Source organism: Acomys minous (assembly GCF_964271855.1).
Source record: "Acomys minous genome assembly, chromosome: 9".
Taxonomy (NCBI): Eukaryota; Metazoa; Chordata; class Mammalia; order Rodentia; family Muridae; genus Acomys; species Acomys minous.
Window position 1 is genome coordinate 91597421 of NC_140490.1, and position 251584 is coordinate 91849004.

A 251584-nucleotide genomic window follows, 5' to 3' on the forward strand; every position below is an offset into this window, starting at 1 on the left:
AGGTGTCTGTCTGCTTCTGGCTATTTCACCACACGGCTATTTCTTAAACAATACTCAGGAAAGTTTAATCATAAATTTCCCCGGGGCTAAAGCCATTGTGTTTACAAGATTGTCATAGCACCATAGCTTGAAACTAAATGTCCTTAATACAGAAAAAAACTTGACTTACTTCCTGTCCCAAACCAACAGGTGTGCTATCCAAGCCTAGGCTAACTGCCAAGGAGTCCTCTATGGTAAAATACCTGTAAAGCATGATGTTCCAAGCCCACCTTCTATTACTTTCAAAGCAGATTCTAAAGAAACAGGTTTTACTTTTCTACAGCTAACAATACCTAACCAGGTCCTGTTATTTCAAAGTCCTAACTCTTTCCATGCAGTTTCTGCTTGGCTGATCACAGTCAGAGCCCAAACTTTCATTTTTTCATGCCTTTGGCCCAGATGCCTTCTTTCAACAATCTCTTTGGGAAAAAGTTTTCCCAGTGTGAATTTCATTAGGGCTGAGAAATAAAGAAAAAACCAGTTTTTTAGGAGAAGAAGAAGATTTCAAAGTAGTTTTTAGACAAAATTATACCTGGACCATACATAATATTTAAGGGCAGTGGTGATCAGCCTGAGATCTTTGGAACTTTGTCAAGAAAAGCCTCAACAGCTGTTCTTGATTTCTAAAAATCATGCTAGACAGCTGGGGGTCTTCGGAACTTTGTCAAGCACAGCCTCTACGACTTGTCCTCATGTCTGTGACATCTCCCCCTTTTACGTTTTAATTCAGTGGTGGTCTTCAGGTCCACTGTCAAGGCATCTATGGCTTTTTGGAGCTGGCAGATGATGACTGGAAGACAAATGAGCAAGAGTAGTGTCAGGCATGGTGGTACATGCCTTTAATCCCAGCATTTAGGAGGCAGAGGCAGGCGGATCACTGCTGTGAGTTCAAGGCCAGCCTGGTCTACAAAGTAAGTCCAGGGCAGCCAAGGCTACACAGAGAAGCCCTGTCTTGAAAAACCTAAAATAAATAGATAAATAAATAAATAAATAAATAAATAAATAAATAAATAAACTGCTTCCTCAAGAGCACTGACTCTATCCTGATAGAGTCTTGATAAAATAATGCCAGGGAGACATTCTTCGATAACTGATCTACATAATGAGCTGTAAGGACTTCCTTAATAAGTGACGTGGTGGCAACAGCAAAGCTGGAGACGGTGGCGATAAGTGCTGAAATTCCTAAAATAAGAGAAGCCACAAATCTTCTTGCTCACTTTAAAGATGAGCTCTATGCAGTACCTCAGTTCCAGGATTGTTAAACCAAGGCCCAGTGATGTTCTCAGGCAACATAACATAACATAGAGCGGTGTCCTGACCAGTTTTGGTGATGCAGTTGGTCAAAACACACTCCTTACAGGAAATACAGCAGACACCTTCATTCGTTTTTTTTTTTGTTTTTTGTTTTTTTTTTTCAATGCAAAATTCCATTTGTTCTCTTATGCAAGATAGAAAATGGGGAATAAACACCATCAGTGACTGGTTCCCTTGTCATCAGCTCTGTACCAGACAAGAGACACTTTTCTAGTAGCTGCAAAAAGATGAAATAAATTTTCTTGCAAGGGCAACTCTCTTTTTGTTATCATGGGGCAGAATATTGCAGCCACCCATCCTGGGCAATACCAAGCCCCCACATTTTCAACTGGAAATAGCCACTGAGATGCATAATAGCACTTTTTCCCTCCCTCAGGTTTTTTTTTTTTTTTGGTCATGATGTGGACTTGAAACTGTCCAATCCCAGAGCTGTAAGTTAGATTTTTTTTTCAGGTGCATTTTCTTTTCTTTTCTTCTTTTTTTTAATGTTTTTTTAATTGAAAAATAGAATCATTCATATTACATTTCAATTACTATCCCATCCCATGCATCCTCCCGTTCCTCCCTCCCTCCCGCAAGTTAGAATTATTAAAAGGAGTATATACCACAGCATTGAGGGAAAAAAAAAAGCCACATGAAAACTATCTTGCGTCTCCTTCCTCAGATATCTATACTAGTGGCTTAGGACAAATTTAAGGAAGCGCACATCTCTTGGCACATCATGATTAATATTCAGAGGCTCAGATAAAGGAGAAGGAGAATCCGTTACTAAAGTACGTTCCTTCGGCGAAAAGCAATCTTGAGTGACTTCTCCACATGTAAAACAAATGATGTGGGAGCAAAGCCCTCAGAAGTAAAATTTACTTTCTGGCCGCTGAGTTAAATAGCTGTTACTCTGTGCACCCGGCAGGTCAACACTGTCAGTAGTGACTTTAATTAGGTCAGTATCCCATGCAGCCGCATGCAGTATGAGGAGATCAGGTATATAAGCCTGATAAGGTACAGAGTTTCCAAATTCCTGGGCATCGGCCATAGGAAAGCAAGAAAGACATTCCTCTACTGCCAAAAGAGCAAGCATGCCTACGTCCAGGGGGTGCAGGGAGGTGAGCAGTAGAAACCAGGGCCTGGCCTCCGCTAGTCAAGGCCTTGAGGGGACCCCAGGTAGGGATCAGATTATCATGTGTGGCTGCTGCGACTGGGGTCTATTGATGCTCCTCTGACTTTAGCTGAGCAAATGACGCAGCCAGTGCCTGACCTGCAAACCGTGCCAGTGAGGAGGATGAAGCCATGTTAGCTGTGGAGTGAGGTGCTGTCTTTCTACTCCGGGTTTGTAATCTTTCTTTCTTTTTTTTTGTTTTTTGTTTTTGTGGGTTTTGTTGTTATTGTTGTTTTGAGACAAGGTTTCTCTGTGTAGCCTTGGCTGTCCTGGACTCACTTTGTAGACTAGGCTGGCCTGGAACTGACAGAGATCCACCTGCCTCTGCCTTCCAGAGTGCTGGGATTAAAGGCATGTGCTACCACCCTGGCTTTCATTTCTTTTTCAATGGAAGCTTTGAGTTAGTGCAATGCTCAGACATAAAAACAAAACAAAACAAAACAAAAAAAACCCTGTAATGTGTTGGCATATTAAAATTCATGTCTAGCAGGCTGCCCGCAATCCCAGCACTCAGGGAGGCAGCGGCAGGTGGATCTCTGTGAGTTCAAGACCAGCCTGGTCTACAAATGGAGTCCAGGACAGCCAAGGCTACTCAGAGAAACCATGTCTCAAAAAAGAAAATAAAAGGGAAAAGTCCATGTCTATGTGTTATTGCAACTCAGAAAACGTAAATCGTTTGTTGATTTACTTCTATAACTCCAGCACTTAAGACGCTAAGGCAGGAAGATGACCGTAAGTTTGAAGGCAGTCTGGGTTAGACTGAGACCCTGTATCAGGAGCCAAACAACAAAGAACCAACACAAACATCAAAAAACGGGTGATGAGGAATTTACATAAATTCAGGTTTCCATATACACCTGAATGAGGAACCGCAGGCAAAAATGGCCGGGTCAGGTGGGATGATGGTGACCCGTACGGTTTGGAGAGGGATTTTCTAACGCAGTTCGGTGAAGGAATTGCGAGAAAGCCCGGCTTCTAAGGTTAAATGTTCGTCATGAAAGTGCCGCGGCTTCCCTTGCCCCCACCGTGGCGGCTGTGAGAACACGCATGCGCATGGGGAGCATCTCTTCCCCCCCCCATGGGGCGGAGCTAACGTCAGTGCGCGTGCCCATAGCGTCCGACCAATCAGCGGAGAGTTTGGTCGGGGCCACGCCGTATTTTCTCCCGCGCAAAGGCGAGGGTTCCTCAAATGCTTCGCGGCTCCGGAGACGACGAGGACTCCTCTCTGGAGGAGCTGAAGTAAGGCGATGGCCGAGTGAGAGCCGGTGCTTCACCGGGGAGGCGGACGCCATAGCCCAGCTAGGCGGGACCGTGAGAAGGCGACGCTCGCTGAGGGCGCAGCGGTTCACCAAGCGTGGTCGGTGTGGGGCAGGCAGGGCCTGAGGTCGGACGACAGCTCCGGAACGGCGCGGGTCCGAGCTCAGGGAGTCGGGGCCTGAGGAGCCGGGGGTCGGGGCCTGAGGGAGCCGGGGCCTGAGGAGCCGGGGGTCGGGGCCTGAGGAGCCGGGGGTCGGGGCCTGAGGGGGTCGGGGGTCGGGGCCTGAGGGGGTCGGGGGTCGGGGCCTGAGGGGGTCGGGGGTCGGGGCCTGAGGGGGTCGGGGGTCGGGGCCTGAGGGAGCCGGGGGTCGGGGCCTGAGGGGGTCGGGGGTCGGGGCCTGAGGGAGCCGGGGGTCGGGGCCTGAGGAGCCGGGGGTCGGGGCCTGAGGGGGTCGGGGGTCGGGGCCTGAGGGGGTCGGGGGTCGGGGCCTGAGGGAGTCGGGGGTCGGGGCCTGAGGGAGCCGGGGGTCGGGGGTCGGGGCCTGAGGGGGTCGGGGGTCGGGGCCTGAGGGAGCCGGGGGTCGGGGCCTGAGGGAGCCGGGGGTCGGGGCCTGAGGGAGCCGGGGGTCGGGGCCTGAGGGAGCCGGGGGTCGGGGGTCGGGGCCTGAGGGAGCCGGGGGTCGGGGGTCGGGGCCTGAGGGAGCCGGGGGTCGGGGCCTGAGGAGCCGGGGGTCGGGGCCTGAGGGAGCCGGGGGGTCCGGGCCGAGGGAGTCCGGGGTCGGGGCCTGAGGAGCCGGGAGTCGGGGCCTGAGGGAGCCGGGGGTCGGGGCCGAGGGAGTCCGGGGTCGGGGCCGAGGGAGCCGGGGGTCGGGGCCGAGGGAGTCGAGGGGCCGGGCTAATGGCCTTGGGGTCAGAGCTGAGGAATTAGGGGTCTTGACCTTAGGGAACAGGAAGCTGGGCCTAGGAAGGTAGAGTCAGGTTTGAAGTAGGGAAGTAGTGGTCTGGACCTAGGGAGTTAGGGTCAGGCTGAGAGAGCTAAAGGTCAGGGGTCAAGGGAATTTGGAGGTGGAACCTTGGGAATTGGCTCCCCTGTTGGAGCCTATGGGAGCCAATAGGGGGCGGGGCCTGGGAGATAAGGAGGTGGGGCCTGAGAAATAAGGATGTGGCAGCTGAGACTAATAAGGGCCCTGACTAGGGAAGAGGAGTCAAGGACTAAGGAAATGAGGAGGGGCCTGGGGAGTTAGAGGTCATTGTTAAAGGCATTGGGGTCAGGGGCTGAGGGGCTGTGGAGGCTAGACTTTGGGAATTGGGATCATAGGGGTTGGGACTTCAGGGAATTTAGGACTGGGCCTAGGGGATTAGGGGGTGTGGTCTAGGGGATGGAGGCGTGGCCTTGGGAAATGGGGGTGGGGCGAAGGGAATTGAGTTGAGGTTTAGGAAATTAGGAGGGGTGGCCTAAGGATTTAAGGACAATGGACTAAGTAAACTAGGAGGCAGATTTATATTTTATATTGCTACAACCAACTTTTGGAGTGCTTGTGATTTATCCTGCTGGTAACCATGATTTTAGTTTTCTGAGATACAAACTTAACACTTATCAAGTATCTGGCAGATAGTGCTAAAATTGAGCCCTAGTGGCTAAGTGGAAGTATTTGGAGTCCATGTTCAAACTATCACTGTGGTATATTTGTTCTTAATTTGGCAAATGGTAAACTGTTAATTTTTGGAACTATTAAATAAAAAATTAATGCCGGGCCTGGTGGTACACTTAATCCCAGGACTTGGGAGGCAGAGATAAGCAGATCTCTGTGAGTTCGAGGCCAGCCCGGTCTAAAGAGCAAGTCCAGGACAGCCAAGAGAACATTGAGAAACCCTGGCTCAGAAAAACAAAAAGCAACAAAAATCAGGCCAGTAAGATGGCCCAGTGAGTAAAGGTACTTGTTCTCAAGCCTGACTGAGTCTGATTCCAAGACCCAATTGGTGTAAGAGAACTAGCTTTTTCAAGTTGGCCTCTGCCTTCCATATATGTGTTATTCCCCCCAAATAAACAAAAAAGTTAAATGATATCTATGAATTCAAACAGTTTGAAAGATTTGGTGGTTTTGCTGGTTTCTGTTTGCTTTTTAAACAAGGAAACGTCTAAAGATGGTGGCTGGTGGAAGAAAGCATTCTGGGAAATCTGGGAAGCCACCATTAGTGGATCAGCCTCAGAAAGCCTTTGACTTTGAGAAAGAAGATAAAGATCAGTCTTGTTCAGAGGATGATGCTGTTGATGGTAAATATGCCTAATATTGGGTATTAACTGTGTCCTAGGGTTTGTTTATTTTGAACCTGCTACACGTAAAACTGAATTAAGGCACATACTTTATGCCTCATCAGATCTTCAATCTCTGTTATCAGAATTGTAGCACTTCAAATAGTATTCCTTATATTAGCAGTCCAACAGTACATGACCAAACTTAAATTTGCTTCTAGAAAATGAATGGATCATCAATTGTGATATAATTGTTTACCTGCTTTTAAAATGTTACAAAATCCTTCAATACTTTAAATATATTTAAAATTTACCAAAATAACACTTAATTTAAAATTTTATTTTGTCAATACAGAAAAGACTCCAGTAATTGATAAACACGGAAAGAAAAGATCTGCAGAAATAATTGAAGATGTGGGGTAAGATGTTAAAAAAAGACTTGAGGGTGTACAAGTGCATGCCCGTGTGTGTGTGTGTGTGTGTGTGTGTGTGTGTGTGTGTGTGTGTGTGTGTGTGTGTGCGCGCAAGCCAAATATCAAGTTATATGTCAAATACATTATGTCGGTACTGAGGTTGAACGTCAGGTATTCATGCTTGCAGAGCAAGCATTTAACTATTCTGAGCTATTTCTCAAGTCCCAAAAGTGTTTTCTTTGTTCAATAAAGTACTTTAAGAAAAATTTACTTCAGTTTAGCTAGCAACTAGGGAATTTTTTCCAAAACAAGTATATTGTGAATCTCTAAATTAAAAGATTTGTTACTCAGGTAGATCTCTGTGAGTTCAAGGCCACACAGAGAAACCCTGTCTTGAAAAACAAAAACAAACAATGTCTTATTTTTGATGATGCTAGGGATCAAACCTAGGGCCTTGAGCGTGTGGCAAATGTTTTATCACTGAATTACACTCCTGGTCCTAATTTTTCAACTGTAATCTTTTTCACAGAGGTGAAGTACAGAATATGCTGGAAAAATTTGGAGGTATGTTTTTGGGAGACATATTTAAAGAAAATTGTTTAAAACTATATAGCAGTTGTACAATAGGAAATGAGTTCACTGTGAATATTGTTTAGTGCCATATTTTTGTTTATAGGGTTTTGCATAAATGTTTTAAGATTTAGTATCATTTTCTTTCTTAACCTTCTTTGATATGAAAAGTAAACATGGTACTTCAAGAATTCTAGAAAAATAGAGGGGATAAGTTTTTCTAATTTATATTAATAGAATAAGTGATTATATTTTTTTTCTGGAATTTTTTTAAAAGGTTTTTCGAGACAGGGTTTCTCTGTGTAGCCCTGGCTGTCCTGGACTCACTTTGTAGACCAGGCTGGCCTTGAACTCAGAGATTGCCTGCCTCTGCCTCCCGAGTGTTGGGATTACAGGTGTGCACCACTGCGACTGTTTTACTTTATATATCTTTTTATTCCAAAATATTTGAGATTAAAAATTCAGAATTCAGCCATTTTTAGATTTCATATTTGCGTAGACTTAACTGGCTGAGCTTCCCTAGTCTGAAAATTAAAAATGCTAAGCATTCTAAACTACAAAGCATTTTCTATTTCTTAAGATTTTATTTACTTATTTTATGTATGAGTATGTATGTATGTACAGCTGCAGGCCAGAAGAGGGTATTAGATCACATAGATGGCTGTGAGCCACCATGTGGTTGCTGGGAATTGAACTCAGGACCTCTGGAAGGGCAGACAGGCTCTTAACCTCTGAGCCATCTCTCCAGTCCCCAATAAAAAAAGACACACACATTAGTGCTATTCAAATTTTATTTTATTATTTTGTGTGTGATGTGTATGTGTGAGTGTGGTATAAATGTACGACGGCACTTCTATGCAGGTCACAGTATTTTGGGGGGAGTTGTCTCTTGTTTTCTACTGGGAGAGACAGTGTCTTTCAGGGCTTGGTTTCCCTCTTAAACCATGGATTCTCAGCATCAAACTTAGGTTGTCAGGCTTTGGCAAGTGGCTTTTTTCCCCCTTTGTTTGAGAGAGAAATCCTCTATATTTCCTGGCTAGCCTGGAACTCAGAGACCACCTGCAGAGCTCTGCCTTCCAAGTGCTGGGATGAAAGGCATGGCCCAGTAGTCTAATGCAAATGTTTTTGTTTGTTTTCCTACTGAACCTTTTCTCTGGTCCCTAAATTTAAATTTAAATTTCCTTGATATTGTTGAATGAACCCATACTTACAGTTACTTGATTATGCAGAACAAAATTGTTTTCTTCAATATTAAAATTTGATGTTTATTTTCAATATAGCTGACATCAACAAAGCTCTTCTTGCCAAGAGAAAGAGAATTGAAATGTATACCAAAGCTTCTTTCAAAGCCAGTAACCAGAAAATTGAGCAAATTTGGAAAACACAACAAGAGGAAATGTAAGGTTTTGTCATTTCTTAATATGTCCTAGTGCAAATTACCTATGGAAAATAGCATCATCTGCTTCTTAGAATCTCTAGTGAAAATGCTTGGGTTTTTAAATTTTCTAATCACATAGTCCTGTAGCCTCATAATCTTCATAGAATTGAGATATTTCTTAGAAGTCAGTGGAGATTACTTTTTTCCTCCTTTTAAATAACTGGGAGGTTACTTCATTGATATCCATTGTGGAAATATATTATTTGAATAAAAAATGTGTCATAGAAATTATTGTTTGGTAACTGTAAAATATAGAAAAAGTTCTATCTTGTAAATAAATTTACACATTTTAGTAACTTGACTATTCCTTTGTACTAAATCTTTGTTATGCCAAAATAGGGGAGGGGTAACCTAAGTGAAATAATTTAACCTATAAGAAGTATATTCAGTAGGAAAAATGAAAAATTCTTTGGAGATTAAAAGCTAAAACTTGCTCAATTTAAAACATCTGTTAGGAAAAATATACTGAAATCAACATACATTTAAAACTTTTTCCTATCAAAATAATTAACCTATTATTTCCTTTTATAACATAAAATATGTGAGTTGAATTTGTTTTGAATGTTCTTTTCACACTGGTATGAAGTTTGACAGGATTCATTGTTTTTTACAGACAGAAGCTTAACAGTGAATATTCTCAGCAATTTTTGAGTGTATTACAGCAGTGGGAACTGGATATGCAGAAATTTGAGGAACAAGGAGAAAAACTAACTGTTAGTATCACAATTCACTTTATAATTAATCTATTATAACTAAGCCTCAAGTAGAAATAAAGAACCTAGTCATATATTATGTTCATAGAACTAAGACAAGTTTTATTACCCACACTGCTAGTTACATATTTTAATATTGACAAATCATCAACCACATAAGTATAGGTACATAAAATATTCCTAAAAGCACTGGTTTCCTTTTATCCCCCCTCCCCCTTGATTGTTTGAGACAGGGTTTCTCTGTGTAGCCTTGGCAGTTCTGGAGTAGCTTTGTAGACCAGGCTGGCCTCAAACTCACAGTAATCTGCCTGCCTCTGCCTCTCAAGTGCTGGGATTAAAGGCGTGCGCCACCACTGCCCGGCTTAGCATTGGCCTTAATAGTTGATATCCTTGCAACTTTAACAGAAACTTGTCAATAGATAAAAGAATTTGGTATAAATTAGCTTTAGACACACACAGTTGAATAGAGGTGGGGAACAGTTGCTTAATTATAGTGCCATCTTGGCTCTGCTGCTAGGTCTCTGAATTTTTGTTTGTTTTTTTGAAACAGGGTTTCTCTGTCATAGTTCTGGCTGTCGTGAAACTTGCTCTATAGACCAGGCTGGCCTTGAACTGATAGAGATCCACCTGCCTCTGCCTCCCAAGTGCTGGGATTAAAGGCGTGTGCCCCCACCGCCCGGCACAGCCGTTATTTTTTTTTTTAAGATAAGTGAAACAGCAGGCTTATGTGCTGACAGGAATCTAGAGAAACAAATTTATTTCTGGTATTTCAGATTGAACCTAGGCCTTCAAAACTGTTCTACCAATACACTATGTTCCCAGCCCTCTCTTTTACCTTTAATTTTGAAATAAGATCTCATCAAGATGGCCAGACTACTCTTGTACCCTATAGCCTAGGTAGGACTTCAGTGTGTGGCTGCCTGTCTCCACCTTGAAAAAAGGTAGGGTTATAGGACTCCAGCACCAGCTCTGGCTACAGAGAGAAATTTAATAGTAACAGAGGGGGGGAAATTAAAATTCTTGAGAATGGAAAAGACAGGAAGTTGGACTAAGTATAATCATCCTTAGAAACAAGAGGAAGTAAGAGTATATAAGTACAAATACAAATAGGTGTAGATGGGTGGAATATAACACATGGTGATGGAAAACTGTTCTCTTTGGATTCTGTTTTATTTAGGAGGGTCATTAGACATTGAAAAGTAATGCCACCATGGAGAGTAACTATAGAGTTGAATTTTACAAGATAGGGATTTAGCCAAGTAAATGTGACAGAGTCAGAAGGCAACAAAGTGTATATGCTAAGGAGTATTATGTAACTTAATCTGGGAATTACAGTAAAAGGAAGAATGCAGATTTTAGTCCTGAACTAATAAAAATGAGCTATATACTATAGTACTAAAAGCGAGAATAGTAGGCAGGCAGTGGTTGAATATACAATATACTAGAGAAACCATATGTATAATGATTAGTGCCTGGATTATAGAGACCTATTTGGAACCAAATTCTGCTTGAACAGTAGTTAGCTGTGAAACAATAGGTTTTACGTTATGGTTCAGTTTCTTCATCTTTGGATATGACTGATGAATGTCTATGCCAAATAGTTGTGGAGGAGTGTGTGTGTGTGTGTGTGTGTGTGTGTGTGTGTGTGTGTGTGTGTGTGTGTGTACACGTACTTAAGGGTCTCAAAATAGTTAATACAATTAAATATATTGTCATTACAGTACTACAGAAAGAACTGGAGAGGTGGCTCAAAGGTTAAAAGCAGACTGCTATTCCAGAGGTCCTGAGTTCAATTCCCAGCAACCACATGGTGGCTCACAACCATCTATAATGTGATCTAATGCTCTCTTTTCGCCTGTAGGTGTACTTGCAGGCAGAGCACTGTACACATAGTAAATAAATAAATCTTAAGGATATAAGTGCATGGATTAAGGAGGCTAGAAGACAAAGTCATTTGTAAAGAATAGATTAGGAACTAAAAGACCAACATTCATATATCAGCTGTATAATACATTCTTATTACTAAGAAGATATTCTTGGGGCTAGGGATATATATCAGTTGGTAGACTTTAGCACGTACAGAACTTTGTGTTTGATCCCTGGCACTACATAAACCAGGTGTGGTTTTCACTTTCCACTATCTGATGGCCTTACTAAATAAAACAAAAGATGCATTTGATATATAAACAGAGGGACGCAGCAGTTCAAAGCCATTTTTGACTACATAATAAGTTAAGACCAGCTTAGACCCTGTCTCAAAACCCTAAAACACTGAGATTTCCTATTCAATCTTATAGTGGTATATGCCTGTAATCCCAGCTACTTAAAATGCTAAGGTAGGAGAGTCATAGATTCCAAGTCAGGCTGTGCAACACAATAAAACCTTGTTTCAAATATTGGGGGCTAGAGCGATGGTTCAGAGGTGGGGAGTTCTTACTGTTCTTGCAGATGACCCAGGTTTGGTTCTCTGCACTAAAATGGCAGGAGATTTAACACCCTTATATTCAGGCACACAAATGTTTTTTAAAACTTACACATTGAATGACAGGATTATTATAACAGGATATTATAGTTAGTGGAAAAAGTACTTAAGCTTAATCATAATAGTCGTTAAAATACTAAAAACCTTAAGCTATGCCTTTATCATGGAATTATTTTTTGCAAAATTTAAAACTAAGATATGAGATAGAGCTCAGAGCTAGGTGTCTGCCTAGCATGCATGAAGCCCGCATAACAAAAATACTTTTACCAAGTCACTATTATTTTTGTTTATAGAATCTTTTTCGACAACAACAAAAGCTTTTTCAGCAGTCTAGAATTGTTCAGAGCCAGAGACTGAAAGCAATCAAACAGTTACATGAGAAGTTCATAAAGGTGAGTTATACATGGTAACATGTTTTTGTTTTGTTGTGTTTTTGCTTGAGACAGGGATCACTATATAGCCTTGCTGGCCTGGAGCTTACTATGTAGAATAGGCAGCTTTCAAACTCAAAGAGGTTCTTTTGCCTCTTCTTCCCCAGCACTGGTGTTAAAGGTGTGTGCCACCACACCCAGCTAACTTATGTTCTTGTTTAATATCGCATATGTGTGTATACCATGTGCATGCCTGGTACCCAGGGAAGTCAGAAGAGGGTAGTGGATTCTTTGGAACTAAAGTTACAGATAGTTGTGAGGTGCCACGTAGGGACTGGGAATCAAACCTAAGTCCTCTGTAAGAACAAGCATTCTTAATCACTGAACCATCATCTCCTGCCCTATTCTTTGAGTCTGCCCTATTATCTTTCTAAAACATCTCCTTCCTCAAAATGTGCCTGTACTCTCCCCTTCTAAATTTTTAGGTGTTTAGGATTCACACCTCTTTGACATGATTCTGTTTAAGCTTCACAAACTATACATGTCTGTTAATCCAAACTCTCTACATAATTGCTTTCTCTAAATCTACAGACTTACGTATTTCCATGCTTTGGTTATACTATTGCTCTAGAATATTTTAAGTTGCCTTTTAATTAATGAAATTGTGCACATTTTGTCAACTAAGCAGGAATCATTCACAAGCTCTACTCTTTAGCTACAGGAGTTGCATTTGCATTGTTATAAAGTTATGTTGTTCTTGTTTACATAATTTTTCTAATTGGAAAAAAAATCATGTATCACTATTTCAGTTTCTTCACAGAACATAATACCTTTCATATAATAGGCAGCAGGGGAACTATTTGTTGAATTGAATATTAAATGTTTAAAAAACTTTTTAGCTAGGTATTATGGGAGCCTAAGATAGGATTAAGGAGTTTGAACTGAGCCTTGCCTATATGATGAGACCTTGTTTTGAAAAACAACACTAGAGCAGAATTTATGGGACCCATATGACAAGAGAGAACTCAGTACCCACAAGCTGTCCTCTACATACTAAATGAATGAAAATGTAATGAATAATTTAAAAAGATGTCTAATAATTCTTTTTTTTACAACTTTGTGAGTTCAGGTCACACTGGCTGTTAGTCATAATAAGTTCACTATACCCAGATGTTCTAACTTACTAGAAATTTTGAAAACTGTATTTACTGATAGACAACCTACTGTTTCTTATTCTTTTGAGATAGGATCCTATGTTGCCCACATTAGCCTTAAATTCTCAAATCTCCCATCTTTTTTTTTTTCTTTTTCCTTTTTTTGCTTTTTCAAGACAGGGTTTTTCTATGTTATCTTGGCTGTCCTGGACTTGCTTTGTAGACTAGGCAGGAGCGATCCACCTGCCTCCCAAGTGCTGGGATTAAAGGCGTGTGCCACCACGCCCGGTTCAGTTCTCCCATTTTGTTTAGCTCCCTTTTAAATTTTATTTTATTACCTTGACCTTAATATTTCATTAAACTACTGTTTTGGGTAAAGATGCTATTGTTGTACTCTAAATAATTGTGTTTGATTAATGTGATTATATTTTACTTGTTTATAGTGGGAAGTTTGGTCTATATAAGTACATATAAATTATGTTAGGATAAATAATCAGCAGTATTTGCATAAAAGATTTTTACTTTTGAAAAGTTTACAGTTTAGAACTATGAAAGTATAAACTAACGAAAGTGGCCTTTTTGTGTTTTAGAATTTGGAGGATGTGGAGAAGAATAATGATAATCTATTTACTGGCACACAGAGTGAACTTAAAAAAGAAATGGCTATGTTGCAAAAAAAGGTTATGATGGAAACTGTAAGTTCTATTTAATTGCAAAAATATGGATTATTGGAGGTACTGAAATGTTTTATTTGCTGAAATTTTATAACATTTAACTAAAAATTAAACGTTTCATATCTCCTTTCATGAAACAGCAGCAGCAAGAGATGGCAAATGTTCGAAAGTCTCTTCAATCCATGTTATTCTGATGAGTCTTTGAAGAAAGAACTTGAACCTATGTAATATGATACAATTAAAACATTAGCTAAGAGGCATGCCTTTAGAAGTTATATACTATAACATCTGTAATAATTAGCTAAGTGGAAGATTTCTGCTCTGTAAACTTAAATAAACCTAAACAGCTGTATAAAATAGCAGCTTTTCTAGTGTATCAAGCTTTCAGCTCCTTACTATTGTGTCAATAAAGACTTAAATTTAAGTCTTGGTTTCAGTGCATCTCTTAAGAACCCCAAGGATCAAAGTTCTAAATATAGATGGTTCTGTTGTTTTGTTTGTTTCTAAGACAGTCTAACCCTCTTGCCCAGATTAGTTTCATGGAGTAAGTGATTCTTAATCCTCAGCCTCCCATGTAGCAGGAACAAGTGCATTTCACCACTTTGGCTAACTAACACTGTTCTCCTTTAATGAAGAAAACCACAGAATCTGTTTTATGTGTATATATTTATATGTTTACTAAAATAATAGATTGCCAATTCTAAGAAAAGAATCTTCTATACAGTTTATTAAAAGAACTTAAGTTAGTGTCTTAGAATAAATTATAAAAGCTAAAATAAATAAACCTGAACATTTCTAAATATTAGTTTTAATACATGGATTTATGAATATTTCATTTCTGTAAGGTCATCAAGATACCATTTAATTGGGCTAGTTTATTTAATTGACACATGGCTCTAGTAATGATTAAGAACATTATCACAAACACAGCTAAAGTTATGTATGGCTTAAGTACTTCATATATAAATTACCTAGCTGTCTTTTCCATTGTAATGTTCAGTAAATATACTAAAGCTTGATTTCACATTCATTTCTAAACCTGAACTATTTTTAAGAAAATAGGCATTATACAGATAAACTTACGAACATTTCCTACATGTTGTTTCAACATTTCTTTAAAGACAAACTTACTAGTTTTGCTGAAATTGCATTCAATGAGTCATTCAGAACAACAAAACATACCCATTAAGAGGAAAGCAACAATCTTTATAACCTATCTTTTAAAGATTTTAAACAAGTCTATGTAATACTATCTTTTTATTGTCTAGGAAGAAAGTGCCCTTCTACCATTAGCTTTGACATTAAAAGGACACCTCAATTTTTAAAATCGCCTTTTGGGGTTGCTGGTAGATCAAGCCAAGTGCCTCACCCATGCTAAGCATCAACTCTTCCACCTAGTATCCAACTTTTAAGGTCTTTGAGAAATACCAGGGGTTAGAGAGGCAAAATAAACACTAGAGTGTTTTCTCTGTATTTACATATTTTTTTTACCTTTGAAAAACATACTTTTAAAAATCCTTTTCTTGCTTGGAATACTTAAAAGTACATGTTTATTTGTCTGATTATTTCATACTATGGAACTAAGGTCATATGGGTCACAAAGTCTGAAGAGTGTTCAGGTAATTCTAGTATTTATAAAGAGAATCTAAGTATTTTAAACTGAGAACAGAAAAGATGACCAGAACACAATGTACTTAAGTGTTGAGTAACTGACCCTTGTTCCCCGCTCCCCTTTTTATTTTTTCGAGACAGGGTGTCTCTGTGTAGTCTTGGCTGTCCTAGACTCACTTTGTAGACCAGGTTGGCCTTGAACTCACAGCGATCTGCCTGTCTCTGCCTCCCAAGTGCTGGGATTAAAGGCACACGCCACCATGCCCAGCCCTGAAGCAAATTTTTTACTTGGACTATTAAGGCACAAATTATCCTCAAAGATTCATGTTATGCTGAATTGGTACAACAGATTCCTTTTAGTAAGTACAAATTACAACAAATTTCCATAACCATTGTTTTTTAAATTCTAGGTAGTATTGAAAGTATGTCTTTCTATAATTAGCATACCTCTTGAACAATGGTTAGTATATAAAAATATCTCATTATATCACTTGACTCAGTGATAGTATTACCATTAAATACTTATGAGCTCACTTTTCAAGTTCGTATCAATCAAATGTCACTGCCAAGATGGCTAGAAGTTCTTTTAAGTTCTGAATATTTGTGTGATCCTTTGGCAATCAAACCCCCCCAAGTCTGATAGGTACTTTGTGGACACAGTACTATTTAGAATTATTGGGGTCCAATTTCCTTTTTGTTTCTAATTGATACATTATATTACACTGATAACATCTGTAATAAAATATGTTAATGACTGATGTAGGCATAATGGAAGCTATCAGAATGTTTCACATTTAAGCATAACCTTATAGATAGTATACTAGCCTCCTGCATAGAGAGTTTCCTTCACACATAGGTTCCCCTAACTGCTTCTCCTCTTTTCCTTGGGCTACTAGTCAGTCAATATGCTTGTGAACCTGTTCAGGTGCTTGTTGATATGAAGTCTTGAAGATATTTAGATGAAGGTGTCTTGAAATTTGCAGACACAAAGAACTAAAGTATATCATCATATCAAATGAAGAAATGACCTTTGGAAGCAAAAAGGAAAATACAAAATGGGTTATGTATGGTTCATCTTTTGTAAAAATACAATTAATTTTCTATTAGCCCCAAGTCCCATCTCAAATGTCCTTAAAATTCCTAGCTGAAAACACTGTATTTTAGAGTACTTTTTAATACCTTTCATACTTACATTATTATATCCTTACTGTTCTTTTTCTTGTTTTGTTTTTTAAAACAGGGCCTATCTATGTAGTCCTGGTTGGCCTTTTGACTATGTAGCCCAGGCTGGCTTTAACGCATGTCACTTCTCTTGCCTTGGCTTCCAAAGTGCTGGGATTACTAGCCATAATGTCCAGATATTCTGGATATTTACAAAAATTGAAGCATAGAGGCAAAAAAGACTAAAGTACAAAAGTGGAAGGACCTAAGCAGTCTATCAACTTTCTGCCATTGAATGAACTCACAAATTTCTTATTAGAAGGGACTGTTCACATATTTTTATTCCTTTGACATTTAAGAACTTAAAAAGTCTTTAAAAAAAAAAAGACTGTAGTTTAGGGAAGCATACATAAAATTGTTGTATTCAAAAGTTAAAGGGAAAGGTCTCTAGACACTGCTCAGAGATTATAGCCAAATACTTTAAGAAAATAAAGCCCAGAAAAAGCTTTTAGGGATAGAATTCTCACTCATAGGAAAAGCTCCTTTTTATTGGAAAATTCTGTCATGCTCTTTCTATCACCGAAAGCTTACCTCTAAAGAGACCACGGACCACAGATGTTCTGTTTGACCCATGTTCTGTGTGTCTGAATTATCTCCAACAGTGTTTGATAGAAAAAATTGGACACAGTTCACCAGACTGTTCTATCATTGGTATAAATCAGGCCCATAACTATACAAAATAAGTGCTTAACTGGCTGGTGGTGCATGTTTTTAATCCCAGCACTCAGAAGGCAAAGGTAGGTGAATCTCTTAGTTGGAGGCCAGCCTGGTCTATAGAATGAGTTCCACGACAGGCAGAGCTACAGAGAAACCTTGTCTTGAAAAACAAAAAATTGGTGCTTGATTTCCCCCAGCCCCATTTGGGGGAGGTGCTGGGATTATACATAGGGTCTTTTGCAGGTTAGGCAAATAATCACAAGTTCACACACGCACACAAAGCTTATATCACCTAGATATCCCTATTTTTTCCTCTAGAAGTTTCAGAGTTTCAAAGTCTAACATTGTGAGGTGCTCAGCCATAAATGGGACATCTATACTATAACCCTTCTGAGGGCTCAGGGAACATTATGGAAGAGGGAGCAGAAAGACGGGAAGAGCCAGAGGCTGGGGAAAACTGGGGCAAAAAAAAAAGACACCAGTGTTGTATAAATACGGCTCCCCAATTGTCCCCCTGATATACCAAAAAAGCAGCTTATAGCCAATCACTGAGCAGGGGAGAGAACAGGGCTGGACTTCCTGCCAGCCAAGGGAGAAGAAGTTAGAAGAAGCAGGGGACTCAGATACGGGAGAGATCCAAGAGACATCAGGAAGAGACAATCAGGAAAGCTACAAAATGCAAATATCTCTGGGATGTATGCTGGGAAGAAACCAGATTAGCTTAGAGGGTTAAGAATAGAGTAATAACTTCTCAGTTATAATGTTGTAAAGCTTATTAAAGAAATATAAAAGTCAATTATTTGTATGTTAGCTGAGTTGAGAGAAACTGAAAAACAGTTTTGTAAAAGTAACTTTAACATACAGTCCCTTCTTAACCACGGTATAATCAATGAGAATTTAACCTTTGCTTAATGACCAAGTCATTAATAAAACACTGTCACCAAGGGCCATATATTCAAGGTTGCTACCTCAAACATAAGCTAGTCTTTGATTCTTACCCTGAGAGACAGTGGCACTATCTTTTCTGTTTCTCCAACATTCAGTGGCAGTTTGGGGTGCAGCAGGTGCTAATTGATACAAGCTAGGGATAATTTTAATAAGCTTGTAAAGTTGGAAAGTCTTGGGCAAAATAGACTGTTTTTGACATCTGTTCTGATTTAGGGGAGAGAAAAGTTATTTTTAGGTCTAGGCTATTTGAAGTCTGACTTCTCAGATATGAAAGTCACTTCTACACATAATATATGTTTCATGGGTTTAAACTTAAATATGCAGAACATTATGTGGACTATACTTATGATCCCATTGAAGTAGTTCTTAAACTGAGCTGACGTGCTAAAAACAAAAACAAGCTGGAAGGTACTTACCATTGCTATCCATAAAACAATATATTCATCTATGAAATTATTAAAGTATTGGTCTAAAAACAAAAGACCTGGCCCAACAAAGACAGTATCTTGAAGATATAGTTCACTTTTCGTCATATGAGCTATCTATAAAAAAGCAAATAAAGCAATTTCACTGTTAAGTCCATTTCATATTTGATAAAGGAATACTTAATGTACATCTCAAGCTCACAAGCAGATAGCTTATTAAAAGTCCTAATATAGGGGCTGGAGAGATGGCTCAGAGGTTAAGAGCACTGGCTGCTCTTCCAGAGGTCCTGAGTTCAAGTCCCAGCAACCACATGGTGGCTAATAACTAAGATGAGATCTGATGCCCTTTTCTGGCATGCAGGTGCACATGCAGGTAGAGCACAATGTATATAATAATAGCAACAACAACAACAACAATAATAATGTCCTAATACACAAGCTCCTTGGTAGCAGAAAGTTATAGTTGACTATTATTGAGAATATACTGTTAACTCACAGTTTTACCTGGAGCCCAAACAGCTATTTGTTTTTTGGTTTTGGGGTTTTTTTGTTGTTTTGTTTGTTTGTTTTGGTTTTTCGAGACACCACACCAGGCCAAACAGCTATTTGTTGTGCTGCTGACCATAAAGGAAAACCAACACTCGGGAGGCAAAGGCAGGCGGATAGCTGTAAGTTTGAGGCCAGCCTGGTCTACAAAGTGAGTCCAGGACAGCCAAGGCTAACACAGAGAAACCTTGTCTCAAAAAACCAAAAAAAGAAAAAAAAAAACTGTTTTCAGCATTGTGGTTGAAGACTATAATATTTATATACCATGAATTATAAAGAATTTCTTACCACCAGTTTTTGTGCAACTTTAGCAAAGACACATCCAAACATTAAGGTATATAGGCAAGGATGTTTTTCAAACACATTTGTTGCAGACTTTTTGTAAATCATTATTGCCAATATAACAATTAATCCTATGTGGAGTCCAGGTGACAAGACACTGGTGCCCTAAAAGATAAAAGGAAAACGGTTAATCACCACATTTTAACACTGCATATATTACAGTGCAAACATTTTCAATTTTTGTTTTATTATGAGGAACTCTAAATTAATTCTCTTTTTCAAAGTAGAGGAAGCAATGAACCCTAGGGACAAACCATGATTCCACAAGGCCATGCTCATGATAGAGGGAGCTTGAAAGAGGATCAGGATAGTGATGGGGCAGACCCAAGGATTTAACAACTAAAGAAACTTGTCAAATTAAGTAATTCTTACTAGCGGGGTATAAATGAAATAGAAATCTAGAAAACTTTCTAGATTTCTTAATTAAGAATGATTAAATAGTTTCAAGCCTTAGCACCTGGAAGTAGCTCCAGGATGTATGTACTCTTTTGGGGTACAGTCAAACCCAGTCTTGGTTGGATACAAGGGCTGCCATTGTTGCATGCCAAACAGCTCCTTGAAATTTGCTGAATTACAGTATTAAAGATCCACCAGGCTCATTAAGACAATTTAGGTATTTTGTATTCTCTTAACTGCCCCTTTTACACAAAGCTACTAATACACAGAATGTTAGCTCTCCACAAGTAATACATTTTCTCAAGTGTTCTTTGGGTAATAGGCTGGGCATCTGTGACTATTTCTGAGTATGCAATACCAAGCTCAGCAATGAGACACTGTATAGCTACAAGAAGCAGGGCCCTTCAGCCAACAAGATACTCCTGTGGAGGAGAAGGAAAGGGCTCCAATCAAAAAGGACCATTTCTAAAAAAATTATCCAGTGAGTCGTGACCTTTTGCTTTCTTTGTCCTGGGAGAGGAGAGGCTATTCTTAGGCTACAGATAGCAAGATTTATAGACAGTCTTAGGAAGTTTAACAGCATCCTGTTCTCCAAGAAAGTAGGCAGGAGAAAGTGCAATCATTTTTAACTTTTTTATTTTTTATTTTGAGTGAGGGTCTCATGTAGCCCAGAGTGGCCTTAAATCCATTATGTCGCTGAGGATGACATGATTCTCCTGACGCCACCGATCAAGTGATGGTATTATAAGCATGTGCCGCCAGACCTGGCTTTGAACATCTATTTCATGCAAAGAACTTGAGTATAACACAGTGTATGACTAAATTCAAACTTTCTCAGAACCCTTTGGTTGTACAAACAATAACAGGGCACAATAGATACTGCTTCAATTTTGTGTGTGTGTGTGTGTGTGTGTGTGTGTGTGTGTGTGTGTGTGTGTGTATGCTTTAATTAACAAGAAATAAAATTGACAATCAGATTTCTCTATGTCAATTTTTACTAAGTAAAAGGCCATTAATACTTAAGACTGTCAATGAAGTTTTGTAAAAGTGTTAAAATAAGACATATCCTGCTAACTACAAAATACAAGGGTCACTGATTAGAAAGGGTTCAATTTAACCTGGCTTCTTTCTACATATACAATTATATATTCCAGGTCATTAAATTTCCTTCAGTGAGAATCAACACTTATCATAAACAACATGTTGAAATTCTTTTGGCATTGAGGCTAACTGAATGACCACCAATATGCTCATTAAAACAACCTAAAATCTTCTACATTCATGCACGTTTTAAGCTAGAATTGATTATAAATTATAACTAGGATTACACAAAGATACCCTGCCTCAAAAAAATTAAACCTTGTTCTATATAATAACATTATGTAATAGTAATTTATATGTTTTATATATTATGCTTTCATATTTAACACATTTTCTTTTGAGACAGGGTTTCTCTGTGTACCCTTGGCTGTCCTGGACTCACTTTGTAGACCAGGCTGGCCTCGAACTCACAGCGATCCACCTGCCTCTGCCTCCCAAGTGCTGGGATTAAAGGCGTGCGCCACCACGCCCGGCTGAAGACAGTACTTTTTTAAATGTAGAGAGCACATTTATTTACACATGTCAAAAATTCCATCTTCTTGGGCCGGGCATGGTGGTACATGCCTTTAATCCTAGCACTTGGGAGGCAGAGGCAGGTGGATCACTGTGAGTTCGAGGCCAGCCTGGTCTACAAAGTGAGTCTAGGATAGCCAAGGCTACACAGAAAAACCCTGTCTCAAAAAACGAAAATAAATAAATTCCGTCTTCTTTTTACTTAAAGGTACTGAATTTTTTAAAAGATTTTTTTATTTGTTATGTACACAGTACTCTACCTGCATGTACTCCTGTATGCCAGAGGCAGGCACCAGATCTCATTATAGATGGTTGTGAGCCACCATGTGGTTGCTGGAAATTGAACTCAGGACCTTTGGAAGTATAGCCAGTGCTCTTAACCTCTAAGCCATCTCTCCAGCCCCCAAGGTACTGACTTTTTAAAGCATATGAGGAAATCTACAAATGATGTTAGCATAAGCAAAGCATGAAGAACACAAAGAAATGAGGTTAAAGCTTTAATTCTAACTCACCAGGTAGTTCCTTTAAGTACAGACCACTAAAAGTTCCATAGAAATGTGTAAGTAAGAAACTGTACAGTCTATGAACCTCTGCCCTTTGGGATCCTTCCTGTCACTCAATCAAGAACCAATGCTCTGTTCTCCATGCTGGTTTCACCCAGGCACAAAATGAAAGCAAGCAAACGGCACCGATGATGCCTATGGTTGCATGTACAGTAATTAAAGACTAAAAGAAAGGAGAACACTTTAAACTGTTTTAAAAGTGCTTTTGTGTTATGTATCTAAAACAAATTCTTCAGGATAACTGGCTGCTTTTTCTATTCTTGAGTTTTGGTGTATTTGATTATCTTTTTATAGTGAAAACTGATTACATATTCCTGCTGAAAGATGATGGAAACAATCTCTTACTGCAATAGTCGATCCATTCTTGCCAACGCCACCATGGAGGATCACATGGAAATAATTGGAACAGGAAAATATCACTCCACCTATTAATCCAAGGATCGGAAAGGTCTTCAGTTTTATTTCTAGAACAGGGATCTTTAGGGGCAGAAGAGACAAACCATTAATAAAACAGAACTTCTCTTCCTATTAACTAGAAAGACATATAACATGATCGTGTACAACACGTGATCCTCTCCCGTAGAACCAATCATCAGCTTCTACAAGACAAGCAGGAGCTTTTCTGAGACTGTTTTACTAATTGGGAAATGAATCCACCCAATCAGTTCAGCCCATTTGTAATATTATAATTAAATCATTAATTTCACAAGCCTTTATCTGACTTAAACATGACAAAGGATAGTTCACTGGAATCCAGTAGCTTCTAAAAGGCAGCATCACAAGAAAGGCAGACACTGTGACCTGCACTTTATGTGTAATGAATACCACGCATGTGCATGCAAAAAACTAGTTAATATCCAGGATTAAACCTCTGGCAATAATATTTACCTGATGGTCAACCGCTGTTTAAGACAACTTCCAAAGGCAGCAAAGGAGTTAAAAACAGTAAGAATGAATTGCTAGATGCTATAGGCTATTATACTTTGAAAATAGACTCTGAGAGACGATACCCACATTTATGAAAACTATAGGCTAATAACTAAATGTAGAAAACCGTAAGTATCATAGTATGAGAATCAGATGTGTCTCTCCGTATGTTACTGTCGAAACCCTAAATGAAACAAGTTTAAGATTCAGCTGCAAATAGAAGACAGACCCCCCTCCCCCGACTTGATGACTAGAACTGCCAGCTGCTTCCTGGTCCACATCCAGCATCCAGTGGACTCAGGCCAGTGGTAGAACACCTTTGATTTTACTGTTATACGGGAAGGAGCAGCACTGTCATAACGACTTGAGAGTGTGCTGAAATCCTGTTCTGAGCTTACAGGTAGGAACAGTACCTGAGACTCTAACATAGCTATAGTGCTACAGGGAAACTTTTGTTTTTAAGATTTGACTTTTTGAAAATTGTGTGTGTGTGTGTGTGTGTGTGTGTGTGTGTGTGTGTGTGTGTGTGATGTGTATGCATGGAGGCAGAGGGCATTTAGGGACAAATTTCAAATATATTTTACTAATTCTATTCAAAATAACTTTTCTATGGTAAATCTTGCCCTGAAAAAGGTAATTGCAGTGTATTTTTTCCCTTTACTATTAGGAAAATAGGGACATTTTCTTCTGGGCAATAGAACATTCGCTACAGAAATAAAAGTCATATAAATATAGCATACAGAATATTGATATTATTAAATGAAAGAAAAAGCTTATAAAAGAGAATGAATGTTAAATATAACTCTGAGGATTTCTGAAGACAGGCAACAATCTAATATCTTCCTATGTACATTAAAAGCACATAAATGTAAATTTAAATATTTAGATTTACCGTATAGTCCCACATTGTTGCTCCTCCAAATGTAGATAATATAAAGACAATCACCAAAGCTAACTGAATCTCAGTTACATCCACTCTGCAGAGGAAGAACAAAGAGCAGGCCAGTGTTTATAAATGAAGTCCTTGAACATGAAGGTGAGTTATCACATATGCTATGGCACAGATGCAAATAAACCAGCTAGGCACGGCTGGCTTCTGACCTTTATGCCTCTATGCCCATCACTGAGTTCTGTGTCAGCTGACCCTGCTAGGTAAAAAAGAACAGCATTTGGTCTTACACAGTAAATATCAAGGTAACAGGACAGCCTTAGATGTTGGGCCTCACCATGTATGTTGCTTGAAACCAGTCTCTGTCATCTGCTGCTGCAAACACCAGGTCAGCTAGCCTGCACATTTCTGGGGATTCTCCTGTCTTCACTTTCCATCTTGCTATGGAAGCCCTGTGATTACAGACATCTGCTGCTGCACCTGGCTTTATTTAGGACCTAGGAATTTGAACTCAGGCCCTCACGATTGTGCAACAAGCACTTTACCCACTGAGCCACTCCCTCAGCCCTAAGGCAAGTAATTCTTCTTACAATGATTATTATTATTTCTCCTTTCCTTTTCCTCCTTTTCCTTTTCTTCCTCCTCCTCCTCCTATTTTTCTTGATCATTTTAATATACTTATTTAGTGGGTAGGTGTATGTATGTGTGCCATGAAGATCAGAAAATAACTGAGGAAGTTGGTTCAGTGGGTGCTTTGCTGGCGGTCAGTGAAGTCGTGAAAGCCTGTGAAGTCCAGAAAGCCTGGCTAGCAGTCAAGCCCTGGGAGTTCAGCGGCAAATTTCTAGTGAGGAGGAGAGCCTTCCATCCCACAGAATAAATGACAAGTCTCAGGTGGCCATGGTGGAAAGCCAATAGTATCATGCAGCATGCAGCCAGCACCTCGCACATTTATTTCGTATGAAACCAGGGATTTATAAACCTTGGGCAGTGGGAGGGACTTTAAGAGTGAACGTGTTTGATTCGCTGGGATTAGAGGTGCTAGGATTCTTGACTTACATGCAGTAGCACAGTCCTATCACAAGGAGAACACAGTACTTAATTATCCTATGGGCATGGGAGAATCTCCAGGTACAATTGAAGGTCACTGCAGAAAACTAAGATCTCCAGGGTGGGATATCTCCAGGAATCCCCAGGTGCTTGCCAAATAGGTCCAGCCTATAATGTGACACTCCTTATAAAATCTGGCCTTCCCAGATCAGGCGGGGAGAGAGAAGTCCACCATTATAGTCTGAGTACAGAGGCTATCTGGAAATGTCAGATGACTTCAACCTTCTCCAACAGAGTCCCACATTGTATTACATATTTATGTGAAATGGTAGTCTCAGCATTGATAATTATAAAACCAAACAAATGACTGGCTCTGAAAATGTTGAAGATCCTCTATGTCCTGCAATGTCAAATAGTCAAGCTTTATTCTTTAGGTAAAAATAAATAAAACCATCTACTCATTAGAATGCAACTTTTCTTTTGTCTTTATTGTTTTACTTTATGTATGGGCGTTTTGCCTGTATGTATGCCTGTGTACCACGTGCATGCCTGGTGCCATGGAGGGGACAGGTGCTCAACACCCTGGAGCTGGAGTTCCAGGTAGTTATAAGGCACCATGTGGGAATCAAACCCAGGTTAGAGCCATCATTCAAATCCCATTCATTTTTTTGTCTTCAATAAATCATAAACTTTTATGTACTTGTTTTAAAATAAAATTCCTTATGATTTCTTATCAGTAAATCCATTTTGTAAGTCTACATACCCATATAGTCATTTCTCGGGAATAAAGGAAGGTGTCATAGGTAGGAAATAGCTTGAGCAGTCCTGCTCTAGAGCATACCATTATTCATCTCCTAAAACACTGCCTCCAGAATTTCACTTGCAGTTTTACAGCCTCTGAATACTTTCATCTCTACTTAAGACTATCATCTTCCATGCTAATCCATGTCTCCAGGCCACATCCCTCCCCTGAGCTCCCATCTCTCTTAGATGCCTGTCTTTAGACAGGAAAGTAATAATAATCTCTTAGCAAAGATAGTAAATGTAAGGATTAGTTTTAAAAGAAGCTATGGAAGAAAACATCTCAACCATGTTATTTGGGGTACAGTTAAAAGAATAAAGCAGACTTAGTCTTAAGTGAATAATGGTATCCGTGGCAAGCAAACCCCAACTACCAGAGAGATGGTGGCAAACGCGCACATACTAACGCTGTGTGCGGCACTTTCCAGAAGAGAATACAGGAAGGATTGACGTTTGCTACAGACCTCTCTCATGTTATATGAGCTGGGAGTTATTTGGTGGTGTTTTCATTTGAGGTTTTTTCTTTGGGTGGGGGAGAGGAGAAATTAAAACAATATCTCAATGCCTGTATTGGAACAGCTGAATATCCTAGAAAAAGGGCCTTAATACCCTTACCTACAATACTTAGGACTCTATCAATGCACAGCATTTCAGTAGCGGTGGCAGAGTCACATGTGACCAGTCCATCCACAACTGTCATGGATTTTAACTAATGACTAGAAGTAAAGAGCACATATGGGAACTGTGCTTTACCACAGGCTTTTGATCAAATTTAGGCTAAACTTCACCCTATGTCCGTGTCTGTTGCAGGTCAGTCTGGTGCTATATATTTTGATGCTAATTACCAGCTCCCAAGATCTAGCTGCTGACCTGACAAGCACATTCTCAATACCCCAAGTATTGCTGTGTAGCTTTGCCTCCCTGATTGGCTGAATAAAAGACCTACACCTAGGCAGGGCAGAAGGAAGCGGGAAGAGCGAAGGTTCGAGGGCTCTGGGGAAAGAAGGATCTTGAGAGGCAGAGCAGAGAGGTACCAGAGGAGGAAGAGAGGATCGCCATGGGATAGGGAAGAGCCGCATGGGTCCAGAAGGGCACTCTGAAGTTCCATATAGAAAGAAATGGCCCAGATGAGCAATATAAGCAAGCATTTTGGGATTATGGATGGGAGATAGCCTAGACAGAAACTGTTAGAACAGACAGCATGGGATAGAGGATGAGAGACAATGGAAGGCAGTTTAGGGGGTTAATACCTGGCCTGCCCCAGGTCAAATATTCTAAAATATATCAGCTGTCTGTGTCTTTATTGATCGGGAAAGTGGGTTAAGTAATAGCGCTGTAATAATTATAGCCAAATAATAAACATTTATTAGGCCATACCTCTAAATTAACCATAACACATGTCATTTAAGGACACACTAAGTACAGGTGTGTGCATGTTCAAGATCCAGCCACCCTGCTTTTGGAGACTGCATAGCCACTGGTCTGAAGCTCACTGAACAGACTAGCTGGATGCACATGGTAACCCTAGGCACCTTCTCACATCCATCCCCTCAGCCCTGACAATGCAAGCTTTACACTAAGTGGGCCTTGGAGGATGAACTCAGGTCTTGCTGTGCACATGGGGAGCACTTGACCAACTGAGATCAATCTCCAACCATATTATAATTCTTGAGGCCAGAAAAAAAGGAATATTAAAATAGATAAAACTGTTCAGTTTATGGGAAGGGTTCCAGAGTAATCTGCAAGCCCCACAGATAGCGCAGCATCTGTGTGTGTGCTTTTCCCTGGCGTCTAAGAGGAGGCACCAAAGCATGTGTACCAAGTAGTCTATAGCTCCAGCATCTATAGGGTGTTCACATGTTAGCTCACCTCTCTCACAGCTGAGTCCCTGGATCATCTGCTGTTGGTGACTATTGTCAAAGGGTCCCTCTTTCAGGGTACATGATACTTTGACCAAAAAAAAAGAAAAAAAAAAAGAAAAAAAATCATCTCTACCTGGGCATGGTGGCACATACCTTTCATCTCAGCACTTAACAGAGGCAAATGAATCTCTGTGAGCGTAAAGCCAAGCTGATCTACATAGTGAATTCCAGACAAGTGAGGGCTACATATATAACCCTATCTAAGGTTTTTTTTTGTTATGATTAAAATTATTTTTATTTTTATTTTTATTTTATTATTGGGGGGGGGGAGTTCGACACAGGGTTTCTCTATGTAGCATTGGCTGTCCTGGAACTCACTCTGTAGAACAGGCTGACCTGAAATCACAGAGCCTTTGCCTCTCAAGTGCTGGGATTAAAGGTGTGCACCACCATCACCCAGCTAAAAATCTTTAAACTCAACAACAAAAACATCACATTATTTTATGAGCCAAATAGTGTTTAGATACTATGTATCCATTTTCTTTATTGTTTGGGTACTTTATTTTATTATATCCTGACTATTCTTACTTTAACTAGTAAGTCTGAGAAGGTTAGAAGGAAAAAAATATTGTCGAATAGTACATAATGGTTAGAAGAAAAAAATTGTCAAATTAATGTAACTATAACTTGCAGGGTGCCAGAACAGATTTAGGTGTAGCCCTGATGGCTATTCCAGGAAATTAGAAGAATTTTAATTACTGCACAAAGCTTATCTTCCTTAATGTGGGCAGGTACCATTACAGAGTATAAACATGACTTTTGTTGCATTGTGAAATGTAGAGCTTAAGAAACATGCTTACCTTCCAAATCTTAACACTCCTGAGACATAAGTCTGCCAATGTGCACAATAAAACAAGAACATCCCAATAAAAGAGCAGAAAAACAACCAGTCAGGATTCGTTCCTAGGCGAACAGCAATTGAAGCTCCAATGGCCATAAATACTGAAAAACCAAAATTAAGAATAGTTAAGAGGGGGCTGGAGAGATGGATCAGTGGTTAAGAGCACTGCCTGCTCTTCCGAAGGACCCGGGTTCAATTCCCAGCACCCACATGGCAGCTCACAACTGTCTGTAACTCCAAGATCTGACACCTCACACCAACACACATAAATTAAAATTAAATAAAATATTAAAAAAAAAAAAAAGAACAGTTAAGAGGAGCTTCAGATGGCTCAGCAGTTAAGAGCACTGACTGTTCTCCCAGAGGACCCAGGTTCAATTCCCAGCACCCATATGGTATCTTACAACTGTCTATAACTCCAGTTCTAGGAGACCCAACACCCTCACACAGACATATATATGCAGGCAAAGCACCTATATATATATATATAAAATAAAAAGTTTTTAAAGGGGGGGGGGCTGAAGAAATGGCTCAGAGCTTAAGAGCACTGGCTGCTCTTCCAAAGGCTTTGAGTTCAATTCCCAGCAACCACATAGGGACTCACAACCATCTATAATGAGATCTGGTGCCCTCTTCTGGTGGGCAGGCACACATGCATAACTAACTAAAATGCACACATAACTAAATCTTTTTTAAAAGTTTTTTAAAACAACAGTTAACAACTACTGAGTTAATTTGTTTAGAAAAATGGCTTTAGGCCGGGCAGTGGTGGCGCACACCTTTAGTCCCAGCACTTGGGAGGCAGAGGCAGGTGGATCTCCGTGAGTTCAAGGCCAGCCTGGACTACAGCGTGAGTTCCAGCACAGAGAAACTGTCTCGGAAAAAAAAAAAGAAAGAAAGAAAGAAAGAGAGGGAGAGAGAGAGAAAGGAAGGAAGGAAGGAAGAAAGAAAAAAAGAAAGAAAGGAAGAAAGAAAGAAAAGAAAGAAGGAAGGAAGAAAAGAAAAGAAAAGAAAAGAAAAGAAAAGAAAAGAAAAGAAATACAGCCTTAAGGGACATAAGCCTGGTATTAAAAACTGTTCCCAACTTACAACTCAAATAGCCTGGATTATTGAGGTTTTTATGTTATTGTTGAAAGCAAACCACAGAAAGAAAAGGCGAAACTCCGCTAATTACCTGTGGAAAGAGAGTCGCAGCCATGGTCAAACAGTTCCCCTAGAGGAGAGCAAGAGTTTGTCCTCCTGGCTTGTTTCCCATCAATGGCGTCCAGGGACTGGTAGACGAAGAGTCCCACGGCGCATAAAAGGTATGTCCAGTAAGGGGCCTGCAAGGAGACACAAACGACAAGAGTAGGTGACCAGCTATATGACCACATGACATTAAATGCCAAGCAGCTAGGGGTTTTGATCTGGATTCTGAGTCCATGGCTTTTCTAATATCCCTGTACTCATAAACAGCACTTGTATGACTTTCTCACCAAGTCTTTGCTGAAAGTAAGACTGTCAAGGCAAACTGCAGTCCTGTCTGTGTCCGTCACGACTGCCAACAGAGACTGGCTTTACTCTCCCGCCCACGGCAAGCAACCTGAGATCTGAGAGAAGGAAACAGGCAAACTCCTCAGCTGCTCCAGGGACTGCCTGACTGGAGCCCAGCGACCTGTGCCGAGAAGGGCAGCATTGAGAAAAGTCAAGGAAGGCAGTACTTGTAGTGCAAAGGAGGGCAGGGGAGGCAGCTCTGCTGAGAGGAGCACGGCGCTGAAAGGCTACCTTTCAGTCTTCAGCTAGGAACTGACCTGTGCCTGAACAAGGCAAGACTGTTACCCAAGGCCAGGGAAAGAAGCCCCAGGAAGTGAAGGTCAAACAATCCTTGGCCCTCTCAGGCTGCCAGGGAGAAGTCACGTTCCCATCAGACACAGAATAGTTCTTGGAAGTGTACTGCCCTGGAGCCATCCAAATTAGCCCTGGAGCTGAAGTCTCTAACAAAACCTAAGACAGATTTTAAAGCTAGTTCTCAACCTGTGGGTCTCGACCCCTTTCACAGTGGTCACCTAGCTCCATGAGAAAACACAGATATTTTTACATTACAATTCATAACAGTAGGAGAATTGCAGTTAGGAAGTAGCAATAAAAATAACTATTGTTATTTTTATTTTATTTTATACAGTCCCACAACACGAGGGACTGTATTAAAGGGGCCGCCTTAGGAAGGTTGAGAACCACTGATTTAGAGGCTCCAATTAACTCTCCACAAGTTAACTGCAAGTGATATAGAGTGCATCTGAAGGGAAAACAATCTAGCACTCCAAAATACAAATCCACAAAGTTTGACACTCAGTCACAAATAACCAGTCACACAAAGAAGCAGCAGAATTGGACAGAGAAGCAATCAGTTCAATGAATGTCAGACGTAAAAGAACAGCTGACCAGGACACTAAGATGGTTACTGTAAACACATTCCATGGTTTTAAGAAGGTTGAGAAAAATTACAAAAGATGAAGGAAGAAAAGACTAACGAGAAACTTCTAGACATGAAAAGTGTAGCATCTGCTCTGTAACACGCACCAGGTGTGTTTATTTTACTTTAGACACTATGCAAGAAAAGATAAGTGAACTGGCAAACTAGATGAAAACTATCCAAAGTGGTGTACAGGAAAGAGACGAAAAATACCTGGCCTCAAGCACAGAAATGCCCCTGGGGTAACAGGCAAGCAGGTATGTGTACGTGTTTCAGAAAGAAGAGAGACAGGAAACAATGACTGAAATATTTCCAGATGTTATGATAGCTATAAACCTACGCACGCGGGAAGCTCACCAAAGCCCAAGCCGAGTAAGTATAGTTTAAAAGCAACCAAGGTGTTAAGTTGAGGGTGAGTATTTGTAATCCCAGCTAAAACAAGAGAGCCATGAGTTCAAAGTTCACAGAAAGCTCTAGGCTAGTGGAGGCTATACAGCTATACAGGCCACACACACGCATGCACGCACGCACACGCAAGCACACACACACTCCACCAAGGCAAATAATAATAATCATAATAAAAACACTGTGACAAAATCATTTTAAAAGCCAAAGAAAAAGACACATTTCTTAAATACAGTGGTACATACACACATCACAGAGGAAAGGGGCATCAATTTGAAGCTAGACAACAGAAAATACAGAGTTTAAATATTAGGCAAGAGATTTCTTCCTTTCTTTCTTCTTTTTATTGTTTTGGAGACAGATTTTTCTCTGTGTGGCCTTGGCTGTCCTGGACTTTGTAGACCAGGCTGGCCTCAAACTCACAGAGACCCACCTGCCTCTGCTGGGATTAAAGACATGCACCACCTCATCAGCTTGGCTGACAAGCGATTTCTCCATGACCACTCCTCTGCCATTCATAAATGTATTCTCTTTCCCTAAGCCCCGTGATTATGGTGAGCTCTTGATTCTCAGGTAAACGGAATGCGGGGTTTATGTTGGCTCGTGGTTTTGGTCCATGGCTACTTGGTTCCATGTTTCTTGGCTTGAGTGTCGGGGGTGAGAGGTTAGGGGTGTGGGGGGTGGCAGGCAGAATACCACCAGCAAGGAGCTTATGGTAGACCAAAGCTACCTCTTATCCAACAGGAGGCAGCTAAGGAGGAAGCATCTGGGGACAGGACATAACCTTATACCCACCAGCCTCCTCCTTCCAACGAGGCTCGCTTTGCCAGGCAGTGGATTAATGCACTATAAAGTGAGACCTCAAGATCCAATCTCTTTTCTAAGGCCCACCAGCTGGCAACCGGGCCTTCTTGAGCCTTCAGGGGAAATTTGTAAATTCAAGCCATATGTAGCCAGAACAGAACTGTACACTTAGAAGAAAAAGGGCAAGGCTGTTAAAGAACTGGGGTCTTTTTTTTTTTTTAAGATTTATTTTATATATGTGAGTGCTCTGTTTGCATGTACACCAACGTGCCAGAAGAAGGCACCAGATTACATTACAAATGGTTGTGAGCCACCATGTGGTTGCTGGGATTTGAACTCAGGACCTCAGAAGAGCAAATAGTGCTCTTAACCTCTGAGCCATCTCTCCAGTCCCAAGAACTGGCTTCTTAAGTCAGATGTGTGTTTGATTTCTAGGCTCTGCCATGTAATAACTATGTGATCTTGGGCAAGTCATGTAACATCTGACTTTTTGTTTGCTTCTTGAGACAAGATCTCACTGTGTATCCCGGGCTGGCCCATAACTCACTAGTGATAGCCCTACCTCTACCTCCCAAGAGCTAGGACTGAGGGCGGGTACTCCTAAAATAATCTTGCTTTACCACTTTAAGCCTGGATCACTTTGCCTATAACAGGTGAAAAACAGGAGTTTTATCTGATAAAAAAAAAAAACAAAACCTGCTATGTCACTCTTTATAATAGCCTGGCCCATAGTAAGAGCCTCAATAAGGTAGCTAGTATCACTGTGTGCCTATTTTTTGTGGCAAATATACACTTTAAATATCAACGTTATGATGATTCTACAGATATCCGTCAACCCAAAAGCCTATTCCTCAATTTTTTCTGAGTAAACGAAACTTGGCTGCTTTGGATAAACTTTATTTTTAAAAAAATCCATCATTTGCTACTATTAAATGCTCAACACTGTGGCTCACACTGCTGATTGTTCTGTTTTTACATTTTTAGGTGTTCTTCAAAACTGGGTGTCTCCACATCCCTCACTGGCCTGGGATGTGCTATGCTGAGAGTTATTTAAAAGGATTCTAAGTCACTTCAACTCAAAGGAAAAGCAGTGTTGGTCATATGCGTTCTTAAAGGAGCAGAAAGAGACAGAGCAAACCGAGCCGCCACACCATGTTCTGATCAGTGTGCTGTCAAGCTGGGAGGCAATGAAAACACAACTGAGAAGTCATCCCAGATGCATAAAAATGAGAAGGAAAAACCCTTCTGGAATTTAAAAAGATCTTGGGAGGTTTTACAAAGAACAAGTCACCGTGTTCTCCACTAAAAAGAAAAAAGTCACACTTCTTCAAGTCATGCCTCAAGTAGAATCAGAAGTTAGGATTCAAACCTCTCTCTCTCTCTCTCTCTCTCTCTCTCTCTAGGTTTTTTGAGACAGGGTTTCTCTGTGTAGCCGTGGCTGTCCTGGACTCGCTTTGTAGACCAGGCTGGCCTCGAACTCACAGAGATTTGCCTGCCTCTGCCTCCCGGGTGCTTGGATTAAAGGCGTGTGCCACCACACCGGGCCCCAAAAGATATTTTAATATTCAATGTACCTAGGTGAAAACTGGAAAAAGAAAACGTTTTCTTACAGAGAAATAGGTAGTACATCTGCTGTTTGTTATCTGCGTTTCATGGAGGAAGATACCTCAAATACCCAGATACTAGCAAGCTAAGAAGCCTGAAGAACGTGGACTCAGTCCACTTAGTCAGAAAACAAATGAACAAAATCTTAAATTAGACCTTTCTTGGTCGCAAGCTGTACTTCGCAATGAGTATTAACTAGGAGCCTCATGTGCTATTTATTTAGGTTCTGGAAAAGCATTGGGGAGAAGACCAGATTGTTCAACTTTAAGCACTGGGACTTCTGTGTCATCCTGTTCATGGGACAAAGGAGAATAAGTAAAGTGAGAAAGAACAAGGGTGTCTGTCACACACAGGCTTGCTCTCACTTCCTGAAGGAATGAGCTCCTTGCTGGAGCTTCAGCCAGGAAGAAAATTATCTCCTAACTGTTCGGATGATTTGACCAAATAAAGGCATGCCACCTCTCATCAATACACAGGGGAGGTTAAAGAGAGAAGGGGGGTGGGGGGAAAAGAAGAAGAGAGGATGGGAGACCAAGAGGGAGGAAAAGAGGAAGAGAGGGAGGGAGGGGGAGGAAGGGAGGGAAGGAGAGAGAGAGGTATCAGGTAGATGATCAGCCAGCTGATGGGGGATGCTGATGGTCCGCAAGGCCTTGCGCAGCAGAGCCTCTGTCTGGGTTGAGGCATGAGTTGCTCTTTAAAACCCTACTGCTGAAGGAACAAGAAGAGGAACTGAGGTAAACATGGGATTTCCCAAGAATGAGGGCCCCTGGTTGTGGAGTGACTGCACAATTGCTGGCACGGGTTGTGCACGGTACCAACCAGGCTGAGATGATCGCAGTTGATCCTCAAACAGGAGGCCCCGGAAGCTGCCACATGGTAAGTACAGAGAAAAAGACACCAGGAACCCAAGAAGCCAGCCTTCTTTCCTAAACAAACACCCTTATCATAAACCTAGATCTACATTATAAAACATGCCACGCATCTGACTCCAAGTCATGTGGAGGGACGTTAAGCACCCAGAGATAGGAGGGACAGTGTGTGTCAACTGCTGGCTGTTAGAATTAACTGAGACCTGGAGACAGATAATCATCAGTCCCAGGCACCTTTGAGTGTGTGAAGAATAAGAAGGAGACAGGACTTAGATGCTGAGCAACACACACTATCTGCTTACTGGACCAACACTACTTAGGAGTCACTTATGGGTGAAGAGAGTTAGAAAAATTACTCAGCTTCTCAGAGATCTGGTCTCCAAACATGAAAGAAAGATAGAGAGAGAAAAGGAAGGAAGGAAGGAAGAAAGAAAGAGAGGGAGGGAGGGAGGGAGGGAGGGAGGAAGAAAAAAAGGGAGGGAGGGAGGAAAGAATAATCCCAGGGCTAGGGAGGCAGAGATAGGATACCCTGGTGCTTGCTGGCCAGCCCGCTTAGGCTAATTGGTGAGGCCCAAAACCCAGAAAAAAAGAAGGAAAGAAAGAAAGAAAAGAAGGAATCGCTGTGCTTGTGCTTATGAAAGGAGTTCAGTCGGTGTCCAGTATTGTTATTCTATTACTGACTCTTCCAGAAAACTGTGGTGTCTCGTGGCTGATGGTTTCAGCTGAACAGTTAGGACTTAGTTCATGTACTTTGTAAAAATCGTTAATGCAGCACATCTAAGATTTTATACATGTAAGGCTTAGAATGAGTCTATGCTTTTCAGCCTGATGGTTTAGAGCTGATGTAGTGAAAAAACGGTGTCACTCTCAATCCAGGATCTCCTTTTCCAATGCATGTACACTTTCACAAGGTGGAAGAAGGGTGTCCAAGTTTCCCTTTAATGGCAGAAGCCTCTGGAACAATTGCAGCTCTCGGCATCCATCGTGTCTGCCTTTAAACTCCCATTCCTTTCACGGCCAAGCCACACATTTCCTAGTATCTTTGTGCTCGCTCACTCCCGAGCTATTAGTGGGTCACAAACCATGTCACAGCCTGGATGTCATGTGGGGTTGAAATTATCAACACCAAACAACTCCGTCTGCTACTTTTCAATTTAGCTTCACTCCAAGTTTTAGGTCACTGGCGGAAGGTAGTCAGAAGCTTTGCCAGTGAGTGACAGGATCGGTCCTGACAGGACCTTTGTTTCCCCCACCTAAATGGCCCCTTACACTGTGTACATCACTCGGGGCTTCTCTAGTGCACAATTCCAAACCCTTCCCTATTCCGCCCATAAAACAGTCCCAAAGGCCTGGGAGCCACAAGGTCAAGTTCATCACAGAAATGGCCCCATCCCTTGGTACTGATTTTCCATAGTATTAATTTTTATTTTTATTCATTTATTTATTTTGCAGCAGAATGTCTGGCAAAGACAGATTTGGGGAAGGAGGGATCAGTGTGGTTCGTGGTTTAGGTTGTAATGTAATCCACCATGGTGGAAAGGCACAGTAGCCACACTGTGCCCCACAGTCAGGAAGCAGAGACACAGACATGTCCGCCTTCCCTTTTCTATGCGGTCACCCAGGAAGCAATGCTACCCACATGCAAGAAGAGCCTTCACCCTCCAGTCAACCCTCTGGAAAATTCTCAGACACGCTCCAGAGTATCTCCAAAGACGATCCCAAGCCCTGCTGACAAGTTGGATTCACTGCACGCTAGTATAGACAGCACCAAGAGTCCTCTGAAATGGATATTTAGGAAATACTAGAACTATGCGTTCTCTATTTTCTGAACTTTCATCCTTGAGAGCTATCTCTCTGCTTTAAACAGCCATGGCATGGGCCAACTGACACAAGTGCTAAGGGATTCACAACATCACTGTACGTCAGCTGATGGGGGGATGTTAACAGGCCCCACACCTGAGTTGACTTCTGGATGAAAATGGAAACCATATTTCTAAGTGTTCAGAAAAAAGGAGACTAGAAGAGACAAGTTGTGTATCTGAACAACATAATGTTGACACGCTGCTCAAGGTGGCTTTACACCTTGTTGGGTGCTGTCAGGCTTTTTAAGAGAACCAGTAGGGTTCTCCAGTAGACTGTTTCTCTTCCTCAGGAAAACAGCAATTAGAAACAACTGGATGTCTCATTCTTGTAACTTCTCTAACTTAAATACTCTGTGCCGGTGATGCGTTCAGACAGTCTGTGGGCTGGAGAGACAGCTCAGTTGGTAAAGTGACTGCTCAGTATCACGAGGTCCGATAGTCTGTGCCAAAAAAAATAAGCAGGTGTGATAGCACATGTGTGTAATCCCAGTGCTGGGGAGGCAGAGAGAGGAAAGCCCTGGGGCTTGCTGGCCAGCCAGCTTAGGCTAATTGGTGAGCCCCTAAACCCAGTGAGAGACCATGTCTCAAAAAACAAGATGGGGGGCTCCTGAGGAATGACATTAGAGGCTGGATTTCTGGTGGACAGACACACAGACACACACACGGGGGGGGGGGGGGGGGGGAGGGAGGGAGGGAGGGAGAGAGAGAGAGAGAGAGAGAGTGTGTGTGTGTGTGTGTGTGTGTGTGCGCGTGCGTGCGCCCGTGCATGTGTTAGTTTATTGGGAGCCTGTGACAAGCAGGGCACTTCCTTCTTCCCAGAAGGCAGATAGGTTTCCTGCAGGGTGAATGGTCACTGAGGAGAATACCCTCCATGGAGCCAAACAGGATTGCCCCAGGGGCTCTCTGGCTCCATCCTGGACTTCTGGCCTAGGCTTAGTTTATGCACTAGCACTAAGGAGAGCAGACTCGTTTCTCTGAAATATGGCAGCTCTGAGCAGGGCCAAAGGGACTCAAGACATCGCTCAGGAAGGCACTCAGCCAGGCACTCGAGAACCAAAGGGTTTTCTCATGTCCTGAGCAGTCCTTCAAAAGGTGGCCTTTCTTTTTCTGTTTCCAACAGTCCTGGAAACTCCCCTCCACCCAATCCCTGTTCAGGAGTTACTGGAGTTCTTATTGAAATGCTAAGGGAAAGACAGGAGACAGGGAAGGCAACTCCCATCCCAAATCTATTGTTAGTTTATCAAATGTGTGTACCAGATGCCCCCCCAGTCAGTGTTCTGTTCTCTAACTTAATAAATGCAAGGGGTAGGAGACGATGAAAGGAGTGCAGAATCTGTAATTCTCCCGATACATCACAATGTCGTGGGTTTCTTTGGGTTTTTGTTTGTTTTTGAGACAAGGTTTCTCTGTGTAGACTTGACTATCCTGGACTCATTTTGTAGACCAGGTTGGCCTCGAACTCACAGGGATCTGCCTGCCTCTGCCTCCCAAGTGCACAATGTCTGTTTTGTCAGTACTCGCAGTATATTCCTTAGAAAGCAACCAGAGCGTAGTCACAGAGCCACGGGAACAAGTCACAAGTCTCCTGCAAAGGCCTCCTCCAGGCACATCAGCAAAGGGGGTGAGGCAAGGAGGCACCCAGGGCATGGTGTGTGAGGAGGCACCCAGGGCATGGTGTGTGAAGACATCTGAAAGCGCCTCCTTAAACCCCAAGGCCACAGTTCGCTCCACCCTAGGGCTTCACTGCTCCTCAAACTTTCTTCACCGTCTGGCAGCTAGGAGTTGATATTTCCTTTTAACAAAAGAGGCCACTTTCCATTGCAAGACTCCCGGCTGTCGCTTGGCAAGGTACTGAGCTGGTTTTAAAAAGAGAGGGTTAAAAGAAGATACAGATCTCAAAAAATTAAAACTACTTAAAAAAAATCTGAGTAGGAATCTGTAGTGCTGTTGAAACAGATACTAACGTGAATATAAATGCACAGATTAAAAAGGAGGGGAGAAAAATAAATAAATAAAAAGGCAGGAAGAAAATATCAAAACAAATAAGTAAAAGAGAATTATGCCACAATTTATATTAGGAAACAAAAAAAGCAAGAAAGTATTTTTGTAGTTGAGAATGCTACTGCAGCTGAGACTTCCCACCTCCTCTGTCCTTTTGTACCTTTGGATAACAAAAGCCCCACCTATGTGTTAACTGCTAACTTTGGTTTGTTTCGTGAGACAGGGCTTCTCTGTGTAGCTCTGGCTGTCCCGGACTTGCTTTGTAGACCAGGCTGGCCTCGAACTTACAGAGATCCACCTGCCTCTGCCTCCCGAGTGCTAGGGTTACAGGTGTGCATCACTGCGCCCAGCTGCTAACTCTTTCTTTAGATTTCCTGAACCCAGATGGCTTTTATACCACTCTTCCTTAGTAACTGCTCACGAAAGAAGGTGCAAGCCCGCTGCAGTGCTCTGGAGAACACACACACCCTGGCTAGCCAAGACTCTGCCTGAAGCCTGGCCCCACCACCTCCTCCTCTCCTAGGGAGATTCCCCAGCAAGGAAAATAGGCTTTGCCCAAAGCTGATTCCTTCTTCCCAATGCTTGTTCTCCTGAATACTGGTACCTCAGTGGCCAGAAGCAAGGATATTTGATTCTGGTAACCCACGAAGGCTAAAGCTAGAAGTAGCTTTGAATCACCAAGTTATCAGACATTTAGCAACTGCGTTAAATGGGCTATAAGAATCTATGAGTCTAAGAATCTGTGGTTCTACTTTAGGAAGAGGCAGCCAAGGACTGGAGCCCAGGAGTTGGTTATATACCCAAGAGCAGTAAATGCTTCATCAAGGTGGGGGGGGGGGAGTTCTACCCATTTCCCCTAACATTTGATCCAAGAACAGCTAAAACCCAGTGAGGGTTGAAGAACTGCATCTCTGGAGATTTCTCGGTGCTGTTTCACTCCTGCACTCAATTAGCAAACACTATCCAAGACGCCGCGTCACGAAGTGAGAGCTGGTACCCCGTTCTGTCCATTAAGAATGCATTAACAACAAAAGGAAATGGAGGTTTTTCTACTGGGGAGCTACCGGGAGGCCTGCAATAGCTTTTTGGTTTGGAATCCTGGTCCTCACTTAAAGCTCTATAATCCTAGGAGATAACAATTTCTCCCCCACTCTATGGCATCTATGGAGTATATGGAATGGGGATATTAACTGTTAACACAGCAAAAAGCAGCTCAGATTGGTGCCTGGTGTACAGAGAACAGCCTGCGCCTACTAGTTATCACTCTTATTATGGTGGGAGTTCAGGTGCTTTTAAGCAGTTGACTTAGAAGGAAGAAAAAGGTTCACGGGGTCGTAGTGTTAGGGGAAGCAGTGCCAGAAGCAGGCATTGGAAGCTAAGTGGGCAATTGGGGAGAAGGAGAAGGAGGAGGAGGAGGAGGAGGAGGAGGAGGAGGAGGAGGAGGAGGAGGAGGAAATAATCCCTGCTGTGGCAAGTTGTTCACGTTGAGTTCAGGGAAGAGCCCTAAGCAGAAAGTGTGGTCTCTGCAGTACTTAGACGCACCATTAGAGAAACTTAATGTAAGCCACAGATGGCCTTTCCGGTCAGTTTTCCATCCCTCCCAATCACGGTCTAGAAATAAGGGCACAGCTCCTGGGTTCCAGGTGAGCCTGATCAACTAAGCGAGCCCCATCTCAAAATTTAAAATAAAACCATGCTGGGGCTAATCTAAACCCAGCGGCAGAGCACCTGGGTTCAGTCTCCAGTGTGGCACGCATGCAATGTGTGAAAAAGCACCCGCGAATCTTCAGGTCTGAGAAACAAAAACTTCCAAGCTAGGCCAAAGGCCCTTAACCTCTTTGGACTTCAGTTTCCTCTTATGAAAAAACGTACCAAAGTTACTTCAGGCTGTCAAGGAGTTCTGAGGCAGCAGGAAGGCCACCCTAGCAAGGGAAATCTCACCAGCCTCCTCAGGTCGCAACAGCCGGGCGTGGTGGCACCCGTCTTTTAATCCCAGCACTCGGGGAGGCAGGAGAATCTCTGTGAGTTCGAGGCCAACCTGGTCTACAAATAAGAGTCCAGGCCAGCCAAGGCTAACACAGAGAGAGCCTGTCTCGAAAAACAAAAACCAAAAAAACTGCAACGAATTTGTGAAAGCCCCTCACATACCTACTCTCATCATATAAAACGCCAGTGTTTTTATACACGCCATACGAGCACCAAAAAGAATGTACGATTCCCAGTTGGGTCAAGCTGGCTCTAAATTGTATTGAGCCACGCCATTTATTAAGGCAAATTAGCCAGAAACTATCGTTAAAATACATTACTATTTGAATCTTATTTTAAAACAACAACAACAACAACAATGTGGCTCCTACAATGTTGTTTCTCCTCTTACTTCGGCCAATTAGAGGCAAATGCAGGATCCGATGGCATGCACTTCGCTGCCTCTCACGGTTTATCTATCAAAACCCTTTAGACCTCTTCTTACCTGGGCCATTCTGGCTTCCACATTTTTAAGTGCCTCACACCCCACCATAGCCACCACAGCCTCTTTTAAAAATGAGTCTGAGTCTATAGGTTAATTATAAATTTATCTCATCTATAGGCCCCCTTCAGCCCTACCAGAGGCCCTTGGACTTGTCTGTCCATTCTTCTGAGTGCTCAGCAAATGGATGGTAAGTAGCATCAAAATTTACAGCTAGCTGGGCGGTGGTGCCGCATGCCTTTAATCCCAGCACTTGGGAGGCAGAGGCAGGCGGATCTCTGTGAGTTTGAGGCCAGCCTGGTCTACAAAGTGAGTGCAGGACAGTCAGGGCTACACAAGTTAAATGACCAATGCCAGAAACATCTAAAGACTGATAAGCCAAACAGAAGACCAATTCAAAGCTAAATTTTACTGTGCATGCTTCATGGCACTGTTTACCTATGGTACGGTTTTCATGTGTTGAGAGAGAGAGAGAGTTTTAATTTGCTGAGGCAAGTTCAGTGTCCTACAACCTACAACCAACTCACTGCCACCTTGTAAAAAGGGCCTGGCAGGCATTATTTCTATTTTCAACACAGGGAAACAGATCTGGTAGGTCTGCCGTGGCTGAGGCTGATGAAGAGCCAAGACCTTCACTTTGCAGGCCTGCCATCATCCCTTTCCATCCGGATACACAGTATATGCTTCTGGGGGTTCAGGAAACAGCAAAACCCCAAACCCCAAACCCCAAACAGCTCGGTGTTTTCAAAGTACATGAAAACAAATAACAATAGGACGTCTGCTAAGGAATATGTGATAAATATAGCCATCTGCAGGCATGACATTTTTAAACTAAGCTCTAAAAAGTGTTTGCACCGATTCAGAGCATGAAGCGTTTTTTTATTGTATTCCTGTTTCCCACACTCTGCTCTCACTTTTGTGCACGATCTGTTATTCACATGTAATTACGGTGGGAGTGTAAAGAAAATGAAGTCACAGAATCTGCCTTAGCAATACGTATCCTACTTAGCACATCAAGGCACTCCCACCCTGCTCTTCCGCACCCTCTATAATCGTCCCATGAAACCCACGTTACTTAACAGTCTTACTTTAGATATAGGCTAGATAGAATTACAACTAATAAAATGCGTTGTCTTCTACAATCACTTAAGTCTAGATAATTGTAAGGCCCGTCGACTATATCCTGTTTGTTTTTCATGAAAAAGCCAATGAAGCAGAGAGGAAGTTACGGTCCAGAAGTAACTTATCTTTTGATCATTGCTGCTAGTTATTTCAGGGTCACTCACTAGGCACCACCTTTGAGAAACAGGGCGCCAAAGGGCATCTTGGGCTTCCCCGACCCATCCACAAGTCGTGTCAGGGTGGAGATGCTGGTGTTTAATCCTCAGTGTGCGAAGTATGAGCTGGTGGTACCTACTGGGAGGCAACCTTCCTTCCAGTTGGGCCCATGGCCCCAGGGATGAAGTGGGCATACAGAGGGGTGAAGCAGTGACCTTGACAGCCCCCTCCAGGGAAGCTCAGAATGGTCACAGAATTGGGGTAATGGCAAGACAGACTCTAGGTGCCTCCCGGGAAGGCCACCCTCCAAGATGTTCTCCTTACAGGGTCTTCCCGCAGCCCCCCTCCCCTCCGACGCTTAAAGTGGGGCGGCGGACTCGGAAGGAGGCCCAAGGGCTCCGGGGATGGGGGAGGGGGGGACAGTACGGGTGAGCGGCCAGCCCTACCTCCTCCGTGACCGTAGGGCAGTAGAAGATGAGCACTAGTGTGGTGACCAGGTTGATGACGAGGCCGATGAGGGTGATGGTGTTGGGGGCCATCCAGAGCGGGATCCATTGGAGCAGCCAGGTCCAGTAAAGCTGCAGCGGCGGCTCGAACAGCGACACTCCCATCGAGCAGTACCGGTGCTCTTCCAGCCGCCGCAGCTGCGCCGCGCTAAGCGGCTCACCCAGCGCCTTCACCCAGCGCGGCGCCGGCCTGGCCCCGGCGCCCGCCGCCATGGCCGCCTGCGGGGCCCGCCGCGACCCAGCGCAGCCCGCGGCCCGCGCGGGGTGTGTGGGGCGGAGACAGCCGAGCGAGGGCACGGCGCCCGGGCCCGCTCCGCCGGTGGGACCCACGTAGCGGCGGGCCGTGGGGGCGTGGCCTCAGAGAGCTCGTGGGCTGGGCGTGGCCTCAGCGAGCCCCTGGGAGGGGCGGGGCCTCAGCAAGCTTGGCTCGGGGCGCCCGCCCTGGAGAAGTCGAGCAGCCCCGAGAGCTTTCTAGCTCTGGTCGAGGGTCCGGTCGGCTCGGTTGCTGTGGCTTTCCTATTGGGGCTTGAGGCCTTGCCTTCCTCTCCTCTAGCCTCTGCTCACGTTTCCGTGACGACGACGTCTCTCTTAGCCTGGATCCTGGCTGATCTGTGTTGTCTACTGAGTGGTTGGTACAAGAGACTAGTGTGCCTCTGCTCAGACTTTTTATTAATCAAGAAGATGCCGCCTACTGATGCTGTGACGCTGAGTGGTCACCCAATGTGTATTGATCAGAAAACAGTCAAGCATCGGGAAGGGCTATGCGAAGGCTCCTCCACATACTAACTTAGTTAATTAACCCTCACTGCGGGATCAGACAGATTTTTGTAACAAACAAAAAACCCAGATCTTAGAAATAATGTCAGAGGGGAACTAATTAGAAACCAAAATGCCTGGGGTTTTTTGTTTGTTTGTTTGTTTTGTTGCTTTTTTTGTTTTGTTTTTTTTTAGACACGCTCTTCCTCAGAGTAAACTCTAAGCCAGTTTCAATGAACAGAAAGCTGATTGCCACATAATGGCAGGTCACCAGCTCCTTACTTCACAATGCACCCGTCTGGACTGGGGACATCCTGTCATAAACTTGTTCTGTTGCCTTACCAGACATAGGCTGGACACTTGCTGCTCTACACGTGCTGGGTCTGGTCTGGCCAACCCTTTCTAAAGCATAAAACAAGCTGGAAACTACTTTCTGGATTCTTGGATTGAGCAGACATGTTCTGCCTCACAGGATTTCTGAGAAAGGGTCAGTAAACTTTGACTTGAAGGCCAACCCCAAAAGAAGTATGCTTTTTACGTTTCTAAATTATTGGCAAAATCAAAAGAAGAATGGCGTTTATGTTGTTGGAATGTATGAAAATTTAAATTTCAGTTCTGTGAATATAGCCGTGCTTACTCCAACAGAGGTGAGGAGTTCTAACACAGGCTAGCTTACAAAGGTTTGAATATTTACTACCTGGCCTTTTACCATTAAAAAAAAAAAAGCAGCTGAAGGTGGTAGCCCACACCTTTGATCCCGGCACTGGGGAAGCAGAGGCAGGTGGGGGGAAATTGCAACACTTTCATTATATAGTTCTAGTATTTTATTATTTTGCTCCAGGACTTTGAACCTAGCACTTTGCTCTCCACTGCTGAGCTTTATCTTCGGTCCTTTGTTTGATTTTGATTTTGAGACAGGAGCTTGCTATGCAGCCTAGACAAGCCTTGAACCTGTGATTACCCCCCATCCTCAGCCTCCTGGGTAGCTTGGATTACAAGCAAGTATCATGGCACCTGGCCTCTTCTAATTAAACGTAGCTGTGAAGGGGCTCACAGCATGCTCAGAAGGTACTGACAATTGCTCTTAGGCTGCATCTAGGTAAACTACAATGGCTTTAATGAGACAGAAGTTCATTTTGCCCAAAGCCAATGTCTGGGGAGGGGACTGAGGGCTGCTGCAAAAAGCTCAGTGTGTAAGAGACACTGATTTCTTCCATTTCATTGTCTGCTACCTTTAGGGTACTGTCCTTGACTTAATCAAAAACAGGTGGTCACAAATTCCACAGGAATTCCACAGGTCACAGGAAGAAGGGAAAGAGAAGGTGGTGGGGGCTTAACTCCCTCCCTGGCTTAGAGGGTGATGATCCAAAGTTTCATTACTCATTTCTAACTCCTTTCCTGTGCAAGGAGAGCTAAATGTAGTTGCTAGCTGGCCAACAATCTGTATTGCTTTTAAAATGATCTGTATTATCAGTATCATCAGGAGGCCCGGCTAGCAGTCAATCAAGACACAGACACTCGTTATATTTTAAAATAGCCTTAGTTAACCTGGGGCAGGGCAGACATCAATCGTCTAAACTACTTCCCATAGTGGGACAGGCATGGGATCCCTGCCTCAAACCCATGCCATTCGCTTCCAATAACTTCTATCAAGCTACCTCCCATCCATAATCCCAAATACTTGCTAATGTTCTTCATTTGGGCTGGATCTCCATCCACGCCTGCCACGTGCTTCTCTTCCATCTAACCCATGGTGGCCTTCCTCTCTTCCCTTCAGGTCTCTCTCCTTCCTCCTTCTGGTGGTTTTTCTTTCTTCTCCCCAGGATTCCTCTCTCTCTCTCCCCCAAGCCCCACCTATCTCCTTTGCCCTGCCCAGGTGGGATGGCTTTTTGTTAATCAAAAAGTGGGTCACAGAGACAGCAAGCAGTAATTAGCATCAAAATACATCAGACCATCCCACACACACACAAATTTGCCTGACTAATTTCTACTGCTATTAAAAAGAGAGAGAGAGAGAGAGAGAGAGAGAGAGAGATGATGTTGGAGGGCCATCTGCCCATGTTAACCACAGGTTTGTGTTCTGATATCTTTATACACTTATAAAAAATGTATATTTTATTTGAGAATTTCATACAATATATTTTGATCATATTAACCCCTTATCCCTTCCCTAAGTCCTCCCAACCATGGTAGGTACAATCATACATGAAAATAACTACTTCAAACCCAAGTTTTCACTAGTTTGAAGGGAAAAAGCATGGTCTCAAGCAACATGTCACCTGGACCTCAATTTGATTATCGTACATTGTTTACCTGTATCAAAAATTCACATCCTATCCAGTAAATATGCACAAATAATATGATAATGAGTTTTTAAAAGGGATCGCTTGGCTATACCTGTTCACAACTCTGACTGGATAATTAACAATTGCAAGATCCTATTGCATGAACATTTGTTTTTTTTAAGATTTTATTTTTCCTTTCTGCATCGCAGGAGTCGGCTGCATATCGGTATGTGTACCTTACACATGCCTGACTCCCCAGGGGCCAGAAGATGGTGTCAGATATCCTGGTATTGGAGTGACATAAAGCTATAAGCAGCCATGTGAGGATGGGAACTAAACCCAGGTCTTCTCCAAGTGCAGCAAGTACTCCTGACCACCGAGACAGCTCGCTCTCCGTGGCAGGGTATTTGATCTCAGTGTGATCCCTGAGATTGGGAACTGTGAATCCCTGTGTCTTGTGGTTGAGGTCTAATACACACCTTTAATCCAAGAACTTTCTGTTTATTGTGAACAGGAGACTATAGTGTGGTTCATCCAGCCTTACATACACCTTTAATCCAAGAGCTATTTGTACCCAGGATTTAATAGAGTTAACCCTAAGTCAAGAGGTGGAGCAAAAAACCAGCTGACAGGGATTAAAGAGTAGGATGGACTTTGGGTTGAGAGGTGTTTAAGACAGAGTGTAGACATGGAAAGGTCTTTGGTGCTTTCAGCTCTTGGGCTTTACTCTTGGGATTTTAGCTTTAGCTCTTTGGCTCTTAGCTCTCCAGCTCTTGAGCTCCTCAGCTCCTTGGCCTTTGGCTTTTTGGGCCTTGTGCTAGCAAGCCTTTGGTCTTGGGTTTTTTTGGCCTTTTCCTCCTGGGCTGTCAGCTGATCAGTGAGCCTTTTGGGCCTTTTCCATCTGGACATAAGCTGAATAGGAAGGTCAGCTGGGTGCTTTCTCTGCCTCTCTGAGCCAGCAGGGTTTTTGTTGTTGTTGTTGTTTTTACCACAACATCTGACTCCTGAATGTTTATTGGTAAAATAGAATGATCTGGAATTTTAGTTAAAACTACAACTCTCCAACCCCATAAACACTTGCTTTTGGTACATTTACTCTGATCTGCCCTGATCTATACTTTGAGATCTTAAAGTTCACATTTTTTGTAGGCAGGCAGATATGCAGTATTCAGTGATAAATCAACTAAAAACCTTTGCTCTACTCTCTAGAAATGCTTAGTGTCCTATTATAAGATCGGGGGGTGGGGGGGGGTGGGGGGGTGAGGGGGTGGGAAGAAGATTTCACAACAAAATCCCTGAGATGTGGTAACTGTGCTTTTTATCTGAAATCGCAAAAGTGATTGAAGGCTAAAGAAGTTGATTTTCCCAGGGCAGAGTTCTTAGCTCTCAATCTTGTTTATATGCTTTAATCATTTTTTTTTTAACATTTATGATGGTTTTGTGAGTCCACAGTGTTTTCCATGGAATGATCTGAGGAACCCTTCCTTCCTTAAACAATTTATTTTTCAGCAGCTTGGATTGCCTAAAGCCCTGCCTGCAGCTTTGGGATTTTCAGAAGAAGCCCACATTTGAATATGTAGTTGGGTCCTTATCTGGACTCTCTTAGAGAGGGGTGTTACAGTTTGAATCTACAATGTGTCCTAAAGACTTAGTTTGGGGCAATTGGGTCCCAAGGCACTGTTGTGGGGAGATTGTGTGATCTTTGGGCAGTGTGGCCTACCTAATAGGAGTGGGTCCCTCGAGTTGGGCTTTGAAAGCTGTATGTGTACTTCCTGTTCCAGCCGGAATACACTGTTTGCTGGTCTTCCAAGACCCACAACGTGCTCCTCCCACCGCTGAGGCCAAGCCTTTCCTACCATGAAACCACCAGCCAAAACAACCACCCCCACCCCCAGCCCCTTAAACCGCTTCTGTCATGAGACGTTTTGTCACAGTCCTGTGAAAAGTAACAAAAGACAGGATACATTTATCAGAATCTTTCCTTTAAGACGGGGTACTGGTTGCTGGACAGATGGATCAGACCCAGAATTTAATTCCCAGCACCCACCCTGGATAGCTCACAGCTTCTCATAGTTCCAGCCAGGGGATCTGAAACACTCTCTTCTGGCTTCTGTGGACACCTGCAGCACAATGTGGCACACGCAAGTGCACACACACACACACACACACACACACACACACACACACGGAGAAATCTTAAACGAAGAGAAAGGGACCAACAGAAGGGGCAAAAAGTTGATGTTGATGTTGATGATCGGGTAATGGGAGGATGCACGTGTGATCAAAGTATATGACACTCACGTATGAAAATACCCTAATGAGATTTATTACTTTGTACAAGGAATATATACTAATTAAACATTTTAAACATCCATACAAGGAATTAGACAAAGGGCTGAAGCCTGCCCTCCTCCCCCCATGAATGGGCATGGAGGGGTCATCGGGGAGTCTCACTTCAAGGCAGATTTGTAAATCTGTAAGTCTAGGGAAGAAGCTAAGAATGCTCATTTCTGAGAAGCCTCCAGTTGGCCAGGTGGTAGGGGTCACCAAATCACCCTTTGTTATGAAAGGGGTCTAAACACATTGCCTCAGAAGGCTGGTGTGGAGACACCACTCTGAGTGAGAGAGAAAAGACTCCTAGGGTAATTAAAAGATAAAAGAGAACAACTAGATTCTGTTTTGTTTTTTCCCAATGCTGATGTTTTTTGAGTTTGTTTTGTTTGGTTGATTGTTGTTGTTGTGTTGTGTTTTTTTTGGTTTTGTTTTTGTTTTGAAGACAGGGTTTCTCTAGGTAGCCCTGGCTGTCCTGGAACTCTGTAGACAACCACCTCTGCCTCCCAAGTGCAGGGATCAAAGGCGTACGTCACCACCGCCCAGCAACCAATGCTGATGTTTTTAAGACCCTAAAGGTCTAAGTAGAAGAAAGGCGGATAAGCCTTTAATTTTCATATTCTATTCTATTGTTTTTATTTTACATATATTTAAAAAGACATATTTTGTACCAATTATGTAATCTACTTGGAGAACAACAGCTATTTTTGAGACCTGAGTTATGGTGGCAGTTGAAACTTATCCAAGATAACACGGAAACCCTCTCAGGCTAGGAAACCTTCGGCGCCCTGGCAATGAGTCTGAGGAAACCAGCCGCTGCGTGGATATCTGTGAAGAAGCACACATGTTGTTGTTGGTAATTTGTCCTAAGTCAGAGGAGGTGAGGACAGGGTGAGGGTTCATATCCCTCAGCTTTCTCCCAAGGTTCTCCTTTCTTCTGCAAAGAGGAACGCCCTGCTGGGGGATGGAGGTGGGGGCGGGGGAAAGGGGGGAGGAAGTGGGGGAAGGGTTAAGAAGCCATAGCTGGGCTAATGCTTGTGAGGCAGGCAAACAAAAGCCCCTTTCTTTTCTGTCTTTGCTTCCTCTTTAGTTCCTTACCTGCTAACTTTATTTCTCTCTCTATTTCCTTGGTGGCTCTTGACTGCCCTTCCCTCTGTACAAATAACAGTGTTAATCTGACCTCTCCTCCTCCTGCTCCTGGGTAGTGTTCCTGCTTCTTGGCTGGCATCGAGCCCCTCATGTCCCATGATCCTCTTGGTCTATCTCTCAGTGTTTAACTCCTTAAAGGAGTGAGTATTAAAGGCTCACACTGGCCACAGTTAGTGTTTGTCCTTCGGAAGGCCTGAAAACATGAACCGAGTCAGAAAAGCTCATCTCATCGCCACCGATGCAGCTTATGCTGCAGAACGTTTGTGGCACTCTGGCTATAAGCTGCTAGCAAGAGGATAAAAATAGCCTTCACTAAAGGGTTTTCCTCACAGTAACCCAACCCCCCCCACTGTCACCCCAACTGTCTTCTATCAATGGCACCTTCCAGTGAGGGCATAGGAAAGGAAGTCACAGTGGCCCCCGTGGACACCCAGTGGGCTGGAAGAGGTACTCCATCTTGTAGCCTGCAAGGAACATTTCCTCGGCTCCTTTATCCGTGGAATCTCCCTCCCTGATGGCCACATGATGGTTTCTTTTGAAACATGGCTCCCTTCCAATGACCCTTCGTCATAATTCTCCAGAAGGTTGCTTTACAATTTAGGAATAGTGCCTTCTTTCCTTGACTGACGCAGTGCTGGGGATGAACTCTGCTTTTTTTTTTTTTTTAATTAAACACAAATTTTTAAGCCAGCATGTATAATTTAGTTTTAATGTCTTTTTAAGATGTTTTTCCTGTGCTCCAGGATTGCAAGGAAGGTGAAGGAGAGAAAAACAGGAGCGAAGTCAATTGTCTTGGGGAGTTTATCAGAAGACAGGGGTCATGTCAATATTGCTTAGGAGAAAAACCTACATATGTTGGATAAGCCGTATCAGCGGGGCGTGGTCTCCTGAATGACACATTTGAGTCACCCAGTGCCCTAAGCACCTTCGAGCCCTCATTCCATGGGTATCGCGGTTTTTTGCCTTGCAACCTAATTCAGACGATGCTCAGGCGCTTGCATCTGTAGTAACTCATTGGAATCCACAAACACAAGAGGATGCAAAAGGTGTGGTTTATTTAAGACAACTACTATAAACAGCGACGCTCTGAGAGGTCCTAGGTGCTCTAGTCTCACGGCCAAATTCTTGCCACGTCTCTCTCCCCAGCTTCCTAGCACACAGGTGACCCTAGGTCAAGCTTTTGGCCTTGGAGTGAGCATACAGTCTATGAGGTGCTTCGGTGGGGATCCGGATCTAGATAAAAGACCCAAGACACAGAACTGGATACAGTCTGCCTTGTCTGGTCTCCGTGGGAAAGGATGCGCCTAGTTCTGCAGTGACTTAATGTGCCAGGTCGGGTTGGTACCCACGGGGCCCTTCCTCTTTCTCTGAGGAGGAGGAGGAGGCGGGGGGGGGGGGGGGATGTGGAAAGGGGCCTAGGAGGACAGGAGGGGGCTTCAAGTAAGATGTAAAGTGAATAAATAACATTTTTAAAAAGAAAAAAAAAAAAAAAACAAAGGAGAAATGTTGCAAACAGGGCTGTCTACATGGATCCATGATTTCCCTGACTTGTGGAGGAAGCTATAACTTGAGAATCCCAGAGTGAAACTAGAAAAATGCTGAGGTCCTTTCTGCCAAATTCTACCGAGCAGTAGAACTGATCAGATCTTTCACAAAGTACACAAAGAACACATAAAATTAGCATGAGAAATGCTGCAGCAGTTAACTGTGCACGGTAGCGGGACTGGGCATCAGAGAGCCACACAGATGCTTGGACAACGGGTCTAGTGATTTTAACAGACCTTCATGTTTGAATGGATGGACTGAGTAAAGCAGATAGCCTCTCTTTGCCGTTAAACATTATCCAGTCAGGTGAGGGCTCTAGGAACTCTTGGCTCTCAAGCTTTCCAACCCAGGGTGCAACAGACACCACCAACTTTCTGATTCTTAGCCTTATCAGCTGTACTATTTATTGATTTTTTTCCCCCAGGTATTTGCCTGGGAAAATAATGGATGCAAAGTCTCCATCTTTCAGACTCACCCACTTCTTAGACTTCAGTTCTTTATCTAACCTAATCTAAGCACCTACCTCATAGAGAGCCTAATAAGTGGGACTGAAATAGCCTTGTCCCACACATCTTAGATTCACCTGTTTTTTTAATAAACCATGGAATCGCCAGCGTAGATTAAAGATCAGAGGCCATTCCTTCATTCTTTCCCCTATACACCAGGAAAGGGCACAGCTGGCCAGAGAACCTGTGGCCTTACTGCCACACAGGACAGAGGATTTTTCAATTCCCTTGGTTGCTAGAAACCTCAGAGTCACATTTGACATAAAAAAAAATAATAATAATAAATTAACATACCCTGTCCTGTACATTGATTCTAACAAATTATATAAATCATATGATCCAACTTTGAATCCATATATGCACTCTATACCTTCCCTGTTTATAGGTACATAAGTCCCCAAGTTCCAAACTGACTCTATCACGGCCCAAGTGCTGGGATTATAGGCCTGCGCCACCACGTCCGGCCCAAAGTCAACTTTTAAGTGAATAGTTAGGAACATATTAGTGCATTTCAAGGGAGGGGGAAAGGGATATTTGTCCGGGACAACAAAGGGCTGCTTTTGGATAAAAAGAGACAGACATGACCTATAAGAAAATGGCAGCTAATAAAGGTAAAATGGGAAATCCCCGTTAGGCCGAGGTGTTTACTTTTGGTTGGGCATGTTAATTAGGTGAGCCAAGGGGGGCTTTTGATCATTGGTCTTCAATACCTTGATAGCTGCACCTTGGTAGTCAGACTTGGGAGGAGGAAGTGGACAAATAAGGTTAAAGGGCCTTGATGGAATGTAATCTAACGGTTCTTTTGTTTGTTTGTTTTTTGAGACAGGGTTTCTCTGTGTAGCCTTGGCTGTCCTGGACTCACTTTGTAGACCAGACTGGCCTCGAACTCAGAGAGATCCACCTGTCTCTGCCTCCCGAGTGCTGGGATTAAAGGCATGCGCCACAATGCCAGGCCCAATCTCACCGTTCTTAGCAAGGCAGAGGGGTGGGGGAGAAGGGCAGAGCCTGCCAGAGCCGTGTTAGCCATGCTCCCTTCAGATATAATTAAGGAGGTTAAGCTGTGAGTGGGGAAAGAAATTCTGCAAGACAGCATCACAATCTCATCTAGATTGCAGATGAAGATGGCCTAACAGACTTTACTGTGACTCAGCAAAACTGGTTAGCCAGTATTAGCATTAGGCAGCCAGCTCAGCTGTTGTGCCACAACCAGCCTGCAAGGGCTTGGTGCTTAACCTCACTGGCTCATTATTTAATTGGTGCATACAAGGAGTTCCAGCCTTAATGTGTTTTACAAATGAGCCAGACTTTTTTTTTTGCCAAAATGCTTTAGCCATTAATATTCAGATTGCTTTCCTAATGAAATATGGGTAACGAACGTTATGTTGGTGGCCAACTTTGTGTTTAAAAGTTTAAAATTCCTGAGCTTAAGAGGGCAATAAGCAAAACCAGACTTCCAAAGGTTAAGGGCTGCTAAGGGTTAATTTTTGCCATCACCTCCTGGTCTTGTGCAACTTTAACAAACCCACTGTTTCTGCTTCTGTAAAGAAGTTTGCAGGCCGGGCGTGGTGGCGCACGCCTTTAATCCCAGCACTTGGGAGGCAGAGGCAGGCAGATCACTGTGAGTTCGAGGCCAGCCTGGTCTACAAAGTGAGTCCAGGACAGCCAAGGCTACACAGAGAGACTCTGTCTCGGGGAAAAAAAAAAAAAAAAAAAAGAAGTTTGCTTTGCACAGATGAACTCCTGCTGGCACATAGACAGAATGTTACTTTGCCCTTAAAAGCCCCTGATGAAGACTTTCATGGGACATGCCCCTTGGGCTAGTGTCCAATTATAAGTGAGTATATACCATGTGAGTCTTTCTGCTTCTGGGTGAACTCACTCATTATGATCCTTGGGGAAATAGAAGGATCCAGAGAGTCCTAGAAACATACAAGAAGAACATTATGATGGGCAGATCTGGGCCCAGGGGTTCTGTTCAAACTATGGCACCAAGGACAATACATGCAGTAAACATCGAACCCCTACCCAGAGCAAGCCAAGGGACAGGGCATTCTCCACAGTTGAGTGGAGAGCGGGGACTGACTGACTTTCACACGAACTCTGGTGCCCCATATTTGACCACGTCCCCTTGATGGGGGGCCCTGGTGGCACTCAGAGTAAGGATAACAGGCTACCAAGAAAAGACCTGATACCCTATGATCATATAGAGGAGGAGGAGGTCTCCCTCAATCACAGATATAGGGGAGGGGAACAGGGTGAAAGCGGGAGGGAGGGAGGAATGGGAGGAAACAGGGGATAGGATAACAATTAAGATGTAATATGAATTTAAAAAAAAAACCCTGATGAGGAGGCTGGGCAGTGCATCTGGGAGTCCTGGGATGTAGACCTGGTGCCAGGGTATGATTAAAAGCCTCTTCTTTGTTAAAATTTATGCATGATCAGAATGGTGAGTCTCAGAGCAGTCCCAGAACCCATAGCACTAATTAACACATGTGTTTACAGAAGGATTGTGTAGTATGACAGTCAGCTCTTTGTGTTCATTTTTTTAAAGTTTTATTTATTTATTTTATATAGATGAGTGCTTTGTCTATGTGTATACCTGCAGGCAAGAAGAGGGCACCAGATCTCATTATAAATGGTTGTGAGCCACCATGTGGTTGCTGGGAATTGAACTCAGGACCTTCTAGAAAAGGAGACAGTGATCTTAACCACTGAGCTATCTCTCCAGCCCTGATAGGATCGTGATGACACCAAGAGAAAATTGTGTTTTGTGCTGAACTTTGGCGGAAGCGGGGGGGGGGGGGGGGAGGGGGGGGACGGACAGGGGGAACACAAGGGGGGAGGGATGTCAGGCAATCTTTCGCCCTACTCATAATCCCCTGAACAACTTACTTTGTGTTGTAGTAATCTAGAGGTCATTTGAAGTACACAGGAGGAAGCATGTCGACTAGTGTGAATAGTGTGATGCTTTGAATGTAGAAAACTTGAGCATCTGAACATTTTTGGTACCCACGAGGAGCCCAGAACCACCCTATGGAGCCTAGGGGACTGAGAGACAACTATTATTTTGGAGTGATTGGGAGTATAAATGCGAGGCTAGTAACACATTATTAACACCCGAGGAGGTGAGATCACCAAGTAGTCAGAACAACAACAACAACAAAAGAGAGAGAGAGAGAGAGAGAGAGAGAGAGAGAGAGAGAGAGTGCCACCATAGGTTGACCATAAAATAGTTTTCTCTTGAAATTCCCAGATGCATTGCAACCACCGGAACCATCTATCTGTCTTTCCCTTGTTTCCCTTGGTGAGCCCACCATAGTTCCGGCAGCCACTCTCACATCTTCCCACTGTAATGTGGAAAGGGAGAAGGGGAAACGCTTTATAATGCCACTCCATGCTACTATGGCAGAATCTGCAAACAACAATTTGCTCAGCCTTTGGGGGAGAACAATAAGAACAATAACAACAACAACAATAGCAACAAAGGTGTGAGTGGGGTTGGGGTTAAAAGAATAAAAAAATATCTGAATACCAAATCTGCAGCTGCTGCGTACAGTGCAGTGGCAGGTATGCCTAGGAATTTCTCGCAGGGACATTCTGGGCATCAGACCCAAGTTTGGAAGGATCTGGGCCCCAAGCCTCTTGCCTCAGCGCTATCTGAGAATACAACTCCAAATGTTTAAGCAACTGCTGTGTCATTTCAGTATCTTTGCTACAAATTGTGCCTTTTACTAGATACATTTTTCCTTTTTTTAACTGAAAAAAAAAAAAGCCTGAAAGATGAAATTAAGAGACTTTAAGTTCTAATGGGAAAACAGGGCATAGGTTCTTGTGCTAAGTAGTTTTGCGTGAACCAAACAAATCTGATTTCGAAAACTTAGATTTAGAAAAATGTATTAGAGACAGATTTAATGTTTCATGCTTCGAACCCCATTACTCAGGAGGCTCACTATGAGTTCGAGGCCAGCTTGGAGCACACTGTAAAAAGTCAATCAAAAAAAGAATGAGTTTTCAGGATTCCATTGTGGTATATTGTGACTCCATTATTGTGATTTTTTTTTTTTACTCTGGGAAAGAAAAGCATTTGGAGATACTATAATAAACTGAAACAACAGTCTTTCCTTACTCCACAGTTGGTTTTTAGTACAGTACAGTGAATGACCCAAACGAGGCTATAGTGAACAAAACGTGACTGCAAAAGAGATTTTGTTTGCGATTTTTTAATTAAGCAATCCATGCAAACAATTTTTCTTTCTTTCTTTCTTCAAGGTTAGGAGGGAGAGAAAATGGCCACACATGGGGACCTGGGTGAAAACCAGAAAATGCTTTCTCTTTTTCAATCAAACTTCAAAGCAGTGGTGTTTATAGAAGCAGTGCCCAGCCCTCAGTACTCCTCAGGATTGCTTGATTGTAAGTCTCGCAAATATGAATCGATTATGTTTGGAGGCACGCCTTGCAGGAGGAGCCTGCAGAAGGACAGCCCACCTGGAGAAGACAAAAGGGAGACAGGGCAAGTTAAAAGCATCTCTGTGAAAGACCACCGTAAGAACACTCCTGGACTAGCTGCCTACGAATGGGATTGATTTTGTTCTTGCTAGCTATAAGGGCTCACTCCATCCCTACCTGAAAATTTCTCCTGGTTCTGGTATATTTCAAATATAAAGCACTTAGAGTCTTGACCAAAATAAATAAATAAATAAATAAATAAAAATAAAAAAAATCAAGTTCCTGGTAGTAATTTATTCCGCGCTACCATTGTTCAATCTTGGCTTAAATTCCCAATGGTTTGAGAGCGCATTTCTCTTTGCGAGGTTTTGGGAGTCTGCCACTAGGATGTAAAGGCTCTGCCTGAACGTCTGTAGGTCGGCAAGAGAGCCACTCCTTAATGCTCTTCTCAACTAAGCACAGAAAAGTAGTCTGATTCGAGCGCACTGGAGAAGCAAAAGGTTTGCTTTACCTTTTGGCCATTTTACAAACTGTGCCAAAACTAGAGCTGCTATCTTCTGAGGGTGAGGGAAACGCCCTAGTATTTCATACCCACCTTCTCAATTCCTGGTATGTATGTGTACGTGTGTGTATATATGTATATATATATAATTTTTTAAAAATTCAAAGTACCACTCAAGAGAAACCCCATGAAAACAGAAGTTTGCACAGCCCTTTAATAAATGCTTCATTCCTTGCTTAAAAAAAATAAAAAATAAAAATTTCATGACCAGACAAAAGCAGCATGCTGTTTGAACATTCTTAAAACTTCTTTAATGCAAATTTGAGAAACTCATTCTCCTTAATAAAAGAAAGAAAGAAAGAGAGAGAGAGAGAGAGAGAGAGAAAAGAAAGAAAAAGAAAAAAGAAAAAAAGAAACCAACCAACCAACCAACCAACCACGTCACATATTGGTAGAAATGCTGCCACCTGTTTTTACATGTCCATTCCTTGATGCAAAGAAGTCAGGATGCACGGGTACCACGCCTTTTCATCTACACCAAATGCTTTCACTCATGCTGTATGACATTCAACAACTTGCCGCATGTCAAGAAGAAGCACTTGGGAAGGGTCAGTGTTAGGTGTTAATTTCAATGATCCAGAAATACAAGTTAAAACTAGGAGGGAGTTAGCAGGTTCCATTTTCATTGGTTGGCTACGTAATGAAAATCATGCCATACTCCACAGGCTTGGTATGGCTTATGACATTCATAAGCTTCATATGCTGACGCCATATGAAAGCTTACCTTAGGTGACAATATACACTCAAAAATCCTTACTGTGCTACAACTAAGGAAGAGAGAGAAAGAAAAAGAGAGAAGTTGTAAGCATTAAAAAAAAAAATGCTAACATCAGTGTTGGGTTTTATGTTGGAGGTGAAATTATGGTCACAATTACGATGAGGTGATTTCATTAATCCTTAGTCGGGTGAATGACAAAGGAAAAATAGAGTGAAGGGTGTCACTTCAAGAGGATAATTAATACATAAAAAATTAATATATGCATAACCACTTTGCTAGAATAGATGGCAGAGCTAATCTGACTAGTGAATATTTATGGTAAGAGCTTCCAAACTGTTAGCTTAAAAAAAAAAATACCCTACAACATATATATATCGTGTTTTTCAACAAAAGAAAAACATAGGCGGTATTTTAAGATGTTAGTGTTCATATATATATGTTGGAATTCCAAAAGGCAAAATTATCAAGTACTACATTTTATAATATTCCATTTGGGACGGATTATATGTAACTAGTCAAGTCTTAAGCTCAAACTACAGGGTGACTGTGCTGTGACATACAACACTCCAAAGGCGGCACTCTGGTATTTTGTTTTTTCTAGCCTCTAAATTCAGAAAGCAAATACTACATTGGAGTTTAATTCAGGTTGTTTGCCTTGCCCCAAAGAACTCTTAATTAGCTCTTCTAAGTGAAAAAGAGCCATATACATACAATAGGACTTTTTTTTTTAATGTAATACTTTTTACATAGGACCATGAGCTTTTCCTTCCTTTTGTTTCATAAACATATGAAATAGTTTGGATACCATAAAGATGTGCAAACTGAATAGGTGAATAGGTTAGATACTCAACCAGTGACTCTGCAGTGGGAAAATCTTAAACAGAGAAGTTTCCAAATGTCACACCTGTCTTTGTAGCCTCTATCAAAAGTGCACAGAGCATGCGCTATGCCTTAGCAGGTTTAAGGTGCTCAGTTTCTGAATTCTGTCACGAATATAAACTCCCTCTGCTATAAACTATCTTCAGGGGACACTATATCTTTATACATTTGAAAAACGAAAACATTTAGTAAACGTCCTTGTTTCCAAAGGGTTTTTTTGTTTGTTTGTTTGTTTTTGTTTTTGATAGCCATACATAAAATGAAAGTTTCCGGCTTTGTTTATGGGGACAGCTGATCTGGCACTTAGTGTTCTGACAACAAGATACTGGTTCTACATTTAATTGATATTCTTGGATAATTTGCCTTCCTCGTTCATGGCATAAACATGGTATGCCATGAGCCTCTAAGAAATACAGTGAAAAGCAAACCAGGAAATCAAGCTTTACATGCAAAGTGCGTTCTCATGTAAGAGGAATGGAACGGAAAATGGAAATAGCCAGTGAGGCGTGAACTTTTTGAACCTGTTGCTGCCCCTCCAGGGAGACTGGCTGTCCAGGGGTATTTACTCCTTGATATATCACTGCAGAATTAGAATATTTGTACCATATTTATTTATTCTCAGTTGACATTCTTACCTTTTAATGCATAACTTAACCCATTAAGTAACCCCTTATCAGATAACATTCCGACGGTAAGCAGTCTCATCGTTGTTTTTAGGACCAAGAGATTTTACCAAGAGAGAAATCACAGTCAATACCTTTTTTTTTTTTTAAACAAAAGTATACATTGTTCTCATTATTAAATTCAGTCGCTACTCAATTTACTATTACTCAGAGCAGTATAACATGTACATGAATAACATCCCTTGTTTGTATAAAAGGCTCCAAATACTGACCCACTTATGAAATTACTTTATGCCTTCAACATTTCATTATTTTCAAACCATGATCATACGACAGTTTTTTAAAAATTTTTGTTTTTTGGATGATGTTAGAAATTCATCAGTAATATCTTGAAATAATAAAGCTAGATGTTTAGAGACTAGATGACTTATAAATGTGGCCTAAATTGTCATGCAATGCTAAGAAAACAGCAGCTCAGTGGAGTGGTTAAATCCATAAGGGTTTTCTCAGTTGTAAGCTGTGGATTTTTGATGAATATCATAGACCCTATGTTTATGATATAGAAATATTTCTCTTATTACCCAATCCTGATTTATTGTAGACCCAAGGACTAACAGAAACTATTAGAGAAAGAAAAGTTATATATCTATCTATATTTATATCTATATATATGCCAATATTCAAGAAGTTTCTTATACTCTATGTTAAACTTAGGAGGAAAAGATTCTTTTAAAAATATGTTGGACATTTATCGCGACTATAAAATGTGTATTTACAAAGCCATCTTTTTAACTTTTAGATTCTAGTTTGTCATAGACAGGGAAGATAAGACACTGTGATCATCAGAAGATAGGAATAAAATATAGAATGAGAAAAAACACATTGTAATCATGCTGTCTGATATCCCGAGGTGTCCCAAAGTAGGTTTTGTTTGTTAAGAAAAACTTTAGGATAAACTACTGTCAATGAATAAGAAATGTGATTAAAAAAACAATTTATGCTAAGATTTTTCTCCTATATAAATCCTTATGTGTTTTTTGTTTTTGTTTTTTGTTTTTTGTTTTGTTTTTTCGAGACAGGGTTTCTCTGTGTAGCCTTGGCTGTCCTGGACTCCCTTTGTAGACCAGGCTGGCCTCGAACTCACAGTGATCCGCCTGCCTCTGCCTCCCGAGTACTGGGATTAAAGGCGTGCGCCACCACGCCCGGCTCTACCTTATGTGGTTTTTTTGTTGTTATTATTTTATTTTTTTGGCTTGCATTAGCTGTAACATTTCTTAAATAGAATATAAGGCTATGGATAAAAGTTCTTTAGTAATGTTATGTAATAGGATACAGGTATGCTGAATCCTAGATGTCTGTCAAATACTAAAATAACAAAACTGTATATATATGTGTATGTATGTATTTGTACACGTATGTATATATGCATATGTAGTTTCACTGATCCCTTCATATGGGTGTGACTTCCTTAACTGCAGTTTCAGTAGATAAGCTCTTACAAATAGGCTTCCACTTGCAGATGGACTGTGTCACCAAAGCAATACTGTGTTTACTTCAGTCATTGTCACTCTGCTGTTTGCCTACATGTCACTGACATTGATATTCCTCCTTCAATGGGCAGGAATTGAAAACCAATAATAAAACAAGTTACCCCAAAGGGTCAAGCAGCTGAGGTAGAGCTGCCCCTCCCCAGCCGATTTGGCCAAAGAAGTCACTGCATCTCATTTGGATTTTGCATTAGGAGGCTCTTTAAGCCGCCACTGCAAGCTTTAACTTAAGCCTACAGCTGAGCCCTGGGGCGGCTTACCTTTCACTTCCAGTTTGCATTCGATCTCCACTGTGCCGAGGTCATTTACCGCTTTGCAGCAGTACATGCCTCCATCGTAGGGACTAGGCTTGCGTATCTCCAGCGTGCAGACCCCTTGGTTGCTGAACATCCTGTACCTCGGGTCGTCCACAATAGCCACTTTGTTTTTCATCCACGTGATTTTGGGCTGAGGTTCAGATTGAAGAGCGTCAAGTCAAGGCCTTTGTGTACATAGCATATTAAGAGACCGTCAAACGCAGGGATGGGATTCTTTTTTAAAGCACGGGTTAGAACGAAAAGGGGGGTTCTAAGAAGCGTAGGCTGCTTCTTGGCTCCTGTTTGCCTCAGATTAAGTTCTATTTCCTTAGCAAGAGACCAAATGGGCAGCTCTAAAGAAGAAAGCTGATATTGTTCAGGGGACGGCTTGAGGGCAATCTTCCCAGATGGATTAATCCATTCCAAATTAATCTATGTGGGCAGAGTGTTTAGTTGTGAGGCAAATGGGGTCTCTGCCTCATTGACACATTGACAGTGTGTTTGTAGATGTGCTAATTTGACTGTGAAAATCACTGCACAATGTACACATCAAGTCACACGGTGTGCCTTGAATATACCTGTTCTTTAAAAAAAAAAAAAGGTTTATTTATATTTATATCATATTCTGCCTGCCTGCAAGCCATCAGGCCAGAAGAGGGCGCCAGATCTCATTATAGATGGTTGTGAGCCTCCATGTGGTTGCTGGGAATTGAACTCAGGACCTTTGGGAAGGGCAGCCAGTGCTCTTAACCTCTGAGCCATCTCTCCAGCTCTGTGTATACCTGTTCTTTATTCATCAGTTGTTCCCAGATTTTAAAACTCATTCTGCAGGTTTGTGAAACGAGTTCGTAACAGAGACTGTGCATTGCTAGGTGTTTTTCAGAGAGTTCCTAAAAGCTGTCATGGTCTTCGGATTGTCTTCTCCTTCCCCCAGAAGTCTCTAGTTCTCCATAGGTTGGGTGTGCCACGTCCCCTCCCCTCCCCTCTGCATTCCGTACTCACCATGTGGTGGGAGAAGATGAGTTCCGGATACAAGAGCAGCAGCAGCCCAGTCACCAGGAAGGGGCTTTTGAGCTTTCGGACTCTTCCTTGGTCTACAGGCGCAGCCATGGACTGTGCCCACTTTTCTACCTACTCTTCCTCACCTCCCACCCCTGCCCCCCACTCTCTGCACTTATCACGTTGTCTCCCGCAGATCCCAGAGCTGGAATATTCTCTGTCTCTTTCATCCCATCCTCTCCCTCCTTCCAGCTCTCAAATGGGCTCACATCTGGGCCCTCGGCTTCCTTCTGGAATGTGAGCTCCACAGACTGGTGGGTAATGGCCCCTTACTGCCAGATGGAGGTCCCCACGTCATACGTGTTTGCACGCTACCCACGTCACATCTGTTTGCACACTACCCACGTCACATGTGTTTGCACGCTACCCACGTCACATGTGTTTGCACACTACCCACGTCACATGTGTTTGCACGCTACCCACGTCACACGTGTTTGCACACTACCCACGTCACATGTGTTTGCACGCTACCCACATCACAGGTGTTTGCACGCTACCCACGTCACAGGTGTTTGCACGCTACCCACGTCACACGTGTTTGCACGCTACCCACGTCACACGTGTTTGCACGCTACCCACGTCACACGTGTTTGCACGCTACCCACGTCACACGTGTTTGCACGCTACCCACGTCACACGTGTTTGCACACTACCTCAGCCCCTTCTTCCCATGCCTCTCCCTCTGACTTCCTCCATTCTGCCCAAGATATTTGCCATGGTTACTGCATTTCTTCCTTAGAGTTTTTTTTGTTTTTGTTTTTGTTTTTTTTTAAATCTGAGGATACTTTCTCTCGGCCCGCCCAGGGATAGAGAGCACTGGGGACAGCATTTGCTATTTGTTGCTGTTAAACACCAACACCATGGAACTTGAAGATTTTCTAAGTATCTTCAATTGGCTGTGAGCGCCCCATTTTATCAGAGCCCATTTTTTTATTCAGCCCTGAATCATGTGACTGCTAAGTGTGGTATAGACCTCTTGGTGAATCGCCATTCCCACCCAATTTCTCCCGATGAAACAATTTGCTTCCCCTCTGCTTCTTTTCACGCGGTTTTGTTTCCTTAGTAGGGCATCCATTAGACAATAAGGACACATAGTATGTCTGCTACCACTACATTTAAATTTTCAGAGGCAGGCGGTGGTGGCCCATGCCTGTAATCCTAGCACTTGGGAGGCAGAGGCAGGCGGATCTCTGTGAGTTCGAGGCCAGCCTGATCTACAGAAACTAGTTCTAGATAGCTAAGGCCACACAGAGAAACCCTGTCTCGAAAAAAAAACCAAAACGAAAAAGAAAATGGGGGAAAAAAATCAAATTATTTATCCAGAAATCCCATCTTTGTTCACTCCTCCCACACTAGGAAGCCCTGTTTATCTTTCCACTTGCCGATATAACATGGCGAATACAAAAGAGAACCTTTGGAATCCATCTTCAATGTAAGGAATTGAGTAGTAAAGCACTATATACCTTGGGATTTCCCCGGACGCTGCAGTTCAGGGTGGCGTTGTAACCAGCGATGGCATAGGTGTTAACCAAAGGCTGAGTAAACATGGGGGCCTCTGTGAAATCGAAGTCTTCATATACGGGATTTTTGTAGATTTTACCTTAAAAATGAGTATTAGAACGCGTTTAAAAATAGAAGTTGGCTTGAGAATACAGTATTCTTGGTGTCTTTTACTCATGAGTAAAAGGACCCTGGGATCTGTGGGAGACAGTGTAATAGATGCAGAGAGTCGGGGGAGACCGTGGGAACACTGACCGTGGGAAGGAGCAGGTGGAAAAGTGGGGGAGGCCAATGACTGCAAACGTAGGTTTTGGGCGTCTAATGTAGCCGAAGGAAATTTTACCTGTGAGTAAAGCACGAGCAAATGCCACGTGGCATTTTTTCATGGGGACACATGGATAGACCACACCTGATGTGGAAGCCAAAGTGGTTACGAGACACTCAACCAAGTACTGAAAGGATATAATTGTCTTTCTGAGTTTCTGGATCAAAACATGTGCCCGGGTGTGAACATTACAATGAATGATTTGAGGGTGATTGATTGAAAAGAGAAAATTCAGCTCACCCAGCCAGGTACAGTGGCAAACACCTTTAAACCCAGCACTCAGGAGGCAGAGGCAGGTGGATCTCTGTGAGTTCGAGGCCAGCCTGGTCTATAAAGTGAATCCAAGACAGCCAAGGCTACATAAAGAAACCCTGTCTTAAAAAAAAAAATCAGCTTGCCCTTTCTTTAGAGCAAGTCTCATATAATGCTACAAAATTGAAGGTGTCAAAAAATAAACAGAAAACCCAGAAATGTGCAATTTTTCCTATCCGTGAAACATTCACCATGTATAGACCTAGTGGCCAGAAATTGGATTGAATTGAGTTTGTGAAACCTAGGATAGTAGTGTAATTCCCCTAGGGAGGAAAATTGTCTGTAGAATTGAAATTTTATTGAGTATTGTTACCATTGTCTTCCAGAATTTGCTCGCTCTTATCTGCTTTCTGTCTCCTCTTTCATTCTCTCCCTGTCAAGGTTCCCAAGTGGCAGTCCACCCCCCAACTCACCATCCTTGGCAATCACGGCACTCTCCTTAGTCATAGTTGCATCCTCACTGAGGCCACACATGTTTTCAGCAAAGACCCGGAAGTAATATTCATTTCCTATGACCAGCTCCGTAATGGTGGCATTGGTTCGGTGGTAGTGCTCAATGACAGTGAACCACTCCTGAAGGGAAACAAATGATGATAATCCGATGAAAATCCCCTACTGTTCAGAATAAAGAAAATGTGCCATTAATGAAAATGAAAACAAAAACAAAAACAAAAACAAACCAACATCATTAGTTTTTATATCGAGAGCAATAAAAATATATATTTAATACTATGTAACTTATCTACAGTTGTCTGAAGTTTAGTCTCAGTTACATATTGGAGTCATAGCATCTAGGGCTATCATCCTTATCTTTTTTTATAACTGCATAATATCTGTCATCTACTTCTCACCCATTGATCTATCAATCTTTGTTTGTTTCTTTGTGTTCCAGACAGGGTTTCTCTGTGTAGCCTTGGCTGTCCTGGACTCACTTTGTAGACCAGGCTGGCCTCGAACTCAGATCCGCCTGCCTCTGCCTCCCAAGAGCTGGGATTAAAGGTGTGCGCCACCATATCTGGCTGATCTAACCATCTTTTGTGGGATAAAATATAATTATAGAATTTAAGTAGTAATTGATTGTTATGAGTAATAGTTGAGGGGGCTGGAGAGATGTCTTTGCAGTTAAGAGCACTGGCTGCCCTTCCAGGGGACCGGGGTTCAATTCCCAGCACCCACATGGCAGCTCGCCGCTGTCTGTGACTCACACCCTCACACAGACATACATGCAGGCAAAACACCGAGGCACATGAAATAAAAATAATTTTTTTTACAAAAAGAGTAATAGATGAAGCTAAATCACTGGAGAAAAGTTAATAGTATCTAATAATGTAAGTTATTTTAGCTGTTACCCCTCCCTGCGTGTTTCTCCTGCTGTACTATTTGTAACATATCGGACATTGTTTATGACCTTCATCTGGACGTGTTTTCCTCAGCCCCTCCCCCCCACATACACACTTAGTTTGCTCTCTGAACTACAGCTCATTAACACAAAGCCTCCCTTCTCTTCCCACCTCACGGAGCCCGTAACAGTACCTGGAACCTAGTAGACTCAATATGCAAAGTAAATATTGAATATCTAATCGATAAATGAATGAGGACGCTAAGACACTTTTAAAATTTCTTCCATCCCCAGACCAAGAAATATACTTTCAAAGCTTTGCCTTGCTGCCAGTAGAAGACCACTCTATTCCAACATATGTTTTATACTATTAATAGAGAAAATACATTTGCTAACAAAAGCTTACTTTCTAAAGAGAAACAAATTTTTTTCCTTGGAATTTTCAAGGCCATCATTATCTATAGCTTTGGATCATTTAATACCGTAAGAGAATAATTATGCATTCATTTATTCCAAGAACTCTTTTTATTGTTTTGTTTTCTTGAGATAGGGTTTCTCTGTGTAGCCCTGGCCACCCTGGAACTCACTCTATGGACTGGATTGCTCACAGAGATCCACCTGCCTCTGTCACCAAAATGCTGGGATTACCACCCAGCTCCCAAAACTCTTTATGCAAACCTTTTTCCTAACTTTTTTTTTCTTTTTTGATTTTGTGTTTTCAAAGCAGGGTTTCTTGTGTAGTCTTGGCTGTCCTGGAACTCATTTTGTAGACCAAACTGGCTTGGAACTCAGAGAACTGCCTGCCCCTGACTCCTCAGTGCTGGGATTAAAGGTGTGCGCCACCACTGCCTGGTCATCCTAACAGTTTTATATTGGCTTATCATGGCTTTATGCCTTTCATCTTGCCTTGACTGTGAGTGCCCCAGCAGTAAGAGTTATCTTTCTTTCTTTCTTCCTTTCTTTTTTTTTTTTTTGTTTTGTTTTTTGTTTTTTGTTTTTTGAGACAGGGTCTCTCTGTGTAGCCTTGGCTGTCCTGGACTCGCTTTGTAGACCAGGCTGGCCTCGAACTCACAGTGATCCGCCCGCCTCTGCCTCCCGAGTGCTGGGATTAAAGGCGTGCGCCACCAAGCCCGGCTTCTTCCTTTCTTTTTAATCAGCTGATACAACGGTGCTTAACATATAGCAAGAAGACAAAAAAAAAAAAAAAAAAAAAAAAAAGAATGTTTGGGCCCAAATAATAGAAATGACATAGACAGGAGGCCGTGGTCACTTGAGTGAAGGCTGGGCTCTGCAGGCTGAGGAGACAGGGACGAGGAGCTTCTCCCCTTGAAGAAGTACAGGTAGAAAAACAAAAACAAAAACAAAAACAAACCCAGTGGTCCCTGGATCTGTTATTTACTGCTGAAATGCAAAAGAAACACAGGGTGGGACAGACGTCACCAGGAAGACCTCAGGCACATGGGAAGTCCTAGTGCAACTGGACTTGGCTGGATAACTAAGGATTAAATGCTTTTAAAAATATGCTGGGCATAAGAGATTATACAGAGGGGCCTCTACAGAGACTATGGTGGTCCTGGGTTCTCTATCGATATCTGAATCAAGGCCCCAGAAGATCCGTCATTGCAAAAGAAGCCTGAGTTGCTCAAGTCTTCCTCCTCCTCCTCCTCTTCCTCCTCCTCCTTTTTCTCTTTTGGTTTTTCAACACAGGGTCTCTCTGTGTAGCCTTGACTGTCCTGGACTTGCTCTGTAGACCAGGCTGGCCTCGAACTCACAGCGATCCGCCTGCCTCTGCCTCCCTGACTGTTAGGATTACAGTCAGTATAGCTTCATGACCTAAGTTCTTGCTGAGATCTAAATGTGTGATGCACAAAGACTTTATACCATTCATCATGAGGTTTTATTATGAGAGTGAAAAATATTCTATTCCAACATGTGTCCATTTTTTTGTTCATTCAGTCTTACAGGTAGGCGAGAGGGTATAGCATAAGGTTCCATACAGTAGGAGGGTATAGCATATGATTTCTCACTCGGCTTTTAGCACAGAAATTCTGTTTATCAGCAAGTCATTGGTTCTTTCTGCACCCTAATTCCCTATCTATAAAAGGTAGATTATAATAAGTCATTATCCCCACAGGACTACACCTTGAACACATTAGGCTGGTTTATTTCTCAGAACATGATGCAACTTTCAGAATCTTTCTTTTCTAGTTGATGTCTATCTATTCTTTTTTTTTAGGTTTTGGGTTTAAGTCCATATCATTTCATGTTCATTTCACAAGGAGAAAACATTGTATATGGAACCTTGAAAGAACAATTCTTGACTTCACATGGAAAAATTTAAAACCCAGAATAACTAAAACAATTCTGTACAATAAAAGATCTTCTGGAGGAATTTCCATCCCTGATCTCAAGCTGTACTATAGAGCAACAGTAAAAAACAAACAAACAAACAAACAATACAAAACAAAAAACCCAAAACACTGCATGCTACTGGCATAGAAACAGACAGGTTGATCAATGGAATTGAATTGAAGATCCAGAAATAAACCCACACACCTACGGATACTTGATTTTTGACAAAGAAGCCCAAACCATACAGTAGAAAGAAGACAGCATCTTCAACATATGGTGCTGGTCTAACTGGATGTCTACTTGTAGAAAAATGCAAGTAGATCCATATTTATCACCCTGAACAAAACTAAAGCCCAAGTGGATTAAAGACCTCAACATAAAACCAGACACACTGAATCTGTTAGAAGAAAAAGTGGGGAAGAGCCTTGAACTCATTGGCACAGGAGAACAACTTCGTGAACAGAGCACCAACAGCTCAGGCTCTAAGATCAACAATAAATGTTGGCACTCCATGAAACTGAAAGGATTCTGTAAGGCAAAGAACACTGTCAACAGAACACAATGACAGCCTACAGGCTGGGAAAAGTTCTTCATAAACCCTACATCCAACAGAGGGCTAATATCCAAACAATAAAAAGAACTTAAGAAATTAAACATCAACGAACCAAATAATCCAATTAAAAAAATGGGGGCCCAGTGCTAAACAGAGAATTCTCAACAGGGGAATCTGAAATGGACGAGACACACTTAAAGAAATGCTTAATGTTCTTAGATGTCAGGGAAACGCAAATCAGAAAAACTCTAAATATTCATTGAATGAAGAATGGATTCCATTTGTATTTCACCACCTGTTTTAGACCACCTTAGCTTTATAATAACCAAGTGAGGTAGGTATCTGTACCTCCATTTTATAGGTAAGGAAGTGGGTATCAAGCTGGTCAAAGGGACGGGACAATGCATGTGTGACTTAAGTAGCAGCAGTGGGGTTTAATTCAACTCCAAAGCCCCCACCTTTCTGGCCAGGCCACTTTACTCTTCCATGTCTCCCACAGACTTTCCACTGGAGAAACCTCAGGACGGGCACATTACCTCTGACAGACGCGGCTTTGCCCCTGATTGTTGGCTAAGAAGCCAGACTTACCATGCTCTTCTTGTCCGCCTTCTGGATGGTGTAGCCTGTGATGGCAGCGTTGCCGTCGTCCTTAGGTGGTGTCCATGTGAGAGCAACATTCTCTCCCCATACGTCTTCGATGGTCACAGTCTGGGGTGGCCCCGGGCGGTCTGTAGGATGGATTCACGCCACTGCTGTGAGCTCACAGTCCCTTCTCCAGTCTATACCCTGCTAGGTGAGGATATCTTAAAATGTCCCTTTTTTTTTTCCTGGTTACAGGAGGCAACACTCTTCCTACCACAGGGGGTCTGCACAGAACTTGTGCTTCCTTCATCTGAGTGGACCCCAGACAAGGCCAAGTGCATAAAGCACTCTTACACTCCTCTCAGCTTAGAAAACCCCTTAAGGTTTGGTAAGAGGGAAACAGTGCTTGGTTTGAGGTTTCCTAGAGGAGCTTTGCCTATAGTTAGAGCATCTGGAATCCCAGCAAATTGACCTCAACAACAACAACAACAACAACAGATCGGAAACAAGGCTTTCTTAGCACATAATTAGCTAATTTTGTTTGTTTGTTTGTTTGTTTTTTAAACATACATAACCTTAAACTCAGAGCATCTTTAGCTTTCTATGTGCTGGAATTACAGGCGTGTAGCAATAGCCTGGGCCCTTAAATTATTTTTATGTGTGAGCGGAATATGTGTGTGTGAGTGTATATACATGCCAGGGATGGGGAGATACACACATGTAGAAGCCTGAGGAAGGTGTCAGGTGTCCTCTGTCATTTTCCATCTCATTCCTTTGAGGTTAAGAGTCTCTTCCTGGACCTGAAGTTACTGTTTTTCCAGCTCAGCTGGCAGGTAGCAAGCCACAGGAAACCTGGAATCATCTTTTGACTCAGTGCCAGGTTTGGGCACACGCAGGACCAGGTGGCTGCTGACCTCCTGCTTGTGTGCTCGACCCTCTAGGCCATCTCGCCGGCCTCCTAAATTTACTTACCGACATTGCAAAATGTTACAGAACAGTTTACAGAAGAGGGAATCTGTGTCTCAGGATCCCGACTCTTGTTTCCCTAACTCTGAGCTACGATGAGAACCAAGCTATTTATTTTCTGTAGGGACTGACAACAAGGGATCAACTCCTTCTGTGCTTATCTGTTTGGCTTCTGTTGATGTTTCTCTACATAAGTAAAAAAAAGTCTTCAGTCTCTCTAAACAAGTAGTCAACGTCAGGTGGCAAGGAACATTTAAGCTGTCTAGAAGCTACTATGCTTTTTGGGTTTTGTTTGTTTGTTTTTGGTATTTTGTGGTCTTACTGGCTGTTTCTTTTTAAATAATGTTTCCTTTCTTTCCTTCCTTTTTTATTTCTTCTTTTTAAATGTATTTTTATTTATTTATTCACTTATTTATTTTGTTTATTTATTTATTTATTTATTTTGAGATAGGGACTCTCTGTGTAGCCTTGGCTGTCCTGGACTCGCACTGTAGACCAGGCTGGCATCGAACTCACAGGGATCCACTTGCCTCTGCCTCCCGAGTACTGGAATTAAAGGCATGCTCCACCATGCCCGGCTTATTTTATTTTTGAAACAGAGCCTCTCTAGGTAGCCCTGGCTGTCCTGGAACTCACTACATAGACCAAGCTGGCCTTGATTTCAGAGAGCCTCCTGCCTCTGCCTCCTGACTGCTGGGACTAAAGGTATGCGCCACCACACCTGGCATCTCTTATTTAATCAGTAAAATATTTTTTTGTGTGTAGAACAAGCCTAACACATTCCGCTGTCTCCCCAAATGACAAAGGCAACTAGTCCCCATACTCCTTTGACAGAATGACCGCTATAGCTCCTTCCTCCAAACCTACCAACGATCTGGATGTCGATCGAGGCGTTTTCCACGTATTTGTCCACTTTGACCTGCAGGTCATACTTGCCGGAGTGGCTCCGCTCGGCTTTCCTAATGAATATAATGGTATCAGTCTCTGAGTTGCGAATGTTTATCTGATTCTTATCAATATCTTCACCATCCTTCTTCCAGGTCAGTTCTGGTCTCGGTTTACCCTAAAGAGAAAGACAGGAAGTTGAGGCGGAGAAATAATACTGTCATATATATATATACATACATTTACATGTATGTATATATGACTTTTAACAAGAATGGCCTAACTTATTCTAGGCATGGGTGGAAAATGTCACCACCCTAATCCAATGATGGGCGACACTAGGCAAGTAAGGCCCCTTCCTGCTGACTGCCTTCCATGTGTCAGGTGCTCAATGTTTGTTATTTTCACTGGCCAACACAGGAATAAGTATCATTAACCTTGCTGGTTTAGAAAGAGGGATTTAGTGATTTGCCCATGACCTTGAAGTAAAGAAACTTCTAGAACCAGTTCTTGGTGGAAGATCTGCCAGACTCTGGCAGGACAGTGCCCAAGGGTGTGTGCTCCAGGACACCTGGAACCTATGCTTGAATCTTGACCACTTAATAATTCTGTGGCCTTGGGGAAATTGTTTTAAAAAAATATCTGTACCTCAGTTTCCCAATCTGTAAGAGAGGTCCAACAGCAGTGCCCACCTCACAGAGTGGGTTTGTTTGCTTGGTTTTTGTTTCTTTGAGATAAGGTTTCTCTGTGTAGACCAGGCTAGCCTCGAACTCACAGCGATCCACCTGCCTCTGCCTCCCGGAGTGCTGGGATTACAGGCGTGCGCCACCAAGCATGGTTTCACAGAGTGCCTACAAAGACTAAAGTCTTATGCCGACAGCCCAGGTGTTTGGCATTGTCACCCACAGGCCTCTGAGTCTCCTCTGTACTCTGCTTCCCATCTCAGAATGGTCTAGAACCTCTCTAGCTGCTGGCGCTACTAAGAAGCTATAAAGTTATTCTGTAGGAACAAATTTCAATTTCCTTTGTTGATTGCTTTTTTTTTTTTTTTGAGACAGGGTCTCATGTAGTCCAAGATAGTCTCAAAATCCCTGACTGGCCTAGGATACCCTTGAACTGCTTCCTGAACACCCCATCTCTAACTCCTGAGTACTAAGATTTCAAGTATGCACTACCATACCTGGCCTATTTGTTCATTGATATGCATGCCTTGTTTTATACATACATACATAAATACATATGTATACATACATATGTATGTATGTATACCTGTATGCCTTATGTGGATCAACTGTCTTGTTATTGGCCTTAAATTCACAGCAATTCTCTCTGCCTCATCCTGAAGTGCTGGGAGTATAGGCATGAGCAAGATGTGTGGGGGTGGGGTGGAGGTGGGGGCAAAGAAGGGAGGGGCAGAAAGAGAGAGAGAGAAGAGAGGAGAGGGGAGAGGGGGCGGGGGGGGGGGGGAGAGAGAGAGAGAGAGAGAGAGAGAGAGAGAGAGAGAGAGAGAGAGAGCGAGAGAGCGCCCTAAGTTGATTGTTGAAAAGAGCCAGTTACTTTTGCTGGCGCAATTATTCCACAATAACATGTATTTCAGTTAGTGACATCAAGATTTCAGAGTAGGATTCTTTTTGGTTGGGAGCCATTGTGGAAACCAAGAGAATATTGCTTGTTGGATTTGAGAACTTGAGTGCAAAACAGTGTCACAAACGGCTGGGGCGCAGCAATTCTTCCAGCATTTCTTCCTTTCCCTCCCCTCAGATATCCCTGCACTGCCCTACTGAGAGTCTTTAGGCAAGACTAGGTCTCCGTGCCCTGCAGAGTTGAAATCTGTCCGTTTAGGCCGGGCGTGGTGGTGCACGCCTTTAATCCCAGCACTCGGGAGGCAGAGGCAGGTGGGTCGCTGTGAGTTTGAGGCTAGCCTGGTCTACAAAGTGAGTCTAGGACAGTCAAGGCTACACAGAGAGACCCTGTCTCAAAAAAAACAAACAAAACAAAATAAAACAAAAAACAAAACAAAATAAATACATAAATAAATCTGTTTTATGGCATTTTCCATTATTGACCTAATCTCTCTGGGGAATTCTGAATCTTTACAGGCTAGACTGTCTCCCTTGACCTTTTAAACACTCCCACTCTGGAAAGACAAAGAGAGAGGTTTCCGGGTTTTTGTTTGTTTGTTTGTTTGTTTGTTTGTTTTTTGTTTTGTTTTTTTTTACCTGGAAAGGAATAACCAGATTGACAGCTTCTCCAACTCGGCGGATGTACGTCTGCTTCAGGTGCCTTGGGATGCGAATCTTCGGTGGCTCTGGGAAAGGGTGGAGGGGCATAATTGTGCAGTCAGTACAGTGGCCGCCCTGGAAATGGCCTTGCATGAGCGGATGCGTGGTGCCCATGACACAGCCTTGGGATCACATTGCTTTCAGGCAACCTTAGATTTTTTTCACTAACAGCATACTTAGTAAACTTGGTCCAAACTGCTTAAGTAGGATTTTATTTATTTATTTATTTATTTTTAAGGTGTATGTTTATGGGGTTAGGGAGATGGCTCAGTACCTAAGAGCACTTGTTGCTTTTTCGGTGGGCCCTGTTTGAGACCCAGCACCCACATGGTAACTGACAACTGTAACTCCTGCTTCTGGAGATCCAATGGCCTTTCCTGGTCCCTTTGGACACCAGGCACAGAGATGGCATCCTCACATACATGCAGGCAAAACACTCATAAACATAGTGTAAAACACTCATAAACATAATGCAAAACACTCATAAACACAGTGTAAAGCAAAATGACAAAGAAAGCATTTGAGTACTTAGAGAACTGGAAGCCAAGCAATCCCCCTGCCTCAGTCTTTCAAGTAGCTGAGACGAAGGGCATATGACACTATGGCCACTTTCCATGCATGGCTTTTTATATGCACTGATCATTTGGAAGCAATTACTATGCACAATTGTGCAGATATTCCAAATGCTGACATGTTTTATTGTATAATACTGACAATTCATATTTCTTGATGCAACCACTGTATCAATCAATATTTTTAAGCATTCAAAAGGTGTCAAGTCCATTATGATGGATGGTAAGTTTTACAGATTTCTTTTTGCTTGAAAGCACACATGTTTTTATGAACAAGTTGACAACAAACACTGTAAATTGTGCGCCTTGAGCTGACAAAAATATCAAGATGCCTCACCGGGTAAAAGTGCTGACTGTGCAAGCCTGATGACTCATATGGAGGAAAGAGAGAACCAAGTATTGAAAGATGGGCTGGAGAGATGGCTCAGTGGTTAAGAGTGCCGCCTGCTCTTCCAAAGGTTCTGAGTTCAATTCCCAGCAACCACATGGTGGCTCACAACCATCTGTAATATGATCTGATGCCCTCTTCCAGCCAACAGGCATATATGCAGGCAAAGCACTGTATACATAATAATAAATAAATAAATCTTAAAAAGAAATAAAGATGGTCTCCAGTGGGGGGTGGGGGAGAAGTCATGGACTCAACAATGCTCTAAGGCAAAACTGAGCCTTCTCTTTGACTGTGAGCATACGGTTGGAGGGGAAGGCAGAGGCGCTGCTGTGCTTGGTGGCACCGACTAGATTCATGTAAAGGCCTAGAGATTTCTGACTTGACGAGGCTGGTTGGGCAGTGAGCCCCAAAGATCTGCCTGTCTCTGTCCCCAAGCACTGGGATTGCAGTACATCACCATGGCTGGCTTTCTTATGTGGACTTGTGCTCAAGGTCAAGCCACCATGCCTGCATGAGGACTTTGCTGACTGAGCTCTCTCCCCAGCCCTAGAAAGAGATTTTGAAAAGCAAAAGCAAACCATTGGAAAGATGGAGTAAACGTGGGACCCCTGCCACCTACCGATGATTTCCTTCACAAGAATGGGCTGAGAATAGTACTTGGGCTCGCTGGCCCCCGCTGCGTTAATAGCCTTCACACGTACAAAGATCTTTGCATCCGTGGGCAGACCATTGATGGTGAACTTGGTCTTGTCGATCAGGTCTGTGTTTGCGACTATCCAATCCTCAGCTATAACCAGTAAAAGAAACAGAGACGAAGCGGGAACATTGTTCAGTGAAAGAAGCCATCCCAGGCCACTGCAACCAACTCCAACTTAGCATTTTATTCATTCTTAAATCCTTTGAAAAGAACATGATTTGGACTAGACTCAGGTTATGACTATTTAAATATGTGGAAAAAAATGCCCCCCAAATGCTAGCGTAAGCAACAGGAAGAATTAAATTAGATTCTGCCATTTCTGAAAAAAAAAAAAAAAACAACAACTAAAATTCTTACTTAGGAATAAAGCACCCTTTATTCTTAATATAATAGTAACTGGTTCCAATAATTTTGTAGCAACTTTAATCCATCCATCTTGGCTCCACACTGCTTGATATAATCTTGATATTTATGCTTTGATAAACTTTAAAGCTCAGACAGACAGGAAACTGCCCTTCTCGTGAAAGAAAAGGCACTCTCTTCTTGCCACATGGTCTCTCTTTTATCTCATTTGGTTTATTATCATGAGACATTGGTGTGAACAGAAAGAATTGATAATGTTCGTTTGCATTCATGAAGAAAAGCCAATTCTATCTACAAAGAGGGAAGGAGGCTCATGAGCTGATGGCCCATGAGTTGCCACAACCCTTTTCTCTCAACCAAAAAATTGGATTCCCCCTCCCTACCCCTGCCACCCCAGCGATTGGTAGTTCTGTCTACACTCTATAACATCAAAAGGCTTTAAACCCTGCATCCAGGATGTCCCAAGTATTTCAGCTTCTAAGAAGTCAGAAATGACCACTGGTCAAAGAGAAGTCTTGGACCCAATGAGAAAGTTACCCCTTGTCTCCCAACTCTAGGGACGCCTGTGTTGGGGTCATGGGGAGGCCCTTCATAGAAGGTCATGGAACATTCCCAGATACGGTTCAAAGAGTAAGAAAGTCCGAGAGCTTCCCAGAATACGTTACCTGGTAGATCACACGCAGCCTCCCCATTTTCATTAGACTGTTTGGCTGATGTACCTTTGAGAATCCGTCAATAAATTAATTAAAGACACCCACGTTCACACGAGAAGAACATTGTATCAGTGGTCAGCATTCTCTGTTAGTAAAGTATGCAAAGTAGGCAAAGAGACTTGTCTTCAGAGTAGTGACGCAAGAGACCAGACAGGTTAAGGGGAGGCAGGCATTCTCCAGAGAGGCACAGCTCACTCTGTACAGCCTGTGGGTTTTCTCTGCTGGCCCCTGGCCCAGAGAAGGAAAGGGCTAAGAGAAGAGAAGAGGAAAGAGGAGGCTGAGACACCTCCAAAGGGGGAAGAAGAGCCAGAGAATAAAAGACCTTGAAGGAAAAGGAAGAGTCCATTCTGGCATCCAGAGGGAGTAGAAAACATGATGCTCCCGTGGTGCGGGCTCCCACTGTCCTACTAGGGCTCAGCTGGGGCTCAGCACAGTGGAAAGGGGAGCCAGCCCGGACAGCTCAGAGAGCAGCCCTGGTTACCACGGCAATGAATTCGGCATCAAGAAAACACACCAGACATTCCTGCGTCCCTGTAGTCTATGTAAAGGGCTCACAGGACGGTTCGGGTCTTGCGACAATGGTTTGGAATGGTGTGTGCCTATCTTGGTACCAAGGAGATGAGCTGGGGCAACGAGTCTAGTGTGGCTGTCCCTGGGAATCTTGGCCCCCACCCCCACTTCACCCCCACCCCACCCCCTTCAAGGCTATCAGGACTATAAAGGAGGTTTGATATCTTGACAGTGGAGAGGGTGTGTGGATGATAAAAATGACTCATGACTTTGAAAAAAAGATACATCTTTCAACAGTGGCCTTGTTTGATAGTTACTGCGCTAGCTTCATAGAAGACTCACTCAGTGGATGGGGAAGTGAAAAGGAGACAAGAGGAAAAAGCACAAAAGAGCAAAGAACAGAGAAAACAAGATGAAAAAGATGGGAGGGGAACAAAAATAGTGCATCTCTTCACACCTGAGCCACGTTAGCTCAGGGGAAGAGAAAGAAAACGATGCCCAAAGGGTGGGGGAGGGGCTTTATAAGTTATTTAATTTGGGGGGGTGTACTTTAAGAAAAGGATGGACTAGAATGAAGGAAGAAAATAAGAATAAAATGTTTCAGGCATTAAAAATAAAACAAAAGACAGAATAGTAAACACACACACACATACACACACATACAACCTTATATAAGAAAGACTCGAGGAATAAACCTAACATATTCAAAAGCATCAAACACTTCAGAAAATTAGTCTGGAGAATAGCAGCCATTAAAAGAGAATGAAGAACCAGGCAGCCACATTAAGAAAACAAGGAAAGACGAGGAAGATACACGTTATGAACGTTTCCATAGAAAGCTAATTCCGACATGTTACGTGGCAGATATATACATAATGACCGTGTACATATACATATGTATATCCTCATATACATATGTATCTACACAGATCACACACACATGATGTAAAATACACTTCGTTGTTGTATTTTATCTAAGGTGGGTAACATCAAAATGACAGCCATCTATCATTTTGCTGTATCTTCTTACGTTTTAAACCTATCAGAAAGAAAAGAGTAAAGAATTTGCTCTGTTTCATTCACATACAGAAGGTTCTTGCTCAGAAGCCACATCACATATACGGTTAGGAAGTTCTGCTGGCTGGGCAATTTATGAAAAGCAGAAGAGAGGGCTCAGGACAACGGGACAGGGATAAACCAGACTCGGAAACCACTGGAAGGTTTTCTTGTTGAGCTCATCACAATACCCACTTCTCATGCTGGGTTAAGCCTGGGTTTTGTTGTTGTTGTTTTTGGTTTGTTTGTTTTTGTTTTTTCCTTTTTAACATGCTTGGCTGGTTTTGGATCAAGGGCTTCCTGGAGCTTGGAGAAAGCACGTCAAGTAGAGTGAGGGTTAGGTAAAAGGAACCGGTCACACGGGGTGCTTCGTCCCCGTCTCTGCTTGTTCCTGAGTGGCCATGGCCCCAGTGCAGTCTGGGATATCAAGTTTCTTTTGGTGAATTTCTTCTCCACCGTGATCCTCCTCCAGGGGCCCCCACTTGTGTTTACCTGCTTCATGCCCAAACGCATTGTTGCTTCTTTCCTTCATGGGGAGCTCCAGTGTCAAAGTTTGGCATCCAAAGAGTGATTTTTTTTAAAGGTTTATTTTTTGGTTTTGGGGCCCTCAGTAAGCTTCTTTGGGGGACTTTTTGCCTCTCGTCAAGTAAAGAGGAACCTGAGTCAAGAGCCAGGGCTATTTCTGTCTCATTTGCCAACTGTCTGTCCTCCCTCTCTCCCTTGTTTCCTTCCTCCCTCCTTCCCTCCTTCCCTCTTTCCCTTCCTTCCTTCCTTTCTTCCTCCTTTTTACTTCCTTTTCCTCTCTTTTTCCTATTTGGGATGAAGCCCAGGGCCTACCACACACTCTAGGCAAATGTTCTCCCACTGAGTTGTCCCCACAGTCCATTTTTAAATGTCATTTTCTTCTGGTCACAGCAAGCAGGAAATTAAAAACATGAGGCCTTGAGTGAATGTCACACCTTTTGGTTCTGGTTTCCTGTGACATTTTCTTTTTCTCTCTCCTTTTTAATGTAATCCGGGGTGGGGTTGGATTCTTTCCTTTCCCCGCCAAAAATTTAATTTTTATATACTCAAGCCTTAAGATAGGTAACTGCCACATATTGACGGCATCACTTATGCCCTCTGGGATCTAATCCTTCCTCTGTTTAAGAAGGAAGGAGAGGCTCCCTGCATAGCTAAATACACAGTCTTGTCCTGTGATTGGCCATATGCAGACTTTCACTGCTCAGTGGCGCACCGCAGCTGCACCAAATCTAGAAAAGGATATCTCTGAAACATTGTCAATGCACCATCTTCCTAGGCCAGCACAGTGGTGATGCCCTGCCTCACAGGCTAACTCAGCATCTACACTTAGAGCATTAGATACTAGAGGAAATCTATGTTTACCTACATCTTAGAAAGATGGCCTTTGGCTTGGCGTCATTTTCTGTAACAGAGTGATGATGCTTTCCCAAGAAAGACAAGAGAAAGCGAGGCACATCTCACCCAGCGCTGATGGTACTCACTGTAATTTCTACATGTACTTACTTCCTTCAAAGCAATACTCTAGCACATAGCCATCTAAACCTGCCGCGCCAATCTGGTCTGGGGGCCTCCACTTCATCGTCACGGACGAGTCGGTCACGGAGTCAACGGCTAGAAGAGTAGGGGGGCTGGTCACCGCTGAAAAGACGAGAGTCGGGAAAAGAAGACGCTGTGAGTAGGAAGCCATGGCAGAGCATCTGCGACAAGATAAACTGGGAAGCAACTGAAAATACGTGCGGACGCTCCGCGCTTTGCTAACACTCAGTGAGAACACCCGGAGCATGTCACGTGTAGGCCAAATGTCTGATTGACAAGAGTCTTGCAAAGACTACCACAACTCTTTCTTCAGTTTGGAATGTTCATGTGAGAGGCTGGGGGTCCAAAGGGAGTTAAAGAAATCAATTTGGAGGATCTAATAATATAGGGTAGAATTTCCATAGTCCTATAATTTAAACTATTTATCATTTTAGATATATATATATATATATATATGGGATAATCCCTATATATATATGGGATAATGTGTACATACACGTAGGTAACCAGTGTTCAAAAGAGAGAATTGTCAGGTGGGCGTGGTGGTGCACACCTTTAATCCCAGCATTTGGGAGGCAGAGGCAGGCGGATTGCTGTGAGTTCAAGGCCAGCTTAGTCTACAAAGCAAGTCCCAGGACAGCCAAGGCTAAACAGAGAAATCCTGTCTTGAAAAAAAGCCAAGTGAGGGGGGTTTGGGAGAGAGAATTGTCAGAACCCCCCAAAGCTGGACTTATAGGCAACTATGAGGTTGCCCCTTGTGGATGCTAGGCCAGACTCAGGTCTTCTGCCAGAGCAATAACTGCTCTTAATCACTAAAACCATTTCTCCAGCCCTTAGACTTTTAATTGTAAAGCAAACTCTTGTACTTCCTTCCTTCCTTCTTCTCTCTCTCTCTTTTTCTCTCTCTCTCTTCTTCTTCTTCTTCTTCCTCTTCCTTCTCCTTCCCCTCTTTCTTTTTGTTTTTTTTCAAGACAGGGTTTCTCTGTGTAACAGCTCTGGCTGTCCTGGAACTTGCTTTGTAGACCAGGCTGGCCTTGAACTCACAAAGATCCATGTGTCTCTGCCTCTCAAGCACTGCGACCAAAGGTGTGCGCCACCATGCCCAGCTGAATCTCCCATTTCTTAATGTCTTTAATACAGTAAGATAGTGGAGATAGCTTCTCTTCTGTTTGCCTTCACTGGACCTCTTGTTGTTTTTTCATGGACAAATTTAAGATGCAGCCGTAAACTAAGATGCCATCGTAAAGCAAAGAGGTTCATTGCCGGATGTAGCTTGGGCTCTGACTCTTTGGGAAGGACAATGGGAGGAGCAGTCACAGGGGCTCAGATTCATGATTACAGCAGCGAGAGCCATACACAGCTCTTACTGGGTTTCTGGAAATGTGTCCCAGGACCTACATGCTGAAGATGGTCAGCCTCTCCAAATTCAGTTTTGACGTTCTTATAATACAGGCTTTAGTGGCGTCCGGCCTCCTACCCATCCCTCCACTCTAAGAAGCTCATTGCCGTTTAGATATCAGAGGGAAGGCAGGGATTTCCACAACAAAGACATTTCTCTGGACTCACCCAAAGGAACAAAGGGCTTGGAGGGCATACTGGGCTTGGAGATGCCAATGGCATTGACCGCAAAGATGCGGACCTCGTAGGCCACGCCTTCAATCATCTTCTTGGGTTCAAAAGTGGTTTCTTTGCAGAGGTCAAAGTTCAGCCTCATCCACCTTGAGCTTTGTTTCTTTTTCCTCTCAATAAAATACCCTGTAGGTGTAAAAAGCAGACACTCGGGTTTCCTTTTTCTTCTTTATTTTGTCTCCGAAATTAAACTTTATTAGACGGCAGGCCTTAAAATTTCACACATTTGGGGGGCTGGAAAGATGGCTCAGTGTGCTGTTAAGAGCCCTGCCTGCTCTTTCAGAGGTCCTGAGTTCAACTCCTGGCCACCACATGGTGGCTCACAACCATCTGTAATGTGATCTAATGCCCTCTTCCTCTGGCATACAGGTATACATGAAAATAGAGCACTCATATACAATAAATAAATAAAATCTTTAAAAAAATATTTTGACACATTTTAGGCAGACTGAGTGAAGTAACCAAATACGTTTATATTTTAATGCACCTTATTCTGCCTGTTGTTAGAGATCAGATAACACAACTGTGAACTCTGTAAAATAAAAAAAAATTAAAATAATAGGACTAGAAAAAAAATAAAGTTGTACTAGAAAAAGAAGAAAAATGAGTCACAGCAGACATATAGATCCTAGTAACTTAACCACTGTAGCTGAACAATTTGGAGCTAAGAGTCCAGAAGGCTATAGCGATGGAAAATTTAAAAAAAAAAAAAAAAGAAAGGTGGAGTGGGGTGGGCGAGAAAGGCCAGTTTTGTGAGTTTTATTACTATAGAAAAAGTATTTCTTCATTAAGGAGGCAAATCCTCCTGAGAATGTAATGCTAAAGTATTCCTTCATGTCACAGCCTGTGGTGGTTTGAAGGAGAAAGGCCCTCATAGGCTCATATGCTTGAATGCTTAGTAAGTTAGTGGAACTGCTTGAGAAGGATTAGGAGGTGTGGCCTTGTTGGAGGAGGTGCATCCCTGGGAGTGGGCTTGGAGGTTCCAAAAGCTCACACCAGGCCCAGCTCTCTACTTGCTGGCTGTAGATCAGGATTTAGCTTCTAATCCAGTATCATACCCGTCTGCTTCCCACCATGATGGTCACGGACTAAACCTCTAAAGCCATAAGCAAGCGACCAATTAAAGCGCCTTCTCTTAGAAGAGTTGTCTTGGTCATGGTGTCTCTTCAGAGCAATAGAACAGTAACTAAAACACAGCCCTATGGTATTTACTGACCAGAACACTGAAAATTAGGCTGGGAGCTCTCTCAGAACTAGTTGCTGAGTGAAAAGAGCAAACAAGCAAGAGAAAGGGCAGGTGATCAGAGGACACGCACCGGAGCTGCTCAAATCCCAAGGAATCATAGAACGTCGCAATAGATATTTCAGTTTCAACAGCTATTCGAAGTCAGAGTACATATTACAACAAGCGCCATCTCCTCTGCCTTCTCCTTGGCAATAGTAAGAGCTGAGTCCAGAACCTTCTGTATGCTAGGCCAGGACTCTACCGACTCAGTAGGTTTTTCCCTCCACTCAATGCCCAGAATGCAGTCTGCTCTGGTACACACTAAGAGAATGCCAGCTGCACTGGTCAGAGCGATTACCTAAGATTGGAGACCCTCCGTCATAGGCAGGAGGCTCCCAATTCATGATGCACCAATCATCTCCCACTTCTGTCACATTTGGTGCCACCGGAGGATCCGGGATGTCTGTGATAGACAGGACGGAAACATGTTAAGAGGAAAATAGGGGTTTGGGCGAAGGTCAGAACTTGGTACCAAGTTGTTGTTTTTATTTTTGTTTGTTTGTTTATTTATTTATTTATTTTTCTGAAATAGGTTTAAAAACTAACTTGGACAAAAAGTCAATAGAGGGTAAGGGGAAAAGAGCTCAGTGAAAATGAACCCAGCAATGTCCGTAAACCCTTGAAAACTGTCGCAGTAGAGGACATGTTCCCCCGTGGAACCCAAGGCTCTTGTTCTTTTCTCTGAAAAATGGTGACAAGAAACCATCACCTAAATGTTGAATATAATCATTTCATTAACTACAAAATGAACGTCCAGCAGAGTGAAAACCAAGGGCTAATTATTGTCAATTTTACACCCATAAGAAGAATTCAAGATGTCAACTGGAGGAAATTCAATTCAGAACTGGAAAGACTCTATGTTCTATAGTTTAGCTTAGCTTGTGCGCAGCAAGCACTACTACAGACTAGCGCAACTCTCCACAGTGCAGAAGATCATGGGGTGCCCGGCACAAGTTGATACATCTATAACCCAAGCCCCAAACCCAAGAACGCTGTGGAAGAGGGGACGGAAAGAGTCTAGGCGCTGGGGGGAGCAGGCCATCTGCTGCGAGACTGTGTGTTCTAGAAAACAGAACTCTACAGTGTGCTGCCTAAAGAAGCCCCAAACAAGTACAACACCAACAGATGTGCTAACGCGGAGGGGGAAAATCTCACAGGCCTCCACCCATACCCGAAGAACTGCACAGGCAACTAAGGAATGCTGACAGTGGGAGAAATAGTCTTTCCGGGGATGAGCCTCCTATTGGTTATCAGACACCAAGCGGTCAGTCCTGAAACCATATAGGTTGTATGTATATCTTACCTATGTAGTTAGTGTGTGTGTGTGTGTGTGTGTACACGCATGTGTGTATGCATGCATGTGTATTTGTGTATGTGTAGTCATGAATTTGAGAGGAAGTTGGGGGGCATGGGAGGAGCTGGAAAGAGGAAAAGGAAGATAATATAATCATATCTTCATTGTAAAAAAAATTTTTTTTCTTTTCTAAACTTTTGAAGGGTACCAGAGAGTTATTTGCAGAACAAATAACCAATAGCCCCCAATGCCCCTAACTATTCAGCTCCTCTGGGGAGAAGTCCTCTAGACAAGAAAACAGAGGAGGAAAAATAAGAGAGGGGACCGGGCGTGGTGGTGCACGCCTTTAATCCCAGCACTCAGGAGGCAGAGGCAAGCGAATTGCTGTGAGTTCGAGGCCAGCCTGGTCTACAGAGTGAGTCCAGGACAATCAAGGCTACACAGAGAAACCCTGTCTGAAAAACAAAAGCAAAAACAAAAAAACAAAAACAAAACAAAACAAAAAAGAGGGGGTGGGGAGGTCACACAAGGCGCTGGTTTGCAGGCTAAAGCTACCATGTTGTGGTTTCCTCCAGTCACATTCGGGAGGGTTGCTTTCCCGGAGAACTTACCCACAACTTTAATCTTGATGCTTGCATGCGCTTCTCCAGCTTCATTTTTCAGATTTATGTTGTACACACCCGAGTCGTCTCTCTCGGCCACATCGATGACGAGTGTGCTGCTGTCGGGGTAGGATTCTGCCCTGATCCGTCCGCTGCCCTCCATAATAGCCTGCCAAGGGAGAAGCGAAGGTTGGACAATGGACTGACTTAGAAGGGCCACTGCAGAGCACCTGAGGACCCCAGGCAGGCAGGGGTCCCAACATTGTCACGTCAGTCCTCACCCTACGCTTAGCTCATTTAGACATGAGGAGACCATAGATTTCGTGTGCTCAAGGCCACACGCCTGAGAGATACAGAGTTGGGGCCCAGATCAAAAAAGCCTGTTAATGAAAAGCCTTCCCAAGAGACAGTCGGAGGGTAGGAAAACAGAGGGGGAGAAGTTGTCCTTTTAAGACATGAGCCTCTTGGTGTATAAAATCGGAAGTCCACCAACTCGTATCAGAGACTCATGATTTTCTTTTGCATGGATGTCTTGAAAATTGGAAAACATTGAAAAGGCTGGGAGTGGTAGCAGGCATCTTTAATCCCAGCATTGTGGTGATGAATGTCTGTGAGTTCGAGGTCAGCCTGGTGCACGTAACAAGTTCGAGGCCAGCCAGAGCTACCTAGTGAGATCTTGTCTCAGAAATCAAAACAAAACACAAAAACCAAACCAAACCAAACAAACTACAAAAAACATGATAAGGAGTGAGCAGTGTTGAAGAACAGTGCAAGGATCAGCTTCCGATCTAGGTAATATAAAGTTTCCATTTAAAACAAAGGTTTATTTATATTTATTTTATGTGAATGCTGTTTTGCCTGCATGCATATCTATGCACTGTGTGTATGCAGTACCCCCAATGGTCAGAAGAGGGCGTCAGAAATCCTGGAGCTGGAGCTACAGCTGGTTGTTAGCTGCCACACAGGTGCTGGGAACCAACTCCTGGGTCCTTTGCAAGATTAGCAAGTGCCCTTAACCACAGAGCCATCTCTGTAGCTCCAGGTTTCCAGTTCCGAAAAGGACATGGAAAAATGACTGGTTTCCACTTGGGAGAGAAACGCTGAGCCTTCTGCTGCATTCTTTTACCTTCTGCTATGTGAAAATCTTCAACCATTGAGCTACACCCCCAACTCCTATCTCCAATGTCAGGTGCTCACTACATAGTCCTGGCTGGTCTGGAACTGGCTCTGTAGACCAGGCTGGCCTCGAACTCACAGCGATCCGCCTGCCTCTGCCTCCTGAGTGCTGGGGGTAAAGGCATGCGCCACCACACTGGCCCTTAGAGCCCCAGGGTTTGATCTATGCTGAGCTCCACTCTGGCACACGCCTGATGAACCGCCACTTTGGGCTTCTTGTATGAAAACTGCTCAACTGCCTTTAGGTTCTGTCTGGGTGTTTCCTCCTTGTACATGAGCGGAAACGGAAATATCTCCTCGCCCCACTCTCTCCTTGCTAGGAACCAAACCCTTGGGCCTCACACATGCCAGGCAAAGGCTCTACTCATAAGACACACCCCCACCTCTAGAGAACTCTTCCGGGCAGCTGTAGGACACTGTCATTAATTTGTCATAGTCGGAGCCATTGTTCAGAAATAACTGTTCACACAATATTGTCAACTTGGGGATTACTGTACTCTAGAGAATATGAGTCAGGTTCCTATGGTTCCGTGGGCTGGAAGTAAAACTCTCGCTCTGTTTTTAAATGTAATTGTTTTTGTGGCAGGAAGCCAGGGCTTGCTCGACCTGACCTACTTTACCCACCCCCACATCTTTTGTTTTCCCCCTCCTGGCCTGCATACCCCAGCAGCGCTGGCTTGCTAGGCCTCCCCCACACTAAACTAACTCTCTGCCTTTGACCTTGGCACGTGAGCCGCCTTCACCTGGAGATCTCTTCTCTGTGGAGTTCGAGTCCAGGGGAGTTGCTTGCTCTCAGCCACTGAGGCTTCACGGATTAGAGGGCCCCTTGCTATCATAATATGCTCTTGGGTTTTTAGATTTGTGCGTTTATTTACTTATTTTCATTATCATTGTTATTATTTGGGGGGCTTTTTCGGTAGCCTTTGCTGTCCTTGAATACTCCTGTCTTCCTCTACTCAGGGTATTTGCTGTGGTATGAGACACCCTAACCATTTTACCACATCCTTTGTTGTCCTCACAGCACTTCTTTTTTAAAAAATGTGTTTATTGCTGAGTGGTGGTGGTGCACGCCTTTAATACCAGCACTCGGGAGGCAGAGGCAGGAGGATCGCTGTGAATTCAAGGCCAGCCTGGTCTACAAAGCAAGTACAGGACAGCCAAGGCTACACAGACCTTGTCTCGAAAAAAAAAGTATTTATTTTTATTATTTATTTATTTTTAATTTTTAAGAATTTTAAAAATATTTTTTATTTTTTTCCACAGCACTTCTTATTATGCAAAGTGATCTTATTCCTTAATTTATTTGCTTATTTGCTTTTTTACTACTTTTCTTCCTTCTTGCCCCATGACATCCATGGACTATAAGATGGGACCGTGTTCATAACTCACAAAATCATGCTTGGCCAAATAAGTGGATGACTAGAAATATGACAATAAATAAATTAATAGATTTATCTGAAGATCACCTCCTGTTCTCTTTTCAGAGAAATTATACCCGAAATGTGTGTTTGGGTCTTTTTGGTTTTTGTTTTTCTTGGTGCGTGTATGGGAATAGTAGCTCTAGCTGTCCTGGAATTCATTATGTAGATAATGTAGAATTCGTTATGTAGATTAGGCTGGCTTCAAACTCAAGAGAACCCTGCCCGCCTTTGTTTCCAGTGTTGGGATTAAAGGCTGTACCACCACACCTGGCTATAGCATACACACTGATGTATGCCTTTTCCCTTTACCTCAGTCATAGGGGCGAGGGCAAAGAGTGTGTGCATGTGCATGCATGTGGCAAACCTTATCTGCTCGGCTCCAGATGGCTTTGGGAGGTGGTTCCCCTGTGACGGGGATCTCAAGACGAAGCTTGCTTCCAGCAATCACTGTCACGGTGTTGTCAGCATCAAGGCCATCCAGAATGATCTTGGGAGGATCTGGAATAGTCAGCAAAGCTTTGGTCATCACACAGCAATTTCCATGTGCTATTTTGGCTAGTGATAAAACATTGGTAACAATTTATAACCTAGCATATATATATACATATATGTATGTATACACACACACACACACACACACACACACACACACGCATACATATATTTATGAATGAAATCTCACCCTATAAAACTACTTCTTGTCATATGCACAAATTAACCACTTATAATGAGTGAGTAGTAGCAATTGATGTATCTTTTAAATCGTATGGTTTTTGACGCATTATAGTGCAAGGGAAGCAAACCAGTGGGCAGCTACACAATAATTTCTTTGATCTACTCACCAATGACGTGAACTTTGGCAGACAAAGGAACATTGTAGGCATCTGGTGTAAATACATATTCGCCTTCGTCTTCAATGAGAGCATTGGCTATGACTAACTTGTGGATTCTAAAGAAATAGGAAAAACATATGTCTTTGCAAGCTTTGCAAGGGTGTAGCCTATCCATGACCCAAACTGAAGATACACCTGCCGTTTATTTAATTCACGTGCTTCATATGGGAGAGAGAGAAAGAAAGGGATGGGACAGGGGGGTTTATTTTTTTACTGACCCAAGTCAGATCTCCTTTGGAGTGTGTGAAAGAATCTCTACAAATACAACCTGCAATTACGTACACAGGTGTCTGCTATTCTTTCTTCTCACAACTTCAAAAAGAACAAAACACAGAATCTTAATAATGCTACATTTAAATATGTAATAAATTACAAAGGGAAATACTGACCAAAGCGTTCTTAAGTTTAAAGGCCATGAATCAGTGAAGACTGGATGGAGCCTATGGATTCTCTCCTTGTGAAAAGTGTGCAGTTTAATGCTGGTGGTGGTGGCGGCGGCGCTCGCCTTTAATCCCAGCACTTCCAGGAGGCAGAGGCAGGCAGATCTTCGTCAGTTCGAGGCCAGCCTAGTCTACAGAGCTACTTCCAGCACAGCCAAGACTACCCAAAGAAACACTGCCTTGAAAAACAAGCAAGCAAGCAAGCAAGCAAACAAACAACAAAACAAGAAACCCAAACAATCTCCCCCCAAAACCAAACCAAAAATCTAGCTGGGCGTGGTGGCGCTTTTAATTCCAGAATTCAGGAGGCAGAAGCAGGGGGATCGCTCTGAGTTTAAGGCCAGCCTAGCCTACAAATTGAGTTCCAGGACAGCCAGGACTGTTACACAGAGAAACCCTGTCTCAGGGGTCTCAAGCAGGACGTGGTTTACAGCAAAGCAATCAAGTTCTTACTAGACTAGGCATCTCCCTACTTTCCACAGAGTCAATGACTAAGTCATCAGGAAGTAGGAAAAGCGAATGTGGCTAACTCCTTACTGACAGCCCATCTGGCTTGCTTACCTTCCTTTGTGAACAACCTTCAACCGGTCACCCTCCTGAACAGGGAGGCCATTTTTTGTCCATTTTCCTGGTACATTTTCCGAGATTTCACACTTCAAGCACACTTCTTTGCCAAGTTTCACAGTCTGATCAGTCAGAGGCGTTGTGATCTTTAGAGGTCTCACTGCAGAAATAGAGAGCGTTATGAACATTTCACAATGTTCCCGTTGGTTCTTCTGCAAAATGTGCTTGGAAGACGACAGCTTATTTCAATGGTCATAACTGAGCAGAATCAAGTGCAAGGCAAGTTCCATCTCCTCAAATAGCCATCATGACTGTTGTTCACCCATTCACACCCGAGGTTACAACTGTTCATCTGATTTCAGGTAATCCTCAACGCTACTTCATGACACCCTTAAAGCTACAGGCATCCCAGCCCCAGGCCCACAAGTAAATCTCAGGTCCCTTTCAAGGTGAAGTGCCGTATTTACCAACAATTTAACATGAGGAAAACTATGACACTACTTTTTTTGTTCTTTTGAATGAAGTCTGTTTTTTTTTTTTTAAAAAGACAATTGTTTTTATTTTATATGCACGGATATTTACTTATATGTATGTATGCACTGTGCATGCCTGGTGCCCATGAAGGGCATAAGAGGGCATCAAATCCCTTGGAATTGGAGATACAGATGGTTGTGGGCCACCATGTGGGTTCTGGCAACTGAACCTGGGTCCTCTGCAAGAGCAGCCTGTGTTCCTAACAACAGAGCCATTTTTCCACCCTTTATTTTTTTAAATTTTAATTTATTATAATTTATTCAGATTACATCCTGGTTGTTATCTCCTTCCTTGCCTTTTTGTTTTGTTTTGTTTTTTGTTTTTAAAGGATTGACTTATTTATGTATACAGTGCTCTGCCTGCATGTACACCTGCAGGCCAGAAGAGGGCACCAGATCACATTATAGATGGCTGTGAGCCACCATGTGGTTGCTGGGAATTGAACCCAGGACCTTTGGAAGAACAGGCAGTGTTCCTAACCCCTGAGCTACCTCTCCAAACCTCTTTATTTTGTTTTTAAAGCATCACTAGCAGGGTTTTTGAATGCAATGCCCCAAATCTTATTTATGACATAAGCCACATGGTTATTATCACATGAGTTTATATAGCATAATGGTTTTTAGAAATAGATATATCACATGAAGGCAGAACTGATTATAGTTACTTTGAATGGCTACAGATGTCAGGTAAGAACCTGTCGGCTCTGCATGTGTGACTAACTATTGTGACATTTTGCTCTTTTAGTTTCTGCAGAAGCTCTGAATAGACTTGTTACTGAGAAACCACTATTTTAAGAGGCCATTTGGACAAAAACACTAATTCTCTTAGGTTCTGGAAGCCTACCCATCTGCAAACGAGCACTTCAACTGAGAGTTCTCAATGGCACCCCGAGGTTTAAAACAACTTTTTCCTCCTCACAACAAATGTGCACCAAGTTGCATGGTGAGTGTTAAATCATTATTTAAGGACTAGATAGTGAGTCATAATGATGCAAACAGTATCAGCATTTGGAATATTTACTGTCTTCCTCTAAGGTCTGACACTTATAACTTTTATGGCAGGTGATTTGTAGACTCAATTTTCTTAGCAAATATATTTCATTATGAGCTTATTAACAGAGAGTACCTCGAGTATAACCCGACTAACTTAAGCAATAGGAAAAGAGGATTAAAGAATACAATAACAAAACTGTAGAGATATCAGTTCCAAGGAATGATTCTCCTGGCATAATCAGCAGGATTTCTTCTGCTGGAACCTGGAGTAACCAGAACCCGGAACCTCAGCAGGAGCCCAGAGCCCCAAAGCCTTCCCTCGAGCAGTTCTCTCTAGGAGCATCTTGAGGTGAAGCGATGAACAGCCAAAACTATCCCAAGTCTCCAAAGGCCCCACTTCCTGTTTTTGGCTCACATTTATACCTCCTCTCAGAATTTGTTCAAGGATGTTTTTCAGCTGGTTAACAACCAATCTCCCCCTCATGGTGGTTCGACTTCTAAGGGGATAAACATCACCTGTTCTCTCACAAGTCTTTTTCTCATCCCCCACTTGTGATCTAAACAACAACAAAAAAATGTTTATCTCTCCTTCAGTCATTTCATCATTTCTCCTCCCTCCCCCAGGGTTGTGCTCTACTATTTAAAAAGAAGAAGAAGAGGAGGAAGAAGAAGAAGAAGAAGAAGAAGAAGAAGAAGAAGAAGGAGGAGGAGAAGGAGGAGGAGGAGGAGGAAGAGAAGGAGGAGGAGGAGGAGGAGAAAGAGAAGAAGAAGAAGAAGAAGAAGAAGAAGAAGAAGAAGAAGAAGAAGAAATTGCTTCCTTTCCAAGAGACCCGATATGACGTTTGGCTAGAGCAGAGCCCAAGTCTACCAATTTCAAAATCCCACAAGGAAAAGATCAAGCATGTTGAGCCTTTGCTTGAGTCAACAAGCAGCATCTTATTTCTAAGCCAGCTTAGAAGGCATCTAAAGAGGTCTGACTTACAGTCAACACTCAGTTTAGCCGATGACTGTCCCCCAGTTGTCATGACAGAGTACTCCGCGCTGTCAGCCTTTGTGGCACCTTCTATGATCAGAGTGTGTTTTTTGCCCTCAACTTTAATTTTGTATCTTGACTTGGGGCCAGGGAAGATCTCTTCACCATTCTTAAACCTGAATTAATATGGATTTAAAAGGGAGGAGGAAGAGGTTGAACGGGGAGGGGAAGAGAATGGGGAGGGGAGGGAATGGAAGTTACAATCAAACTATCACATCACATACATACATACATACATACATACATACATACATACATACATATTTAAAATTATAAGAGCAAAAAATTAATTTCCAGGAAATAAATGTTAGCTTGTTGTCTTATCCCAGTGTCTTCCAAGGTCCCCAGCAGATCCCAGACACACAGAAAGGTTTTGTTAGAGAGCATGACTTCATTAAGAGGTCTGCTGGGGTACCCATTGATTAATCCATAGTGTAACGAGTATTGGGGAGGAAACCACATTAGAAGAACGTGAGTCCTTCCTCCCATTCAACCAGAGGCTAAGAATGTGTTCGGCTCCACTTCTGGCCACACAACACATTTGTAAGTTCTCTGTGTTCCAGTTTAGTAGGATTAATCTCCTCTACGCCAACGACTACGGATTCCTGTTGTGTAACTTGCTATTTTCCTCTCAACATCACATTTTATTTAACGATCTTAACTCTTCTAGTTTTTACTTGGTTTTTGTTTGTTTGTTTGTTTGTTTGTTTGTTTTCGAGACAGGGTCTCTCTGTGTTATCCTTGGCTGGTCTCGAACTCACAGCGATCCACCTGCCTCTGCCTCTCAAGTGCTGGGATTAAAGGTGTGTGCCACCACTGCCCGGCTAGTTTTCAGTTTTGAGTTAACTCTCAGGGAGCATACAACAAAAGAGTCATCAGTTTCCACCTCCTCAAGCCTTATATTTGTGTGTGTGTGTGTGTGTGTGTGTGTGTGTGTGTGTGTGTGTGTGTAGTGCAAATAGTCAACTGAGGGCCTTGTACAACCTCCTAAGCCACATCCTCTGGCTCTTTCTAATTTTTGAAAGGGACTGGTGATTGTCAGTGTACTGTATTTTCCAGGGAAACTGCAAAAATAAATGTAATGAAAACTGAGTGCTTAGGACTGTAGGCTGGAGTCTGGGACCTTGAGCATGCGAGGTGAGTTCTGTCACAGTGGGTTATGTTCCCAGCAGCAATGGAACAATCGGTATGTTATGTTTTTTCCATGTGGGCTGCCAGTAAGGCCTGCAACAGAGTTGAAGAACATTCATTGTCTTTCCAGTCCAGTACAACCCTGTGTACTCCAGTTCAGATCCCGCCTCCCTATAAGTCTGCACAGACAGATCTCTAAGAGTTGGCTTTTCAGATCACGGTATGGCTTTGCATATCATCTCTGCTAATACAACAGAGGTTGAGATCATTTTCATGTTGGGAAGCCTCTCCCATGTTTGCTATGGAGACGGTTTGTCTATTAGAGGCAGGCGGGCATCGATGGGCAAAGCCGTTTACCATTTTACGTTGGCGTCATCTTCGGACACCTCAACTTCCATCTCCACTCTCTCGCCACAGTAAGCGTTCATGTCTTCCAGCTGCTTGGTCACCATAATTGGAGGTTCTAGTTGGGAAGAAGAGAACTCCACGTCATTAAATATCCAAAGCCTCTGGCTCCAACCCCAGTTTGTTTACAGAGGAAAATCCAGCAATGGGAAAGAATCGTTAACGAATCAGGTGTGTAAACTGGAGGTGAGAGTCTCTATGTCTATCCACGGCAAAACAAATAGCTAACAATGCTGGGCCCATTCCCCACCCCAGAGCTGTTCAAATTATAGCTCTGGGGAGTACATAAGATGTACACCAAATATCCTGCTTTCATCAAGGAAGGTACCAGGCAGTCGACAATATGGATGAAGGAGGATGTACAATGCTTGGAGGTTTTGATTCTGTCCCTCAGTCAAGCATGGGGGATAGAAGTGTCTGGAATCAGAGGGCATCATAAAACAAAAACAAAAACAAAAAAACAAGTCACCCTGGCTCTCCCTAACTCCTTGAGCTGTTTTCGCCCAGTCTTAGTAAATGCTGCTCCTCTGATGCCAGTGAGTGATGCCCTCCTCTCTCTGAAGCCGCTTTCTTTCATGAGACCCTACTTGCATCCAGCTAAGTGGGCAAAATACAGATTACCCATTAAAAGTCTGTCGGGTTTCAAAGCTATAACGAAACCAACCTTGCAGAATGGCGCCTGGCTTAACTCAAAACCACGAGGTAGTTTCACAAAGCAGGGTTTTGTTTGTTTGTTTGTTTGTTTGTTTCTGTTTCTGTTTTTCTCTCTCCCTCTTAGCTTCTCTCTCCTTCAACAAATCGGATGAGTGAGTGGGATTCAGGCTACCCGCCAATGCAATGGCGCCTCAAGGGTGAGCCAATCTAACAGGCAAGCCAACCATTTCCAGAGGGCGACTGCTTCTGCTGTGGGCTGGGAGTGGCTACCCTGGGAGGAGGAGGAGAGAGAGACTCCGCCCCTTTGAAAATGCGAGACGACGAGATTTCTTTTTACCTCTTACAAAGAGCTCCGTCGAACATTTCTCATCTCCAGCCGTCACATAGTACTCCGAGTCATCTGTCAGTGCACAGTTATTAATGAACATGATCCTCTCGTTCCCTTTGTGCTCAAAGATGTATCTGTTTTGAGCAGGAGGGAGGCAGAGTTGGTGAGCTTGATCTTTTTTTACTCTGTTAGTAAATTTGGCTTGTAACTTGTCAATGCCTGAGAATCAAGGGCAGAGCTGTGGTCTCCTACTTATGCCGCATACTGCATATGCCCAATTGATGTCAAGCAGAAGCTCGTTGTTATTTTTACGCTACATGGAAAAATGTGTATTTGTACAAACTATTTGTTATTCTTTCCTTTCATATACGTTTCCATCACAAATATAAGCAAATTCTCATATAGTTAAAATTTTAACCCTCTTTTGGAAAATAGAGTCGGTTTTGAGTGTGTTAAGAGAAATTTTTAACTTCGTACATTCTTCAAATGATTGTGTACGTTACAAAAGTGACAGAGACTTTATCTAGCCTGTGAACACAGGTTATTTTTGTTGGATGAATAAACGCTTGTTCAATTGAAGCAATAACAGAACTTCATTGATAAGATCAGCAGCAAATATGCAGTTTCTTGGATGAACTTAAGCACTGGGCCTGTTGTATCACAGTTACTCTCTATTAAGAAAGCATTTTCCTGGCTGGAGAGATGGCTCAGCAGTTAAGAGCACTGGCTGTTCTTCCAGAGGCTATGGGTTCGATTCCCGGCACCCACATGGCAGCTCACAACTATCTGTAACTCAACTTCTAGCCTCTACAGGCACAAAGGTTACAGACACACACGCAAGGCCAAATACCAATACACATCCAATCAACTCCATTAAAAAAGAAAAAGTTCAGAAACAGAAAACTAAAAGCCAGGAAGAGAAAATACTCTAGTTACATGTATTGATTATGGAGGCACACACGGTAGCACTCTCATAACTGAGCAAAAAACTCCAAATTGGAGAAATCTCTAGGATTGAAGACTTCAAGAACAAAACATATTAACATTTTCGCTGGTAAAGCTAACCAAGGAAAATCATGTCTGGGTGAATCCAGGTCGCCTTCAAGAGACTTCTGCACCAGGTATAAATGTTGTCACCTCAAAATCATCCTGACAGGCGTCAGCCCATGGGTAAGCTGAAAGCTACTTCACTGTACTCTAAAAGTGACAGGTTTCTGGGATTAAAGTCTGTATCGATGTAAATGTGGCTCTTATTAACTTAAAACAACACACTGCAGCTGAAAATCCTCCGGGCTGAGGAAGGTCCCCCGTGAAGTAATTTCATAAGGGACCAAGCCGCCGTGCCATCAGGGACCGGGGATTAGTTTAACCCCTTCCTTTGGAAGAGGGACAAGATACAATAAAACACAGGCTTAGGCACGTTTCATTGTCTTAACACCAGATAGTTCTGTTCAGATGCAATGCTGTGGGTACTCCCAACAGCACCCAAGTAGAAGATGCTCAACCAGTAGCAAATACCCTGTTATTGGGGTGGGGCAGGGGAACGAACAAACAAAACCAAGGACAACTCCCCCAAACCTTCTAATTGCCATAGCAAATGTACAGTTTAAATATGTCTTAAGTTTTATCATTTTGAATAGAGACAAGTTTGGCAATGCTCTGAGATAATGACGTATAATGTGTAGTGACAAGAAACAATTGCCGCTCGCTTGAAGAAGCCTCAGGAAACATAAAGAGTTTCTTTTACACAGCACTATGGCTTTCAGAATTCCAAAGTACATGAAAGTGACTTCAACCCTTCCTCTCCCTCCACACAGTTTTATATTATAAAGACATAAGGGGGGGGTGTACAGACAGGAAGGGGGCAGATGGATGATGGGGGAAATGATGGGACATATGCCAGAAGCGCTCCTTAATTCTCTAAAAGTTAAGTCAAACTGCTGCTCGCTTATATTTTGACTGGGTCTTTTAAAGGTCACTTACTTAGTGCTGGGTCGAATTTCTTGACCATTTTTAAACCATTTCACCTCCAGCTTTGGGTCTGCCAATTCCACAACAAATCTCACTTTGCCTCCTTTATCAACCTGATACGCAGGATCGAGAATTTTTGCAAAAGCTGTAGACAGAAACAAACAAACAAAAATATGACCGTGTGTATATGCAAAAGCTACAAACTTATTTTTTAAAAAAATATTTATTTACATTTTTATGTGAGTGCTCTAGCAGCATGTGCACCTGCCTGCCAGAAGAGGGCACCAGATCTCATTATACATGGCTATGAGCCACCATGTGGTTGCTGGGAATTGAACTCAGGATCTCTGGAAGAGCAGTCAGTGCTCTAATCCACTGAGCCATCTCTCTAGCCCCCAAAAGCTACTAATTTAAATAGTTAAATATGCACAAAATCTGAGAACACGTTAAAAAAAAAGAAATGAGTCTCTGGGAAGAACAAATTTAGAAGCCTTCTCAGTTTCCCCTTCTGTTTTAGAGGTATGTTGACATGTATACAATGTAAGATGGGGTGGTTTAAAATGTAAAGAGAATTATTTTTTTTGTTTTGGTTTGTTTTTGTTTTTCAAGACAGGGTTTCTCTGTGTAGCCTTGGCTGTCCTGGAACACACTTTGTAGACCAGGCTGGCCTCAAACTCACAGCGATCTGCCTGCCTCTGCCTCCCGAGTGCTGGGATTAAAGGCGTGCGCCACCACGTCCGGCTTCATGTGTTTTAAAAAGAAGCATGAGAGAAAAATAGCACTACTACTAATTCTGAATTACATTATTTTGAATGTGCCTGCATGCACGTTGGGAGTTGGTGTCAGAAAACAACTTCGGGGAGTCTGTTCCCACCTTCCACCACGTGGGATCCTGGGTTCCAACTAAAGTGGTCAGATTTGGCAGCGAACGCCTTTACTCCCATTGGCTTATGCTCACTTTTCTCTCATTTTAAAAAGCTAACAATGAATATTCAATTTCCAACCGGTCACCTAACGCACTGACTCAGAAGTCAGAATTTAGGACAGCTAGTGTGGTAAAGGGGCCGTCAGCGGGCTCTCCACTTCAGGGGCTGTTTCTGGAATCATGAATGAGAGCCAAAAAGGTGGATACCTACCCTGCACACGAAGCCCTGCAGGCTCGTGGAGCCTCGCCCCAAACTGGATGACAAGTTGGATGAGACCTGAGACCCACAGGGTTGGTTCTAGGTGGCGGACCCGCCTCTGCCACGCCCCCAGGAGTGCTCACCTGCGCTCTTCTTTTCCACTCTGCGCATGCGCTTGAGCCGCTTCAGCATGCCACGCAGGTCGGTGATGCCATACTGGAAAGCGATCTTCTCGTACTCGTTGGGGTTGGCGTTTTTCAGTAGCTCCCACACGTCTATCTCGGGCTCTTCTTCCTGTTGCTTCACCTCCCTAGCCCGGAAGAAGGGTCGTCTAGGTTAGAAACTGTCCGGGGCGGGGCTGGGGGAGGGCGGGGGGCGGGGGGGGGGCTGAAGGCCAGCGAATGCTAAAGGTTCTTAGAGCCACTGACTGAGTGGACTTGATTATTTATTTATTTATTTATTTATTGGAAACATCCAGATAGTGGAAGATCAAATATATACACTTCGAACTTTACTTCTTCAAGTTAAAAACGTAGTTGTAGGAGGAGCAGAGATGTCAGGACAAATTCTGAGATATTTTCCTTTCAATTATTTTAAAGTCTGATCGCATTTGATCTTTGCCGAAAGATCAAACTGAAGCAAGAATTTTCAGAAACTTAAAAATACATCTCATGCCACATGTGGGGAATAGATAGATTCTGTTTGAACACTGGATTAAAAAATAAGATTTTTTTTTTTAAAGAGAGAATTAAGATTTAAACCAGGAGGTGATGACACACGCCTTTAATCCTAGCACTCAGGAGGTGGAGGCAGGGGGATCTCTGTGAGTTCCAGGCCAGTCTGGCCTACAGAGAGAGTTCCAGGACATCCAGGACTACACAGACAAACAAACAATTATCTCAAAAAACAAGGCAAAAAAATACAATTTAAAATTGGCCTGTGGATGAAAAAAAAAAGCCCTTTTGACATATATTGATGTAAACATAATCTAGACAGTATTTCAAACCTCTGGATTTTTCCAATAACATTTGTTCTGTCACATTAGTACATATGTGGGTTATTTTATTATTTTTACATTAAAATCGAAACCATCATAAAGATTTTTTATTTGTTTTTGATATTATTGTGGATAAAGATGTATTTAAAAAGGAAATTGTCTTTCTGATGCTGGGAACTGCAGCAGGGCCCTGGGTAGAGTGCTGAGAGTTGCATGGAAGAGTTGGGGGGATGGAAAGAGCCGGAGGGGTCAGGACCATCAAGGGACCACAGGGACCATCAAGGGACCACAGGGACCATCAAGGCAGGCGGATCTGGACACAGGGGGGGGGGCGGGCCTGAACAAACTGATGCACCAACCAAGGACAACGCATGCAGAGAACCTAGGGCCCATTTTCAGATGTGGCTGGTGGACAGCTCATTCTCTCTCTCTCTCTCTCTCTCTCTCTCTCTCTCTCTCTCTCTCTCTCTCTCTCTTTCTCTCTCTCTCTCTGTGTGTGTGTGTGTGTGTGTGTGTGTGTGTGTGCGCGCGCGCGCACAGGGGAGGTGGTAGAGCAGGGACTGCCTCTGACATGAACTCCGGTGCCCATGATTTGATCACTTTCCCTGGCCTGGTGGTCTTGTGGGCCCACAGAGAAAGGGGATGCAGGCTATCCTGATGAGACCTCATACGTTGTGGTCAGACGGTGGGGGAGGAACCCCCCCTACCCCCATCAGAGGTCTAAGGGAGGGGAACAGGGAGGGAGGATGGGAATTAAAATAAATACATTTTAATCCTTTTGGTTTTTTCCCCCTGAGACAGGGTTTCTCTGTGTATCCTTGGCTGTCCTGGACTCACTTTGTAGACCAGGCTGGCCTCAAACTCACAGCGATCCGCCTGCCTCTGCCTCCCGAGTGCTGGGATTAAAAGTGTGCGACACCACCGCCTGGCTTAAATTTTAATTCTTAATACAAACAAGGGGATAACAATTATGATGTGATGTGAATAAAGTATAATAATAAATAAATTAAATTTTAATTGTTTTTCTAAGTTGGCTGGAAAAAGAATGAGGCAAAAAAAATTCTGTCATACGCCATCTTAATATACCATCTTGAAATTTTTTAAGAGCAAGAATGGGGTTGCAATATAGACAGATTAATGTAAAAAAATAGTTCAAATTTCATGAACAAGTAACAGGGTAATATGATCTGACCAAAGGATGCAGACTGCATGGAGGAGTACATGACAATACCACCTACTCCAAGGGGTATAATATGTGTCAGCACTCAGGAGGCAGAGGCAGGTGCATCTCTGTGAGTTCGAAGCCAGCATGGTCTATACATTTAGTCCAGGACAGCCAGCCAGGGCTACACAGAGAAATGCTGTTTCAGAAGCAAACAAACAAAAAGAAATTGAAATTATCCTTAAATTGGAACATTGTTAGTAAATTGCCAGATTCACTAAATCTGCTGACTGAAAGCAGTCTCCATTTTAAATTCATCTTTTAAAGTACTTCAGACTGGGGGCTGTAGAGGTGGCTCAAGAGATACACATAGTTAAAGGTAATAAAAAAATTTTTAAAAGAATTTTCAAGTTGGAGGCTTGCAGTTAAATGTTTATGTAAGTACATGTATGTATATTTAATCTCCTAAAGCTTTTCAGCACATTCCAGCCTAAATATATCCACCCAAACTCTAGAATTACTTCATACTTAGATTATGTTAAATCTGGAGATTTTGTTACATGTGTTATTTTAACCAAGAGAAATTATGTCCTATGTATTTCAATTTCATATTTCATATTACATTTGGTGGGAAGATGTAAACATATCAAAATCTATGTAATTTATTCTGTTGGTGCACGCCTTTAATGGGAGGCAGAGGCAGGTAGATCTCTATGAGTTTGAGGCCAGCCTGGTCTACAGAGCAAGTTCCAGGACAGCCAGAGATGTTACACAGATAAATCCTGTCTCAAAAAACAAACAAACAAAAAAGCCAAAAAAAAAAAAACCCAAAACCTATATTCTGTTTGTTTTTGAAATGGCTCATGTAGGCCAGGCTAGCCTTGGCTTTATTGTAGGTTCAGTTTCCTTAACCAATATATTTTATTACGAACTTATTAACGACTAACCGAAACAATAGGAAAAGAGGATTAAGGAATAACAAAACCGTAAGGATATTGGATTTCTTCTGCTGGAACCTGGAGTAACCAGAACCCGGAACCTCAGCAGGAAACTGGAGCCCCGAAGCCTTCCCTCGAGTGGTTCTTTCTAGGAGCATCTCGAAGTGAAACGATGAACAGCCAAAACTATCCCAAGTCTCCAGAGGCCCCGCCTCCAGTTCTGGGCTCATTTACATATCTCCTCCCAGAGTCTGGTCACGGGATCTTTTCAGCTGGCAACAATCAAGCTCCCGCACGAGGTGGTTCATCTTCTAGTGGATTAACCTCACCTGTTCTCCCACAAGACCGTTCCGATCCCATACTTGGGATCATAACAAAAACAGGGTTATCTCTCCTTCGCTTTATGATGTAGCCAAAGATAGACCTTAAACTTCTGCTTCTCTAATTCCCACCTACCTGAGTGCTGGGATTACAGGGGTGTTCCACCACGCCCAGTTTATGTGGTGTGAATAATTGAAGCCATGGCCTTGTATGTGCCAGGCAAACACCCTACCAACTGAGCTACACACCCAATATTTACTATAATTTAAATAGGTATAAGAGACACAATGGAACAAGGAGACACAGTAAGCTCATGAGGTGAGTGGTTACCGAGGAAACCAGTAAAAATGCTCACCGCCTCCTAGGGCAGCCTCACAGGCAGCCATCCTCACGTCTCGCAGTCAGGTGTGAGGACGTAATCTTTTCCGCCGTGTCCCTCATCACACTTTGTACGTGAACATCAACAACCTACTTTCTTCTTCTTTTACTATATAGCTTTATTATATCCTCAATTTTAGACGGAAGCGTTTGTTTTGTAGGGAGATATGAGGCCAAAGCTGTCTTCTGCAGCAGTCTGCCAACCTGTCTTTACTTGTCATGGGCACTGCTCACGACACTGTGTGGTTAATGGACTAGTGCACAGCGAGCAGAGAAAATCCAGCTTTCGGATTCCTTTGCGTCCCTGGGATAAGACCTGTACAGTGTTCACTGTACCTTTATCTACATTGCAAATTTCTATAAGTTGATGGCCCCAGTGAACCATCACACGTTTATAGAAATGTTATGTAGAATAAGATTTCGAAGTATTTATAAAGGTCTAATCCCATAATGAGATATCGCCCCAAAGACTAGCCTTGATTCATCTAGTGGGCATTGGAATAAGCTGGCTTTAATATGCAGAGGGAGAATTTTTGGTGCACAGATGCTGGTTCTAATATTTATTCCAATACAGCTTTGGCTGCACGCGTCCGGAGAAGTAGGAAGGGGAACCATGTGTCATTACCACAAGGAAAACACATGCAACCACAGTTTAGTAAGCAACACACTCCTCCTATGGTTCTAATGGTGGGTTAGTACAGTATATTAAATAAACGCAGTCTTATGTGAACAATCCAGCGAACTCAAGCCTTAATTAAAGGACGGAAGGAAATGAGAACTGCAGACACAGTCACTGCCCTTTTGTCCCAAGATTTCCCACTGTAGTCATTGGGGCTGTGTAATTAGATTCCTATTTCTTCCCCTTACAAATTGTTGGTAGAAATTGCCTGTTATTTTTTATTTCCCTTTCCTTTTTAAATCAGGACGTGACTCTAAATTTGCTGTATCACATCCTGATTATGCTCATGTGTGTGTGCGTGCATGCATGCATGTGTGAGGATATGTGTGTTTGTATGTGTGTGTGTTCATATGTGCATGCATGTATGTTTGTTGCCTGAGTTCATTCATTCATGAGTGTGTATGTGTGTTTGTGCTCTTTGTATGAAGACAAATGCATTTTAAAAAATTAAATTTTCAATTTTTCCTGAGGATGTGTACCATTTCTCCTATCTACCATGATCCAAGTTGTTTATATTTAATTTAATTTTGTTTTTGTTTTTCCAGACAGGGTCTCTCTGTGTTAGCCTTGGCTGTCTTGGACTCACTTTGTAGACCAGGCATTTGTACTAATGTGCCTTTAATATCACAAAGAGGACTGAAATTGTTTTTAAAATAAATCTGAAGAGCTAAATGAAAACTGATGCCAAAATTGTAGTTATTATATATATATTATTATATTATATTATATTGGCAGGGCTGGAGAGATGGCTCAGCGGTTAAGAGCACTGTCTGCTTTTCCAGAGGTCCTGAGTTCAATTCCCAACAACCACATGGTGGCTCACAACCATCTATAATGTGATATAATGTCCTCTTTGGCATATAGGTATATATGCAAGTTTAGCATTCATATACAATAAATAAATAAAATCTTTTTTTAAAAAAGACTAATAGGCTTACTATTTATTCTCAAAATTGTTAGATCAAATATAGTCCTCGCAAATAACACTTTCTTTTTGTTGTTTTCCACTATAGAAAATGCCTTATAGCTACAAATAACACTTGTGTAATGAAGTTTATTATATGATTTTATATGTGTATATATATGCACAGGAATCCTAAAACATTATTATATGCCTAATATCCATATGACTATCCTATATGTTCTATTGTACAAGATGATACTGTCAAGGCAGTGTGAGTAATAAATGTTTATTTTGGTTTACTACTATGTTTTATTGTTTCTATAATGTACGTCTCAGGGATGGCATTTTAAATGTCTCTGGAATAAGGGTGTATCTTCTAGTCAATCCTGTGTCATAATAGGATATTTAGAGAAAAAAAATCTTTCATCTAGTTACTGTCTTATGAAATATCAGCATGTCTTCAAATCAATGTCTTAATTTGAGTCATAAATAATATACCCAAACGAATGTCTGTTGCAAAGACCACTACCAAAAATGCATAACTCACATTTTCAGTCAAGTATCAAAAAAAAAAAAAAAAATCAAAGGTAGAAAAAAAGCTGTATTTACCCAATCGCAGAAGAGAATCATCTGCAGTTTTGACTGTTTCTAGGCATTTCAGCCTTATGCCTCAGTTATCAAATTTCCTCACCCCCAACTATGAAAATACATGAAAACTCATAAATCAGGTAAGTAGAAAGTTTAGGAAGCAGCCTCACCAAATTAGTATGCAATCGTTGCTTTCCCTTTCTTAGTTGATTGTTATGTTCTATAAGCAGAATGCATGTTAAGAAATGACAAATTTTTTTTGACAAGCATTCAACTTAAATATGACTTCTCTGGGTGGGTCTAAGAGATCCAGGCCGCTCACAGCATCACTTGGCTCTCACCTACGTTTCAGGAGGCCACTAAAGTCAAGCTCCCCTGCATCCTCTTGACCTTCTCCGCTGTCATTAACGAAAGAAAAGCAAACCTGGGTTTAACGCGGACACACAGCTGAGCTTCCCCCCAAAAAGGACACTCTCCACAGAACGTATATGCAATTCTGTACCGGCACACAAGGACCAAATGGACACAAGCCATTTTCTTTTCACACAAGTGACATCGTACGTCTTTGGAGTATATGTACGGACTTGTGGAAAAGTAGACACCGAAGCTGTGTCACTGTATGGTTGCAGAATACGCAGTGGGTATTGCATATATGAGGCTGCTTGGATTTGTGTTAAAAAAAAAAAAAAAACCACCAGATAACACAAATGCATGAAGCCAAGAGATGCAAAGTACTTTGTTTTTGCAAGTTGGGGGGAAGAAAAAGTTCTGGAAAGAAACCTGTGTAAAAAGCAAAGGACTTTTGCTGATCTCTGTCATCCACAGAAGGTGGCGACTGGCTTGAAGGACAAAGTGCTGACTGTCAGACACATATAAGTGCAGAGCCTTATATCCAAAGGTGAGCTGTATGCCCATGAATAGATGAACCAGCTAGGTGACACCAACAGGGCATACAAATGGGCCGACTTGCAGGGGAGCTTTCTCGACAATGCATTTCTTTCTGCTTTAAAGAGACCCCTGTTGGCAACACAGTCATTTTGGTTTTCCCATTAGCGCCTTTTAAAAATGAGGTTTTCAAAAACATTCTCTCTTGAGTTGTTAATTAACTCTTCCTTAGCAGCCATGTAAGGAGCTTACCTATAGAGAAATGCATCTTAAATCAGGCATTGAGGGCCACTGCCTTGATTTTCCTATTGAGTCTAAGAAGCTGCGAGGCTGACGTTTCAATGGCACTGCGCATTTACTTACATTTTTTAATTTATTTTTTAATGGAGATTTTGTTTCCTGCTCTTTATGGCTGTTAGTTGTAGTTTCTAAGGAAAGAGTCTGTGGGTTTAAAAACAGTGTATCTAACATGTAAGTCACAAGAAACTATGGCCGGCCCATGGCTATCATTTTTCAAATTTTCTTTTAGCAGGTGGCCAAGGACCTTCTGAAGTAGGCACATTTCTATTCTTTCAAAGCACAAAAACGGCGTGTGCCTCCCTCTTAAGACCTGCCTGCACGTGCATGAGCCTGTTTAGATTGGTTTATTGCTAAGCATGAGGTGAAGACAAGAGCGATGCTAGTAAAAGTATTTGAAAGTTTGAGGTTTTTTTTTATAAGTTAAAAAATATCATCAACTAATCAGGTAATATCTAATCTTTTTTAAAAAAAGTCACTGAACATTTTAGGCAGGAAATATGTCTTTTTAATGAGACTAAATCATGGCTTTATAATGAATGGATCACATATTTTATACACTAGGACAACTTTTCGTATTTAAAAAAAAATGGTATGTGGAGTCAATCTTAAGAAGAACAAAATATCTGTTCTCATTCAAAAATGTGTATTACTGCTCACCAAGCACAGAAGGTAACATAATGACCGACAAGAAGAAGCTAGTAGCATCTCTCAGAGGCTAGCCAAAAAAAAAGTCATTTTTCTATCTTGACCCCTTGAATTTTCAATCTTCGTAGTTGCAAATAAATTAAATAGGTATCTAAAATATTCCTTTCTTCAGTGTCCTTAACACCAGTAGATTTAAGTGGTTCTTTATTTAGGATAATCCAACGGTATATGGCGTTAACTTTACTAAGTAGCTATTTAATTGTAATTGGGGTGGGACACATGGTTTAACAGCTCCATGCAGGATGGAAAGACACAGAAATGAAGGCTGCTAGCTATGTTCTGCCGCTGCTGAGAGTATTCTTTCGGTGTCTCCGTTGGCCACTTGGTAGAAAACAGTGCAATTAAGGATGAACTCACTCCTCAGAGGATGGATAATCTAAGACAATCCTGAGACCTACAAAAATGGAGGTTCCACTCTAACAAGAATTCTCCAAGAAGTTATTGGCATAAGGTCAGTTGGGCATTAAACTCATGGCTTTTGGAGAAGAGCCACTTTTAAATACACGGTACATTTGACTTTGGTAAAATGGACTGTGCCCTTTTGGAATACGGAGTATACAGGGAAAATCTGCCAACCCCACATTATATGAGAGCTATCTGGATTTCCCCACTATGAAGTTACCTTCTCTTAAAGGCAGATCTGATGTCAATGTTTGGCGTAGTCCCAGTAGATTCTTTGGAAAGAAAGAAAATAATACAATGAATGACCGTTAAGAAGGCAACTTTATATTCAATTCTACCTTGGACTGTGGGGATTTCTCCAGATGGAAAAGCATCAGGTGAAAGGGGGTGGCTGTTGCACCTCCCTGGCCCCCCGGAGTGGCTGAGCCACTGAGACATGGGTCATCTCTCCTTCTCTAAATGAAGAACCAGCAGAGCGACTTTGGAGGAAAATTGTCATCCTGCCTGCTGGTCTGAGACTTCATAAAGAACTTAGAAAATGCAATTAACTTGATCTTTCCCAAAAGGGATGCTTGATCTCCTAGGCCATAGAGGTAGCTCCAAATAACAGAATTCTGCAAAGGTTTCCCAGGAGGCTCTTAGACACGCCTGCCTGGGGTGATGCAGCTCGGCTGGGTACCAGAAGTCCTTACAGTGAAGGATCATTCTCTGCTTGGCATTTCACATCTCAGAATGAGAAGCTCGTGTTGTTTCCAGCTTGTTGGCACAGCTTCCCTTCCTCCCCTCCCCCCATTTCCCCTCCCTCCTCCTCCTTCCCTCTCCCTCTCCCTCCCCCTCCCTCCCCTCATCCTTGCCATCCTTTATTCCCTCCTTTCCTTCCTCATTTCAGCTTTCCCTCCCTCCTTCCCCTCATTTCCTCCCTCCCTCCTCCCTTCCTTCTTCCTCCCCCCCCTTTTATCCCCACTTATTTTGAGACAGAGTTTTATTGCACGGCTCTAACTCTGGTCTAGAACTTACTCTATAAACAGGCTAGCCTCAAACTTGCAGAGTTCTCCCCAACTGACTCCTGCGTGCTTGAGCCATGGCCCACCCACACCTAGATGGTTGACAGAGTTTCCCAGAAGAGTTTATCCTAAAATGATGACAATGTTCACCCCCCCCCCCACGCCTTCCTTCGAATCTGCTTAAGTACTGCTCGAGTGCAGGAAAGGGCTGTCTCTCCCCTTCTGTGTGGCTGCCCTTCTGCCCTACGCATTGAGCCATGACTGACTCCCGTCACCTTCACACTCAAGTAGGACAGGGTGTGGTTTCCGGAATCTTCATAATCCTGGTTACCCTGCTCCAAAGGGATCCGAGTTGAAGTGTGGTGCACAAGACTAATGGCGTCACCCCAAATGTGGAACAAGCAGTGGGTCGCAAGGAAAGCATTGCTCCCTAAAACTCAATTCTACTCCATGTAAAGAATTCCACTTAAAACAATACTGGTTTTGTTTTTCTTTTGTGGCTACCTTTCACTTGGATGAACTCATCTTATGTTCATGGTGGCTGATGGCAAGTTAATTTCCTACCTATAAAACCACTTATATAGGGCTGGAGAGATGCTGGACAGTTTGCTCTTCCAGAGGTCCCGAGTTCAATTCCCAGCAACCACATGGTGGCTCACAACCATCTGTAAAGTGATCTGATGCCCTCTTCTGGTATTCAGGTGTACATGCAGATAGAGCATGTGTGTGTGTGTGTGTGTGTGTGTGTGTGTGTGTATTGTATATATATATATTGTATATATATATACATACATACATATAAATGTTTTTTTTAAACCACTTATACACATGGAGTTTTCATTCAGCCCCAATGTACTCTAGCACTTCTTCATATTATGTTTTTGTGGGGCAGGACACAGGACACATGGGTCCAGGATTTCTGTTACCTGACATTAGTTACTGCAAGAAAACATTTCCCTTCTGTCATAGCAGCCTGACATCCTTGTATAGAGTTGTTTCCAAACCTCAGTGGAAAATGGGCCTATGCCATAGATAAAATCATTAGAAAAACAATACTTGCTGGGCCAGGTTGGGGGTTGGGGTGTTGCACACCTTTAATCCTAGCACTTGGGAGGCAGAGGCAGGCATATCTCCGTGAGTTCGAGGCCAGCCTGGTCTACAGAGTGAGTTCCAGGACAGCCAAGGCTACCCAGTGAAACACTGTCTTGGAAACAAAACAAAACAAAACCCAAACAAATAACAACAACAAACCTCAATATTTGTCTGGCTAACTAAATCCACAGCAAGCAGAAAAAACACAACCTTAAATGCAAATTAAATAATGCAAACCCAAATCTGACAGTGTTACATACATTTCTTCTTCATCTCTCTCCAACTTATAAAAAGTCACATTTACCCAGGCAAGATGGCTCCCTTACCATGTACTTCAAGGTCAAAGGAGCAGCTGTCGAATTTATCCTTGTAGGTGACCTCACACCTGTAATTTCCTGCATAGTTCTCTTTGGCCTTGATGATCTGCATCTCGAATGTGTATATCTGTAACAAAAAACATCCAGACATAAGGTTGACTGGCCGTGATGGTGCTCACCTTTCAATCACTTAACAGATTTCTCAGTGTTAGTGTAGACATGGGACTGTGTATGTTTGCAGCACATGAGTCCCGGTCCAGAGGGACTGAAATGTCTCAAAACTAAACTTTCCTCGGGGTTGGAGCTGATCGTTAACGTTTGTTTGTTTGTTTGGTTGGTTGGTTATTGGTTTGGTTTTTCGAGACAGGGTTTTGCTGTGTGGCCTTGGCTATCCCGGATTGGCGTTGTAGACCAACGTGGGCGCAGCCTTTAATCCCAAGCACTCAGGAGGCAGAGGCAGGTGGAGCTCTGTGAGACTGGCGCCATTTTGACTCAGAGTTGCACGAATCGCCAGCACAAGCCAATGGCAAGATGAAGCCGTCTTCACATTCCCTCGTGGAGAGAGAATGGGGAGGCTGGTAAAACCCCTAACGCTCACATGGCCCCTCCCTGTGGCTGCACAAGCAGTAAACAATTACTGAGAGAGAGGGTAACCCGCTTTGGTGTAGCAGTTAGTAAGCTGCACGAAGGCTTGGGCCATACAGCCTTCACGAATCATCACGCGCGCCAGGGCGCGGCTTTTCATCATGCAGCTCGTGATTTTTTTCATGCTGCTGTAGCTAACACTTGTATGCATGCTCCTAGAAATAACCCCAATGAATTCATTGGTTCACCAAGCTGGACTTGGCTGGGACCTTTTCTTTCACGTCATTGTCTTAAGTTATACGGGGTGAATAGAAATATAGTCCCCAGGGGTAAAAAAAAATCACGCCCCGGCCTGAAACTACTCTCTGCCCCCCCCCCCCCAAGGGATGAGCCTGGGGGTTCAGGACCGTACCCGAGTTTGCCTCTCGAAGGTCTCCTTCAGCTGCAGATGTTTCCCAGCTTTGCTGGCCAGATCCATCCACTTCCCCTTGAACCATTTGACGGTGGGTTTTCTAAGAAGATCCTCAGCCTTAACTTTGGCTATAAAGGTGATGTTTGCACCTAGGAGAAGCACAAAGGATTTAATCTGGGATTTAGAGAGTGCTGTTTGTCTTGCTTTCAGCTGAAGGGAGTTGATGCAAGTCCGCACTATATAGAGCGCGGCTTACGCTTACGTTTTCTCAGTGGCTTACTGGTTTGTAAAACCTCCTGGGGTTAATATTCTGGAATGGCATAGACGTGACGGATGTTTTCCTAGGTGCCGACAGCCTCATTTTAAAATGATCTATTTTGTGATGTGCAGACACAGGGAGGATTCTGGGGCAATACTCACCGACTTTCACCGATCCTGTTTGAGGCTTTTCAACAAACAGGGTGGACAGCTGAGAGTTGGCGTTCTGCTTGTCCTGTTCCTCTCCGCCGGCAGGTGACTCGCCAAGAGACCATTCTGGAAGCGGAAAGGAGGGCGTGGATCACTTCAGATCCAGGCTCCCCTCAGGCCGACTTACCTGTGTTGGCTGGTCTCCTCCATCCTGGTTCTTGCTCTTGCTTAATAAACCTAGATCAAAATGGCAGCATCCCCCTGTCGCCGCAGGTCACCAGCAGAGAGGGACAGGGTCTCATTCTTACAGAGCTGGCTCGTCCCTGGGCCTGACAAAGGAACGTTTTCTACGTCCTGGAAGAGTGAAGCTTGTCAGGTCGGTTGTTCAAGGTCTTTGGTGTGCTAGCCGGTCCCCGTTATTTAAATGGCGGCAGTGGGAGAGTCACACAGCAACCTCGGTGTCTTTCCGGGTGACTGACTCTAAGGCCAAATCTATACAACAGAATCTGGGGAAACTAAAAGAGGCGGGGGTGGGGGGTGGGGTGGGGGGGTGTCACTTCGGGGGTCAACCGCCCAGTGAGGATCAGAGAACCAAGCCTGGCTTTGTACTTTTAAGGTTCCTTGCTGTGTGCTCAGTGGGAAATTCTACACAGAGGTAAGTTACAGGGTCATGACCTGCAGGTACAAATGTAATGAACAGTAGGATTGTCCTGCAAGGAAGAAAAAATACAACAAAACAACCCCCCCCCCCAAATAAAACAAAACCCAATCAAACAGAGAGAAGACGAAACTGGTCGGAGCTTTCCTGTAACGAGAGGCAAGCTGAAAAGGAAGCTTATTTTGTAGTTTCTAGTCTGACACTGATCAGCAGGTGATTCTAGGGAGGGAATTAGGGAAGGTGGGGTCACTGTAGTCTCCCTGGCTGAGCCGAGAGCAGAGCTCCATCCTGGGCCCTTGGTAACTGGGGTGAAATGCACGGTTCTGTAACTCCGTACTTGTTAATGTTTCATGAAAAGAAGGGAAGTGCACATTTAATCATTTTAGTTTTCACCTGTCAATCATGCTCAGTGCAAAGACTTCTACCCACGACGACGACGTTAACCCAAGCAGCTGCTGGGTTACATATTCTGAATTCCCCAGTTAAGGTTAGGGTCCCGTGCTCTGCCTCTGATGTTAATAATAATAGTAAGTGGTGACTGTGTGAAAGATATGAGGAGGAGAATTCTTATTGTTTCATTCGTTTCTATCTGTGCAGTCAGTGCCTATGCCACTGACTGGCCCCTACGCATTCAGTGATGGGACCAGGTTAGGCCCACAGGACAAAGTTACTGAACAAATGATAACTTTAGAGTTGTAGACACAGCTGGCAGGACCTGTTTGAAAACGGTTCAAACAACTATATTTAGGATTATACACACAGATGGGAATTATAACTTGCTACATCCCAGGCGTGGAGACTGATCTCTGCTTATTGGCTAACTGTAAAAAAAAAAAAATGACATTATGATGTCACAAACACGCCTGTGGCATTATGTGGCCCGGATTCTCCAATGTGTGTTTTGTATCATGCAAAATTAATTGTTTCTCGATACATTAGTTTTTCTTATCTAGGGGAATGTAGTGAAAGGTTGCTGTAGAAGCTACAAACTGAGTAAGACAGGATTAGAATCAGGCAGCCTCGGGGAAATAGTCATTAGTGCTCGGATAGGTTTGGGGTCCGGATACCTGGTGCGGATGTGTCTGCTCACCTGAATCTTTTCTCTCCAGGGCCCGACTACCCAAACCTGAAAGGAAAGCATGATATGGAGGATGTAGGAGAGTGTAGGAAGGAGGGAGGTGGGGGTGGCTGCGATCTTCTTGGGGTACCCCTACATCCTGTCTCTTTTCCTTATGGAGGAAGAAAACTACAAGTTGGCTTGAGTGGAAAATCAGTAAGTTCCAACTATGAAGGACTCTGTTAATCTATCCTCTTTAAGAACAGTAACACTGCCAGGTGGTGGTGGCGCACTCCTTTAATCCTAGCACTCAGGAGGCAGAGGCAGGTGGATCTCTGTGAGTTCGAGGCCAGCCTGCTCTAGAAAGAGAGTTCCAGGACAGCTAGGGCTAAAAACAGAGAAACCTTGTCTCAAAAACAAAACAAAACAAACAAACAAAAAGCAATAGACAAGCAAGGGGGAAATATATAGATGAAAATGGATGATAAATATTTTCGTCCCTAAAATAATCCATATTCAAGATTTTCTTTTCTTTTTCTTTTCTTTTTTTTTTTTAAGACAATGTTTCACTATGTAACTCAGGCTGGTGTGAACCGCACTCCCATAGTCCTAGGTGGCCTGGCCTTGAGATCCTCTCCTCCCTCAGCCTCCCCAGTGCTGGGATTACAGATGTGCGCCACCACACCTGGCTAGAAAATCTTCCTTTTCAAAACTTTCTTGTGGAAATCATCCCTAAAGCCAACATTTTCCCTCTTGCTTCCCTGACTCTTGGCTTCTACGGTGGGTCAATGAATTAATGAGTTGAAAGTTGGGGCAGGGAGTCATCCTAACCTGGAGGCAGGGCACTTGGCGGAGAGGCCTCATCTTCCTCTGAAACAAGAAACAGGAGGAAAAAGTCAAGGAGGAAAGAACTTCATCCAAATAACCTGCAGGAGAAGAATCTGGAAGAGAAGAGAGAGACTACACAGAGCATTTTCAACCTCTGCGTGAGCCCTAGGAGGCCTCACACCCGCAGGTAGCCTTTGAGAGCGTGGACAGAAACTAAACCAAACAGAAGGAGAATACAAAAAGGGTGTCAGAGCTGGGTCATTCAACTGAAAACATAGATTTAAAAAAAAAAAAAAAAAAGGAATTTTGCCAGAGTTTTTGTGACCATAAGTCACTGGGAAAATGACGGAGGGGGTTTCCAAGTGTTCACTTCAGAGCTGAAATCAACGGCAGATGGTGTTCTATATCATAATCATTTAAATACGGACGCACAAGCTTTGAGGGACTATTGGAAAACTGGTTCCACCCAGCAAAGCCCAGAGCTTCCCTTGAGTATCTAAGAAGCCAAAACCTGTAATGAATACAAATTAATCCGTTCTACTAAGTTTAGTGATGAGCACCTTCAGAAGTTGGTAACCGTTCCCACAAGACTGTATGGGTGCTTCCAGTGCTACACAAATGAAATTTATAGATTCTAAAATATGTTGTGCAATATCTAGGCTCAGAGGCACACGGAAGTGTGTCACTTCCTGACACACCTGTATAGCAACATGCGTGCTTTGCTTTACCTGCCTGCAGAGGCAGGTGGTGAGGAGTGTTGGAAACCCAGACCCTCCCTTCCCGAAGCATGTAGGGTAAGGTTTGAATAAAGAATACACATTTACACTCTTTAAAATAGAACATTACAGGACCTCATATGATCTCATACATAGGCTACAGAAGGTCCATGTTCATAGAAAGTTTATTAAAAATAGTTTAAAAATTACCAAGAAGGAATCAGGCGTGGTAGTGCATGCCTTTAATCCCAGCACTTGGGAGGCAGAGGCAGGTGGATCGCTGTGAGTTTGAGGCCAGCCTGGTCTACAAAGTGAGTCCAGTCTCTGTGAAAACTACACAGAGAAAACTTGTCTCAAACAAAACAAAACAAAACAAAACAAAAAAATTACTGAGAAGGCAGGTTTTTGTATGATCTATTTAAATATTTACAACTTTTTGTTTTGTTCTGTTTTTCAAGACAGGGTCTCTCTGTGTAGCTTTGGCTGTCCTGGACTCACTTTGTAGACCAGGCTGGCCTTGAACTCACAGAGATCTGCCTGCCTCTGCCTCCCAACTGCTGGGATTACAGGCATATGCCACCACACCTGGTGATTTTACGTTACGTTCAACCAGGGATATAGCTTACCATTTCTTTAAACAAAATATTATAACACAGAGCACAGAGACATCCTAGTATTTCATTACTTCAAAACTCAGGAGGAGATTCACCGGGTTATGAAAATTGGGATTGTTCAGAGGAAGTTTTAGTGATGGGAGAAGGTTGGAAAATGCTAGGCTGATGCTAGACATTTCTATTGTACTGTGCTGTTTGTGTACACTCACTGACACACATGCCAAAGCCCTTGGTGAGTTTGTGTGCACCAGGAATGGACTTGTGACGATGTACTTCTTAAACGTATTTCCAACTCTTTTCTCCTGGAATACTCACTAACATTCTAGAAGTTGTACGTCTACAGCTACTTCTGAAATAAAAGGAGAAAGCCAGCCTGGAACTCACAAGCCTTAAACCTGAAATCCTCCTGCCTCTGTCTCCTGGGATCATTGGTGCTCATCTCTGTGATGGACCTTGGATGTTGCAAATCTGACCTTAAACTCTTGAACAACGGTCTGGTTGAATTCAATTGAATTTGGGTGAAAAAGAAAAGCTTAATTTTCCTTACCTACCATTGAAAGAAGATTCTGTAGCTAGGAAGAAACTATGCGACCTTTATAGGTTCTGTGACATTCAACACCATTTATATAAATGATAGAAATCTTAAAAAAAAAAAAAAAGACAAAAGAAACAGTAGAGTATGGAAGTCACCCTAGCCCTTTCTCTGCTTGCAAGTGACTATGGTGTTGATGAAAATTCTTATATTTCCTTTTGGGTTTACTAGAATACAATACACTTGAAGGCAGAGTGTGCAGGCAGCAAGCTGTGTCCCCTAGCTTCACAGAACAGTAAATTAACAAAACAGACCATGCTAACTTCTAGGGGCTTGGGAAAATAGCAGTTGCAGAGCCACAAACATGATGGCTAACCAACAGAAATCTCCAGGAAAGAAGTCAGAGGAGAGAGAGAGAGAGAGAGGGAGAGGGAGAGGGAGAGGGAGGGGGAGGGGGAGGGGGAGGGGGAGGGGGAGGGGGAGGGAGAGGGAGAGAGAGAGAGAGAGAGAGAGAGAGAGAGAGAGAGAGAGAGAACTCAGCCATCCTTACAAGCCAGGTTCTCAGCGAGGTGAGTTCTCTTGGTTGCCTGTGAGCCCTGCTGTCAATCACAGGCACCCCAGAGCCCGTAGGATGTATGTTCAACCTTCCAGATTTTGCTGAGCATACAATGATTTCTACCTGACTGGCTCTGAACTCAAAGTAATCCACCTGCCTCTGCTTCCTAAGTGCAGGGATTAAAGTCCAGTGCTACTGTCCTTGGCTTTCCCATAGTTGGTTTTAAATTGTCCATTAATGTAAAATAATAATAGTAATTTAAGCAATGCAAACCTCAGACAAATGTTGCGGCTTTAGAATAAAGACTAAAAGCATACAAGAGATACATGGTTCACAACAAGCCAGTTAAATAATGGCGTGATATCTTGTCTGACTTAGGCAAATTCATGAATGCCTCAAGCAGGGCAATCACATGGAGGAAATATTATTATGCGTGACCAAAATTACAACAGTGACAACAAAATATTGGAAGACAGCAACAACAGCTAACATGAATTCATTAAGTTTTGTTTTGTTTTGTTTTCGTTTTTTTTTTTTTTTTTTTTTTTGAGACAGGGTCTCTCTGTGTTATCTTGACTGTCCTGGACTCGCTTTGTAGACCAGGCTGGCCTTGAACTCATAATGATCCGCCTGCCTCTGCCTCCTTAGTGCTGGGATTAAAGGAGTACACCACCACACCTGGCTTAATTTACACTTTTTAAAATAATACATACCAGCTGGACAGTGGTGGCGCACGCCTTTAATCCCAGCATTTGGGAGGGAGAGGCAGGTGGATCTTCCGTGAGTGAGTTCGAGGCCAGCCTGGTCTACAGAGTGAGTTCCAGGACAGCCAGAGCTGTTACACAGAGAAACCCTTTCTTGAAAAAAAAAAAAAATACATGCCTTCACATTTTGATGCTTACAAAAAACTCAATATTTATCTTATCATAAATATGTATATTTATTGAGTATTTTTTTCTACCCCAAACCTATCAAGCCAATCTTATATCTTTTAGTGGCTATCTCAGAATTGGAAAATACAAAGATGTTATTTATTTATTCTTAAATCTTTATTTATTACATATACAGTGTTCTACTTGCATATAACTCCTGCATGCCAGAAGAGGGCGCCAGATTTCATTACAGCTGTTTATGAGCCACCATGTGGTTGCTGGGACTTGAACTCAGGATCTTTGGAAGAGTAGCCAGTGCTCTTAACCTCTGAGCCATTTCTCCAGCCCCCTTATTTACTTTTTTTTTTTTTTAATGAAGTTCATTACCATGAAGCAATGGCATCAGAATACACAGTAAAAGAAGTGGAAAAGTGTAAGACGCATTTCAGCAGATGACTGATTGAAACCTGTGGTGGCTTAAATAGGTATTGCCCTGCTTGAGGCATCCAACAGACTCATGCCCTTGGATGCCCGGCATTGTTGGAAGAAGCGTGTCACTGTGAGGGCGGGCTTTGAGGTCGCATAGCTGGGCCTAGTGTGGCACACAGTCTCCTTCTGCTGACTGTGAGTCAAAAAGCTGAGATCTCAGCTCCTTCTCCAGCACCATGTCTGCCATGCTTGCCACCGTGATGAAAACGGACTAAACCTCTGAAGCCATAAGCCATCCCCAGTGAAATGCCTTCCTTGATAAGAGCTGCCGTGGTCATGGTGTCTCCTCACACCAATAGAAACCTTAACTAAGATGATGCCTAAAGGTAAATTGCTCCAAACATATCGAAGCATGCGTGTGAAGAGCACCAGGGCACTGCTACTGTGGGTTTAAAGGATCCTAAATGAAGAAAGCGAATTAATAGTTCTGTAAATAAATTGCATCCTTCAGGAGAGCACAGTTCAGAATGTCTGCTGGTTCACTTCCCCATGTGCCAGCACCTCACGCCAGGAGGAGGAGGAGGAGAGACTTCATCTGAAGTTGTAGGAGAGATTCGGTAAGCATGGGGTTCACTTGAGATAATTTATGTGTTAATATTAATCCCTGGGAAAAGTAAACACGGTTTTATTTTCCTTGCAGCAACAACAAAAAGCAATTATTTTTCTGGGAGAAAAAGAAAAGGAGCAGTAATTCTTTTGAATAAACCTATCATACATACGTGTGTGTGTGTGTGTGTGTGTGTGTGTGTGTGTGTGTGTGTGTGTGTGTAATATACTCAACTAATAAAATACTAAAACTAAAACAAAAACCCACTTTTTTTTTTTCTGAGATAAGGTCTTTGTAGCCCTGGCTGGCTTCGAACTCAGTTTTTCTGCCTCAGCCCCTTAGGTGCTAGGATTGTGGATGTGCCTTCCCATGACTGTTTGAAGAAGTTACCAGATACAGTCAGCACCCCAATTACAATGTCAATATCAGAACCAAACAACTTTCCTTGGCCACAAAAATGAAAAAAAGTTTTTCAGAAAGTTTCTAGGCTATCCCACAATAATTCAGTTAAAAATATTCTTTTTAAAAAACTTTTTCCTCCTTTGTTTTTAATTTACGCAGAACCACGTGCAGGCAGTGCCTGTAGAGGCCTGAAGAGGTCATCAAAGTCCCCTAGGGCTCCGATTACAGATAGTTGGGTGTTAGTAGTCTAGCCTGGGTCCTCTTGGGAGAGTAGCCAGTGCCCTTAACCATTGACCTATCTCTCTAGCCCAGAAAAACATTGTTAATAGTGATAGCCTTAGAGCCTATTTACTGAATATATTTTAATAAGACAGAGGACTAGGGTGCATGGCGATAAAAGCTACCCGGGTAAGTTCAGAGCTAATTCCAGGCGTGACTGTGTGTAGAAGCTTCGAGCAAGTTGTTCTGCACGATCCTCACTGACTATAAGTATGCATCTTGCCCAGCCAATGAGAACACGGGAATAACACTATGCGCATCACCATTGTTGGTCAGCAGGCAAGCCAGTGTGGAAATCCAATGGTTGATTCATTCAGCGAGTACTTATTGGGACACGGTCATGTGAGGTTCTGTGCCAGATGCTGGAGGGAACAAAATGAGGAGGCCAAAGAGGCAATAAAGACATAGCGCCTGACCCAGTGGGTTAGGGAAAGCCTTCAACCGTGAGCATGCGACTAAGTGGAGACAACCGTCCATGACACAGGGCAACGAGTCCAAGAAAAACCAGGAGGAAGCAGAAAAGGGGGAAATGAGCCAGATGGTCAGGGGTAAGCTGTGAAAGGAGTGAAGCCAGAGTTGCATAGTTTTAAAAAAAATTTTTTTTCAGGGCCCACTTTTTTTCTTTTCTTTTTTTCTTCAGTATTTTCTTTGAAATCGCCCTGTCCTGCATTAAAACAGGTGGTGGTTGAAGAGGACTATATAAATAGAAAACAGAATAAAACCATTTACCTAAAGCTTCCTTATTTAAGGATATCACTTTTTATACTAAACCAACTTGCCAAGTATGAAGAGTAACTATTTTTTTCTTTTTTTTCTTTCTTTTCTTTCTTTCTTTCTTTCTTTCTTTCTTTCTTTCTTTCTTTTTTTAAAGGCAGTTTGTGAATCTCGGCCTGTCCTCACTTATCTTCTACAAATGTAAGGAAAAAAAAATGCTACTAAATTTCGGAGATTCCGTCTTCTGGCCTTCTTCTTTCGCTATACCTGTTTTCTGTAAGGAAGTGTCTGGCGACTGGCTGCTTTTAGTTTATAGAAATTTATTAAAACATATAAATGGGGCCTGATGACCTTTGCAGGCTGAGGTCAAGCCCAGGCTTTGTTTAAACCATGACAGCTTTGCCTTCTAGCATGACATCATCTGTTCTGTTGGGTCAGCCTCGCAGGTCGGCCCCAAGCACCTTTCCAAATTTAGAAGCAGAGGTATACTCCATTGGTCTTGTTGAGAATAATGTTACAATAACTTCAGCCAGGACGTTCAAACCTCCCTGAAGCCATATCATGGAAAGATTTCTAGGAGTTTGCACCGTCTGCATTCCGTAAGAAAATAGCCTTGAACTATGGCCATGAAGCCAAGATTAGTATCCAAGGTACTGTCCAGGGGCAGTCCTGAAGGTCAGGACAAAGGGCAATGTGCTAACACCGTGCGCTCATTTACAAGAGCGTTAAGTTCAAGTCATGTGAAGAAAATTCAGTATACTGAAAGAAAGAGAATATTTTACCAAGGTATAAGGCAACAGTAGTGTAGGAATTAGGAAGTGCAATATTGACATACAAAGAACAAACAGATAATTAACAGGCTTTCAGCTGTGTTCAGGAAAGTAAAAAGTCTTATTGTAATCAGTAAACAATTATTCTGAAATTTAAACTACATTATTCATTGCTTAATTAAATGTCAATGTAAAAATGATGATGCAAACACATAAAGCGAAACCGTCCACCGACTTCCATGAAAACGTTTCTCCACGGGAAAGGCTATTACTCCTCAGCCTAAAAGAGATGGCCCATGGTGACAGTGACACCAGCCATGGTGAGACACAGAAATACGTGATAATAATTACTGCTTTCCTGAAACTGTGCTATTCTCCACAGAGTGCAAAACACGGGTCAATATTACATGAACAAGTGATGTTTCAGTTCCGTAAGTATGATGTCTGCTTAATATGTAATATCAGGGTCTACGGATCCGCGTCTGGTCAGGAGGATGTACTCAGGTCTGTGAAGTGAGAGGCAGGTCTTCACAACGGCTGGTGAAACCTGAATCGGTCCACGGAACGACTCAAACACTGACAAACTTTTTTTTTTTTTGAAACATCTGGATAAAAGTTTTTCCCAACTGAAACAAACCAGGATCAAACAGACTCTCTGAAGATGCTCAGTGGGACCCCAGAAATGACCAACTCACCAACTCCCACGCTGCCTTCTCCCTGAATGCTTGTGACTTTGTTTTGTAGTGGTTTTCCTTTGTTTGGAAATGCGTGTGACAGCCACACGCCAAAAGCAGATGGTTCTTGCAGATGAGATGCAAATGAGGAACTGGAAACCACAGGGATGAAAACTAACCCCAGGAGGTCACGGGTCACATGACCTCCGGAAGGACACCCCCCCCACCATCCCCTTTCCTGTTCTGGCCTTGCTGAATTCACTCTCACTCTCCCTCCCTCCGACTCACCTTTTGCCGGAGCAGTTCCCGCCTCTTTCTCTTTATTTGGTTCTGTGTGGAAAGTACAAGCACATTTTTAAAAGTGTCTTACAGCACTTTACTGGGTGACGAGCAAAGAGTAGAGGGAGAGGAAGGAAATAAAGGATGTTAGCGGTGCTACGTCATCATTATGCCGCACATTAATGGGGAATGTGGGGATTGTAGTTCAAAGTCACTTTAACCTTTAATCAAAGCAGTTAATATACGTGATCGGTTTTAAACGTATATATAAAAACATGCAATGCACACTTGTTAAAATACACTGAACCCAGCCTGGCGTGGTGGAGCACGCCTGTAATCCCAGTACGTGGGGAGGCAGAGGCAGGCGAATCCCTGTGAGTTGGAAGCCAGCCTGGTCTACAAAGTGAGTCCAGGACAGCGAAGGCTACACAGAGAAAACCCTGTCTCGAAAAAAAAAAAAAAAAAAAAACAAAGCAAAACAAAACAACAACAACAACACTCTCAACCCAGGCCAGGTGTGGTGGCACACTCTTTTAAATCCAGTATTCAGGACTTGGAGGCAGAGGAACTCTGTGAGTTCAAGGACAACCTGGTCTACGTGATCAGCTTCAGGACAGCAGGGCTACACAGAGAGGCTCTATTTCAATAAAACAACCCCTTCCACCAGAAGGAAAAGAAAAAAAAAAAAAAAAAGACTTACACCTAACTCTACCAGGACCATGTTGTTTTTATAAACTAGAGTAGAACTGAGTATACTATGTGGATACTTTGTTTCAGAGTTCAGCCAGGGACATTTTAAGGAACTTTGACCCATATAAAGGGTCCCAATTGCTTAGCTTCTGGCTGTTACCAGGAGGTATAAAATGATTGGGAGATGTTTGCAGTTTCAAAAATGTTCCTGTGGGCACATGGATTGGGTGGCAATCAGTGTGCTATGCGGACAGTGGGCTCAGATCCTGTCAGTCAATGTCATCCTTCCTTGTGTTTCTTTTTGTTCGGAATCATGTTAGTTCAGAGAGGAGAAGACAGTCCGTGTGAGGTCATAACTGTTGGGACTGGAGGCAGGGCTCGGGTGGCCGACACCGCCTGTAACTCCATCTCTCCTCCTGCCTCTAGGTACAAGTGTCTGTACAGTCACACAGAGACCCCCACACAAATACGTCTTAAAAGATTAAAGTAACTGTTTGAACCATACCGGGGCGTGACGGCACACGTTGTAATCGTCAGTTCAAGACCAAAATCAGAACAAAACAAAAACACATTAAACATCACTTCAAGCATGAGTTTCTCTCCTCCACTGTCTGTCTGTCTGTCTGTCTGTCTCTTCCTATAACTAGCGAGCCATGGTTCAGCTAGCTAAGGACTATCTTAGCACAGTTTGAAAGGAGGCATTTTAGCTCAATATTGCGTAATAAATAATGAAATATGACAGAATAAGGGAAACTTTTTTTTTCTTTTTTTTTTGGTTTTTCAAGACAGGGTTTCTCTGTGTAGCCTTGGCTGTCTTGGATTCACTTTGTAGTCCAGGCTGGCCTGGAACTCACAGAGATCCGCCTGCCTCTGTCTCCCGAGTGCTGGGATTAAAGACGTGTGCCACCACCTGGGAAACATAATTTATAGTGGCTAAAAACAACATGTGACCTGTCGGTGGGAGGGAAAGGCTTGTCTGTCATGGTCTCTAGGCTCTCAGTGTGCTCACCGATGGCCAAAGTAAGTTTCACATACAAGAAGAAGACAGCAAGGAAGAAGATGATCCTAAGAAGAATGTCACAAGTCTGCAGGGACTTCAAGATTGACATCTACAAAGTACTGGACCAACCAACCCAACGGGGAGCTTGCCCATTTGACCTCTTACTGCGCTGAGCCTGTTTCATTCATTTGGAGGCTCAGCGGTATTCCTTACTGCCTAAGGTTTTTCAGTGAGTCAGGTGTTCCTAGCTAGACAAAGGGGCTTCTGGGAACAACGTGAGTCTCTTAGAATGCCCTCCAGAAAAACTATCCCCAGGATGGAAAAAGATCCATAATCCTTTCATAAATTTCTAGCAGAAAAAAAAAAAAAAAAAAAGAGGAGGGCACTAGAAATTGAAACCTTCTCAGATCTCCTTTGGCTTGGACAGAACCAGCCAGCACTGGCATGCTACCCCCTGGCTCCACACCGAGTTGCTAACCCAGGTAACTAGCACATAACTGCATACTGCCCCAGAGGCTTCCTTACAGCGTCGCCAGCTCCTCTGCATAGACGCTGGGTTTCATTGTGCTGCAGGCTGTTGTTTTACAGTCAATTTGACTGCAAACCGAACAATATACAGGAGACTGCTTTCCATTTATAACTCCATACTATGTCCGGTGCAGGGAGAGTTTTAGCTTTCAAGTGTTTGGAAGAGAACTCTGTATCCTTCCTCAGGCTTAGGGTGCCACCTAGAGTTGTGCATGTGGAAAATGCCCAGGGAGCAACTCAGCAGCTGTCTCTTTAAGGAGGAAGGGTGACAAGAAAGACATGTTTATTTTTTTATGTGTGTTTGTGGGTGGCGGGGTTGGCCTGGTTGGGGGGAGGGGTGGCTTGAGGGACAATGCACTTGATTTTGGTTTTTTCATCCTGGTAGGAACAGACACACAAATGACTCTTGAGGGCCACAGAGAGCTTTCAAGTGTCAGTTGGGCCGCCTTTATCCTTTCAGCTCCGGTGTCTTCCTTAACCCACAGGTCTCTTATACGTAAAGCAGACTTTGTATGTTGCTGGCTGTCTGTAGACCCACCAAGAATTTTGCTGGCTAGTCTTAGCTACTTTATTTCATTTTTCCCATTATGGTAGGCAAGAGAATATGAACAGACCAATAAATTGGATCTAATGGCATGCTCCAGAGACCCCAAACCTTTCTGGAAGCTTCCCCAAAGGGTTTTTGAGGCTGCCTGATTATGACATAGACCAAACTGAAAAGCTGTAGAGCTCCGGGCTGATCCATAAGATATGATCACAAAAAAGATGTAAAGCCTGACTTTTTACAATATCAGGGAAAGCTTCATAGATGTTTTTATATTCCACCAGTATAAACTGTGAGCCTGGCAACAGTTTGTACATAACAGGAGGACCTGGGAACCATCTCACAAAACACACGAAGTGCCGCTCAAGTCAGGTTAATATACCGTGTATTATTTTGGTTACCAGCTTATCACAGCTGTGATCACCCAGTGTCTCAGTAGGAAGTAGGTTAAAGCTCACAGCATCCATCCACGGAAGGAGGCCGAATCATGCTGGGGCAACGGACTTCACAGAGTTGGCAGCTCAAACCCATGAGGCGATGGCTTTACTTACCATCTGGGGGAGGAGCCGGGGCGGACACTTCATTTTCTAGAAATGAAAAGGATAACGGAAGAGTTAGGGCTTGCGTCTCCTAAGTAAAGGCTGCTCCAGTCAGGCCGCCATCTTCCTGTGCTTGCTGACAGAGAGTCGCCAGTGGTATTAAGAGGCCCAAGGCACAATGCCTTGTGGTGTGCATGGGGAACCGAGGACCTGGGTGACCTGCTATAGATGCTACGGTGAGATGCAGATCCAGGATAGGCTCACCACTTGCCACTTAGATCTTCATCTGAGGCTGGGAGGGGGGGTGCACACCTGTAATCCCAGTGCTCTCCCGGTAGGGCGCATGCCCTGCCATCTCTGGCTATATCCCGAGTTCCAGGAGAAAATCCTACCCAAGCAAGTGAGGACTGGGGACTTAAATATTAAGTGTGTTTCCTCCACTCTGGAATAATGGCGGTGGCACTGGTTTGATATGTGAGGGCTACTGTAAGGATGAAATGAGACCCCAGCAGGTGGCAAACACATACTGTGGAGTTTACACGAGGCCCCTTGAAGAGATTCCCATATTGGCTGACCTAGGCCATCTGCACATGCGTTGCAGCTGTGTAGCTAGGTCTTCTTGGGGGATTCCTGACAGTGGGAACGAGGACTGTCTGTCTCTGACTCTTTTGCTTGTTTGGGGGACCCTTTTCCTCACACTGGGCTACCTCATCCTGCCTTCATCTAGCCTTCATACAAAGCCTGCCCTTTTCTGAAGAGAAATGGAAGAGAAGTGGACGGAGGTGGGGCAGAGGGAAGGTGGGGAGAGGGGCTGAGAGGGGGGCGAGGGAGGGGAAGAGAGAGAGAGAGATCCCTTAGTACAAAAGAGAAGGCACCAAGGTGACTCTAGTAGAGGGCATTCTGAAAGGTGATGACAACAAAGTCCTCTGATTTCTGTAGCCTTTCATTTCATTACGAGGCAAAGTGCTGGTCTCGGGGGAAACAGAACTAACGTCTCCTCACGCCGGTTGTGTTAAGTACACAAGCTAAGGATATACAGCCCCCACCCACCCCACGCTTATCAAGCTGTTCCAAAGCTCAGGGTTTGAGACGATTCATGTGGCCTTGCGTATGCAGTGCGCAGAGTGTGGAGCAGTGTGGCTGTGCAGTCTGGTAAAGAACCCTCTGTTCAAGCACACACTATTTCTACGTAGCTACAGGCAGACTCCCCACGGCGAGAGAGCACGAAGCTGTCCCTGCAGGGGCTCCCTCCCATAGGCACCAGGAACTGGGTATTCCTGGTTCTGTATGAGTGAACCAGATGCTTTCATTCCAGGACAGGAAGAGACTGTCAAGGAAGGTAATCTCCTTTAAAAGCGCTCCCCTCTTGATCTTTAAACAAAATCTAGGGGTTGGGGATTTAGCTCAGTGGTAGAGTGCTTGCCTAGCAAGTGCAAGGCCCTGGCTTCGGTCCTCAGCTCTGGGGGAATAAAATGATTAAATAAAATCCGAAGATAAGAAAGTTGTATTTTAGGCAGATAATGGGATCCTAGGAGTTTTGCATTTGTCCGTGCCTGGGATGCTGCATAATCTGCTTGGCTGTGGGAATGCACGGACTTTAGCATACGCAGGTTGAAATGGACTTAGACAAATGTGTGGATTATGCCATGACAGAAATCAGAAAATAAGAAATACAGGGATGTGGGGTGCAACAACGTCTTTTTTTCCCCCTTTCTTTCAACGATGCCTTTTTAAGACATCATTATTTTGTACCTGGTATAAACTTCAATTTGTTTATTTACTTTAAATTTTTTTCAAATATTCTCATGATTAATAAATACTTTCTTATTTATTAATGAGAGAGAAGATAGATAGGTAGACAGATAGATACCAAAAGAGAAAAAGTATATAACCTTACATGCTGGGAGAAGATAACACAGCAGGATATGAGATCATTTACTGGCAGGGTGAGACACTCATATCCCGTCAGATGCCATTGGCAAGAACGCTTTCGTGTCTTCACCTCATCACAGAAAACATCATTAACGCCATTCTCCACCAGAAGATGGATGACGCGGCCTTTTTTCACTTTCAGAGATCAGAGTGAAGAAATGGAAATCTAGTATTGACAGCCGTGGCTCTGGGTGAGTTCTTGAGGCGCGCGGATGGACATCATTGTGCCAGAGTGAGAAGCCAGCGCTCTGACACATTATCTTTTGGTCTGAGCCATGGCTGCACCATGCCCGAGCATCCCTTCCTGGATCTTTATGCACACAATGCTCTCTGTCTCCTGATCCTTCCTCCCCACCATTGTAGATGCTGTTCACTGGGCTCCTCAGCCCCATCCCACTAGTCTGTCTGAGAGGGTCTCTTACCCACTGGGTTGGGACCACTCTCTCCAGGTTCACATTCAACACCATTGTTGCACTTTCCCGGTCTCCCTCTTACTGGGCTACTACAGCCATCCTGTTCTGGAGCTGTGTTTTCTGTCCATCCTCTGACCTTCCTGCCGCTGAAGGTGACTGATGTCTTGTTCTTTTCTCCATTGGACCTTCTGCCTTTCCTCTGTGACGACATGAGCAAGAACTGGGTGGGATCCTGACTCTGGGCCTACCCTACTCTGTTGTTACTTGAGTAGGCTTGGTCTACCTTTATGGCTTCTTTCAAGGCCCTTGAGGCTGTGACATCCTATTCGTCCTTATTCTGTGGCCGCATCATAATATACTACTTGTCAACTATGACTTAGTTATTTGCCAGCAGTCTTAGTATGCTCATACCCCCTTCTTCCTCAATTAAATACTGATGGGGCTGTTTTTGCTGTTGTTGGTTTTTCGTTTTTTGTTTTTTTCTTCCTGGCATCTTGTTGCATTGCTGAAAACACATTCAATGTACAGTAAACCAGGCAATGAAAGGAATGAAGAAAGGCTTCATGGATGGCTGTGTGTAAACTATCAAGCTGAATCAGACTCCCAGCTTCGTTGTTGAGACAAGATCTTACTGTGGTGGCTCTGGCTAGCTTCAAACGCTCTCTGTAGTCCAGGCTAGTCTAGAACACATTGCACTCCTTCTGCCTGGGCCTTCGCAGTGCTGGGGCACCAAGCATGCATCGCCACACACAGCACAAGGCACATTTCCTAAGGATGGCTATAGCTTTATTATTTGTAGGCTCAATTTTCTTAACCAATATATTTTATTAACAACTTAGTGACCGAGCATACGTCACTTAAAACCTGACTAACCAACACAATAGGAAATGAGGATTAATGGACACAATAACAAAACCTTAAGGATATCAGTTCCGAGGAATGATTCTCCGGGTGTGAACAGCAGGACTTTCTCCTGCTGGAACCTCCGCAGGAGCCGGAGCCCCGAAGCCTTCCCTCGAGTGGTTCTCTCTAGGAGCGTCTCGAAGTAGCGATGAACAGCCAAAACTATCCCAAGTCTTCAAAAAGCCCCGCCTCCAGTTCTGGGCTCATTTATATATCTCCTCCCAGAGTCTGGTCACAGGATCTTTTCAGCTGGCAACAATTAAGCTCCTGCATGAGGTGGTTGCTCTTCTAGTGAATTAACCTCACCTGTTTTCTCACGAGACTGTTCCGATCCCACACTTGCAATCCTAAAAAACACGTTTACCTCTCCTTCAATTATTATTATTTTTTTCAGATCCAAGTGGGGCCTTGGGTGAATTCTAACCAAATAAATTAGAATTATCTTGGATGCTGATGCTATAAACATGCCCTAAATATCAATTGTCCGTCCCCACTGTTTCTGAAGGACCCATGCACTCTCTATGCAGCAGGCCAAAATATAAAAACAAAATGAGAATTTGAGACCTTTCATTCAACTGCCCTAAATCTGGAAGCCACTGTTTTAACAGCCAGCTGTGTAACAGATTGTCCAAGCTGTGGAGACATCATAGGGCATTAATGCTAAGACATCTGCATGAAGCGGAAATGAGCATTGTGCGCCTCCTTGGAAAGGAAATTTGCCCTCCGAAGAACACAAAAAGGCCGTTGCTTTGCAGCCAACAAATAAACAGCGGCAGCTTACCGACACCTGTTGCCCTCAGTACTAACTTATATCGACATTTTTAACTCTAGTAAGTTACTGCCTGCAATTGTCCCCTTTTGGTATGGGAACTTCAACCCTCACAGACCCTCCAGTTCATGAAGAGAGGCTAGACTCTGTACCTTCCAAAGCTGCAGTTCTCAACCTGTGGGGTCACGACCCTCTGATGTCCTTCCCACCATACCTTTCTTCCCATTGGGCTAGCCGGATCCCATTGGGCTAGCCTGTGGCAGGGCCTGGGCTTCTTCTCCCAAGTGCTCTGAAGGTGGGGCAGAGGAAATGAGCTGATGGACGTTCCGACATTATTACGTCACTTTCCCCTCCTATCGATCACTTTCAAGGTCACGTAGCCTTTTCAACTACCATGTCTGCAGGAGCATCCCTCAGTTGCTTCATTAGGAGACGCAAGAGCGCCTCAGGGTGCTTGGCAGGGAGGAATGAGTTAACAGACATCACTTGCTGGGTTTTCTTAATTGTCATCAATTCTTACTTGGCCACACCTGAAATGTACCTGCTAAGGATTTGCCTCATCTTCAGGACCCTGCGTGTGTGGAATCAGGGTGGGGGGGTAGGGGGGTGGAGGCTGATGAGGCAGCCAGGAATGGGACAGATGTGCTTGCCCGCCTCCACCCTAACACAAATTAGATAAGTAGACCAATCATCAACCAGTCGCCAATTGTGCTGAAGTGGAAAGGACAAGGGTGGGAGATGAAACTCCCCGCCATTTCCCGGCCATTGGTACAAAGAATTCGTGTAGCCTGGAATAGGTTCTCGGGAAATGTTGACAGCCAAGCAGGCTTGACTCAGAAAAGGAATCATTCCCAAAGTTTCAGCACCCCCGTGGGATGCTCTATAGCATTACCTATACTGCTGTTCTCGTCTCCGTCTATGTCATGTCTTTGTCTCGGGCCGACTTTGTCATGCTCAGACATGTCACTAAAATCACTTGCATGCACCCCGTGTTTGAGGAACTCACAGGAGAATGATTGTCTGGTAGTAGTGGTTTCATCGGCCCCTGCCTCTGTGCCCTCTGACAGTACTCAGAACTCAGCCTTCCATGGGCCCTTGAGCTTCAGAAACTGCTCCGTGTACAGGATCTGATCGGGCCACAGGCTCTAAAGGGAGATCAGTGCCAAGTCCGAAATTCTGCACTTCTGACAGGCTTGTTGGGCACCACTGGTGCTGCAGGTCCGCAGCCCACACTTTGAGCACCAAGGCTCAGCCCAGCTCCTAAAGGTCAACTTGTTCCCTCTCCCATTTCATGGATGGTTGTGTACATGCTAAGGCGTTTACAGTAGCTGAGGGCCCTTTCTTCCCTCTTTGGTCACAAGCTTCTTGAGGACAAGGCCGGGCTTTTCTTCCTTTCCAAGTTCCACACAGCAGGTGCTCCGTAAATATAGTTGACTGGCAGGCAGTTCCTCTCCGCACAAAAGCCCCTTCTCCTTGCTGCCAAGAAATCAAGAACTGTCCCCTGGTGCTCCGGCGGGCAGCTTTCTTCAGCTGCATTACCCACAGGGAACGCTATGTCTTCCATCGCTGCCCTCCTGCTGGCTCAGGCGCCCAGGCATCCGCCCAAAGCCATCTTTTAGATTTCATCTTACTGTCAACACACGTCTTGCATTTCTTAACAAGGGCAGGAGAGCAATCGCGGCTAGGGTTTTTGGCTCTCAGGGAACAGCGCACCCCTTTCCTTTCTAAGGAATCTGCCCCCTTTTTAAAAGTCCAGGCTGGAAAGGCAAACAGAATCAAGGAACCTGTTCCAGCAATTTCTAGGCAAATACCCCGTCAGTGAGCTGGTAGCTGGGTCCCTGTGTTGTAACAGCCGAGAGGCACCTCCTTTGGCAAACTCTCTAAATCTTAAACAAGCAAACAGATATTGACTAAGCCAGACGCCGCTAGACTTCTGCCTTCTTAAAAGCCACTGAGCTTCTCTGGGGACCAGCTGGATGAAGGCAGCTTTTGTCTCCTCTCTTTCTACCAGAAAATGTACCAATGGGATGGCGTGGAAACGCGGGACTGTGTAAGTTGTTAAAGAAAGAGAAGGAGGAGGAGAAGGGGTGGGGGGAGGGAGAAGAGGAGGAGAAAAAGATAACTGGGCGGGGGGGGGGGGGGGGGGGAGGGGCGGGGGGAGGGAGCTCAACTATTTTGATGGACAATATAGAGATGAGTAGAGTTCCAGCCAGCCAAGGCTACACAGTGAAACCCTGTCTCAGAAAAACAAAACAAAAACAAACAAACAAACACCCCCTAACACTCCCCCCCCCCCAAAAAAAAGTTGAGTGGGCTTCTTAAGCAGCAGAGAAGCCAGCTTCTGTCGTCCTAGAGCAGAGCGGCTGCTCTTTGATCTCATCTAAACTTATACCAGGCTTTCCCTCCCTGGGCAAGGCTGAAATGCTTTCAGATGCTCGGTCTATTTATGGTGGATTTTTCCCCTATGATCACCTACTGTAAGCAGCACAGGTATGCCACCAATGGCATGCCTGCACAGACAGCTTGTGCCCAGGCATTCTAACTGACGGGCACTGGTGGCAACGATGAGACAGCCTCATACGTGGCCCTCAGCTGCTGAAGAAACACTGGGAACCAGAGACTCCATAAAAGGTGCGACTTTCTCCAGTGGGCACCATTTCCACTCTCAGTGCCAAGGGTTCTGTGCTCAGTAACTTAAGTGGGGGAGGGGGGGAACCTTAACTCTTAGATGGTATTAAGCTCTCTGTGTGTGTCTGTCCACTAGGGTGACACAACTCAGTTCTCTCTTTTCCATAGGCTCACTGCCTGTCACAAAGCTGTTACGCTAGTTTTACAAAGCAAAACTATTATTACATTATTGTAGCTTATGTTGTCGTGTATTCAAATAATACATTATCATTAAAAATATTCTGTGGGCCCCTAGGTATAACTTCACTTAGGCTGTCATTCTAGTTTTACATAATAAAACTATTGTTACATTATTGTCTTTTGTATTGTCATATATTTAAATAATACATTATCATTAAAAATATCCTGTGGGCCCTTAGGTATAATTTTATTTAATTTTTTTTGTATTATGGGTGGAATAATTATTTGTTCGACATGAATGTTACACAGGTATAGAGAAGGCAGGAAGAACACATTTTAAAAGTTATCATTGAATACTGTGACTATATGTCTTTCACTCTGTCACCTATGAGGAGAACTTTTGAAAATGAATCTTCAAAAGCCATCCTTTGGTAATATGGCTTTGAGGGAGAAAATAGTATAGTTTATTTGTTTATTTTTGAGACAGAGTCTAACTATGTAGAACAAGCTATGCTGGGATTACAAAAGTGGCTCACCATGGTCAGCCTTAATTATTTCTTAAACATATATTTGTGTGTGTGTGTGTGTGTGTGTGTGTGTGTGTGTGTGTGTGTGTGTGTGTGAGCCCTCAGCTGCACACATATAACATACACACACATTATATGCACATATATCTATCTGAGTGAGAATAAAATGTTTTTTGGTAAGGTCTTCTTTAATGTGACGTGTGGTCACTTCTCTCCGGGAGTAAACTCAGGTCCTCAGGCTTGGTGGCAAGTGGCCTTTGCCTGCTGAGCCGTCTTACTGGCCTGTGTTTCTTATTCTCAAGGTAACATTCTGAGTTTGAAATGAAATAGGTGACTATTTTCTGTATTGAACACACCAATGAGGTCACTTTTGATAATATGACAAATTCTCTTTCTTTTTCCATTAAAAAGGGCAGTGAGGCCTGCAGGCATTTTCTTTGTGGACAGTGGACTCTGGCACTCTGTGCTTGCTCCAGGTGGAACCCCATCTGCCCAGGCAACAGCACCCCGGAAATAGCCTCAATGCAAAGCACAGTTTGCATGGAGACATTTGCCTTACCACCTAGGGAAATACCAGCTATATTAATTACTGTCACAAAAAAAAAATCCACAAACATTTGATTTATAATAATAGTTCTGAAACTATGGGTTGCGATTCCTGAGCTCCCAAGACTGTTTTAGAGAGTCTAGGATATCAAGGTTCTTTCTGTAATTTTAAGATGTTATTTGCATTTTTTATTCACATTCTTAGAAGTAAATAGTGAAGTTTTCCAAAGGGCATACCACCACACACATACATACACACATACGTATGTATGTATACACACACACACACACACACACACACACACACATATATATAATGACACAGTTATTATAGACAGCTTATAGAATGCGAGCTTATATATTTTTACGTTTGAAATATCTTTGGATTTTTAGTTTCCTAGAAAATAATAATCAAAAACTGGTCACTGCCTTCAGTAGCTAAGAGTGGTGTGCCTGAAGCCCACCCACTTCTGAGGTTGAGGAGAAGAATTGCCTGAGGCTTAGCAACATGGCAAGGTCCTGTTCTACAAACACAAAAAATATATATGTGAAGATACGCAAAATATGCATCTGAGTGAGAATAAAAAGACATTGGGGGTAAGGTCTTTTCAAATGTGAATAAATTCATGTTGTACACTTCATCTAGAGCTTTGATTGGATAAAAGTGTGAAGCTGCTCTTAGAGAGGACAGGGGTTCAAGCTCAGCACCGACCTGGTGGCTCACAAGTGTCTGAAAGTCCAGGTCCGGGGGATCTGACACCCTCTCCTCCTCCTCCTCTTCCCCCTCCTCCTCCTCTTCCTCCTCCTCCTCCTCCTTCTTGGTGAGGTCATACAGGCAGGAAGATGGACCTGGGAGGACTTGGAAGTGACTGTGATTGGGGGTGCATTATGTGAAATTCCCAAATAATCAATAAAAATATTATGTTGGAAAACAAAACCGTAAAATGACTTTGAGGGCAGTAACTTGTTTTCCTATGGCCACAGTGATAGAGACATTGTGTACTGGGTGGCATTGCCCAGTGCTGCTTCCTTTACAACTCATCTGTCTTATTCATTTATCCCGATACACAGGGGCTGGCCTGAAAGTCACAGGGGCCACTGGGACGGAAAATGCATTCGTGTCAAGCTCCCGAAGCTGCCTTCACTAAGGACCGTGAGCTGTACCTAAGGCTAGAGTGAGCACCGAACACCAGCCTTGGGGGAGGCAAGCCAGGTGCCCACAGGAGCAACTTTAAAGAAGTTGCTCACCCGTAGGAGCCTACTAGCATTTGCATGGCCTTAAAAGTGAGCGCCTTCCTAAAAGCTGGCTGTTCTCAAGGTTGCACCAAACTCCCTGTAGCTAGATTCATCATCACCCCATGTGCATAACAGCAAAGGGAAGGGTTTTACTTAGTGTCAGGCAGAACAATAAAAGCAACCTTCCAGCAAGAACAATAGGAAAGCAATGAATTACTGGATTAATTCATTGATTAAAATTAAATTTAATTGATTAAATCAATAATCACCATTAATTTATTCTATAATCAATTCTATCATTATTACTTAATAATAAATTAATGAAGAATGATTAAATTATAGTAATAATTTTATCATTTTGATATTTATTTTAATTAATTAATTAATTTGAATTTGAAATGCAAATCAGTATTAACTTGCTTGACACAAAAACAGTAAGTTGGACTCTTGGTTTAAGGTGTTTTACATTATCTGCAATATAGGATGAAGTTAAGTTACATCCCCTGTGCTTATTTATTCATTTTTGATTTTTAATATGGAATCTCACACAGCCCAATCTTACAGCTGCTATGTGGCTAAGGATGCTTTCAAATACAATCTTTCTGTCTCTACCGCCCACCTTCTGGGACTCCAGGCCTACACCATGACAACTGGCTCCCGTTCTGTTTCATTTTTTAAATATAGAGTTTTTTGTGTTTTTTTTAGGTTTTTCAATACAGGGTTTCTCTGTGTAGCCTTGGCTGTCCTAGACTCACTTTTGTAGACCAGGCTGGCCTCGAACTCACAGCAATCTGCCTGCCTCTGCCTCCCAAGGGCTGGAATTAAATGTGTGCACCACCACACCCAGCAAGATTTTTTTTTTAAAGTACAGATATATTACATTTTAGAAATGTTTCTCCCCAGTATTGATTGAAATGATAAAGTTTACCAGGCTCTAGAACAAGATGAACCCTTAGCTTTGCACACAGCCCCACTCTTTAAGATGACCTAACCCGTGTAATCCAGATTTATCTGCTGTGTCCACGGGTTCTAAAGACTGTACTCTAAACATCTAAAAGCCTAATTGTGCATGGGTTCTGAAGATTTCGATGACTCATGCTGCAGCTTGATGGAATTTCCCTAAATCCACAGGGCTTTTTTAAAACCCTCAATTAGCTCGTGCTTTTGTCCGAATCATATGTGTTTCAACTCAGGATGCCATCCCACACTGAAAGAGGATGAAGAAAGAGGCATCGCCACAGGGCAACAAGTACAAAACATCTCACCCAGTACTTCACCTCTTTATCTCTTGTTTCGAAAGACAATCAAATGAGAGAGTCAGAAAGGCCCAGACAGGTGTGACCATCAGGTAAAGCTGGACACAATTTTAAGAAATTGAAATAACTCAGAATACATCAAAAGAAAATTATTTCAGAAGTGATTTGCGTTGTCAATGATTTTTCTCTTTAAGTTCCCCCACGGTGCCTTTCCCTGGGGTCTGTATTATTGACTCCTGTTTGTAGTCAGAGATTCTAGGATAAATCTCTTGAAAGCCTTCTCCCAAGCGCCTACTGGGGCTCACTTTTGGTGACTTCTTAAAAATAGAGGAAAGAGAGTCCTGATGCCAAATGGGGGGGGGGGCGGAGATCATAAAAAATAAGATTCCAGAGAGCAATAGATATGGTAGTGGCTCTCAGTTTGTTACTCACTGCACCTGTGTGCAGTTAAGACCATTTCTTTATGTAGTTTTCCTGAGAAAACTCCAGAGCCAAGAAGACTGACCATTGAAGGCAGCTCTGTGTAGAGAAATCTTAGGTCCCTCAAGTCTCAACTGTTGGTGACAGATACAGTTAAAGGCTCAGCTATTCAAGGTGACGTTGTGGTCTAAGTGAGAAAGGCCATACCCCACCCCACCCCACCATACACATAATGGAACAGGAAAGAAACATCTCAGTAACCCTTTCTTTCTGGCAGCTGGAGAACTCTCATCACCATACACTTCAGTAGGAACACCACAGAGACCGTGCAATGTAGACCCCTCTTTAATCCGAACTGAGTAAAAAACTAAGATGTTTCACTTCACTTTGAGTAAAATCAGGACATATTCCTGGTGACAGCAATGGACAGCGTAATAACATGAGCTCTCAAACGGTTGTGGCTTTGCCTGTCTGTAAGCCCACCTCTCAAGAGACAGAGGCAAGGGGACTGCCGAGTCCAAAGGCCAGCCAGGGATCCACAGAAAGAACCAGGCTAGCCAAGGCTATAGAGCAAGACTCCGTTTCAAAATAAAGACAGCTGAGACAAAAACAAAATACGACGTTTATGTAGTCCTGGGTTATAAGTAGTAACAACAGGTTAGGAAGAAACAGCATATGTTGTTGGAAATACTGGCGCCCCGTCACACGTTGCTTATGTCTGACAAGGTTTCTTTGCTTATGTCTGACAAGGTTTCTGGGCTCACTCTTGCCGTCTTGCCCTATGGTGGGTCTCATTCTGAGCACTTTATCTGATTTATTTCCAATTCTACAAAAACCAAATGAATTGGATATTATTTTAATGGTATTTTAGACACAAGGGAAGTAAGTGGAACTCAGTCTGTGGTCTAGTAGGAATTCAAGCTATCTAGAATGTTCCATAGGTATTATACAGTAATGTTGGACAAGAATGTACTTTAATATGTATAAAGGAAGGCCAAATATATACAGGACAATGGTTTGCTTGTTTGGTTGGTTTTGAGACAGGGTTTCTTTGTGTAGCCTTGGCTGTCCTAGGACTAGCTCTCTAGACCAGGCCAGTCTGCCTGCCTCTGCCTCCCAAGTGCTGGAATTAAAATTGTGTACCACTACCCCACCACCCACCTCTTCGGCAATACAGGATACTCTTAAAGACATCCAATTCCAAACACAACATGTTCAATTCTATGAATAATCAATTTTTTTTTATATAAATAGAACATTGGCTACTGTGTGGCATTTTATAAAAGGCAAGATCACAAGCAAAACATTCCTGGGGAAATTTAAGAAGAAATTTTTGAGCCGGGCGTGGTGGCGCACACCTATAATCCCAGCACTCGGGAGGCAGAGGCAGGTGGATCGCTGTGAGTTCTAGGCCAGCCTGGTCTATAAAGCGGGTCCAGGACAGCCAAGGCTACACAGAGAAACCCTGTCTCGAAAAACCAAAAAAAAGAAGAAGAAGAAATTTTTGATGCTATCTGGAGAACGCTTGGATGATTTTGAAGAAGGAAAAAAGTTTGTCCCAAAAAGATAAATAAACACAAGTTAAAAAGTGACTGAAACAAGCCAGGCTTGGTGGCGCATACCTTTAATCCCAGCACTCGGGAGACAGAGGCAGGCGGATCTCTGTGCTTTTGAGGCTAGCCTGGTGTACAAAGTGAGTCCAGGACAGCCAAGTCTACACAAAGAAACCCTGTCTCAGGGAGGAGAGGGGGAGTGACTAAAACAAAACCTAAGACCTGACACCTGACACATGAAATGTAACTTTAGATACTACATTTGTGTGCCAAACCGGCCTATAAAAAGATTCTTAGGGACTATAACAGGGCAAAAGTCTTATCAAAGCGGGTTTAAACTTGAAAGACACATGAAAGTCAGCTTATAGTTAGATTCTTGTGAATTCATTTTAGAGCGAGAAATGAGCATGGGGTGGACTGAACCTCACCTGTTCTATGGCAACATAGGCAACCCACACTGTGCTTCCTACCCCCCCCCCCCTGCCGTGAGGTCTGAGAGCTGACTCTGGAAGCAGCCTGTTGTAAGAGTTCTCTCTCTGTCTTATGAACGGGAGTACCCTGAAATTCGGCTTACTGTTGTTATCTGTGTGGCTGTGCACATGCGATCTCTGGAGTTCAAGCTGACCCTGCCCACCGAGAGCGGACTCCACTGGAGCGAGACAATAGCATCCTTTTGATTTAGGGGAGCTGTCAGTTAAAAAAAAAACATGTGGGGTCAGGAGTCATATTCTTTGTATTTATGAAATAATTTTGTGGCCTCTGGGAAATCAAACGGCAAAGTCTTGGTTCTTTTTCATAGTTTGATCTTTGTTCATCAGTGGGCTCTCAATTTTGAGGAAACGGCTCTTGGGTAGGGAACTGGATTCCTCACATTTTACCTGACACAGAACAATGCAATTCAGTAGCTAATTTCTTGGGGGAATTATTGAATTTCTCTAGGATGTTGTACTCTGAACCAACCGAAGGGTTTCAGGCAAGGAAAAAAAAAAAATCTCATTCTATTAGGAATTGGCACCAGTGATGACAAGACAAGAGTAATTTCTTATTGCTAGGAGTTTCACTCTGATATTTCTCATCTAATGCACACAAGTGTATCTAGAATTAGCACAGAAGTCACTGGTGGCCAAGAGCACTTAGCGTGACTTACTAGAGGCTTCATAGAGGTAATTAGGAAGGAGTATAGGTGCAAACAGAAAAATTTCATAATAGTAAAAATATCTTCTTTAGAGGTCCATAAAGATTCTAAATTGTCATTTTAAAACAAACTGGTCACCTGAAATGTGAGGGGAAAGAGCTAGCTAGCATGCTTTCTATGTCTGTAAAAGCAGTGGTGATGATTTTATACCTATCTCCTCTCATAGATCCCTAAGATTTAAAAGAATATATTTATTGCAAGAGTATTGCAGAAGATTGTCTTATTCAAGTTTTTAAGGAGACTGTTTTAAAGTGACTCCAGTTTGGGTAGCCTCTTCCAATACATGTGGTGGACAATGGCCTTTAAAATTGCTGTCAGAAAGGAAACACTGTAAGCCGTGTGTGCCTATAAACCTTGGAAGTAAGTATCTGTAATCCTAGCACCGGAGAGGCTGGTGGGGGGGGGGGTAGGGGTAAGAGGGTCGATGGTAAATTCAAGACAAGTATGAGCTACAGAGTGGGACACTATTTAAGTGATAATGAAAGTGTTGCAAGGCCAGAGCCATGTCTCAGACCTGAAATAAAGCAAGCCACCCCGGGGAAAATCTAAGCACTTGACAAGTTTCCTGTCTCTCCAGCTTGCCAGACAAGCAGGAAGCATTTGCCCATTTTACCATCCCTTTACTCTTCACTTCCCTTCTGTTTGAAACCAGAGGGCCGCTTCTTCAGCCTTAGTGGATGAGAAGCAACAGCAGGACTAGCTTTCCTACGGGGTTTTTTTTTTTTTTTAAGTGATTTATTTAGAGAGCTTGAGAGCAAAGAATCGCCCAGTCCTTTATTTATCTCCCAACAGGTGCAGTACAGATGATCATAAAAGCAGGCGCTAAAAAAACGAGAATTCTGCCAAGCACTAAGCCCCCACGCCCACCCCACTGTGGGGTGCATTTCCCAAGAGAACCCCTTCCACATGGACAGCCCAAACCTGTGCTGTGAATCTCCAGTAAGTCAAAGCAGTGCTTTTCTGGGGCCGGGCGGGCATAGTGGTGGCGGCTAATACTATAGTACTTCTTTTTTGTCTTGTTTTTAAGGTAGCATCTTGCTATGTAGCCCAGGCTGGCCTTGGAGTCTCCATTTTCTCACTTCAGCCCCCTGAGCGTTGTCACCGCTACACACCTGACGGTATAAATATATTCTATACTCCTCATTTGAGTCTTTTATTTGACATGTGATCATGCATAGTTAAAAGGAAAATAGCTGCTCTTGGTTTAAAAAAAAAAAGCCTCCTCCTTTCTCCTCTATTCGTCTATGCTGTTTCCTATAAATTATTAACTTCCATATATATGTTTATGTGTATATATATATATATTTCCAAATCAAGTTTATTTTCGGACTTCAGATAAGCCATCCAGTGGCTTGCGTGTGGAAACTGATGGTCAGCGAGTAAATATGAGAGGGAGACTTTCCATCACTGGTCTCCTTTTCTGATGATGACTAAGCCCTGAGCCACGCTTGGAAATAGGCAAGAGGTGAAGGGTGCCACTTTAGAGTTCATATTCTCTAGGCCATTAAGATGATCTAGGGACCAGGAAAGAAAAGTACAGAAAGTGAGGAAAGCTTCTGGACTGAAAAAAAGGTCTCTCCGTGGCCGTGTTCCCTCCTGTCCCCAAGACTCAAGTAGACGCAACAGATACTGTACGTTGAAATGTTGATACAGCTGGAAAGCCGCGGCTTTGATTCTGAAAGTTACCAGAATACACTGTCACTTTTGCAGTCATAAACGACCGTGTTTTGTCCTGTGTCTTCGGTGTTAGAGAAAAGATCCAACCCGAAAGACGAGAAAATTACCGCGACTCCACCAGGTGTTTTGATCGATGCCCAAGGACCAAGAGGAACTATTGTTTTGGGTTTTTTTCTCTGACAAATGACATATGCAAAACATAACACTGCCTGATATACCATGGGACAAAAGTGAAATTCATCTTGAGGCCTCAACTCCATGTGTGAGAAAAGGAGTTTTCAAGATTGCATAGAACCTAACAGTGAGCAAGTACGCACAGGGTCTAAACAACCAGGCCTCATGGCTTTCGGCATTACGAGCTGCAGAGGTACAATAATCTTTTAAGAGTCATTCATACTTTTTAATAATTTTTATTACATCTTAATTTGCGTGCATGTCTATGTGCGTGCATGCGCGCGCGCATGCGCAATGTTGGGGGGGGGGGCGAAGACAACTTGTGGGAGCTGGTCAGCTCCTTTCACTAAATACATCTCATAGATGGAATCAAGGTTGCTAAGCTTGGCTGCAACTGCCTTTACCTGCTGAGCCACCTCATCAGCCCCATATTGTTTTCAAACTAATAAGGATTCTTCCCCTCCAAGAAGAAAAGTTATTGAAATGTCTTAATTTTAGGTTGATAGTGTTCTTTTTTACTGGAAAAAGAAAAAAAAATTCCAATGGCAGGTTATTTGTTTACATATTAGGAACCAGAGGGACAAATTATCCATAAAGACCTGCAGAAGTCACCTTATAGATGGCTCTGAAACGGAGCACAGCAGTGCTCAATTAATAGTTGATATGTAAATGAATCCATTCGCAAGGCACTCTGGGAGATTCCGACCAACTGATGCTTCCTTTCAGCACCTTCTCTCACCATCCGATTAGAAAACCGTGATGGCCTCGGGTTCTACATGAATACGGAGTGTGAGGTAGGTCCACGGGATAAACGGAGAGTAGGCAATGAGTAGTTTACTCCTATTCTGAGCAAGGGTGCAGCTCAGTTGCAGAACACACACACCTGGATTTGATCCCCCAGCACCACAAAGGTGGGAAAAGGATGCTTTCTGTTTCCAAAAGGAGTCCTTGAAATAGCCGGAAGTATTTTCAAGGCTCCAAACAGGAAATATAGACTAATTCTTTCCGCTATACTTCCTCCCTGAGGTCCAAGGCTGCACCGCCTTTCTCTTCCTTAGAATGACCCACTCCCAGGAGAGCTGACATTAGACTCCCTGGACTAGGCCACTGCAGGTTGGAGGTATCTAAGTGAGATGTCCTTTGCACCTTTAGGTGCTGAAAACTCAGATTCTTTGCCAGATTCTATCAGGGCTCACAGCCTTGCGTCCCCTGGGGAGGAGAAGGAAGGTTCCTTTAGGGCAAGGAGGTGCGGGTTCTTTGGGGGAGTATCTGCCGGTAGTTGTGAAGCATGGCGCATTTTATTCTCAGTGCTGTCTTTAACAGGGCGGCCTCCATGGAGTAAAAGCCAACAGTAGTGAATATGGAATCACCTACAGGGTGTGTCTGCAGACTGGAGCAGCCCAGGAATTAGCGTGTTCTTCCGGGATGTAAACGACCGTGGTCGTCAAAGGCCACAGTGTCACGGAGGAGGCAAACTCACGGTGCTGCTCCTTTAGCAATCACTTGTGCTGGTAAGGGGATTAAAAATGGAAATCTCTGTACGTCCTTGATGGATTTAATATATCAGTAATACTTTGGGAGAGGATGCTGTTTCCTACCATCCAAATTGAAACTAAGCAAGAAATCTATGGGTTTAAAATTACTGTCTTAGGGGGCTGGAGAGATAGCTCAGGGGTTAAGAGCACTGACTGCTCCTCCGGAGGTCCTGAGTTCAAGTCCCAGCAACCACATGTTGGCTCACAACCATCTATACTGGGATCTGATTCTGGCCTGCAGGTGTACATGTAGATAGAGCACTCATACTAAATAAATAAATAAATCCTTTGAAAAATCTTTAAAAAAAAAAAAATTACTGTCTTAGGTGAAGGGGCTCCTACACAGAATATAAAACGTACTTTGATAGCAAAACAAAACCAAACAACAAACCTCCCGGAGACTTTAGTAGTCTGTGGATTTATTTTTTAAACATATAAAATACATATGAGGAAAAACTACATTGTCTTCTTTCTAGCTCTATAATTTCATTCTTTCTCTATGGGTATAAAATTACTGTCCTGGGTGAAGGAGTTTCTACACTGAATATAAATGTACTTTGATAGCAAAACAAAAAACAAAAATCGCCTGGAGACCTTAGTATTAGCGTGGACTTATTTTTTAAGTGTATAAAATATATGTGAGAAAATTATATATTGCCTTCTTTCTAGCTCTATAACTTCATTCTTTCTAAATGTAAAATGGATTGGATCAAGTTGCCAAACCAAACGCAAAACTTCACAGTGTCTAACAGAAAGAATAACTTAATTCACTTTATTGGTTCTGCAGCCTAACGCCTTACTTATTAATCTTCCAGCTTTCTTGTCATTTTCACTTGGGATTTTGAGCAGCAGCAGATGAAATTCAGACTAATTAATTTTCTATTTTCAATTAGGAATCATAAAAGGTATTTCATCCGAGTAAGCCTTGAAGAGGCAAGTCAAGTGACCCATCAGATAAAAGGGACATTTAATACACATGTAAATCATTTGCCTTACAAATAGGACACTTTAGCAGGGGTTAGACACACACACTTCCCCGGAGTTGGGATTAAGTTCCCATATTCCTGCATGCATTTGGTGTGGTTATTTTGGGAGAAACACTTCATCTACCAATGCTCTCTGCCACTAAGTAGGGCCAACCTGTAACTGATCGCCGCAACCTGTCAGCACTGACTACCTAATTACATAAAGGAAAAAAAAAAACACTTAAAAGCCTTTTTCAGAATTTGGTTAAGATCCCAACTTCAAGTTTAACATGTGGCATCATTTGCAAAATTCTTCAAAACGACAGCAACAAGCACTTTTAAGAATCAAAAACGAAAAGCCTAAATATTGTCTCTGTGTCCCCTGCCAGGCTTGTGTGCATATATCTGTGAGTGCGAGCAAGTATGCTTTTTTTTTTTTCTGTAGAGGAGGGGAAAAAAATAAAGAATTCGAAAGCCCCAATGAAACTGGTTTGATTGTAATATTTACATTTTGTATTAGTCCCAAAGAAGCAAAACATCAAAAACTTGGCTTGTCGAAAACTTGGCTCATCAAAACCTTGGCTCAAGACTCCAGGGTTTTCCCCTCCTGTAACTGTCAGTAAAGGATGAGAGATTTATATCGTCCCAAGGGAAACCAGAGTACAAGGTAATATTTATAAAATACATTTCCATTAAAAAATAATGTGTTTATGTGATGAATGTGCATTTTCACTATTTCCATAATCACCAACACCAATTTACTTACGCTATTAACCAGCAATTTTAAAATACTAATCCTTTTATAGAAAGGAGAAATGTTTCCTCCAATAAAGACTACTCCTTAATTGTTTTTCTTTTCTGTTCTTAATTAATATTATTATTTTTTTTTTTTTTTTGCTACATAATTTGAGATTGTGTATAGAGAAACTCAGAAGAGGGCACAATCTACCTGGCACAGTCTGAAAGATTTTCTTCTCAAGCAAGAATTTCAAAGCTGAGCTACCAAAGCAAAGAAACAAACATCCTTATCTATCTATCTATCTATCTATCTATCTATCTATGTCTTTCTGCAGAAAAAAAAAAGGAAAGCTACAAATAATATCAAAATTCTTACTTGAAGACCTGACCAAACTTATTAAGTGTTTCAGAGAACATCGCATGCCCCAACCCCTGCAAACTAACATAAGATGAACTTTTTGAGGAACCAAGTAAGAAAATAAGCTTCTAAGTGCAACCTCCTCACCATGGGCAGTTAATATCTTTGATTTAAGCATTTTAAGGACCTCTTGAAATTGAAGAACAAAACCTTCATTTAACCATTGGAATAAATATTGCTTTCTAAACTCTCTTTACCAGATATTTCCCAGTTGATTACATAGTCTCATATTTTTCTTCTGGCTTTTTCCACACTCAAGAACTTTATCTTAGTAGCCCAGTAATTCTACTGTTTTATAGTCTGTTCTTTTAAAAATCAGATAAGTTTAAAACAAAATACCAAAATAGATATTAACGACTACAACAAGAAGATTTGTGGGTGTCTTACCCTCTTTTTTAGTGGGTTCTGGCATGACCACAATAAAAGGTTACTCTCCAAGGAGTTTTCTTGTCTCCAGCACCAGCTGACAGAAACCCCAAGGACAGCGGAGAGATGGTGTGGGTCAGGGTGACAAGCAGCTGCTGAGATGTCGAAAGCTTTTATACAGGCTCTGAATGTCAATCATGTTGGCGCCTCCCTTCTTCGGCACAAGGATGCTGAAACCTGACAGCCCTGGGACCGCTCTCACATCTGTTGTCTGTGCTCCGCTCTCTCTCCCCTGGAAGGACTCCCCTGTCCGTCTCGTGGTCTCGTGTGGCACATGAGAGCATCTCTAACTTTCTAAATTCAGCTGCGTCTCGTGGTCTCTCCTGTCTTCCGTCCGACCGGCAGATGCATGTGCCGACTCAGCAGTGCACAGAGTTTTCTGGGTGATAAAATAAATAAATGAAAATCATACTATATGAGCCTGGCTTCTCTCTTAATTTTCACTAAGACTTGAAAGAAAAAAAATGGTATATAAAAATGGTTATTTTTTATGCCCATCTTTGTTATTTTTCTTACTTCTTACTTTTTTTTTTTTTGTATTGTATTTCTAAACCAATGCTAGTTAGTCAAACCGAATTCCAAGTTAAATATTTTGTTTCACTTTCTCTACCAAGAATAGCAAAGGGGTCTGTCATAGGGTACGTTGCATCTGCATGTTTTTCAAGAAATATTCTTTCTTAAATTACAAGCATATAAAAGGATGAAGCAAGGAGATAGGTTACAAGGTGGATGGAACTTACACTAATGAAAGAACCCAGTAACAAAAGGTAGGCTATAAAATCACGTTATCCAACCTACTGTCATGAAATAGCCTGAACAGGTAAACGTAGCATTGGAAAATAGCATAGTGGTTGCCTCGGGCTAGAAAAGGTAGAATTAGGACTGAATGCTTAAGAATGTAAGACTTTTCCTGGTAAAGATGAAAGCATTTTGGAATTGGAGGGAATGATTTGCATGGCTTTGTGAAAGACACACATACACACATAATATATACATGTATTTGTGTGTATGTATATATGTGTATATATATCACAGTGATATATACATATGTATATATACATCACAGTGATATATATGCACATACACAATATATATATCACTGTGATATATATATACACATACATATATATACACTTACTGAACTGTACACGTGGGACATAGCTTTGTAAAGAAAGTCAGATAGACTGGTCAACGTTTGGATTCAAGATGATAAATGGCTTCCCCCAGAACATCACAAAAAAGGTGATTATTAAAATGGCAAATGGGCACAGAAACTTAAAACAGTCCCAGAAGGTATCGGCGTGGGTCACTTTCACCTGAAACTCTATAGGAGCTAGTGGGATGGAACATGCCCTACCAAAGGGCTAGACTAAACAGACACCCTTATTTTCATTGTCCATATGCGTGGCACCTCAGAGAGAGGGCTATAATATGTCTACGTGGGAATTTCACCCACATGTATGCCTTTAATGGTGTGTGTTTTCAATATAATTCGTCCTGAACCAGCCACATTGTCTCGGTGAATTCCCCTTGTGACTGAGAGCACAGCTGGTCAGACTTAGTTCTACCAAGCACCACGGCCAAGCTGTTCTTCTGCGCGGATGGGAACTCTAGTGCTCAATAACATCATGAGTTAGCTATGTGGGGAGAGGGGGAGGCAGGCTAGGCAGCACTTTGAATGAATAACGCCCACCCGTAGAGAAAGCCTTCTCTCCCCTCAACTGAGCACACTGCTTCTCAAACAGAGTCTTTCTTCTTAGATGACAGCCTGTTACTGTCAACCACAGGACAGCGTATTCTGAATGTCAAGTCAGACATGGCTGGAAAGAGGGACAGGAAGAGCGTCCCTGGGTCTACTATGTATCTGTTAATATATTAAATGAGTTGAAGAATCTAAGATCTAAAGTCAGGCAGAGGCAGGTGGATCGCTGTGAGTTTGATGCCAGCCTGGTCTATAAAGCGAGTGTAGGACAGCCAAGGCTACACAGAGAAACCCTGTCTTAAAAAACAAACAAACAAACAAACAAACAAATAAATAAAAATAAAGTCAGATACTCCAATTCTATGCATGGGCTTGGTGTAATCCAGCCAAATTGCTGTAAGGAAATCTGGTGGGCAATCTGTGCCTGGGTTTCTTTCCTCTTGGGTAAAATAGGGGATGTGAAAACTAATCTCAGAGGCCCACTACGCCTCTAACATGGTCATGGCAACGCTTGCTGTGTCTCACTTTCCCAGCACTCCCTGCAGACTGAGCGTTTTGTGTGAGATGGACAGAGGCTCTGCAGAAAGCTCCTGTGCCGGGCAGATTTCACACATGCCGCAAAGGAGCTGCAGGGCCGTCTTTGGCTTCAGCAGAGGCCCCATGGGCTTTAACACACTGATCATTTTACTGAGGCAAACACGTGCCAGGAAATACTGCAGTGCTCAGAGAAAGTATTTTATGACCTGGAGAATTTTTTGGAAACAAGGACTTCACTACAAAGAGAAAACGCTACTGGAGGAACTGAAAGGCTGGACGAGTTCCGAGATAACCAGCCTCACAGTTTAGCAGGCAGTTAAAGTGAGATTTTAAATTAGGATAACGCCTATTTGCAGACTCTCAGGAAAGGGAGACATAGTCTGCAGGGCTCTCCCCCCTCCTTTGGATAAATGCTTTATTGAATTATTTTTTTCCTTTCTGTTATTGAAGGAGAAGTTGGTGACTCATAAAACACACACACACACACACACACACACACACACACACACACACACACACACACCCCAAAACAAAAACAAAAACAAAACAAACAAAAAACCAAAAATCCAGCAACAGTTTAATCAAGAAAGAAATACAGGCCAGGCGGTGGTGGTGCACTCCTTTAATACCTGCACTTGGGAGGCAGAGGCAGGTGGATTGCTGTGAGTTCGAAGCCAGCATGGTCTACAAAAGCAAGTCCAGGACAGTCAGGCCTATACAGAGAAACCCTGTCTCGAAAAAACCAAAAAACAAAAAGCAAAAAACAAAAAAACAAAAAAACAACCCCCCCCCCAAAAAAAAAGAAAGAAAGAAAGAGAAGAAAAAGAGAGAAAGAAATATGGGCTGGAGAGATGGCTCAGTGGTTAACAGCATTGTTTGCTCTTCCAAAGGACCTGGGTTCGATTCCCAGCACCCACATAGCAGCTTACAACTGTCTTGTAACTCTAGTTCCAAAGGATCTGATATCCTCATACCAATGCACATAAAATAAAATTAAACAAGCTATTTAAGAAAGACAGACAGACTTCAATGGGCAGTGCTGGCACATGTCTCTAATCCCAGCACTTGGGAGGCAGAGGCAGGCAGATCGCTGAGTTCCAGGTCAGCCTGGTCTACAAAGTGAGTCCAGGACAGCCAGAGCTGTGACACAGAGAAACCCTGTCTCAAAAAACAACAACGAAACCAACACAACAACAACAACAAAAACCCAACAAACAAATGAATGAAAAAAAAAAAAACCTATAATCAGTATGCAAAGTATTGGCGTTGGGCCTGAGGTATCTTAGCAGTTAAGCACACTGGCTGCTCTTGTAGAGATCCAGGTTAAATGCCCAGCACCCACCGGGCAGCTAACTACAGCGCATAACTTCACTTACAGAGGACCACTGCCCTCTTCTGAACTCTGCAGGCAGCAGACATGCCTGTGGTGCACAGACATATATTGCAGGCCAAACACTTGTGCACATGAAATAAAAATCAAAAGAATATCAAAGGGCTACAGAATCTTAGAAGTAGTGCTGTATCTGGCACGAATCTGGAGCGATGGCACCTACACTTTAAGGCAGTCTTTTGTCAGTGATTGTCGTCTGCGATTGTGTGGGGTTATTCCTTTGAAGGTCTCTCAGACCCTTTGCATATCTTCATCCATAGACAGGCTCAGCACACCAGGAAGTCTCCCAAAGCTGAGAACTGCTTAGGTAACGGGACTTTCAAGATAACCCCTAGATCAGATGAGATTTTTTTGTTGTTGTTGTTGTTGTTTGGAAATTGACTTGCTAAAGGTGCCTTTTGTGTAACTATAAAAAGAGCTTCCAGGAGGGCTGGGGGAGAGGGGGGTGCGGGGGAGCTCAGTCCCACAGAGTCGGCTCCCCCTCGTTGCTGAGCCTGAATCCATCCTGTAGTGATTCTCTTTCTGTCTTCAGATAGTCCCATGTAAAGCGCCGACACTTACACCAAAGCACTGGGGTTCGCCTTTTTTTATTCCCTCCTGCCCCGCCCCCCCACTCTCATCCCCCTCCCTCGTGTGTACGTGTGTGGAGGTCAGAGGACAACCTTGACTCTTTGCCACAACCTACACAGGGCTACCACTGGCCCGTGAGTTTCTAGGACTCTCTGGTGTCACTGCCCCCCCAGTCTGCCTAGCAACCTATGACGTCATTACCTGCCTGCCACTAGGTGGGCCAGCTGCCCAGGATATAACAAAAGGAAATCCTCACTTTTAATCATTACATCTGGTCTCTGCCTTCCACCTTGCTGTAGAAGCCGTGAGAATACAGAGGCCCACGGCTGTGTCTGGCTTCGCATGGGTTCTGAGGGTCTGGACTCACACTTGCACGGTAGAGCAACTCCTCAGCCTGAGATCACGGCATCGGCAAACGCAGTTTCTTTCCGCTCGTCCCCCTCCCCTCCCTTCCCCTCTAGTCTCCCTTGCAGCTCCCAGAAGTCTCCTTTCTACTTGAATGCCGCATGTGTTCTATTGCCCCTCCAGCAACACATTTTTCTCCTCTCTCATCCTCTCAAGTTTAACAGCCTTGGCCAGTGGTTCTCAGTCTTCCTCACACTGCGACCCTTTAGCACCGTTCCTCATGCTGTGGTGACTCCCAACCACAAAATTATTTTTTTTTTCATATTTATTTATTTACTTACTATGTATTCTGTGCTCTGCCTGCATGGTCACCTGCAGGCCACAAGAGGGCGCCAGATCACATTATAAATGCTTGTGAGCCACCATGTGGCTGAGCTGGGAATTGAACTCAGGACCTTTGGAAGAACAGCCAGTGCTCTTAACCTCTGAGCCATCTCTCCAACCCCCATAAAATTATTTTGTTGCTACTTCATAACCATATTTTGCTAGTGTTACGAATCGGAACATAAATACCAAATGTGTTGCCAAGGCAGACCTGACCTTCGGAGGAGCAAGGATCGGGGTTAGAGGGTCCAGAACTGAAAGACTGTGTAACTTTAGTGATTTGAGATTTCCATGACTGTGACCGTGGTCCAAATGTATTAAACAAAGTAGTAAGTAAACTAAAATAACTAAATAAGATATAAGTTTAAAAATAAATTGTCATGTTATCTTTAAAATAATTACTAGGCTGGAGGTATGGCTCAGAGGTTAAGAGCACTGACTGCTCTTCCAGAGGTCCTGAGTTCAATTCCCAGCAACCACATGGTGGCTCACAACCATCTATAATGTGATCTGGTGCCCTCTTGTGGCTTGCAGGTGTACATGCAGGCAGAGCACTGTATACGTAATAATAAATAAATACATCTTTAAAAAATAAAATAAAATAAAATAATTACTGTTTCATCATTCAAGGTTACGCTCGTCCTCAATTAACTTTGACATAAATTTCAATCTTTGTGGTTTTACCTTCAAAAATGTCCTGCTGCTAAACTTGGGCACCAAGACATTTGTTAGATTCACAAGACCCCTCGTCAACAAAAAAGAACTCCACAATTTTAATTGGCTTAATCAGTGTGGTTGTCAATAACTGTCTCACATGGATCGTTTTAATTGTCTTTGATATTAACTCCCTGACTGAAATATAGTTGGTAAAGATTTTCTCCCATTCTGTAGCACTCCTTCCTATTAAGGGTAAATTGTTCTACGTGGTGTGGATATGCCATATTTTCTTGATTATTTCCCTTTAATGAGCAGTCAGCTAATGTCAGTGTGTACTGTCCACAATTAAATACTGTGATCAGCCCTATGCTAAGACAACACTGTCATGATTCCTCATTAAACAGTCATATTTTGACCCTTATTTCACACAATAAACATAAGCAAAACCACCAGAAATATTGTTTTAAATTGTAACAATAAATCATTACAAATATTTAAGAAAATCACCAGACAGTGGAGGCTCATGCCTTTACCCCCCCAACACTCAGGAGGCAGAGGCAGGTGGATCTCTATGAGTTCGAGGCCAGCCTGGTCTACAGAACAAGTTCCAGGACAGCCAAAGCTACACAAATTAAAGGCATGCATCACCATAATCAGGTTTATTCATTGCTGTTGATAGTGAATTCTGTATTTATTTGCTAGTTGATACACGGTGTTCTTCAGGCCTTTTATTTATTTATTTATTTATTTATTGTGGTGGTTTGAATAAGAAAAGTCCCCCGTGGGCTCATATATTTGAAAGCTTAGTCATCAGGACGCAGCACAACTTGAGAAGGATTAGGAGGTGTGGCCTTGTTGGAGGAAGTGTGTGTCACTGAGGGGTGGACTTTGAGGTTTCAAAAACCCAAACCAAGCACAGTGGCTCTCTCTTCCTTTGTCTATGGACTGGGATGTAGTTCTCCACTACTGGCCCAGTGTCCTGACTAGGTGTCACCACGCTTCCTGCCAGGAAGAGAACGGACTAAACTTCTGAAACTAAGCAGGTCCAAACTAAATACTCCCTTCTGTAAGAGTTGCCTTGGTCATGGGTGTCTCTTCACAGCAATCGGACACTAAGAAAAGTGCCCTCTCTCTGGGCACTTTGACTACTGGAAGTGAGGTGTAGTGTCTCCACAGCTATTTCAGAACTACCCATTTCTTCCTTCAATTCTGTCACAGTTTGCTTGGAATATTTTGGAGTTACAGGGTTCACTATTTGTGTTTGCTATTGTTTTATATATGATATATATATGTATATATATGTTAATATCTAATGTTCTTGGTCTTGAAACAATTTTTAAAATAAAATCTATTTTGTCTGATATTGACACTGAATTAGATTTCTTTTTTTTAATTTTTAATTTGTACATATACATTTATATTGTTACACATATATACAGTAGATTGCCTATGACAAGAAGAGCCATGACACAATCAGGAAGTATATAAATGTTACAGTCTTAGTGTTTTGGCTATTTGTATTTGACAGCCTTGAAGAAGACATATTTCCTATCCTGGTGCATCTAAATTTCTGAGTGTAAATCAATCTCCATCACATATTGTCATTATCAACTTAGAACACCTATCTAGACCTAAAAACATCTTAACCACTAAACAATTATGCTTCATTGTAATAAGCTACCAGGTCTTCAGCTCCCTCAGAGACTTGAGAAGGAATAAACTTGATTACCCGAGTATGCAGAGAGTGCAGGTTAATAGCTTTGCAAATGAGAAGTTGACAGAGACAGTTTGCTACCTGAATAGTCACCCAAAACTCTCTATAATGTTGGAGCATCTTCTTCAGGCTTCTGGCTCAATATATCTGCCAGACATATTTGTGAGGCAGGAACTATTGAGGACTTACCCTGTCTTGGCAGAGTTTGGCTGTCGACTCTGGCTGCGTCCTTTTTTAGGCAGAATTCTGTCTGTGGTAGAAATGAGGACCTTTTGTCCAGTGGCTTGTTTGCCACATTTGAAGCCATCTCCATAAGGAGGTTCTTTGATGCTCATCATCCTCTTTGAGGTAGGCTGGGTGTTGCCAGGAGTTATCCTGTCTCACTGTCAGTGAATCTTTAAAATAATAAATAAAAAATTTTAAATGCCATGTTCTGCATGTCTCTGGGGTTTTTAAAGACCTTACCTAACTATCCTACCTTATCTTTCTATAAAATCATATCTGTCTGCTGTATCTAGGATGTATATTCTTGTGGTAAAAGTAGACTAGCAATTGATTAACTAGATTTCTTATGACAATAAATACTTAGCCATAAATTAACAAAGTAGGATTTCCACCTAACAGAAATGCTACGTCACATTTTAATAAGATACTATTTACTTAGTATTATCTGTTAAATTGTCTTAGTCAATTCTATGAATGGTGCTCATAATAGTACCTTAATTACAAATGGACTTTTAAAATACTATATAACCCTATGGCCACAGAAAAAAATTTTTTAATTAATTTGTTCCAGACATGGTGGAGAATGCTTTTAATGCCAGCACTTGAGAGGCAGAGGTCTCTGAGTTTGAGACCAATCTGATCTACATTGCGAGTTCCAGGCCAGCCAGGACTACATAGTGAGACCTTGTCTCAAATCAGTTTTTTTTTTCAGTTTATATATTTTCTGTATGAAAATTTGGGGGTGTTGGCGGTTGGTCTGATGCTATGTATTTTGATGCTAGTTACTGGCTCCCGAGATCTAGTTGCTGCCGAGACAAGCACATTCTTGCGTACACCTGTCCTTGTTGTATAAACCTTGCCTGAGAAATTGTTCCTGTTTGACAAATAAAAAGCCAGTACCTGAGCTGGGTGGTGGTGGCGCACGCCTTTAATCCCAGCACTCGGGAGGCAGAGGCAGGTGGATCGCTGTGAGTTCGAGGCCAGCCTGGTCTACAAACTGAGTCTAGGACAGCCAGGGTTACACAAGAAACTCTGTCTCGAAAAACAACAACAACAACAAAAACAAAAAAAGCCAGTACCAGGGCAGGGCCGGAGGAGAGTGGGCGTGGCTAAAGTTGAAGGGCTTTTGGGAAAAGGAGGAGGATCGCCACAGAGCCGCCTGGGCCAAGAGGAGGAATTTTGAATTCCACATGCTAATAAATGGCTCAGATGAACAACCTTAGCAAGTATTTTGGGATTATGGATGGGAGGCAGCCCGAACAGAAATTATTAGAAGCAGACGGCATGGGATGGAGCCTGGGATAAAATGGAAGGCCGCTTAGGGGTTAATGTCTGTCATGCCCCAGGTGATAAGGCTGTTCTAAAATATATCAGGTGTCTGTGCCTTTATTGATTGTGAAAGTGGGTTAAATAATACAGCTGTACTAATCAGAAGCCTAATAATAAAAATTTATTGGGCCATACCATTAAAATAGCAGCACTACTGGGGCAAAATGATTTCTTTGAATGCTTAAAAATATTTTATTGAATAGAAATTAAGTCCTATGATGAAGTAAAATAAAAATGTTTATCTCCCCCGCCCCCCCAAAATTTTTTTAAGGGCTGGGCATGGTAGCGCATGCCTTTAATCCCAGCACTCCGGAGGCAGAAGCAGCCTGGGCTACACAAAACCCTGCCTCAAAAAGAAAATTAATTTAAGTGAAATAAAATGTGAAGAACGAAGCCAAACGTGGTCTGTACCGCTATATATATTGAAAGACTAAGGCAAGTGGCTAAGGGGGGGGGGGAGGGTCCAAGAAGTTGGGGTGAGATAGCGTGTCAAAAAACATGAAGGACAGGCCTGGAGAGATGACTCAGAGGTTAAGCACACTGCTTATCTTCCAAAGGTCCTGAGTTCAATTCCCAGCAAATACAGGCTGGCTCACAATCATCTATAGTGAGATCTGGTGCCCTCTTCTGGCATGCAGGCACACATGCAGGCAGAATAATGTATAATAAATAAGTAAGTCTTTTTTTTAAATACAAAATAACTCCACAAAGTTATTACTCAAAATCTTGTGTCTATCCATTTTTCCTGCCATGGACTCTCTTACTCTGGGTGAAGCAGAAAAGAACCCATGATATGGATAACAAAGGTTTGAAGGATTTGTCAAATATTAGCAGAATTGCAAAGTAATCGCTAAGTGAATTCTTTTTTTCCCCCTGTTTACACACGTGTGGGAAACTGTTTTAAGTGTACTGTCACAGGACAGTGATATTTCTACCCACTACATCATGACAATATGAACAATTGTTCCTTAAACCTAGCACTTTAGTAAGTGATATTAAAACTGAAGGTTTTCCCTTAGAAAATTATATAAATATATTTCATTTATGAAAAATTTACTTGGGAGGCAGAGGCAGGCAGCTCTCTGAGTTCAAGGCCAGCCTGGGCTACAGAGTGAGTTCCAGGACAGCCAGGGCCACACAGAGAAAGCCTGTCTTTAAAAATCAAAAGAAAAGAAAAAAAAAGAGAGAGAGAGAGAGAGAAAGATTTAACCCCTTCCCCCTTGCTTATCATATTCCTGGGCTCATTATGTTTTAAATTAAAATTAAAAAAGGAATGAAGGAAGGGGGGAAAAAGGAAGGAAGGAAGGAAAGAAAAAAAAACCTGCCCTCTTGCAATTCCTTTGTGCAACTTTGAATTTTCTTTTGTACCAAGTACAAGTTGATACTGACGGCTTGCCGGCTATCAATAGAACTCTCCTCACCCGCCTTATTTTAAAACTGAAGCATTTTAAACCCTCTAAGCCTCTCTTCAGAAGACAATCCCTTCATCTCCTAAATTAGTCCGTGTCTTTTCTGGATCCCTTCCAAGATGCAGGCGTTCCTTTGCTCTCCACGGCCTACCACGCAGCACGAAGTAAGCTACAAGGAGCAGCAGTTCGTCTGCCTTAAAGTCGCCTTTAATTTTCAGCCCCTAACAAGTTTTCACCTCTATGTCTTCTGCTTCTTGCTAATAGTACTCATTGGGAAAATGCAAACATTGTCCCCCGTTGTGATGTTTGATGTGTAAATTTATTTATTTACTTACCCTTGTTTATTTTGCCAATTTCATACATGTGTATGGGGAATTTTGGTCATTTTCTTTTCTTTTCTTTTCTTTTCTTTTCTTTTTGGGGTGGGGTGGGGTGGGGTGTTGAGGCCAGCTCTTTGTGTAGCCTTGGCTGTCCTGGAACTTACTATGTAGACCAGGCTGGTCTCAAATTCACATAGATCGATTTGCTTTTGCCTCTCAAGAGCTGGGATTAAAGACACGCGCCACCACCTCCGCCGGACTGAATTTTGGTCATTTTCCTCACCTCACGCTAAAGATCCCCTTTCTGCTTTCAAGTCTGTGTGCGAGTGCGAGCGTTCGGTGTGCACCACTGCGTTCAGTTAGGGTGCCGTGCATGAACTTGGGTTGAAGGTTATTTGCTAGAGTATGGACAACTATCATTACCAAAGAAACATTTGAAAATTGAAGAAAAAAAAAAAGCACATCCCTTTAATCCCAGCACTCGGGAGGCAGAGGCAGGCAGATCACTGTGAGTTCAAGGCCAGCCTGATATACAAAGTGAGTCTAGGACAGCCAAGGCTACACAGAGAAACCCTGTCTCAAAAAACAAACAAACAAAAAGAATAATAATAATAAGAAGAAGAAGAAGAAGAAGAAGAAGAAAATGAAAATTGAAAAAAAAAAAGAATTAAATAAGGACACCCTCTCTCCTGACAACCATTAGCTGCCAATAGTCCTTCAGGGAGGGGTGTGGCCCCTCCTTCATCCAGGGCGGAATGTTTAATGGACCCAATTTCTTCTCTCTCTCTCTCTCTCTCTCTCTCTCTCTCTCTCTCTCTCTCTCTCTCTCTCTCATCAAGGCAGAGTTTCTCTGTGTAGCCTTGGTTGTCCTGGACTCACTTTGTAGACCAGGCTGGCCTTGAACTCACAGAGACCTGCCTGCCTCTGCCTCTGCTTCCTGAGTGCTGGGATTAAAGGCGTGGGCCACCACTGCCCTGCTTGTGCAGGTCTTAAATAGGTAACTCATGCAGAAGACATGTCGTCTAGCTCTCCTCTCATCCTCTGGTTCTGACATTTGCTCTGCTTCCTCTTCAAAATGTTCCCTGAGCCTTGGCTAGACAGAGTAGATTTGTTTGCAATAAGAAGCCGAAAACACATAATAAAGCAAAGCCTGAAATGTGAAGCTCAGTGCCACTCACAAGCCGCTGGCCTTGGCTGTGATTCCCCACCCACGAGTCTTTGCTCTGACGGTTTCCTGCAACCAGAGGAGAGTTTTATCTCATTAGAATAGATCCAGTCAATGCTGGTCCCTTGTAGGAGAAAACAACAAACCAAACAACAGCAAACGCCTCAAGGTGACGCCCCTCACAAAATCACCTCCGATCCTCCAGCTGGAAGTAAAATGACTTCTATGAAAACTTTATGGGCTGGAGAGATGGCTCAGAGGTTAAGGGCACTGCCTGCCTGCTCTTCCAAAGGTCCTGAGTTCAATTCCCAGAAACTGCATGGTGGTTCACAACCATCTATAATGAGATCTTGTGCCCCCTTCTGGCTTGCAGGTGTGTACATTCAGACAAAACATTGTATACAAAATAAATAAATAAAATTAAAAAAAAAAAAAAGAGAGAGCCGGGCGTGGTGGTGCACGCCTTTAATCCCAGCACTCGAGAGGCAGAGGCAGGCGGATCGCTGTGAGTTCGAGGCCAGCCTGGTCTACAAAGTGAGTCCAGGACAGTCAAGGATACGAAGAGAGACCCTGCCTCGGGGAAAAGAAAAGAAAAAAGAAAACTTTATATAAACACTTAATATAGTAACCACTCTGTATTTATGTGTATGCCTTATTTATTATACTAGAGATCACAGCCTGGAAAACCTGACCTAAATCCTTCCTACAATATGTTTCCTTTGGCCTCTCCACTGTTTCATATACAAGATACGATGACCACACAAAATATGTCTGCTTTTTCTTCATGACAACGGGTCCATCATTAAGCCATTAACAGGAGACAGAACACTTTGCTCCTTCAGATGCTTTTCTTTCTGTTCATTGGCTGCTGAGCCCGAGGGAACAGCTCTCCTCAGGAAGCACAGGCTCTTAATTATCTTGATAGTTCATGTGGTGAGCAATGATTTGCAGCTGAATAGAACGTATATGAAGATTTTTTTAAAAGTATTTAAAAGTGTGTATTTTTTTTGTTTTGTTTTGATTTTTTGAGATAGGGTTTCTCTGTGTAGCGTTGGCTGTCCTGGACTCACTTTGTAGACCAGGCTGGCCTCGAACTTGCAGAGATGTGCCTGCTGCTGCCTCTGGAGTGCTGGGATTTAAGGCTTGAGCCACTGTGCCCAGCCATGATTCCTCCATAAAGGCACTGTGTTAAGAGGCAAATCTTTTGTTTTTTGTTTGGTTTTTTTTTTCCATTGTACCACCATCATCAACCAGGCTTTACAAAACCAACCAGTGCAATCCCAGCACTCAGGAAGCAGAGGCAGGATGATCACTGTGAGTTCGAGGCCAGCCTGGTCTACAAAGCAAGTCTAGGATAGTCAAGGCTACACAGAGAAACCTTGTCTCAAAAACAAACAAAAACAAAAACAAAAAACAAAAAAAAAACCCAAAAAAACAAAAAGAAAAAACCAACAACATAGAACTCTGTGGATTGGGTAAACATTTAATCTCCCTGAGACTTGGTTTCTTTGTCTTTTGTTGGCCATTTTTTTTCCCCCTTTCTGAAATCTTGGTTGGGATAATAATCCTATTCGCCCCACAGAGGCAAGGATTAAATAGGCTAACATCGAATGTCCTTGGTCCAGTGCCTGGACATGGCTAATTATTCTAAAGATGGAATGGGTTATTACTGGCAGCTCCATGCTCCAGAACCATCTATGGTACATGCAGGAACATCTAATCACTAAATTCACCACGTTGTATTCCTTCCCAGTCTGTATTAGGAGGGAATTTGCTATACTCTACTAAAAATGGCTCCTTAACATTCAACGACTCCAAGGGTGATTGCTGAGTCTGTGTGGGTGTGACGGAAAAGACCAGCTTGTCACCAGGAGTCCCTTTGCACTCTGGACATGTAAAGGCCAGCCTTGGGCCTGCAGCTGCAGCTTCTATTTGTAGCCTGTGGGATGAGACTCTGGGGCTCTGATTTATTTTCTGCCATGTGCCTTTGTTTAAAAAGACCCTGGCCTTTTCCTCAGCCCCGGACATCGTCACTGCTGCCACATAGTGCGCTTATTTTTGCCTTGCTGGTTTAAGGTGGACTTCCTCAATTCTCTCCTAAAAGAAAGTCATTGTCACCACTTAGTCATATTTAGTATTCAGGGCTGTGTTCAGGCTTTTTTGTTTTGAGCATTTTTCATTCCACCCTCCTGAAACATGACCACTGTAATATTCACCTTAAAACGAGGAGACATGGAGCCAGGTGTGGTGGCGCACGCCTTTAATCCCAGCACTCAGGAGGCAGAGGCAGGCGGATCTCTGTGAGTTCGAGGCTGGCCTGGTCTACAAAGTGAGTCCAGGACAGCCAAGGCTATACAGAGAAACCCTGTCTCGAAAAAAGCAAAGGAAAACAAACAAACAAACAAACAAACAAACTCAAAATAATGCCCAAAGAACAACAAATGAGGACACATGGAAACTGAGGCACAAGAAAGTTGAATTATCTCCAGAGCTTGCCACTCCAGGGGAGCCAGTATTTGAAAATCTTTTCCATAACATATGGTTTTAGTTATTACAGTATGGCCCTCTAATGTGACACAGAATGTCACGCTCACCCACATGGTCTTCAGAGTGCCTGTCACACAGCTGTAAGAATGCCAGAATATATTTGTGCTAAGTGAGGGAAAATGTACTGGTCAATTAGCAAAGCCGGCAGGTGATTTTCAAACTATGTGTTTATTAGTCCTGAAGGGGGAAGCTGCACAAAAACAAGTTTTGCTCTCTTAATTTTCAAGGATGCGTCAACAGAATGATTTCCTTTAGGATCATAAAACAAAAATCTTAGGCATGAGTTAAAACATTCCTGAGAGCGAAAGAGACGGCCCCGCAGATAAATGTGCTTGTTGCCGAGACTGATGAGCTGAGTTCAGTCACCAGGATCCACATGACGGGGAGAGAACCGGCACACGTAAGTTTTTCTTCTGACCCCCATGGTGTATGTGGGTGTGTGTACATGTGTGCACATGAACACTTAACTATTTACAAAAATTATAAAAGCTATATTGTCCATGGTATCTGTCACACAAAATGAATGAGACATTTCCTATCCTGGGACCCAACCATGCTCAAGGTCTTTCAGAGTAAAGGAAATTAAAAGTAATTAAAAATTAGAGGGATGAAGAGATGGCTCAGAGGTTAAGAGCACTGTCTGTTCTTCCAAAGGTCCTGAGTTCGATTCCCAGCAACCACATAGTGGCTCACAACCATCTATAATGAGATCTGGTGCCCTCTTCTGGAGTGCAAGCACACACATGGGCAGAATATTGTACAAATTATGAAAATATAAATCTTTAAAAAAAAAATAAATAAAATTAAAAACAAAATTTTAAAAGTGAAAGTCATTTTGCACATGATGTCTGGCCAAGTCTGTGTCTTTGATGTAAGTGAAACAGAATCCTATCCTGTGAGATGAAGAACCACGAAATGCAAGCAAGCGCGAAGCCTGCTTACCGATGTCCAGGCTGATGTCTGAAATAACTCTTATCAGCTGGTACCTTTTACTGAGAAGCAGAACTCTTAGTTATGGGTATGTGGTCTCAGGTGTTGAACTAAAGAGGATGCACATTTTTTTTTTAAAAGAATTAAGTATAGAAAGGTCTGAGAGCATCAAAGTCAATACACTAAATTGTTTGCCATTAGCATCTGGTAGGCAAGGGTATAGCTCAACGGTAGAGCATTTTCTCCGCATATACAAAGCCCTGACTCCAATCCCCCAGTACTAAAAATAGAAAAGAAAGTCCCCACTTGTAGGAGCCTCTTGTAATTCTACTTTAAAATACCATTTAGAGCCAGAGAAGCAGCTCAGTGGTTAAGAGCACAGGCTCCTCTTCCAGAGGACCTAGGTTCAATTTTTAGTATGGACACGGTTACTCACAACCATCTGGAATTCTAATTCTGGGAGGTCTAACGCTCTCTTCTCTGAGGGCACCAAGCACATACATGGTGCACAGACACAGATACAGGCGAAACATACAAAGTAAATTAAATAAAATCTTAAAAATTGACAAGATAAAATACCCAAGTGAGAGACTTAGCCTCGTGGGTTTTGTGTTGAAATCTGATTTTTACGGGCCATATTTGTACACGTGAGCTTTACGCACAAGAGCTATATAAGTACTCCAGAGTTTAGTTTCTGAAAGTAAATCACTTAAAACAACAACAACAACAAAATGACCGGTTTGGGGTAACACTCAAAGGTAACATCTTTTATTTGTCATGGTTCAGTGACAACTCCCTAAGCTAAGCAAGACCCCATAGACAGCCCTGCCGCAGGATCTTCTTCCCTCAGTTGTACGCACACACGGCTTTCTCTGGGCCTGACACCGCTCTCCCTTGGTATTCCCGGTGAGAGCATCACAGCGCTCCTCTTAAGGCAGGGGCAATTTTCTTGGAAGACAGCGTCACTGGCAGCTCATCACATTACCACCCTCGTGATTATGGTCTGGGATAAACATCTGTTTGAGACCAACTGGAGGGCAAGCTCCTCCACACGGCCAGTGTTGGCCTCGTATGATTTATTGGTGACACCATGAAAGTAATCAAGAAGTGCGACGTGATCTCTTTCTCCCTTTCTCCTCGCCTCCCTGCCTCCTGCTCCCTCTTCCGTCTTCTCTCATTTCTTTTTTTTTTTTCTTTGTTGTCGTGGACATGGCTTCACATTATAACCCAGGCTGGCCTAGAACTTGGTTCTGAGCTATCTGCCCTCCTTCATTGTCCATCTCTCAGGTCACAGTTAGACACCACCAACCACATCCATGTCAGACCTGATCTCTTGCCCCCCAACTGAAGAGTCTGTGGCCCTTTGCATAAAGCAGCTTTTTAAAAAAAATCCAAAGTTGTGTCACTCACACAGAGTGGCTGCTCTAATCTCCTTTTTCCAGAATGAATAACTCTATCAGCAATTCTTTCATCCAGGCCAAAGAGCGGACCGATTGTCTCACCATCCCTTGGTTTCTCCCGGATTCCATTCCTTGTAACACTGTGCACGTATAGACTTGGGCTTGAGTTACATTTGTTGTTTTTGCTTATACTATGGCATCTCCCTAGGACACATTCCCACTCATATTCTTGGGTAGTTCATGACCTGACCCTCTAATGGCTTCCTTAAATTCTAAAGCTAACCTGTCATCTGGGATCTTCCATATAGGAACTATGGTAACATCCTTTGTGAAACAAGATGGCCTCCCTGACAGGGGAACAGTAATTCAAATTTTATACAGCTACTTGGAAGTTCTCAGGACCATGAAACACAAAGTTTAAGAGCTAGACAAATAGTTTGCACCTTGCTTACATGTTGAAGTCTTGTGGGGAAAATTAAAATACCTATGGTAGGGTTTCACTGCCTTGTCCGAGGCTGCATTTTCTTTGGTGAGGGGCAAAGTGGTACTCCATCATCAGTGTGTGTTCCTAATGCTCCCTCAAGTGACGGGACTCTTTAGGCTCTGGTGTTGAATCTGACTGGCCCAGAGGGAAAACCAACATAGCTCGTTTTCTTTCCATGGGAGCTCTCTTAGTTAGGGTTTCCACTGCTGTGAAGAGACACCATGACCAAGGCAACTCGTACAAAGGAAAACATTTCACTGGGGCTGGCTTATGGTTTCAGAGGTTAAGTTCATTATCCTTAGGGCGGGAAGCATGGCGGCACGCAGGTAGCCGTGGTGCTGGAGGCGGCGAGGAGGAGGCTGTGTGCTACACTGGGGTACCTTGAGCATATGAGCTCAAAGCCCCGCCTCCACAGTGACACATTTCCTCTAGCAAGGCCACACCTCCCAATAGTGCCACTCCCTATGGCCAAGCACTCAAACACATGAGTCTATGGAGGCCATACCTTTTCAAAACCACCACAGAAGCATTTCTGGATGGCACCATTAGAACACAGTCTTAAGATTATCCTTGCAGAAGACTGTCATTCATAGTGGCTTGTCACTGCCCTGGAGGTGGTGGGACCTGGGAAGATGGAGCCAATAGGTGAGACCACGGACTGAAGTCTCATGCCATAGCCAACTAACTTTTACTTAGGACATCAGATAATTTATACCAGTGGTTCTCAATCTGTGGGTCGCAACTCTTTTGGGCAAAGCTCTATTCTCCCAAAATATTTACACTCGCAACAGCAGCACAATTACAGTTATAAAGCAGCAGTGAAAATAATGCTATGGTTGGGGCTCACCACAACAGGAGGAATTCTATCGAAGGGTCTCACACAGAGTTAGGAAGGTTGAAAACCACTGATTTATACTCTGCGAGTTAAGGAGAGCTACATCAGCAAAGTGTTCAGTCACAAGAACAAACAACACACAAGCGAGCTGAATGTGGCCAACCCATGTTTTCCCACAAAGGTATATAAACCTCTTTTTAATATAACCAATATACAAACCAGTCATAATGAATAATCTGACATTAACTTACCACTATCCTCTACTCCTGGGAGGGGCTCAAGTTCATGTTATTGAAGAAACTGGGGTTACAAGACTCATGGTTCCTTGATGTTTCCTCAGGGATCTCCTCCCAGGACTCTGTTCCTGGACTGTGTCCTGACAGTGGCTGCTAGCTGACACCTCTTTGTGGAGTAGCTGGTATTAAGTCTAGTAAATGCCTCCAAGGCAAGCCCATGTGAAAAGTGCCCGGAAGACCAGTTGTATGATTAATTTTTTTTTAAAAAAAGGATGAGTATTGTCATGTCTGTTCATAAGTCATAGAAAACATTGGTTTTCCTTTTTGTTTCCTACCAAAGGCGTTACATGTACTCTCCTTTAAAATTCTAATGCCTGCCAGATGGGGTGGTGCACGCCTTTAATCCCAGTACTAGGGAGGCGGAGGCAGGGGGATCTCTGTGTGTTTGAGGCTGCCTTGGCATATACAGCTAACTGTGGCTAACTCAAGGGCAGCCAGGAATGCATAGAGAGACCTTGTCTCAAAAATAAAACAGGAGAAAAGAAAGGAAGGGAGGGAGGGAGGGAGAGAGGGAGGGAGGGAGGGAGGGATGTGTCTCCATACATTAGCTAGCTTTAAAAAGTTACCACTTAATCCTCCACCAGGATTAATATTGCGGCATTCTGTAGGGAGTTCCAATGTGCTCAGCAAAATGAGAAAAATATAGAGAAATGCTTGTATTTTATGGCCCATATCACCTGTCTGTGAAATGCTTACTTATTATACTGTAATTTTAAATCCTCTGTCTGGGTTGGAAGGGACAAAGAGAAGAGCGGAGAATGTCTGGACTCTTTAATGTCAACGTCACAGGCTACAAAAATGAAAAGCAGTCCGGAGATGTCACAGAATGAAACCTACTCCAGAGTGTGCAAAGCCTTCGTGGCACAACTGCACAGTGGGTCAAATGACCACAAACTTTTTCTCTTTTCTCTACCAAGGCCACTTACCTGCTGAGCCATCTCACCAGCCCTTTCTTGAAAGTCATACTAATGTTTTTTATAAGCAAAATTATATTTATTGACCAGAGTGGGTTTGTTTTTTCCTTTTTCTAATTTTTGGGATGGTTTTTGGGTAGCCTAGGCTGCTAGGCTGGTCCTCACAGCAATCATCAGCTTCTTGTGAGGTGGGACGGCAAAAGTTATGTCACGATGACCAGATAAAACTGATCTAAATACTAAGCAAACTCTTATTCTGAACCTTTTCTTTTCCTTTTCAGTATAAAACTACATGAGCACCATGGAGGGAATATTGTTTCAGCGTAAGATTGATGTGTCATCGCTTTTTCTTTCTCTTTCTTTCATTCTTTCTCTTTTTTTGGGGGGGGGGATTTTCAAAACAGGGTTTCTCGGTGTAGCCTTGACTATCCTGGACTCACTTTGTAGACCAGGCTGACCTAGAACTCACAGCGACCCGCCTACCTCTGCCTCCTGAGTGCTGGGATTAAAGGCGTGCGTCACCACCTCCAGGCTCTGTCACCGCTTTTTAAACAATAATTTTATTTATTCTGTGAGAATTTCATACATGCACACTGCGTTCCTGTCATATTCTCACCCCCACCCCCTCCAGCTTTTCCTGTCATCACTTTTTGAAAGTCAAGTTTGCTGCCCCTTCCTCCTTCCACGGCCATGCCATTTTAAACGGCTGGGTCTATGGGGCTGATGAAATGCGTGTTTGTATGTATTTATCACATCAGCTCTGCACACTGAAGGAGATTTATAGGGGTGTTCTGTAAGTGACTGAAGTTGTTAACATGACCCCATTGTTAACAATGATCCTGTGTGTTGAGTAGACGTCGAAAACACTGATGTTTTCTGAGGGAGAAAGGAGCCATTCTGCAGATCTAGAAACCAATTCTTCCTCCAGAGTTGCCCAATCGAGGGAAGGGGAGGGAGCGGTGGTGGAGCGTGGAGACAGAGGAAAAGGGAGGGCAAGGAGGCGGGGTGGGGTGGGGGGGAGGGCAAGGAGGCGGGGGGGGGGGGGGGACGGGGGCAGCGGGGGGGGGGCGGGGAAGTGAGACAGAAAGAGACAAAGACACAGAGACGGAGACTGACTGGTTGAGAGGCCTGTCTCGGGGGGGGGGGGGGGGGGGGCGAGGGCGGGGGCGGGGGAGATTCCTGATCCCAAAATAAACTCTTCCTGCTCAAGTTAGAGCCTTGGGCTTAAAAGTCTCAGCGTCCTGGAACCAGAACAATATAAACACGGGATAAGGTTGAGGAGAGAAACCTGTGTAGGTGATGTGGTCACTGCTGTTGGTGCCGGCTCAGTGAAAGCAGAGAGGCGGGGGGTGGGGGGGGTGGGGGGTGGTGTTAGTGGGGGTGGGAAGGGGTGGGAGTGGGGATGTAGGAGTGAGGGGGCAGGAGTGGGGGTGGTGGGGGCAGGAGTCGGGGTGGGGGGTGGGGGGGTTCTAGCCAGCTGTGAAGGAAGGGGCGGTACCATCTCAGGGTGAGGAGATGCCAGTCACACAGCTCTGTCTTTTCCCAACAAGACTTTCCAACGACTTTGACTTCAGGAATGTATTGTAGGAGATTCAGATCCGTGTCCTGTGGGCGTGGTAATGTCCACGTTGTGGAGCCTGTGGCTCTCAATCTTCCTAATACTGCCTTATAATACCCTTCCTTGGGGTGTGGTGACCCCAGTCACAAAATTATTTCCATTGCTACTTCATAACTGTAGGTTCGCTATAGCCGGGAATTGTAATGTAATGTGTTTTCCCGTGGTCTTAAGGCACTCCTGAAAAAGGGTGTTAGAGCCTTTAACTGGGGGTCTTGACGCACAGGTTGAGAGCCGCGCTTATTTAACCCATTCCTAGGCTTACTTTGAGAATTCAGATTCCCGTATCTAAAAGTCAACTCTGCCCAACTCCATATGCAAGACAGTAAAGATTACACGACAGGACATTCACTGATGTGGCATTGTTCAGAGTGACTAAGAAAATGAGGCATAGAGCATGGTGGCATGCTGCCGTTCGGGGCAGCACTCGGGAGGCCATGGTAAGAAGTCAGAGCTGAAAAATGGTTTAGGCTATTTATCATGATAAGAAGACACGGAGCTGAAACATTGTTTAGGCTATTTATCAAGGTCAAGGCCAGTGTGGGTTACCTAACGAGATCCTGGCTGAAAACTAAACAGGCTAGTAAATAAATAAGCTAAACAGACAAATAGAAAATAAGCCTTCTGGGCTGGTCGTGGTGGCCCACGCCTTTGATCCCGGTACTCAGGAGCCAGAGGCAGATGGATCGCTGTCAGTTCGAGGCCAGCCTGGTCTACAAAGTGAGTCTAGGACAGCCAAGGTTACACAGAGAAACCCTGTCTCGAAAAGCAAACAAACAAACAAACAAAAAGAAAAAAGAAAGGAAAAAGCCTTCTGTTCAACTAATTATTGCATATTAATTAATACATTATTTATAAATGCTACATAATTAAATGACATGTGCAAGAAAGATAATAGTCATAAAAATGATGAAGTCACATACAATAATCCACACCTATAATCTCATCATGCAGGAAGCAGAAGCAAAACTATCTCCCCAAGTTCAAGGCCAACCTGCTCCACAGAGTACATCCCAGGACAGCCAGGAATACGGAATGATGAAAGCTGTCTCAAAACTCAAAAAATAAAAAAATAAAAATAAGGGCTGGGGAAATGGCTCAGAGGTCAGAGCACTGGCTGCTCTTCCAGAGGTCTTTTAGAGGTCTTCCAGAGGTCATGAGTTCAATTCCCAGCAACCACATGGTGGCTCACAACCATCTACAATCCAGTCTGATGCCTTCTTCTGTCCTGCAGGTGTACATGCAGGCAGAGCACTGTATACACAATAGATAAATACATCTTTTAAAAAAAATAATAAAAATGTAAAAATTAAAAAAGTAGAGTCATACATATTAACATGGAGCAATATATTTGCCATGTATTGAGAGAAAGATTTGCTTTTGAACTCTAATATAACATCTTCTCTTTGTGTCATAAATTATTTGCAGGATAAAAAAAGAGAACAATAAATGCTCATTTTAAAAAAGATTTATTTTTACTTATGTGTCTGTGTGCATGCACATACCTGTGGAGGCCAGAAGAGGGTGTGAGAGAGCCTGGAGCTGGAGTTAGAGGTGGCCTGTGGATCATCCCGTGTGGAAAGGAAGCTAGGCGTGGTGAGGTAACGTCATCGGTGGGGAAGTTATGACGAAAGGGCCTTTAGTCTGAGGACTGAAGGCCAGTGTGGAGCAAGCATGGTGGCATTTGCTTTCCAGTCCGGCACCTGGGAAGTAGAGACAGGTGGATCTTTGTGTGTCTGGGGTTAGCCTGGTCTACACAGGAAGTTTTTGAGCCACCCTGGTCTACATATGGAGACCCTGTCTCAAGTGAATAAATAGACAGACAGACAGATAGAAGGATAGATGGATGTAAACTGGTACAGGCCACATAGTGAGAATAGGCCCCAAACAAACAAAAAACTCAAATGGGATAAAAATAACATCTACTCTAAACAGACAAAGTAAAAAATAAGATAAACAAAACCAAAACCTTTTTGGTTTATATGAGTATTTCCTTTTCTACAAACTCATTCTACACAAGACACTTGAAGATGGCTATGAGGGCACAAAACCATGTAGCTGGAGAGCAGATGTCAGAAAAGCACATAGTGGGGCTGGAGAGATGGCTCAGAGGTTAAGAGTACTGCTTGCTTTTCCAAACGTCCTGAGTTCAATTCCCAGCAACCACACAGTAGCTCCCAACCATCTATAATGAGATCTGGTGCCCCCTTCTGGCCTGCAAGCAGAACACCATATACATAATAAAATCTTAAAAAAAAAAAAAGTACACAAGATTAAAATTTTCAATTAATATAGAAAAGAATTCAAACAACTCCAAACTGTAGTTCACCTTTCTTTTTATGATTTTCACACTGTTCCATACACACACAATTCATGTACAGCTTTTCTCCAGACACTACCAGTTTTTGTTTTTATTTTTTAAAAGCACTTGAGGGCAAGAGAGAGAGCTCTGTAGTTAAGAGCACTGGCTACTCTTCCTGGGTTTGCTATCCAGCACCAACATGTGGCTCACAACCATCTGTAACTCTAGTGCTAGAGGATCCAACATCTGTTTTTGTGGCTCCCATGTGAACCAAGCACACATGTGGTACATGGAAACACATGCAGGCAAAACACCTATATACATAAAATAATGAAAATTAATATTAAAATTTTTAAAAATAAAATGAAAGCATTTGAGCCACAAGCAAGGAAGCCCTTATCCAGTTACACACTTATTTTTATTTGTTCTTTGGGAATTTTATACATATGCTCAGTGTGTATTTGATCATAATCACTCCCACCAGAGGTTATTCAGTTTTAAAGAAAGTTCCTCAGTTTCATCTCCCATGCCGCATCTTGGTGCAGGTTAAGATAAGACATTTGTAGTTTCCCCTCCTTGTTAGCTTCATTTAAACCTTGCTACTTGCTGTCACTCCTGTGTCATCCAAAATAGAGACCAAGGAAACGATCAGACTTCTTTAATGCTCAATGAGCCTTAATAACTTGCCTGATGGAATATCGGATGATGGGTGCCTGGCCGCGTGAAAAAAAAAAAAAAAGCAAATCCAGCATAGTCAAGGCTACACAGAGAAACCCTGACTAAAAAGAAAAAAAGAAAAAAGGAAAAAAAATAAATAAAACAATTACAATACTTGAAAAAGACGTCCAAAAAAAAAGTTACAAAAATAGGTTTTTCAGCGAAAGGAAGCCAAAACGGGAAGGTTGACTTGAGCGGATTAGAATCCGGGTAAGGAGCCTTGCGTGTCGCTAGGAAAACATTTGGGAGAGAGGAAGGCGGAAAGGCCAGCTGGTGTGCTTTACTCAGTAACTGACAGAGAGACCTAGTGGAACAGGAAACGCAGAAGCAGGAGGATTCTGGCACTCTGAGTGATGATGGAAAACGTTACTCGCCAGCTCAGCGCGGTTCAGAAGAGAAGAGCAATGATTGGGCGACAAGGGCAAAGTCAAAAGAAAGCCTGTGCGCTTAGCTACGTGACGTTCTACTGTGTCGCGCTCAGTGTTATTTTAGGGTAGTCACGAGAGTACTTGAACCCTGAACAAGGAACTTCTCTTTGCCTTGTCCTACTGCACACGGGAATAAAGTGGTTCAAGGACTGAGACTCAGAGGCAACTGCAAAGCTCCAACCGAAAGGCGAGGGAACACGGCCTATCTCCTCCACCTGTGCACACTGCTGTCTTCCTGAAGATCCACTCCAAGCCCAGAACTGCCGTGTGAGACTCACTTTCCCCCTGGCCTGGGACAGCATTTGGAAGAAATGATGCCACACACAGAGTGGGTATCTGATTTAGTCGGTGACAGGAGCAGTAACAAAACAAAACAAAACCAAACAAACAAAAAAACACCTCATAACTTCAATTACACTGGGGTTTTCCCAGCCCTGCCCTTCGAGAGCTGTTCTGGGTTCTTTTGGTAGGAACTGGATTTTGGAAGAAAAAAATACCAAGGGTGCATGCCCAAAGCCAGCTTTCCTTGTCGACAAGCAGTTTAAGACAGTTCCAGCCTTCTGGTCTTTGCTATGACAAATACAGAGGGAAAAAGCTTTTTAAAATCATAAATAAGGGGATAACATTTTTTTTAAAAGGATAAATAAATGGAAAAGCTTCGTGGCCTAGACCACAGGAGAGTTGTGAGCTTGGAGGCTAGCCTGATCTACACTGTGTGAGTGACCCTTCCAAAGACGAAGAAGAGGAGGAAGAGGAGGAAGAGGAGGGAAAGAGAGGGAGGGGGCATAGGCACATAAATGTTAGTTTGTTGGCTGAACAAACTCCACAGTTAGCTGGGCAATACTAAGAGTCTTCCAAGTTCAGCCTTACACGTCGCCACCGTGGCAAATACCCCGTGGCACGTTACGATATCGGTCCTACACCCTAGCTCAGATTTCGGCCACTCACAGGACTCTCTTCTTCTCCTTCACTTCCACTGCATGAACTTGGCTCTGTTCCCGAGTGAATAAGTATCTTCCACATCAGCTGCAGACATCCAGGGTAGTTATAAATACAGGCTCAAACTGCCTCACCGAGAGTGTGGGTTTTGGCTTCCGATGCTCGACGTGCTAATGGCAGCGGTGAATGGCTGGCCAGTAATCTGCGCTGCTCCACTTGCAAGTAATTTATCACCACAGAGTTATCTGAACCAGGAGGGGAATCTGGCCAGCCTCTTTCCTTTTGTCCTTTATTCTGTTCGTGCTTCAGTTTCATGAGTGAGAGACTTAATGTGAGAAGAAAGCTGGGCATGGTGGGCATGGTGGGCATGGTGGGCATGGTGGTGCCGCCTTTAACCCTAGCCCCTAGTAAGAAGAGACAAACAGATCTCTGTGAGTTCGAGGTTCAGCCTGGTTTACATAATAAGTTCTGGGACTGCCAGACCCATGTAGTGAGCTCTTGTATAATAATAATAATAATAATAATAATAATAATAATAATAATAATAATAATAATAATAATAATGATAATAATCATAGAAGAAAACCATTCTTGGCTCCCTGTGTCAGGACTACTGTAGTTGGCAGTGAGCGGCTTGTGGTGTTTTTTGTTTGTTTGCTTGTTTGTGTTTTTAATACTGGTACAATTAAAAAAAAAAGATTTATTTATTTATTATGTATACAGTGTTCTGCCTGCATGTACACCTGCAGAACAGAAGAGGGCATCATATTACATTACAGATGGTTGCTGGGAATTGAACTCAGGGCCTCTGGAAGAGCAGTCAATGCTCTTAACCTCTGAGCCATCTCTCCAGCCCAGTATTGGTACAATGTATCAATAGCCCTGTGTGTTAGAATTATTATCAGTTCCATTTTACACATATAGAAACTTGGGAATAAAGGCTTCCGCGTTTTCTTTGCTAGTGGGTTGTGTAGATTTGACTTTGGATTGTCTGGCTCTCTGCCTTCTGAATGCTGGAGAAAATACAAGCTAGTTTGCACACTGAGCCTCAGGTCTTACCTTTATTTCCCAATAATAAACACATTCATACTGGCAAGATTGGTGACATGCTTATTCCCAGATTGATTTTTTTTCCCCAATAATTCACTGTCACACAGGACACTTTTCGAGTCATGGCTTCCCATGCCCCTGGGGACACCACTGAGCAGTGTCAGGAGCCTCGGACAGTCACACCGCAGCGGTGGTATTTTAAGCTACGGTGAGGCCGGGTAAGCCCTTTGTTCTACCCACTCTGACAGACCCACCTGCTGCCCCTGACTTCACGTGTCCTACTCTTCACTCGGTGGCTCCTTTTACATTCGCTCTGACACGATTTTCCCTTCTGTCACCAAACTTCCTTGTGATGAGAAAAAAAGAGGCAAAGTGAGGGCGGGGGCGGGGGCAGGGGCGGGGGGTGGGTGTGAGTAGGTACAATTTAGTTTTCCTCTCCGGGTGTGCCAAAGGGACTTCTCCCTTCCCTCAAAGCCCTCAAGAGGGAGGTTTCTTGCTTAAGGAAGCAAAGCGAGGAAGGAGAAAGCCGTTGGGGACAGAGATGGATGGAGGCTGAGGTAGAGCAAGGTTTGGGGGAGGAATTGGTGGCCTAGAGCCCTCTGGACACACTGTAAAAAGCCTGCAGCTGTAGACTGCAGAGAAGGTGAGTTACATGGCTGTCGGGGGATGGGGGGATGGGGTGGTGCAGGGGCGCACAGGGGTGGAGGTGGCGGTAGGGGATGTCAAAAGCTGTTGCTGTAAAAGTGCATTATGGGTTGTTACTCAGAGAGATGTTCCTGGGGTCTCTTGAGGGCCCTTTGCGAGTAAAAGGCGTTTGGGAATTTGGGGTGGGGACTTGGCTTTTATTGCTTTTAATACAACCCCGTGAAGAAATTTGTACCTTAGGGACCCCACACCCCTTTCTCTATATATTAGCACTGCATCATTAGGCACAGATCAGGAAGAAGACCTCTTGGGTGGGGGTTCAGAGATAACCAACAACCAGGCTTGGAGTATGGGAGAAAGTCAATGGGACTGGTGACTGTTTGTGGGCCCTCTCCTCAGGATAAAGAAACAGGTCACAGAGGTGGGAGATTTCTCGGCCACGCGGCTGTGTGTAGCCAGGGCAGGCTCCTCAGCAGACATGAGACCTGCCTGCATCTTGACCCTCTGGCTTTCCAGCCTCCCAGAACTATGAAAAACAAGTTTGTGTTATTCTAGCTCTCTAGCCTAAATAAAAATTGTTACAAAAGCCCAAATCGAACAAGACAAGCAGACTGATTTATTTATAAGACTTTCGATTTGTTTTCAGAAGCCTAGGTTTTGGGGCACAGGGGGTAGCGGAATCCTGGGCTAAGTCAAAGGCCTTTTCTATCAGTCTCGTTGGCTTGCATTCAGCCACAGGGAAAAGACCTTGACAGCACTGAGGAGCACAGTGCACAGCCCAAGGCCATTCAGCCAGAGAGATGGCTACAGGCCTAGGCCAGACTCAAGGACACTTGGGGCAAGGCAGTAGCTGACGGATGTGACCACAGCGCGGAGAGGCAGGACTCTCACTGTCAGGCCCAAGGCTGTGAGATACTCCAGCAGGTCCTGGGTTAAACATCTGCGATCTGTCTCTAGCTACTAGGACAAATCAAACTTTCTCTCTGGAAGCTTGTCAGATTACCCTTGCTGATTATTTGGTCTGTTGGGGTCCCATTGAGGTTCTCTTTATATATAACGAAATTGATCTCACCAACCCCTGGAGATTCAGGCTGTGGGGGGGGAAGTTTTCACCAGTTTCTGAGACAAGCATGAACGGCGCTGCAGGAAGTTGAGTTGGGGTATCATCCTACCTCTCTCAGGCATGTATTTGAGAGAAGTTTCCTAACTATAAAATTCTGTTCTACAGGTAAAGATATCCAACAAAACACTGTCTTATTTGAAAAAAAAAAAAAGTAAAAATTAAAAAAAATTTATAAACACCCATCTTGTTCTCTAGAGTAAAAGAACTTACAGAATGAATCTCTCTCTCTCTCTCTCTCTCTCTCTCTCTCTCTCTCTCTCTCTCTCTCTCTCTCACACACACACACACACACACACACACACACACACACACACAGTGTTTTATTGCTGACTGTCCTCCTAGGGGCCTTCTCTTGGTCGTTGAGGGACAGTCCAGGTAGAAGGACATTGGAAGTTAAGCAGTCTTGCTTTGTCCCATCTAAAGAAAGATAACAAAGTGGGGGCAAGGCAGGGTCAGTCTCCAAAAGGCTACCTTAGACTAAACTGCTGCCCTCACCACTTTGAAATTCGGAAGGCTTTTGAGAAGAGGGCCCTGCATTTTCCTTTTCTACTGGGCCCACAAACTATATAGCCAAGTCTTGAAAAATTATTCTGCATTTCTGAAGCGCTAAGAATAGTAATACCTAGCACACGACCGGCAGTAAGTTAAACGAGTAGGTGAGCGGGTAAACGGACCGATGCCTCAAGACGGCAGTCGGGCCTGACTCCACACAGCCCGTGTGTTTCCCACCTTGTAGAGAGTCCCCCACCCCTCAGATATGAGTCTGAATCTAAATCTATCTGCCCAAGGACTTTCCTTTTCTACTTGTTCCCCCAAATCGTTTTCTCCCGGGACATCTCCGGGGTAGTATTGCATTGGCGGCATTCTCTGGCATAAACAGAGCTGTGACTCATAGAGCAATCCCACCGAGAGGCCAGCAGCTGTCCGGCATCTGCGACTTACTTTGAGATGGCATGAAAAACATCTCCCGATTGGTTCCCTCTACCTTCTGTCCTGCCCCCGGATTTGTAGGCTTGACATTTCTGCAGAATACTTTTGTATACGTTATCAAAAGACAGCACCAGGTGCCGGAGGGAGCGGGCTGGGGCCTCCTCAGATTCTACTGGGTTAATCCCTTCCTTCAAAAATTAATTTCAACCAGATCTGAAGCTCTCGGAGGAGCTGTTTCTATGAACTTTGAGCAGTAACAAGGAAGGATTAAAATTAGAGTCTGGGAAGCCGAGGCAGGATTAGAAAATTGATTCGGAAAGGGTAAAAGGAATTTGCGAATTGGCTTGCCTTCCCCAAGCCCAGGAGTCTGTCTCCATGATTAAGTTTGCAGCAAGTAGATTTGTAAAATCCTACCTTGAAGCAACCATCAAAGCTGCACTGGGGGGGGGGGGGGGCGGGAAGAACGACCCAGAGCCACCTTTGGCGCGCTGCCACTGGGCAAACGTTCAGGTCTTAGAGCCTGGGGGGGGGGGGGGGATGGACTACCAGCAGCTCAGGTGTTTTGAGTCATGCGTCAGGCACATTCTGGGTGAGAGGGGCAGGGAACACAAGGTGTCACGAAGTTGGTCTAGCTCTGGGCAAAGCGTGGCAAAATGTTCTTTGACCAAAAAGCCGTTTCTAGTAGGGCCATGTTTTGCTGTTGTTGTTGTTTGTTTGTTTGCTTTGTTTTCTTGTCAATGTGATTGGCCACCTTACCCATCACCACTGACCTGCTTTTCAGTTTGTCCTCTTGGTATTGCGGTAGCGGATACCAAATGCTGTGTGCTTGTGGACTCCTTGAAAGGTTTAATTGGTGCGTGACTCGACTCTCAAGAACTCTGTCTGTATCTCACTCAGTAGCTAGAGAAATCACAAGGGCAGGTTAAGATTTCATGAGATTCTGGTAGGTAAAAGGCTCCACAGCACACTCATCCGTTCAGTACTGCCTTACTCTCCGTCTTTGATAGCTTCCTAAGAAATCTCTTCAAGAATGATTCCTAACAATAACGTGTCTTTCAGAAGACAATAATAACATTTATTTTTGTTTGCTTGCTTCGAGACAAGATCTAATTACATAGCCCAGGCTGGCCTGAAACCTGCTGTGCGTCTAGTCTGGTTTGAACTTGCATTCCTCCTGTCCCTGCCTCCCAGGTGCTAGGATTACAGGTACGAGCCACTGAGTCCAGTGATAACGCTGACAGATTTTGCATGGTTACTATGTACAGAGACTGTTGCCGTTGTTTTGCTTACATTCATGTGTTCCCTACATTGACTCTCTAAAAGAAGATGATGGTAACCGTAGGGTCACCACCTTAACAGATGAGGAAAACAGGCACAGGATGACACAGGGTCATCCTACCTAGAGAAGGAAGCACAGCGCTTACCAAAGAGAGACATTCTGTTTTCAGAGTTCTATATCATGACAGGATCCGACAAAGGTGACTTGAAAAATATTTTTAAGCAAGCTAAAAATGTTGTGATATTAAAGGGTGGGATTAAGTAAGACGTGTAAGTGGGGGCCAATCGACGTGGTATAAGAATAAATGGCAGATGTATTGACCTTTACTTGAGGCACTAGGGACCAATGCACAGTCTCATGCATGCATCTACCAGTGAACCACACGTGCAACCCAAGACATATAATACACTTTTAAAAAATTAATTAAGTAAGTAAGTAATTTTGTTTTTGTTTTGTTTTGTTTTTGAGGCAGGGTCTGTCTGTGTTAGCCTTGGCTATGCTAGACTCACTTTGTAGACCAGGCTGGCCTTGAATTTACAGAGATCTGCCGGTCTCTGCCTCCAGAGTTCTTGGATTAAAGGCGTGCACCACCACACCTGGCCAATATACCTTAAAAAGTATACTAAAGCATACAGCCAGGCTGGGGAACTCATGCTGGGGTTTGATAATGAGAGTTTCTGTGTGGCGCTATTTGGTTTTTCAAGACATGAGTTCTCTATCTTGACAGCGCTTGATGTCCTGGCACTTGCTCTGTAGACCAGGCTGGCCTCCAACTCAGAGACCCACCTGCCTCTGTCTCCCAAGTGCTGGGAGTAAAGGTGTACACCACCACCAACCAGTCTCTATGCACTATTGACAAGGATCCCTTTCTACCTGAGAGTAGGCCAGTCTGAGGCTATATTGTATTTAGTGTTTTGGTTTTTTTTTTTTTCCAAAAAGTATGGGGCAAGTGGCAGTCTTGTTGTGCCAGTCCTCTTGGGCTGTCACATTGAAAGCAATAGCTGCAACTTTTAAATTTTAAGCTTCAAATCTGCCTTCTTTTAAACTCATTCCCTGAGTTGGGTCCATCTAGGCTTCTTTTTAAAGCATCAAAGTCATGAGTCAGACGTACAGACATTCACCTACTATCCTAGGACTCAGAAGGCTGAGGCAGGAGGATCACAAATTCTAGGTCAGCCTGGGCTACACTGTAAGACCCTGTCCCAGAAAACAGAAAGGCCGCACATCATGCACTATAGCATTTTCACTAATTCCTCTTCAGGCTTTCGGTAGGCTATCAATCAAGCTGTCAGGATAATTAAGGGAAATATTAACAGAGGGGTTTAGAAATGATAGCTAGGTTTCAGTTCCCATTTCAAATGGGATCTGCCCAGGCTGGAAACACAACTCTTCTTGGGCAGGTGCAGTTTATTACTTCTGCCATTCCTGGTGGACATTTGACTCCATCTTCAGCCTTTGAACTCAAACACACACTGGCGACTCTCCAGGGAGCTTGTAGGCAGGCCTTCAGCCTCTGTCTGGGGCGGCATCACCCGGTCCGCCTTTCCTGGAGTCAGTTGCTACTGGTTTCTCTCATTCTCCAGCCTGCAGATCAGCTGTTTGTGGGGGCCTTTTTGCAGCCTCTGGTCTTAAAAGCCTGGCTAGTAAATCCGCTCCTAGAGTAATTATTATTATTTTTATTTCTTGTCTCCCAATCTGGAGAGATGGCTCATCAGTTAAAGAGTACATACTGCTCTTATAGAGGACCTAAGTTTGATTCCCACCACCCATGCCAGGCAGATCATAACAGTAACTCTAGTGCCAAGGGAAACCAACACCCCTCTTCTGGCCTCCAAAATCACCTGGACTCAAACGCACATGCATATGCTCCGGTATATACATATACAAATAACTAAAAACTAAAAGATTTATTTTATGTGGATATGGTATACAAATAATTAAAAATTAAAAGATTTATTTTATGTGTTTATGGATACTCATGGAGGCCAGAAGTGACCATTGGATCCCTCGGAACAGGAATCACAGTTGTTTGTAAGCTGCCTGACACAGGCTCCGGGAGCCAAAACCGGGTCCTCTATAAGAGCAGCACCTCTTCAGCCCCAGCCCCTCATTAGTGTATCTTTTTTTTTTTTTAAGACAAGGTTTCTCTGTGTAGCCTTGGCTATCCTGGAACTCTCTTCGTAGACCAGGCTGGTCTCGAACTCACAGAGATACACCTGCCTCTTCCTCCTTGAGTCGTGGGATTACAGACATGCAGTGTATATTTAAGAGACTGAAATAGGGTGTGGAAAATACATTTTAGTTCTTTCAGCATCTCACAGATGAGCTCTGAGCCCATAAAACATCTTCAAATAACATTTGGGGGAGAAACTAAGGCAGCAAATAAGTCAATGCATCTAACTTGTTTAGAATAGAGTCAGCATATATAGTTAAAAAGACGTTGGTAATAAATATTGTTGAATAGGTAAATATATAGTAGTGTCTTAGTTAAGGTTTCTATTGCTGTGAAGAGACACCATGACCACGGCAAAACAATTCTTATAAAGGAAAATATTTCATTGGTGCTGGCTTACTGTTCGGAGGTTTTTTCCCCCCGTTATTACCATGGCAAAAAGCTCAGAGGCATGCAGGCAGGCACTGTGCTGGAGAGGTAGCTGAGAGTTCTAAATGGGCCACACCTACTCCAACAAGGCCACACCTACTCCAACAAGGCCTGATAGGGCTGTTGCAGGATATTTGATCCCATTGTGATCCCTGAGATTGTGATCTGTAAAATCCTGTCTTTTGTTTGTACTGGTTGAGCCCTCCTACCACACACATTTAATCCAAGAACTTTGTTTATCGTAAACAGGTGACTGCGGTTCAGCCAGCCCTAGCACACACAGTCGGTTTATTCCAAGAGCTATCTGAACACAGGATTTAATAAAATTAATCATAGGTCAAGAGGCAGAGCAAGAAACCAGCTGACAGGGATTAAAGAGTGAGAGGAATTTTGATTTGAGGGGTATTTAAGACACACATAGAAATAGAAGGAGCTTTTGGATTTAGCTCTTTAGCTCCTGAGCTCCTCAGACCCTGGCCCTTGGCTTTTTGGGCTTTGAGCTAGCAAAACTTTGGCCTTGGTTTTGTTTGTTTGTTTGTTTTCTTTTGTTTTGGCTTTTTCCTCCTGGGCTGTCAGCTGAGCTAGTGAGCCTTTTGGGCCTTTTCCAACTAGATGTGAGCTGAGCAGGAAGGCCAGCTGGGTGTTTTCTCTGCCTCTCTGAGCGAGCAGGTTTTTCACCCCAGCATCTGACTCCTGAGTCTTTACTGATAAAGACTCATTTGGGATTTTCATTTAAAACAACATAGTGCTACTCTGACTTTGTACACCAGGCTAGCCTGGAACTTACTGTGTAGACCAAGCTAGCCTTGAATTCATAGAGGTCTGCCTGCCTCTGCCTCTGGAGTTGTGGGATTTAAAGCAGGTACCAACACTCCCAGCCAAATACACAGTGCTTTATGAGTTGGTTTTAACAGCTGAACTCTTTCCAACCCAATGAATGGTTTTAAGGATTTATCTTGGCATCAGCTGACACAATTACTGAACTACTGATCTCTTCTGTCCCTTTAGGGTGACACTGTCATCAAGGGGCTGGTTCCATTCTATTCCAATTTGTGTTGACAACAGCATCTGCCACCTATCAAGTCTATTACAGTTTTCAGCACCCTCCTCCATGAAGACAGGCTTGCCTTTATTTCCTTTACACAGAACTCAAAATAACTGTGACATGACAAATCTGAAGGATTCTTCTATGAAGAAAACAGTTTTAGTAAAAAAAATTAGAGAGCTATTAGGAGGAAAAACACCTCTCTTCTTTTTATCTCCTTTGAAACTCTGGCTTTGCTTCCTTGGTAATTTTTAAAGTTATGACATGTTAAAAGAGAGAGAGAGAGAGATGGGCATGGTGGCACGTACCTTTAATCCCAGCACTCAGGAGGCAGAGGCAGGCAGATCTCTGTGAGTTCGAGGCCAGCCTGGTCTACAAAATGAGTCCAGGACAGCCAGGTCTACACAGAGAAACCCTGTCTTGAACCCCTCCCTCTTAAAAGAGAAGGATAAAAGATGAGAGGAAAACAGAAAATGGTGAGCAGTTTCCTGAGGGTCATTTGCCAATTCAGCTTAGGCCGGCAAGCCCCTGGGATGCACCTGTGTCCACTCCCCGGTACTGGGCTTATATATGTGTACCTTTTATGAGGGTGCTGCTAATGGGGGACCTGGATCCTTAAGTTTACACAAGCCCTCTGCCCACAAAACTGTCCATCCCAAATAATTGCATACATAGGGTTGGAGAGACAGCTCAGAGGATATGGCTGTTCTTCCAAAAGTTCCTGAGTTCAGTTCCTAGCAATCACATGGAGACTCACAAGCCATCTATAATGAGATCTGGTGCCCTCTTCTGGCCTGCAGGTATACATGCAAGCAGAACACTGTATACGTAATAAATAAATAAATAAATCTAAAAAAATAATTATATACATAAATGAAATGATTAGAGATCTGGGAATTTCCAAGATACATATTTTTTGTTATTATTTTGGGTGTCTCGTATGCATGCATGTCTGTGTACCATGCGTGTGCCTGGTGCCTGTGTCAGTCAGAAGAGAATGTCAAATCCTCTGGAGTTATAGACAGCTGTGAGGCACCATGTGGGTGCTGGGAATTAAACTCAGGCCCTCTGAAGAGAGACAGTGAGTATTCTTAACATTGGGCCATCTCTCCAGCCCCCAAGATACATACATACACACACATACATATGTACATACACACATGCATACATATAATATACATACATATACACACATGCATACATATATATATATATATATGTATATATATATATATATACACACACACACACACACACACATACAGTTTGTTGTTGTTGCTATTTTTGAGACAGGGTTTCTCTATGTACCCTTGGCGGTCCTGAAATCACTTCGTAGACCAGGCTAGCCTGGAATTCACAGAGATTTGCCTGCCTCTGCCTCCCTGAGAGCTAGGATCACCGGCGTGCGCCACCACACCCAGCTGAAGATACATATTTTAAGTAGACCCACACAATAAGTGGCAGCACTGTTTGTTCAAAAGCTGGTGCACAAGTTCCTCAGGCAATTATTTATATTTGTGGCCTAGCTCCAAACCATCAATCAGATGCTGTGACGCTAATGTGAGTGGGTGCTTGCTAGCCACGGATTGCAGGAGACAAATGCTATTTTCTTACTCTAAGGAAGTCTGAGTTCAGTCTCTGCAGAGACGACCAAAAAGCAAGCTGGGACAATTTATAGCCGCCAACCTAATTTTACATCCTAGTAAAAATATGATACTGCTTGTTTGGAAAATTCAAGAAGAATCTATTTGCAGACCTAATAGTGTAAGGAAGTTTGTCAGGTTACAGGTTAACCCAGCTTTGCAAGAGCCCAAACTCAAACCCTGGCTCTCCCTGATAAGCCTGAAGGGAGGTGGGAATGCTAAAGTGGCAAATGAGTTTCCCCGGTCTCAAGACGTGCTAAGACATGTGGTCACTTTAGAAAGCCCAGATTAGGACTTAACTGAAGGGTTGCTTTGCTCATTATAAAGATAGGAATAAACTTGCAGTGACGATAGTAAGGGCTACCACTGAGCACCAACACAGTGGCAGGTAATGTTCTACATACCCGCTTGATCCCATCACAGCTCTAAACGAAGTCATAGGCCTGAAACCCGAAGCCCAGAGAGATGATGTAATTCCTCTTAGGGCTTCCTGTGGCAGAGATTAACACCTGTACGGTCCAGCAAGGCCCCCCTACTAACCCATGACGACGTCGAACACGTCCACTGTGGCCAGTCTCAGTGGACATGCATTATAGTTTGAACAATATCTTTAAAGCATGGCATAAAATAAATAAAATGTGTCGTTCATGTTTTTTTTTTTTTTTTTTTTTTTTTTTTTTTATTCCTTACCTTTTTCCTCCAGGCATAGCATGACTGGCATTCCACCGTCAACATAGATCCCAGATACCTTGTGAAAGTGAAATAGACAATGTGGTGATGGGTGGGTCTATCTGCCGTAATGATGATGACATCATTAATGCTCCCCAGTAGATAGAAGAGGGGCAGGTCAGTTTAGGTGCACCTGGCTTCCATTGAGCACCCCCTCTTTACTCCCTATTGCGTATGGTTTGCTTAGGGCAGGAACTGCTGGGTATAGGACGAGAAAGGTGGTACAGCTTCCACATTATCCAGAATAAGGCGGGGCTTTGCAGTGGTGGGACCCATGATCCTTTAAGTAAACCATCACTCGGTGACCTATAAGCCTAATATACTCAATGGTTCACTGGCTGGAACTGGATTGAATCATTTCTGTGATGTGTCATTGATATGCACGATACCTAGGGTAGATAGAACTTTAGTCACTTTGCCTCAAGGAAAGTAATGTAACAATTACATTTAGCTTTTTTTTTTTTTTAATTTGATGAACTCAATGGTATTTTTGGAGGTTTTATGTCTCTTAATGCTTTGGGCACTAAAAAAAAACTTACAGTTCTTTTGCTTATATATTATTATGGTTTCTAGTTTTGTTTATATGATATTTCTGTGTCTGTATGTTTCTTGTGTTTTTCCTTTGGCTCCTTTCCTGTTTGTTTTGTCCTATTCTAGTTTGTTTTTGTCTTATTTAATTTTAATTAATTAATGATTTTTTGTTTGTTTTTCGAGATAGGGTTTCTCTGTTATAGCCTTGACTATCTTGGACTTGCTTTGTAGACCAGGCTGGCCTTGAACTCACCGTGATCTGCTTGCCTCTGCCTCCCAAGTGCTGTGATTAAAGGCATGCGCTACCATTGCCTGGCTTAATTAATGAATTTATTCATTTACTTTAGATGAGTGTTTTCCAGAGAGAGAGAGAGAGAGAGAGAGAAAGAGAGAGGGAGAGGGAGAGAGAGGAGACTTAGCTGGAGAGGGGAGAGGAGGTTGGGAGGATCTGGGAGGAGTCGGTGAAGAGAATAACATAATCAGAATATATTATAGGAAAAATATGTTTTCAATAAAAAATAATTTTGTTGTTGTGGTTGCTTGGGGGGCCTGGAGAAGTGGTTCAACAGTTAAGAATGCTTGCTGGGCCGGGCGGTGGTGGCACTTGGGAGGCAGAGACAGGCGGATCGCTGTGAGTTCGAGGCCAGCCTGGTCTATAAAGTGAGTCCAGCACAGCCAGGGCTACACAGAGAAACCCTGTCTTGAAAAGTAAAAAAAACAAAAAAAACAAAAAAAAAAGAAAAAAAGAAAAAGAATGCTTTCTGGAAGCCAGGGGTCTCGAACCACTGACACACCCATGCAATATATGCTCAATTTTCTTTTTTCTTTTTTTTTTAAAGATTTATTTATTTTATTTATTGCATATGAGTGCTTTATCTGCAGAAGAGGGTATCAGATTACATTATCGATGGTTGTGCCACCATGTGGTTGCTGGGAACTGAACTCAGGACCTCTGGAAGAGCAGGCGGCGCTCTTAACCACTGAGCCATCTCTCCAGCCCGCTCAATTTTCTTAACCAATATATTTTACTAACAACTTAGTGACCGAGCATACGTCACTTAAAACCCGACTAACCAAAACAATAGGAAATGAGGATTAATGGACACAATAACAAAACCTTAAGAATATCAATTCCGAGGAACGATTCTCCAGGTGTGAGCCGCAGGACTTTTTTCTGCTGGAACCTCCACAGGAGCCGGAGCCTTCCCTTGAGCGGTTCTCTCTAGGAACGTCTCGAAGTGCAGCTATGAACAGCCAAATCTATCCCAAGTCTCCAAAAAGCCCTTGCCTCCAGGTCTGGGCTCATTTATATAGCTCCTCCCAGAGTCTGTTCACGGGATCTTTTCAGCTGGAAACAATTAAGCTCCTGCATGAGGTGGTTGCTCTTCTTGTGGATTAACCTCACCTGCTCTCTCACGAGACCGTTCCGATCCCACACTTGGGATCCTAAAAAACAGGTTTATCTCTCCTTCCCTGCAGTGAACACAGCAAGTAAAGCTGATGGTCAAAAAATACACTGTGTGGCACAGGTGACACGGCGTGGCTTCCACAGAGAGATTATTTTTTATGTTATACTTTTTCTCTTCTCTGTTGTTTGTCTTTCCTTTGGGAGAGGGAGGTTGCAGGGGTGGAGGCATGGGGAGACGGGTGAGATTGGGGTGCATAATGTGAAATTCACAAAGAATCAATGAAAAGTAAAAATAAAAGTAAAACTTCAGAACTTTGGAAGAAGTTATGATTTGATTGTTAGTCAATCAATACTTGGAATTAATAACAGCTGAAGATAAAAAAAATTTTATTTATTTATTTATTTTTGGTTTTTCAAGACAAGGTTTCTCTGTGTAGCCTTAGCTGTCCTGGACTAACTTTGTAAAAAATGTTTTGTTTTGTTTTTTTTGAGAGAGAGAGAGAGAGAGAGAGAGAGAGAGAGAGAGAGAGAGAGAGAGAGAGAGAGAGAGAGAGAGAGAGAGCGCGCGCGCGCGAGCGAGCTTGCTGGTCTTACAGAGGTCCAGGGCAGGGTTTGGTGCCATGCCAGGAAACTAGTTCCCTCTTCAGCACTAATGGACACAGAGTGCTCCTGGTACAGACACACAGTCAGGCAAAACAACCACAGCACATAACATTTTTTAAAGAACTAAAATGTGTTACTACGAAACACTTCTTCGCTTGTGCCAGCTTCGTTTGCTTGTTTGGTTTGTTTGAAGCTGACCATCGTGTAGCACGTTTTCAGCGCTCAGTAGCCGGAAGTGCTTAAATGCTCCAGAGCCATAGTATTTAAAAGCGCTTAGCAGTTACCATATTGCACAACAGAGTAGTAAAGCATTCCTAAAATCTCAGCACATTCTATCAGGCAGCGCTGCTGGGAATTCACTGCTATTATTATTTAAAAAAAAAAATCGGCGCTTACCTTAAGGAAATGACCACAGGTGAGACCTCATCAAAATCTCCTAAACTCCCCCATGAAGGCTCTATCAGAATTCTCATTTCAGGTATGGAAACTGAGGCCAGAGGAGTGTCGCTGGGATCTGAGTGAAGGTCTTCAGGTGCCACAGTGGGTTTCAGTCCTTCTCAAAGTGTTGTCCCCAGACTGTCACCAGAAGCAACGCTGGTTGGTTGAACAATGGAAACTTAGTCAAAGCGCGGTGTCTCAATCGGCAGCTCCCTCTGGGACCCCGTCCCCTGAGTTCCAACTGCTGTCGTATGGCATTGCTCTGCATTCTCTGACTTACCCAGGGCAGGGCTACACTTTGGCTACCAGCATCTTTTAATTAGATGGTATGTCCAAAAACAAAAACAAAAACAAAATATCTTTAGGATGGGCATGGTGGCACATGCCTATAATCCCAGCATTTGGGAGGCAGAGACAGGCGGATCTCTGTGTGTTCAAACAACATAAAAAGGAAATAGAAGGGCTGGAGTGCCGGCCCAGAGGCTGAGAACACTGTGAACTCCTTGTTAGATCACTTCATAGGAGGAAAAGAGAACCCTGGAGTCTGTATGGGGTAAGGGGGTCAGGGCAGGTCTGTTAGCAATTAGCAATTACTTGCGCTGTGTGCTTTGAACTGTGTTTGGAACTGTGTGTGTGTGTGTGTGTGTGTGTGTGTGTGTGTGTGTGTGTGTGTGTGTTTTGAGACAAGGTCCCTCTGCGTAGCCTTGGCTATCCTGGAACTCACTTTGTAGACCAGGCTGGCCTCGAACTCGGGGATCCTCCTGCAAACATCAGTGCTTTCTGATGATCTTAGGCGACCCCTGTGAAAGGGTTGTTCAGCCCCCAAAGGGGTCGCAACCCACGGGTTGAGAACTGCTGTTCTAGACTGTGACTCTGGGTGATGTCTTATTCAGTGTATATTGTCAGTACTTACCACTGTGCCCTTTCAATGTTTATTCGCTGAACATATAAATCTGACAAGGGGAGGGTGAAAATTGATTATGGTCAGAAATACCATAAGGGCTCTTTTTTTTTTTTTCCTTAAGGAAAATAAAAGGTGGTTGCTCTAACTTGAATAGCTTTAATATGCTGTCTTCACAGAAACTCTGCAAGGGGGCACAGTCCTGATTCACCCATTTTCCAGCAGGGAAAATAAATCTGCAGACGTTTGACATTTATTCTGCAAAAGTTTGGGAGTCTCACATAAGGCCTCATGGGCTTAAGTGCTAAGAGAGCACTGACTCCAGTTTGCTGGGTTCTGATGTATGGCCAGTGTTCCTAGGTTATACTGTCTAGTGAACCCCAGAGAAATGAAATTGCTCTGCCCTCTTTCAACCTGCTCTATGATTTAGAAGTAAGAGGAAGCACTGGGCTGGAGAGATGGCTCAGCCATAAAGGCTAGGTTCACAACCAAAAAAATAAGAGTTCGGTTACCAGCACCCGTGGCTGTCTCTCCAGCCAACAAAAATATTTTTTAAAAAAGAAGAAGAGTAAGCATGAAGACCAGGCGTGGTAGCACATGCCTTTAGTCCCAGCACTTGGGAGGCAGGTGGATCTCTGTAAGTTTGAGGCCAGCCTAGTCTACAAAAGTGAGTTCAGGACAGCCAAGGATCCACAGAGAAACCCTGTTTCAAAAAACAAGAGAGAGAGAGAGAGAGAGAGAGAGAGAGAGAGAGAGAGAGAGAGAGAAAGTATGTAAGCAGCAGCCTTGACCTTTCATCCCCCAACTCAGAATGCTCCTACATATGACACCAGGATCTCTTGTCCCAGGGTGGAGACAGGGAGTTGGCAGGCTCCGTGTGTCTGCATTCCCTCTTGCTATCCCATGGGTCTAACTCCCTGACGTTAGGCCCTGGTGGCTAAGTCTGGCCTGGCCCAGGGGTGGAGATCCTGCTCCAAGGCTCCAGGGGCTGAGAATTCTTGCAGGCCGCTTGGGAGGGCCGGATAACAGCAGCGAGAGAGGCTGGCATGCTGCAGAGAGGGAGTGCTATTTTGAGAATCTGGTCCCAGTAACGTTTCACAGTGGAAAAAACAGTGGCCCTCAGCAGCAGGATGTGACCCGACGTGAGTTATGGCTCAGGCGTCAGTGCCCTGGGAGTCTATTTTTATTGCTGAACTTGTCATTGGAACTTTGAAAGAACTGGCCCCCTAGAAAGAGGTAAAAGTCAGTTTGAAATTAGAAAAAAATTTTTTTGGAAATGTGAGCACTTCATAGACAGTTATAACCCTCTTTAAAGTCAGTCCTCGCCGGGCGTGGTGGAGCACACCTATAATCCCAGCACTTGGGAGGTGGAGGCAAGCAAATCGCTGTGAGTGCAAAGCCAGCCTCATCTACAAAGCAAGTCCAGGACAGCCAAGGCTACACAGAGAAACCCTATTTTGAAAAACTAAAAATTTAAAAAAAAGCTCAAGTCCTTCTGATAAAATTATACTCTAAGACTAGATATGGTAACATACCTGTGGAATTCCAGCACCACGAAGATTCACAGCCAAGGTCAAGCCTGGGCTACATAGTGAAACCCCTTTTTTGAAATACAAAGCAGGACCAGAGAGACAGCTCAGTAGTGAGACCTGTTGATTGGAGTTTGTTCCAGGGGACCCACGGGGGAGCAGTTGAGAGCCAACTTCCACAAGTGTCCTCAGACACTTGAATGTTGTAGCATGCACACACACATTAAATAAATGAAAATGTAATTAAAAAAAAAAAACCCAAGACGCAGACCACACTTCTGGCCATGGCCCCCAAGGCCTCTTTTACAGTCTTATTTCATTTTGGGGGCGGGGAGGAGGGGGTCTGAGCCAGGGTTTTCCTGTGTAGCCTTGGCTGTCCTGGACTCACTTTGTAGACCAGGCTGGCCTCAAACTCACAGCGATCCACCTGCCTCTGCCTCCTCAAATGTTGGGATTACAGGCGTGCGCCACCACGCCTGTCTCCTCATTCCACTCTGTTTCTTATCATCTCCTCCTCCTTTCTGTTCTCCTTCACCGAGTTCTCTCTGACTTGCATCGTGGCCCAGCTTTTCCTGCGGCTGGCTTCTCCTTCAGATCTCAATGCAGAGGCCATCTTCTCTGGCCGGTTTATATAAAATAGATCATCGGTTGTTTTTCTGCCTTCCCGTCCCCCAGTTGTAAGTCTTGGCAGGATACTTAAGATTTTGTTTGTTTGTTTAACTTGTTTCATTCCCATCTGTGTCCCCGTTTTGGAAAATGAGCCCCCATAATCTTGGCGCCCTGCCTGTCCTATGTCTCACCGTATCTTTATTACCTAGGACAGATCCTGGAGCATTGCAAATATACGTGTGTTCAACAAACAAACAGCAGTTTTCACTTAAATTATGAACTTGGGACAGTTTATACAACATTTTGTTCAAATTGTATCGGAGTGGCTCTCGATATCAGTGTGAAGATTTCCTTTTACAGGTCTGTCTGGGTGCCTCGCACACTGCAGAGGCTGGCTTCTTTCTGAGCCGTAGCAACTGTGTGGTCCCTGCAGAATTAGGAGGACCTCAGAATAGGCTGGTGCATCTGAAGCTTGGAAAGAATCCCCTCCCCCAACACGCACGCATGCACCCACGCACGCACGCACGCACGCACGCATGCACCCACACACGCACGCACGCACGCACGCACACAGAGGGCGTATCCACAATTGACTAGTAAGTGACATGTCCAAGGTCCTTTCTGGACTAACTATCCAAGCCAGCTTTTCTCAGTATGAGATGCAAGCTAGAGTGCACGCCTGTAATCCCAGCACTCAGAGAGAGACAGAGGCAGGCAGATGGTTGTGATTTCAAGGCCAGCCTGGTCTACAAAGTGAGTCCAGGACGGCCAAGGCTACACAGAGAAACCCTGTCTCAAGAAACAAAACAAAAACATTGCAAGCTAAGCTCTGAATCTATGTAGTCAGACAGCCTGGTCTTGGATCCTAGCCCCGCCTCTTCCTAGCTGAAGGCTCCTTGGGCAGCTTCCATAACCTTCCAGGCCCTGGCTTTCCTGATCTGTGTGCCCTGGGTAACAGCGACTGCATGCCAGTGCCTGGATTTCCATACAGTGAGGGCTTAGGGGCAGCAGTCGTTGGAGAGAGATGTGAGGAGCCCTGTTTGAAGCTGGGTTTGCTCTGGATTTAGAATGTTTATTTTAAGGTCCTGGTGGAGATTTGGCGGTCACAAAAGATCCCCCCAAGATATCTTTTGGTGCCACACCGAGTAGCTGCTGTGTGGATTTAGTAAGATAAGGCCTAAAAGCCCTTAGCAGAGTTCTGGCACACAATAAGAGCTCCACAAATGCTGTATCAGCACCACAGATGCTCCTGAGAATGACGTAATCCCACATCCTACACAAACCGTCTGCATGTCAGCATGAACATTCCAAACTAGCAACAGGAAGGGTGATGGATCAACCAGTCCCTGGGGAGGACAAGTGTCCAGAGAGGAGAGAGGTTTAATTCCCGCCCCCCCCCCACAACCAATTGCATCGGCTCTCCTTGCTTGTCTTTATGACAGCTTTTGTTATGGAATGTTCTTGCAATTGTTTTGTTTTGAACAAGATGATAATAAATACATTGTATCTTGGAGAACTCAAGATTCCTGTTCAAGATTAAAGTCTCAGATTCAAAGTTACTTTTACTTTAAGTCTGATATTTAAAAAAAAAAAGTCTGATATACATTCAGAGAGGAAATTTAACACTCTCCAATCACACAGTCACAAACACACAATTTCATATATATACACATGCTATATATATATAATTATAGACATACAATATATAAGATATAACATGTTAGGAGGATAAGTATATACACATAATTATATATGTGTGTGTGTATAAAATTGTGGTGTGTGTGTGTGTGTGTGTGTATGTGTGTGTGTGTGTGTGTGTCCCAGGCAGTCTCTGAACTTGTAATCCTCTTCCCCATCCTCCTGACTAACAAATTTCACTGACACTGCCAGGCTCAGCTACAGGCATAATCTGAAACATTAAGCTGGTCACATTGTTGCATAACTGTAGTCTCAGCTTTTATGAATGCTGAGGCAAGGAGGGTCACGTGAGGATGGATGGGATGAATATGCAGTTTAGTGGCAGGGCACTGGTCTAGTACCTGTGACATCTTGGATTTAATCCTCAGTACCACACCACACTACACACACACACACACACACACACACACACAGACACACACACACAGATGCACAGACACACACAGACACACACACAGATACACAGACACACACACAGATACACAGACACACACACAGATACATACACAGACATAGACACACACAGACACACAGACATACACATACACACACACTCTCTCTGACACACACACACACACACACACACACACACTCACACATACACACTCTACATAATATTCTATTCTGCCAGTAACATTTTCCCATGCCATAAGCTTCTATATAATGCCTTCAGCTGTTCTATTCACTTATGATCCCCTTTCTCCTACAAATGACCCCAAATAAGCTTATCTATTTCATCAGAAACCACATGCAAATCTGAGAAACAAATTTTAAAGTCCGTTTTTTAAAAAATTTCAACCAAAATAAGCATCCTGGTACTCACCCCACCAAAGTCAAATAAGCTGAGTAAGTCATTCAGTTTGGAGGAAATAAGATAGCAAAAATATTTTTATGAGGTGGATTGACACATCTCGTCCCAACTGCCACTCAGGGGACATGATAGGACACTCTTGCTCTGCAAGAATGTTTTTTTATATCACCCTGCTATCATGCCATCCTTCCATATAAATGCTTCTAAAAATAATCATAATAAATACTGAGTTGGGTTTTGCCTTTGAAAAAAAATTACATAGGGAAGTTTTAAAAAGAAAAACTATTTCCTATGAACAAGAGCACAGAACAGTGGTCTTTGCTGTCTTCTCTCTCTCTCTCTCTCTCTCCCTCTCTCCCTCCCTCCCTCCCTCCCTCCAGGGTCTTGGTATATAGTTAACCCTCAAAATTCTCATGCTTTATTCTCACAAGACCTCAGAGAACAGACATGTGCCCACACAAGTAGCTTGGTTCAATTATTTTCTTTTTACATGCATACATACATACATACATACATGCTACCTGCAGGCCAGAAGAGGACATCAGATTCCTGTATAGTTGGTTGTGAGCCACCATGTGGTGGCTGGGACTTGAACTCAGGACCTCTGAAAAAGCAGACTGTGCTCTTAATTGCCGAGCCATCTCTCCAACCCTTGGTTCAAATTTTTTAGAGCAATTTTTTATTATTATATTTCTTTTTTTAACATAAAAATTCATATTATAAATAAAACAAACTACATGCAGCAAGAAGAACCATGAAACAATCAGGAATTATATAAATGTTACATTCATAGGGTTTTGGATATTTGTATCTAGCAACCTTGAAGAAAACATCTTTCCTATCTTGGTGAGTCTAAAATTCTGAATGAAAATCAGTGTCTATCATACCTCATCTCTAACAACTTAATATATCTAATATGCCTAAAACATCTTAACCCTTAAATAACTAAGCTTAATTCTAAGACTAAACCCCATCAGAGACTTGAGAAGGAATAAAACTTAATTACCTGAGTAAACTGGAAGTGCAGGTTAGCAGCTTCCAAAATGAGAAAATGACAGAGACTGTTTGCTGCCTTGAACAGTCACCCAAAACTCTCTACAATGTTGGAGCATCATCTTCAGCCTTCTGGCCCAGTATATCTGACAGACATATTTGTGAGGCAGGAACTATTGAGGACTTGCTTACCCTGTCTTGGCAGAGTTTGACCATCGACTCTGCCTGCATCCAAGCTTGCCCATATTTAGGCAGAATTCTGTCTATGGCAGAAATGGAGACATTTTCCCCCAGTGGCTGGTTTGCCACATTTGAAGCCATCTCCATAAGGAGGTACTTCGATGCTCATCATCTTCTTTGAGGTAGGCTGGATGTTGCCAGGAGTATGGACCTTGGTTGGCATACCAGTCTCTGTATTGTAATGGTGGTTATCCTGTATTAAGTGGCTAATATCCACTTATGAGTGAGTCTACATCATGCATGTCTTTCTGGGTCTGGGTTACCTCACTCAGGATGATTGTCTCTGGTTCCATCCATTTGCCTGCAAATTTTAAGATTTCCTTGTTTTTGATAGCTGAGTAATATTCCATTGTGTAAATGAACCATAGTTTCTTTATCTACTTTTTGGTTGAGGGACATCTACGTTGTTTCCGGATTCTGGCTATTATGAACAAGGCTGCTATGAACATAGTTGAGCAAATGCCTTTGTTGTATGGTAGAGCATCTTTCGTGTATATACCTAGGAATGGTATGGCTGGGTCTTGAGGTAGAATTATTCCAAATTTCCTGTGATAGCACCAGATTGATTTCCAAAGTCAATGTACAAGTTTGCACTCCCACCAGCAATGGAGGAGTGTTTCCCTTTCTCCACATCCTCGCCAACATGTGCTGTCACTTGAATTTTTAATCTTCGTCATTCAGATAGGTGTAAGATGGAATCTCAGAGTCGTTTTGATTTGCATTTCCCTGATGACTAGGGATATTAAGCATTTCTTTAAGTGTTTCTCAGCCATTTTATATTCCTCTGTTGAGAATTCTCTATTTAGTTCTGTACTCCAATTTTTTAATTGGGATATTTGGCTTGGTGGTGTTTAATTTCTTGAGTTCTTTTTAAGTTAATTTTGTTTTTATTTGGTTTTTCCAGACAGGGTTTCTCTGTGTAGCCTTGGCTGTCCTGGACTCCCTTTGTAGACCAGGCTGGCCTTGAACTTGCAGGGATCCGCCTGCCTCTGCCTCCCAAGTGCTGGGATTAAAGGCATGTGCCACCATGCCTGGCTTCTTGAGTTCTTTATATGTTTTGGATATTAGCCCTTTGTCAGATATAGGGTTGGTGAAGATCTTCTCCCTGTCATTTTGTTCTGTTGACTGTTTGCTTTGCCTTGCTGAAACGTTTCAGTTTTATGGGGTCCCTTTTATTAATTGTTGATCTCAGAGCCAGAGCACTTAGCACTTAGCTAAGTGTTCTGTTCAGGAAGTTGTCTCCTGTGCCAATGAGTTCAAGGCTTTTCTCCTTTTTTTTTTTTTTTTTTTTTTTTTGGTTTTTCGAGACAAGGTTTCTCTGTGATAGCTTTGGCTGTCCTAGACTCACTTTGTAGACCAGGCTGGCCTCGAACTCACAGTGATCCACCTGCCTCTGCCTCCCAAGTGCTGGGATTAAAGGCGTGCGCCACCACACCTGGCTCCATTTTTTTTTCTAACAGATTTAGGGTGTCCTGTTTTAAGTTGAGGTCTTTAATCCACTTAGACTTTAGTTTTGTGCATGGGTCTATTTGCATTTTCTACATGTAAACATCCAGCTAGACAGCACCATTTGTTGAAGATACTAACTTGTTTTCCATTGTATGGATTTGGCTTCTTTGTCAAAAATCAAATGCCCATAGGTGTGTGTATTTATTTCTGGGTCTTCCATTCCACTGATCAACCAGCCTATTTCCATGCTAGTGCCATGCTGTTTTTATTACTGTTACTCTACAGTAAAGCTTGAGATCCAGGATGGAGATTCCTCCAGAAGATCTTTTATTGTACAGGATTTTTTTTTTTTAGCTATTCTGAGTTTTTTTGTTTTCTCCATATGAAGCTGAGAATTGATCTTTGAAAGTCTATAAAAAAATTATCTTGGAATCTTTTATGGGAATTGCATTGAATCTGTAAATTGCCTTTGGTGAGATGGCCATTTTTACTATGCTGATTCTCCTGATCCACAAACATGGGGACATCTTTCCATCTTCTGATATCTTCTTTAATTTCTTTCTTTAGAGACTTGAAATATTTTTCATATAAGTCTTTCACTTGCTTGGTTAGAGTTACACCAAGAAACTTTATATTGCTGGGAATGGTGGCACACACGTTTAATGCCAGCACTTGGGTGGCAGAGGGAGGTGGATTACTATGAGTTTGACACAAGTCTGGTCTACAAAGTGTGTCTAGGACAGCCAAGGCCACACAGAGAAACCCTGTCTTAAAAAACCAAAAAGAAATAAGAGAATAATTAAAAAAAAAAAAAAAGAAAGAAAAACCAAAAAGAAAAAAAGCCAGACGTGGTAGTACATGCCTTTAATCTCAGCACTTAAGGAGGCAGAGGCAGGCAGATCACTGTGAGTTGCAGGCTATCCTGGTCTACAAAGTTAGTCCCAGACAGCCACACCTAACACAGAGAACCCTTGTCTTGAAAAACAAAACAACAACAAAAAAAGATACTTTATACTTCCGGCTATTGTGAAGGGTGTAGTTTTCCCAAATTTCTTTCTCAGCCCAGTTTGTCATTTGTATACAGCAGAACTACTGGCTTTTTTGAGTTGATTTTGTATCCAGCCACTTTGTTGAAGGTGTTTATTAGCAGCAGGAGTTCCTTGGTAGAATTTTAGGGTCACTACTGTATACTATCATAAAATCCTCAAATAGTGATTGTTTGATTTCTTCCTTTTCTCTTGATTTCCTTTAGTTGTCCCAAGTACTATATTTAAGAGATATGGAGAGAGTGGGCAGCCTTGTCCTTGATTTCAGTGGAATTGATTTAAGTTTCTCTCTGAGCTGGGTGTGGTGGTGCATGGCTTTAATCCCAGCACTCAGGAGACAGAGGGAGGCGTATTGCTGTGAGTTCAAGGCCCACGTGGTTTGCAAAGTGAGTCCAGGACAGCTAAGGCTACACAGAGAAACCCTGTCTTGAAAAACTAAAAAATAAATTTCTTTTTAAAATGAATTCCTTACCCAGATATCATTGAATAGAGAGTTGTCTCTCCATTTAGTTTGATGTTGGCTGTAGGCTTGCTGCATATTGCCTTTATTATGTTGAGGTATGTGCCTTGTATCCCTGCTCTCTGCAAGACTTTAAACATAATGGGTGTTGGATTTTGTGAAATACTTTTTTAGCATCTAAGGAGATGATCATATGTTTTGTTTGTTTTTTTTCCAATTTGCTTATAGATTACATTGATGGATTTCTGTGTATTGAATCACCCTTGCATGCCTGGAATGAAGCCTACTTAGTTATGATGATTGATATTTTTGATGTGTTTTTGGATTTGTTTTGCAAGTATTTTTGCGTCAATGTTCATAAGAGAATTGGTCTGAAATTCTTTCTTTTTTTTTGAGACAGGGTTTCTCTGTGTAGCCTTGGCTGTCCTGAACTTGCTTTGTAGACCCGTCTGGCCTTGAACTCACAGCGATCCACCTGCCTCTGCCTCCCAAGTGCTGGGATTAAAGGCATGCGCCACCACCGCCCACTGAAATTCTCTTTCTTTGTGGAGTCTTTCTGTGCTTTAGGTATCAAGGTGACTGTGACCTCATAGAATGAGTTTGGTAATGTTTCTTCTGTTTCTATTCCTTACCAGAAAGAATTAGTATTAGCTCTTCTTTGAAGGTCTGGTAGAATTCTGCACTGAATCCATCAGGCCCTGGGCTTTTTTTTTTTTTTTTTTTTTGGTTGGGAGACTTTTGATGACTGACTCAATTTCCTTAGGAGACATAGGACTATTTAATTTGTTTACCTGATCTTGATTCCATTTTGGTAGTTGGTATCTATCAAGAAAATTGTCCATTTAGTTTAGGTTTTCAAATTTTGTCGCTTTTGAAGTACAACCTAATGATTCTTTGGATTTCCTCAATGTCTGTTATGTCTCCCTTTTCATTTTTGATTTTGTTGATTTAATTACTCTCTTTTTGCCTTTTACTTAGTTTGGCTAAAGGTTTGTCTACCTTGTTGATTTTCTCAAAGAACCAACTCTTGGTTTTGTTGATTCTTTGAATTGTTCTCTTTGTTTCTAATTTATTGATTTCAACCCTGAGTTTGATGATTTACAGCCCTCTACTCCTCTTTGGTGAGTTACTTATTGTTCTAGAGCTTTCAGGAGTGTTGCTCTAAGTTGCTAGTATGGGATCTCTCCAATCTCTTTATAAAAGTACTTAGTGCTATGAACTTTCCTCTTAGCACTTCTTTGATTGTGTCTCGTAAGTTTGGGTATGTTGTACCTACAGATTCATTGAATTCTAGGAAGTTTTAAATTTCTTTTTTAGCTGGGCGTGGTGGTGCACGCCTTTAATCCCAGCACTTGGGAAGCAGAGGCAGGTGGATCCCTGTGAGTTCAAGGCCAGCCTGGTCTACAAAGTGAGTCCAGGACAATCAAGGTTACACAGAGAAACCCTGTCTCGAAAAACCAAAAATAAATAAATAAATAAATAAATTTCTTTTTAAAATTAATTCCTTACTCAGATATCATTGAATAGAGAGTTGTTCAGTTTCCATGAGTTTGCAGGTTTTGTGCTGTTTCTATTGTTGTTGAGTTCCAGGTTTAATCTATGGTGGTCTGATAAGTTTCAACGGATTATTTCAATCTTTTTGTATCTGTAGAGGTTTGCTCTGTGACTAATTATATGGTTGATTTTGGAGAAGGTTTTGTGAGGTGCTGAGAAGAAGGTGAATTCTTTCATGTTTGGGTGAAAAGTTCTGTATATATCAGTTAGGTCCATTTAATTCATGACATCTATTAGTTTTGTTGTTTCTCCATTTAGTTTCTGCCAAGATGATCTATCTATTGGTGAGAGTGGAATGTTGAAGTCTCCCACTGTTAACATGTGGGATTGAATGTATAATTTAAGCTTTAGTAATGCTTCTTTATGAATGTGGGTGCTACTGTATTGGGGCATAGATGTTCAGAACTGAGACATCATCTTGGTGTATTTTTCCTTTGATGAGTTTGACCTGTCCTTTCCCATCTCTTTTGATTAGTTTTGGTTGAAAGTCTATTTTATTAGATACTAGAATGGCTACTCCAGTTTGTTTATTGGGTCCATTTGCTTGGAAAACCTTTTTCCAGCCCTTTACTCTAAGGTAATGTTTATCTTTACTGTTGAGGTGTGTTTCTTGTATGCAGCAGATTGATGGGTCCTGTTTTCGCATGCATTCTGTTAGCCTGTGTCTCTTCATTGGGGAGTTGAGGCCATTAATGTTGAGTGATATTAATGACCCAGTGGTTATTGGTTCCTATTATTTTGGTGTTGGGAGAGAGAGAGAGAGAGAGAGAGAGAGAGAGAGAGAGAGAGAGAGAGAGAGAGAGAGAATATGAGAAGAAGAGGAGGAGGAGGAGAGAGGAAAGAAGAGAGAGAAGAGAGATTCCTTTCTTTTGTCTTTGTAGATGTGGGATTATTTATTTCTTTGTGTTCCTATGTAAAGTTACCCTCCTTAGGTTGGAGTTTTCCTACTAGTATCTTCTATAGAGCTGGATTTGTGGTCAGGTACTGTTTGAACTTGGTTTTGTCATGGGTATAGTAGTCTGAGTTGGCATGTGTGGTCTCTTTGTGTCGGCATGACATCCATCCAGACCCTTCTGACTTTCATAGTGTCCATTGAGAAGTCAGATGTAAATCTGAGAAGTTTGCCTTTATATGTGACTTGGCCCTTTTCTCCTGCAGCATTTAATATTCTTTCTTTGCTCTGTATGTTTAGTATTTTAATTCTTATGTGGTAGGAGGATTTTCTTTTCTGGTCCAATCTACTTGGAGTTCTATAGGCTTCTTGTATATTTATGGGCATTTCTTTCTTAGGTTAGAGAAGTGTTCTTCCATGATTTTTCTCTTCTCTTCTCTTCTCTTCTCTTCTCTTCTCTCCTCTCCTCTCCTCTCCTCTCCTCTCCTCTCCTCTCCTCTCCTCTCCTCTCCTCTCTCTCTCTCTCTCTCTCTCTCTCTCTCTCTCTCTCTCTCTCTCTCTCGTTGTTGTTGTTGTTTCAAGACAGGGTCTCTCTGTGTGTCCCTGGCTGTCCTGTACTCACTTTGTAGACCAGGCTGGCCTCGAACTCACAGCAATCCACCTGCCTCTGCTTCCCAAGTGCTGGGATTAAAGGCGTGCGCCACCATGCCTGGCTGTTCCTCGGTTTTGAAATTCTCTTATGCGTTGGCTATGATCGTATCTTCAGGGCTTGTTGCAGTGGTGGGGCTGCTGGTTTCTGGTGATATCAAATGGTCCTGAGGGTTGTTGCTTGTGTTCTTACGCTGACGTCTTCCCATTGTGATATCTCTGGTTGGTGCATGTGCCCAATACCTGCTTGGACCCCAGAACTTTCTTTGGATTTCCTGGGTTACCTGAGGTCAGATCCACTAGTGTTCCTGACTGTGGTGTCTGCTTGGTGCTAGAACCCACAGACGCTGGTGTTTTTGCAGGTCCCAGCTCGCTCTGTGCCCTGGGGAGTTCAAGAGCTGCCTGTCAGCCAGGAGTGTGGTGCATGCATCCTGGTGGCTGCTTAGACCCCCGTAGTTTTCTGTGGCTTTTCTGGGTGACCTGAGGTCATTTGTGATCCCGATTGTTATGTCTTCTCAGTCCTACACCCCACAGACACTGGTGTTCTTGTGAGCCAAAGCTCACTCTGCACCCTGGGATTTCAGAAGCTACCCACCTGCCAGGTGTGTGGTGCTGGCCTTCAGAGGCTGCATGCCCGCTTCTGTGGGGACCTAAGACTTTGTGGTTTTGCCAGGTGGCTCGAGGCTAGACCCAACCATGCTCCACACCGTTTGGACCCCTCTTACCTGTGGGTCACCAGTACTGGTGTTTTGTGGTTCTCAAATCAGTCCTTGGGTTGCTGAATAGTCACTGCTGTCCTGCAGATCAAACAACATATGTGTTAGGCGCCACCATCTTGGATCCCTTGGTTCAAATTTTAAGTCATGACTTCTAAGTGAAGTGTTTAAATGTATACATGACACATATGTATATAGACTATGAGACAGAGTTACAGAGATGTAGTTCACACCTTTTGTTTTTGTTTTTGTTTTTTGACACAGGGTTTCTCTGTGTAGCCTTGACTATCCTGGACTTGCTTTGTAGACAAGGCTAGCCTCGAACTCACAGCAATTTGCCTGCCTCAGCCTCCCAAGTGGTAGTTTACACCTTTTAAAGACTGAACATAAGTCTTGAATTAACTGTCTGTGGTTGGATTAAAATGAGTTGTCCCTAATATATCCTTTAACAGAAGTAAAGATAAATACTTTGTGGAAGAAATGCTATCATCCAGATTTGCATTTTCCATATGCAATGCCTGGCCAATAAAATTAGCAGATATTTCAAGAAATGAGATCATGAGGGAAAACAGATATTAGAAACAGAACCGCAACTACTCAATGGAAAGACCGTGGTTATCTTGGCCTAGAAAAGAAAACTTGAACAAATGTGTCTACAGAAAGGAAAACTCAAGGGGATGGGGAGATAACTCAGAGGTTTAGAGCACTGCTTGCTCTTCCAAAGGTCACGAGTTCAATTCTCAGCAACCACATGGTGGCTCACAACCATCTATAATGAGATCTTGGTGCCCTCTTCTGGTATACATGCAGGCAAGACACTGTATACTTAATAAATAAATCATTATTTAAAAAAAAAGGAAGGAAGGAAAACTCAAGAGCCAAGTCAGTTTTCGTCCCTTGAGAAGTTCAGAACTTTGAGGCACACGTGCCATAGGAATCAGAAGTCAACATAGGCTTGAAAACAAGGTGATTGTGCCAGGCCACCTTGACGTACACCTGTAATCCCAGTACTGGGAAGGCAGAGGCAGGTGGATCTCTGTGAGTCTGAGGCCAGTTTGGTCTACAAAGCGAGTCCAGGACAACCAAGGCTACACAGAGAAACCCTGTCTCAAAAACAAAACAAATAAACAAGGTGACTGTCTAAGAGTTTCTAAATGGAGCAGTTCTATCTGTAGGCTCTCTGTCACTTGATGGCAGATTCCAAGTGCTGTAGAGAGTTGGGTAAAGTCCCTCCAGCTCAGGGTGGAAGGCAAGGAGAGAAGCAGTGGCTGAGATGAACAGTGTGAGCATCTGCTTAGGAAAGAGTAGGATCCCTTGGCACTAATATAGCCTGCTCTGAGAATGTAGAAGCCACACATGGGACCTTCATGTCTGGATTCTGGAGTATTCTTCTAAGAGCCAGTTTTCCACCAAATAAAGTAAAACTTTCATTTTTACTTGATATTTGGAGAATTTAAGTAACATAATGAAACAGCCTTCTTGGAAAGACAAGGACCACTTAAGAAACCATCTAAATTACTATGATCACAGAAATACTTAGAACAAAAAGACTTTTTGGGCATCAGCCAGGTGGAACAAAGACCATTCAAATCAACTCGTGCCCTGATCATCATTACTATGGTTAACATTCCAGTGAACTTTAAAAAAAAAAAATCATTCTTTTGGTTTCCCAGCATCTTCAGATTTCCTATATTTGGGGGGTTTTTGATCAAAAACAGTCTCCAAATGTATAAGCTGAAAATTACAGATAACAAACTTTCTACTTTTATGCCAAACATAGGCCCCTGACTTTGCCTCATCCAATCAGAATCCTTCTTCCTAAAATTTGAATGGGGAGCTAGTGAGACACACAGGTCAGGGACAGTACCCAGCCCTCTCTGGGAGCTGTCATATTGCCCTGGGAATAGAAACTAGAATGTGAGGTCTCTGTTCAGTGACATATGATGTGACAAAGCATCATATAGAAGAAAAGGCATAGTTATGTCTTGTCTTGACCAGATACGCTTTGGACTTTGGCTGGCTCCAGCCTTCTCAGAAATTCTTCAATCTTTCAAAAGTTTTCCTGTTATATTATATTGAGCCAAAGCTGATGGTTTCAGTTAGTGCTAGCCAAAACAAACGAACAAATAAATAAACAAACAACAACAACCAAAAAAACCCTTACTATTTCAAAAATCAGTATAAGGCAGAGAATTTTTTATTTATATGTAAAGAAAATAAAAATTAGATTAGTAGGGCGGTAGTGTCGGTAGTGGCACACACCTTTAATTCCTAACACTCAGGAGGCAGAGGCAGGTAGGTCTCTGAGTTCAAGGCCAGCCTGGTCTACAGATAGAGTTCCAAGATAGCCAAAGCTGTTACACAGAGAAACCTGTCTAGGAAAAAAACCAAAAATAAACAAATGAAATTAGGAAAATAAATGTAGCTGAGAAATATACTGAGTGAGGTAATCCAGGCCCATAAAGAAAAAAAGATTTATTTATTTATTTATTATGTATACAGTGCTCTGCCTGCACACCAGAAGAGGGCACTAGATCTCATTATAGATGGTTGTGAGCCACCATGTGGTTGCTGGGAATTGAACTCAGGACCTTTGTAAGAACAGACAGTGATCTTAACCTTTGAGCCATCTCTCCAGCCCAAAACAATCACTCTTGAATGGAGGAAGCCTTGACTGGATAATGTTTCTCACAGAAGCCATAGGGTGTTAGACAAAAATCCCAGTATCAAGTGTAGGATACCATCTTATGAGTTGCTGGTCAAGAAGCTCACCCCCACCCCTAAGCCATACAGAATCTTGCCATTGTTCGTGGTGGTCCACTAGAATTATTATTGAAGATATTATACATTTTGGCTGCAGGACAGAGAAATAAAGCTAGAACGGAGTGGGTTAACGTCCATCATGCTAAAAGTACCATGCAAGCTGCTAGGAGAGAAAAAAAATCATTAACTGTCTTATCCTATGGTGGACCCTACATTCTAAAACACTGACTTTTCAGGCATGATATGGCCACTGGTGCACTTGGCATCAGTGGCACGGCTGTCCTGGAGGTAACCAACTCTTTTCTGAATGAATGTGAGTACCCCACTACAAGAAGGAATTTATGATGACTGGTACTGTAACCTGGTTGAAAGCCTATGATTTGGGAAGTCATAGGCTATAAGACGAAACCTAATATTGTTTTGCAAAATGGACACACCATACTGCCTTTAATTTTTTTTTTTGTTGGTTTGTTTTTAGCGACAGGGTTTCTCTTTGTAGCCCAAGTTGTCCTGGAGCTCTCTGTATACCTGGCCTCAAACTTAAGAGATCCACCTGCCTCTGCCTCCCAAGTGCTGGGATCAAAGTCATGTGATGCCACTGCCCAGCATTATTATTTTTTTTATTCAGAGGCTTTCTGTGTAGTCTATGTACCCTTGGCTGGCTTGGAACTTGCTACGTAACCACACTTACGTGCCTCTGCCTCCTGAATGCTGAAATTAAAATCACATGCCATCATACACGCCACTAAATATTTATTTTTATACCTATAGATTAGTGCTACTCTCAACCTTCATCAGTGAAGCTTCTTTTTGCAAAGTGCTGAGGATAAGAGACACTTTTAGGGTTTTTTTTTGGAGGGGGGGGTTGTTGTTGTTTTCAAGACAGGGTTTCTCTGTGAAGCTTTGGATGTCCTGGACTCACTTTGTAGACCAGGCTGGCCTTGAACTCACAATGACCTGCCTGCCTCTGCCTCCCGAGTACTGGGAATAAGTGACTCTTGAGTGCTCATCCCTAAACAGAGCATCTCTTTATCTCCCAACTCTCTCCCTCTCCCCACTCCCAGGGCTCAGGGAACATCATGGAAAAGAGGAGCAGAAAGAGTATAAGAGTATAAGAACCGGGGTGGGTGTGGGGCTGAGGGGGAGCAGAGAGATGGCTCAGAGGTTAAGAGCACCAGCTGTTCTTCCAGAGGTCCTGAGTTCAATTCCCAGCAACCACATGGTGACTTACAACCATCTACTATGAGATCTGGTGCCCTCTTCTGGTGTGTGTGGGAGGACAGCGTACTCGGGGATGAGTTTCTGTGAAATTCCGTCTTTTTTGGAGAGATGACGCGGCTTACTGCATTCTTGTACTCAGAGCAGTTGAGACTATCTGCACAAGACCTGCACGAATACTGAGCCCTTCAGCATTCCAGCTTGGATGGAGAAGGGCCTGATGAGGAGGCTGTAGCCCCTTGGTGAGGAGCGACTGGTAGTTAATGCTTTGGGGGAGGCTGTCCTTCCCGCCCCGCCCCCCAAGTAGTGCAGCCAATCATAAGCTGTCTGTTGTCCAGTAAGTAACCCAATACCCATGTTCATGGAAGCAACTCAAATTAAGCTGGGGGGAGGGGTCATTAGAACAAAACAACCTGAAAGTGGAAGAAGAGTGCGGGAGGGAGTGGGACGGTTTCTCAGCCAGGCTTTCGTTGCTGTGAAGAGACACCACGACCGTGGGACTCCTACAAAGGAAAACATCTCACTGGGGCTAATTTACAGGTTCAGAGGTTTAGTCCATTGTCGTCATGGCTCGAAGCATGGCGGCACGCAGGCAGATGTAATGCTGGCAGAGAGAGAGATAGCTGAGAGCTCTACATCTGGATTGGCAGGCAGCAAGAAGAGAGTGAGTGACACCGGGCCTGGCTTGAGCACTTGTATCCTCAAAGCCCACCCCCAGTGGCATCTTCCCTCCAACAACGCCACACCTCTTAATTTTGCTACTACAAATGAGTCCGAGGTGGCCATCTCCATTCAAATCACCACAGAAGGTGATAAGGGGGGGTGAGAAGCCTGAAAAACAAGGTCAAGCTCGGGGCCGTTTGACCCCTGCCCTAGTTCCAAGAAACCAGCAAAACAAAACACCTGCAGCTTTAGGAAAACACCCTGTGCGGAAAGCCCCTACACGGCCTGCTCTTCTCTGCCCCCCCCCCCCCCCCCCAGTTAACCCAGCCCGAGCCAATAATCCTGCTCATATACCTCAGATTCCCCAGCCCTCAGATTCAGCAGTTTAAAGGTCAGGTCCTCCCCCTGGCTAGTGGTTTTAGCCTTTATAAGCAGTCTGTAACAGCTACTGGGGTCCTTTGCCTCCTGAGTGCTGAGAGACCCTGACACATCAACAATTGGGACTTCTGGTGTGTCAATAATACATTTTACCTATACCTCTCCACTGGTGTGACTTGAGTGGTTTCTCGCGGCAACCTCCTTACCAAATTGGACTCCAGGGTCCAACATTTTGGGCCAGGGTCCAACAGGGGGAGGGGGTAGTGGTTAATAAATATGATCAAAAATATTATATTCAGCTATGAAATTGTCAAGGAATCATTTTTAAAGAAATGGTAAAATTATATGTCTATCAAATTACTTTTTTCCAGACAGGGTTTCTCTGTGTAGCCTTGGTTGTCCTGGACTCACTTTGTAGATGACACTGGCCTCGAACTCACAGCAATCCACCTTCCTCTGCCTCCAGAGTGCTGGGATTGAAGGTGTGTGCCACCACATCCAGCCTCAAATAATTTTTTTAAAAACAAGCTTATTCATGGGTTGTCTTAGTTAAGGTTTTTATTGCTGTGAAGAGACCCATGACTACAGCAACTCTTATAAACATTTAATTGGGGCTTGGCTTACAGTTCGGAGGTTTAATTCACTGTCATCATGGTAGAAAGCATGGCAGTGTGGAGACAGACACTGTGTTGGAGAAGGAGCTGAGAGTTCTACATCTTGATCTGCAGGCAGCGGAAGGAGACTGTGTGCCACAGTGGGCCTAGCTTGAGCATAGGAGACCTCAAAGACCACCTCCACAGTGACACACTTCCTTCAACAGGCCACACCTCCTAATTGTGCCACTTCCTATGGGCCAAGCGTTCAAACACATGTGTCTATGGGGGGCCAAACTTGCTATTCACACCACCACATGAGTTATCGTCAGAAAACAAAACCAAACAAAAAAGAAGCAGACAGTGGAATGTTGACTACAGCAAATGCTAAAGTCTGGATTCAGTAACGCCAGTGCACCGAACCCATCCATTTTAACATATTGCTGCATGTCCTAAGAAAGAAAGAAAAAGCCTAATTATCATTTCAAATACTGCTGTAAAGAAATTTTAAACAAGGAGCTTATTCCATAAGGCAGAATTAGGGATTGTGGATATGACAAAGGATAGTACCTTGTGTGCTATAAAAAGAATATGAGTCCAGTACTTAGGAGGTGGTGGCAAGATCAGGAGTTCAAGGCCAGCCTGGGCTACACGGGGAGTTTGAGGCCAACCTAGGTTGTTCAAGAACTTATCTCAAGCATAGCAACAAAGGATGTTTAGGAAAAGCAGTAAGCACGGCCAAGAGCCCGTTCCTCTCCAGGTGGGAATCCCACCATTCCCACGGCTACACAGACTCTACAGTCAAGGGGGCCATTTGGACCATCAGGACCGCGGGGCTGAATGTAGCCATTTCCCAGGGAGTCTCAGGGGTCATGCCTTAGGGAGTGTGTGACTGACTTTCACAAAAGCACCAACAGCTTTGAAATGTTTGTTAAACAAACAAAAAACGTTGGCCAGCCCACAGCAGGACTGTGTTGTTTCTGGCTTCCTTCCTGACATCCGTTACTTTCTCATTTCAGTTAATACCTGTTTTATGCAGGTGTTCTTTCCTGCTGTTCCTGCTGCCCGCCCCCCCCCATCCCACCCCCCTAACCCCCTACCCCCACCCCCCGACAATGAGTGACCATTCCCTCCTTCAGAAAGGGGCTCCTATTGTGTCTGCCACTCTAAGGCGCCATGAGATGCTCTGGGGGATGCTGGAAAGTTTTTTGTTTTTTTGTTTTTTTTTAATGAGAAGAAAAATAAATAAAGGAAACTTGGGGAATTCCACAGACCCAGCAGCGCCTACACACCTTGGTGGACTATGCCAGTGGTTTTCAACCTGTGGGGCGCGTGCATCTGCGCACGCGCGCGCACGCGCACGGTGGGTGGGTGGGTGGAAGAAGCAGAATATGTCGCCTCTCAGGTATGCTCTTTATCAGGTTCATACATTACGGTTCATAGTAGTAGCGAGATTATGGTTATGAAGTAGCCATGAAAATAATTTTATGGCCGGGATCACCATAACGTGAGGAACTGTATATTAAAGGGTCACAGCATTAGGAAAGTTGAGAGCCTCCATAACCTAAACCGAAGATGGTTCAGGCAGGTTAGAAAACTCCTCTAGCTTGTGATAACACAGATGAATTACGGAGCCAAACATCAGGTAAGAAGTAAATCGTTTCCTTCTAGGCTTCCTTGTGCCATGTAGAAAATAAGCCAGAGCTTTCTGTGGCAATTGCTCATATTGAGGTTCCTCCTTCAGGTACTGTTTGCTAATCTTAACAGCTAGAGGGAAAAGACCGTGGTTCTCAGAGTGGGCTGAAGCGAGAACGGGGCAGCAGCGCCTCCTTGTGGCCAAGTTGTAGAATAGTAAGGAAACATTGACTCGCTGCACACTTCTTTTTTTTTTGGTTTTTCAAGACAGGGTTTCTCTGTGTAGCCTTGGCTGTCCTGGACTCGCTTTGTAGACCAGGCTGGCCGTGAATTCACAACGATCCGCCTGCCTCTGCCTCCCAAGTGCTGGGATTAAAGGCATGTGCCACCACGCCCGGCTGACCCGCTGCACACTTTATCTAGGAGAATTAACCTCAAAATGATTTATGGTAGTAGGGGTCTTCAGAATATTATTGTCACAGTGTCATTTCCCTTAGGCCTCTGTCTTCTTTTACTAATGGGTTACAGCCCATTAGTGGAAGGGCAGAGAAAACACAGGCGGAGGGTAACCATGAAACTTTGTGTACTTAATTATTGTATGTCTGTGAGATATGCTTAGATATGTACACTGTAGAGGAATTTTAATTCAGAACATGGCTGCTCTGGCAAGAGCTCACATCCAAAGACCTTCTAGGTCTCTGTGATCTGGCTGGAATACAAACACGCCTTTAATCTAGGAGACTGAGGCAAGCAGATCTGAGGTCAAGGCCAGCCTGGTATAGAGCAAGTCTTAGGTATAGAAAAGTTTAGGTCCAGGCGTGGTGATGATATACACCTTTAATTCCATTGAAGGTAAAGATAGTTTGTAGAAGGAAGCACCCATGTTTGAAGGTGATGTCTAATTGAGTGGCAGAAAAAGAGATTTGACAGATTAGGGTATGCCCAGCTCTCAGGAGAACAGTTGAAAGAGTAGCTACCCAAGAAGCAGTTTTACACAGAGAGGAGGCAGTTTTACCGGGACAGCAATAGAGAGAGGGAACTCAGGTGAAGACAGAATGAACCAGAAAATCAGAAGCCAGAAGATTAGAGCAGATTGCTGGAGTTCGTTTGAGGCCAAGCAGAGCAATTCCGGGGCCAAGAGGGAAGCCAGATTGAATAAGCCAGCTGGGAAAAGAGTTTGAGCCAGAAAAGGCTGGCAGTGGTGGCAGCGACAGGGTAGATGCGCATGCTCCAGCAAGAGTGAGGGTACGCAAGCAAAGCAAGCACCGCCTTCCCTTCAGACAGATTTCTATTTGGGGAAAAGGCTATTTACCCTTCAGTTGATGCTCCCTAGACATATACCCATAGGCATCCCCTCAGCATGTCTCCAAGTTGACTCCAGATTAAACCAACAGGACAATCAACTTTAATCACTACATTAGCTGGGCGTGGTGGCGCACACCTTTAATCCCAGCACTCGGGAGGCAGAGGTAGGGGGACCTCTGTGTGTTCAAGGCCATCACGGTCTACAAAGGGAGTCCTGGTCTCAAAAAAGCCAAAAAATAAAAAATAAAAATAAAATAAAAAAATAAATCACAACATCAGGTGGTGGTCGTGCACACCCTAATCTCAGCACTTGGAAGGCAGAGGCAGTTGGATCTCAGTGAGTTAGAGAAGCCAGTCTGATCAATATAGTGAGTCTCAGGACAGACAGGACCATATAGAAAGCCCCTATCCCAGGAAAAAACTTGATTAATTTGATTACATTCACTAGTCTGCTTTTTGTTCCTTTTCCCTCCTACTGTTGCTCCTCCCCTTCCCTAATAGTTCTTTCTTTGCGTTGTCTGTTTTGTTTTAAGGCTTAGTATTCCACTGTGTGAACATGTACATGCATGTACATGCCATCACAATGGTCCTGGGAACACAGACAACTCTTTGACATACCCAAGAGCAGGATTGCTGGATGACTCTATTTTTAGACTTAAGGAAAAGTCACGCTATCTTCCATGTCTGTACTAACTAGTACCAACAACGTAAGAGTTCCCTGTTCTTCCCGTCCTCACAACTTTTTAAAAGATTTATTTATTATGCAGTCTTCTGCCTGCATATACACCTTCATTCCAGAAGAGGGCGCCGTGTGGTTGATGGGAATTGAACTTGGGACCTTTGGGAAGAACAGCCAGTGCTCTTAACCTCTGAGCCATCTCTCCAGCCCCCACAACTTATTCTTATAGAGAAAAATTAAAGGTACGTGACACAAGAAAAATTCTAACAAAAGCCTAGTTAAAACTGATAATACAGCCAGGTGTGGGGGCATATGCTTTTAATCCCAGCACTCAGGGAGGCAGAGGCAGGCTGATCTCTGTGAGTTTGAAACCCTGTCTCAAGAAAACAAAAAAGCAAAAGCAAAAACAAAACAAAACCTTCTTGCTCAAGAAATAAGCAAAGGGGGCTGGAGAGATGGCTCAGAGGTTAAGAGCACTGACTGCTCTTCCAAAGGTCCTGAGTTCAATTCCCAGCAACCACAGGGTAGTTCACAACCACCCATAATGTGATCTGGTGCCCTCTTCTGGTGTACAGATGTATATGCAGGCAGAATACTGTATACATAATAACAAATAAATCTTAAAACAAAAATTAAAAAATCAACTCAAAATAGAATACCTAAAATTATCTAGGTATGATTGATGGTGAACACCTTTAATCCCAGCACTTAGGAGGCAGAGGCAGGTGGACCTCTGTGAGTGTGAGGCCAGCCTGGCCTACAGAGTGAGTTCCAAGACAGCCAGGGCTACAAAAACAAAACAAAAATAAAAAAATGAAAACAAGAAAACCCACTAGAACAGAAAAAGTTTCATGACAGTGGGTTGAGCAGAAATTTCCTCAATATAGCCCGGAAACAAACACATGCATTTAATATCAGCATTTGAGGAGGATCTGAGTTCTAAGCCAGCCAGAGCTACATAGCAAAGCTCCTGTCTCAAAACAAACAAACAAACAAACAAACAAAAAACCAGAAAGATGCAAATTAAAGCCACAGTGGTGGCTTAATATTTATTAGATTGAATTATATTATTTATTAGGTTGGATTTGACTATATAACAGTCCACTGTTTTTAAAAGCCACGAACATGTTTCAGTACAACCTCTGTATCACACTACATGTTGAGTGACTTTTCACCTACATAAATGACAACAAAGGGCTTCTAAATCAATATATAAGCCTAATATGGTAGTACATACATGGTTAGTCTATTAGCTCAAGGACAGCCTCGGCTGCTTAGCAAGATTGTCTCCAAGCAAACAAATAAAATTCATCTTTGATGACATGCTGCACCGGGCGAGGTGGTGACCACCTGTTAATCCCGGCACTGGGGCGGCAGAAATAGGCGGATCTCTGTGAGTTTAAGGCCGGCCTGGTCCAGAACAGCCAAGGCTACATAGAGAAACCCCGTTAAGTCCTTGCATAGCAGAAGGCAATCAATTGCTCAATTGCCTGAAATTCCAATTATTAATTAGTAAGAGTACCAAGTGGCCCAGTGCACCTCTTGCAAGATTGGCCCCAGGATGTTCTTGGCTACCGAGGCCATGGCCACTAAGTCTCTTACACAGAGGTGGAGGCAAACGATAAGCACATTTGTGAAACATCTTTAGGTTCCTTTTAGTGCTAATATAGTGTAAGTACTATGTAAAAAAGTTGTCAGCACGGGAAGGAAAATGCAACATGTTCTGTGCAGAGCTTCCCCTAGATGTTTCTGCTTCGTGGGTGTGGAATCTGTGAATGTGGAGATCAGTAATTTGATTTGGTGGGGGGGAGGAATCTGAAGGGGTTTTTTTCTGGTGCCACCGAGGCCAAGAAGGAGAGGGTTAGCTCTGCGTGTGGACGTTACCGTAGAAGTCTGCATTCCAGTGGTTTAAACTGAAATATTCCTGGTCAGGCGGGGCATACTGTGAATAAATGGTGTAGGGTGAACAGAGCCTTCGAAGAAGAGCTTCACTGAACTGGTAGGTCAGTTTTCTCCGGACTTTTGTGACCTCCCCAGTTCTGGCATAATTCCTCAGGGCTCTGGCCATCTTCTGGTAAGTCATGGGTTTTCGGTTGCCTTTCTTTTTGCCCCAAAGCTCAGCAAGCTTCTCCTTGTTTTTTGACATAAACTGAAAGACACCTCTGCTTTTATCGACCCATTGAATACAAGACGCCATCTCCGGATTACACAGGGACTCGAAAAGGTATTCAAACAGCCGAAGCTTCCTCCTGACTGCAGCGGAGGGGAAAAGAGAGAGAGAGACATCAACTCCTTTGTGAAAGTCCCCTGGAAGAAGGCTTTCCTGGGCCTCAGAATGCATTGAGCCTTGCTCCGCAGTTACTGGCAGGCCAGAAAGATCCATGGGCCTCTGGTTTTTATTTATTTATTTATTTATTTATTTATTTTGGAGACAGGGTTTCTCTGTGTAGCCTTGGTTGCTCTGGGCTCACTTTGTAGACAAGGCTGGCCTCGAACTCATGAAGATCCTCCTGCCTATATCTGCAGTGCCAGGATCAAGGGCATGCGTCGCCATGCCCATTTTCATGGGCCTCTTAAAGTTTGCACTGGACCTAAATGGATCTATCTGCTCATCTGGAGATTCGTTTGAAGGTAATCTTTCTTCACATTTAAAAGTTTGACCACAGTTTCACATTATAAAGCATAAAAGGGGCTGGAGAGTTGGCTCAGCTGTTAAAACACTTGTTTGTAATTGTTTTGTTTTGTCTTGTTTTTCAAGACAGGGTTTCTCTGTGTAGGCTTGACTGTCCTGGACTTGCTTTGTAGACCAGGCTGGCCTCATACCCACAGGGACCCACCTGCCTCTGCCTCCCGAGTGCTGGGATTAAAGGCATGCACTACCACCACCTGGCAATTTTTTTTTTTTTTTTTTTTTTTTTTGGGTAACACTTGTGCTTGCAAAAAAGATCCAGGTTCGATTCCCAGCACCCACATAGCTGCTCACAACCATTGCTCACCCTAGTTTTACTGTTGTTAAATGCTGCCATCGCTCCAGCCTTAAAATTAATATTAAGGGAATTAATAGTCATGACTTAGATTAAGTGGCTAGCTCTGGAGAAGCTGTAAAAAAAAAAAAAAAAAGCCCTGAAAAAAAAAAAAACTTAAAGTAGAAAAGCCATTGCTCATGAGCAACAGCTAAGGTCATCATCATTTTCAGGTATGAAATCAAATGTTAATATCAGCGCTAATGCCATTCATCTTTTCAGACATGTAATCATTTGTGTCTCAACATGACTAGATATAGAGATTTAGAAATTTAGAGGATTTGTGTAAATTGGGTTCCCCTCGTAGAGACTTCATGAAATTAAAAGTGGTAGCCGCTTCCATATGCTGCATCCTGCTCCACTAGATCCATCAGCTAGTTAAGAGAAACTCCTGGCTAGATTCTGTTTTTCCCCCTAGAGATAGTAACATGGCTTATTCCAAAACTGAATACTCCACTACCCCCAGATCTGCTTATATATCTTAAATTTATGAACTAACTATAAAGCTGTCTTCCGAACATGATGTGGCTGTTTACCGTCAATTCACAGCATCTGTGGCTACCTGTACAAGACCTGCGCCGCCGCCGCCCTCCACCCCCAAGCCGAGACTGCTTACACTCTAGCATGGGTAGGGAGTGACGGCTGAGGCTCCAGGAGGAGCTCCTGGCAGTTAATGGCTGCGGGGGAGGGGGGGTCACTTTTCTTCAAGAGTGTAAACCGTTCATTAGTAAGTCACCTATGGTTCAATAAATAACCCAACATCCTTGGTGTGGTTCAATTCATGCTGTTTCAACGGATATTTCTTGCAATCCTTCTGCCTCTGTGCTGGCCCTACAAGCATGTGATGCTGTGCTCTGCTGCAAAGACAATGCTCGTATCTATTATTCTGAATTCTATCCAGCAAGGCGCTGTAGTCCTGTAATCTCAGCACTCCCGAGACACAGAGGCAGGATTGCAAGTTTGAAGTCCTCATGGTGAGTTCCAGGCCAGCCTAGGGCTAAATAATGAAAGATGAAACAACAACAACAACAACAACAGAAACACACACATAACAACATCCCTTTGAAGCCGTATCAGGAGTGTCTTGGCAACATTTACCTTTTCCTCCCTTTTGCTGGAGGAAGGAGGCTTGGAGCAGGTGGCTTCCCGTTATGCTGTGCAGGGGTTGATGAAAACTTCCTTCCAAATAAAAGTCTGAAGAACCATTCTACACACACAAGGCAGCGGCATGTTAAAGGGGGCGGGGGGCCGCGGGGCTCAGTCCTGTGCCCTGGCTCCCCAGTGAGTGGCTAACAGCAAATGTACTGCTCCTATCACACCCAGGGACAACCAGCAAACCGAGAAGGAAGAGCAAGGGGGAGAACAGGCCAAGGTCTGCCTTCCCCACCCCCACCCCATGAGAAAGAGAGGTGTTTGTTTCTCCTCTTCTGTGCAGGGCAGCTGATCTCAGTAAAGATACTCACGGCGACGCTTGTCCAGTTACAGGGTGCTTCTGCTGTGGGTAACACTCCGTAGCAGTTGGAATTGCCTCTGACGTGCGGGTAATGGTTAATGTAGGCCATGCAATTTTTATGTTCTAATTAAAAGACAGCACAGGAAGACATTGCATAAGTCTTGAGCTTATAGGCGCACACGCATTTACGATATACACACGTGTCTGTGAGCAGACCAAGGTGACGCCGGCTCTATTGATTGCTGTCGTTTAAGTTTTCTTAACCACTTTGTATTTCCACCATGGGCGGTTATCCCAGGATTTTAGTATGATCGATGCTCTTCTACATCACCTATTCCCTCTGTGGAGAAATATTCCACGTACCTAACAGTACCAAACTGAACGTGTACGTCTCTGCAATACCATATATAAACTCAGCTGGGCGGTCGTGGCGCACGCCTTTAATCCCAGCACTCGGGAGGCAGAGAGGCAAGTGGATCTTTGTGAGTTCGAGGCCAGCCTGGTCTACAAGTTGAGTCCAGGACAGCCAAGGCTACACAGAGAAACTCTGTCTCTGGAAAAAAAAAAAACATATATAAACTCAATAGACAATATAGTGCATTTTATCTGGATCAAAGAGTCTGAAGAATAAGTTAATAAGTTAATCTGGAGACTAAGTTAAGGATAAAACTATGCATTCTTACACGCAGACTAAGTCTTCACTGAGTGGAAGGCCTGCCTAAACCGGCCTCAAACTCAAGAGGTCTGCCTGCCTCTGACTCCTGAGTGCTGGGATTAAAGGTATGCACCACCACTGCCCAGTGAGAAATATATTAATAACAACTAAAAACCTTTTCGGGGACTGGAGAGATGGCTCAGCAGTTAAGAGCACTGTCTGCTCTTCCAGAGGTCCTGAGTTCAATTCTCAGCAACCATATGGTGGCTCACAACCAGCTATAACGCCATCTTAGAGATCTGATGCCCTCTGCTGGCCTGCAGGTGTACCTGCAAATAGAGCATTCATATACAAACAATTCTTTAAAGGCGATTAAAAACAAAACAAAACAAAAACAAACCCCAGCAAAAAAAAAAAAAAAAAAAAAAAGCTTTTTTCTGGGCCAGGGAGATGACTCAAAGGGAAAAGCAGTTGCCATATAAATACAAGGATGAGTTCAGATTCCCAGGACCCAGGTAAAGATGCATGCATAGACATGTCTGAAACCCCACTGTTTCTGTGGCAAGGTGAAAGGTGGAGTCTGAGACTCTGGCTCAAACACAGTGGGGGTCAAGGATGGTTGTCCTTTGACCCCCACTCTGAATATGGCACAGATCATATACATGCATATACACATACATATACACAAATATGTATATATATATACACACATACATATATACATTATACACACACACACAAACATACACACTTTTTAATTTTTTTACAGGAAGCTTTTCCTGGAAAGTCAGGATGATAGAATAAGCAAATGGCAAGCAGACTTTGTTTATTCTTTGTCTTATTGGCACAGTCTAGCTACATAACTCAGGCTGGTCTCAAACGATGACCCCTTTGCCCCCAGTTCCACATGCCTGCTTCTAACACCCAAAGCATGGCTGGTGTGGATTTTTGTCTTTTCTGTGCAGGGCTGTTGATCTCGGTGAAGATACCCATGTTACACTCCTCCAGTCATGGGAGGCTTCCGCTGTGGGTAACGTTCCACTTCAGCTTTTAAAATTGTTTTGTCGGGCTGAGATGGCTCAGAGGTTAAGAGCACTGACTGCTCTTTTAAAGGCCGTAAGTTCAATTCCCAGCAGCCACATGGTGGCTCACAACCATCTATAATGAGATCTGGTGTCCTCTTCTGGCCTGCAGGTGTACATGCAGGCAGAGCACTGTATACATACATAGTAAATAAATATTTTAAAAATAAATAATTAATCCCAGCACTCGGGAGGCAGAGGCAGGTGGATCGTTGTGAGTTTGAGGCCAGCCTGCTCTACAAAGCGAGTCCAGGACAGCCAAGGCTACACAGAGAAACCCTGTCTCAAAAAACCAAAATAAAAATAAAAATGAAAATAAAAATAAATAAATAAATAAAATTGTTTTATGTCTGTGGGTGTTCTGCTGCCATGTCTGCGTGCTACATGCAGGTAAAGATGTATGTGTGAGCCAAAGTCAACCTCAGATAGTCTCCTTCAGCAGCCTTGATTTTTTTTTTTTTTTTTTTTTTTTTGGAGACAGGATCTCTCCTTGGCCTGGACCTCATTAGCAAATGTCTGTTGGATAGCCAGGAGGCCGCAGGAAAAGCTCCTCTTCCCCAGCTTTGTGAGTCCATTGGGCTTCTACACCTATTAGCTCTTCCATATGAATGTGACCAGCTAGCCGCGTTATGTGCCAAGAGATGAGAGTAAATGACCTCGTGTTTACCTGGGAAGTATTGAACATCTCCAAGCGAATGCTGTGTCAGCACTTCGAAGGCATCTTCAAACGCTTGGCCCAGCCTGTCTTGTTCAATCCAGGTCTGTTGCAACAACGGTGAAATGTAGGAATTCTGAAATGAGTAACAAAACTTAACTTCACTCTTAGGAGGGTTTCATCGTCATCGCCATGGACACAGTTAGCCTAGCTTGAGTCTTGTTGCAGGACACTGTTCTTTGGCTTCTTGGGATCTCCCTAGCAGACATCATAGACACTGTCATGATGACAGTCAGAAGTGACTCAGGTGTCACCAAATGCGAGAGCATCTTCCCAGTTTAGTATTTAAAATATTGACCTTTTTAGTGTAATGCTCACCGAAAAAAAAGTTATTTTATTTTATAGCATAAAATATTATATACTATATAAAAGCACGTGATTTTTATATAGTATAAACTTTATATAGCGTAACTTAAAAACTATGGGCTCAATCCCCAGACCTGCATAAATGGCGCGGGAGCAGAACACACTGCGTTGTCAAGGTTAACCCTGGCAACACAGCAAGTTCGAGGCAAACCCTGGAATACATGCAAGAAACCCTGTCTCAAAAAAGAAAGTTGAGTTTTATTTATTTTTATTTTATTTATTTATTTTTTTAAAAGATTTATTTATTACTTATACAATATCCTGCCTGCATGTATGCCAGCAGGCCAGAAGAAGGTACCAGATCTCACTATAGATGGTTGTGAGCCACCATGTGGTTGCTGGGAATTGAACTCAGGACCTCTGGAAGAGCAGACAGTGTTCTTAACCTCTGAGCCATCTCTCCAGCCCCAGAAAGTTGAGTTTTAAAAAACAAGAGTAAAGATTAAAAAAAAAAAATACCGACTGACCATTGTTTATGAGTTAATTGAAGAGTGTTGGGTTCAGGAAGAAACTCAGTGGTAAATCATTTGCCTACTGGCTTGCAGAAGGCTAAGTTCTGGGGAAGAAGAAAAGACCAATTAAAGACAATGACAATTTAACAACCATATTTAGAAAAAAAAAAAAGACAATGACAATTCCAAAGAGTTTTTTTGTTTGGTTGGTTTTGGTTTTTGTTTGAGACAGAGTCTCTCTGTGTAGCCTTGGCTGTCCTCGAACTCACAGCAATCCACCTGCCTCTGCCTCCCAAGTGCTGCGATTGAAAGCATGCACTACCACGCCCGGCCCAAAGAGATTTATTCTTTCTTTCTTTCTTTCTTTTTTGAGACAAGGTCTCTGTAAGAGTTCTTTCATGGGAGCAAACTTTTTTTTGATTCTTTTTTTTTTTTGAGACAGGGTCTCTCCATGTTAGCCTAGGCTGTCCTGGACTTGCTTTGTAGACCAGGCTGGCCTTGAACTCACAATGATCTGCCTGCCTCTGCCTCCCGAGTGCTGCGATTAAAGGTGTGCGCAACCACGCCCGGCTGGGGAGCAAACTTTTTTTCTGCAAAATTTCCTACAAATAATTTGCTTTTTTATCAATATATGAGAGAGAGAGACAGAGAGAGAGAGGGAAGGAGGGGTGAAGAGGGGGAGGGGAGAGGAGGGGAGAGGGAGGGGAGAGGTAGAGGGGCAGAGGGAGAGGGAGGGGGAGGGGGAGAGACTGAGCAAGAATGAGCATGCGCCTGTGGCTGCTCATGCATGCCTTACAGAAAGAAACAGGACCTCTCACTTTAGCCCCACAGCTTGCTGATTGGGTTAGTTAACCATCTTGTGCTGACTGCTTCCCAAGCGGCACTGTCTCAAGACCACAGGAGGCCACCTCACACTGACAAGCTGTCCTAGCTTGGTCTTCCGTCCAGTGATAAACACCGTGAGCAGCCTCGTGGTGACACATGCCTATTCATCCCAGCACTCTGGGAGGCAGAGGCAAGCGGATCTCTGTGAATTCTAGGCCAGCCAAGGCTACACAGAGAAACCTTGTCTCAAAAAAACCACCCCCCCAAAACACCATGAGCAGAGACAACTGTTTCATCTTACAAGTCTATGTCACTGTCCCTCACTGAGGGACGTCAGGGCAGGAACTAAAGCAAAGACCACAGAGGAGGCTTTGTACTGGCTCGCTCAGCTTGCTTTCTTACACAACTCAGGACCACCTGCGGAGGGGTGGCTCCGCCCACAGGGATCACAGCCTTCTCAGTTCGAAATGACCCATAGGCCTGCTTTTAGGAGAATCTTACTGAAGCGTTTTATCAGAGATATTTCTTCTTCTCGGGTGACTGACTAAGCTTGTGCCCAGGCAGCAAAAAAAACTAGCATGTCAGAGTCCCGCAGAGCCAAATTCTGGCGATCATGTTTACAACACAAACACTTTCACCTGCCCGCAGAGCCACTGACTCATAGTTTGTTTGTTTGTTTTCTTTTTCTTTTTCCTTTTCTTTTTTGAAAGAGTTTGTCAGGGCTATAACAAGACCTTGTCTCACCCTACCCCCAAGTGTGTTTAACTCATTTTTTCACCTTAGCACCCCTCCCCCTTTTATAATAGTCAACTTTAGGGGGAAAAAATAGAGCTTTTCACCTGCAGATACTCTGGCGCATACCATTTATTCTGCCAGATGTACTATTTCTTGGTAGCTTAACAGACCATGAGACATCAGCCCCAGACACATTCATCCGAAGGAGAAAACGGAACCATTAATACAAAGCTTTTGGGAAAACATGAACAGCTGAACACTTACCGGGAAGACAGGGTTGCGATGAGTGCTGCATCTGTTAAGGACACTATCAAGAACACGCTGGCAGAGTTGCGTTAAATAGCTCTTTTTTTTAAGGAAGTGCTACAAAGGGGATTTCTTTTAAAAGACACAGAGCCTACATAATTCTATTTCTCGACGTGGCCACTAAGACACCAGGGGCTAGTATTCTGAAGGGACATGCAACAATTTGCATTCTCTGGGCCAAAGCATTACAATTGAACTCAGTCCCTACCTGCACTCCGCACCCGATTCAACTGGCCACCCCATTCAACTTCTCTGATTTGCTAAGTCCATCCAAAAACCCTCTGACCTATGTACCTATCTCTTAATCTCTACCACCCCCCTTTTTTTCACCTTTTAAAAAAATGTACCTCTTCTTCTAATTTTGGACTCCACACTCTCTTCTGAACAATCTGTCCCCAAAGTCCCCTTCAAATCAGTCTCCTCAGGTAAACCACAGGAGCAATTGGGCATACATTGTAATCCCAGCACCTGGGAGGCAGAGGCAGGCAGGTATATCTCCGTGAGGTCCAGGCCAGCCTGATCTACAGCCAGGACTACACAGGGGCTACGCACTGTCTTGGAAGACTTAAGAGTTCTCCTGTTCCCCGACCACGACCCCAATCACAGATTTAAAAGAAAAAAAGATTTACTTATTTACTACATATATACTGCATGCACACCTGCAAGCTAAAAGAAAAGGGCATCAGATCACATTATAGATGGTCGTGAACCACCATGTACTTGCTGGGAGTTGAACTCAGGACCTCTGGAAGGGCGGACAGTGCTCCTAACGACTGAGCTATCTTCCAGCCCATGGCATCACAGCTTTTAATGACCAGCCTAAACTTTAGTGCCCACATTTCATTCAAGAGGGAGTAAAGGAGACTTGAAATCAGAGAAAGGCACTCATCACCAAGGCTGACGACTTATATTCTATCCTGGAACCTATGTGGTGAAGGAGAGAGCCAAGTCCTTCAAAAGGAAGCAATGGCTGCTGGTGATGTCACACTTACCCAGCATTCAGTAAGCAGAGGCAGGAGGATCAGTGTGAGTTTAAGGACAGCCTGGGCTATATCACAAGACCCTGTCTCAAGGGGGAGAAAAAAAAAAAACAGGAATGGGCTGAAGAGATGACTCAGAAGTTAAGAACACTGGCTGCTCTTCCAGAAGGTCTAGAAGGTCTAGAAGGTCTAGAAGCTCTAGCGCACAACCTGATGCCCTCCCTCCCCAGCCCTCTCCGGTTATTTCAGCGCTGCAGACTGACATCCGTGCAGGCAAAACACTCACGTATAGAGAAAAGAATGTGTGTGTGTGTGAGTAGGAAAGCAGACTACTATGTGAGGACCTACGGCATACTCTTTTCTAAGCATTGAGATCAAACTAAGGGCACTCCAGCTGACAGGTCCCCAGTCACCACACCCGCTGATGCACACCCACTCGTCGTGAAGGTTGAAGTGGCCTTCTGTGAAGCTGGCGGTGATTTCAGGGGGCCGTGGGGTGGGGGGTGGGTTGTCTTAGATCTCCGAGCATGCCCCTCCCCATGGATCCAATTCACATACCTGTCCAGCGCAGCGTGTGTGTGTGTGCACAGCCTGTATGTGGCAGTACGGAAGTGAAGAGACTCCAGCACCTCTGGCCCACTCACAGCCACTGCACCTTTTTAAGGCATTCCCATTTGGCCTGCGGCAAAAATCCAACCCAAATTTTCAGCAAATCTTCTGGGTGGGGAGGGTGTGTGCTCACCTTTGATATGGTATTTCTTCTTGTATCGTCCATTTATCCTGCAGATATAACAGCTCCTCTTAAACGTAGACATTAAAATAACAAAAACAGAACCTTAATTACTCAAGTTGATTTATAGTGGAAGCCGGGCGTGGTGGCACATGCCTTTAATCCCAGCACTCCGGAGGCAGAGGCAGGCTGATCGCTGTGAGTTCAAGGGTAGCCTGGACTACAAAGTGAGTCCAGGACAGTCAAGGCTACACAGAGAAACCCTGTCTTGGAAAAGAGAGAGAGAGAGAGAGAGAGAGAGAGAGAGAGAGAGAGAGAGAGAGAGAGAGAGAGAGAGAGAAATTTCTATTGGATCCCGCACTCCACCAAGGCATCTTCACCTGTTTTCTATGCACTGGATTTATTTATTTATTTATTTATTTATTTTTTTTTTTTTTTTTTTTTTGGTTTTTCGAGACAGGGTCTCTCTGTAGCCTTGGCTGTCCTGGACTCACTTTGTCGACCAGGCTGGCCTCGAACTCACAGTGATCCGCCCGCCTCTGCCTCCCGAGTGCTGGGATTAAAGGCATGCGCCACCACGCCCGGCTGATTTATTTATTTATTTCATTTGATCAAATACATACTTCAGAGCCTTTTACTCTGTAGGCATTGTCCGGTAAGAGCCAAATCTCTAACAGCCCTCTCTGTCCTGGAACTCTCTTTGTAGACCAGGCTGGCCTCCAAAGCATAGAGTTGCTTCCCCCCCCATCCCCCCCATCCCCCCCCCCCCAGACAAGGTAGGTTTCTCTGTGTAGCCTTGGCTGTCCTGGACTAACTTTCTAGACCAGGCTGGCCTCAAATTTACAGTGATCTGCCTGCCTCTGCCTCCCGAGTGCTGGGATTATAGGTGTACCACCACCAGGCTCTGAACAAGTTTTAATGACAATAAATAGAATATTTTTAATGCATTTTTATTTTTTGTTTTTTTGGTACAGGGTTTCTCTGTGTAGCCTTGGCTGTCCTAGAATCACTTTATAGACCAGGCTGGACTAGAACTAACAGTGATCTGCGTGTCTCTGCCTCCAAGTGCTGGGATTAAAGTTGGGTGCCACTAGCCCAGCCTTAAATAGAATATTTTAAAATAGTTTCTGGGCATGGTAGCACAAGCTTTTAATCCCAGCATTCCTAGGACTATAGGCAAATCTTTCAGTAAATTTGAGGCCAGCCTGATCTAAAGAATTCAGGGCAGCCAGGACTATATAGAGAAATCCTGTTTCAAACATTTTAAGCTGGCCCTGGTGGTGGCGCACACCTTTAATCCCAGCACTCCGGATGCAGAGGGAGGTAGAACGGTGTGAGTTCAAACCGGGCGTGGTGGTGAACCCCTTTAATCCCAGCACTGGGGAGGCAGAGGAGTCGGGTCATGTGAGTTCGAGGCCAGCCTGGTCCACAAAGAGAATCCCAGCTATTCTTTGCTTAATTGTTTAGGTCTGAGGAACAGCCGAGACACAGCCACCTGCTACACACAAAGCAGGGTTTTTGTTTGGGAGGGGCCTGTTACAGGTGCCAGCATCTCTCCTGATGCTCAGAAGTGAGTGGAGCAGGACAGCTAAGGGCTCCACAGAGAGGCTGGCTCCAGAGTGACAGACTCTCTTTTGCCCAAGTTCACTGTCCGAGGTGGCAACCAAGATGGTTCTGGAAAAGCTTAAGCAACAGATGTGCTGGTGTGTAAATCAGATGGCTGGCTTCAGGTAGAAGATCACATTTTCTGAGAATAGGGAACTGCAGAAGCCAGGAAAAGAAATACTAAATCCAACCCCCCGATTTCTAGTTAAGTGAATATTTAGAAGCCAGAAACAGTGGCACCACTTCTAATCCTAGCACTTGGGAGGCAGAGGCAGGCAAATCTCTGAGTTCAAGGCCAGCCTGGTCTACAGAGCCAGCTCCAGGACAGCTACACAGTTACACAGAGAAACCCTGTCTTGAAAAACAAGAACAAAACAAAACAAACAAACAACAACAACAACAACAACAAAAGATACAGAAGTTTAAAATGTAAGTTTTATTTTCTGAACTCAGGGGGGTAGCCAGTTCGGAATCTGAACTGTGTCCCTGAGAGGAAGTTGTATTGCATATTTAAGGATGAAAACAGCAATTAGCTCACACAGGGGCTCAGATGGTGAAACAGGGTGGTCAGCTCTGACTCAAGTTATTTTGCTAATAAGCAGTTCTTTTTTGTTTGTTTGTTTTTTGTTTTTCGAGACAGGGTTTCTTTATGTAGGTTTGGCTGTCTTAGACTCACTTTGTAGACCAGGCTGGCCTCGAACTCACAGAGATGCTCCTGCCTCTGCCTCCTGAGTTCTGAGATTAAAGGCGTGCGCCACCATGCCTGGCTAATGAGCAGTTCTTTTTTTTTTTTTAATATCTATTTATTATGTACATGGTGTTCTGCCTGCACGTACATCTGCACTCCATAAGAAAGCATCAGATTACGTGACAGATGGTTGTGAGCCACTATTCGGTTGCTGGGAATTGAACTCAGGACCTTTGGAAGAGCAGGTGGTGCTCTTAACCTCTGAGCCATCTCTCCAGCCCTAATGAGCAGTTCTAATTGACCTTAGTTTGATGGGGCCAAAGTGAGGTTAGTGAGACAGTGCTTAGGGTACATACAAAGTGTAACCAAGTGTGTAGACAGCAAAGTATGAATTATGACACCGCTGAATCACACATAACTAGGGTGTGGCTTAGGAAAAGCTCTGCTTGAATGCAAGGAATGTTACTATCAGCAGAGTTTGAAATTTAAAAAATTTTGAATTTAGGGCTCAACATTTAAGTCCAGCCTGGTCTACAAAGCAAGTCCAGTATTGCCAAGGCTACACAGATAAACCATGTCTCAAAAAAAAAAGATAAATATTTAGAGGCTTAAAAGATCTGGTTTCTTTTTTTGTCTTTGAAGGTATCAAAGCTTATTTGTTTGTTTGTTTATTTATTTATTTATTTATTTATTGACTGATTGATTTACAGCCAGGCGTGGTGGCCTACAACTTTAATCTCAGCAATATCGAGGCAGAGGAAGGTAGATCTCTGTGAGTTCAAGGACAGCCTGGTCCACAAAGCAGTCTAGGACAGCCAGTACTGTTAGTCAGGGCTCAGGGCTATTTTGATTTTTCCGCTCTAGTTCTACAGCAGACAGACCGATCAGCCATGGCAAACACCCAAGCAGGGTCCATTCGTTATAGTACTATCATCAGTCACAGGTATTCTTGAACTTTCTTCATTTCTGCAATTAAACTTAACTGATAGGTAAAAACAAAAAGCTTACTGTGTAGGCCTATTCTTTGACATAGCTCCAGCCATTCTCATGTTCATCTCCCATTTTGCTCCTAAGGTGAAATTAAGTTCAAAAGCTTTAATCTTTCCAACTCTGCTTCCTAGAAGTAGTTAGTCGTAGCTGACACTCATGTTCCTGCCTACACGGGATAAGGCAATGGTGTCGTAATGCACACTTTGTTACTTGCACACTCGGCTACCCTCCAGCTGTCCTCTTGTTATCAACACACCCGGTTATACGTTTGATGTAACCTTAAGCATTGCCCATTTACCTCACTTAGGACCAATCAAACTAAAGGTCAATTAGAACTGCTTGTTAGCAAAATAGCTTGAGTCAGAGGTGACCACCCTGTACCACCATCCGCTGAGCACCCTGTACCACCACCCGCTGACCACCCTGTACCACCATCCGCTGAGCACCCTGTACCACCACCCGCTGAGCACCCTGTACCACCACCCGCTGAGCACCCTGTACCACCACCCGCTGAGCACCCTGTACCACCACCCGCTGAGCACCCTGTACCACCACCCGCTGACCACCATGTACCACCATCCACTGACCACCCTGTACCACCACCCGCTGAGCACCCTGTACCACCACCCGCTGAGCACCCTGTACCACCACCCGCTGAGCACCCTGTACCACCACCCGCTGAGCACCCTGTACCACCACCCGCTGACCACCATGTACCACCATCCACTGACCACCCTGTACCACCACCCGCTGAGCACCCTGTACCACCACCCGCTGACCACCCTGTACCACCACCCGCTGAGCACCCTGTACCACCACCCGCTGAGCACCCTGTACCACCATCCGCTGAGCACCCTGTACCACCATCCGCTGAGCACCCTGTACCACCATCCGCTGAGCACCCTGTACCACCACCCGCTGAGCACCCTGTACCACCACCCGCTGACCACCCTGTACCACCACCCGCTGAGCACCCTGTACCACCACCCGCTGAGCACCCTGTACCACCATCCGCTGAGCACCCTGTACCACCATCTGCTGAGCACCCTGTACCACCATCCGCTGAGCACCCTGTACCACCACCCGCTGAGCACCCTGTACCATCATTCTCTCTCCTGTATGAGCAAATTGCGGTTTATTTGTTTTTGGGTTTTTTGTTTGTTTGTTTGTTTTTGCCTGTATAAACTGACTCTGGAACCCTATTGATATCACAGTTAGGCTCCTTTCTTGCAACCAGCCTTGACTGCAATCAGCCTTGTCTCGGGTGTGGGTTCAGTCAATAAACCATCCATATCTCACTGAGACTGGAGTCTGAGAGGTTTGTGTGACTGTTCTTTTTTTTTTAAAAATATTTATTTATTTATTATTATGTACACAGTGCTCTGCCTGCATGTACACCTGCAGGCCAGACGAGGCATAAGATCTCATTATAGATGTTTGTGAGCCACCATGTGGTTGCTGGGAGTTGAACTCAGGACCTCTGGAGGAGCAGTCGGTGCCCTTAACCTCTGAGCCATCTCTCCAGCCCTTGTGTGACTGTTCTTTTTTTTTTTTTGAGACAGGGTTTCTCTGTGTAGCCTTGGCTGTCCTGGACTCGCTTTGTAGACCAGGCTGGCCTTGAACTCACAGCGATCTGCCTGCCTCTGCCTCCCGAGTGCTGGGATTAAAGGCGTGCGCCACCACTCCCGGCTGTGTGACTGTTCTTGTACTAGAACAGCACATGATTATGGGATGCCGTCTAATGTTTTATATTATGTAGGATTTCTTTTTGTTTTTGTTTTTGTTTGGTTTGGTTTTTGGTTTTTCAAGACAGGGTCTCTCTGTGTAGCCTTGGCTGTCCTGGACTCGCTTTGTAGACCAGGCTGGCCTCGAACTCTTAGGTAATGTTTAAATTGGGTTGTCATCTCAAAATTTTACCATTTCATTATGGCAAAAACACTGGAATGTCAATTTTAGAATAAAAGTAGTGTGTCTTTTCTAAGACAATGGGTAATCATCCCACACATCTTAAAAACAGCAAACAGCTTTTTGGTGAAACTGGCAAGATATAAACTTAAACCAAGGTAGTAGTGTATGTGGAATCAGCATTAAGAAACATATTCCAGGCAGGGTGCAGTGGCGCACAGCTTTGGTCCTGGCACTCAGGAGCCAGAGGGAGGTGGAGCTCTGAGTTCGAGGCCAGCCTGGTCTACAAAGAGAGTTCCAGGACAGCCAGAGCTACACAGAGAAACCCTGTCTCATAAAACAACAACAACAAAAATATGATGTTTCAAGATTGTATACACTCTCAGAATGTGTATGCTGAACATCCTGTCTTTTCTTTTTGTTTGTTTCGTTTTTTCCAGACAGGGTTTCTCTGTGTAATAGCCCTGGCTGTCCTGTCTTGTAGACCAGGATGGCCTCAAGCTCCCATTGATCCTCTGCCTCCTGAGTGCTGGGATTAAAGGCGAGCGTCACTTCACCCTACCTAATAACCAGCTCTAAATGGCCAACAAAGAGTGAATTCAGTGGTGTTTTGTAAGGTTGTTGTGGGGTTTTGGGGTTTTTTTTTTTTTGTCTCATTGTAAACTTACAGGTCTTTTGCCTATATGTTATGCCTTCCAATTTTGGTGGGTTTTTGTTTGTTTGTTTGTTTTGTTTTGTTTGTTTGTTTTGTTTTTTGAGGCAGGGCCAATTTTGGTCTTTATGGGATTTCTTGTGCTTGGGAGGAGCTAGGGGAGAGAAAAAACCATAATCAGAATATATTATACAAAAAATCTATTATCAGCAGAGTGTGGTGGCACACACCTTCAATCCCAGCACATGGAAGGCAGAGGCAGATGGATCTCTGAGTTTGAGGCCAGGCCCTGGTCTGCAAAACAGTCAGAGCCAAACAGAAAAACCTTGTCTCAAAAAGCCCCACCAAAAATCAAATTTCAAATTTTTTTGTGAAACTACATTTAAAATTTTTTTGTCTGTCTGTCTGTCTATCTATTTATCTAACTACCTATCTTTATGTACATTTGGTGTTTGGTCCACATGAATGCCCATGTGAAGGTGTAGGATCCACTGGAACTGAAGTTACAGACAGTTGTGAGTGCCATGTGGGTGCTGGGAATTGAACCCGGATCCTCTGGAAGAAGCAGCCAATGCTCCTAACTGCTCAGTCATCTCTCCAGCCCCTCTAATTTCAATAAAAAAAAACAAAGAACATTATTTCCCAACTAATTCATTTTATTAAAATATAGTTGCCATTTACACACTACTCAGAAAGATTTCTCACGGTGTGTGAGATGGCAAGGAAAGACCTCTAGGCCTGACAATCAGAGTTTGAACCCTTGAGCCCATTAGATGAAGAAGAGAGCCAACTCTTCAAGGGTTAATCACAAGCACACACACACACACACACACACACACACACACACACACACCACTATTTATCTGTGAGAACATAATCAGTAAATTCTTTGGTTTTGATTTTTTTTTGTTTTGTTTTTGTTTTTGAGACAGGGTTTCTCTGTGTAGCCTTGGCTGTCCTGGACCCGCTTTGTAGACCAGGTGGGCCTCGAACTCACAGTGATCCACCTGCCTCTGCCTCCTGAGTGCTGAGATTAAAGGCATGCGCCGCCACCGCCGCCGCTGCCGCCACCGCCGCCACCACCACCACTGCTGGTGTTTTTGGTTTTTCCAGGCAGGGTTTCTCTGTGTAGCCTTGGCTGACCTCGAACTCACATCCATCTATCTGCTTCTGACTCAGGAGTACTGGGATTAAAGGCATGCCCACCACACCCAGATAGTAAATTCATTGTGAACTGATTGTTTTAACCTTTTTGTTTGTTTGTTTGTGTTTTTGGTTTTTGGTTTTTTGGAGACAGAGTTTGTTTGTGTAGCCTTGGCTGTCCTGGAACTCACTCTGTAGTCCAGGTTGGTCTCGAACTCACAATAATCTGCCCTACTCTGACTCCTGAGAGTGCTGGGATTATAGGCGTGGACCACCACACTGGCTTTTTTTTTTTCATTAGTTAGTTATTGCCAACAGTATACTAGCTCCTATCAACAGAAATTTCCTACCCAAGGCTAGCTAAAAGCTAGACAAGCCTCCTCCAGGAGAAGTGAGCCTGTAATTTTGTTGCTGTTGCTCAGGTTGCAGAAAGGTGATGATTTCCTGTGCCCTGAATTGTGACTGAGTGCAAGGGCGCTCTCATGTCTCCCTGAAGCAGCCAAGCTCCAACACTTACTGGTGTATCTCACTGTTCTCTAGGTACACAGAGGAGCCAGTTTATTTTTGTATGTTTGTTTGCTTTTGCTAATTCATGATGGGAATAGAGAGAGGCCTCCCCTGTTAAGAACACTTACTACCATGGGCGTGGTGGCACACGCCTTTGATCCCAGCACTCGGAAAGAACAAAGGCAGGTGGATCAGTGTGAGTTTGAGGCCAGACTGGTCTACAAAGTGAATCCCAGACAGCCAAGACTGTACAGAGAAACCCTGTCTCAAAAAGCCAAGAAGAAGGAGGAGGAGGAGGAGGGGAAGAAGAAGAAAAGAAAAGAAAAGAAAAGAAAGAAAGAAAAAGAAACATCTTCCAGCTGGGCATGGTAGCATATGCCTTTAATGCTACCACTCAGGAGACTGAGGCAGGTGGATCTCTGAGGTCAAGGCCAGCCTGGTCTACAAAGAGAGTTCCAGGAAAACACACACAGAGAGAGCGAGAGAGCGAGAGAGCGAGAGAGCGAGAGAGCGAGAGAGAGAGAGAGAGAGAGAGAGAGAGAGAGAGAGAGAGAGAGAGAGAGAGAGAGAGAGAGAGATCTTCCTACGAGGGACAGGGATTGTGAACTAAACTACGGATAACCTGCTTGTAATACCATTATGGACCTGTTTTTACTTGTTTCTACTTGTATATCTGTTTTCCCAGTGTTTCACAGAATATATATCATGAACTTTTGATAAGAAATAAATATTTTTAGGGACAGTGGTTTTGGATTATATATATACAGTACCAAGTGGTTTGTCCAACCCCAGACTGACAGCACTGAAGCAAGGTAACAGGGCTGTTTTTACTGGGGCAGAGGTGTTCTCATCAAGAAAGACTCCAAGGATTATCTATAAATACAGTCAGGCGTGGTGGCGCATGCCTTTAATCCCAGCTCTTGGGAGACAGAGGCAGGTGGTTGGCTGGGAGTTCGAGGCCAGCCTGGTCTACAAAGCAAATCCAGGACAGCCAAGGCTAACACAGAGACCCTGTCTTAACAGACAAAACGCTTTAAGATGCCTTAAAAGAAATATGTTTCGTGCTGGCGATGGTGGTGCCTGCCTTTAATCCCAGCACTTGGGAGACAGAAGCAGGTGAATCACTGTGAGTTCCAGGCCAGCCTGGTCTACAAAGTGAGTCCAGGACAGCCAAGGCTACACAGAGAAACCCTGTCTCAAAAAAACCAAAACAACAACAAAAGAAATATGTTTCAAGATTGTATACACTCTCAGAGTGTGTATGCTGAACATCCTGTCTTTTCTTTTTGTTTGCTTGTTTGTTTCATTTTTTCCAGACAGGGTTTCTCTGTGTAATAGCCCTGGCTGTCTTGTCTTGTAGACCAGGATGGCCTCAAGCTCCCATTGATCCTCTGCCTCCTGAGTGCTGGGATTAAAGGCGAACGTCACTTCACCCTGCCTAGTAACCAGCTCTAAATGGCCAACAAAGAATGACTTCAGTGGTGTTTTGTAAGGTTACTTTTTTTTTGTCTCACTGTAAACTTACAGGTTCTTTTGCCTATATGTTATGCTTTCCAATTTTGATCTTTATGGGATCTCTTGTGGTTAGGAGGAGCTAGGGAAGGGAAAACCATAATCAGAATATATTATACAAAAAAATCTATTAACAGCAGAGTGTGGTGGCACACACCTTTAATTGCATCACTCAGGAGGCAGAGGCAAGCGGATTGATGTGAGTTCGAGGCCAGCCTGGTCTACATAGTGAGTCTAGGACAGCCAAGGCTACACAGAGAAATCCTGTCTTGAAAAAAACCAAACCAAACCAAAGCAAAGGAAACCTATAGGGAACACATGCACAGTTTATGTGCTGGGGAAGTGCCAGCAGTGGTGGTGGTAAAGGAAGATTTGAATTGCTTTGTCACTTGCAGGATGCCGCCACTTGCAGTGTGCCGCCACTTGCATGATGCCGCCACTTGCAGTGTGCCGCCACTTGCAATGTGCCGCCCCTTGCAGTGTGTCGCCACTTGCATGATGCCGCCATTTGCAGGATGCCGCCACTTGCATGATGCAAGCACTTGCATGATGCCGGCACTTGCATGATGCCGCCACTTGCAGTGTGCCGCCCCTTGCAGTGTGCTGCCACTTGCAGTGTACCGCCACTTGCAGGATGTTGCCTCTTGCAGTGTGCCGCCACTTGCAGTATGCCGCCACTTGCATGATGCCGCCACTTGCATGATGCTGCCACTTGCAGTGTGCCGCCACTTGCAGGATGCCGGCACTTGCAGGATGCCGCCACTTGCAGTGTGCCGCCACTTGCAGGATGCCGCCACTTGCAGGATGCCGCCACTTGCAGGATGGCGCCACTTGCAGAATGCCGGCACTTGCATGATGCCGCCACTTGCAGTGTGCCGCCACTTGCAGGATGCCGGCACTTGCAGGATGCCGCCACTTGCAGTGTGCCGCCACTTGCAGGATGCCGCCACTTGCAGTGTGCCGCCACTTGCAGGATGCCGCCACTTGCAGGATGCCGCCACTTGCAGGATGGCGCCACTTGCAGAATGCCGGCACTTGCATGATGCCGCCACTTGCAGTGTGCCGCCACTTGCAGTGTGCCGCCACTTGCAGGATGCCGCCACTTGCAGGATGCCGCCACTTGCAGGGTGCCGCCACTTGCAGGGTGCCGCCACTTGCAGTGTGCCGCCACTTGCAGGATGCCGCCACTTGCATGATGCCGCCACTTGCAGTGTGCCGCCACTTGCATGATGCCGCCACTTGCATGATGCCGCCACTTGCAGTGTGCCGCCACTTGCAGTGTGCCGCCACTTGCAGTGTGCCGCCACTTGCAGGATGCCGCCACTTGCAGTGTGCCGCCACTTGCAGTGTGCCGCCACTTGCAATGTGCCGCCCCTTGCAGTGTGCCGCCACTTGCATGATGCCGGCACTTGCATGATGCCGCCACTTGCAGTGTGCCGCCCCTTGCAGTGTGCTGCCACTTGCAGTGTGCCGCCACTTGCAGTGTGCCGCCACTTGCAGTGTGCTGCCACTTGCATGATGCTGCCACTTGCAGGATGCCGCCACTTGCAGGATGCCGCCACTTGCAGTGTGCCGCCACTTGCAGGATGCCGCCACTTGCAGGATGCCGCCACTTGCAGTGTGCTGCCACTTGCATGATGCCGCCACTTGCAGGTTGCCGCCACTTGCAGGATGCCGGCACTTGCATGATGCCGCCACTTGCAGGGTGCCGCCACTTGCAGGATGCCGCCACTTGCAGTGTGCCGCCACTTGCATGATGCCGCCACTTGCAATGTGCCGCCACTTGCAGGATGCCGCCACTTGCATGATGCCGCCACTTGCAATGTGCCGCCACTTGCAGGGTGCCGCCACTTGCAGGATGCCGCCACTTGCAGTGTGCCGCCACTTGCAGTGTGCCGCCACTTGCAGGATGCCGCCACTTGCATGATGCCGCCACTTGCAATGTGCCGCCACTTGCAGTGTGCCACCACTTGCAGGATGTTGCCTCTTGCAGTGTGCCGCCACTTGCATGATGCCGCCACTTGCAGGATGCCGCCACTTGCAGTGTGCCGTCACTTGCAGGATGCCGCCACTTGCAGTGTGCCGCCACTTGCAGTGTGCCGCCACTTGCAGGATGCCACCACTTGTAGGATGCCGCCACTTGCAGTGTGCCGCCACTTGCAGTGTGCCGCCACTTGCCACTTGCCTTGCCACTAGCACTCTGGTCCTATTGGTGTTCACTACTATTTTGAGCTGTCTCCATAATCATCTCAAATAAAAGCTCCAGACCAGCCAAGGCTACGCACAGAAACCCTGTCTCAAAAAACAAAAACAAAACAAAAGAGCTCCAGGACAGCGATGGGTCGTCATCTCATCCTCCGCACTCTAGAGATAAAGACTCAAAGTCTGGTGGTGGCTTGGTGAGAAGACCGGTTAGAACCTGATAGAACCGGCTTGAAAACTTCTAACACTAGCTGGATGACCTTCAGTATTTGGTTCATTTCTCTATCCTAATTTTTTGATTTTTTTTGGTTCTTCAAGACAGGGTTTCTCTGTGTAGCCGAGGCTGAACCGGACTCACTTTGTAGACTAAGTTGGCCTCGAACTCACAGAGATCCACATGCCTCTGCCTCCCCAAGTGCTGGGATTACAGGCATGCGCCACTGTGCCCAGCAATATTCTCTATTTTCGTATTTCCAAAGTGGTAATAATTGAAAGTAAAAAGAAAGCCCTAGTATTTGGTGAATGTTTGCCAAGATAATCCCAGGCATATTGAGTAGATTCTCAAGAGTAAACTCTATAGTTACACTATGGGGGACCAAAATCTTACAGAGGGAGAAATAAGGACCAAGATACTTGTTCGAGTTATGCAGCTAGGAGCTATGAAGCCACAGGGACCCAGGGAAGGCCCTGCAGCATCAGCATTATTGTTAGGCTTGAGTGACTACTTGTGAGGAAAAAGTAAATGCAGGAAAAGAGTAACACAGTGGCAGAGGAGGTGTAGATGGAACTGTCTGGGAAGAATGTTCTCACAATGAATATGACCAGAGTTAAGAGGGATTAAGAATGCAAGGCTGGAGCCGGGCATGGTGGCGCACGCCTTTAATCCCAGCACTCGGGAGGCAGAGGTAGGCGGATCACTGTGAGTTCGAGGCCAGCCTGGTCTACAAAGTGAGTCTGGGACGGCCAAGGCTACACAGAGAGACCCTGTCTGGAAAAACCAAAAAAAAAAAAAAAAAAAAAAAAGAATGCAAGGCTGGCTTCTGGTGTCCGTGGGGTACCTGCTGCTGGTTTTTCTTTTCTTTTCTCTTTCTTTCTTTCTTTTCTTTTTTTCTTTTTTCTTTCTTTTTCTTTTCTTTTCTTTTCTTTTTTTTTTGGATTTTCGAGACAGGGTTTCTCTGTGTAGCCTTGGCCATCCTGGACTCACTTTGTAGACCAGGCTGGCCTCGGATTCACAGCGATCGGCCTGCCTCTGCCTCCTGAGCGCTGGGATAAAAGGCGTGCACCACTGTGTCAGGCTTGTTGATTTTGTTGCTGTTGTTTTTTTTTTTTTTTTGAGACAGGGTTTTTCTATGTAGCCTTGGCTCTCCTGGAATTTGCTACTTGCTATGTACGCCTTTAAGCCCAGCACCAGGGAGACTGAGGCAGGAGGATTTCTGAATTCAAGGTCAGCCTGGTCTACAGAGTGAGTTACAGGATGGCCAGGGCTATACAAAGAAACTCTGTCTCAAAACCAAAAGACAAAAAAATGGTGCTGGAGAGATGGTTCAGGGGTTAAGAGCACTGACTGCTCTTCCAGAGGAACCAGGTTCAAGTCCCAGCAACCACATGGCAGCTCACAACTGTCTGTAATTCCAGTTCCAGAGGATTTAATATCCTCACAGAATTGTACGTGCCATACACACAGGCAAAACCACCAATGCACATAAACATAAATGAGTCATTTAAAAAAGTTTCTCTGTGTAGCTTTGGTTGGTCTCCCTTTGTAGACAAGGCTGGCCTTGAACTCACAGCGACCCACCTACCCCTGCCTCCCAAGTGCTGAGATTAAAGGTGTGCACCACCATGTCTGGCATGCCCGGCCTTTAAAAAATTTATTTATTTGTGTATATAAACACTCTATTTGCATGTATGTCCCCATGACAGAAGAGAGCATCAGACAGAAGAGGGCATCAGATTTTATTACAAGTAGTGGTGAACCATGTGGTTGCTGGGAATTGAACTCAGTACCTCTGGACAAGCAACTAGTGCTCTTAACCGATAAGCCAACGATAAGCCATCTCCCTAGTCCACCAGTGCGCTCGCTCTTTCTCTCTCTCTCTCTCTCTCTCTCTCTCTCTCTCTCTCTCTCTCTCTCTCTCTCAATAGCTTCTTGGAACCAATATTATTATATTTACACTTAATTTTTGTTCTCATTTAAATGTGCATTTTCTGATTAAATAAAAGAAACTGTCATATAATAACTTCATTTTTCGAGACAGGGTTTCTCTGTGTAGCTCTGGCTGTCCTGGATTTGTAGATCAGGCTGGCCTTCAGCTCACAGTGATCTGACTGCCTCTGCCTCTGGAAGTGCTGGGATTACAGGCTTGTGCCACCACACCTGGCTTTTCTTCCCCCCCCCCCCCAGTTTTTGTTTTGTTTTGTTTGTTTGTTTGCATTGAGATAGGGCTTCTCTGTGTAACAGGCCTGGCTGTCCTGGACTCACTTTGTAGATCAGGCTGTGACTGCCTCTGCCTCTTCAGTGCTGGGACTAAAGGCATGCTCTACCATGCCAGGCCTAGCCAACGCCCTTAATCCCAGCACTCCAGAGGCAGAGGCAGGTGGATCACTGTGAGTTCCAGGTCAGCCTGGTCTACAAAGCCAGTTCAGGACAGTCAAGGCTACACAGAGAAACTCTGTCTAGAAAAACTAAAAACACAAAACAAAACAAAAAACCCACCCCCTCAAAAATAAAAAAACAAAATTATCCAAGATCAATAAGACAAATGACGGCTCATGCTGGTGGGGATGTGGAGTAAGGGGACACTCATCCATTGCTGGTGAGAATGCAGCCTTGTACAGCACTACGGGAATCCATCCCGCAGCTCCGCAGGAACCTGGGAAAAGATCTACTTCAATATCCAATTATACCACTCCTGGCTACACACACACACACACACACACACACACACACACACACACACACACACAGAGAGAGAGAGAGAGAGAGAGAGAGAGAGAGAGAGAGAGAGACAGACAGACAGACAGACAGACAGACAGACATAGATAGACAAATATACACATAATTAAAATGGCATAAAAATCTTCAAAAACTTTTCTTTTTCTTTCTTTCTTTCTTTCTTTCTTTTTTTTTTTTTTTTTTTTGGTTTTTCAAGACAGGGTTTCTCTGTGTAGCCTTGGCTGTCCTGAATTCACAGCGATCCACCTGCCTCTGCCTCCCGAGTGCTGGGATTACAGGCCCGGCTCAAAAACTTTTCTTGTCTTAGGACCAGGAGGCAGATTCTTGGGAATTCATATGAGTACCTGTCTGTGTCCAGGAAACTCTCTAAACTACCTTCATTTATTTATTTAACAAACACCCCCTGGATACCAAGTAGCCATTCTGGAAGCTTCTATACATAGATGCAATGGGCTGACAGATATTTTTATAACGTTTCTGCAAGGCAACAAGGATATCACGAAGAAGTAAACTAGAGCGCAACTGGAAGGTAAACATTCTTAGAAGAATTAGAAGAGAGAGCCAGCTGAGCAATGAGAATTTTATTTGTCTGTCTGTCTTTTGAAGTGTGTTTTCATTGTTGTTGTTTGAGACAGGGTCTCTCTGTGCTGGCTTTGGCTGTACGGGAGTTGCTTTGTAGACCAGGCTGGCCTTGAACTCACGGAGATCCGCCTGCCTCTGCCTCCCAAGTGCTGGGATTAAAAGCATGCGCCACCACACTCGGCTTGAAGCAGGTTTTCATGGAGCTCAGGGTTATGATGAACCCCTCTGCAGTCGAGGAGGACTCCTGCCTCCCCCCGCAACTGAAGAGTTGATTGAAATCACTGGCATCATCACGTACCGTTTTACCTCACTCGAGAGCAAAGCCAAGGTTACTAGGCAAGAGCTCTGCTAACGGGGTCTACATACCCGATCACTGTTTTCTTTTCTTTCTTTCTTTCTTTCTTTCTTTCTTTTTTTTTTTTTTTTTTTGTTTTTTCGAGACAGAGTTTCTCTGTGTAACCTTGGCTGTCCTGGGCCCGCTTTGTAGACCAGGCTGGCCTTGAACTCACAGTGATCCACCTGCCTCTGCCTCCCGAGTGCTGGGATTATAGGTGTGCGCCACCACGCCCGGCTGATCGCTATTTTCTTGTTTTGTTTGGAATCCGAGTTTTGCCATGCAGCTGGCCTGGAACCCCTGACTGTCCCGGTTCAGCCTCGGAGCCCTAGGATTACGCCAGAGTGTCACTCATGCAGGGCTTGGTAATTCCTTCTGTCCCACTGAGCAAAAGAGGTAAGAAGGGAGCTGGAGAGATGGCTCAGTGGTTAAGAGCACTGTCTGCTCTTCCAGAGGTCATGAGTTCAATTCCCAGCAACCACATGGTGGCTCACAGCCAGCAGATGTACATGCAGGCAGAGCGCTGTATACATAATAAATAAATAAATAAATCTTTTAAAAAAACCCAAGAGGTAAGAAGAGTGGGATGGGAAAACAGTGCACATGATCACAGGCAATGGGCTGAGAGCAGTCAGGAGCTGAGTGAGGGCTCTGACTCTGAAGGAGAGAGGTCCCAGTTAAATGCAGGATTCAGTTAGTGGTGGGAAATGCTGCAGAAAGATGCCCTGCAGGAGTTATGGGGCATAGAAATTTAGGATGCCCTAAGACTCTGGTTTTGCCTCAGGAGGCTTGAGGCAGAAGTCTCTTTTCTTGGGGGTGGGAGTGGCAGAGGATCTAACCTTGTCTCTACTGTCTACATTAAGGGTATGTTCTCCTACTGAGCTACACGCCAGCCGAGATGCCCTGTGCCCCTCCCCTCCCCCCTCCCCCCCCCGCACCTGCCCCCCCCAAATGCTTATTGCAGGAGAAGGCATCAGTGCCTCCTGGCCCCATGCCCTGCCTTTCTCATGGCTGCCAGCATCTTGCTAGGCTCCTCCCACTTCCTCCTGGCCCAGGATGTGCGTGCCCACCCTCTTCTTTTTTTTATTTTTCTTTCTCTTTTTAATAAGCATTATTTTATTACAAATTAAAAAACAAAGCAAAACAAAAAAAAAGCAACATCCTATAAAAAAGTTTGCTGGTAATACAAATTCCTATACAGATTTCTTTTTTTGTTACCATAAGATGTTAAGGGATGGGTATTCCCCTTTCTGAGGACTAGGGGAGGGAGGGAGGGAGGGAGGGGAGGACCGGAGGAGACTACAATTGGGATGTATATGAACAAATAAAAAAAATTCTTTTAGTAACTCTAAAAAGGAAGAAAAAGGAAAAAAAAAAGAAATTAAGCCATTAAATACTTAGGAACATTGAACATCAAAACTTTAAATCTAGTTGTACATTGGAGCCCCTGAAAAAGCTACAAACTCTCTCTCTCTCTCTCTCTCTCTCTCTCTCTCTCTCTCTCTCTCTCTCTCTCTCTCTCTCTCAATATTTTTTTCCTACAAAGACTCTCATCAAGCTGGGCGTAGTGCCCACGCCTTTAATCCCAGCACTCAGGAGGCAGAGGCAGGCGGGTCGCTGTGAGTTTGAGGTCAGCCTGGTCTACAAAGTGAGTCCAGGACAGCCAAGGCTACACAGAGAAACCCTGTCTCTAAAAAACAAAACTAAACCAAACCAAACCAAACAAAACAAAAAAAACAAAAAAAAAATCTCATCAGCTATACAAAATCTGTACAGGTTTTATACTGAACCTAATGTTGAGCCGCACTTGAATTTCACAGTCTTGGCAAAACAGTTGCCTGAACACAGTCTCCACACAATCTAGGACAGGCATTTATCTTTCCTCCTCATATTCATAGTCCTCGTCTTCCTCCTGTCCTCCTCCTCTTTCTCATCTTCTAGTTCATTCTTCTTCTTCGATCCTGTTGGCCTACCTACCACGGCCCTTCTTTCCTGCCTCACTTTTGCCCTTAGCGCCGTGTGCCGCAACAAATACCCTTTTTGCCGAGTTCTCGAAGAAACGCTTCGAGAGATGGAAGATCATGTCTGCAAAAGGAAAAGCCGAAGTTGAAAGATTTGGCCAAGAACGGCAAAGCTCGCTATGACAGTGAGATGAAAAAAATTATGTTCCTCCCGAAGGGGATAAGAAAGGGAAGAGAAAAGATCCTCCTATTGCTCAAAAAAGACCACTGTCAACCTTCTTCCTGGTTTGCTCTGAACATCGCCCAAAGATCAAAAGTGAACACCCGGGCCTGTCTACTGGAGATGTTGCAAAGAAACTGAGTGAGATGCGGTCTGAACAACGTGCCAAAGATAAACAACCCTATGAGCAGAAAGCAGCTAAACTAAAGTATTAGCAATGAAAAGGATATTGCCCCGCCCCTTTCCTGGATGAGCTTGAGCGTGCGCTTGTCCTCAGACACCTTGAGCAGCTAGCTCCCTGGTGCGCAGCCGCACACCTCCCCGATTCCTGTGCTGCAAGAACTTTGCGTGCTTGGTGAGGGGCCCCCGGCACCGGCTGTGCCTCAGGTTGCAGTCCTTCCTCGTCACCTTGTGGCCCTTGTTGAGGCCCACGGACATGGCGGTAGCGCAGGGCCATGGCTGCTGCCCTCTGATGCCGCGACAGGCAATTCTGTTGTTGTAATGAGACAGAGTCCTGCCCCGACCTGTAGGGTTCGACTAAAACTCGGGAGGGAGGTCACCTGTTGAGAATGCAAGACACAAGAAAGGAGAGCACGTCTGATTGATTAAACTCTCAATCTTTATTAGTCAGGCAGCAGCTTTTATAGTTCAGATGGCAGGGAAGCATATTGCTATGGCAACCCAGCTGCAGGCTTTTCTCAAGACATAGGGAAATCCATGCAGGGTCATAATGTCCTGCCACACAGGGCATCTTGCTTTGTTTTCATCTAGCTTTAGTCTAACTGTTGACTCACAACAGGGTCACTCCATCCCTATCTGTCTTTAGCTGTTGACTCAAACAGGGTCAGCTAGTTTCTGGTGAAAGGCAAGCTCTGGGAAAGACAGAGACTTAGAGGTGCAGGCTCTGACAAGATGGCTGAACATTGGTCATATGGCCTATCATCCCCAACAGAGTCCCATAGCTCAGGGTGACTCATAACTTTCTATGTAGTGGAGGCTGGACTTGGCCTTTGGAGTCTCCTAATTGTACCTCTCGATCGTGGGACGACAGAAATGTGCCAGCTGCCCTGGCTTAGCTGCTTTAAATGACATCGGTGACATCTAGAGATCTAAGGTAAGAGATTTCCCGGATCAGGCTGCTCGGAAGGTCCATTTGTTCCCATTTCTTTGATGAGAAGAAGCTGGAGGTGGAGAAAAGAAACCTCCAAGCTGCTGGGAATGCAGACCGGAAGACTAGAATACTATATGCCCCAGTAATCCCAAATATGCGTATATACCCAGTTATGACATATGGAAATGACTCCATTATGCCTTATTCAGCACTGTCCTAGACAGAGAGACGATGTGTCAGTGGGTGACTGGACAAAGAATTTGTGGTATAGCCCGGAGGGGTGGCACACGCCTTTAATCCCAGCACCTGGGAGGCAGAGGCAAGTGGATCGCTGTGAGTTCCAGGCCAGCCTGGTCTACAAAGTGAGCTCAGGGCAGTCAAGGCTACACAGAGAAACCCTGTCTTGAAAAAGGGGGGGGGGAACCCCTACAGACGGTCATTGTGGATGAGAACTAACCTACTGAGCATCAAATAAAATTGCAGAACAGCCTCCCCCCCAAAAAAATAAATAAATAAATAGCACTGGGCATGGGAATGCATACCTTTAATCCCAGCACTTGGGAGACAGGGGCTGGTAGATCACTGTGAGTTCGAGGCCAGCCTGGTCTACAAAGCGAGCCCAGGACAACCAAGGCTACACAGAGAAACCCTGTCTCAAAACAAAACAAAACAAAACAAAACAAAACCCCAAACCAAACAAACAAAAAAGTAAATAAATAAAACATAAAATTAAATAAATTACCAGGCTGGAGAGATGGCTCAGGGATGATCAGCACTGAGTGTTCTTCCAGAGGACTCGAGTTCAAATCCCAGCACCCACATGACAGCTGATAACTTTTTGTGACGCTAGAATCTCATACCCTCACACAGACACACATGCAGGCAAACCGCCAATGCCCATACAATAAAAAATAAATAGTTAAAAAAGAAAAGAGGAAAATTCTTTCTTTGGAGCTGTGTGTAGCCCTTAATCCCTGCCAAGGGCACCTCTGTGCCTACGGTGAAGGTGGTGCACCCCCCCATGTGTACGTAGAGTAGTGTTGATCATCCAGGGTTGTTTTCATATGGCTCGACCCTATTTACGACACTCCTTTCCCCACGAAGTATGTGAATAGTAAAAGCTAATAACTTGGCTCTAAAACCCTTCATATATTTTTATGTATATGGATGTTGTTTGCAGGTATGTCTCAGCTCCACATGTGTGCGTGGTGGCTTATAGAAGCCAGAAGAAGGCACTGGATCCTCTGGAACTGGAGTTCCAGAAGGTTGTGAGCCACCATGTGGGTGCTGGTCATGGTCCTCTAGTGGGTCTCAACCACTGAGCCACCTCACCATTGTTTATCGAATGACAGGAGTTAAATAAAGCCGCAGGTAAAACCCCACCTATATGGAAATACTATGCAGAGGCAAATTGACCCATCCCTCCCCTCAACACTCCTTAGTCTGGAAAGTAAGATTTGGCTCAGACCACACCTTGGGTTGAGTGTCATCTATTGACATGGCCAAATGCAAGGCTTGTGCCCGTTGGCTTTGAGTGTCTCTAGAGAAGTGAATGGAGAGCCAGCATGTACCAGTGAGAGGCAGGGCACGTCTCTAGAATCTTCTCATTGTAGAGCATGGCCATGAATAAAGAACAATTGGCAATTGTTCTTCCAAAGCCAGAGGCAAAACTGATCTGGTGTATTCCAATCGATGGCTCTTTAAAAACTTAATAGCAGAGGCCAGAGTGCGGAGGTGCTTGCTTGTAACCCCACTCTCAGTTTGTAAATTCAAGACTAGCCTGGTCTACATAGTGGTTTCCAGGCCAGCTAATGAGATGCTGGGGTGGAGAGCAGGGAGAGAGAGAGGGGAGAGAGAGACAGAGACACGGAGAGACACACACACAGAGAGACAGAGACAGAGAGAGACACACACACAGAGACAGAGAGACACAGAGATACACACACAGAGAGAGACAGAGACACAGAGAGATACACACACAGAGAGACAGAGACACAGAGAGATACACACACACAGAGACAGAGAGACACAGAGATACACACACAGAGAGAGACAGAGACACGGAGAGACACACACACACAGAGACAGAGACACAGAGAGATACACACACACAGAGACAGAGACACAGAGAGACACACACACAGAGAGACAGAGACACAGAGAGAGACACACACACAGAGACAGAGACACAGAGAGATACACACACACAGAGACAGAGAGACACAGAGATACACACACAGAGAGAGACAGAGACACAGAGATACACACACACAGAGAGACAGAGACACAGAGAGATACACACACACAGAGAGACAGAGAGACACAGAGATACACACACACAGAGATACACACACAGAGAGAGACACACACACAGAGAGACAGAGAGACACAGAGATACACACACAGAGAGAGACAGAGACACGGAGACACACACACAGAGACAGAGACACAGAGAGATACACACACACAGAGACAGAGACACAGAGAGACACACACACAGAGAGACAGAGACACAGAGAGATACACACACACAGAGACAGAGAGACACAGAGATACACACACAGAGAGAGACAGAGACACGGAGAGACACACACACAGAGACAGAGACACAGAGAGATACACACACACAGAGACAGAGACACAGAGAGACACACACACAGAGAGACAGAGACACAGAGAGATACACACACACAGAGACAGAGAGACACAGAGATACACACACAGAGAGAGACAGAGACACGGAGAGACACACACACAGAGAGACAGAGACACAGAGATACACACACACAGACACAGAGAGATACACAGAGATACACACACAGAGAGAGACAGAGACACGGAGAGACACACACACAGAGAGACAGAGACACAGAGATACACACACACAGACACAGAGAGATACACAGAGATAGAGACATACAGAGAGAGAGACAGAGGCAGAAAGACACAGAGAGACAGAGAGACAGAGACTGGTTAGTTAGTTGTTGGTTAGTTAGTTTAAATTGAACAGCAGGAACGCTCTCAGGTGAACTCAAATGTCTTCCACAGGGCTGATTATCTCCAGTGTGTTGGGTGTGCCCTGTCCTAACCTCTTTCACATGCTAGGTGTCTTTAATCTTAACATTTTCACCTCCGGGTAAACACTATCATTAACTGAGGCAAACAGATGCTTGAGGTTGCCAGCAGGAGAGTGGTTATATCAAGCTGTGCCCTTCTAATGTTCAAGGTGTTTCCCATTTTGGGAAAACATCCATACAGCCTGCTTTGTGAGGGCCAGGATTTTGAACACCACAGATCTGAGAACGGAGCCATTCATTCATGAGAACCAAAGCATTGTAAAGCTCCTCTCTTCGGGTTGATTTTATTTTATTATTATTATTATTATTATTATTATTATTATTATTATTATTATTATTATTATTTATTTTATTTTATTTTTTTTTTTTGGTTTTTCGAGACAGAGTTTCTCTGTGTAGCCTTGGCTGTCCTGGACTCACTTTGTAGACCAGGCTGGCCTCGAACTCACAGCGATCCGCCTGCCTCTGCCTCCCGAGTGCTGGGATGAAAGGCGTGTGCCACCACGCCCGGCTTTTTTTTGTTTTTTTGAGACAGAGTTTTTCTGTGTAGCCTTGGCTGTCTTGAACTCACTTTGTAGACCAGGCTGGCCTCGAACTCACAGTGATCCGCCTGCCTCTGCCTCCTGAGTGCTGGGATTAAAGGCGTGCGCCACCACGCCCGGCCTTCGGGTTGATTTTAACCCAAGAGTTAGCACTCTCCAAAGTCCTTACCTTTTCAGTGGGGGAAAAAAAATCATTGGGTGACATTCTGGTTACCACAGAACTCTGATTTAAGGAGGAATCTCAACTCTGCTCAGGCACATTTTCATTTAATCAATTAAAAAATAATTGCTTCTGGGATGGAGAGATGGCTCAGTGATTAATAGCAGCGTCTGCTCTCCCCGAGGTCGTGAGTACAATTCCCAGCCACCACATGGTGGCTCCCAACCACCTATGCGAGCTGGTGCTCTTCTGGCCAGCAGGTGCACATGCTGATAAAGCACTCATACATAAAATAAATACATCTTTTTAAAAAAGTAATCACTTTCTGCAGCTGCCGCCATCAGAGAGCCTTAGCCATGTCCTTGTGCTGCCCCATGTCTATGAGCCTCAACCAGGGCCACAAGGAGAAAGAGAAGGTCAGACCGCACCTCGGGCGCTTTACCAAATACACCAGGTTGGTGCCTGACAGGATCAGGGAGGTGTGGCTTTGTGTTCTATGAATGGTTGTGCCATGGAACACCTCCAGGGCTTCATGGAGCTGTCCATGGTCTGCTGGCAGCCATGAGGAAGGAAGGGGTCAAGAGAGACTGATGCTCTCCCCCTCCAATAAACTTTGTGCTGGAAAAAAAAATCATTGATTATCAGGCAATATCTGTAGGTTGTGTCCAACACTTATGGCTGATATTCATTTAGAAGGTCACTCTTGTCCTATTGTAAATCATGTGACCAGCACTCCCTGACTCCTCCCATGAGCTTTGTTGTTTGAATTGGTGTGCCGTTAACCTCTGCCTGTCTTCATTCAGGTTTGGATATGCAAATTAGGTCATTTCGTCCCTCGGTCCTTTGTCCTCCCCTCCCCCTGACTATGACTATATAAACGACCCTCCCCATTTTCAATAAACAAAATGCTGTTCTCTGACTGACACAGTCTCCTGGGTTTGCTTTTTGTTTGTTTTTTTGGTTTTTCTGAGACAAGAGTTTCTCAGTGTAGCCTTGGCTGTCCTAGACTCACTTTGTAGACCAGCCTGGCCTCGAACTCACAGCTGCTGGGATTAAAGGCGTGTGCCACCACACCTGGAAAATATGCACACTAACCTCCTGGGCTTGATCAGGGCTGAGGGACCCATACATACTTTAGAATCATAGCTAATCTTTAGCTTAGGTGAAAAATGTAAGGTAAGGCTCATTATTCCATTTGTTCTTTTAAAAGTATGCCAGACAGACAGAGCGGACACACTTAGGATAGCAACCTTAAGTGACCTCAAGCTATATTATTAACTCTGGCTGAGAGGTCCAGCAAAAGTTTCAATATTATTTTAAAATTGTTGTAATAATTTTATTTTATTTTTTAAAAATATATTTTATTAATTTATTCATATTACATCTCAATTGTTATCCCATCCCTTGTATCCTCCCATTCCTCTCTCCCTCCCATTTTCCCCTTACTCCTCTCCCCTATGACTGTGACTGAGGGGGACCTCCTCCCCCTGTATATGCTCATAGGGTATCAAGTCTCTTCTTGGTAGCCTGCTATCCTTCCTCTGAGTGCCACCAGGCCTCCCCATCCAGGGGAGGAGGTCAAATATGGGGCAATCTTTAAGAATGTAAGAGAGATCTTTTTCATGGCGCCTCCTAGGTGGCTGGCGGGCCGTGTCAAGATGAAGCTGAATATCTCCTTCCCTGCCACCGGCTGTCAGAAGCTCATTGAAGTGGACGATGAACACAAGCTTCGCACATTCTATGAGAAGCAGATGGCCACAGAAGTAGCTGCTGATGCTCTGGGTGAAGAATGGAAGGGTTATGTGGTCCAGATCAGTGGTGGGATCGACAAACGAGGGTTTTCCATGAAGCAAGGCGGTTTGACCCATGGCAGGGTGCAGCTGCTGTTGAATAAGGGGCATTCTTGTTATAGACCAAGGAGAACTGGAGAGAGGAAGCGCAAGTCTGTTCGTGGATGCATTGTGGATGCCAATATGAGTGTTCTCAACTTGGTTATTGTAAAAAAAAAAGGAGAGAAGGAAATTCCTGGACTGTCAGGCACTACTGTGCCTCGCCGGCTGGTACCTAAGAAAGCTAGCAGAATCTGAAAGCTCTTTAATCTCTCTAAAGAACATGATGTCCGCCAATATGTTGTCAGAAAGCCCTTAAACAAAGAAGGTAAGAAGCCCAGGACCAAAGCACCCAAGATTCAGCGTCTTGTCACTCCCCGTGTCCTGCAACACAAACGCTGACGCATACCTCTGAGGAAATAGCGTACTAAGAAAAACAAGGAGGAAGCTGCAGAATACACTAAATGTTTACCTAAGAGAATGAAGGAAGCCAAATAAAAGCACCAGGAACAGATTGCCAAGAGACGTAGGCTGTCCTCGCTGAGAGCGTCTATTTCTAAGTCTGAGTCCAGTCAAAAATAAGTCTTTTTTTTTTTTTTTTTTTTTTTTGAGACAGGGTTTCTCTGCAAAAATAAGTCTTTAAGAGTAACAAATAGGTCGGGCATGGTGGCGCATGCCTTTCATCCCAGCACTCGGGAGGCAGAGGCAGGGGGATCACTGTGAGTTCGAGGCCAGTCTGGACCACAAAGCAAGTCTAGGACAGCCAAGGCTACACAGAGAAACCCCGTCTCAGGGAAAAAAAAAAAAAGAGTAACAAATAAATGACCATGCCTTGAAAAAAAAAAAAAGAATGTAAGAGATACATTAGTCCCAGCACTTGGAAGGCAGAGGCAGGCAGATCACTGTGAGTTCGAGACCAGCCTGGTCCACAGAGAGAGTTCCAGGACAGCCAAGGCTACACAGAGAAACCCTATCTCCAAAACCAAAACCAAAACCAACCAAACAAAAAAAGAATTTAAGAGATAGCCTGGTATGGTGGCACACGCCTTTAATCCCAGCACGTGGGAGACATAGGCAGGTGGATCCCTGAGTTCAAGCCCAGCCTGATCTACAGAGAGAGTTCCAAGATAGCCAAGGCTACACAGAGAATCTCTGTCTCAAAACACAAAAACGAAAACAAAAGAATGCAAGAGATGCTTTCATAAGCCATTGCTACAACTTTAAAAAAAAAAGATTTCTGTATTTATTATGTACAACTGCAGACCAGAAGAGGACATCAGATCACATTACAGATGATTGTGAGCCACCATGTGGTTGCTGGGAATTGAACTCAGGACCTCTGGAAGAGCGGGCAGTGCTGTTAACCTCTGAGCCATCTCTCCAGCCCACTACAACTTTTTTTTTCCCTGGGGGAGGTTTGAACAAATTTCTACTCACCTTACATACAGCATCTACAGCAGAGAAAAGCGGCTATTCTAAACAAGTTCAGCTTGGTGAGTCAAAGAGCTTAATGTGCTAACTGGTAGGAATGTAAGTGAAGGGGTTACAGCTATATCACACACACACACGCACGTGTACACACACACACACACACACACACACACACACACACACACACACAATCTGTTCCCAGCAGTTGCTTATTGTTTATGTGCTTGGGAAATGAGGTGCTTAGGCACCCCATGATCTTCACCATCCATTGCCTAGTGTGCCGTCACTCATTCCATGGGGGCATGCCGACGATGGGCTGTGCCTTGGGAGGGTCTTTTTTTTTTTGTTTTTTGTTTTTGTTTTTGTTTTTGTTTTTTTTGAGACAGGGTTTCTCTGTGTAGCCTTGGCTGTCCTGGACTCACTTTGTAGACCAGGCTGGCTTCGAACTCACAGTGATCCGCCTGCCTCTGCCTCCCAAGTGCTGGGATTAAAGGTGTGCGCCACCACGCCCGGCTTGGGAGGGTCTTATTTAGTGTTGTATGACAAGTCTTTTCCTGAGGAGACACAAACACACTTGCGTACCCACTCCAGATAGGCAGCCTGTGACAAGCCTGAGAATAGATACCACCAATCAGGATGAGGGTTACTCACAGGAACAGAAATGACTCAGAGACAGTTGCGTCACCAAAGCCCATCCTGACAATGCTAGGACCTGGAGCATACGTCACAGTATGCCAGACACTCAACAGGTTGGAGGGTGTCCTTTCCAAGTGACTCAGTTGGTCCAAATGGCTTCCAGGCAGCAAAGCTGGTCTTTTCCTCTACCATGCAGCTAGACTGGTCTGGGTTTTCTTTACTGGTTAGCCCTGCTTACTTCGTCAGGGGCCAGCCTAGTGAATGTGATCGGTTTCAGGGACTTCCTAAAAGCTGCTTTTAGTTGTTTGCCTTCCCAGGTAAGGAGCTTCTCTGCATTGTGGAAAGAATCACTGAGGAGATTTCTACACAGCATATGGGTAATCAATGACTGTGACGTCAAGGTGGCACTGGATCTACCCTGCCTGAAAGACCATGACCCGAGTGAGTGACGGGAAGCAGGGTAAAACTTGGCATCTCAACCTTCATCGTGTATCGTCTATCTGTCGCCTTTTACCATTTCAAAGCTTCAGTTTATATTCCTGCTCAGCTCTGCATATCGGAAGAAGTCATGTGTGGTGGAGACAGAATCTCTAAAGAAAGCTCCCAAGAGAGCGATGCACGGATCTGTGAAGGTAGAGCTCGGGCTCCAAGGAAGGCCCCAGCATGATGGAGATACTGGAAACACGGAACATTTGTTGAGTGAGTTCTGAGTGATAAGTGGAGCTAACCCAAGTGAGAGGAAGGCCAAGTAGACTGCAAATGGCAAGCTCTCAGGGACAGAGTTGCCCAGGCTGTTGGGACTCACATCACGTTACCACAGGTCACAGATGTTGGCCATGGAGCTACAGGAGTTGATGTGTGAACTGCTGGGTTTCACTCCTGTTCGGGTCCTATTCCTTCTTTCTATGGCCCATCTCCCCCGTCTCACATGAGAATGTTTACTCTGGGATTTTGTATTTTGAAGGCATGTCACTTTCCTATTTTTTTTTTTTTAATTTTAGATGGACTCACAACTAATAGATTAGATTGAGTTAGATAGAGACTCTGGACCCTTTCTGTAAATAATGTTGGAATCATTAACATTTGGGAGACTCTTAGAGACAGCCTGAATGAGTTTCACAATATGAGATACGTATGAGCCTTTGTGAGGAGCCAGAGGTAGAGCACTATGGCTTGAATGTGAAGTGTCCTCTGCAGGTTCATGTGATGGAGACTTGGACCACCAGATGATGGTATTATCTGAGGGAGGTTGTAGGAACTTAAGGAGGTGGATCCTTAGTGGGCACAAGTAGATCACTGGAATATGCCTTCAAATGTTCTAAGCCTACCATCGGTGTTCTCTCTGTGTCTGTGTCTCTGTCTGTGTCTCTGTCTGTCCCTCTCTCCTTCCTCTTTCATGAAGTGATGGAGCTCCTCTTCCACACCCTCCACTGACAGGCCTCTGCCCACACTGCTGAGCTCAAGCAGCCAGACTCTTACAGTGTGAGCCTACACAAATCCTTTGCTGTGGGAAACCGCGCTCACATTCGCCATTACAAGATGGCGCTGACATCCTGTGTCCCATGCTGACAAACAACTAATCTGCGCATGTGCGAAGGGATTTTCCACTCGTTGTGCTCTGCCTCTCCCGTGGCGTCATCTCGCCCGATGAGCAACAGCCAATCAGGGACTGACACATCCTAAGCGGAGGATAGTTTCCTATATAAGGGATGGGTTTCTGCTGTTTGGTCTCTCTGTCTCCATTTTACTTGCTGTAAGCTTATGCTCTCCCTCTCAAGATGCATTAAAGCTTTACTGCAGAAGGATCCTGTTTGTGTGTGCAACGTCGTTCTTGCTGGCGAGACGGTAACGCTAGCCACACTTTGCCTTTTGAGCTGTTTCTATCAATTGCTATTTTGCCATAGCAGCACTAAAAGTGACTAATGCGGCCACTGCAATGTAGAAATGTACATGTACTACATGTAGATGTAGAGTTGTTTTGTTTTGTTTTTCTCATTTTTTCAAGACGCTTTTCTGTGTAGCCTTGGCTGTCCTGGACTCATTTGTAGACCAGGCTGGCCTCGAACTCACAAAGATCTACCTGCCTCTGCCTCCCAAGTGCGTAGATGTAGAGTAAAAGGTGAGATCTCACTTCCAGGTTTGAAAGCCCACTCCAACCCACCAGTCCCTGAGCTCAAAAACCCACCAATCCCTGAGGTCAAAGACCTACCAATGCTGGGTGGTGGTGGTGCTCCCCAGTACTTGGGAGGCAGAGACAGGCAGATCTCTGTAAGTTTGAGGCCAGCTTGGTCTACAAAGTGAGTCCAGGACAGGCAAAGCTACACAGAGAAATCCGGTCTCAAAAAAAAAAAAAAAGCCCTTATAAACAAACCTGTCTCTTGCTTAGTTGCCTGCTGCTTCTCATGTGAGCAGAGGCGGTATTCCCTGTCTCCCCCCTGTCAGGATACCTTCCTCCTTCAGAACTTAACATATCCTTGATTGACTTAAGCCTGTCCGTATAACATGTGAGCAAGGCACTGACAATTACTCAGTTGTCAGTTAATCATCTGGTGCAGACTCTGTGTTTACTTATGGTTGGTTGACAGCTGACAACGTTGACTGATAGCCATCCAGCAGACAGTCACTATACACTGGCTGTGTGCCTGAGACTATTCTCGCACATAGCAAAGCAAGACCCGGCAAGGACCCCACAGTTGGGAAAGCAGTGGCTTAGTGGTGTAGACAGGGCTCCGTCACAAAATGACAGGCAGATAGAAATGTGGTATGTCATCTTCTAACAGTAAAGAGGGTCCTGATGCTGGAGGAGCTGGAACTAGGGGCTGAGGTCTACTCTAAGCTCAGCGATCAAGGAAGCCTTAGTGTGGGAGGTATGATACCTTTTTCTATAAAATGTGAACATTTGCCTAGAAAATACCAAGGTATCTTCTGGCTCAAATATGTTAATTTGTTTTTTTGTTCTTTTTAACTTTATTTGCGTAAGTACTTTTTAGAATGGGAAAGCCCCTGCTTGAGCAAATGCCCGGTGAATGAAGTAACGTGGCTCCTTTCCATACTGCTAATTTAAATCTGATCCTCTCAGGAAGCCTCCTCCTGCCCTCTTGCTAAAGCTTCGGAAGATTGCTGACTAATCATTCTCAGAGGAACATCATGAGCCGTGAGTAAGCAAATTGCACTGAATAAGGCAGGCAGATGCCTTTGGTCTGCTTGGCTTTCTTTGGGGGGATAGAATTTGATTTTGGTTTTGTTTTTGTTTTTCGAGACAGGGTCTCTCTGTGTATCCTTGGCTGTCCTAGACTCGCTTTGTAGACCAGGCTGGTCTCGAACTCACAGAGATCGTCTGCCTCTGCCTCCCAAGTGCTGGGATTAAAGGCGTGCGCCACCACTGCCTGGCAGGTCTGTAGATTTCATCGAAAATCCCTGATCGTTCTATTTTACCCATAAAGACTGAGGCGCCAGATGCTGTGGTGAAAAGCCTGCTAGCTCAGAGAGGCAGAGAAAGCACCCAGCTGTTCTTCCTACTCAGCTCACGTCCCAGTGGAGAAGGCCCAGAAGACTCACTAGCTCAGCTGACAGCCCAGGAGGAAAAGACCAACAAACCCAAGGCCAAAGGCTTGCTAGTTCCAGGTCCAAAAAACTAAAGGCCAAGGAGCTGAGGAGTTCAAGGGCTAGAGAGAGCAAAGAGCCAAAAAGCTAAACGTTAAAGAGCTAAAGAGCTCAAGCTAAAATCCCAAGAGCTAAAAGTGCCAAGGTCTCCTTCTACTTCTACGTGCTGTCTTTTTCTTTCTTTCTTTTAGTTTTTCAAGACAGGGTTTCTCTGTGTTATTTTGGCAGACCTTTGTTATCTTTGTAGACCAGGCTGTCTTGAACTCACAGCAATCCTCCTGCCTCAGCCTCCCAGTGCTGGGATTAAAGGCATGCACCACCAAGCTTGGCTACATGCTGTTTTAAATACACCTCAACTCAAACTCCCTCTTACTTTTTAATCCCTGTCAGCTTGTTTCTTGCTCCGCCTCTTGACCTAGGGTTACCTTTATTAAGTCCTGGGTACAGACTGCTATTGGATTTAAGGTGTGTGTTAGGGCTGGCCAAACCACACCTTAATCAGCTGTCTACAATAAACAGAAAGTTCTTGAGTGGCACACGCCTTTAATCCCAGCACTCGGGAGGCAGAGGCAGGCGGATCTCTGTGAGGTCGAGACCAGCCTGGTGTACAAAGCGAGTCCAGGACAGCCAAGGCTACACAGAGAAACCCTGTCTGGGGGTGGGGGAGAGAAACAGGGATTTATAGTTCAATCTCAGGGCTCACAATGGGATCACTAACAGATTTTTACAGTTCACAATCTCAGGGATCAATGACAGGTTTTTACACTTCACAATCTCAGGGATCACAATGGGATCACTAACAGATTTTTACAGTTCACAATCTCAGGGATCAATGACAGATTTGTACAGTTCACAATCTCAGGGATCACAATGGGATCAATGACAGATTTTTACAGTTCACAATCTCAGGGATCAATGACAGATCTTTACAGTTTACAATCTCAAAAGCTGCTCTCGCCGGGCGTGGTGGCGCATGCCTTTAATCCCAGCACTCGGGAGGCAGAGGTGGGCGGATTGCTGTGAGTTCGAGGCCAGCCTGGTCTACAAAGTGAGTCCAGGACAGCCAAGGCTAACACAGAGAGACCCTGTCTCAAAAAGTAAAAAAAAAAAAAAAAAAAAAAGCTGCTCTCTGGGGGCTGGAGAGATGGCCCAGAGGGTAACTGCTTTTCCAGAGGTCCTGAGTTCAATTCCCAGCAACCACATGGTGGCTCATAATCATCTATAATGAGATCTGCTGCCCTTTTCTGTCCTGCATGTGTACATGCAGGTAGAGCACTTACATATACCATAAAATAAATAAATAACCTTTTTTTTTTTTTTTTTGGTTCTTTGAGACAGGGTTTCTCTGTTTAGCCTTGGCTCTTCTGGACTCATTTTGTAATTTTGTAGACCAGGCTGTCCTTGAATACACAGCGATCCACCCTTCTCTGCCTACTGAGTGCAAAATAAAGAATCTTTAAAAAAATTATCATCTGACTTCCACATGGAGAGGTGGCACACACACACACCTACACATACACACATTCCTATACACACTCTAATATACATCCCTACACACACACACACACACACACACACACACACACACACACACCAAAGAAGTGTAATAATAAAAATTTGAAATAGAATAAACTTATTTATTTTTACAATGAGTAACTTAACCGTGCCCACACTACCACCCGCAGAGTGAGAATTTGTCCTACTTTGAATTCTACGCTGGGTCACCATCTCAGAATTAATTCAGATTCATAATCAAATGAATACTTCCAAGTATATTCTATGCATACACTCATGAGTATATATATATTTTTTAATAAAAATGATAGCACAATCTCTATAGTGTTTTGATTATTATTATTCTTTTTTGTTTTTTTTGGTTTTTGTTTTTTTGTTTTTTTTGAGACAGGGTTTCTCTGTGTAGCCTTGGCTGTCCTGGACTCACTTTGTAGACCAGGCTGGCCTTGAACTCACAGCGATCCACCTGCCTTGGCCTCCTGAGTGCTGGGATTATAGGCGTGCGCCACCACGACCAGCTTATTATTCTTTTTTTTTTTTAATGTTGTAGAGGGGTTTATTAAATGAGCATGGGGAAAGAAGAAAAGGGGAAGAGGTACCCCAGAGTGAGACAGAGACAGAGACAGAGACAGAGAGGAAGAGGAAGAGAGAGCACAATTATTATTATTCTTTAACAATATATTTTAGCAAAGCTTTGTATTAGTTCAGGTAGATTTGCTTCATTATTTTCTATCTGCTGCCATGGGGAAGAGCCTCAAGAGAGGGTGCAGCAATAGTGTTTAGTAACATCTCTCTGGATTCTTCTTCTCCCAACACCTGGGAGATCCCCAACCCCACTTCAACGTCCATGTGGGTGATCTGTGAGCCTTAAAACAAGGAGAAGATCTCACACCACACAAGGATTCAGTGCATACTGTCACTGCACCATAGAGTGGGACAAGGATACTGTCACTGCACCATAGAGTGGGGCAAGGATACTGTCACTGCACCATAGAGTGGGACAAGGATACTGTCACTGCAGCATAGAGTAGGGCTAGGATACTGTCACTGCAGCATAGAATGGGGCAAGGATAGTGTCACTGCACCATAGAGTAGGGCAAGGATAGTGTCACTGCAGCATAGAATGGGGCAAGGATGCTGTCACTGCAGCATAGAGTGGGACAAGGATACTGTCACTGCACCATAGAGTGGGACAAGGATACTGTCACTGCAGCATAGAGTAGGGCTAGGATACTGTCACTGCACCATAGAATGGGGCAAGGATAGTGTCACTGCACCATAGAGTGGGGCAAGGATACTGTCACTGCACCACAGAGTGGGGCAAGGATGCTGTCACTGCACCACAGAGTGAGGCAAGGATACTGGCACTGCACCACAGAGTGGGGCAAGGATACTGTCACTGCACCACAGAGTGGGGCAAGGATAGTGTCACTGCACCACAGAGTGGGGCAAGGATACTGTCACTGCACCACAGAGTGGGGCAAGGATGCTGTCACTGCACCACAGAGTGGGGCAAGGATAGTGTCACTGCAGCATAGAGTGGGGCAAGGATACTGTTGCTGCACCATAGAGTAGGGCAAGGATAGTGTCACTGCAGCATAGAGTGGGGCTAGGATACTGTCACTGCACCATAGGGTGGGGCTAGGATGCTATCACTGCTCTATAAAGTGGGGCAAGGTGTCCTTTCTGCTATCAAATCCCACAAAAGCTTTCCTGTCATAACAATCCACCTAGTTCTTAATTTTCTTTCTTTCTTTGTTTTTTTCCAGAGCTGAGCACCAAACCCAGGGCCTTGAGCTTGCTAGGCAAGCGCTCTACCACTGAGCTAAATCCCGAATCCCTAGTTCTTAATTTTCACATGCCACACAAACTCTTCAAATTTGAGTAATAAACAGTATACAAGAGTCACAACTGTCTTTCTCTGTGGTGAAATCCTACCACTCAGGAGGCAGAGGCAGATTGATCTCTGTGCCTTCAAGACTAGCCTGGACAATAGAGATTCTGACCCCAAACCAAACCAAACCAAACCAAACCAAACCAAACCGATTATCTTTATCCGGGAGCACTATCTTGCCCTCCTTTACACTGAGGTTTTTGAAGTTAAATACCCTCAGTGGAAAGAAGTGGGATGGGATGTTCATGTTGAAGACTGATCTTAACAGACTCCATTTCACACTGCCTCCCAGGGCTGGGTAACCCTCTATACACTAAACACAAGTTTTCCAAGCACGGCCTTCTAAATTTTAAGTTCTTCACAGGTAGGTATGTGCACTTGGGCTTGTCAGATTCATTGCATCCATCAATCCACCTATTCACCCACCTATCCATCTACCTACCCACCCATCCATCCATCCACCCATCCACCCATCCACCCACCCATCCACCCATCTACCCACCCATCCACCCATCCACCCATCCACCCATCCATCCATCTACCCACCTATCCACCTACCCATCCATCCATCCATCCATCCATCCATCCATCCATCCATCCACCCATCCATCCATCTGTATTTGGGATGGAGAGATGGCTCAGTGCTTAAGAACACATGCTCCCATGAGGAGGAGCTGAGTTCACTCTCAGCACTTACAGCAGGCAGCTCACGTAGCTCCAACTCCAGGGATCTGACGCCTCCTTCTGACCTCATGCACCTGCACGCATGTGTATATATACCACACATAGATAGGCATGCATACACATAAATAAAAATTAAATATTTGCGCTGGCTGACTACTGTAGTTAGCCCTAGGAATTTGTTCCAAAGACAGTAAGTAGAACTTGTGCTGGGTGTGGTGGCACAAGCCAGTAATCCCAGCACTCAGGAGGCAGAGGCAGGTAAATCGCTGTGAGTTCGAGGCCAGCCTGGTCTACAAATCGAGTCCAGGACAGCCAAGGCTACACAGAGAGACCTTGTCTCGAAACCGCCCCTCCCCCCCAAAAAAGAGTGAAACATGTGACTTTCAACAAAGAAACAAGATACTGACAGATTGCAATAAATACTGGGGAGGAGCCCAGTGGAATGTGACCAGTTGTAATTAACTGGGAATAAGGAGCTCTCTTAGAGGGAAGAGTAAGAGCAGACCTCGAAGAAGGTGACATTTTGTCAAGTATGGTGGCACACACTCTTAATCTCAGCACTCAGGAAGCAGAGGCACAGGATCTTTGTGAGTTTGAGGCCAGCCTGGTCTACAGTGAGTTACAGGACATCCAGGGCTACACAGGTAACACCTTGTCTCAGAAAACCAGAAAAAAATTAAAGAGCCTGCATGGCTAAAGATGAGGAGTGAGTCAGGGAAGACTGGGGGAGAGTGTCCAGGCTCAGGGACAGCAGCACTTGATGCTTTCAATTCATTTTAGTATTGTGCAATGTTGAACTCAAAATACACCCCATCAAATGAAAATCAGTGCATCCTAGCCTTCCAAGTGTCAAAATGTATTTTTAAACCATTTATTTCCTGATCTGAAATTTTATTAAAAATAAACAAAATAGTGTATCTCTTTTTTTTTTTTTTTTTTGAGACAGGGTTTCTCTGTGTAGTCTTGGCTGTCCTGGGACTCACTTTGTAGACCAGGCTGGCCTTGACTTCACAGCGATCTGCGTACCTCTGCCTCCTGTGTGCTGGGATTAGAGGTGTGCATCACTGCACCCGGAAAATAGTTTGTCATTGTAGTACTTTTTTTTTTTTTTTTGGTTCTTCAAGATAGAGTTTCTCTGTGTAACAGCCTTGGCTGTCCTATACTCACTTTGTAGACTAGGCTGGCCTCGAAATCATAGAGATCTGCCTACCTTTGCCTCCCAAGTGCTAGGATTAAAGGTGTGTGCCACCATGCCCAGCTTCGTTTTAGTACTTTTTTTTTTTATATAGTACTTTTTTTTTTTTTTTGGTTTTTTGAGACAGGGTTTCCCTGTGTAGCCTTGGCTGTTGTCCTGGATTCACTTTGTAGACCAGGCTGGTCTCGAACTCACAGCGATCCACCAGCCTCTGCCTCCCGAGTCATCACCCGGGGGGTGGTGAGGGAGTGGAGTGGAGTCCGGGCGGGGTGTGGGAGAGAGCATGTGCACACACATATACATGCAAGCAACACACACACACACACACACACACACACACACACACACACTAAAAATGAATCTTTAAAAAAAAAATCTCTCCACTTGAACAACTATTAAAAGCACATTTACTTTTAGTACAGACATAAGATATCCCCAAAGCCAGGTGTGGTGATGTATGCCTTTAATCCCAGCACTGGAGAGGCAAACAATAATTATTTCCCCCATGGTTAACACTATTAAATCAAAGTTCCTTGCCTTCTGCAGAACAAATAAAACCAATCCCTGTCCTTATTCTTTGAGAAATGTTTAAGTGATTGGCATCTATCTTAATTAACTTCTCCCCTCTCGGAACATCTAGAAACCGTTTTAGATAATACGGAAGGAAATAGAAAGCTGGCAAATGTGGGATGTGAAAATGGTTCTTCAGGCCCATGAGAAACACACTCCTATCAAGTTAGCAAGTTTCAAGTCCTTTACAAAAAAGAAGAACTAGCTTGGCAGTGCCAGTTTTGCTTAGTCATGTCATTTTTCTCTTCAAACGTTATTTTTGCACTTACGTATTGGCTTTTTCGCTGGCACCGACGTGGGAAAGTCACATGAATTTGAACTTGGGCTCATTTCGCCTCCTTCTTTCCTCTTTGACACCTATCCTGGGTGTCGGGTATTATGAAACTAGTAGCAAAGACTTCTAGACTTTGCAAAAAAAGAGATAGTAACACCCTTCCTTGTTTTGGCTGAAGCACCCAGACCGGGTGTTTTTCCAGGAGGGATAAAGCCACTATGTCATTACACCTCCAACCCCAGCACTTAGGAGGCAGAGACAGGAAGATTCTCTGTGTGTTTCAGGCCAGCCTGGTGTAAACAGTGAGCTCCAGAACAGGCAGGGCCATAGGGAGAGCCCATCTCAGAAACAAAACAAAACAAAACAAAACAAAACAAAGCCCATTATAAATTAAGGGGACAGTAAGGTGACTCAGCAGGCAAAGGCATATGCCACCAAGCCTGATGACCTGAGTTTCGTGACCTCCACATGTGTGCTAGAGAAACGGCTCAGCAGTTAAGTGTTGCAGGATATTTGGTCCCAGTGTGATCCCTGAGATTGTGAACTGTAAAAACCCGTCTTCTGTTTGGTGCGGTTGATCCACAATACACATCTTTAATCCAAGAGCTTTCTGTTTATTGCAAACAGTTGATTAAGATGTGGTTTATCGAGCCCTAGCACACACCTTTAATCTAAGAGCTTTCTGTACACAGGTCAAGAGGGGGAGCAAGAAAGCAGCTGACAGGGATTAAAGAGTAGGCCGGACTTTGGGTTGAGAGGTGTTTAAGACAACGTGAAGAAGTAGAAAGGGTTTTTGGTGCTTTTAGCTCTTGAGCTTTACTCTTGGGATTTTAGCTTCTAGCTCTTTGGCTCTTAGCTCTCTAGCTCTTGAGCTTCTCAGCTCCTTGACTTTTTTTTTTTTTGGCCTTTTCTTCCTGGGCTGTCAGCTGAGCTAGTGAGCCTTTTGGGCCTTTTCCATTGGAATGTGAGCTGAGTAGAAAGGCCAGCTGGGTGCTTTCTCTGCCTCTCTGAGCTACAGGTTTTCACCACAGCATGTGGCTTCTGAGTCTCTATTGGTTAAATAGAACCACCCAGGATTTTCATTAAAACTAAGTTAAGAGCAATTTGTTACTCTTGCAGAAGACCTGGGTTTGATTCTCAGCACCCACATGACAGTTTACAATCATCTGTAACTGCAGTTCCGCTAGTCCGATGCCTTCTTCTGACCTCTGTAGGCTTCTCCACACATGTGCTTCACATGCATCCCCACGCATGTACACATACAATTAAACACATAAATAAATATATTTTAAAAATTAAAATAGCTGAGGATGTAGCTTACTTGATAGAATGCCTGCCTAGTGTGCGTGAAGTTACGGGTTCAGTTCCTAAGACTACTTAAATGGGAGTATTTGATGGCACACACCCGAAATCCCAGAACCAGGAGGTAGAAACAGAAAGATAGAAGTGCAATGCCATCCTTAGCTGCATAGCCAGTTCAAGGCACATTACAAGTTTCAAGGCTAGTTTGGGCTACATGACGCTGTCTCAAAAATAACAGCAAAATTAAAATAAAACAATATAAAATGTCAATTCATAGAGAGCAATGAATTATCCAACAGAGCAAATTGGCCCAGGTATGATGGTTCAAGCCTATAATTCTAGCATTTGGGAGACTGAGGCAGAAGGCTAGCCTGGGATAGGTGAAACCTTGTCTTT

At 43.7% G+C, this 251584-nt stretch overlaps 4 protein-coding genes, 3 long non-coding RNA genes and 1 pseudogene across 28 annotated transcripts; 3 read left to right on the plus strand and 5 right to left on the minus strand.

Annotated features, from left to right (window-relative positions):
* The first annotated feature begins 3600 nt into the window (after positions 1 to 3600).
* On the plus strand, positions 3601 to 14259 carry SYCP3 (synaptonemal complex protein 3). 4 transcript variants are annotated; one of them, XM_084795301.1, is made up of 9 exons: positions 3601 to 3748; positions 5899 to 6041; positions 6376 to 6439; positions 6963 to 6997; positions 8284 to 8401; positions 9055 to 9154; positions 11930 to 12028; positions 13752 to 13856; positions 13976 to 14259. In XM_084795301.1, exons 1-9 carry the CDS (start codon positions 3699 to 3701, stop codon positions 14027 to 14029), a joined length of 768 nt encoding a protein of 255 aa, XP_084651427.1. In that variant the 5' UTR covers positions 3601 to 3698; the 3' UTR covers positions 14030 to 14259. The 4 variants fall into 4 exon arrangements, with proteins under 4 accessions (XP_084651427.1, XP_084651428.1, XP_084651429.1 ...); XM_084795302.1 differs by having other exon boundaries at positions 3653 to 3764; XM_084795303.1 differs by having other exon boundaries at positions 3738 to 3866.
* On the minus strand, positions 13887 to 43174 carry CHPT1 (choline phosphotransferase 1). 4 transcript variants are annotated; one of them, XR_014781767.1, is made up of 9 exons: positions 42775 to 43170; positions 29760 to 29907; positions 28545 to 28686; positions 23978 to 24062; positions 22504 to 22635; positions 19532 to 19690; positions 18689 to 18814; positions 16272 to 16474; positions 13887 to 14055 (listed from the first exon to the last, which is right to left on the minus strand). XR_014781767.1 is itself a non-coding variant. In XM_084795299.1 (9 exons), the coding sequence occupies exons 1-9, from the start codon at positions 43045 to 43047 to the stop codon at positions 14011 to 14013; spliced, it is 1221 nt and encodes a 406-aa protein (XP_084651425.1). In that variant the 5' UTR covers positions 43048 to 43170; the 3' UTR covers positions 13887 to 14010. The 4 variants fall into 4 exon arrangements, 3 of the variants coding, with proteins under 3 accessions (XP_084651425.1, XP_084651426.1, XP_084651424.1); XM_084795299.1 differs by having other exon boundaries at positions 16364 to 16474; XM_084795300.1 differs by lacking the exon at positions 16272 to 16474 and having other exon boundaries at positions 42775 to 43171.
* Positions 43175 to 55602: 12428 nt separating this feature from the next.
* MYBPC1 (myosin binding protein C1) lies at positions 55603 to 141172 on the minus strand. Of its 13 annotated transcripts, XM_084795282.1 has the most exons (33): positions 140788 to 141171; positions 121348 to 121383; positions 118044 to 118085; positions 110594 to 110632; positions 109796 to 109831; positions 108060 to 108173; positions 107640 to 107788; positions 106652 to 106769; positions 104450 to 104501; positions 102279 to 102335; positions 96114 to 96280; positions 94859 to 94991; positions 92885 to 93009; positions 91846 to 91951; positions 90307 to 90473; positions 87796 to 87958; positions 86744 to 86850; positions 86266 to 86399; positions 83314 to 83473; positions 81707 to 81811; positions 80061 to 80249; positions 78462 to 78596; positions 75321 to 75374; positions 74215 to 74382; positions 72570 to 72658; positions 70333 to 70528; positions 68506 to 68645; positions 64087 to 64246; positions 63000 to 63136; positions 60442 to 60628; positions 58533 to 58591; positions 57139 to 57181; positions 55785 to 55891 (listed from the first exon to the last, which is right to left on the minus strand). In XM_084795282.1, the coding sequence occupies exons 1-32, from the start codon at positions 140810 to 140812 to the stop codon at positions 57176 to 57178; spliced, it is 3555 nt and encodes a 1184-aa protein (XP_084651408.1). In that variant the 5' UTR covers positions 140813 to 141171; the 3' UTR covers positions 55785 to 55891; positions 57139 to 57175. The 13 variants fall into 13 exon arrangements, with proteins under 13 accessions (XP_084651411.1, XP_084651406.1, XP_084651409.1 ...); XM_084795285.1 differs by lacking the exon at positions 58533 to 58591 and having other exon boundaries at positions 55603 to 55891; positions 140788 to 141169; XM_084795286.1 differs by lacking the exon at positions 75321 to 75374 and having other exon boundaries at positions 140788 to 141170.
* LOC311605241 lies at positions 135066 to 136993 on the plus strand. The gene is made up of 3 exons (XR_014781854.1): positions 135066 to 135253; positions 135686 to 135832; positions 135921 to 136993. It is a non-coding gene; the product is annotated as an uncharacterized lncRNA (long non-coding RNA).
* A 20324-nt stretch (positions 141173 to 161496) lies between the features above and the next one.
* Positions 161497 to 166339, minus strand: LOC311604741. Its single transcript, XR_014781643.1, has 4 exons — positions 165990 to 166339; positions 164584 to 164675; positions 163100 to 163297; positions 161497 to 161584 (listed from the first exon to the last, which is right to left on the minus strand). It is a non-coding gene; the product is annotated as an uncharacterized lncRNA (long non-coding RNA).
* A 4-nt stretch (positions 166340 to 166343) lies between these two features.
* LOC311604742 lies at positions 166344 to 178722 on the minus strand. The gene is made up of 3 exons (XR_014781644.1): positions 178675 to 178722; positions 170499 to 170628; positions 166344 to 166384 (listed from the first exon to the last, which is right to left on the minus strand). It is a non-coding gene; the product is annotated as an uncharacterized lncRNA (long non-coding RNA).
* A 25081-nt stretch (positions 178723 to 203803) lies between these two features.
* On the minus strand, positions 203804 to 214020 carry SPIC (Spi-C transcription factor). Of its 3 annotated transcripts, none has more exons than XM_084795307.1 (7): positions 213937 to 214020; positions 212357 to 212399; positions 210548 to 210636; positions 209667 to 209790; positions 207273 to 207385; positions 206908 to 207016; positions 203804 to 205039 (listed from the first exon to the last, which is right to left on the minus strand). In XM_084795307.1, exons 3-7 carry the CDS (start codon positions 210548 to 210550, stop codon positions 204648 to 204650), a joined length of 741 nt encoding a protein of 246 aa, XP_084651433.1. In that variant the 5' UTR covers positions 210551 to 210636; positions 212357 to 212399; positions 213937 to 214020; the 3' UTR covers positions 203804 to 204647. The 3 variants fall into 3 exon arrangements, with proteins under 3 accessions (XP_084651433.1, XP_084651431.1, XP_084651432.1); XM_084795305.1 differs by having other exon boundaries at positions 212357 to 212455; XM_084795306.1 differs by lacking the exon at positions 212357 to 212399.
* Positions 214021 to 237897: 23877 nt separating this feature from the next.
* LOC311604992 (small ribosomal subunit protein eS6-like) lies at positions 237898 to 238666 on the plus strand (annotated as a pseudogene). The gene has a single exon. The product of its transcript is annotated as a small ribosomal subunit protein eS6-like (transcript).
* Positions 238667 to 251584: the final 12918 nt, after the last annotated feature.

Coding starts and splice junctions, on each gene's coding strand:
- SYCP3 (XM_084795301.1), top strand. CDS start 3,699: ATGCTTCGCGGCTCCGGAGACGACGAGGACTCCTCTCTGGAGGAGCTG. Junction 6,042..6,375: donor AGAGGATGATGCTGTTGATG/GTAAATATGCCT, acceptor TTGTCAATACAG/AAAAGACTCCAGTAATTGAT. Junction 6,998..8,283: donor TATGCTGGAAAAATTTGGAG/GTATGTTTTTGG, acceptor TTTTCAATATAG/CTGACATCAACAAAGCTCTT.
- CHPT1 (XM_084795298.1), bottom strand. CDS start 43,047: ATGGCGGCGGGCGCCGGGGCCAGGCCGGCGCCGCGCTGGGTGAAGGCG. Junction 22,636..23,977: donor CAACAATGTGGGACTATACG/GTAAATCTAAAT, acceptor CTGCCCCTAAAG/ATCCCTGTTCTAGAAATAAA. Junction 19,691..22,503: donor AGAATGGATCGACTATTGCA/GTAAGAGATTGT, acceptor TTTATCTTTTAG/GGCACCAGTGTCTTGTCACC.
- MYBPC1 (XM_084795275.1), bottom strand. CDS start 140,812: ATGCCAGAACCCACTAAAAAAGAGG. Junction 80,250..81,706: donor CGGAGGGTCTCCAATCTTAG/GTAATCGCTCTG, acceptor TTACACCTACAG/GGTATTTTATTGAGAGGAAA. Junction 70,529..72,569: donor ATCTGGTTATTCCTTTCCAG/GTAAAAAAAAAC, acceptor CTTTCTCTTTAG/GGTAAACCGAGACCAGAACT.
- SPIC (XM_084795306.1), bottom strand. Junction 207,386..209,666: donor AGATGTTCAATACTTCCCAG/GTAAACACGAGG, acceptor TCTTTTAATTAG/AACATAAAAATTGCATGGCC. Junction 207,017..207,272: donor GTAACTGGACAAGCGTCGCC/GTGAGTATCTTT, acceptor TTGTGTGTGTAG/AATGGTTCTTCAGACTTTTA.